Below are 288,358 nucleotides of genomic sequence, written 5' to 3' on the forward strand. Positions count from 1 at the left end.
TTGGAAAAATGGCAGGGCAAAGTCATTACTTATCAATAGTCACCTTGAATGTAAATGGCCTCAACTCTCCATTTAAAAGACACAGACTGGCTGAGTGGATTAAAAAACAAAACCCATCTATTTGCTGCCTACAAGAAACACATCTCACCAACAAAGATGCATGCAGACTGAAAGTGAAAGGATAGAAAGATATTCCATGCTAACAGAAACCAAAAAAGAGCTGGTATAGCCATCCTAATGTCAGACAAATTAGACTTTATCACTAAAATTGTTAAAAGATACAAAGAAGGATACTATGTAATGATTAAGGGATTCAAAAGGAAGATGTGCCTATTATAAATGCATATGCATCTAATTACAGGGCACCTGGCTATTTAAAAGAAATGTTAAGGAATCTTAGGGAGACACAAACTCCAATACAATAGTAATGGGAGACTTCAATATCCCACTTTCAGCAATGGACCTATCAACCAGACAGAAAATCAGCAAGCAAACCACAGAGTTAATTGACACTACAGACCAAATGGACCTAACAGGTATCTACAGAACTTTTCATGTACGGTTGCAGAATATACATTCTTCTCACCAGTGTGGAACTTTCTCTGGGACTGACCACATGCTAGGCCATAAAGCAAGTCTCAGCAAATTCAAAAAAACTGAAATCATACCACGCATCTTCTCGGACCACAATGGAATGAAGATGGAAATCAGCAACTCAGGAATCTCTAGAGCATATGCAAACGTGGAGACTGAACATCACGCTCCGGAATGAGCAGTGGGTCACAGAAAAAATCTAAAGAAAAATTTAAAAATTTCTGGAAACAAATGAACATCACAGTACAACATATCACAACTTATGGGATACAGCAAAAGCAGTATTAAGAGGAAAGTTTATAGCAATTGGTGCTTACATCAAGAAATTGGAAAGGCACCAAATAAATGAGCTATCAGTGCATCTCAAGGATCTAGAAAAACAACAGCAAACCAAACCTAAAACTAGTAGGAGAAAAGAAAGAACTAAAACTAGGGAAATTAAAACAGAAAGCAGAGAAACAAAGCAGTTGCATCTTCTGATCCCTGAGCTGGTCAGAGTATGGGAGACCTGAATTCCTGTGGGGAAACGTGGCCCAGGCCACACTGAGACAAGCGCCAGGGTCGCAGTGTGAGTCCAGAGATGGGTTCAGGGCTGCTGGGGCGCAAACGCTGGCTGAGCACAATCATTACCACTCACACATTGTGGTCACTGATTTTCAATGCGGTGCCAAAACAATGGAATGGGAGCAAAGAACAGTTTTTTCAACAGAGGGTGTTGGGATACCTGGGTATCTCCATGAGCAGTAACAGACTTGGTCTTCTACCTCACACAGGACATAAAAAATTTATTCAAAATGGATAGAAGACCTAAATGTAAAATATAAAGTCCTCCAACTCTTAGAAGGAAGCATTGATGTACCTCCATGACCTTGTATGAGACAATGGTTTCTTAGCTCCAATATCAGACACATAAATAACCAACAAATAAATAGGTTGAATTTCATTTAAAAAATCTGTTTTGAATATCCTAACAATAACAATGTGTAGGTCACAACATCATGACTTTGGAAAAGAAAGCACTATCTTTGCAAATCAAGAAAAAATGTGTAATCATTTTGCAGAGGGTGTAGGAATAAATGCACACGAAGAGCCTTCTGATGCACTGGTTGTACCTTTATTATTTTTACCTCGTTCACTAACAGTTCTGTGGTGCAAGGTTACCATACACAGTTAGATAATGTCTGCATTGCACAGCTAGGCTATACAGCAAAAGAACCCGAATTAGTACAAATACAAGAACTATATTTACATTCTGTATACTCAAGCTCCAAACATCAGATAGTATTTACAAAATAAAACATGAAAATGAAAATCCAAAATTAATAATGTACATTGTTGCTAATGTGCTCAACTCCTTCACTGGGGGAGATCGGTTTGTAAAGTCTTGGTTCAAAAAGGCCACTTATGCTTCACGGGCTTGTGGGAGTGCACAAGGATGGTGACGAGAGACTTGCATCTCGACAGACAAGGACGTTAGAGCCACAGAGTCTAAGACGATGCGTACACACGAGAAGGCTGGTGGATTCCTCAGGGGAGCTGATGCCAGAATACACGGCATGAAAACAATGAACTCAAGACATGAGAAACCACACACAACAGCCAGGGTCTGGCGAGAGACCAGCCTCAGCTCGGACTTCCCATCTGAGTGCCTTTTGTCTGTGCGTTAACATGAATTTTGTATTAGCTCTAATTTCTTCCTTTAAATGGGGGCTTGCTTAAGATTTCAGTGTGCTCAAACTGTAACTTCATAAATGGCCTTTTGAACAGTGGCAGCAGCTGATCTCTCGGCCGATGCGTCAGTTTGCTGAGGAAGCACGGTGAACGCGTGCGTGCTCTACCCAGGCCACTGCGGCCCTCTCGCCCAGGAGAATGCTTTGGCCATGTGGCACGGATGCAGGGCACACACGTTAGAGCCTCTGCGAGCAGCGGCCGGCTAGTCTGTTCTCAGGAGCAGGTTAACAATCACATTTTAGAAAGGAAACCCAGAGGAAAACTGAAAGACCCAAGTCCAACCCACAGATGAAGCAGACCCGTCCCAGGGAGCCCGAGAGGCGCAGCGGGGAGCGCCGTGGCCCAGTTTGCAGTGCCCAAGCTGCATCCACCCGCACGTCCTCACACACGTTAGTAGCTCTGGAAGTCTTTGCTTTGAAACATGCGCCAGAAGTCCTCTTGTTTTTAGATCCCCAGATCAGAATGATTTAATTTGTCCCTTTATTTGATACAAGCCAAAAACACACAAAAAACGAGTAGCCGCAGAAGTTTTAGTTGCTGGAGGGAGTATATCCAGTAACGGGTTTGCAGGAGGGAGAAAGCAGCTTCCCTTGCCTTCGCCTCATCTGACGTGGGCCGGGGTTCAGGGGCCCTCGGCCGCCCGGCAGCAGCGCTGGCCTGCGCTCCCTGTGCAGGGCTTGCCGGCCCGCAGGCACCTGAGAGCTGACTGACTCCCAGGCAGGGGCAGACGCAGGCCAGGCGGAGCTCCAGTGTGGGCACTGCTTGTGAGGCCTCGGTTCACTCTGGCAGGGAAAGGCGGGGGCAGTGGGAGGAGGAGATGTTTTCATTAGCATTCATTTCTATGTGATTTGTCTAAGTTTTCTTTCAGGCATTTTTTGCTTGTATAAAGGAGTGCTTTTTAAAAACTAAAAATCCCCTAACAGGCGGTTTCCGTAAGCTTAGGGCTCTTGGCCTTTTTGTCACTGTGGCCTCCTCAGCAGTTCCTGCCACACAGCCTGTCCCAGAGCAGCACCGTGGTGGTGGCCTTTTCCGGAACCTGCTTCAGCTGCAACTTGGAAATGTGCCTCTAGAGAAGTGGGGTCCAAGAGGGCAGTCTGCCCAGCAGCCACAGCAGGGTCCTCACACGGTGCGTGCACATCTGCCTGGGGTCGCTAGTCCTTCCCTCGGGCACACTGCAACTAGACGGTACAGTCTGGCTGTTCTAGCGTCTAAAGCTTCCAAAGCAAAGACTTTTCAAACCAATGTGGAGTTAGAAGAAAAAACCAAAGTCAGCGTCATGCATGTCAAGCCCTCAGTACCCCACCCCCCGCTGTGGCTCCTCTGTCCAACTTCTTAGCAGCAGCAACAGCAGTGATCAATTCTAACAGTGACCTTCCAATCCCATTTTCATTTCCCTGAAATCAGATTTAATTCCAGCCAAGAAGCTGTCTCTAAGCATGAACAGATCCTGCTGGATTTGAGGAATATACCAGAAGGGCTTACTACATCCATTCGACAGTGAAGAAACTTCCAACTACATTAAAAACTCAACATACACTTAGAAAAATAACATTACCGTTAGTGACTCATGTTTAAGGAGAGGAGAGAACTGTCTAAAAAGCTACCTCTGAATCACCGACACCTTCCAGAGGAGGGCGCTGCCTGGGCCTCTGACCTTTGGGCCTTCAGCGCTGGGACGCACTGTTCTCCTTTTTGAGAAGCAATTTCAAGGAGTGCAGCTGCAGCCTGTTCTTCAGAGATGAGCCCACCCAGCGAGTCGGAAGCAGGGGTCTGGCGATGGCGAGGCTCCAGCACGCTCTGGGCAGCACGATGCAGAAAGCAACCCAGCTGCCCACAGCCCTGAGACACCATCAGTGCTCCCAAGCGGGGGTGAGCAGATTCTTTCCTGGATGCTGGGGCGATGGTGAAGCTACTGGCACAGGGAAGTCAAGGGCGGCACAGAACCACTCCAGGTAACTGGCAAAGCAGCTGAGTGATGTGCGGCTTTCCCCATGCCCGCCTGTAACAGTACTGACAGCAAAGAAAAGAATTACGCTCTACGGTGGTCTCCCGCAGCTGGCCGGTCTGGGCTGTCGGGCAGGGGAGACTGTCAGGGGTGCGCTTCCTCCCTCCTGCGTGGGTGATGCTTCCACACAGGCAGGGAGGGGGAGACAGGCAGGGTACAGGCATCAGCGTGGCAGGTGTACCTGCTTTTGTTTGCAGTCAGGATGGGGGGATAGTTTTAATCCAGGGATCCAGAAAGCAGAATTTGCCAAGACTGCATACTCATGAGTGCAGGGTGAGAAGCACCAAGGAAAACCGCCGTGGGTTGAGGCGGCTTCCCGGTGCACACTGAAAGCTACGGTTCTTTGATTCAGGGAAGCAACAACAAACTCAAAGCCGCCACCCAGCATGATCATAGTTGTAAGGTCAACAAGGACCATCAAGCAAGACTCCCCCTTGTGGGACACTTGTGTATTACAGTGCACTAGTTCTAAACCATACCAGCACCATCACGACAGCCAAGGGCAGCATGCGAAGCTGCCTGAGAGAAACGCAAGGGGCAGGGACCCTGCTGTGAGAGCACAGGCTTCCCACTGGCCGCTGCCCTCACGACCACTGTGAGACACGTGGGCCTCTGACAACCTCGTCCCTCTCAAGGGGTCACAGCAGCCCCGGTCCCAGGTCTACAGAGGTTTCCCTTCTCTCTTCCACCGCATGAAAACCACACAGCTACGCTCTGAAGAAGCCCGATTTTGACCCAGAGGATGCAGCTGTCCCCTTTCCAAGATCACCACAGCCTTGTCCCTGAATGGAAGTGCAGGAATCGGCCACGGCAAAGAGACAGCGGGAGAAAATTACGTTCTTGTCCTCTCAGGCCCTAAAAAGGCCAGACGTCTCCTTCCTGAGTCTCTAAGCCACCCAAGGAAAGGAAAGTGACATCACATTCAGAAAAGACAACACCAAAGTGGTATGCTGCCTTGAGACACAAAGGTATCCAAAGACAGCGGTACAGACATCAGAGCGGCTGTAAGGGGACCCAGCACACAAGAGGACGCCAGAATACACCAGATAATAACAGGGAAAGTCATCGGGTCCCCTCTGGGGCATCATGTGTGTGTGTTAATCTTTTTCCTTTTGTTAGGCCACATGCTACTAACAAGATTCTCAGCACAGAGAAAAAAAGAGTACTGGGCAATGGTGATGGGGACGGGAGAGCCAGGGAAAGTGCTGATGAGGAGGGAAGCAGTGAAGCCACAGACCACACACAGGAGAACCATCAAGTCACAAACAGAATGGGAGGTAACACTTTCTTTATCGCCCGAGGTGAGAGAGGGCTCTCAGCAGTCACTCAGTATTTCGGCTGGCTCGGGCATCTGCGAGACAGCTTGGACCTAGAGGACAAATGAGGGGCAGCATTAGCAAGCCGGTGCAGGTGTTCCTCTCCTCACAGCTCCCTCCCTCGCACGGCAGGCCCAGGTCTCCAGGCGCAATGGCTCGGGGAGTAAGTCTTACTCACTCTGGCAACCCTGCCCTAACAAGGCCCTTGAAGCACAGGGTGAATGGTGGGAGCCCATTTAGGCTCTCCCAATCTTCCCTCTACTCAGACCCCTTGAGCCCATCTGCAGGCCTATGAAGAGGATAGATGGAGGGGGAGATTCACCCACGCAACGCAGCTGGAGTCTCCCTAGGCTCAGGACAGATGTCGGTGTGTGCTGCCAGAGGATGAGCCTCCTTCCCGATGTCCCCCCCACACACCCCGTGAGCCACGAAGACACTCCTCGTGGCCAGGACAGCCCTGGGGTCTGACAGGCTGACTCCCCGGAGCCAGGTGAGGCCAGACCCGTCTTCGGGAGGCACTTCAGGCTCTGAGATTCCAGAAAGCAGGGGCTCATTAGCACCCTACCACTGCACTTCCTTCCGCTTCCGTCTCTCCTCCCTCTACTTTCAAACTATTTACAACACTTTGTTTCCTATTTGTGCTGATAGCCCCGGAGCCAAAGCCAAGCAGAGAAACAAAACACAAAGACAATTTCTTACCTTATTGTGCCAGCAAGAAGTGGGTTGAAGGCATATAACCAGTCATTCATGTCTTTGTCATTGAGCGCCTGCAGAAGGACCCCACGGTGCTTTGTGCACACAGCAAAGGTGTTGGGTGTCTGAAAGAAACACAGGCAGACAAGCAAGTTACTGCAGGGACAACCCCGCCACATTCACAGGACGCACCGCACTTCACACTGATATTCACGGTCATCCGACAGAAAGGAGAGTCCACACCACAGTTGGGACTCAGGGAAGGGTTTGTGTGGCAGTGAAAGGCTGGGACTGGGAAGGACTGACCTTCACCATGGCCTGCTGGTCCTCACTGTACTCCACCTGCGCTGTGGACAGGTTAATGATGCCACGCTCCACTGGGTCTTTATCACTGTTATAGATGAAGACGTAAGGGCGACGGACCACGACAAAATGCTTGGCCCAGTTGCTGGACAGTGGCTCTTTGAAGTGCAGGTATCCTTTCTTCGAGACAACAGAGCTGAAAAGAACAGTATAAAAGAAGCTAGTTTCTCACAAAAAGGCAATAATCATGTGCCAAGGCCCCAGGTTCAACAAAACAGGCAAGTGATCTACTTGGCCTGGAACCTCATCTGCCAAAGTAGTGCAGCCAAAGAGCAGCAAGTGCCAGAACCTGCTGCCCAGGAGAAGCAGGAGGAGGAGGCACAACGGAGCAGGCGCCAGGGCCAGCCTGTGCCTCAGGTTCAGTGCACACTGGACTGTGGCAGGTGTTGTGGCAGGGCAGTCCCAAACTAGAGTGCCAGCTCAAGTCCTGGCTTCTCCACTTCTGACACAGTTTCCTGCTAACGTGCTCAGGAGACAGTGGATGATGACACAAAGACATGTGTCCCTGCCACCAGTGTGGGAGTCCTGGATGGAGGTCCCATGGCAGCTGGCTCCAGCCTGGACCAGCCCTAGCTGTTGCAGGCATTTGGGAAGGGAGCCAGCAGTTGCAGGATCTCTCTCTCCCCATCACTCTGCCTTTCAAATAAATAAATAAATGAATACTTGAAAAAAGAAAAACCCAATAATTTTTTAAAAAGTGCATTAGACTACATACAAAAGATTTTAGAAGAGCTCAAAGTGAGTTATTCATGTTGATTCTTTATACCTGCATTCCTGGTCAACACAGTACTCACCCTGGTCTGATTTCTTCAATATCTGGAACAAGATTGAGAAATTCATTTTTTCCTGCTCGGGCCAAATAGGGCGTTTCCACCACGGGGATAATCTGAAACTGTTCAAACTCGGGGCATGGACTAGAGGCCCGTGAATTGGCTTCTGGGGTCCTTGAAAGGAGAGAAGTTAGGGAGAAAGAGGTCGTGAGAGTTTCAGGTAAGGCCTTGGCGTGCCGTTTCTCCAGCAGGAACCATGCCTCGTCCTGAACACCAGCTGTAAGCTGAGTGCCCGGCGGAGAGGACAAGCTGGTGGCACAGAGTTCATTCTGAATCCCACTGGTCCTCCTTCAAGAGTTGTAAGGGAGCCGACCACCGATGAGCACTGAGTCAGTCCCTCTTCCTGTTCCAAAGCTCTCTGAACCTTGGTGTAGGCAACAGGGACTCTCCTGCCTTCTGGGTTTTGGTGGTTCTGTAAGTGTGGTCCCTGGCAGCAGCTCCACCTGGGAAACTTCTAGAAACTCTCAGATTCCAAGCCAGACTGCAGGAATCAGCAGCTCTGGGCGAGTTCATCCATCTGTGCCTGGCCCTGGGGCTCTGAATGGCTGCACAGAGCAGAGCTGCGCCACCAACCCGGCCCAGTCCTCAGGACTATGACATGAACAACAAACTCCTATGCATTGTAAGGTATCTTTGTGGAGCAGCTTTGCCTAATTAACTATCTCCCTGATTCTAAAAGGCCTGTTTCTTCCTACTTTAGTATCTCTTGAATTGGGCCGTATCTTGGAATCAATGGCATGTTGAATTCAGTTGGTCGTCTTTCCCAGTAGCACGTAAAATAACCTCTTACAGTTGCTACCTCTGAAATGCGATGTGATAACCTGGTGTGTTATTGCCTGCAGCCACATTCAACCGCATCAGTGTTGGTACAGAAGACAGACAGGTGGGTGACACCCAGGTCATTCTGACAGATGTGTACAATGAATGGAGATGGGCGAGAGTTTGAGGGTGCATTGACAGGAGGTGACTATGACAGTGAATCATGGAACCTGGGCTAAATTTTATTGATTTTTTTACTTATATATTTTGTTGTGGCATCAAACCAATTTTTCCATAGTTTCAAAATGTTTTTCCCAGGATGGGATTTCTTATGTCCCATAATATGACTGGGGAGACAAGCGAGCGTAGGATCAGGAGGACAGAAAGAGTAGAACAGGATTACAAGGAGAAGTTACTAAGCAATGACTGCTGTCGGGAGCCTCTCCAGCCACTGGGCGTCCCGTATGAATGCCGCCTGGGAAGTGCTGCCCTGCGTCGAGAGCTGCGGAGGTGAGGAGGGCAGCACTTCCCTCGGAGCTCAGGTCGGCTTCCTGGGAGGAACATGAGTACTTACTTCTGATCCAAGGAGTTGCTCCTAGCGTCCACCAGGGAGGGGCAGGTGGAGGAAGGAGTGAGGGTAGCGCTGCTGAAACTGGACACGGAGGGGTCCCTTCCGATCGGAGAGATGTCCGACAACTGGAAGCAAACACCAGCATCAGTGGGCCTGAGCTGCAGCAAGCTGCCTCTGCACTGGGACCTTTTGCAACCAGCGCCCCACTTCCCCACTCTCCTGCTGCAGAGCGTGCAAGAAAACAAGCCTATGTATCCAACGAAGAAATAAAATAAAAATGGAAGAAAACCTCTAGATATATATTTTTTTGTTAAAGATTTATTTATTTGAAAGGCAGAATTACAGAGAAAGAGAAGGAGAGATCGAGAGATCTTCCATCTGCTGGTTCACTCTCCAGATGGCCACAACAGCCAGGGCTGGGCCAGGCCGAAGCCAGGAGCCTGGAGCTTCTTCCAGGTCTCTTATGTGAGTGTGCAGGGGCCCAAGCACTTAGGCCATTTCCACTGATTTCCCAGGTGCATCATCAGCGAGTTGGATCAGAGATGGAACAGCTAGGACTCAGACAGACACCCATATGGGATGCCAGTGCTGCAGGCCACGGCTCTAACCTGCTGTGCCACAGCACTGGCCCCAGTCTCTAGATATTTTATAGCCTGAGTGTCACATCAGGAATCCAGATATAAGAGAGGCAAGGCTAACTCTTCGTGTTGCCACTGCCCTGCCTCCCGCTCTGCACGAGTTAAATCATCTCACATATACGTCTGAGCACCTTCCAGAGGGCAGCCATGAGTGTCTTAAGAAGATGGCCTAGGCCCTGCCCACTCGGAGAAGGCAGAAAACAAACCCCTCAACCAGCATTGACAGGGGTTGGGCAGTGAGGGTGTGGGAAGTTTCAGGAGCCATCAGCCTTCTTTCTGGGGGGAATGGACAGCCACTCCAAGGACACAATATGGAGCAGAAAAATCAAAGTCAAAAGGGAACCAATATGAGGGAGGGAGGGAGGAAGGGAGAGAGAGAGAGAGAGGGAGAAACCCAAATGAACAAAAAAGGGAGCCAATCATGACAGAATCTGGGAGAAGGCTATTCCAAGGGCCAGCATTTTGGGGTGGTAGGTAAAGCCACCACCTGTGGCGCCAGCATCTAATGGGTGCCAGTTTGAGACCTGGCTGCTCCACTTCCAATTCAGCTCCCTGTTAATGTGCCTGGAAAAGTAGCAGAGGGTGGCCCAAGCGCTTGGACTCCTACACCCATGTGGGAGATCTGGAAGAAGCTCGATTCCTGGCTTCAGCCTGGCCCAATCCCGGCCATTGTAACCATCTGGGGAGTGAACTGGCAGATGGAAGCTTGCTCTTTCTCTGTCTCTTCCTCTTTCTGTTGTAACTGAATTTCAGGTAAATAATTACATCTTTAAAAAAAAAAAAAAGGAAGACTACTCCAGGGGCAGGTTTTGGGGCAGCCTGAATTTCATATTGGAATGCTGGTTCAAGTCCTGGCTGCTAGGCTTCCAATCCAGCTCTCTGCTAATGTGCCTGGGAAAGCAGTGGAAGATGGCCCAATTATCTGTGTCTCTGCCACCCACATGGCAGACCAGGATGGAGCTCCTGGCTCCTGGCTTTGGCTTGTGCCAGCCCTGGTCATTGCAGCCACGTCAAGGGGTGAACCAGTGGATGGGAGATCTCTCTCCCCCACGCCCCACCCTCCTTCTGCCTTCCAAATAAATAGATAAACATCTTAAAGAAAAAAATGTGAAAAAAAGAAGGCAACTCCAGGCAAAGGAACCGTCATCTGAGGCAAGGATGGGTGGCCAAGGAACAGCGAAAAACGTCAAGCTGAGAGAGCGAATGAGACTACAGTTCCCTGAAGAGCTCACTGGGCTCATCACTGAAGGCAACAAGACGTTTTGCCACCAAGAACCTTAGGACTTCCTCGAGCCCTGCCACACAGAACCACACCACCTTCCTGCAGAGTGCTCTCCTCCAAGGGACTCAGGGAAAGCCGAAGCACTTCCCATCAGTCACTCAGTCTTCTGACTCTGAAAAATCCCAACAAATATCACGGGTGCATCCATCAATTCTCAAACGCAGCGCAATGCCCATCTCAAGCCACCTAAAAGCAGCATCACCTTGGGACCGAAGTCTGAGCTGCTGCGGAGAAACCCATCACCCATGCATGGGCTAAAATGACAGCTATGTCGAAATGCTTACCTTACAGTCACTGATGCTGCCATGCACCTGGGTGAATTCTCGGTTGAACGTGTGGGTGAGAAGTCGCAGGCACTGGAGGAGAGAGAAGCGTAAGTCACACACAGAATCACACAGAGCCTGGGATGGGGGCAGAAAGGAGCTGACACGCTCAAAACCCACAGTGGAGCACACACGTTGCCCAGAAACCACTAGGAATCCAGCAAAGGGAGTCTCGTACACGTCAAGAGAGGAAGCAGGGGCCAGTGCTGCGGTGCAGTGGGTAAGGCTGCTCCTGCGATGCCAGCAGCCCAAATGGGCACCGGTTCATGTCACGGGTGCTCCACTTCCAATCCAGCTTCCTGCCAACTGCCTAGGAAAGCAGCAGCAGATGGCCCAAGTGTTTGGGCCTCTGCCCACGTGGGAGACCTGGAAGAAGCTCCTGGCTCCAGGCTTTGGCCTGGCCCTGCACTGAAGAGTCAACCAGCAGATGGAAGATGTCTCTCTGTCTCTCTCTCTGTGCCTCTTTCAAATTAAATAAAGACAATAAATGCTAAATGACTTCTTTTAAAGATTTATTTATTTTGAAAGTCAAAGAGAAGGAGACAGAAAAAGAAGTTTTTGTTTTTAAAGATTTATTTTATTTCAAAGGCAGATATATATATATATATATATATATATATATATATAGAGAGAGAGAGAGAGAGAGAGAGAGAGAGAGAGAGAGAGAGAAGTAAAGAGAGAAAGAAAGAGAGAGAGAATCTTTACTTGTTGGTTCACTTCCCAAGTGGCCGCACTGGCTGGGACTGGGCCAGACTGAAGCCAGGAGCCAGGAGCTTCTTCTGGATCTCCAATGTGGGTGCAGGTGTGGGGAGCAACCGAGACTAGACTAAATTACTGGAACTGCTAAGATTAATTCTATGCATCTGATCTCCCATCATATGGCGCTGAGAGAGTAAACAACTTCTACACAGCTGCCTCACCAATTCAACTAATAAGCTGCAGGAGCTGATCCTGCTCCTGATTGGAGGAAAGCAGCGTGCTCGGTGTGTGGGCAGCAGAGTTGGGATTGGTGGAAGTGGACTATAAAGGAGGAGAGAGACAACATGCACCAGGAACCTCTGAGGAACCCCTGAGAGACCCCTGAGAGCTGGCCGGCAGTGTGCCGCTCCTCCATGGAAGCGGGGAAAGCGGTGGGGGTGCTGCCCCTCTGTGGGGGGGGGGGGGGAGTGGTAGCAAACCCGGGAAGGGCCGGGCAAAGAGAACAGCGCAGGGTCCGGTGTCGTTCCTCTGTGAGTGGGGGAGCAACATGCAGGGACCTGAGAACTTGGGCCATCTTCCAGGCACATCAGCAGGGAGCTGGATCAGAAGTGGAGCAGCCAGGACTTCAATGGGTACCCATATGGGATGCTGGCACTGCAGGTGGTGGCTTGACAAAGTGCCAGGCCCCAAGAGGTGTTTTTTTTTTTTAAGATTTATTTACTGGGGCCATAGCTGTGGCATAGCAGGTAAAGCTGCTCTCTGCAGTGCCAGCATCCCATTTGGGGGCTGGATCAAGTCCTGGCTGCTCCACTTCTGATCCAGCTCTCTGCTACGGCCTGGGAAAGCAACAGAAGATGGCCCAAATCCTTGGGCCCCTCCACCCACGTGGGAGGCCTGGAAGAAGCTCCAGGCTTCTGGCTTAGGATCACCCCAGCTCTGGCTGTTGCAGCCGTTTTGGGAGTGAACCAGCGCATGGAAGATCTCTCTCTCCCCCCTGCCTCTTTGCCTTTTCCTCTGTAACTCTGCCTTTCAAAAAAAAAAAAAAAAAAAAAAAAGAAAGAAAGAAACACAAATAATTTATTTTACTTGAAGGTCACAGTTACATAAAAGAGAGAGGGAGAGACAGATCTTCCTACTGCTGGTTCACTCCCCAGATGGCTGTTATGACCAGGACTGGGCCAGCTGGAAGCCAGGAACCAGGAGCTTCTTCCAGGTCTCCCATGTGAGTGGCAGGGACCATTAGAGGGAGCTGGATAGGAAGTGGAGTAGCTTGGACACGAACCAGTCCTATATGTGAAGCTGGCATCGCAGGTGGCGGTTTTACTTGCTTTGCCACAATGTTGGCTCCAATTAAATGGATTTAAAAAGCCATTCTCAAGACTACAATAGTGAATAATTCCAAGCACCAGCATATAGAAGTGCTTAAGAGTGCCAAAGCATCTCTTTCAATTCACTCTGTACTAAAAACCAAGGGAGCCGGCGCCGCGGCTCACTAGGCTAATCCTCCCCCTTGCGGCGCCGGCACCCCGGGTTCTAGTCCCAGTCGGGGCGCCGGATTCTGTCCCGGTTGCCCCTCTTCCAGGCCAGCTCTCTGCTATGGCCTGGGAGTGCAGTGGAGGATGGCCCAAGTGCTTGGGCCCTGCACCCCATGGGAGACCAGGAGAAGCACCTGGCTCCTGGCTTCGGATCAGTGTGATGCGCTGGCCATAGTGCGCTGGCCGCGGCGGCTACTGGAGGGTGAACCAACGGCAAAGGAAGACCTTTCTCTCTGTCTCTCTCTCTCTCACTGTCCACTCTGCCTGTCCCAAACAACAACAACAACAACAACAACAACAAGGGAGACTTCTGGATGGATATATTTTCTTTTTTTTTTTTTTTTTTTTTTTTTTTTTGACAGGCAAGAGTGGACAGTGAGAGAGAGAGACAGAGAGAAAGGTCTTCCTTTGCCGCTGGTTCACCCTCCAATGGCCGCCGCGGCCGGCGCGCTGCGGCCGGCGCACCGCGCTGATCCGATGGCAGGAGCCAGGAGCCAGGTGCTTTTCCTGGTCTCCCATGGGGTGCAGGGCCCAAGCACCTGGGCCATCCTCCACTGCACTCCCTGGCCACAGCAGAGGGCTGGCCTGGAAGAGGGGCAACCGGGACAGAATCCGGCGCCCCAACCGGGACTAGAACCCGGTGTGCCGGCGCCGCTAGGCGGAGGATTAGCCTAGTGAGCCGCGGCGCCGGCGTGGATGGATATATTTTCTAAACTAAACCAGATCGTCATTGAATTATTCCAACAGAATAGGAGAGCCAGTGTAGTGACGCAGCATTAAACTGCATTTTGTGACTCCACCAACCTGATCAGTCTGAGCCTTGGCTGCTTTGCTTCCAGTCCAGCTCCCAGGGAAGGCAGCTGGGAGGCAGCAGATGATGGCTCAATTAATGGGCAGTGCCACCCATGTGAGAAACCCTGATGGAGTTCTGGGCTCTTGGCTTCAGCCTGGCCCAGCCATGGCTACAGTGGGTATCTGGGAAGTGAACCACCAGACGGAAGATCTATTTCTGTCACTCTTTCAAATAAACACATTGTGTTCTGGTGACGAGCTGGAGTTGTGGTGCAGCTCTTTCTGCAGCCTGTGACGCTGGCATCCCATGCTAGAACACCGGTTCAAGCCCAGCTGCTCTGATCCCCTGCCACCCACGCGAGGGGTCCAGATGGAGTTCCAGCTCCCGGTTGTGGCCTGGTTCAGTCCTGCTGCTACGGGCACTTCAAGAGGGAATCAGCTGATGGAAGATCCCTTTCTTTGTCTCTCCTTCTGTCTTTGTCATTCTGACTTTAGAATAAATCTTGAAAAACAAACAAAACAGGGTAGGCATTCGGTGTAGCAGTTACGACGCGTGCGTGCCATAATGGAGTACCTGGGCTCAAGTCCTGGCTCCAGGCTCCATTTCCAATTCCTGCTTCCTGGCAGCAGCAGGTGATGGCTCAAGTACATCATCCCTGCCACCCATGCGGGAGACCCAGATTGAATTCCAAGCTCCTGACTTTAGTGGCCTGGCCTGCTCTAGCTGTTGTGGGCATTTGGGGAGTGAACCAGTAGTGGGAGCTCTTTGTCTCTTTCAAGTAAATAAAAACTAGAAAACAAACATAAACCTCTCTTCATTTTTCCTTTTTAGCCAGTCGCCTGGGAATTACCTGGGATTCATCCTCAACAAGCCTGTGCCTTCCTCTGCCAGATCCCCCTTCTTCTTTGTCCTGTGTTAAAGTCGTTTACCCAGGCCAGCACTGTGGTGTAGGTTAAACCGCCACCTGCAGTGCCAGCATCCCACATGGGCGCCCGCTGAGTCCTGGCAGCCCCACTTCCAATCCAGCTCCCTGCTAATGTACCTGGGAAAGCAGCAGAGGATGGCCTGAGTCCTTGGGCTCCCATACTCATGTGGGAGACCTGGATGAAGCTCCTGGCTCTGGCCTGGCCCAGCCCTGGCCATTGTGGACATTTGGGGAATGAACCAGTTGGTGAAGACCTCTCTCTGTGTGTGTCTCTCTCTCTCCCTCCTTCCTTCTCCTTTCCTATCTCTGCCTTTCAAATAAATAAGTAGACCTTAACAACACCAAGCCTTACCATTTCTCATGGGAGTACTGCCCTGAAAACATCTCCCTTCTCCAGCACATCCCTTTACCACAAATCCATCCTCTTGCTACTAGAGAAACCTTTCTTTCTCATTTATGTATTTGAGAGGCAGAGTTACAAAGACAGAAAGGAAGAGACAGAGAGAAAAGTCTTTCATCTGCTGGTTCACTTTTCAAAATGGCCACAACGGCTGGAGCTGAGCTGATCCAAAGCCAGGAGCCAGAAGCTTCTTTTGGGTCTCCCATGTGGGTGCAGGGGCCCAAGACTTGGGGGCTGGATTGGAAGAGGAGCAGCCAGGACACAAACTGGCATCCATATGGGGTGCCAGTGCCACAGGTAGAGGCTTAGCCTATTATGCACAGCACCGGCCCATTTTCCTTTAAAAAGACTTATTTATAAGGCAGAGTTACAGAGGGAGCGGGAGAAAGACAGGGAGACAGGGAGACAGGGAGACAGGGAGAGAGAGAGAGAGAGGGAGAGGGAGGGAGGGAGGGAGAGGGAGGGAGGGAGGAAGGGAGGGGGGAGAGGGAGAGGGAGAGAGGGAGGGAGAGGGGAACGGGGAGAGGGGGAGAGGGAGAGGGAGGGAGGGAGAGAGGGAGAGAGATACGCCTTCCATCTGCTGGATCACTCCCCAGATGGCTGCAGCAGCTGGAGCTGGTGTGATCTGGAGCCAGAGGCCAGGAGCTTCTTCCAGTCTCCCATGTGGGTAGAAGGACCCAAGCACTTGGGCTATTTTCCACTGCTTTTCCAGGCCATAGCAGAGAGATGGATCAGAAGTGGAGCAGCCGGGACTTGAACCAGCGCCGATATGGGAATGCCAGCACAGCAGGTGGCAGCTTTACCCTCTACGCCACAGCATTGGCCCCCGTCTTCCTAATTGCTATATTTACAGTATTATCACAGGCTTAAAACGGAGGCATCATAGACAGGCATTGAAAAGGCAGCATCAGAAAGCTCAATAAGCCATGCCGTGCAGTGGGAGACGTTGGGCAGGAGGGGTTCCCACCTTGGTAGCCAGCTCTTTCTCTCGATCCACCAGGCTCTCGATGTCCGCCGAGTCATAGCCACTGCTCTCACTGGGTGTGACGGCGCTTTCAAAGGTGGTGGTTGAGATCTGAGAGGAGATGCTGGTGGAGGTGCTCAGAGTGCCGCTGCTGAGGCTGGGGGACAGTGAGTCGCTCAGGGATTTGGGGATGCTGTCACCAAGTCTCTCCCGCAGCAGCAGGAAGTGCCGGGTTTTCTCCACCTGAGAGGATCAATATCATCACCTCAGCAAACACAAAGCTCATTAAGATCTCAAAAGCAAAACTGTAGCCTCCGTCAGTACGGAGAGTGGAAAGCCCGAGTGCGGGAGCGGGCGGCCGAGGCAGGTGATGGACCCCATTCTGGCCTCCCAGTACCTCGTGCAGCAGCTCCAGCTTTTCCAGCTCCCACTGGTGCTCCAGGATGAGGCTGTCCCCACGGGGCCGCCAGCCGGCCAAGTTCTCCTCGCCCCGCACGTAGGCCACTGACGTGTCCAGCACTTTCCTTCTCCTCCTCTGCATGCCTGAGAGAAAAAAAACATTCTTTTCTCAGAGAGGAACTCAGTTCTAATGCTGGGTTACAGTGAATTCTTAATTCTTATGAAACACAGTAAACTAAGTGAATCTGGCCTCAACCACATGGGATTCTGTTTATTAAGGTAATGACTTTCCCCCAAAGCAGCCCTCTGAATTTGATTAAAAATTGAGTTTTAAATAGTCTATACATTATGATTCCAAATACATTCATATGAAAAAAGTGGGAAGGGACCCAACACACACACACACACACACACACACACACACACACACTGAGTAGCTCAGAGGTTGCTAGGTGTCAGATGGTTGAGCTACCATCACTCTACCATTTGTTTTTTTTTTTTTTTTCTTTCTTTGAAGTCCTTCTGCACTTGGGCCTAACCCTAATTATTTGCTACTTGGTCTGGACTTCTTTTTCTTTTTTCTTTCCAAAGTCCCCCTTCAGGGAGCGATTGAAGGTCCTGGGTTGCCCTTTTTTTTTTTTTTTTTTTTGACAGGCAGAGGGGACAGTGTGAGAGAGAGAGAGAGAGAGAGAGAGAGAAAGGTCTTCCATTGCCATTGGTTCACCCTCCAATGGCCGCCGCGGCCAGCGCACCGCGCTGATCTGAAGGCATGAGCCAGGTGCTTTGGTCTCCCATGGGGTGCAGGGCCCAAGCACTTGGGCCATCCTCCACTGCACTCCCTGGCCACAGCAGAGAGCTGGCCTGGAAGAGGGGCAACCGGGACAGAACCGGCCCCCCGACCGGGACTAGAACCCGGTGTGCCGGTGCTGCAAGGTGGAGGATTAGCCTATTGAGCCACGGCGCCGGCCTGTTTTGTTATTTTTTAAGATTTATTTGAAAGACAGAGACAGAGATGATTCATCCATTTGCTGGTTTACTCTTCAAATGACTCAATGGCCAGGCCAAGGCCAGAGTCTGGAACTCCACCTGGGTCTCCCACGTGCATGGTAGGAGCTCATGTACTTGAACCATCCTCTGCTGCTTCCCCAGGCACATTACCAAGGAGCTGGATCAGAAGTGAGCAGCTGGGACTTGAACCCAAGCTCATATGGGATGCCAGTGTTGCAGGAGGAGGCTTAATGCACTGGTTTTACATAGGAAATACATGAATTTATGCTGACTTAAAAATTCTTCAAGGGGCCTGGCACTGTGGCATAGTGGGTAAAGACACCACTTGCAGTATCAGCATCCCATATGGGCAGTGGTTCAAGTTCCAGTTGCTCCACTCCTGACCCAGCTCCCTGCTAGTGCACCTGGGAAACCAGCCAAAGATGGCCCAAGTCCTTGGGCTCCTGCACCCACGTGGGGGACCCAGAGGAAGCTCCTGGCTCCTGGCTTTGGATCAGCCCAACTCTGACTGATTTGGGAAATGGTTCACGTCATCTGGGGAATGAATCAGCAGATGGAAGACCTCTCTCTCCTGCCTCTGCCTCTCTGTAACTCTATCTTTCAAATAAATAAATAAATCTTTTTTTTTTTTTTGAAAGTCAGAGTTACAGAGAGAGAAGGAGAGGCAGAGAGAGAGAGAGAGAGGTCTTCTGTCCGATGGTTCACTTCCCAGTTGGCCACAACAGCCGGAGCTGCACCGATCCAAAGAAAGGAGCCTCTTCCAGGTCTCCCACGCAGGGGCAGGGGCCCAAGGACTTGCGCCATCTTCTATGGCTTTCCCAGGCCATTAGCAGGGAGCTGGATCAGAAGTGGAGCAGCCGGGTCTTGAACCAGTGCCCATACGGGATGCCAGAGCTTCAGGCCAGGACATTAACCTGCTGCGCCACAGTGCCGGCCCCTAAATAAATAAATCTTTTTTTTTTTTTTTTTTTTTTTTTGACAGGCAAGAGTGGACAGTGAGAGAGGTCTTCCTTTTGCCGTTGGTTCACCCTCCAATGGCCGCCGTGGCCGGCGCGCGCAGCCGGCGCACCGCGCTGATCCAATGGCAGGAGCCAGGTGCTTCTCCTAGTCTCCCATGGGGTGCAGGGCCCAAGCACTTGGGCCATCCTCCACTGCACTCCCTGGCCACAGCAGAGTGCTGGCCTGGAAGAGGGGCAACCGGGACTAGAACCCGGTGTGCCGGCACCGCAAGGCGGAGGATTAGCCTGTTGAGCCGCGGGGCCGGCTCAAACTCTTTAAAGAATCCTGACTTCTGTTCACGTTCCTGTTGACAAACATAAAATAAACTGTTTCTCCAGCCCACCCATTTGGAGGAACAGCAGTGGTCCAAAGGGATCTTAAAAGAAAGAACCAACCTGACTTGCTGATGAATTTCTAGAGTACAAGATTCAAATTCTAGTTTGGAAGCATCTGTGCAGTTTATTGCCAAAGTCATTCTAATTGACTTGTGTACAATATTTCACAGTCCAGTAACGTTTTGCTTTTTTTCCTTATGGTTTTTATAAGCATATTCTTCTTAAAAAATTTGTTTATTTGGGGGATCCGTGTTGTGGTGTAGTAGGTTAAGCCACTCCCTGCAGCGCCAGCATCCCATATGGGTGCCAGTTCAAGTCCTGGCTGCTCCACTTCTGATCCAGCTCCCTGCTAATGGCCTGGGAAAGCAGTGGAAGATGCCCCAAGTGCTAGGGCCCCTGCCACACATGTGGAGACCCAGTTCAAGTTCCTGGGTCCTGGCTTCAGCCTGGCCCAGCCCAGGTCATTGTGGCCATTGCAGGAGTGAACCAGTGGATAAAAGATTTCTCTCTCTCTCTCTTTCTGTCTTTTGCTCTCTTTCTATAACTCTGCCTTTCAAAGAAATAAATCTTAAAAAAAAAAACCCGACTTGTAAAATATACATAGTTCCTAAAAGATCTGAAATCTATCCTACATGAGTAGACTCTCTGATCTTTTATGTGATATACTTCAAACATATGCAGAGGTAAATACCTACCTTCTCATTCTACAAGAACTTACCTGGACTACCTGTGTCTGCTATTTTACATAAGCTGAGTTCATAAATTCCAGTGACTCGATTGCTGTTGAAAATAAAACAACTGCTCAATTTCTCACAGAATAAAAATTGACAATCTCAATTCTCTCTACTAAAAATACTGTCTCCTCTGTAGGGACTGCAACTCACCATCAAAGATAATTGCAGACATTTCTTATTAGTCACTGTTCTTAGCCTATTCTAAACTTAAGTAGCTTATTTTTTTCCTACAAGGAGCCTATTTTCATCTCAATCTTTGACCACTGTTATTTCAACAGGATGAATAAAATAGAAGACAAACTAGAAAATTTATAACACAAATGTAAAAATGAAAGACAAAACAAATTTGCTTTTTCTTACCATAAAGAGAGAGGAGACGAGGGGAAGAGCCTGACCAGAATGAAATGACAACAAACTCTGGGGATTCCAAGTAGGAAGAGGGACTGGGCCTTCCTTCAGTTGTATCACTAATGTTTACTTTTAACGCTCTGTGGCAGTGCACAAGTATTCACTGTAATATGCTTGATATACTTTATACATCTTAAATATGCAGAATAAATCTTAGAAAGAAGTTCCAATAGTGACCTGTTGCAAACAGTAATGACGCCATTAAAAGCACACTACGTCCCTGCAGAACTGTTTGGAAGCGTTCACATGTGATATCCTTCATTCCCTCCTCATCCACCTACCACACTGCAGGAATGCCAGCGTGAGTCACTGCATTCCCGTGTCAGTGACCAAGATGGCTTCACGGTGAAACAGCAAGCTGGGGATATCCAAGGACAGCTGATTCTGTTGTATGGAGAAAACTAACTGAAAGCTAAACTTGTCTCAAAAACTTACGAGTCTGGTGACTTTGAGTAGCCACTGCCAAAGAGGCTGCGCAGCGAGCGTGGCGGTGAGATCCTGGCATCTCGCGAGTAGAAGACCATGCACACGTCCTTGGTGATGACAGCCGGCTGGATGCAATGATCCAACTGGAAGCAGACAGGTGTGGGTGCCGACTTAATGCAGAGAAGACCTGGGGCCGGAGCCTGTGCCCCAGTGTACTGGGAAAGCTCGTCCCAGGAGTGGAGTTTCAGCTCCACCAATTATTTCAACATCAACTCAATGGATACCACGTGCAGGGTTAGGCCATATTCCTTAGAGATGCATTTATTTTCTCTGAGGCAAGCGCTATTATCACCCCTGCATGACAGATGAGCAAACTAAGCACACAGAGCTTGTCCAGAGAGGTGCAGGCAGTGAGCGTTAGCAGAGATCTGACCCCAGGCTGCCTGCAGGGGCTGGGCTGTTAACCACCCTAAGTTCTGTCCACAACTTCAGAAACAAGGGGTGAAGATTTCTTAAAATCACACATTCTTTGAAGAATGGTGATTAGGCTACTAATTCAGAAGCTTCAGTGAAAGTCAAGTGACTGAAAAAACAGAGAACGGAACAGAACCTAATAGAATCTGAACAATAAGTAAAGTATAACAAAATAAAACAATGTAAGGATGTCGTGGCAGAGAGGGGAATCAAAGTGAAATCTTTGTGACTAGGTCCTCTGTCACCTGCCCACTGCTCAGGGCTGGCTGCTCACAGCACCTGAAGTTCCCAGTGTCCTCACCTCCAGGTAGGCCGACAAGGTCATGTAGATCTTCTCTCCATAGGGGGTCACTCGATTCAAAAGAAGGGAGTTATGCAAGGAGCTGTCCCACACAGCTTCAAAACGGTAAAAGGTCCTATGGTCAGAAAGACATGAGAGAGTCATCCAAAAGAAGCTCAATTTACCAAAGTCCAAGCACTGCCACTCAGTCACCCTAAAGAACCCCACCAACCACTGGCGCTGCAATTTACCACAACCTAAAACCAGAAGGGACCACTGTCTCCTGGGAGAAGGAGGAAGGTCTCCATCCTCTTGCTCCACCATTAAACTGCATTTAGATGAACTATTTTTTTTTATTATTTTTGACAAGCTTCTCTCTACCTATAAACATAAAAACAGTGATCTCCAGCGAAGGGACTAAGAAGAAAAGGTAAGTGAGTACAGACATAAGCCCTAAGAAGAAAGAATACGACGATGTCAGTCAACAATGAGAGCAAGAAGCAAACGGTAACTTCTAAGCTTCAGCCTTTCGATCACCGGACACCTGGACATCACCACCCAGTTCTGCCTCAGAAACGTCAGATCGCAGGGAGATCAACGGTGGCGACAGCAGCAGAACTGAAGCACACTGAGCCGCGATTCAGATAAGGAACACGATTAAGACGACACTCCTAGTTGATGTTTCAGGAAAAAAGAATGAATTTTTAATACCAGAATCTGACAACTATCATTTGATAATCACCAAGAATAGCTTTTTGAAAGCCAATCTTATATTTAAATCACCACCAGAAGCTTATTTTAATAGAGACAAACTCATTGTTTTGAATTGTTCTGATCATTTTGTTCTGGTTTTGCCACTGGCAAAGACCTCAGACCCTAACTGACATTAAACCACCCAACTCGGCAGTGCCATCTGAAACACTGCAGTGAGTTCAACAGCGGTGTTACAGATTACCTCGGAACGCTACCCACATCTCCCTTCGCAGATCCCCAAGCCGCTAGTCAGGGAAGATGCTCGTCTACGCCATCACCACCTGCCAGCTGCAGACGGACAGTCTATGCCATCACCACCTGCCAGCTGCAGACGGACAGTCTACGCCATCACCACCTGCCAGCTGCAGACGGACAGTCTACGCCATCACCACCTGCCAGCTGCAGACGGACAGTCTACGCCATCACCACCTGCCAGCTGCAGATGGACAGGATCAGATCACCTGGGAAGAGCTCCCTGCACAACACACTCTTCCTAACACCTTCCCAAACAGAGACCTCACCAGTGATGCCTTCTCTAGCATTCCCATGGCAGAGAGCTGGCAGATCCTCTCTCTCAACACATTCCCATGCTGCTTCCTCATTTCAGAAAGTGAACTCCTTGACCACACCTCACCTTCAAGTGCCAGTGTGTAGGTCTGATCATTTCATTACTTTCTCAAATGGCTAGCTCTGAGGCAGTGAGTGTGGGTCAAGAAAGTTCCCCACAAAGATATCCAAGGAATGCAGGGAGAACTGCATCTTCTAGGAAGCTACAAATGAAATCATACCCACATGAGAAAACTCCAGGCACAAAGAAGTGTGTTAGGTACAGACTGAGGTCTTGCTCCAGGTACAGCTTATGTTTACGGGGGGTGTGCGTGGGGGGAGGGTTAGGGGTAGGTAGGGGTAGGAGGGGTATAACAATGGGAAACTAAAGCAATCAAAGCATAAACAAAAGGCATAAAGCATTCTGATAAATCAGAATCTTTATGTGCAAAACAGCAAACAAAATACCTAGGAATATCCTTATCAAGAAAGAGCCTGTAAAAACATAGAAAAGGCTTTTGTTAGTACAATAGAAAAGAAAAAAGAAAAAAAAAGGGAAGAGGGATGAGGGGAAGAGAGAGAAGAGAAAAAATACTTAAAAGAGACAAATTTGCTAATAAGCCACATGAATTCAAATGGACACTGAACAAAAGGAGAACTCCACGGGACACAACTTGATAGAGGGCTCACAATGACATGGGATCCCTCTCCCGAGACTTTTAGTTAAAGAAAATGCTGGCCGAGAAGGCAGTGTGGACGGGCCAGCGTTATGGTGTAGGGCTAAGCCACTGTCCGTGATGCCAGATTCCATATGGATACTGGTTCAGGTCCTGGCTGCTCCGCTTCTGATCCAGCTCCCTGCTAGTGCAACCAGGAAAGCAGCAGAAACTGGACCACATAATCTGGCCCTTGGACCCACACAGAGATCTAAGGGAGCTCCTGCCTCCTGTCTTGGGTCTGGCCCAGCCCTGGCTGTTGGGGCCATTTGGGGAGTAAAGCAGTGGATGGAAGACCTTTCTCTCTCTCTCTTTCTCTTTCTTTGTAATTCTGCCTTTCAAATAAATAAATAAACCAATCTTAAAAAAAAAAAAAAAAGCAGGGGGCTGGTGCTGTAGCATAGTAGGCTAAGCCTCTGCCTGCAGTGCCAGCATCCCACATGGGTGCCACTTTGTGACCCAGCTGCTTCACTTCTGATCGGGCTCTCTGCTGTGGCCTGGGAAAGCAAGAGAAGATGGCCCAAGTGCTTGGGCCCCTGCACCCACATGGGAGACCTGGAAGAAGCTCCTGGCTCCTGGCTTTGGATCAGCTCAGTTCCAGCTGTTGTGGCCATTTGGAGAGTGAATCAGCAGATGGAAGACTTTATCTCTGTCTCTCCCTCTGTCTGTAACTCTACCTCTCAAATAAATTAAAATAAAAAACTTAAAATAAAAAGCAATGTGGAGACAACTTCTACCAATATTCAGAGTATCAGGAATTGTTAGAAGCTGCTATGGAGTTAAGGGGAAACCAAGTTAATTAGTTAACATAAATGTGGTACTGGGGAGAAAAGATATAATGGTCCTTGTCAATTATACTCTACCATCAGTACTTTAGAAAAGCCCTCTGGCCGGCGCCGCGGCTCACTAGGCTAATCCTCCGCCTAGCGGCGCCGGCACACCGGGTTCTAGTCCCGGTCGGGGCGCCGGATTCTGTCCCGGTTGCCCCTCTTCCAGGCCAGCCCTCTGCTGTGGCCAGGGAGTGCAGTGGAGGATGGCCCAAGTGCTTGGGCCCTGCACCCCATGGGAGACCAGGAAAAGCACCTGGCTCCTGGCTCCTGCCATCGGATCAGCGCGGTGCGCCGGCCGCGGCGGCCATTGGAGGGTGAACCAACGGTAAAGGAAGACCTTTCTCTCTGTCTCTCTCTCTCACTGTCCACTCTGCCTGTCAAAAAAAAAAAAAAAAAAAAAAAAAAGCCCTCTAAGGCAGACATGTAAGATAATTAAAATTAAATTGAAGTTCTGTAAGTTCAACTTTAAACATCAGAACAAAAGCTCTTCATCAGACTCCGTTTAACAACTCACCATATGAAGCTATGTACCCTAAAATACAAAGACTGATGTCTTTTTTTAAAATTATTTATTTATTTGAAATGCAGAGTTACAGAGAGAGAGGTCTTCCATCTGCTGGTTCACTCCCCAAATGGCTCCAAAAGCCAGAGCTGGACCAATCTGAAGCTAGGAGCTTCCTCTGGGTCTCCCACGTGGGTGCAGGGGCCTACGCACTTGCACCATCTTCTACTACTTTCCAATATACTACTTTCCCAGGCCATAGCAGAGAGCTGGATTGGAAGTAGAGCAGCTGGGACTCTAACCAGCTCCCATATGGGACGCCTGCACTGCAGGCAGCACCTTCACCCACTATGCCACAGCTCCAGCCCTTGATATCCACTTTTCATTGAACATTCTAAACTACAGAGATAGTTCACATGCCCAGTTTTCTCTAAAGGTTTGAGCTGTGTGCATTTACCCAGTGTCAGTAATATCTGGTTCCAAACCTGTTTATGTTAGCTGTACTTATTATTATCTAATTTAATTAAATATTAGGCAAACCTATTAAAAATGAAAGCAAAAAAGAATTTCTATCAAAACTAAGTGAAATATTTTCAAAAGATTTGATAACTTCACATTGTTCAAAAATGTTGTTGGAGGTCGTGGGCAGCCCATATCGGTGCTGGTTCTAATCCTGCTCCCTGCTAATGCACCTAGAAAAGCAGCAGAGGATGGCCCAAGTACTTGGGCCCTTGCACCCACATGGGAGACTCAGAAGTAGCTCCTGGCTCTGGCCTGGTCCACCCCTGGCCATTGTGGCCACTTGGGGAGTGGAGGAGCAGATGAAGATCTTTCTCTGTCCTTTCCTCTAACTCTTTCAAATGAATAAAAATACAATAAATCTTCAAAAGAAAACGTTGTTAAGGAGTGAGTGTTTAGCCTAATAGATGATTGGGTCCCACACTGGGTTCCATGCCCAGCTCTGGTTCCTGACTCCAGCTTCCCATCATGTAGTCCCGGGAGGCGGCAGTGATGGCTGGAGTAACTGGGTTCTTCCACCCACCTGGGCTACATTCTTGCTTCCTGGTTCTGGTCCTGTTCCAGCCCTGGCCAATGCAGGCATGTAAGGGTGAACCAGCAGACAGAAACACAGAAACATTCTCTCTCTCAAATAAAAAAAAAATTTTTTTTTTTACAGGCAGAGTGGACAGTGAGAGAGAGAAAGGTCTTCCTTTTGCCGTTGGTTCACCCTCCAATGGCCGCCGCAGCTGGCGCGCTGCGGCCAGCGCACTGTGCTGATCCGAAGGTAGGAGCCAGGAGCCAGGTGCTTTTCCTGGTCTCCCATGGGGTGCAGGGCCCAAGCACCTGGGCCATCCTCCACTGCACTCCCTGGCCACAGCAGAGAGCTGGCCTGGAAGAGGGGCAACCAGGACAGAATCCGGTGCCCCGACCAGGACTAGAACCAGGTGTGCCGGTGCCGCTAGGCAGAGGATTAGCCTATTGAGCTGCGGCGCCGGCCTCAAATAAATTTTTAAAAATTCATATAGCTGGGGCCGGCACAGTGGCTCACTTGGTTAATCCTCTGCCTGTGGCGCTGGCATCCCATATGGGTGCCAGTTCTAGTCCCGGTTGCTCCTCTTCCAGTCCAGCTCTCTGCTGTGGCCCGGGAGGGCAGTGGAGGATGGCACAAGTGCTTGGGCCCTGCACCTGCATGGGAGACCAGGAAGAAGCACCTGGCCCCTGGCTTTGGATCGGCATAGCACCAGCAGTAGCAGCCATTTGGGGAGTGAACCAAGGGAAGGAAGACCTTTCTATCTGTCTCTCTCTGTCTATAATTCTACCTGTCAAATAAAAAAAATTCATACAGCTGTTAAGTTTGGGTAAGATAAAAAAGCAGGAAATGAGAGGGCAGTTACTTAGCACAGCAGTTAAGATGCCAGCTAAGCTGGCCGGGGCCGCGGTTCACTAGGCTAATCCTCCGCCTAGTTGCACCGGCACACCGGGTTCTAGTCCCGGTCGGGGCGCCGGATTCTGTCCCGGTTGCCCCTCTTCCAGTCCAGCTCTCTGCTGTGGCCAGGGAGTGCAGTGGAGGATGGCCCAGGTGCTTGGGCCCTGCACCCCATGGGAGACCAGGAAAAGCACCTGGCTCCTGGCTCCTGCCATCGGATCAGCGCGGTGTGCTGGCTGCAGCGCACCGGCCACGGCGGCCATTGGAGGGTGAACCAACGGCAAAGGAAGACCTTTCTCTCTGTCTCTCTCTCTCACTGTCCACTCTGCCTGTCAAAAAATAATAATAATAATAATAATAATAATAATAAAAAGATGCCAGCTAAGACTCCGGCTTGACATGGCGGCACCCGTATCACAGAATCTGGGTTTGACTAGCTCTGTTCTAATTCCAGCCTCCTGCTAATGCACATTATGGGAGGCAGCAGGTGACGGCTCCGGTACTTGGATCGCTGCCACTCACGTGGGAGACCTGGACTGAGTGGACTTCAGCATGGTCCAACCTCAGCTGGTGCAGGCATTTGGGGAGTGAACCAGCAAATGGGAGATTGGTGACTTTCTTTGCCTTTTAAATAAGATAAATAAGTAAATGATTTTAAAAAGAGAAAAATGATAAAATGTTTATGATAAATGATCAAAAGTTCAAAAGATTTTCTTCATAGGTCTATAATTCTTGGCCCACCAAACTGAAAATTAGATGATGAATTATGGGTGTGGTTTTGCAAGAAATATGATCAGAATTCCTTACAATTATAGAAAAGGCCTTGGCCCCAGAGCAAGAGCTTAATAAATATGCATGCATACAGTTTAAGTTAAAACACAAATGTTTAAGGTGTCTCTATTTTATTATTTTTTACTTCAATCAACTTTTTGGATTAACTGACTGTAAGCTTCTACTAAACCGGATAAGCTGCTCTAACAGAGCCTAATTCATTTCCTGCAGCACCTGACCTGCTGCTGAGCACAAACCAAAGGATTTTTCAAGGTCACTTGAGGCAGGCAAACAGCATAACCAGCACTGTAACCAAATACCATCTTTCCTCATGTATTTTCTTAACTACTCTAATAGGAAACTGATGATGTATTTTTCATAGTTGCGAGGAAAATGTGGTGGTGAATTCCAGCTGAACTCTGGTTCCAAATGTCTGGCAGGAGACAGAAAGTTAGGTGGAGTTGCTGCTGAGCCCAGAGAAACAGCATGGGCCTGACTTTGCCCAGGGATCCAGGGATGGCCCAGGGCTCCCTCTAGATCTCTACCACACAGCTCCCCAGACTGCACACCCTTTCACACTCCTACAGCCACTGCCAGCTCCTCTCAACCACGCAAAAAAGAAAAGGCACGAAGTGGTTTCTTTTTTCCTCTTTCCTATGCAAAACTATAATACAAGGGAAGAAACTGATCCTTGCCAGGACGCTTCATCCTGTTTCTATCTTCTCCAGACGGAGCAAGTTTCTCAGGGACAGACAGAAGCAGAGAAGTCCTGTTTCCCAGCCTCAGGACAGGGTGACTCGGAGTCCCCTACAGAGATGGAGATGGACTCTCCCATCCAAACTCCTGGGTGAGGTGCCAGCCCAACATGGGACAGCAGAATGGCTGTCTTTATGCATTATTTATCATCGTGTGATAATAAAACAGCATTTTAAGAGAAACCAGTTTAAAATCAAAAGTAAAATTAAAATCATTATTTACAGCAGCCAGTCCTGGTCCCCTTTATTTACAAATGAGAATGCAAGCAAACACTGAGAGGCCGAGCCCAGACCAGCAGGCAAGGACTGAACCCGAGACGTCGGGAGGGCGCGTTCCATGACCACAAGGAAGGCAAAGCCTTCCTCCACAGCAACCGCTGCACGCAACAGTTCACCTTAGCAACAGTGAACGTGTCCTTTCAGGCCCTAGGCAGCCTGTTGGGTTTATTTTTCTGATTTTCCTTTACAAAACTCCAACTCCACACGGGAGCTTGATGGTCACAAACATCTGTCTCCAGTTCTCTTTTGTGTTGTTGGAGAGTGAGCGGGGGAAGGGGGGGAGAGGGACCTGCTTCTGCAGGGGCACTGGGAGTCACTAACGAGTGAGGAACACAGGGGCATCTGTCTCCCCGCTCCCCGGAGCACACCACCTGCTAGAGTTGTGGGAAGACTTCAGGTACTTGGCGGAGATGATGTTTAGGGAGAGGATGGCATCCACTGCAGCTTCGTCCACCTCAGGCTTATTCCTAATCCGGCCTGAAAGAAAGGAGAAAGAAATCAGGTATAGTCAACTGGAAAACAAAACAGAGATTCGTCAACCCATTACGTCCCCTGTCCTATATATGATACCCATCAAGATTTAAACTGAGTAATAAATAGACCACTTATGGTAAGTGAATATTATGCACTGAAATATTCACAGCACTGAGAATTTGGGACTCAGTGGGTTAAATTTCTGGGTAACTTCAGGCCTGGAGGCGTCTGCTTAGCCTGGGGCCCTGCTTTCTTCCCCTTTACTTCCCACTTTTTCCCACGAGTACCTGCTCCCCTCACTGCTGTGAGACCTGGGCACAGACGTGTACCTACAGTGCTCCCTCACTGCTGTGAGACCTGGGCACAGACGTGTACCTACAGTACCCCCCTCACTACAGTGAGACCTGGGCACAGACGTGTACCTACAGTACCCCCCTCACTGCTGTGAGACCTGGGCACAGACGTGTACCTACAGTGTCCCCTCACTACAGTGAGACCTGGGCACAGACGTGTACCTACAGTGCTCCCCTCACTACAGTGAGACCTGGGCACAGACGTGTACCTACAGTGCCCCCTCACTACAGTGAGACCTGGGCACAGACGTGTACCTACAGTGCCCCCTCACTACAGTGAGACCTGGGCACAGACGTGTACCTACAGTGCCCCCTCACTACGGTGAGACCTGGGCACAGACGTGTACCTACAGTGCCCCCTCACTACGGTGAGACCTGGGCACAGACGTGTACCTACAGTGCCCCCTCTCTACAGTGAGACCTGGGCACAGACGTGTACCTACAGTGCCCCCTCACTACAGTGAGACCTGGGCACAGACGTGTACCTACAGTGCCCCCTCACTACAGTGAGACCTGGGCACAGACGTGTACCTACAGTGCTCCCTCACTGCTGTGAGACCTGGGCACAGACGTGTACCTACAGTGTCCCCTCACTACAGTGAGACGTGGGCACAGACGTGTACCTACAGTGTCCCCTCACTACAGTGAGACCTGGGCACAGACGTGTACCTACAGTGCTCCCTCACTACAGTGAGACCTGGGCACAGACGTGTACCTACAGTGCTCCCTCACTGCTGTGAGACCTGGGCACAGACGTGTACCTACAGTGTCCCCTCACTACAGTGAGACGTGGGCACAGACGTGTACCTACAGTGCCCCCTCACTACAGTGAGACCTGGGCACAGACGTGTACCTACAGTGCTCCCTCACTACAGTGAGACCTGGGCACAGACGTGTACCTACAGTGCCCCCCTCACTACAGTGAGACCTGGGCACAGACGTGTACCTACAGTGCTCCCTCACTGCTGTGAGACCTGGGCACAGACGTGTACCTACAGTGCTCCCTCACTACAGTGAGACCTGGGCACAGACGTGTACCTACAGTGTCCCCTCACTACAGTGAGACCTGGGCACAGACGTGTACCTACAGTGCTCCCCTCACTACAGTGAGACCTGTGCACAGACGTGTACCTACAGTGCTCCCCTCACTGCTGTGAGACCTGGGCACAGACGTGTACCTACAGTGCTCCCCTCACTACAGTGAGACCTGGGCACAGACGTGTACCTACAGTGCCCCCCTCACTACAGTGAGACCTGGGCACAGACGTGTACCTACAGTGCTCCCTCACTACAGTGAGACCTGGGCACAGACGTGTACCTACAGTGCTCCCTCACTGCTGTGAGACCTGGGCACAGACGTGTACCTACAGTGTCCCCTCACTACAGTGAGACCTGGGCACAGACGTGTACCTACAGTGCTCCCTCACTACAGTGAGATGCTGGGCACAGACGTGTACCTACAGTGCTCCCTCACTACAGTGAGACCTGGGCACAGACGTGTACCTACAGTGTCCCCTCACTACAGTGAGACCTGGGCACAGACGTGTACCTACAGTGTCCCCTCACTACAGTGAGACCTGGGCACAGACGTGTACCTACAGTGTCCCCTCACTACAGTGAGACCTGGGCACAGACGTGTACCTACAGTGCTCCCCTCACTACAGTGAGACCTGGGCACAGACGTGTACCTACAGTGCTCCCCTCACTACAGTGAGACCTGGGCACAGACGTGTACCTACAGTGCTCCCCTCACTACAGTGAGACCTGGGCACAGACGTGTACCTACAGTACCCCCCTCACTACAGTGAGACCTGGGCACAGACGTGTACCTACAGTGCCCCCTCACTACAGTGAGACCTGGGCACAGACGTGTACCTACAGTGTCCCCTCACTACAGTGAGACCTGGGCACAGACGTGTACCTACAGTGTCCCCCTCACTACAGTGAGACCTGGGCACAGACGTGTACCTACAGTGCTCCCTCACTACAGTGAGACCTGGGCACAGACGTGTACCTACAGTGTCCCCTCACTACGGTGAGATGCTGGGCATGCCGCTCATCCTCTCTGAACCTCAGTGACAATAACAATTCTTCCCTTATATGACTGCTGTGAGGATTAAACAAACCAGTATTTTTAGAGCATTCAGAAAAGTCCCTGGCAATGGTAAACATCATCTGACAGTGTGTTAAGTAAAATAAACAAACGTGGGGTTCTTCAGACAAGCCTAGCAACTGCTGCCCCGCACCCCCTCAGCATTTCTGTTGGAAAAGCGTTTCATTTACTTTGTAGATTAGTGCTCCATCTAAAAAATCAACTTTGAAAGGGCTGAAAACCACTGCCCACACAGGCAGGAGTGATCTCCCTCCCTGGGGTTAGTTTTGTCCACTGAATCACAAGAACTCTGTGCAGAGGCCTCAAGGGGTCTGTCAGCTTATGGGGGAAAAATTACATCTTTGCTTTCACAAACTCTAACTGAAGTCTAACATTTCCATTATTGTGAGGGAACACAATAAACCATCAGAGAATTAATGTTACCTGTGTGCTGTGCCTGGCAGAAAGCTATTACCACTCATGTAAAATCTTTCTTATTTATCCCTACTTTGAAATTATGGTAATCAGACATACTGCTAGATCTTGTTACTTAATGCATCAATAAAGCAGAACTTACATGGCACATTCACTTAGTATTTTAGCAGCTGAATTTCAATATTATTAGTTTCCTTTGCCGTCCTACTTTATTTTCCACACTTAAAAATATAATTGAGGGGGCAGTGTTGTGGTGTAGAGGGTAAAACCACTGCCCGCAACACTGACATCCCATGTGGGTCCGAGCCCTGGCTGCTCCACTTCCCATCTAGCTCCCTGCTAATCACCTGAGAAAGAAGCAGCAGGTGGCCCAAGACCTTGAGTCCCTGCCACCCACATGGGAGACCGGGAAGCAGCTGTGGCTCCTGGTTTTGGTCTGGCTCAGCCCTGGCTGTTGCAGCCATTTGGGGAATGAACTGGCAGACAGAATATCTTTCTTTTCTCTTTCTCCCTGTCTTTCAAAATAAAGTAAGTCTTAAAAAACAAAAATAAGGCCGGCACCGCGGCTCACTAGGCTAATCCTCTGCCTTGTGGCGCCGGCACACCGGGTTCTAGTCCCGGTCGGGGCGCCGGATTCTGTCCCCGTTGCCCCTCTTCCAGGCCAGCTCTCTGCTGTGGCCCGGGAGTGCAGTGGAGGATGGCCCAAGTGCTTGGGCCCTGCACCCCATGGGAGACCAGGATAAGTACCTGGCTCCTGCCATCGGATCAGCGTGGTGCGCCGGCGCAGTGTGCCAGCCGCGGCAGCCATTGGAGGGTGAACCAACAGCAAAGGAAGACCTTTCTCTCTCTCACTGTCCACTCTGCCTGTCAATAAATAAATAAATAAATAAATAAAAACATAATTCTGAGGCTTCACCACTCCCAAAGGGGTCTATGGCAATAAAAGGCTCTGACCCCGGCCCCAGACTCTCATTCTAAGGCTCACACAATGTAGCCAATATGCTGGCCAGGGGTTCCTGGCTACCTGTATGTTAGATTCTCTTACACAGAAAGTTTGTGTGACAAAAAACACAAAAACTAAGCTTTCTAGTTTATCTTGAATCCATTCAGATCCTTTCCCATAAAGTTAATCTGGTCCCCACAGATCACTCTTGTCAGTCAAGTCCTCTTCCCTTGCCATCACTTTGGTACTTATTCCTCCAATTATTCTGCACATATCTGCCATCTGTGTCTCTGCAACTAAACACCAAACTCAGCATGAGCAGAGGCCTGCTTGATGACTGCTCACAGCCTCCAGCACAGACCTGGCCCCACGGTTGTGAGGGCCCGTAACTGCTGGGGACAACACCACCAACAGGGGGAGCTGAGACACAAGAGGAGCTTCAAACTCAAGGCCTCCTTACACCCCGGCCCAGCCTCCCCTGTGTGGCCTCCCTGCACCTCGGAAGAGCCCGGCTCCTCCTCAGCAGAGGGATGGACTCACCCACTACCAGCTCCCGAACATCCTTCCAGTGCAGCTCACTCCCCTTCTCATGGATGATGGTCACTGTGATCCTCCTCTGGATGCCCTGGGTAATGGAGCAGGATTGCAGTTCAGCGGGACAACCCATTACTTCCTCTTGTTGGCTGTTTTCTGGATTGCTTGGTGTGGGGATGAGCAGGAAGGAAGGTACAGGGGGAGGTGTTGCCCACACCTTAATTCTAAACAAAAGGGCTGAGGAATAACTGGAGTCTGGTACAGTTTCAAGACAGATCCCATGATTGAATATTCCCAAGTACAGGATCCCCAGCTCCATGTCCACTGGGACAGAAGCCTTTTTGAGCAATGACGGAATCTACTTTTGATTTACCCAACAGGAGACCTACACTTACTTCAAAATCAGATTTTTAGCCCAGTGAGCAATCATCCTCTACTCTCATTAACAATTTTTGTCTGTGAAAGCAAGGAAGTTCCAAAAACCAGGAAAAATGTAAAAATAACAGTAATTAAATGAAATAAATCCTTTTAATATAGTTATTCTAAAATACTTTTAAATACAAAAGCAAGGGTAGACCTAAGCCAAGGTCTGAGGAAGAAACATTAAAAAACAAACATACAGGGGCAGCTGTTGTGGCACAGTGGGTTAAACTACTGCTTGGGATGTCCACATCCCGGATCCGAGTGCCTGGTTGAGTCTGGACTACTACATGTTTCTGATCCAGCTCCTTGCTTATATACCCGGGAGGCAGCAGATAACTCCCTAAGTGCTTGGGCTTGGGTTTCTGCCCATGTGGAAGACTCTGATGGGGAAGTTCCTGGATCCAGGCTTCAACCTGGACTAGCCCTGGCTATTGCAGATATTTATGGAGTGAACCAGCAGATAGGAGCTTTCTCTCTCTCTCTCTCTCTCTCTCTCTCTCTCTCCATGTCCTCCCCTTCTCTCTCCATCACTTTGTCTTTCAAATAAATAAATAAGCTAAAAGCAAACAAAAGCCTGAACATATAAAGGAAGGGGGGCAAGACCATGCCCCTGGCCTCCCGCCCCCACCCCTGAAACAGAGCTGAAAAGCAGAGTTATTTTTCTTATTCTAAACTCTTATTGGTGCTCCCTCCTATGCCCTACTTTGTTCCCAAATCAGTACCTGGTGAAGCAAAAATGTCCCCTGGCAGGGCAAGCCTGCGGTGTGGTCAACCACAGCTGGGATGTACCTATAAAAACAGAGATGCAAAAGAAAGAAGTAAGTGCTCCTTTATCAGCAAGGTCATTCCTGGCTCTGCAGCCCAGTGCTCTGTTTCTCTGAACTCCGACCTCATGCCTTCCTCTTGCAGGCTGGCGTTTAACCGTAGTTATTTGCCTTCTCCACAAGTCCACACCCATCATCCTTACTAGACTGACACACTCAGAACAGGTAACATCTTTCAGTTTCACCCTAGCTCCTGCTGTAAATATTACTCAATAAGTAACATTTAACTACAGTGGCAATTAAAAGGAGATAAAAACAGATAATTTCAGATTCTAGACATTTTTTAAAGATCCAGAAAGCAATTAATTCAGCAGAAACCTGCTGCTCCCCTGTAATAGAAGTTATAATCTTATTATAGATTTGTCAAATTCCTAAAAGCAATGTCACTACTGACAACTACACATGTACACAGGGGACACACAGATCCACCCTCTAGCAAGGCAGGCCCTTAGTAACGGCTCTGATGGGGGTTCGCAGTGTTGCACACAGAGGAACCTTAGGATGACATTTATCTCCTAGCCTTTACATAACTGATGCAGCGCCTTGCTTGTTTCAGGAATAGAATCTCTTTTATTTTTCTCCAAAAGCATTTTAAAGATGACTACAAACAATATCCCTATTATTCATTACTATAATAACAGAGCTTACAGACAGGAAGTAAGCTGATGTTGATTACTCTGATCTAGAACAGTGTTCTTGACTGGTGGTGATTCTGACCCCTAGAGGACATCTGGCAATGTCTGGAGGCATCTGTGGTTGTCGCATCTGGAGGTACTACTGGCATCCTGTGAGCAAAACAGCCTACAAAGCACACAACAGCCTCCACCAGCCCAACAAAGAATTATCTGGCTCAAGATAGGGGACTGTTCTGCCTCCCACCTCCTCCCTGAGATTAGTAGTGAAGTCTGGACTCTGTTCTGTGCAATAGTTTCCCTCTGATCTGCTTCTGATAAAACCCACCACACAGGTAGTCTTCCCTTGGGATGAAATACAGTATGATCTTACTGTTGCTAACAAGAGAACAAATTATTACACTGGCTAGTCTGTTCTTTGACAAACATCTAATTTAAAGAAAAATACGAAGCTCACCACAATTGAATTTAAAACTGGAATATGACATTGAAATGATTCATGAAACCAAAATACAAGAAGAGAGACTCAATATTATATTCTCTAATGTGAATCACCTTGGCTTATTTAAACATTTGGAGAGGCCGGCAATAGTGCCACAGTGGGTTCAGTGCTGCTGCGATGCCAGTTTCCCAGATCATATCAGAGTGCCAGTTTGGATCCCAGTTGTTCCACTTCCAATCCAGCCCGGTAAATGAGCCTGGGAAAGCAGCAGCAGATGGTCCAAGTGCTCAAGCCCCTATCACCCATGTGGGAGACCAGGATGGAGTTCCTTGGCTTCTGGCTTCAGCCTGGCCCAGTCCCAGTTATCGTGGCCTTTTGGGAATGACCCAATGGATGGAAGATTGATGGATCTCTCTTTCTCTTTCTCTCTGTCACAGGCAGAGTGACAGAGGAGAGACAGATCTTTCATCTGCCGGTTCACCTCCCAAATGGCTGCAATGGCTGGGACAAGGCCACGCCGAAGCCAGGAGCCAGGAGCTTCTTCCGGGTCTCCCACATGGGTGACAGGGCCCCAAGGACTTGGGCTCTCCTGTGCTGCTTTCTCAGGCACATTAGTAGGGAGCTGGATCAGAAGTGGAGCAGCCAGGACTTGAACCGGCTCTCATATGGGATGCTAGGACTGCAGGCCATGGTTGTAACCAGCTGTGCCATGGTGTCAGCCCCAATAAATCTTTTTAAAAAATAAATAAAAATTTAGAAAGTTGGACTTACTCTCCTGTAGGCTCCAGTTCACTGATCTCGAACCAAACCAGAAGATCATACTTGCTCATGCTCTGGCCAAGGCTGGTTTTGCTCATGGTGTTTAACTTGGTAGCTGGAACTTTTAAAGTTTGTAGAAAATGTCAAAATCTGGTCCAAAAATATTCAGCAAAAGCTTAAGTTTTCTAATGTCAATATTCAAGAACACATTTTAGAAAAATAGCAAGAGTCAGGGGATGGCTTTCAATGCAAGAGACACAGAGAAACTTCAGTATCAACTTCACTAGTACCTCTGAATTCAGAAAAAAGAAAAATTGACAGTAAGTTGCTTTTTCCCTCTCAACAAACTGTGTCCAAAGATGAGAACACAGGATGTGCTCACAAAACCATTAAAAAAACTGTCCCATCCTAGAATCTTAGTCTGTGGCACAGAATCACATCCTAGTGATAAGGAAGAGGCCACACGGTCACAGCTCAAAGTAGGGCGGTCCATGGAGACTTGTCTTTCACCCCTGGAGTTCCCAGACTTCCTTGCACGTAACAGTCACCTGGGGGTCTTAAAGATGGCAAAGTCCAGGCCATATTCCAGGTAATGAAATCACAAACTCAAGTGGTGGGGCACAGTTCTTCCTCTGTGAGGTTTGAAGCTTCCCAGGGGATTCCAAAATACAGACAACTTTGGGAACCAGTTGTCAAATTTATAAGCCCAAGATTCTGTAAATGATTTTATGGTACACACGTTCTTCAGATTCAATGTATTAACTGCACTGATGCTATGGAAGCTTGCCTCCTCATTTACAAAATGCGAATCGTAACAGCCTGCTACCTTGAGGATCCACTAATACCACGTATATGATGGGCTGGTAAACATCTTCAAAATTAAAAATACTACTGCAAAGACTACAGGCAAATACATGAAGCCCCTCACCCTTAGGCTGATGTGAAAGAGGTCCAAGTAGAGGAATCTCTCTGAAGGAAATGTGATACAATCTTGACAGTGTGCTAAACTCTACATTCAGCTCAAGGAGCAAAAAGGTATGTTGGTGCTTCACACACAGTGAGCCAGGCCTTAGCACAAGCCCTGAGGCTGGTTCTACATCTAAGGCAGAGCTAATTTAGCTACTAACCATCTCGTTTGGGTACCCTCTCGCTGTGGCAGCTGGGAACTGGCAGAAAGAGAAAAGGCGGCAATGGGTCAGCCTCATTCTGGAAGGCGGCCACGGCGGAGGATGCAAGCACGCTGGCGTGCTCGGAAAATGTGTCCAACACATGCACATTCACATAGCCAGACATGAGAAACCGAATCAGCTCAATCTTTCTTTCATGGTCTGAAGGCAGATGAGGTGAGGAATCAGAGGGTGGAAAACGAGCACAGGGTGGGGTAGGAATTTGGCAAGTGGGCCACGAGGAAAAGGGGTAGAAATAAACAAAGAGAAATCAAAACAAGATAATTGAGGAGGAACAAGTCTGGTGTTCTACTGTACAGCAGTGTGATTATAGTCAACAGCAGTAATGTGTTATGTCCATCAAAGTAGCTGGAAGAGAGTATTCTGAATGTTCTCTCCACAAAGAAATGGTAACTGTTCAAGGTGAAGGATACGCTGGTCCCTTCATATAGACATACATGTATTACCCAGTGTACACAGGTATAAAAACACCATACTCTATCTCATAAATATGTACAACTGTGATGTGTTCATCACAAAAAAAGCAAAACAAAACAAAACAAAAACAAACTTGGGCCAGTGTTGTGGCGTAGCAGGTTAAGCCATCAACCTGTGATGTTGGCATCCTACACTGGAGCACTGGTTCAAAGTCCTGGCTACTCTGCTTCCAATCTAGCCCTCCGTTAATGTACTGGGAAAGCAGTGTAAGACGGCCCAAGTACTCGGGCTCCTGCCACCCATGTGGCAGAGCCAGATGGAGTTCCAAGCTCCTGGCTTTGGCCTGGCCCAGCCCAGCCATTGTGTCCATTTAGGGAGTGAGCCAATGGATGGAGGTTCATTCGTTTTCTCTCTCTCTCTCACTATGCCTTTCAAGTAAATAAATAAATCTTAAAAAAAGAAATTAAGAAAAACAAAATAAAATTTAAAGATAATTGAACATGCTGAATAAATACAATATGCAAAGAAATGCCTTGTCACCTAACAGCTACAGGGAGTTAAACACAAAGCAGAGATTTTGTAACCCAGAGATTATCAAAATCTGCAATTAGAAGACCAGAGAACTGGCAGACAGAGCCCTATTGTTTCTTACTTAATTTAAACCAGGAATTGAGACTTCTAGTTTCATCTGATATATTCAATAGGTACAGGAATATAAGGAGTCTTCAAAAAGTTTGTGGAAATATGTACTAGAAGAGAACTGCATGGATTTCAAAATTTCTGGTACCAAAGTAAATATATTTATTAAATTATGAATTTTTTTTCACTTTTATTTATTTGAAAGGCAGAAACAGACAAAAAGAGACAAACAAAGAGAGATCTTCCATCTGCTGACTGAGTTCCAGTTGGGCAAAGCCAAAGCCGAGAGACCGGAGGTCCTCTACGTGGGTGGAAGGGACCAGAGCACTTGAGTCAACACTGCTGCTGTCCAGGATATGCACTAGCAGGAACTGGAGTTAGAAGTGGAGCCTGGGGCTGGCGCTGTGGCTCACTTGGCTAATCCTCTGCCTGCGGCGCTGGCATCCCATATGGGCATCAGGTCTAGTCCTGGTTGCTCTTCTTCCAGTCCAGCTCTCTGCTGTGGCCCGGGAGCGCAGTGGAGGATGGCCCAGGTGCTTGGGTCCCTGAACCCCCATGGGAAACCAGGAAGAAGCACCTGGGTCCTGGCTTTGGATCGGCACAACGCCAGCCATAGCGGCCATTTGGGGAGTGAGCCAAGGGAAGGAAGACCTTTCTCTCTGTCTCTCTCTCTCTCTCTCTGTCTATAACTCTACCTGGCAAATAAAAAAAAAAAAGAAAAAGAAAAAGAAAAAATAAGTGGAGCCAGGATTTAAACCCAGAAGTACTCCAACCATGGTGCCAAACACTAACACCTTTTAGAATCTCAGTCTTGGGCCTATATTGTGGTGTAGTGGGTTAAGCCTCTCATTCCATGTAGGCACTGATTCGTGTCCCAGATGCCCCACTTTTGATCCAGCTTCTGCTAATGGCCGGGAAAAGCAGTGGAAGATGGCCCAAGTGGGCCTCTGTCTCCCACACGGGAGAATCAGAGGAAGCTCCCAGCTCCTGGCTTTGGCTTGGCCCAGCGCTGGCCAGGGAAGACATCTTGGGAGTGAACCACTGGATGGAATATTTCTCTGTCTTTCCTTCTCTCTGACTTTCAAAACAAATAAATTAATCTTTAAAAAAAAAAACCCTCAGTGTTATTGGCATTTATTTTTTATTTATTTATTTACTTCTTTGAGAACCAGAGGGACAGAAACAGAGACAGGGAGAGAACACTCCCATCTGCTGATTTACTCCCCAATGCCTGCAATAGCCCTTGGCTGGGGAACGAAGGCAGGAGCCCAAGGAACTCAATCCAGGTATCTCACGTCCGTGTTGGAACACAACACCTGATGCATCACCACTGCCTCCCTGCCCTGCACCAGCAGGAAGCTGAAGTCAAGGGCTGGAGGCAGAATTCAAACCCAGGCACGCCAACATGGGATGCAGGCACCTTAACCTCTAGGCCAAATGATTACCCCGAACCTGATCTTTTTATTCCATTTTCCATGAACTTTCTGAAGCACCCCATACATAGGCTATACAGAAAAGGAGTAGGAGTTCAAATATGATTTTTATCTGAAAGTCACTCATAGTTAGAGATGTGACAACACAGAGAATATCGTGCAAAGGATGCAGTTAGTGCTTACCTGGCTTGGAGAGTGGCATTGGCGGAGGGAAGAATCGTCGCGATGGCTGAGGAGGGCTACAGAAAAAGGAAGAGAATTTTCTCAGCACACAAAAGTCAGATGTTGATGTGAAAGGGAAGCTTAAACTGCCTTTAAGGAGGGAGATTTTATGCATTTTTAACTCGTGAATAATATCAGACACTAGACACAATCCCACAAAATTAAACAGGCTCAAATATTTTGATATAAGTCCCCTTATAAATTTTAACTAATAAGGAAATTCTTTTTTTTAAAGATTTATTTTATTTATTTGAAAGGCAAAGTTATAGAGAGAGGTAGAGAGAAAGGGAGAGAGGGAGAGAGGGAGAGGGGGAGAGAGAGAAGGGGAGGGAGAGAGAGAGAGAGAGAGAGAGAGAGATGTCTTCCATTCGCTGGTTCACTCCCCAACTGGCTGCAAAGGCTGGAGCTGAGCGAATCTGAAACTGGGAGCCAGCAGCTTCTTCCAGGTCTCCCATGTGGGTGCAGGGGCCAAAAGACCTGGCTGTCCTCTGCTGCTTTCCAGGTGCATTAACAGGGAGCTAGATCAGAACTGGAGCAGCTGGGACTCTAACTGGCACCCATATGGGATGCTGGCACTGTAGGCCAGGGCTTTAACCTGCTTTGTCACAATGCTGGCCCATAAATTTTTTATTAACCCTTCCATCGTCAAAAAGTCTCCGGGGCCAGTGTTGTGGTGTAGCAGGTAAAGCTGCTACCTGCTACACTGGCATCCCATATGGGCACAGGTTCAACTCCCAGCCTCTCTACTTCTGATCCAGCTGTGCCTGGGAATGCAGAGGAAGATGGCTCAAGTCTCTAGGCCCCTGCCATTCACATGTGACACCTGAAGAAGATCCTGGTTCCTGGCTTCTGCCTGGCCCTGTTCTGACCATTAAGGCCATCTGGGGAGTGAACGAGCAGATGGAAGATCTCTCTGTCTCTCCTCTTTCTCTGCACCTCTTTCAAATAAATAAATAAATAAATAAATCTCTTTTTAAAAAGTCTCCATTGTTGTACTTGTTTATTTATTTATATTTTATAATTTATTTAAAAGGCACAGAGATGGAAAGAGAGATTTTCCGTCCCTGGTTCACTTCCCAAATGCTCACAACAGCTGGGCCAGGGCCAGGCTGAAGCCAGGAGCCTGAACTCCATCTGCATTTCCCAAGTACTCCCGGGCTGCACACAGCAGGAAGCTGGAGCCAGGAGCAGAGCAGCACAGGATGTGGGTTGCCAAGCGGCATCTTGATCACTATGCCAAACGCCCAGCCATCCTCCTCAGTGTCGATGACTCCACTTGGAGCTTCTCAACCTTGTGGGTCGTTAGCAACAACTACACAAATTTCCACGGTATATCCATATGACCTCAACTTTCTACCCTAGTCAGTCTCTTCCTACGAAAAGATGGCCTTAAAGGTCACTTGGTTAGGTGGCTAGGAAAAGGTGATGAAGTTTCTAAAGAGGAAATAGAGGGTAAGACATAAAACTGTCACTAAGTTCTATTAATCCTCAAAGACTCTTCCTTTCCAGAAATTGAGGAGTTAAAAATCAACAGCAACAACACAAATCTTTGCTCATCTGGTCCAAACCTGTTAAGGTCCTGTCCTTGCAGATGAAGTGGGTGCTGCTGATAATGCCCAAAGACTTCAAATACAATAGGCTTGGTTTTGATATAGTCCACAAACGATTCGGTGACCTCCACTGCAATCTAAGGGGAAAGCCAAACAAGACTAATAGAAGACTTCCAGGAGAACATACACATCTTTGTTTCCGCCATAACTTGAGCACTACTGACTGCCAATCTGTGCTGGGCATTTCCCACGCAGACCTCCTGCACCGCAAGGCCGAGGCTCCCCTCTGGAGCCCTTTTAGAGGAACTCCGCCTGACCGCGAGCCTGTAAGACCCTCCACCACTGGCCCCAGCGACCTAGGCCTCTGCTACCCTTCACTTTCTGTTTTCACTCAGCACACCTGCTGCTCCTTCCACCTGCTTTCTTTTGTTTGGCCTGAGGACTGCCCCAGGCTGTAGTCCAGCCTGGAAGGCCCTTCCAGGATTCCGTCTGTGCATCTAAGTCGTCCCTATACTTCAGGCCCAGCTCAGATTGGCACAGCAGTAAGGAAAGCAGGTACTGACTGTGGACTATGTGCCAGGCACAATGCCAGGTGCAATCCACCTCTTCTTACCAACACCACATCCTTCAGAGAGCTCCCACCTCCTCTACCCCCGCAGAACAATTGACTTAACAATCTCTTTCCATGTGGAGGTAACTTTCTCTCTCCACTCCCTCCCACTGAGTCCAATGAGTCCTCATGTCTCTATCCTGTGCTATGTTGTTTACACTTGGATTTTATTTCCCCGTCATAATTCTAAGCTCCTTGGGGCCATCTGTGAGTCACTGGTATTCCCCATGTGTCAAAGCAGTTGGTGAGCATTTACCAGGGAGGTGCAAGCTCATATCATCCACCATAAAAAATGCCAAGAGTGTATTTTGTGTCTGTCTGTCCTTTCCTCTCTTACTTTTTGCAGGAAGCATGGACAGCAGACAATGAGCGACAGTTTCACAGAGTAATGAAATCCTGGACAGCAGAGCCCTCTCTCTCCGGGTTCTAATCCCATCTCTGCCTCTTTCTTAGCTCTGTAACTTGGGGGTAACTTTAACTGCACCATGCCTCAGTTATCTCAGCTGTAACACAGTGATTAGCATGGTCTATAGTATAAAGTTAAGCATTAAATTACATACAAAATACTCAGAACAATGACCGACACAAAATAAACTCTCAAGGAATGTTAGCTACTGTGATAAGAATGATGACTTCTGAATCGAGTTTGAGTGAAATGCCATGTGAGATAGAAGGTCTGTTTTCTTACTCCAGGGATGAGGACAATTGGAAGGGGCATTAATAAGCTAATTACAACATCACCTGTTAGAAAACAGACTCCATTGCCACAGAAGGTATTTACTATCTTACACATTATTTGCAAACTGACACTTAAATATTTGAGGGCTTAAAAGACAGTGCATTAATTTGATAAAGCTCATATCAAACATACTTATTTTAAACAGAAACATTAAAACCAGTCACTACACTTAAGCTGATGAAAGGTTTTATTGGCAGACCCACAGGGACACCACTCACTGGGCCACTGTCATTCAGATGAGAAGGCTGGCGGCTCCACTCACCAAGGATTACCTCACTGCTCTGGCCACTCCCTCTGTTGTCCATTCTTGCCCTGAGCTCCCCCAGCACAGCAAGTGTCGGGGCCCTCACAGTATCTAACCTCCTTACTCACACCGAGAGCTGTCACCACAGACCCTGACAGGTTTGGCGAAAACGTCCATGTCACTTACATTCTGCACGTGATAAAAGCCCAAGGGACTTCCTCTGCCATTGTTTTTGAGGGGTTCAGTGGAGAACGCTTCATCATGACGATGTAAAAAGCTTTATAAAAAAAACAGACATGAGAACAACATTAAATGGTTTCATCAGATCTCTGCTTTCAGATCCCAACGTGGTTCCTATGGAAACGGGCATCCTCCTCAAGCTTCAAGCAGATTCTTCCACTGAGCTGTTACCTACATGTCCTTGTCAAGAACATTTTCGATGAACTTTTGAAGACCTTTCCTATCCATTAGAAGGACCCTCCCCTCAAAGACATAAGGGAAAAGAACGAAACCACCAGCAGCGTGAACTCTGTCTTCCAAGTGAGTTCACGCAGTCTAGAACAGGGCAAACTTGCACCAAACACCAAATCTCTGATGCCACGCACCGCTGGTGCTGCGGAACTCGGCACCACATGTGTTCTGTTCCATTTTCTTTCTTCTCACTTCTCCTTGTCAGTGACTCTCCCTTCCTCACACACCTGCCTCCTTTCTACTCTGCCACTGGGGTGACACAGCAACTCGGGCACATTGCTCCTACAGTCGTATTTTCCCTACACAGGCTAGATGCGGAGTTACGCAAATCTAAGAGGAAGATGTTTAAAGTCTATTGAGAGAGAGCGAGGGAGAGAGAAAGAGCTCCCGTCTGCTGGTTTACTCTCCAGATGCCCCCACTGGCCAGCACTGGGCTGTGCTGAAGCCAGAAACTGGGAACTCGGTCCAGGTGTATCACATGGGGGACAAGAACCCAATTGCTGGAGCCATCACCACTGTCTTCCACAGTGTACATCAGCAGGAGCTGGAGGTAATGAACTCGGGCACTGTGATACAGGATGTGGGTGTCTTAACCAGCGTCACAGCTGCTAGGCCAAATACCTGCTCCCCTTCTGAAGATTCTGAGTGTTTGTGTAACTTAGGTCCACACATGCCCTTTCCTTCAAGTCTAACACCAGGTGGGGATGTTGTTTCCAGGAGATTTTAGAATAAAGGTCAACTTATTGTTGTTAGACATCAGTTAGGCAAATAGGACTTTTTAATAATTAAATGCCTGAGTACAATGGAGAAAATTCCAAAAAAGGAATTTACTTAGCCAACTCCATCCTGTCCTAAATTTTAGGTTGCTAGCAAAAACACACTAAATAGAGGAATCACTACTGACAGGTAATATTTCAACAAGCACGAGTTATAACAAATGGGATTAGTGCTGTACTGTGTAGAGATCACATTTAATTCAGGACTTGGCTAAAAGTTGATTCAAAGCAATCTTTGTAAACCACATTAGGATCCCCAGGAAGGCCAAGGCACAGGAAGAGACAGGGAAGGCAGGACGCCTGTGGGTGGCTCCAGGGGTAAACTGCAGGCTTTAGCATTGAAAAAAACATTCTGAGATGTGAGGATATTCAACCTAAAGACCCCACAGAAAGCCATTCCTGGGAGGCTTCAGAAGAAAGCACCCAGATGAGAGGACTCACAGGGGTCAGAGCAGCAGCAGCTTCAGAGGGGGCATGAGAAATGAGACCGGCCACACCTTCTCTACACCAGCTTTCTTTAGCTGGTACAGAACTTACTCTTTAGACTCACCTTTTCCCAAGTATGAAATAGAGCTAACTGATGTCAAGTAATTCATTGCTTTTAGACTTATTTATTAGTAAGACACTTCCACATGTCTTTCTTTTAGAGCACTAAAAAAGACGACTACACAGGCTTATCAGGCTGAGACCCCTGTTCCTGCAGAAAGGGCAAGTCCATAGCACAGCCCCTAGCAGGATGCCTGCACGCTCCCCCTAGGACCCTCTTTCACCCCAGTGTCATTTCTGGTTCTTACTCCAGCCACGAGAGAAGAAAGCATTTTCCACCGGGAATGGGAGGCCACCATCCCCAGGAGCACTAGGATCTCGCTGTACAAAGCACTGGGTAGCAGCTGGCTGGGCGGGGCAGAGCACGGGAGTAACTCACTTGAACTGACAGAAGATGTCTGCATACTCTGGGAGGATCCCACTGGCCTGCAGCACAGTCACTCGGAAAGTGAAGGCACTGCCCGGTTTCAGGTGGTTGCCTATTTCTTCCGAAAATCCTTCCATTACCATCTTACCATCCAGCAAAGTGCCTGACTTCAAATCTAAACAGGGGCAAACGACACACAAATGGTTCAAGTAATGCAAACAGGAGAGGTGAGCATTCTTTCCACTCCCAGCTGATAAAACCACCACGTCCCCTGACAATGGTCACTATTTCCCCATTTGAAGGTACCCTGATCACAGTGAACTCTGTCTACACACCCAAGTCATTCATTCGATTGATTTCTTCTGGAGGAGCGATGACCTCAGAGCTCTGACCTTGCCCTTCCACAATCCTCAGCTCCTCCAAGGACAGACCTGAACGAGTCATTGCCACAGAAGAAAAGTCACTCTGAAAACAAGGCAGGGTAGGCACGTGAGAAAACAGAGCACAGACGTCGTTCCCCCAGCTTCCTTACTGCTGTGTATTTGTCCAAGAGATAATAGTGACTGGAAAATTATGCAAAATAAGAGCTGTCTGGGAAAAGGCAGTACAGTAAGACATAAAGGCTGGGTCTTTACCATTGTAACTGGTAGGCCTGCCTCTACTCTACTCTAAACTGGTACTGTGGTTACCAGTTTCCTGTATTTTTAAAAATTCTAGGCCAGAGAACTGGTCTTCAGTGCTGAATACATTCCTTATAAACCCAAATGCTACTCTTTGCATAAAGTTTTCTTTCCTCCTGAATATCTCTCACCTGATTAAAGTCCTCGTTATCGAAAGATATCTTAGCAGTTCCCGACTGTCGGATTCCCGAGCCATAATCAGGAGCTTCTTCATCCGCTAAGCAGAAAAAAATCACAAGAACCAAATGAGACCACATGATTCTTACTGGGTTACAAAATTCACACAAAAGTATTTTTGCCTAAGAAAAAAATGGCAACTCAAGTGGCTTTACCAACCTCCTTAGCTCAAATGAGAATTACTCGTGAGGTTATTTAGACGTCATACCAAGATATACTGACCCACTCGCCCCTTCCTTGGCAAGATTACATTCAATAACACACAACAAATATTTGAACATATTGTACTGGACTTGTGGAAGAGACCTCCATAAACTCAAGTGTAGTGACTGTCACAGGTTTCCATGGAAAAAGGCCAAAACAGTCACTCAATGTACAGCACAGTGTTTGAAAGGAGAGGAAAATCATAGCAAATGGCCACATTTTTTGATCCTCGGAAGAAAGGCTGGATCATGCAAAAGTAGAAAATACCAGAATTTTTATCTATGCATTACAAAATAGTAGTTTAAAAAAAAGTGAAAAAGTAGGCAGGAAAAGGTCCTGAAAAATCTCTTTTTTACTTCCAAAGCAGTTAAAATGCCAATGTCAATGCCAAGTCAATCCAAGAGTTTTCTTCATCTGCAAGGCAGTCTCTTTACCCACTAGTCCAAAATGGCAGAAGCCAAACTAAACAGACTGTCTACGATCACTGGGAAGAACAGCTGCACCAGAAGCATTAATGGCCTCCCTCACGCCAGATGAACCTGCCACCAAGTGTAGTCTACTGAGGTATGGCTGACACAGAACAGACCTGCTTGGCTCTAGGCAAGAACCCACGACTCTCATTTCAGAAGGTGACCTACCTGCAATGGCCTGTACAGCCACGCGCAGAAACCCCCGAACTTCACCCTTCTCACTGACGATGGCCACCCTATGAATCAGCGGCACAGGATACAGCAGATTGCTCAGGTACACAAACGCCCTGGGGACAGAAACCAGGAGACCACCATCAGAGCTTCCAGAGAGAAGCTGGCTTTCAGTTGCACTAAGAACATTCTGAAACTGAGCTGACTTCTGGGCCCTGAGATCACTCTTGGTTCTGTCCTCAAACTGTCTCCAGCTGCTTTTGTAGCACAGGTAATAGATAAACACAAATCTTTGGCAAAGTAGTTGACAAAGACCAACTTACACCAAATGACTCTATATGAACTACTACTGTAGGTAGAAGAGTAACAATTGGAAGTAGACTCTCAAGGTAATGTGCTATGACAACTGCTGCTGCTGCTGTTGGGGAGCCCATTATAAATGGGCTATAAAAGCCTATAAATGTAGATTTTATAAAGAAGTTCTGTTTTGTTTTTCCCAACAGAGAAAACAGAAATCAGGAGACAAAGGCAGGGAATGTGACTGACATACAATTAATAATTCTAAAGTGGATTTCACATCACAGCATTGTAGGTCTTTATTTTTACTCACAAGAAAGGACTATCATCTTCTGCTGTGGTGGCTAACAAGGTGAGGAGGGCAGAGGCTGTGCAGCCAGAATCTCTGAGTTGTGAGCTTAAAGGAGACTGGATGGTATCAAGATAAACAAGGGGGAGATGCCAGCTGATCCCTAAAGGGTTTGTTTTTGTTCTTAGAGTCTAAACCCTAATTCAGAAATGGATAAATGAAAGGTTAGGTCACAGATCTACCACAGAGTATTCTCATCAAACTAGCAAAGTCCTACTACATTAGCACTCTTTTATTTTCTTCTTTCATTATGTTGTAGCTACTGATTTTTTTAATCAACAAAAATTGGTGATCACTAAGCTTAAGAAGGTTCATTTTAACTGGTAAAAGGGAAATGGAATCTAGTTCCCACTGTTACTCCTGTCTTCCCACTTGGTATACGCTGATCTTTGAACGTAAGACAAAAGACAAAGAATAAACACTTGCATCAAGAAATCAAACATAGCTAACTGTGACACACACGCCTGCTGCTACTTTTCTTGCTCTGAAATCTACTTTAAAGCAAAGGCAGAAGAAAGATGGAGTGGATATAGGGATTTCAACTCAAAGAAATGAAAACAGTTCTGGTAACAGAGAAAACACATCACAGAAAAACAAATGTTAATAAAGCTTTTAGAGAATAAATGAACTATGAATGAAAATTACAATGAAAATAATTGCAAGCAAACATTAAATCAGATCAGGATGCCTACTTCCCTTTCAGTCTGCTCCAAAGCAGGCTAGGAGGCAATGCTAAGAAATGGAGGGTAATAGCTTTGTTGCACAAAAATTTTATAATGAAAATTCTTCCAAAAAGGATTGCAAACAAGACCATCAGACACCAACTAGCATACGGAGTTTAAAAGGCTAAGACTTTGGTGTAAGCCCGCACAGATGACCACTTTCCCCTTTTAACGGCATTCCAGCCCAATCTGCCCACCTTCAATGCCTGGGCCAGTAAAAGCCAGCACACATGTTCCCTGACCGCAATCCTCTCTGCACTCAATGGCCACCTCATGGCTTTGATTTTATGTCTTCAGGTCTTGTCTTAAATACCACCATCTCATGACAGACCCCCCCCCCCCCCCGCCCCGCCGGTGACACAGGGATTTCAGCAGCTCATACAATCCTTTCATCATTGCTGTAATATGTTCTTATTCATTTGATTATTTATTTCTGTGTCACCCACCAGTCTGTAGGCAGGAACTGAGTCTGGTTTTGCTCACCAGTTTGCAGAGGACTTGGCATACTGTAACATACGCTGAATGAATATCCACGTACACAAGAAAACAAGGAAGTGATGTGTTCTCTATCTTTACACAGAAGTGGAAGACATTCCAGAAAAAACTGGGTTCTATCAGAGGCAACCAATAGTGAAGCCATACAGCTTTATGCTGACTTTTTCAAAGCCATACTCATGGTGGGTATTAACTACATGGAACAAGTTTAGATTCCTTAACTACACTTAATCTGTTATCTTAAAAGTAGCTTTTCAAAAGCAGAAGTATTGTTTTGGAAGGAAGCTTAGCATATTCACACACACTACAATGAGGTACCCTCTGAGCACAGGAAAAAAGAGAATTCCCTCTCTGTCTATGGCAAGGGTTGCTCCACCGTGGAAGCACTAAAGGTGTTACTGCAGATATCTCCTTCTGAGAGAAGAAAATTCTACAATTCTACAGCAGGACCACAGGCATTCACTCTGTGACTACACGATTACACCCTCACTGGACAGCTCCTTGTCATGTTATCAGAACAGAGTCCAGCCCCAAATCAGCGCTGTGTAAACGCTCTCTTTTAAAGCTTTTTAAACTGGCACTTTCCTAATGTGCACTTGTGAGTCCTGACACTTTGACCTAGCAGACTGAAGGAGAACAGGGATGAGGGGGAACATGTAAGGATGTATTAGCAGGAAAGTTCCGTGAAGTTACATCAAAAAGAGAAACAAACTTGTCAACATAAAGGTAAGAAAAATCAGCACAGTTATGGTGAGACTTACAGAAAGAACATCGGTTCAGATACTTAGGTCACAGAACAACCACCTTTTGCCCCCTTCAACCCAGAAGACTAGTTTAAATATTTTACATTTCATCCAAATTATGGTGGATGGTTCATAACATCCCAGCATGCCATGAAGAGAACAGCTAAAGGGACAAGCTCTTTTAAAGTTCATGTAAAGATTCACCGGAGGCAGCCACAGCCAAGAAGCCTAAAATGGAATTTCCTAAGAAACCAGACATTTTTATAGGCAAATTATATGTGCCAATAGGGGAAACCCAATCCACTGAATCACAAAAGCAGGAAAGAAGGTATTCCTCTTATACATACACTGACTAGTACAACTGGATAATGCTGCATTCTTTTGAATTTTCTTTGTGGAGAAGAAACATGGCCAAGGGCAAAAACGGAATACTATCCTTCATTTTACTGACTGCTATGGATTTCACTTCCTCCCCAGTCTTTCTTGCAAGGCAGAGTCCATTCTAGAACCTGGAAACTCAAATAAATGGAAAGACCAGTTCCTGAAGCAGCTCCCTGAAGTAGACTTAGTTTAATATAGCTCTTAGGACCTAAGAGCAGTTATGATTAAAATGAATAAGATTAGAATATATTTTTTTTTCTAAAAAATATTTATTTATTTATTTGAAAGGCAGAGTTACAGAGAGGCAGAGGCACAGAAAGAAAAGTCTTCCAATTGGGGGTTCACTTCCTGAAATGGCCACAACAGCCGGAGCTGGGCCAATCTGAAGCCAGGAGCCAGGAGCTTCTTCCAGGTCTCCCACACACGTAAAGGGGCCCAAGGACTTGGGCCTCTTCCACTGCTTTCCCAGGCCATAACAGAGAGCCAGATCAGAAGTGGAACTGCTGGGACTCGAACTGGCACCCATATGGGATGCCAGTACTGCAGGCGGCAGCTTTACATGCTACACCACAGAGTCGGCCTTGAATATATATATCTAAAGCCAGGTTATATTTCCATACTGAGGAGGATTTTGACTGCAGTGTTCCATACAACTGATTCAAAATATAAATGCTTCTGGGGCCAGCACTGTGGCATAGCATATAAGATGACTGAGGAGCCAGCATCCCATATGGGCACCAGTTCAATCCCTGGCTGCTCCACTTCCCATCCAGCTCCCAGCTAATGTGCTTGGGAAGGCAGCAAATGATGGCCCAAGTGTTCAGACCCTGCACCCTTGTGGGAGACCCAGAGGAGGCTCCTGGTTTCAGCCTGCTATTATGGCCATTTGGGGAGTGAACCAGTGGATGGAAGATCTCTCTCTATCTCTCCTTCTAACTTTGACTTTCAAATAAATAAATAAATCTTAAACATCTATCTCTATCTATCGATAGATACCAATGCTTCTAAGCAGAAGTCCTAACTAGGATCTTCATTTTGCTAGTGTTGATGACAGATTCTCTTTTTCTCTCTAACTCTTCCTTTTACACTTGGGAACCCAAACAGGCCTCAGTTTAAGTTGCCTGTGCTAAGTGTCACAGCCGGCCCAGGATCCAAGGCTCTTCCCAACAATGAGGTCGGGGTGCTCTTTGTCGTCCTAAGCAAGAGAAGGCTGCCTGTTACTCTCTGGGCGACGGTGTAGAACATACTCCATTCGCTTTAGGAGCTGCTTGATGGGCACAAGAAACAAGTTTATGGTCAGAAACTTGCATAACTTCCAACCTCCTGAGAACAGGCTGGAAATGTGCCGAAGGACACAAACAGCCATAAATAAAGCGCTGTTTATTGTCCATTGTGTGTGTGTGTGTGTCTCAATTTTTAATAGAAACCAGTTTCTCTGAAATTCTAAACCTTTACTCCTGGCGATACACCTGTCGAAAACAATATCCATAGCTACATACTCATTTTATTCACAGAAACATCAAATTCTGAATGTCTTTTGCCATTATAAAACTCAGTCTGTACAGTATTATAACCAACAGTTATAACTGAGGCCTTAATTTCTACCAAAAAACATTTTTCTCCCCCTTTCCATAAATGTGATCTTCTTTCACATTATTTATGAAGTTTCCCTTACCAGGTGACCAACACTATATTATGAGAATCTATGCCCCTACTGGGTCAGGGGACTTGGGGCACTTTAATTTTTAGATAACTGGTGCTCATCCAGGGAACACTGATATAATTCCTTTACTTTAAAAAGACAACAATATGTGGTTTCTAATGCACAATTAAATTTAATACTGTAAAACCCGGACATACTTTTTGGTTAATCCAGCAATCGCTCTACTGTTGAACTTGTAATTAAAATTACTTCAGCATGAAGACTGGATGCGGACAAAGACACCAGTATTTGGAACAGGGGCATGCAGAGTTCTGCTCACTGACAGATGGACACACAACTGAGAGCCAGACAATGCCTCAGTTTGGTGAACTAAGCTTAACACAAAGCAGTTCCATGGAGTGCTGAACAAGTATTCATTGTGGAGGAAATCAGCAGACGATTTTCTGAGATTCATTGTTATGAAGCCTATACGTAAAATTTCAGCAGAAGCCAAAGACTTACAGACATGCTTCCTGGGACCTGCCAGAGAAAGGCAGCCAGTTAAGACAAAGGGAGGCCTGGCTTTCCAGATTTTTCTTAGGTCTCAGCAGACTAAGCAAAATATAAACCCAACACTACTCCTGAGTCTTCTGTTGCCTGATTCAGGTAGTGTCACACACTCTGTAGCTAAACTTGGGCTTACTCTGCTTTCTCTCTCACGTTACCTCCACGTCTTTCTCGATCACATTCCTTTGGAGAGGAAACATCTAGACCACAGTACCATCACTGGACGCACTATGCTCAACTCTTAGCTTTAATTTCTCCTTTGGAGTTTCCACCTTTAGAACAAAATTACAGGGCAATTTAGGACACAGGGTCTTCCATGCAGTCTTCATTTATTGCTGGATGTTGTACTGAACGGACTGGGTGCCTCACACCAATGCCAGGTCAGCATTCATAAATAGCTGAAACAAGATTATCCAAAATTGCATAAAGAGGCCTTTAGAGCAAGAGCTGGTCCCTTTTTGCCTTTCTCACAATAACCTCACCAACCTTCCCACTAATATGAACCAAGGGGACCGGTCGTAAAACGGGTCATGCCCATCACTGAAGAGATCTGAGCCCTCTTCCGTCCCTGCGTCAGAGCCGGTGTCATCCACGAATGCCTCATCATCAAAATCCTCCATCTCATCTTGCTGCTCGTCAGCCAGCTCAGTGATGTCGGAATCGGCCGTGGAAAAAGTAGGGGAGGGTGTGCGGTCGGCAAGGCGCTCATTCACACAGCCGTGGAAAATGGGGGAGCTAGACACCAGGTAAGACGCCGATTAACACAGCCAGGGAGAGAGGAATAGTTGGTTAAACAGGAAGCTACAGGTGCCAACAGGACAGAATTTACTGGGGAATCAACACAATAAAAGCAATTGGAAAAGCAAAAAGATAAAATAAGCATAATCATCTGAATCAGGTGAAAGGAATGAAGGCAGGCTGGAAAAAGTTATACAATAAGGGATCCTTCAAATAAGAGAAGTAGAGGAAACCCATGAGTAGACCATCCCAGGTAAATCTTACTCTATAAAACATTCAAATTCTCCAGCTCACACAAGAGGTCAGCATCCAGACCTCAAAGGGGAAATTCTCAACATTAATGCAAAAATAATAATGGTTTAAATCTTTATCCAAATTCTTCCATTATCTCAGAGAAGGAAAGAAAATCTAAGGGGGCTGCCATTGCGGCATAGCTTAAAAGCCGCTGCCTGCAACACTGGCATCCCTTATGGGTGCCAGTTTGAATTCTGGCTGCTCCACTTCTGATCCAGCTCCTTGCTAATGGCCTGGGAAAAGCAGCAGAGGATGACCCAAGTGTTTGGGTCCCTGGAACCCATGTGAGAGACCTGGATGGAGTTCCTGTCTTCAGCCTGGCCCAGCCCTGGCTGTTGTAAGCCATCTAAGGAGTGAACCAGCAGATGGAAGATCAATCTTCCTGTCTGTCTCTAACTCTGCCTTTCAAATAAATAAATAAATCATTTAAAAAAAAAAGAACAGAAAAAGAAATGGATGAAATGGTGTATGCCAGAGCAGCATGTGCTTTGCTTGGATAAGACGTGGTTGGCCAATTCATCTTTTTAAAAAGATTAATCTGGGGCAGCACTGTGGCACAGCGGGTTAAGACGCTGCTTGGGACGTCCTCATCCCGTATCAGAATGCAGGTTAAGTCTCAGCTATTCTGCTTCCAACCCAGTTCCCTGTTGATGCACTTGGGAAGCAACAGATGATGGTTCAAGTGCTTGGGCCCTGCCACCAGTATGGGAAACAAGGATGGAGCTTTTGGCTCCAGGCTTTGGCCTGTCCTAGCCCTGGCTGTTGCAACCATTCAGGGAGTGAACTAGTGGATCAAAGATCTCTCTCTCTCTCTCTCTGAATCTTCATCTCTGTCACTCTGCCTTCCAAATACGTAAAAATCTTACCAAATAAATAATGGGCTGGTGTTGTGGCACAGCAGGTTAAGTTGCCACATGCAGTATCAGCATCCCATAATAGAAGGCTTGTTGGATCTCAAATGCTCCACTTCCAATCCAGCTCCCTGCTTACATGCCTGGGAAAGCAGCAGATCACGGCCCAAGTACCAGGGCCCCTGCCACCCACATGGGAGACAAGGATGGAGTTTCACGCTCCTGGCTTTGGACTGGCCTAGCACCAGCCATTGGTGCTGTTTGGGAAGTGGACCAGTGGATGGAAGATTCTCTATCTGAATGGCATGAAAGACAGACTACATTTTCAACTATGACTTGGCAGCTTTTTTTTTTTTCCAGTGAGCAGAATTAGATTTATAGAACATACTGCGAAAGAGCAGCTGACTCCTACTGCTGACTTCAGCAACTTCTTATTCACCCCCTTTAAAAAGGTTTTTGCAACTGAAATTTCCCTGAAATTGAGACTTTGGAAAAGTCTAAACCTCTGAGAACTTGACTCAATATAGACTCACAGAAACATTATTTGTTTTCACTCAATATTGAAAAACATTAAGTACATAAAACTGGCTCAAAAGGGTACCAACGTGATAATTAATTCACCCTTGGCAAGGATTAATGTGGCATAAATTGCCTTAAAAAATGGACAAATCAGATTACGGAAAGGTTGCAGTCTGGTAAGGCATGCTATCATTTTAATTTGCAAGACACAGACACAGGTTTTCTTTTTCTTCTAAATCTGTTTTCCACTCAACTACAAACCTTTTGTTTACGAATAAGGTCAGAGCCAGGGACACTGGTGGATACTCTGAAAGTCCGCGTCTCAGAACAAAATGCGTGTGGAGTGACATTAAAGGAAACTATGCCATACAACACAATTTCGTGTATGTGGATTACACAGGAGATTCTTCACACTTTTTCTTATAACTTCCTATAATATCTGAGGTGTAAAATAATTAAAATAAAAGCATTCATTATTTAAAAGGAAGACCATCAACAAAATCATCACATACCTTCCCACAAGTTTGAACCAGTGGAACCGATCATAGAAAGGATCGCTGCCAGTCATAGCAGTTTCATTTTCGTCCTGGGCGTTAGAGGCCATCTCACCCGCCCTGTCATACATCTCTCGCATCAAATCCAGCCTCTGCCTATTCAGTAAGCACACAGCGCAACTGGTCAATATCAAGAAATTGCAATAAAATTTTGCTTTAGAGGCGTTTTCCATGCCCCCATCATTTAACATTGTGAGAAAAGAATGAAGGCCAGAAGCACAGCCTCCAAACACCCAGTACTGAGAGTATTTGGGTCTACAGAGAAGCCACTGAAAGCCAAGAATGGCCACCTAACCTCTCCTGAGTGGGCAGTCACAGGGCAGACGCAGTTCAATGGTGTGTGACATCTCAAAGACACCAACACGGTGGGAATTACCTCATCCAACTAAACGTACAGGAAGACAGAGTATAACTTCCTCCTCTATGGGGTCCAGGACAGAAAAGATGAATAATTTCTAGATCTGAGATAAAAATAAACATCACGGAATTGGAACATTTAAAATTAAAGAGGGTCTATGGAGGGTAAATTTAAATATCTACAAATGTCAAAGGGGCTTGAGGAAGGAGATACGTTCACTAAAACGCATGGATGAATGGCATGATCACTGGCCAGCAACAGTGATGTAGAAAGCAACAGCGTTCTCAGAGAGGAGAGCTCAAAGGAACCCACTTGAGCAATTCAGTATTATTTTCCCAATAAAACAGTCAGCTTTTACACATTTTCATACTTGAGTTTCTCCAAAGACCAATAGTGTGTTGCTCCGTTCTTCAGATCCTGGACTTCCACGGCCACCACTGTACGAGGGAAAGGCCTGTCCTCGTGAGTTTTTTCCACCTCAGTGGGCAGCAGCTCAGGAGGCAAAGGGGAGTACAGTGTGTCAGTCAGCAGGACAAACTGGAACTGCACCTGAGCCAAAGAATGAACCATCAGCGAACGGTGTCCAGCACGTGAGCTTGAGACAGACAAGGCAACAGAATCACACCCAATGGGAAAGACATCAAAACTGCGTTAGGTGCTCAACAGTCTGTGATGAATTGGGGAAAAAAGCCATCTATATATTCATCATAGGGAATAATCCTGATTTCGAATGAATCTGTTTACAGACTTTGTTGTCCTAGCCTGGCAAAGTGTTTCAGCATGAACTAAAATCTCAATAAGCATACTTTAGCTGTCTAAATGAAGACCTTTGTAGAAGTCACAGAAGAGACTAGAAGGTGCACCAAGAATGGCTCGCTAGTCTCTCACCAACGAGGGGATGAAAACGCTCTGCGTTTCCCATCTGGAATCCCACGATTACCAGCACTGCTCTGAAGAGTGTCTCCTATCTACGAAATGCTTTCCAGTGTCCTGTCATTTACTTTTCACTACTGCCCTATAGTTTCACCAACAAATATTAATAAAACACCCGGCACAGTGGCAAGAAAATGAGAGTATAAATGAATGCTGGTCCACTACTTGATAGGGCTTCTCAGTCCCTAGAAGAGGAGCTAATCAGTAGCAAAGGTGAACAGGACTTATAGGACAGACTTACTGGTAGAAAACTAAGGAAAATCGAGATTGTTTTTTTAACAGAAACCCAAGGAAAGCATTTTTTCTGCTATATGTTTCTCTAGCTTTTGTCAGAAATAAAAACAGAAAACATCTATTTTCAAAAAACTATTATGTAATAAAAATTTAATCAGCACTACCTATGTTCTAGGCACACATATTTTACAAGGCAAATATAAAGCTCCTTCATGGCATAAAGCAGCCAAGTACTCCCAAGGGAAATACCGGTTCAAGGTAAGAGCTCTACCTCCAGACCACCATGCCTCTCCACCTTCCGTACCTTCTTCTTCAGTTCCACGCTGATGGCATTGGCCTCCTTCAGGTACACGGCATTGCCCCAGAGTGAGTCCCTTAGTGACGTAAACTGATGAGACTTCCACTTCCGGAAGGCCCACTGGGCCAACTCGAACTCATGCTGTGTCCACGCAACTGAAAGCACACGGAGCGTATTCAGTCAGGACCTCACATAGCCCTCCTGCACCTTAATGCTTTAGAAGTTAAGGTATTTTCCAGATTTATCTTTCAAGATTTTATCTATTTATTTGAAAGTCAGAGTTGCAGAGAAGGATGGAGAGAGAAAGAAATCTTCCATCAGATGATAAAATCATGAAAGATGGGGGTGGGGTTGATGGTGTGCCTTAGAAATTCCCAAGGTTTCTGAATACAGTCTTCTTCAGATGGCTGCTACGGCCAACCAGGCCAGGCTCAAGCCAGGGGCCAGGAGCTCCACACAGGTCTCTCACACCTGGGTGGCACAGGCCTCTAACCACTTGGGCCATTCTCTGCTGCTTTTCCCAGGACGCTAGCAGTGAACTGGATCCAAAGTGGAGCAGCCAGGACATGAACTGACATCCATACGGGATGCCAGCATCACAGGCAGCATCTTAACCTGTTATACCACAATACTGACCTGCTTTTCTTCTCTTTAAAGGTTCACCGTATTCTGCTGACCTTATGAAGGTAGTATACACATTTCAGAAAACCTACAAAAGTCCTACTTATTTAAAACAGTGCATCAAAGAAATAGATTTCCTCTTCCTTTTCTGTTAAAGCTGTACTTCTAATGAGTGGTTATAATTAAAGAAAAGTAACCTCATTCCTTGATATGTTGTCCAACTTGATATATTTCTGTTTTTCTTTCTAGTATGGGGGGAAGGTCATGGTTCAATCAGATATTTAAAAATAAAGAATTTAAGAGGCAGGCATTGTGGTGTAGCAGGTTAGCTACCGCTTGGTACACCTGTACCCTGTATCCCATATAGGCATGTTGGTTCGAGTCCTATCTACTGCACTTTTAATCTTCCTGCTCACGCATCTTGGGAGCAGATGATGGCTCAAATGCCTGGGCCCCTGCCACCCACGTGGGAGACCCAGATGGAGTTCCTGGCTCCTGGCTTTGGCCTGGCCCAGCTTTCACTGTTGCGGGCATTTGGAGAGTGAACAAGTGGATGCTGCTCTGCCTTTCGAATAGATTAAAGAAAACAAATCAACGTTTAAAAATAAAGGAAAACGGGGCTGGTGCTGTAGACAGGATAAAGCTGCCGCTTGTAGTGCTGGCATCCCATATGGGTGCCGGTTCAAGTCCCAGCTGCTCCTCTTCCAATCCAGCTCTCTGCTGTGGCCTGGGAAAGCAGCAGAAGATGGCCCAAGGCCTTAGGTCCCTGCACTCACATGGGAGACCTGGAAGAGGCTCCTATCATCGGATCAGCACAGCTCCAGCCATTGCAGCCAACTGGGGAGTGAACCAGCGGATGGAAGACTTCTCTCTCTCTCTCTGTCTCTCCTCTCTCTGTCTCTCCTTCTCTCTCTGTGTAACTCTTTCAAATAGATAAATCTTAAAAAAAAAAAAAAAGGAAAATTTAGTACATAAATTAAGAGTTCTTTCAGAGTTGATTTGAAGCCCACTGACTACAGAAATGAAATATGGTGAGTGTTTACTGTATCATAAGGTATTAACAATGAAAGCCCTACTTCAGCTAAGAAACTCCGGAGAATTTAAGAGAGGAGAGTAGAACTAAGTCATATGATCAGAAACCTGCCAGAAAGCACACTGGGGGTACATTTCAAAGTGCTCATACGTGAGAGAAATCTCTGATATACACTAGCAACCTGAACTGACCAGCTCAACGATTAAGCTCTTCATCTACTTGAAACACATATGAACTTCCTACTACAGTAACAGGACGCTGTATATGGAAACGTCCACAAGATCTACATGAAGAAGACTGTGCTCAGAAACCTTGCGAATTTCTAAGGCACACCATCAGCCTACTCCCACCTCCTTGGCTGCAACCTGGATTCCGAGTACTGAGTGCCTTTCAAATCATATTTCCATTGGCCACGGACAAGAAAGGACCAGCTCTGCTCACAGATAAAGAACTGATTTGGAAACAGGACTGGAAAGGTTGAAAGGGAGTTTCCATCTCTAGATTTCACCTTCTTCCTCCTCCTCTTCCTCCTCGGTTGTTTCTGCAGTCAGGGATCGGGTCTCCACCTGCTTCTGCAAGGCCTGCAGCTTACTTTCATAGTCCTGAGGGAAGAGAGAGGAGGTGACATGTAGGACAGAAAGGAACTAGCGCGAGGAGACGGAGATGAGAGAACCACTGGAGGAAGGAGGGGAAAAACAGGAAGAGGAGAGGAGAGGCGGGAAAACAGAAAAGGACAGGACGCAGAGCAGCGCTCGGAAACCACAACAGCACACGCCGGCACGTAATGGGGGAATGTCGCGGAAATCTGCTCCCAGCAGCAGCCTTGCTGTTTATATTCCCTCAAAGACCCAAGAGTTTTTAGTTGGCATTGCGGAAGGAGAAAGGGGGATTTTGAAGAGGAAAACAATGTGTCCCTAAGTGTTAAAAACGTTTAAGTGATACTGTACACATCAGAGAGTTCCGAGAATCACAACAATGGAGGCTGAATTCACCAGTACTGCAAAAAGTCCCGGTTATCTACCTGTTCGGGAGGGGACAATGAGGAATGTAGACTCTGGAGCTCCACATGGGAATGAGGATCTCTGCAGCAGCACGGGAGGCGGGCCTTCGGGTGATGGAAAGCCTCACTGTGCTATCAGGATTGAAGTACTTTCCAGATCCCATGTGTTTAGGTCAGCAGAGATGGTTGGGATACTCACTTCCTATCTCACAGAAGGACCAACAGATGAACTACCTTTTATTTTTTTTTCCTGACAGGCAGAGTTAGACAGTGAGAGAGAGAGAGAAAGAGAGAAAGGTCTTCCTTCCGTTGGCTCACCCCCTACATGGCTGCTAGGGCCAGCACTGCGCCGATCCGAAGCCAGGAGCTAGGTGCTTCCTCCTGGTCTCCCATGTGGGTGCAGGGCCCAAGCACTTCGCCCATCCTCCACTGCCTTCCCGGGCCACAGCAGAGAGCTGGCCTGGAAGAGGAACAACCGGGACAAAACCGGCACCCCAACCGGGACTAGAACCTGGAGTACCAGCGCCACAGGCAGAGGATTAGCCTAGTGAGCCGCAGCGGCGCCAGCCAGATGAACTACTTTAAAAACATGTGAAAGTCTTCTTAAATTATAACACACTATCAAAAATACAGGTAACATTTTAAGTTTATTTTGTAAGCATACCTAGCACCCAGATTTTGGTATCTTAATATCATTAGCCACTAAAAGGACCCAGGGATCCTTGGAAAAGAAGCTAATACCCCAGTTTCGAGTATGAAAAGTATAAGGTAAGCACAGAATATCTTGTGCCAGAAATGATGGCAGAACTCAAAGATCACTGTGGCCATTTCTAAAGGTCACAGGGTCCCATTGGTCAACAGATCAGAACATCAGAAAAAGCACATAGCACAATTCAGTAAAGAAAGGATCCAGGCGTCCACAGTGAACTGAAAGAAGACACACACAAAAAAGTTCATCTCTTCTGAACCAGTTAATAAAAGCAAAAGGACAACCATTGGAAAGCTAGCATACTACAACCCCAGATGTAGAAACTGAATCAAGCAAGGATCATTAATAAATACTTAAATAATCAAGCGAAAGGTAGATGCAAAACAGAATATTCACACAATCCAAAGTCCACTCCTGAGATCTACTAATAAGGACGGCAGTATATTTACAAGCAAGAGAGTGGCAAACATCACATTAACCAAACTGAAACTTTAACACTGTCAATAGGACAAATTGGTATTTCTTATATATTGATGTGATACAATGGGAAGTACAAGTCACCTTTCTAGCATTCTTACCAAAACCTTTACCTTAATCTAAAATTGAGGAAACAAGGACACAAGAATATGTGCCTACAGTCTTCAAAAATATCAATGTAATAAAAGATTTAAAAAATCATAGGGGCAGGACCAGCATTGTGGCATAGCGGGTAAAGCTGATGCCTGGGACACTAGTATCCCATATGAGCACCAGTTCAAGACCTGCTAGTCTGCTTCCAATCTGATTCCGTGCTAACGTGCCTGGGAGGGCAGCAGAGGATGGCCCAAAAGTACCTGGGCCCCTCACTCATGTGGGAAACTCGGATGAAGCTTCAGGCTCCTTGCTTCGAACCTGGCACAGCCCTGACTATTTTGTCCATTTGGGGAGTGAACCAGTAGATGAAAGATATCTCCCCCCACCCCACCCCCTGTAACTTTGCATTTCAAGTAAGATGTCAGTTAGTACACCAAAGTGTATCTCCCATGGGAGTGCCTGGGTTTAGATTCCCAGCTCTGGATCTTAACTCCACCTTCTGGGAGGTAGCAGTGACGGCTCAAGTAGTTGGTTTCCTGCCACCAATGTGTTAGACCTGGCTCAGCTTCCAAGCTCCTGGCTTCACCTCCTCCCCACTCCCCGACCCTATAAGCCGTTCTGGGCATTTGGGGAGTGTACCAGTGGATGGGAATTCTTCTCCTCTCTCTTGAGTAAAACTTTAAAAAATGCTTTTAATACAATAATAACTAAATACAATGTATAAACCTCAAAGTGATCTTGGATTAAACTCACGCTTTTTTTTTTTTTTTTTTTTTTTTTAAGATTAATCTATGGGGCTGGCACTGTGGTGCAGAAGGTTAAAGCCCCAGCCTGCAGTGCTGGCATCCCATATGGGCACTGGTTCGAGTCCCAGCTGCTCCTTTTCCGATTCAGCTCTCTGCTGTGGCCTGGGAAAGCAGCTGAAGATGGCCCAACTTCTTGGGCCCCTGTACCAGAGTGGGAGACCTGGAGGAGGCTCCTGGCTCCTGGCTTCGGATTGGCTCAGCTCTGGCCATTGTAGTCATTTGGGGAGTGAACCAACAGAATGGAAGACCTCTCTCTCTGGCTCTACCTCTCTCTCTGTAACTCTACTCTGCCTTTCAAGTTACAGAGAGAGAGGGGGAAAAGGAGAAAGAGGTCATCCATTTACTGATTCACTCCCCAAATGGCCTCAGTCGGGGCAAGGTCAGTCTGAAGCCAGGAACCAGAACCCCATCCAGGTCTCTTACATGGGTGGTAGGGGTCCAAGTACTTGGACCATCTTCTGCTGCCTTCCCAGGAGCATTAGCAGGGAGCTAAACGGATATTCAGATACTATTGTTCTGTTCATTTTGTGGTGAAAACCAAGATAATTTGCAAAGTACACTAAAAAATCATGTATTTTTTTCAGTAGTCATTTATGTTTTTAAAAAGTCCTAACTAAATATACCCCATATTTATAAAGGCACTGTACTAACTTCCCTCATCTGGAATGTTCTCTCCTTCCCACCCATTCTTGTTTTTAAATTTATTTTGTGTCAATATCTGTTCTTAATGTCAACATGGATTATCCCAATATTACCAATAACTCCATAAAGGTGGTACTATCATTAGGTTCCTGTTAAAGAGGAAGAAAAAGGCTTCAGCAAATTGTATAACTTTCCGGGGGTGGCAGAGTTAGCAAGTGGTGGAAATGGCATATGAACCCAGGCATACCAGAGTATACCTTTAAATCTATTATCCATCCATCCATGCATCCACCCACCTATCCAACAAATATCTTTTGGGCCCCTACTATGTATTTATGCTAGCAATATAGGCCACTAAGACAAGGTCCCACTGGCAAGGGAGGGAAAGATGACAGGGAGTAAACAAAGTATACATATGGTTTCAACACAGAGAACTCTGCAAAAAGACGGAGGAAGGTAAGCACTAGTGGCTAACGGAGAGGAGAGGAACAGGAGGAAGACAGATTAGGTGTTGAGAGAACATGTACGTAACTGAGGTCTTGGGGGAAATAGGGTTATTCTAACCAAAGTAACATCAGCAGCAAGCACAAAGATCCTGAGGTCAAAGGAGCCTCTGAGGGTTTACAAAAAAGCAAGAAAGCCTGTGGTGGTGCTGGTGGTGGTGGTGGCGATGGCGGTGGCGATGGTGATAGTGATGGTGGTGATGATAGTGATGGTGGTGGTGATGGTGGTGGCGGTGGTGATGGTGATAGTGATGGTGATGGTGGTGGTGGTGGTGATGGCGGTGGAGAGGGTGGAGATGGTGGTGGTGGTGATGGCGGTGGTGATAGTGATGGTGATGGTGGTGGTGGTGGTGGTGATAGTGATGGTGGTGATGGCGGTGGCAATGGTGGTGGTGGTGGTGGCGGTGATGGTGGTAGTGATGGTGGTGATGGTGGTGGTGATGGCGGTGGTGGTGATGGTGATAGGGATGGTGGTGGTGGTGATGGTGGTGGTGGTGATGGCGGTGGCGATGGTGGTGATGGTGATGGTGGTGATGGTGATGGTGATGGTAATGGTGGTTATAGTGATGGTGGTGGTGGTGGTGGTGGTGGTGATGGCGGTGGTGGTGGTGATGGTAATGGTGGTGGTGGTGGCGGTGGTGATGGCGGTGGCGATGGTGGTGGTGATAGTGATGGTGATGGTGGTGATGGTGGTGGCGGTGGTGGTGGTGGTACAGAGGAGTGGCAGAGCAACACAGGGAAGACATACAGTTGAGGCAGTCAGGAAGGGATACTGTAGGTTTTATTCTGAGGGAAGCCCCTGGGTAGCTTAGAGCTGGGAAGTGATATGGTCTACAGTATGTTTCACAAACACTATTCTTTGTGGGGATTAGGAGGAACTGTGGAAGCAGGGAGAGCCACCATAAGGCTGTCACAGTGGTGTCTAAGGGACATGGTGCTGCCTGGTCCAGGGTGTTAGCACCAAAGACAGCAAACACAAAATGGAGTTGCCACACCCTTCACAGCAGAGGAAAGGTATCTTTCAACAATGTGGCTGTGGGGCGTGAGGAAAGAAAGGGAGACACTGAGGAGGATTTGGACCGTTGGCCTGAGTTAATCGCTCTGGTTTAGAGAACTCGGCTGTTTGATGCCTCTTAGCTATTGGGGTACCGGATCGTAGTTACATGTCAGAGGCCAGGCTGGAGAGAGAACATTTAGAGTTAGTAGAGAAGCAAGGCAGGCCAGTGGTCTGCAGACAGACAAATTCCCTGAGACTGGACATGGCTCCCACTTCATAACCGAGTGACCCTGGGAAAGTCTGTAAGACAGGGTAACAGTATGTGCTATGAGGATACAGTGAGTTAATACATGTAAAAGGTTGATGTGTATAATATTTGTAATACATGTACAACATACAAGTTCTCATTATCTTCTTCTTCATCATCATCAGTGTGAAAATGAAAGATAAAACACAAAGGGACTAACTTTGTGGCACAGGGGGTATGCACAGCGGCCTGCAATGCCAGCATACTCTATGGGCACCGGTTCACGTCCCAGTTGCTCCACTTCCGATCCAGCTTCCTGCTAATGGCCCAAGAAAAGCAGCAGAAGATAGGCCAAGTATTTGGGCCCCTGCCACCCACGTGAGAGACAGGAAGAAGCTGCTGGCTCCCAGCTTTGACCTGGTCCAGTGCTGGCTGTTGTGGTCATCTGGAGAGTGAACCAGCAGATGGAAGATTTCTCTATCTCTCCCTCTAACTCTGACTTTCAAAATACATACATATATATATCTAAAAAAAAAAAAAAAGATAAAGCCACAGAAAATGGGTAGATACAGAAGGACCCCAGAGACCATGATGGGGCAGCTGGTGAGGTGAAAGGAAAGGAAGTAGTCGAGAGAAGAGTCCCAAGAGGTTCCGAGAAGGCAACTAGGTCAAATGCTAGAGAAACGAGGAGTGAGAAATCACCACTGGACTTGCTGTCACGGAGCTCGGGTAAGCATGGCTTCTGTGCTGAGGTGGGAACAAGAGCACCACTAAGTGAGTTCAAGCAAGAATTAGGGTAGAAAAAAAAAAAAAAAAAAAGAAAAGGAAGAATGGGAGGTGGACAAGAGGGAAGTCAAAAAGTACCGAGAACACTCTCAAGGAACAGTGCTACAAAAAGGAAGGAGAAAACGGAGTGGGAGTTCACAGGGCACACGGGACCTCTTTGAAATGGATGAAGACATGCGTGTAACACATATGTATGCTGGCAGCAATGATCCAGAGGAAGGAAGGAAACGGATGCTGTCAAAGAAAGGAGGGTAAATGTCCAGTAAGTTTTTGAGAAGGTATGGAGTGCAGGGAGCCAGGGTTGGGCCACGGATAGCTCGCCCGCTACAGGAACGGTGGATAAGGGTGTGTGCAGAATAGAACTGGGAAGGAACAGAGGCACCTGCTGTGACCTCTCAGGGCCTCCTGTATTTCCCGCCTCCGTGGCGTGCTTGTCAAAAACTTACTGAATGATGTGATGATTACCTGTGTTAACAGCTTTCCCCTCCCATAGCTCTGTGGCCTTCGGGAAGCCAGGGACAGTGTATCTGTCATTCACCACAGGTCGCCAGCAGCCACCACGTCTCTGTCTTCCAGACCAGATTCTCAACCATGTACTGATCGTCTACAGCAACAACTTTCAGAAGTGACTACTTCTGGGGCTGGCGTTGTGGTGCAGACAGGTAAGCTGCCATCTGCGTGCTGGCATCCCATGAGTGCTGGTTCACGTCCAGGCTGCTCCACTTCCAATCCGGCTCTCTGCTATGGCCTGGGGAAGCAGTGGAGGATGGCCCAAGTCCTTGGGCCCCTCCACCCTTGTGGGAGACCCAGAAGAAGCTCCTGGCTCATGGCTTCAGAATGGCTGGCTCCAGCTGTTGTGGCCATTTGGGGAGTGAACCAGTGGATGGAAGATCTCTCTTACACTTTCAAATAAATGAATTTTTTTTTAAATGACTACTTCCACCTACTAGATTAGGGGTCGGCAATCTACTGCCTGCAGACTGGATCCAGCCACCACCTGGTTTTGTAAATATAGTTGACTGGAACACAGCCAATAACGGTGGAGTTGAATGGTTGTAACAGAAATCACGTGGCCTGCAAAGCCTAGTATTTACTTTCTAGCCTTTTACAGAAAACTGTCAACCCCAGGTCCTGACCAATGGTTCTCAAGGGTGGCTGCTGGGCCAACAGCATCAGTGTCACTTGGGAACTTACCAGAGATAAAATTATTAGGTCTCACCCCAGATCTAGTGAATCAGAAACTCTGGGGGTGGCCCCAACAGTCTGATTTCTCACAAGACCTCTAGGGGATTCCAATGCAAATTGCAATTTGAGAACCACTCTTCTGGGTTCTAGGCAGGTAGGTGAATGGTGAAAGGGAACAAGACAGATAAGGTATTATTCCAGGTAAGTTTACATTCTCACAGGAGAACCAACCAAGTGCATACGTAAGATAATTACAAGTTATGATTATTAAAACAATGAGAGGAGCACATGAGCTCAGCTCTGGAAGAGGAATTAAGCATGATGGGAAAGAATTCCAGTCTTCAGGAAGTAGAAGAGCCCTGCTGTGGAAATGACCTTCGCAGTTTCTAGGCACAAAGGTCAGGGTGTCTACAGTGTGAGTGTTAACATACAGTCGGAGATGTAGGCAAGCAGCCAAAGCAGGGCAGCCTTGCAGTCTACCCCAAGATCCAGGCTTATAAGTTAGTGGGAGGCCCTTGAGGCCCTTGATAGGATATGATTCATGTTTTTAAAAGACGATGCTGGTTGCTAGGCAGATAACAGATGACAGGGTTAAGGACAGAAGCAAAGAGATAAATGAGGCTACTGCAGCACTGCAGTTGAGATGATGGGGGCAGAATCAGGGCATGGTGAGGTGGTGACATGAAAGGCAAAGTCAATGTCACTCTTCTGGGTTTTCTGGGGAGGCTGTTTTTGACATTAGAGTCTTGGCTCTTAATGGCAGATTATAATCAGCAAGCCAACAGGTGGGAAGGAGATATCCACATTCAAGATGACAAAGAGTTCTTCTCAACACCCAAAGGGGCTCCTCACCACCAGCAGCAGGCTGTGTGGTCCCACAGCACTCACTCTAAGATCCCTGAATCAAGACCTGTGGTCTTGTTTACTTCATTTTCCAGCCAGGACCCAAGCAAGAACCTTCCCTGTATACATCCAGCCTGTCCCACCCACAAATTCATTGACTCCGCCTCCCAACAGTCTATCAGAGTCATTCCCTCTTCTCATTTCTCCCCACCCTCGTTTGGAAAAGCAGTGTTTCTCGTTAGTTTCCTAGAGGAACCTTCCAACTGGCACACCTGGCTCTGAATTTGCCTCTGTGCAACCCAGCCTCTGTACTTACTCTGGGCAAGTGAACTTTCTACAAGGTGAACGTCACAATGCCATCTCCCCATTGAAAATCTTTCGGCAGCTTCGTATCACACTCAAGATAAAGTCCCAACTCCGTAGTGTGTCACGATCAGGTCTTTGTTCTTCCAACTCATCTCTTACTGCCCCCTTCCCAACCATCTGAGGTTCCAACCACCCGCCCCAAGTTACTCAGAGCCCCCTGGTCCCGGCAGGCTGCCCTCCTCCCCCTGCTATTCTTCACTTGGATGCATTCCCAACTGGACTTTGGAATTCCGGTGTTGGCTCCCGGTTTCCTCTTTCAAAAACTTTCTCCCACTCTCCCTCCCTCAGATGTGTGGGACTCTCACCTTGTACATGCTGCCATCCCTGCACAAACTGCGCTGCATTAGGACGGTCTCTATCGCCCTGTAAGTGGCAGGGCCTTGGCAACCTTTCACTAGTGTCTCTAATGGCAGAGAAACACAAGTACCTGAGGGGAAAGGTTATGAAAACTCACAAGGAGAAAATCAAGCACAGTTTTCTCTAAAGTCCCACATTCATATTTTTTTTTTCCAGGCAGAGTTAGACAGTGAGAGAGAGAGACAGAGAGAGAATTATAGACAGTGAGAGAGAGAGACAGAGAGAAAGGTCTTCCTTCCGCTGGTTCACTCCCCACATGGCCGCTACGGCCGGCGCTGCACCGATCCGAAGCCAGGAGCCAGGTGCTTCCTCCCGGTCTCTTGTGCGGGTGCAAGGACCCAAGCACTTGGGCCATCCTCCACTGCCTTCCCGGGCCACAGCAGAGAGCTGGACTGGAAGAGGAGCAACCGGGACTAGTACCCGGGGTGCTGGCAAAGGATTAGCCAAGTGAGCCACAGCGCCGGCCCCAAATTCATATTAAAGATTCATGCAGATTTTGTATTCTACTATTACGATGTATGACTGTACTGTTTTCCAATATAAAAAATTATGTCCAGGCCAGCATTGTGGTGTAGCAGGCCAAAGCCAACCTGTGACACCAGCATCCCATATGGGAGCCAGTTTGAGTCCCGGCTGCCCCACTGCTCATCCAGCTCCCTGCTAATGTGCCTGAGAAAGTAACAGAGGATGGACCAAGTGCTTGGGCCTCTGGATATGGGAGACTCAGAAGAAGCCCCTGGCTTTGGCCTAGCCCAGCCAGCCCTGGCCATTTTGGCTATTTGGGGAGTGAACGAACAGACGAAAGACCTCTCTCTCTGTCTCTGTCTCTTCCTCTCTGTAACTATTTCAAACAAATAAATAAATATTTAAAAGAAAGAAAAAATGATGTCAGGCCCAAATTTTCAATGAGACTAAGAGTCTACTCTACTTCCTCTGTTTCCTCCCCAAGGTACCGCCAGTACTGTGGGTGGAGAAAAGAAGAGCTTATAAGGGAGAAAAGAGAAGACTATACAGAGTTACTCAAAGCTTTTAGAAACGCAGTTTTGGCACTGGCACCATGGCACAGCGAGCTGAGCCGCCACTTGAGACGCTGGCACCCCTCACTGGAGCACAAGTTCAAGCTCCAGCTCCACTGCTTCCGGTCTGGCTTCCTGCCAATGTGCCCTGGAGGGCAGCGAATGATGGCCCAGGTCCTTGGGTCCTTGCCACCCAGGCTGGAGACCAGGGTAGAGTCCCCAGTTCCTGGTTTTGGCCTGGCTCAGATGTGACTGTGGTGGCCACGAACCAGCAGATGGAAGATTCCTCTGTGTGTGTGTGTGTGTGTGTGTGTGTGTGTCTCCCTCTCTGCCATTCTGCCTTTCAAATAAATAAATAAATCTTAAAAGAAAAAGATTTAGTTTATATCCATGTAACAAGACCATACAACAATAAAAAACGCAGTTTAAGGTAAACTCAAAGAAATCAGAAGGTGATAGCCTTATTTATTTTATGAGAAAAGGTTTTATTTAAGTGAAATGTAGCACAAAGTAGAGCTTAAAGATTCCATTTAAGATAGGATTTAAAGAGGGCAGCAAAAGTCTTAATAAAGTTCATGTGGAAGTGTACTTTTAAAAACTTTGACTTGCGATCATCTGGTGAAGAGCAGCAAATGCAGGCCAGGGTGAGTGGCATCGCTTTGTTTCTCCCTTCCCTCCTCCCACATACTGAGAGAAATCACACTCTTAAAGATGACTTCGACTTTTATTGAATGAGGACTTTATTCTTTAACATTATAAACTAACTCGCACTTTCTGAAAAGGCAGATCTTATATCCAAAGACAATCTCTAAGCATTCTGTTTAAGAATTTGAGGAAAGAATCCACAGTTCATTATCAAGAGTCACAACTTCTTTTACAGTAATTGTGGGAAGAAAACCAACATATTTCACAACCTAAAATGTTCAAACGAAGCACACCTGGAGCATTTATTAAAACCTGGGAAACAGGACATGAGCGGGACAATTATGAAGATCGCCCACAACAATTGGGGTTCTAACAAATGCATGGCTTGCACTGCTCCTAAGGAGGCTTATTTAAAGTACACCAGGACACAGCAGCTTCCCCTCCTCCCAGTCTTTTGCACAAATCACTAAGGCAAGTCTATAAAGGACCAGTAAGGCACAGGGGTACAGCAGCTGACCCTTGGAAGTCTATGAAACTTCCTGTAGTCTGATGGCCTTTAATACGGACATCAGTGTGACAAACTCAGGGTTTTGTTTTTTCCGATATCAACCTGCATCGAAAGCACAAAAGGTCACTTCAAGTCACTTCAGTGTAATAAACAATTCCCATTTATTGCATTACCAGTGAAAGGAGAAACAATTCACTGTGTTACAAAGAATTAGAAGCAAGAATAAACAAAAAGCCCTTTGGTTTAGACTAATTAGATAAACAGAACTGTCTTTAACTCTCCAAGGATTACCATTTGGTTTGTGAAACTACATCAACTGATTAGGACTTTTTCAATAGCATAAATGTTTTTTCTTTCCCTTTTCACTATAATAACAGTGAATAATAGCTAGGAATACCTAAACAATGTGATAATGGTTTAATGATGACCATTTCTCTCTGGTCTTGTAGTATTTAAGATTAGGGAGAGTTATCATCAAATTAAAAAAAAAGCAGCAGCAATCTGGGCTAGATACCAGGAGCTCACAAAAGCATGAACTAGTTACCGAGAGAGTCAGTGAGGCAACGTCATTTTCCAAGATAAAGCACCTTGCTCTGAAATGCATGAAAGGAACCTCCACGGCAGTAGTCAGTTAAACCTGGTTCACTTCTTCCTTGTCATCTATGAAATTAAGATCATCTATGAAAGTGGGGGACCTGGAATAGCGGATGAAGCACAACACAAACCTAATTCTCTGGAATATCACCGAGGGCATCGTCCTTCCCACAGCCTGCGTCTGTAAATGACAATAGTTATAAGCTTTCCTTCTACAGTGTCACCTGATCATCACTAGTGTAGAGTAATTCACTGCCACGTGTAGTGGGAAAGGGAGGTACCTGTCCATACAAGATTAAAAGACCACCACAAACATGACATATATAGGCCTAGCTGTCTCTATCTCAAGTCAGGGAAATGACAGATCACGTGAGCTATGGAGCTGAAAGCTCAGGAACTGTTAGCTTTAATATTAGAAAATGAATTCTTTTTTGGCAAGAGGGAACTTCCAGTTAGCACAGTTATGTCTAAAGAGGAAAAAAGAAGGGCAGCAGAGTTTCACGCAAGACGCACTGAAGTGACGAATCTGAAGTAGCTTCCGTGTACACTCACCCCGCACAAGCAACGCTCACTCAGTCCACAGCGCCAGAAAGCCTCAGCTGCACAATGGAGCTGTTCTGGCTGAGGAAGCAAACTAACCCTTCCCTCCCTCCCCCACCAAGCTTCTCTCTTTTTAAGGGGAAAAAAGTTAATAGGAAGCAATTTTCTGTGCATTAAGAAAGCATTTTCTTAAAAGCAAAGAAAAAATACTATGATTAAAAATAACGTGTTCTATTAAAGCATAGTGCCCACACACAAAGGGAAAAAAAACACCACATAAGGCTTCCTTGAACGCTGTTTTTGCTATCTTGGCTGCATTATTTCACACCATCTGGAAGACAAGTGTTTGACAGATGACTTCGTGTCATTTAGGAATCTCTTCAACAACATGAAGTCAGGCAATCTCAGACACCTCTGGCTCTTCACACTGTCGCCCAGAGAAAGCTTCTGACAAGTTCAAGAGATGAAGAAGGGTGTAGAAAACTATTCTTTGCTTCCCATTATAATCCGTCTCTTTTTAGTGGAATCTCCAGTGAGGCGAACTGAGACCATAACACAGCAAAATGAGGTAACGAAAAAATGAATGTTCATCAGGACTTCTCTCTCCTGCTTGAGTATCTGCAAGCACGACTACTGTTAACCAGGCAATAGTTTATTAGACATCATCTTCTTCATTCCAAACCCAAAGTTAACGTTTATTATTTCATTATTCCATCCACTACTGCAAAAACAGCACAGAGCCATACACTCTTCTCTTCGTGCCTCTCCTCTTCCTTCACCACCAAATACACTCCATATAAACTGACACACTCTGCTCCACACACAAGGCTTTTGCTGGTATTTCTGTTGGCATGATTTTGGCAAATAGTTCGCGTGTGTGTGTGTGTGTGTGTGTGTGTCAAATGATACATTAAACTTCAAAATGAAAACCACAGAAACCTTGACACAGTGCCAATTTAAAGACTTCGGTATTATGACAAATTTCATATATATTCCGATACATTCAAAAGAAAAAAAAAACTGTTGGTTCAGTTCAAAGCAAAATATCATGTAAAAAGGTGTGGAAGTTCTGTGGAAGATGCAAAGCTACGCAGTACAAAATATGTCCAAAGACGTCCAATTTTGGCTTCTGAAAAGTCCCATCATATTAAAGAGAGGAACAGACATGGATGAGAAATCCAACGCTGTCTCCACACAGCTGTATGTTACTATTTTTAAACCAATTTTTAAAATTTGTGGGGAATAATAGACTTTTACTTCTACATTTCAACTTCCCCTTTTAAGTGTCTGCATAAACTAACAGGGCAGGTCTTTCTGGATGTAAGATCGGAGTTTACAGAACTATAAAACATAACCAACTTACACCAAAACAAGACAAGTCAGTGTAAGTGAGTATATTCATTATCTTGGCACCCAAAGAGGAGGAAGTTCTCAGAAAAATATTAAAGGAGGTCTCAATGTTTTCTCCAAAATTCCAGAAACTGCCCATTTATACAAGCAAAAGGGAGGCGTTGAACCATTTACCAGTGTTTTATGCTTTAACAATATAAAACCAGTTAATATCTGCAGAAAGACAACATTAAAACCATAATGCAAATAGTAAGAACTAAAGGTCAAGGGTAGAACCAACTCCAATCATAAACTAACATCGCCTGTTTCTACCACCATGATTTCAAGTGTGTCCAGTAACTTATTCATACTGTGGTTTCTCGGCCAGCCTTGAGATTGGGTGCTGAGAACTGTCTCCTCATCCGTGGAGGGGTCACAAACTGGCTACAGTGGTTGGGTCTGTCAGTCTGCTTCGGGCTGGAGTTGGCCGCGCTGCCCTCCAGCTGCCCGCCAGCGTTGTAACTGCAGTAGGACTGGCGGTGCTGATGGATGTGACGCTTTGCCTGGAAAGTCTGCAGATCGGCGCTGGGGTGACTGTGGGAGTCTGGGGATTCTGCCGAGGCTGCTGCCTGGCAGCCTGTGCTTTTCGGCTGGCCGTTGTTGAGAGAATTGCTTCTGCAGCGTAACTGAGGTGCCTGCTGGTTACTGATGCGCTGCTTGCTAACCTGGATGTGGCCCGGAGAGCCCCCTGGTAACTGGAGATCCTTAGAAACCGCTCTACCCCCTTTTTCTTGGCTCTCTTCTTTGTTTCCTTTCCTTCCGTCTTCCTCTTTCGGAATTCTAAGTTCTATAACCTCATCTTCTGTTATGATGATGTGTGTCCCAGGACTCCAAGAGTTTCTGTGTTTAGGGTTGCTCTTAAAGGGGAAGCGGGGTTTCCGGTTCTCAGGAGGGATGAACCTGTGAGGTACATTCTGCCGACGAAGCTGCTTCGTGATCTCCTGCTGTTGCAGGTTCTTAAACCGAATCTGCTCCTGCCTCATCCAACGCAGACGTCCACGTCTAAACGCTGGATCTCCATTCATCAGCTGGGAAACACGTTCTTCTTTCCCGAGCTCCCCGCTGTCTCGACTTGCGCCATTCTCGGAGGCGCTGCCACCACCAGCACCCGCTGGCTCCTTGGCTTTGTGGTTTCCTTGGCTTTTCTGTTCTTGAGATCCAATCAGTGGCAAGACTTTCTCCATTTTCAGCATTTTGTTCCTTAAGACTTTTATCTCTTCGTCTTTCATGTTATTTTGTTTCTTGACTTCCTGCAAAATATCTTCCAGCTTGTCTATGTGCACCTTGAGGTCATCTACATCAGTCCCACCTTTACCGCTGGCCATCATGTCTTCAATCTTCTCATCCCCAACACCGACGGTGTCCCACACATCCCTGGCCACGGCCCTCCAGGAGTCCCGCTCATTGGGGTCTTTCTTCCCATACATGGCACACAGCTCTTTCATCTTCACAATGGCCAGTGCTTCAATCTCCTGCCGACTGTGCCTAAAGTCATTGAGCGCTACCTCATAGCAAATCTCTTTCACGGCCTGAATCTTAAGATCTGAGATTGTGACCCACTTGGAATCTTTACTCAGGCGCCTTCTCTGGGGGATCTGATACATTTTAATTGGCTCCCGTTTCTTCCCACTGCTGGGGAGGCCACACTTTTTAACAATGGTCTGCAGCTTGCTGGGAGGTAGCTTTTCTCTCAGAGAAGTAATCAGTTTCCAGCTCTCTTCACAGGACCTCTTGTCAGAATCATCCCCGCTATCAGAATCCGCGTCCTTTGGAAAAACAAAATCAAAAAATGGCCCCAAAATAACCAAAATTAAAATGCAAAAAAGGAAAATCAAATTGAAGAAAAAGCAAGCAAAAAAGTTTAACCAAATTTAAAAACAAAACAAAAAACTAAAAGCAAAGCAAAAAAACAAAGGCAAAAACCCTAAATGATGTGGAAGTCTACTAAGACATATGTATGTAACTACAACTGATTACTGTTTATATAAAGATTTGTTCATTTGGTATCTCTAATTCCAATTTCCACTTTCTAGCTTAAGTGATGAAATCTGCAACCAAATTTCTTGAGGACTGACACAGGGAATGATTTCTCACTCCTGGGTCACAGAAAATTAACAAGATGGTATGGCACAGTATCTCCACTATCTCAAGGAAAAGCAAGTAAAACCCACGACCCACACATGCTAAGGACCCATGCAGCCACTTCCCCACATTTGCCTTGGTTATTGCTGTTGCTTCCTCCAGAATTCCTTTCCCCCATGAGTGAGCACAGATGCCATACAAGAGGTGACGAGCAGGCAGGTTAACAAAGGTTAGTGAGGCTGTAGGACGCCAAGTTTGGTTTAGCTTTACTAAAAAGAGCAGCCCTAGAAAAAGTTAGATAAGAAAGTAGAAAAAGAAGCAGTCAAACAGGGATGACGTTAAAAGTGCTAAGAATCCCTATTAAAGACGATGTGAGGTTCTTATCACCCAAATTTGTTTCTTATAAGACAAGTGGGTTTTCAAACTAGTCTTTCCATGAGCAGACACTGAATTTGTTAGTTTCTTCTGTCATGTTAAGTCACTCCATTTCACTTGCACAATGAAAAGTTTGTTACCCCAGAGAAAATGAAAGCACAAAAAAGGGATCGTTATATGAGTCTGGTTTACTTTTTATTTTTTCAAACACTTAAACCAATAAATACCTCACCTCCAAATTTTTGAGAAATAAATTACCAGAACAAAATTAATCTAGGCAAATACACTTCCATTAAGTATAATTTAAAATGTCCCAAGTAATACCATATTTTAATAAATATACCTTAGAGAGGTTTTCTATTTAGAAAATCTATGGCATTTCTGGCAAGTAAAGAATAGCACTTCTAAGTGATATCTCTTCCAACAAACACATAAAACACAAACATTATATAAGTATTTTGCTTGTGTAAAATGGATCCACCTAAATGTATCTGTGCCCAGTTGTCTGTCTTTGCACCATTACTTCAGCCTCAACTGCAGCCTGACTTCACTAAAGTGTTGTTTCAAAGGGTACCTGGGTAATAACCAATTGCTCTTAACTAACACAGGCAAAGCTACATGAAAACAAAGTGGGTTTAAATTCCATATAATAGGACTAGGCAGAGTTTCCATTCAGGAAATAAAAGTTGCTGGGAAAAGAAAATAACTGATTGGATGAGCAGTTCAAGATAGCCTAATAAAAGACAACACTGCTATTTGTAGTTTTGGTTGCAATTACCAAAAATATCTCCTGTAAAGGGTTTTTTTTTTCCCCTATCTTTTTTAAAGGAATTGAAACTGATAACTAGTATTTTGCTTTCTATGTTGACTGTATACATAGCTATTTTCTAGGGAACCATAAAACAAAAAAACTTTAACAATACTGATACTACTATGGCCTCTGAATTTCAACATGTTGCTACATGGGTAAAGCTGCTGCCTACAATTCCGGGACCTCGCACAGGTGCAGGTTCACGTCCCAGCTCTTCCACTTCCAATCTAGCTCCCTGCTATGGCTGGGAAAAGCAGTGGAAGATGGCCCAAATATCTGGGCCCTTGCTAACCACGTGGGAGACCAGGATGCAGCTACTGGCTCCAGGCTTCTGCCTGGCCATTAGAGCCATCTGAAGAGTGAGCCAGCGGATGGAAGATATCTAGAAGATGTCTCTCTGTCTCTCTCTCTCTCTTTGTAACTCAGACTTTCAAATAAATAAATCTTTTAAAAAGAAATGTTATTTTTTTTTTGACAGGCAGAGTGGACAGTGAGAGAGAGAGACAGAGAGAAAGGTCTTCCTTTACCGTTGGTTCACCCCCCAGTGGCCGCTGTGGCCGGCATGATGATCCAAAGCCAGGAGCCAGGTGCTTCTCCTGGTCTCCCATGGGGTGCAGGGCCCAAGCACTTGAGCCATCCTCCACTGCACTCCCGGGCCACAGCAGAGAGCTGGCCTCGAAGAAGGGCAACCGGGACAGAATCAGGCGCCCCGACCGCGACTAGAACCCGGGTGCCGGCGCCGCAGGCAGAGGATTAGCCTATTGAGCCGCGGCGCCGGCCAAGATGTTATTATCGATATATATTATTTTTAATGGCCTTAAAATAAATGAGCACTAAGCCCATTTATAACCTCTGCTGATTTAAAAACTTGGCAACAAGGGCTGGCACTGTGGCGATGCGGGTAAAGCCACCGCCTGCAGTGTTGGCATCTCATATGGGCTCTGGCTTGAGACCTGGCTGCTCCACTCCCGATCCAGCTCCCTGCTATGGCCTAGGAAAGTAGCAGATGGACCTTGGGCCCCTGCACCCATGTGGGAAGACCTGGAAGAAGCTTCTAGATACTGGCTTCGGATCAGTGCAGCTCTGGCCATTGCAGCCATTTGGGGAGTGAACCAACAGATGGAAGACTTCTCTGTCTCTCTAACTCTCCTTCTCTCTCTGTGTAACTCTTTCAAATAAATCTTTAAAAAGAAAAAGCTGAATGTACATACTATACTATTTTTCTTTTCAGTTCTTTTAGTTTTAAAAACTGGAATGGCTAATTTTAAGTGATACAAGATGACATTAATAAACACTAGAGAAAAAAGTATGTCTGACTCCTGAAAAAGTTTTTTTGGCAAACATGTTTAAGCTGAGTCTTTGGAAGAGTAACAGAAAACCTGTCTGATTCTTGCCACATAACTGACAACTATCATTTCTTTTCCCCTTAAAATTGCTTATGGATCAAACTAATATTGCTTAATTTAGGAAATGGTATTCTAGTCATTGTCTGAGTATCATGCTTGAAAGACTAAAGTTACAGATTTAAACATAAAAAAGAGAATAAAAATAAAGCCAAAGGAATTCGAATAAACTCAAGTAGCCATATCTTTCTTTCTTTCTAAAATACTGCTATAGTCACTCTGCAGAAAATGTCCTCTTTACAGTTCAAGTGCTACCACCCTATCGCATACTGACGAAACTATAACTCTGTATACAAAGTTTATGTGCCAAGATGTACACATCACCTCATACCAAAGTATTTTTAGAAATATTTATATTCATTTATCACAAGGTCAGAAAGCCTACTTAGTTCTGGCCAATTCACATGGCACTAAATGATATTTCTGTCTTCATTGAACACCAGATGCAAAATGGGCTTCCTGAAAGGACTCTGCAAGAGCTATGCAAGGGACAGAAGATTCCAGACCCAGCGCAGAAGGTGAGCACAAGACGGGTCAGGCACCCAACAGGGCACTAGCGATGAGAACGGTGCTCAGCAACGTAAAAACGTGACGCATTTGAGGAACTATCGCAACAGAGGATGTGTTCCCCTGAACGCCATTGTGATTACGTCAACCATGCATAAAGATTATGTACAGAAAGTATCAAATATCCTTAAATGACTTTGTATCTTCTCAGTGCTTACTCGCTTTGCATTACAAGTATCTCTGTTGGTTGACAGATATAGGGTCATAAAAATACATTTTCCATTCTATACTGTTACTGGTAGATATCCTCTAAGCCAAAGTGTTAGAAATCAGTTCCTCTTAAGATCAAGAAAGTTAAAAAGAACAGAAACCCGGACTCTGGGGAGGAAAGCAACTTCCTGGCTTTAAAGAGCTAGTTTGGGGGCAGGTGCTTTGACATAACAAGCAGGTTAAGCCTCCTGCCTGCAACGGTGGCATCCCATATAGGCACCAGTTTGAGTCCTGGCTGTCCCACTTCCTCTTTTTTTTTTTTTTTTTTTTTAAATATTTATTTATTTGAAAGGCAGTTACAGAGGGAGGGAGGGAGGGAGGGAGGGAGGGAGGGAGGGAGGGAGGGAGGGAGAGATAGTCTTCCACCCGCTAGTTCACTCCCCAGATGGCCACAATGACTGCAGCTTCACAGATGCCAAGTCAGGAACTTCCTCAGGGTCTGCTAGGAGGGTGCAGGGGCCCAAGGACTTGGGCCATCTTCTACTGGGAGTGGTGGCTTTACCTGCAGTGCCACCGGCTATCTCACTTCTGATCCAGCTCCCTGCAAAGGCACCTCAGAAAGCAGCAGAGGGTGGCCCAAGCACTTGGGCTCCTGCACCCACAGGAAACCTGGAAGAAGCTTCAGCCTCCTGCCTTTGGCATAGCACAGTCCCAGCCATTGTGGCCACTTGAGGGAGTGAACCAGCAGATGGAAGATTCTGATTCATTCTCATGCATGCGCGCTCTCCTTCTCTCTCTTCCTCCCCCCTCCCTCCCTCTCTCCTCTCTCCCCTCTCTGTAACCCTTTCAAATAAAAAAAAAAAATCTTTAAAAATAAAGAACTAGCTTGTTTTCAGACACACAGAGCAGTGACAATCAGAACCTGATTACTGCAGACTGTGTGAGTCCCCTAGACACCATATCTGACTTGGAGACATTTACTTGTCCTTTATTTAATGGTCAGCATCTTTTTCTAGGCATTACTATTCTTCCATTTCTAGTTATTCAACGTGTGGTCTCAAGACCAGCAGTACTGGCATCACCTGGGAACTTTCTAGAAACACAGAATCTCAGGTCCCACCACAGACCTCCAGAGGCATGGGCAGTTAAAAAGCAGTGCTCTGATGGGCAGAACATCAAACCCACTCAGAAGACCCGAGTTTAAATCTCTGATCTGTGATCTGTCACATGTTTACCAGTGGGCAAAGACAGCATTTTTTCAGTGTTGGTTTCTTCTATGGTGAACTGGAGGGAATATTACACATTTTACTCACATACACACCTACCCAAGAGGACTGTTCAGAAGATCAAATAAAGTGATGGATGTTAAAGCTCTTTGTAAATTATAAAGTACCATACAAATACCAGGCACTATTGTTAATAATAAATAGAGCTTAATTACACCTGTCCTCGTTTGATCTTTCACAGACCAAGAGAGGCATGTTATTAGGTTATACGGCATTACTAAGATAAAAAGGCTCCTTCATGTGTCACAAACCTTTAATGTGCCTAATCACATGGCAGCTAAATCTTTGTTTTCATTAAAAGTTAAATGCTGAGTGGGTGTTCCGAGGAGTCCCTCTGTGAAACATGACCATTATCCTGCCCCAAACACTTGATTTACTCTTGCAGTCCATACCTTCTGAGGCTTTACTGTAATTTCCAAGATAACAAACTAACTGGTTTAATTCACTGACAAGCCTGAGAACTGTGGGTCCTGAAAGAGGCGGCTTTGGCCCAAGCGCTTGGCTTTTCTGGCCCATTTAGCAAAAGCCCCTTCTCCAAAGCACAGAGCACAGCTGTGAGGCTGTGGTGTACACGCTGGATTTTCCGATAAAGGAAGAAGCCAGTGCCCTAGCTTTCTCTGATGTCCCCTCATCTCAGAAGACCATAAATCTCTACTGCATGCACAGCGTCCCGGAGGTTGCACATTTTTCTTTTGAATTACAGGAATACAGAGCTAGTTCTTATGACCAGGCTTTACCAACCAAAATCGGTTGGCTGTAAAAATCTAACTGATGGATCAATCTATTCATGAGATTCAGTTTTAGCAAACCTGGGAAATCAACTAGCACCCCCATCCTTTCTCCGTCCAGAGAAAGCCGCTTTCCCTCTTCTGTCTGAGCACACAACCCCCACTCCCATGGTTACCACACATGCCAAGGAGAACCTCATTGAGAATTCAGACTCCATGCAGGGGGACAGAAAAGGATTAACATGCAACTGTGCAGCAACACTTTTAGACACAGTTTAACTTTAATAAAAAAAAAAAATCTGCCCAGCACAGGAACAATCCCCAAGTCAGCCCAAGAGCAGAGAATTAGTACTATCAGGTGATCAGAAACAAAACCAAGGCAAACTTCCACCAAATTCAATATTCAGCGTAATTATCATTGAAAGAATCACCACTGATGCAAATTCAAAAACCACCATCAGGAGGCAAAGGCTACCAAAAGAACTTTTGCTATTTCCTCAAAAAGCACCTGGCTATGATAGAAATAGAAGGTTTGACTTTAAGACATAAAAGGCACAAAATAGTGCCTCTATGGACAGCTGTTCAGATTGAGGCTACCTGGAGACTTAAATTCATTCTCCATTAAGAAATAAAAGGATAGTGTGTGGTATCAATCACAGCCAATCAGCTGGGTGAAGCTACTGGAGTATCTACCCTTTTCCTAACCCTAGGTAGCAGACTCAGGAAGGATTCCTACCAGTCTTTGCTGTTCCAAGAGGAGATCTGCTTCTTCCTTCTCCTTTTTGTATAGGATCTCCATTTCCTGTAGCCTAGAAGGGAAAAAAAGGAAATGATAAACTTTGAAACCACTGTATTGTTTCATGATGCTACTATGTATTTGATAATTTTTAAGGTTTATTTATTTTATTTGAAAGGAAGAGTTAAGGAGAAACAGAAGAGAAAGAGACAGAGATCTCCCGTCCACTTCCCTAATGGCCATAACTGCCAGGGCTGGGCCAGTTCAAAGCCAAAACCCAGACACCTCCTCCAGGTCTCCTGTATGGGTGGCAGGAGCTCAAGTACGTGGGCCATCTTCCATTGCTTTTCTAGGTGCATTAGCAGGGAGCTGCACCAGAAACTGAGCAGCCAAGACTTGAACTGGTGCCCATATGGGATGCTGGCAGTTCAGGCAGTGGCTTAACCAGCTGTGTCACAATGCCAGCCCCAATACTACAGGTTTAAAAGAAGAGATGCGGAGCCAACGTTGTGGCGCAGCAGGTTAAGCTGCCACTTGCAGCACCAGCATCCCATATGAGTCCTGGTTGAGTCCCAGCTGCCCCACTTCTGATCCAGCTCCCTGCTAATGTGCCTGGGAAAGCAGAAGAGAATGGCCCAAGTCCTTGGCCCCTGCCACCCACATGGGAGACCTGGCTCTTGGCTTCAGCCTGGCCCAGCCCTGGTTGTTGAGGCCATCTGGGGAGTGAAGTAGCAGATGGAAGATCTCTCTTTCTCTCCTTCTATCTCTGTAACTCTTTCAAACAAATAAACAAACACATCTTAAAGGAAAAGCAAAGAGGAGACAGGAGAGGGCCTTTGGCCTAGTGGTTAAGGTGCTTGTGACCGCTGTCCATCCTCATGCCTGGGTCTGATACTCAGCTCCAGGTCCTGACTTCAGCTTCCGAAAACAAAGACCCTAAGAGGCAGCAGCATTAGCTCAAATATTTGGGTCCTTGCCACCCACACGGGAGACCTGGATTGAGTTCCTGGCTGCTAGTTTCAGCCTGGCCCAGTCTTGGCAATGGAGGGGACTAAACCAGTGGATAGGGGGACGCTCTTGCTCTTTCTCATTCACACATGCTCATTCTCTCTGTGTCTCAAATAAAAAATTAATAAACAGAAGAGATAGCTGTGAGCCACACAATACTTGTGCGTTACCTTTTCTCCATCTCCTGTTTCATATCAATTCCTTGTTTTTCCAGAAGTTCTCTCTGGGCAAATGTCCAGTCCACAGGCTCAGAGGGGGTCTCAGCAGAAGGAGTCTTCTCCCGTTCAGCCCGTGCTTGCTCCGGGTGGTTGAAACGAAAAACATGATTTTTACCCATGATGATACGGTTTCCTAGCACCAAACAGAAATAGGGTTAAAAAAAAAAAAACTTTTTAAATGCATAATATCTACTTTAATAACACCCCTTCCCTCATATAGAAGACAGCTTTTGGAATTTTACAAGAATAAATTCTAATGCTGATTACCATTTCAGCCTTTAAACAGAATCAAAAATTAGAGCAGCTCACACAGGCCGGGTATGCACTGCTGAAGACTTCAAACTTCGCCCCATCTCACCTGAGCGCAGCTGGACAGGCTGGGCCACCCTCTTGCCATTTACGTAGGTTTCTGAGCGCTCACAGGGCTCCAAAGTCACGATAACTAAGAGGAACACAGACTAACATTATCCTCACAAGCCACAGCAGCTCACTCAGAATTCACAGTAATTATACAGACTTTTGCAACCCATCCAGTGACTGAAGAATCCATAAAGGAATTCATTTTAGCATATCAAAATCAGTTCCAGTATAAGAAGTTATCTGGGACTGTGGCTAACAGAGAGTTTGATAAACCTCAGAAGAAAATATATAGGAAATATTAATTCCAGTAATATTTAACAGTTCAATGAAACTGAAAATCATCAGAAATCTTTAGTAATAGATACAGATAATAACTGAAACTGAAGATTAAAGTTAATATTTTGATTAAGATAGGCGTGAACTACAAAGCACTAAAACGCCATTCAATTATTGCTGTTTTGTTAATAACCTGGGCAAAAATAAGATTGATTTCTTCTTCGCTTTCAGATTAAAGTAAATTCTACTAGATTAAGACTTGAAGTCCTTTATAAACCTCCCACTAAACAGGATATTTGTTCCTTCCTTACTTTTCTATTAAAATAATTAACATTCAAGACACGCCTAATTGCCTGTGTCCCGGCAGTTCTCGGCAGTAACAAAGGGCTCCTTTTGTCCAGGCTATTCTCATGGAAAGCAGCTTTGTTAGTGGCTGCATTTGTAAGCAGCCCAGGTTTTCCCCATTTTTCAATATCAGAATGTACAAGAAAGTGCCACTGGCAGGACCGGGCACACGAAAGCTTCAGGATCTCTCCTAACACAGAACGGAAAAGCTGGAGAGGCTCAAACCCGCACCTTCGCCACTGTTGTTCCTCTCGCTCCGGAAGATACAGTGCTCTTCTTTAATGTGGGCCCCACTCAGCACTATGTCCTGGCGCCGCTCGGCATCTGCCTGGCCAACTCTGCACACAAGAGAAAGTGTTTCCCAGGGAAATTCAGACACAAAAAGCACTACTAACAATGAGCCTCTTTCTCCAAAAGAATATCCTTCGTCTGTACAAAAAAGGTGTCGCCTTTTTATCAGAAGCTTTCAGCTGCAAATTCTATTCTTAAACATGATCAACCCCCCCACCCCCATCACAATAAGAAACCAAGGAGCAGTGATGCATCAGTGTAACTCACACAGCAGCATAAAAACACAGGAGCACACGAAACTCCTAATGAATTCATGCTGAGCTGTTAAAGGGAAAACCTCTATAGAGTCTTCTAGAGAAAAAGTACATGTGAACTGTTTCTAGTGACCAAAACAATTTGGAAAGGGAGGACAGTCTGCAATTATTTCAGACAGAAGAAACAGCAAATCACTACAAAAAATTTATCAACAAAAAAAATTTCCTTTTAGTTATTCCAACGATCTGAGAAAAGAAACATTAAGCGACCAATACGAGAAACAAATATACCTGGTAATTCCATCTTTGATGTAATAAAGCAGGCATTCGGACATTAATGGGTCTTCATTGAGGTTAACAAGATGCGGGGTCTGAAAGAGGGTTACAGATGATCAGTTCCAAGTAAGGCACCCTGAGTAGGACTGTGGCAGTAACAGGGGCCTGCAGAAGCCAAGCTTCTCGCCTTCCCCATCGTGCCTGAAGACAGATTCTTCATTCCTAGTTACAATTCCATAATTAAGAGAAAGCAGGCCTCCCCAGCATGTTCCATCGCACTCTAAGTAAAAACATGAATTCTGGGATAAAGAATGAGGCCCAGTTCTTGATAAGGGCAAAGCACAGCAAGCAAAAGGGAAAATGGGGACAGGCTGACTCTCAGGGTGAGTTGATTATAATCTTTGTAAATGTTTTGGCAAAATTCTCAAAAAAGATTTAATTTTTCATTTACTTTTATTAAAATGTCTCCACACTCCCTGCCACTGCCGCTATAATTTTCATCAGTTCTTCCACAGTCCCAGTTACTGCCTTTAGTTCATTAGTCTTTAAGGAAAAAATTATAAATACTGACATTCAATACAATAAACATCTTTTAAAGAACCTCTTCATCTAACTCTAATATTTCGAAAATCTTTTAAAAACCAACCTTCTTTGGTGAAAATACCCCACTGGAATCCAAAAATAAGTCACATGGTCTCGGGCCCAAAATCTACTCAAGGCCGCGCCAGCAGATGTGGAGAAATGAAAGCAGAGTCAGAGGAAGGGGGTTAGAAGGAGGACTACACAAGAGGGTTCAACAGCAATTGGAACCTGTGCCTCTTCTCACCAGCATCTACCGTTGTAGGCATAAGAAAGTCAAAGGCTCGCTGGGCTCCTCATGTCACTAAGACAGAGATCTCAGAACACAGGTTCTCACACTGTCTGGCTATGATCCCCTCCTTTCCTGAAGAAGTCGACAAAGCTAAAGCGAGATGGGTAAAATTAAAGCAAGAAAAAACCTTTGGAAGCAGAGATCCCAATTTGGAATTCTGTGCTGTTTCTAACACAACACTTGTTCAAGTTATTTAGAATTTGTGTTACAACAATGTTACAAACATTGTTACAACAATGTTTCCCACAGTTTTTTTTTTTAACATCAAAAGATTTTCTGAAATGCCTTCAGATACAAGCAAAGGCACGATCTAGATTTCACCAACCTACAACCACTGAGACAAGCACTGCGGCACAGTGGGTTAAGCAGCCACTTGGGATGCCGGCATTCCATACAGGCACACCTGGTTCAAGGCCTGCCTACTCCATACTTTGGATCCAGCTTCCTGCTAATGTTCCTAGGAGTCAGCAGATGATGTCTCAAGTACTTGGGTCTCTGCCACCCCCGTGGGAGTCCCTGGCTCCTGGCTTCAGCCTGGCCCAGCCCTAGCTGTTGCAGTCACTTTGGGGAGTGAAACAGTGGTGGAAAACATCTCTCTGTCCGTCTCTCCCTCTCTGTCATTCTTTCAAATAAATAAGTAAACCTTTTTTTTTTTTTTTTTTTTTGACAGGCAGAGTGGACAGTGAGAGAGAGAGACAGAGAGAAAGGTCTTCCTTTTGCCGTTGGTTCACCCTCCAATGGCCGCCGCGGCCGGTGCACCGTGCTGATTGGATGGCAGGAGCCAGGTACTTATCCTGGTCTCCCACGGGGTGCAGGGCCCAAGCACCTGGGCCATCCTCCACTGCACTCCCTGGCCACAGCAGAGAGCTGGTCTGGAAGAGGGGCAACCGGGACAGAATCCAGCGCCCTGACCAGAACTAGAACCCGGTGTGCCAGCGCCGCATGGTGGAGGATTAGCCTAGTGAGCCACGGCGCTGGCCTCAAATAAATAAGTAAACCTTTAAAACAAATAAACTGCAAATGTTAAAGTTTATATAGCCATGGGTAATATATCTGATTAAATACAAATCCTACCAAAGGAAATATATTAAAACTATGAAAGCCAATGACCTTTTAGAATATAAACATATAAAGTACTTAGAGTAAAAAAAAAAAAAAAAAAAAAAAAAAAAAAAAAAAAAAAAGTACTTAGAGTTCTGATTCTAAAATACGTATCTAAAATGTCATTAAATCAATCTTTTCTATTGAAAACACATTGAAATTTATAAAAAAGTTATGTGACCATGATAGAGAAAAACCTAACCAAATTAAATAGCAAAAACCACACAAGTGGCCTGCATTGTCACATAGCAAGTAAAGCTGCCTAAGACATTCATATCCCATGTGGGTGCTAATTCAGGTCTCAGCTGCTCCACTTCTGATCCAGCTCCCTGCTAATGGCCTAGGAAAAGTGTTTGGGCTTCTGACACCTATGTGGGAGACCCGGAAGAAGCTCCTGGCTCCTGGCTTCAGGTTGGCTCAGCTCCAGCTGTTGCAGCCATTTGGGGAGTGAACGGTGGATGAAGGATCTAACTCCGCCTTTCATATAAGTAAATAAATCTTTAAAAAAAAAAAAACCCACATGAATATTTCATATTGTATCACATAAAACAAAAGTATCAATTCATACTCCCAAGTCTGCTATCCTAAATTGGAGAATCACTACCAGCACCTAACGCATGAAACATTTAAGTCTCCAATGGACCATCTGAAGTGATTTAAAAGGAAGGCCCATTACTAGAGGTATGAGAAACAGGCTCTGCACACTGATACATGGTCTACTGTTATTACATAAGTAAGCACAAAAATAATCATCTGATAACAGTTTTCTAGTATCTAACAATGACTAAATAGCAACTAAGTTTTTTTTTTTTAAACATACTATTCTAATTAGCTAAAAGGTACTTAGGTACTCTACAACTATGATTATGTAAGTAAGACAATAACTACTGGAGTCGTTAAAGAAAAACAAAAAGCAGGAAGCTACAGAGGAGGCTGGAAGGGTGAGGAATGGAACTGCTTTACTCAGGAGTGTTCAGCTAGTAAACACACTGCAGAAGCAAGCGGAAGCGATAGTTTTCTACACAAACCTGAACAGCTGAAATTGGTTCCATAGAATTAGAAAGCAGAGTTGATGACTTCTGTGGAAAACTCTACACAGAAAGAGTAGCCAAGGGGCCAGCATGGTGGCGTAGCTGGTAAAGTTGTCGCCTGCCATGCTGGCACCCCATGTGGGCATCGGTTTGAGTCCCGGCTGCTCCACTTCCAATCCAGCTCTCTGCTATGGCCTGGAAAAGTAGTAGAAGATGGCCCAAGTCTTGGGGCCCCTGCACCCTTGTGGGAAGACCCAGAGGGAGCTCCTGGCTTCATATTGGAGCAACACAGGCCATTGTGGCCAACTGGGGAATGAACCAGAAGATGGAAGACCAACCTCTCTCTCTGCCTCTCCTCTGTCTGTGTAACTCTGCCTTTCAAGTAAATATATAACTCTTAAGGAAAAAAAAACAATCTCACAACAAAATTTAAAAAAAAAAAAGAAAAAGAAAAAAGAGAGTAGCCAAAATTGAAGCCAGGAATATGGTAAGGCCAGTTCAGGAAGATGGCCAAACATATTGAATCACAACCAAAAGTCAGATTTATTGCTTTTAAGTTTTTCCTATTGTAAACCTAATGGGTGTTTTAGAAATAAGCTGGCCTTGGACTCTGAATCCACTGTCATAAGAAATCAAACTATCTGAAATGTTGTCAAGTATCAAGGTAAAAAAGGGGGGGAGAGGCCAGCCCTGAAAGACGTGAAGTGCCAGGTGACTAAGACAAACAAAAAATGTTTTGTTGAGTTTCATAACATTGTTTCCTACCTTTTTAGGTGAAAAAACGCCCAGTGTTCCTCCATCTTCCCGAATGGCAACACCCATCTCAGCCAACAAGGCCTCTCTGGAACAAAGTACAGTAATCAGGAAAGTAACACCCAAACGTCAACTCCTGCAGTCTAACATGAACTGGAAAGCAAAGCATGAAATCAAGAACAGCTGTCCACATTTAAAGTTGGGAATGCCAATTTAAAATAATGTGCTTATCTCATTGAGAAATGATTTTTAATGAGAAAGACTACAGTCAAATTAAATTATGCTTATGTTACAGATACATTCATTCAGATATAAGCTTTGTTTCATTAGAGTGTAGAAATACATAATAATTCCTAAATAACATATCAATTAATATAAAAAGGAGAGCAAGCCATGTTCCTTAAGGCTATATATCAAACTGGAGGAACCATTTCTTCAGAATCTAAGAAAAAGAATCAGTTACTTGGTTATATGCAGTATGATCTATAAATGTGATTTTCTCAAATGTTATATTCTATGCCCACCATTATTTTGGTTCAGTAATTATAGCTTTAAAGTCTATATAAGAAATAAGAAAATTTCTGTTTTTTTTTTTGTTACATCTGACATATCAGTACATTAGAACTCACTCTGCCTCTTCTTACCTGAAAGGGGAAGACAGGAAGTGACACTTTGTAAATGTATATTTAGTTCAGTAACAAAAACTATCATCTTGGGGTATGCACCTTCAAGGCAGAAAACTGACAGAGGTTAAGACAGAACAGGGATTCACCCTCTTGTCAAACAGGGTCTAGAAAAGGATGCCCTGAAACACAACCACAGCAGCTATCTGGATTTGGGCCTTTAATCAAAGAAGGTCTACATTTTGTAAATGAAAAACCCTATCCCTCGATACGTTCCATGTTTTATGGATCCCTATCAAACTGTAGAATGCTGACTTTAACTACATGACTCCCTAGAGAACAGTTACATTTGTGGATTTCACTTCAAAGAATAAATTCAATTGGCCCTAAGTCCATGGCCAGGTTATTTTCTGTTTTAGGAGGGGAGGTTTATTGTTTTAACTTCTATTTCATCTTTTCCCACTATAAAAGTGTTTGAAATTCCTGAGAAAACTTAGGTACATTCCAAGATTTTAACCTCCTGACCTCTCCATTCTGATGGCCTCTGTTTTCCGAAGCTTCTCTTCCCAAGTTTCGTTCAGCTCAGCGATGATCTTCTCCGATTCCTAAGGAAGGAAGTGCACGAAGTAGAAGACGGTCTTACAGTTTAACATGAAACTAAGGCAAGCCTACAGTGCAAAAGCAGGACCCAGCCTCTTGTCTGTCTCCCTTAGCCCAAGCCTGTCTATCAAAAGCAATTCACTGAATTAGAGTTGTACGCTGTCCAGAAGGGTTTGTTTAGAGAAATTCCCGGTCTGGGCAGAAGGTGACTGCCACTTACACGAACACCCCCAGGCTAACTGCAGCCCACCTGGACAGTACAAATTTCTTTGGGGAAAGAGCATGGCATCGCCAACCAAAGAAAGGTCCCAAGTACCACTGACCAACCAGGAATGGGAACATGAGCTGCTCACACACCTCGCAGCCCAATTTCAGTTTTGAAGAACCTTCACCTCAACTCCTCAGGGAACCCAGGAATCAGACAACAGCCGTCAAGCTACTCTTGCTCTGTGCTTTGCAATGAATGCTTTCTTCCAGCACGTCGGCACCAGTGACTGGCTTTCTGCACGTGAGCTGAGCAGGTCTATAGCACACCTCCAACTAGTCTGGGGTGCTGTCCAACAACAAACATACCACATTTGGGAAGGAAAGCAGAAAGCAGATTACAACCTTTCCAGATAGGAGGCAGAATCTAATGACATCAGGGTTTTTTTCTCCTCCTTTTTTAATGTGTAAGGTAGAATTATACAGACCTAGGCCTGAAACTCAATCAACCCCAGACATAAAAATCTTCTCTGGCCGGCGCCGTGGCTCACTAGGCTAATCCTCCGCCTAGCGGCGCCGGCACACCGGGTTCTAGTCCCGGTCGGGGCGCCGGATTCTGTCCCGGTTGCCCCTCTTCCAGGCCAGCTCTCTGCTGTGGCCTGGGAGTGCAGTGGAGGATGGCCCAGGTGCTTGGGCCCTGCACCCCACGGGAGACCAGGAAAAGCACCTGGCTCCTGGCTCCTGCCATCGGATCAGCGCAGTGCGCCGGCCGCGGCGGCCATTGGAGGGTGAACCAACGGCAAAAGGAAGACCTTTCTCTCTGTCTCTCTCTCTCACTGTCCACTCTGCCTGTCAAAAAAAAAAAAAAAATCTTCTCTGTACTAATGAACACACCTTAAGAGTGAGTAAGTGCAATCTTACCAAGGAGGCAGGCACCAATGCCAGCGCACTTGGTAAAGTGATAAGTGTAAATACACAACCCATCAAAAAGATAGGGTATGTGTTGATGAGATTTCACAAATAAGACCAGTGTAAGCAACTAATGAAGGACAGAATTAAAAGGAAGAGAATGATCCTGCGGGGGAAGCAGGACACACAGCAGACTCATAGAATGGCAGCACTCCTGCCTCAGAATCAACCCTTGGGACATTCGGATCTGGCTAAAAGGTCCATGAGAGTCTCACAGGCATGGAAAGCCATGACATGGTGGCAAAAGCCAATCTAAATGAAAGATCCTGGTGAACAAGACCCCAGCAGAAGGAACAGGCCATCAAGGAGAGAGGCGCCTTTCTCTGAAGGGAGGAAGGAACCTACACTGTGATACGGCCTTGACTAAACAAATTCAGAGTCAGTGAACTCAAGGGCCTTCCATAGCCTAGACAGCTCATAGCAAGTGTCTCGGGTGATTGCTGACGTCGTAAATAAGAGTGCCAATTGTTAAATCAACAACAGGAGTCACTGGGTACATGCTCCCCACTAGGATCTCTGTCCTTAATGTGTTTAACTATGAAACTCAAAAACAACACTACTAGTCGAACAATACCCTGTACCTTGTGCAGTTGTGTGAGTGCAGCCTGTTGAAATCCCTGCTTAGTATATACTAAGTTGATCTTCAGTATATGAAGGTAATTGAAAATGAAACTCGATGAAGGGCGGGATGGGAGAGGGAGTAGGAGAGGGGAGGGCCATGGGAGGGAGGGAGGTTGGGGGGGAAGCTACAACAATACAAAAGCTGCACTTTGTAAATTCACATTTATTAAATAAAAAAATAACTATATAACAAACAAAAAAAAAGAAAAAGAAAAAAAAGAACTTAATACTTTACCCTTTTAGTATTTTTTATGTTCTACTTAACAACTATTGGTTGAACTCTGTAATTAATACACAATTACTCTTAGGTGTTTAATTAATGCTATAACTAGTACTCAAATAGTATTTTACACTTTGTGTTTCTGTGTGGGTGCAAACTGCTGAAATCTTTACTTAATATATGCTAAATTGATCTTCTGCATATAAAGATAATTGAAAATTAATCTTGATGTGAGTGGAAGGGGAGAGGGAGTGGGAGAGGGGAGTGTTGTGGGTGGGAGGGAAGTTATGGGGGGGGGGAAGCTATTGTAATCCATAAGCTGTACTTTGGAAATTTATGTTCATTAACTAAAATATATATAAAAAAGAGTGAGTCGGTGCAGGAGAGGGAAGGGTAACAGTGTTCTGTCAGGTAGGAAGATAGAGATTAGACATGGGTGTGTGAGGGGCCCAAGGAAAACGAAGCACCCGTGGAAAGAATGTGGCAGCCTCTCAAGCACACTTTGGAAGCAGCCCCGTATTTTGCACTACAAAGTCCTGCCATACCCCAATAACTTTACAGGTGGTCCCAGCCTTCCCTCCGAGGAAGGCGCCACAGGAGAATCCTCTCTGCCCAGGTCAAATGGGCTGCCCAGCCTGATTACATTGGGTAATAAAACTTTCACATAGGAGAATCCTCTCTTTGCCTAGTGCCAGTTGGACTACCCAGTATGACAAACCTGAGTATTAAACCTTAGAAGGAATTTTACCTATTTTGCACCCAGCAAGCTCTTTGTCTAGAAGAGGGTGAGCAGGAATAAGGAGAAACGGCCAGAAGAACTGGATCCCATTCCCTTGTAAGTCCCAGTTGGAACACAGACTGTGCTCAGCCCTTTCCAGAGACGCCTGCCTGCTCCTTCGGGTGTATTCCAGCCCTCAGCTCTCTGCGGAGATGCCCACCTGGCCCCTCCATCATACTATGTATCCTTGCTTACCCTGTCTCAACGTAAACTAGGCTCTCCCAGATTCGTCTGCAGAGGTGTCCACCCGCTCTGAAGGATGCCCTACCCCATTAAACCTCGCTACCTCGCTCACCACTCCTTTCTGTCTCCCATCTGAATCTTCTCTTGCAAAGCCGGGAACCTCTAGCTCTTCCCCTCTCTGATGACAGTATTAGCATCCCACAAGGCAAGACACCTTTGCTGACAACCACTTCTGTTTAAAAATAAAGTCTCCAAAGGCACTCCCGCTTTTGTTTAAAACTTCACTATAACATCCGGAGAATAACCCAACAGCCACCAAAAGCTAAAACTGACCCATCACTTGTGAGTGCTTACACTGTATAAACGTAGGGACTGTGGCATGCTTTCTCTTCTCCAGAAGCTACTTTATACCAGGGAAAGAGAAGTAATTGATGATTTGTTAATTCAATAATTATATCATTCCCAGTATTCGACAAGCTTGGTTCTAGAAAACTGGGGAAAAGCAGGGAACAAAAATCCCTGCCTTCTTATATATTTTAATTAAATTAATTTATGGGGGGGGGTGTGTGTGTGTGGAGAAATATCCCAAATGCTGGTCCATTCTCCAAATGTCCCGGGCTGAGCCAAGGTGCAAGCTGGGACTGTAATTCAGGTCTCCCATTTACTGGAGCCATCACTGCTGCTTCCCAGGGCCTGGATTAGCAGGAAGCCAAGTCAAGAGCTGGAGCCAGGAATTTAAACCAAGCACTGTGATGTGGGAGTGGATGTCTTAAGTCCCACACTAAATGCCCGCTCCTTGGATTTACATACTAGTAAGGAGACTGAGATGATTTTAATTAGTGTCAGTCCATGATGAACACTCTAGACAAAATAAAGCAAGAAGCTGGCGCTGCGGCTCACTTGGCTAATCCTCCTCCTGCAGCGCCGGTACTCCAGGTTCTAGTCCCAGTCGGGGCGCAGGTTCTGTCCCAGTTGCTCCTCTTCCAGTCCAACTCTCTGCTGTGGCCCAGGAAGGCAGTAAGGATGGCCCAAGTGCTTGGGCCCTGCACCCGCATGGGGGACCAGGAGGAAGTACCTGGCTCTTGGCTTCGGATTGGCGCAGCGCGCCAGCAATAACAGCCATTTGAGGGGTGAACCAACGGAAGGAAGACCTTTCTCTCTGTCTCTCACTATCTAACTCTGCCTGTCAAAAAAAAAAAAATTAAAAAATAAAGCAAGGGAGGGAAAGCATGCAGGGAAAATGACAGGAGAGGGAGAAATTTAAAGCAAGGCTGGTTGCAGCCAATTGGGGAGTGAACCAGTGGATGGAAGATCTCTCTCGCTCTCTCTGCTTCTGTCTCTCTGTAACTCTGCCTCTCAAACAAATAAATAAAACTTAAAAAAAAAAAAAAACACAAACAAACAGAGCAAGGCTGTGAGGAGAGGCTTCATAGATTAGGTTATATGTGAGCAGAGAACAAGGGATAGAAGGAGTTGCCGTGTGGGCGTCTGGGTGGAGGAACAGGTAGGAAAGTACCTGGAGTTCTCCAGGACAAGCCTGTGGCTAGCAGTATGAATGAGGCCTGAGAATGGGGGTGGCGGCAAATTACAACAAAAGCCTGAGGTAAACGTCAGAGCCCAAGTGCTCACAGGTGTCTCATGGTGAGTGAATGGGGTAAGTGATGAGCGCACAGAGGAATGAAGGACTGTGCAAAGGGAGGAGGCGGCAACGCTAGTCATGGAGACCAAACCAGGCCGTCAGCCGATGCATGACGGTGATGACAGCACTGTGGTTCGTGAGAAGTCTGAGAGCTCACAGGGTGGTTCACCGCCTGATTCACTACTACATGACTCTGGGATCCCCACACTTCATTACCGACACAGAAGAAAGGTGTAAATACGTCTAGAACAGCAAAAATCCTGGGATGTCAGCATTCTGTTTTCTGGAACCCTTGGGCTTCCAGAATAATGCTATAATTGAATGTCAATTCAAAATAAAAAATACGTCAAAGGCAAGAGAAAATGTGAAAACCTCAAGAGTAAAGAATCAAGGCAGATCTTACTAAAGTGATCAGTTTAATTCATAGCTGATCATAAAGATAGGATTAAGTGTCAAAGGGATTACATAAATAAGACCAAATGTCTGCTAATAAATAGATAGAATTAAAAAGGAGAGAATGATCCAACAAGGGAAGCGGACCACACAGCAGGCTCATAGAATGACAAATGCCCTAAACAGCACTCTGGCCTCAGAATCAGCCCTTAAGGCATTCGGAGCTGGCTAAAAAGCCCATGAGAGCATTTCAGGCATGGAAAGCCAAGACACTGTGGCAAAAAATGACCTACATGAAAAGATCTTTGTGAGTGAGACCTTGGTGGAAAGAAGGGGCCATCAAAGAAGGAGGTACCTTTCTCTGAAGGGAGTAGAAAACTTCCAATTTGATTATGGCTCAGTCTAAATAATGTCAGAGTTTGTGGACCCAAGAGGCTTCCATAGCCTTGGAAGTTCATGACAACAGCCTCGGGTGATTACTGATGTCATAAATAACAATGTCAATTGTTAAATCAACAACAGGAGTCACCGTGCACTTGCTCCCCAGGTAGGACCTCTGTCCTTAATGAGTCGTACTATGAGAATAAAGGGTAAAACTTGTCTTCAAACAGTATTTTATACTCCGTGTGTCTGTGTGGGTGCAAATGGTTGAAATCTTTACCTAGCATAAAGTTGATCTTCTGTATATAAAGATAATTAAAAATGAACCTTAATGAAGAATGGGATGGGAGAGAGTAGGAGGTAAAATGGTTTGGGGGTGGGAGGGCAGGTATGGGGGAAGAACTGCTATAATCCAAAAGTTGTACTTATGAAATTTATATTTATTAAATAAAAGCTTTCTACAAAAAAAGAATCAAGGCAGAAGCTGCAAAAGTAAAGAAGTACAGGAGTCAGAGGAACAGCATGATTTAAAAATAAAAAATTAAAGAACAACTAGCGAAGCTAGGCACAGAGCAACCCTGACAAAGGTTAGAATAGCAATGTAGGAGGTACTTTTCAGAAAAGAAAAGAGCCTGATCAAAGTGGAGCAGCTAGGACAAGTCTGTAGTGGAGGTGGGAGGGTGAGAAGACCGACCTGCGTTGGTTCTCATTCGCTCTCAGACTATACAGAGGCTGAAAGGCTACAACAGCTACCTGACGGCATCTTGATACAGTCCCCACGTGAGAATGATTACCACACAGTGCACACACCACCACGAAGCCAAGGAGGAACCAACATGTGCCATGCTAGAGGGCTAGCAACCAAGACAAACCCATCCAAATCCAGCAAAGAGAAGACCTGTTGATCACATGATCACAGTGCAGCTATACAGCACCACAAAAGTTATTCAAACAGCAGCCTCAGAGTTAAATGTTCTGCATCTGATGTTACATGGGCACACAGAAGACAAGCACTGAAACTATAACCTACGTGATTTTAAAGTTTACTAAGGGTACCTGGAAGGCAGTGTTGTGGCACAGCCAGTACTGTTTGCAACACCAGCATCCAATACTGGAATGCCAGTTCAAGTCCCAGCTGCTCCCTGCTAATGTGCCTAGGAAAGTAGTGAAAGATGGCCCAAGTACTTAAGCCCCTACCACCCACATGGAAAATCCAGATGGAGTTCCAGGTTCCTGGCTTCAGCTGGGTCCAGCCGCAGTTATTGCAACCATTTGGGAAGTGAACCAGAAGAGTAAAAATTCTCTTTCTGTTGCTCTTTCAAATAAATAAATGGATTTTTCTTTTTCAAAAGACACCTGAGTAAAAACCTTTACAATCTCAAAGAGAAGACTTTGGAAACAAAGGAACAAGGCAATTGGATACATCTGACCAAATGAGAGCACCTAGACTAGAACTTCTCATAGTGCGGTCCACAAACCACCTACTGTGGTTATGGAATACAAACTGAGCCCTGAGATATTTTTAAAAATATCTTTTCCCTGGCTGGTTACCTTCAAAAAGGATCACTTCTGAACTGAGGTTTCTGACCACATCCTGTTTTAGGGCAGCTGTAAACCTCACCCTAGGAAAGCAAAGTCACTGTCTCAGAATCCTCTCACCATCTTGCTGCCAACTCGAGTGTGACCTCGAGTTTCACTTAACACCTAGAGGGTGAGTCAGGACATGACCTCTTTGTAGACGAGAGACTCAGAGTGACCTGAGAAAGGCCTGACTTCTCTTCTCCGTTTTTTTCCCTTTTGTGAAGAAGCATGTATTTAGGATCCGCCAGCTGAACGCAGTCTAGATGGTCCTCATCAGGAGCCAGACGACACAGGCCTTCTGTCGGGTCTGATCGGGTGCTGACCTTGGCCCCGTCATTGTCACAGAGTTTCTGCACAGCTTGTTGGATCTGGTGGACACAAGTGTTGCTGTCTTCTATCTTCTGCAGCCTCAGTGGTCAGGGGGAACTTGATGATGGCAGAGTGGTCACGCTTGTTCCTCCTAGGGCCGCTCTTCCAATGGTATTTGGGCTGCCATCAGTGGGTAGTGCCTTGGCTGCTGGAACGTGGGTGATGTATGGATCTTCTTTCATTTGGGTGTGGCTGTGGTGACTTTTCAGTGCTGCCTTCTTGGCATTCAAAGCCTTTCTTCGGCTTTGGCTTTGGGAGGGGCAGGAGCTTCCTTCTTCACCTTCGGCGCCATCTTGGTGAAAAAGACAACTTCTATTTTTCATGACAGATTCTGGCTACAATTTTTATGTTGTCTAGAAAGTTACTTTATAAAACTTTGAGGAAAGTTTAGAAAAAAATGATAACTGAGTGGCTTACTATCAAAATCTTAGTTCTGGAAAAAGCCTGAGAAACAATTTATTCCAGAACTGCCCTAGAGATCAGGAAACTGAGGGCCAGAGAGGCCATGCAACTCCTAAGCCAGGTCCAGAGCTAGGTTCCTGACTATGCTGATCTTTTTTAAATTAAGGCAGAATCAACCAATTTCAAGTTGAGTTGTCTACAAAACAGATTCCATCAATTGAGAAAAAATGAAGGAATTCTGTCTTCAAGCCAAATAACAGACTTAATATTAAAAAAAAAAAAAAAAGAAAGAAAGAAAGAAAAAGAAAAGGAGAGGGAGACAGAAAGAGAAAGAGGTGATGGTAGCCTAGCAGCTAAGACACTGATTCAGACGCCTGTGTGTTGGGGCCAGCACTGTGGCATAGGCGGGTAAAGCTGCCCCTATGTTCGTGTCCTGGCTGCTCCACTTCTGATCCAGCTCTCTGCTGTGGCCTGGGAAAGCAGTGGAAGAGGCCCAAGTCCTTGGGCCCTGCACCTGTGCAAGAGACCTATAAGAAGCTTCAGGCTCCAGGGCCGGCAGAGTGGCTCACTTGGTTAATCTTCCACCTGCAGCGCCGGCACCCCAAGTTCTAGTCCCGGTTGGGGCGCTGGTTCTCTCCCGGTTGCTCCTCTTCCAGGCCAGCTCTCTGCTGTGGCCCGGGAGTGCAGTGGAGGATGGCTCAAGTGCTTGGGCCCTGCACCCACATGGGAGACCAGGAGGAAGCACCTGGCTTCAGATCAGCACAGCTTCAGCTGCTGCAGCTGGAGAATGAACCAGCGGATAGGAGACCTCTCTCTCTCTGCCTCTCAGTGGAACTCTGACTTTCAAATAAACAAATAAATCTTAAAAAAAAAAAAAATAATAATGCCAGTATCTGAGGCCAGCGTTGTGGCACAGCAGTTAAAACAACCACCTGCGACACCAGCATCCTACACGACTGCTAGTTCACATCCCAGCATGGCTTGGGAAAAGCTTCGGAGGAAGGCCCAACTGTTTGAGGCCCTACAACCCAGGTGGGAGGCCTGGATGAGGCTCCTGGCTTCAGCCTGGCTCAGCCACAGTTGATTCAGCCATCTGGTGAGTGAAACAGCCTACAGATGCTATCTTCTTTCTCTGTAGCTCTGACTTTCAGATATATAAATACACAGAAAGAAGGCAGGCAGGCAGCCAGCCCATTTCCCACATCAGACCTGGGCTCATCTGCTCCAGCTCCTGACCCCACCTTCCTGCTAATGCAGACTCTGAGAAGCAGTGGCGATGGCTCACGCAACTGGGTTCCTGCCACTCACAAGAGCGACATGGATTGAGTTCCCAGCTCTGGTCACATCCAGCCCAGGCCATTAGGGCATCAGAGACATGAACTAGCAAATGGGATCTCTCGCTATCTCTCAAATAAATAAAATCTCATCAAAAAATAGAGAAGCCAACAGGAAGACAACATTTAGTCTCGGAGTTATCAATGCATTCCGCAGGGAGCACCATCAATGCACTTCAGGGCTGCTCATGACCCACTCTAAGGACTGAAGATGAAACTGAAATGGGGATTCATGGTTCAGAAAGGAGTTGAAGAGACGGTCTTTAATCTTCCTGCAGGTACTACCCTTTAAAATAAATTCCAGAAAGCAGAGGGACATCAAGAGCATTTTTTAAAAAACAAATATTTTTAAAAAGATTTATTTATTTGAAAGGCAGAGTTATAGAGAAAGCGAGAAGAGATAGAGGGAGAGATCTTCCCATCTGCTGATTCATTCCCCAAATGGCCATAATGGCCGGGGCTGGGTCAGGCAAAAGCCAGGAGCCTGGAGCTTCTTCTGGGTCTCCCACACAGATACATGGGCCCAAGCACTTGGGCCATCTTCTGCTGCTTTCCCAAGCACATTAACAGGGAGCTGGATCAGAAGTGGAGAAGTCAGGACTTGAACTGGTGCCCATATTGAATGCTGGTGCTGCAGGCCACAGCATAACCTGCTATGCCCACAGTGCTGCCCTCAGGAACGTTGCTATAAACTCCAAAGACTGCCTGGCCATGGTGTCATTCACTTTTGGTTTCACGTCATGTCTGTCTGTACCACTAGTTATCTGTACAGCACTGGTTGATAAATTATGTTTGTATAGCTAACCAATTTCATCTCCTCTTGATGATTCAGTTAAGGAGGTAGAGAAATCCACAGAATGGGGGCCAGCACTGTGGTGTAATAGGTTAAGCCACTGTCTGCCACGCCAGCATCCTAAAAGGGTGCTGGTTCAAGTCCCGGCTGTTCCACTTCTAATACAGCTCCCTGCGTATGTGCTTGGAAAAGCAGCAGAAGATGGCCCAAGTCCTCGGGCTCCTGCCCTATGTGGAAGACCTGTGGGAAGCTCCTGGCTCCTGGCTTTGATGTGGCCCAGCCCTGGCCATTGCAGCCATTTGGGGAGTGAAACAGTGGATGGAAGATCTCTCCCTCTCTCTCTCTGCAATTCTGCCTTTCAAATAAATAAAAAATAAATCTTTAAAAAAAAAGAAATGCAGAGAATGAGTAAAAAATCTGACAGCATTTTATAAAGTTCCTAGGGAAATGGAATTTAAAGATAAGTTTATTTGGGTACAAGAGGGGACTGGTGTTGTGGCACAGCAAATTTAGCTGCCATCAGTGACACCAGCATCCCATATGGGTGCCAGTTCGAGTCTCAGCTGCTCCACTTCCGATCCAGCTTCCTACTGGTGTGCCTAGAAAAGCAGTGGAGGGTGGCCCAGGCACTTGGGCCCCCGTACCCACCTGGGAGACCTGGAGGTAGCTCCTGTCTCCAGCCTGGCCCTGCCCTGGCTGTTGGGGCCATTTGGGGACTGAACCAGCAGATGGAGGATTTCTCTCTCTAGCTTTCAAATAAACAAATAAATCTTAAAAAAAAAAGAAATTTTTGAAATCTATGCCATTTTTTCATAATATGAATTTTCCATAGAACTTTGTCAAGACTCCTCATATTTCCATGAAAATTAGTTTAAGTTGCGATACTTAAAAAGTTAGACACTTACTACATGGAACATTCCCCAAAGCCATCAGATGATAAAGGTTTTACTGTACTGAACATGCACACTTCACATGTGCATTCCAAGTGTGGGGCCTTGGGCTGCTTAGCACGCATTTGCTCTCGCTTGCTTTTGCAGTGGATATTTGTGGATATTTATAGACTAAGCCTAAGCAATGGCACTCACAGTACTGACTCGGATGCCAGACTCCTGCACACAGTGCCGAGATCTGCATGTTTAAAATCTTATTGAACAGGAACACAAATAAGGATACAGACATTGCAACTCAGTTTGAGTTGTGACTTAAAACTGAAAGCGATTATATATCACTCTTTTACCATATCAAGACATTTATGAATCTCTTGCATATGCAATTGGCCTTTCAATGAGCAATAACATCCTGTGTAAAAGCAACAGTCTACCAACTAATCTTTTCTTAAATCAAAATTAAAAAGCAGCAAAGGGAAATAAATGTTAAGAAGATGAATTATCTTTATTGCCTTTTTTTGTAATAGCTTTCCCTGCAGTATCTTTAAGGAACCCACCTCCTGGCATTTTCAAGCATTTCTACTGTACAGCCACTACCCTGTACTGTGGATACAAGTTGTTACCTTCCTGCAGCATTAAAACCAAGGTCTGCCTGAATGTAATTCCCACCATACACAAGGTTGCTCTGAACACAAACAGTAAAGAAGCTACTTTCTTTCTAGACTAAAGCTAGGGAAAATGGAAGGTTTCATTTATGCAGGCTTAAGGAGAACTAAAGCAGAGGAATTTATTTTCTGACTGAAGTAATTCATTTTGGGAGCACACACGGGCAGGTTAAGTTGCTGCTGGAGACAACGTGCATCCCGTATCAAATGCCTGGTTTGAGGCCCAGCTACTCTGCTTCTGATCTAGCTCCTTGCTAGATCTCCTGAGAGACAGCAGAAGATGGCTCAAGTACTTGGATTCTTGTCACCCACATGGGAGACCCAAAATGCTTTCAAGGCTCCTGGCTTTGGCCTGGCCCAGCCCTGAGTGTTGGAGGCATTTGGAGAATGAACCAGCAGATGAAGAAACTCTCTCTTCCCCATTCCCCTTTCCGTGTCTCTCTGCATTTCAAATAAAAATGAACTAAAAATTAAAAAAAAAAAGTAACTTTGTTTTGCTTTAATGTGAAACAGGGAGTTTAGGGAGGAATTCCCTGAGTAAAGACAGTGTACGCCTAGAAATGATCTGGAAGGCACTGGGTGACTTAAGTCTTGAAAACAGTTCATGGTTAATGTCTTGACTCCTGATACTCAATATTGTTTTCAGTTGGCCCAACTTGGCTATTCGGGAGAAATTCCTCCTTTATGCCCAGATGAATGTCAAAGGAAGGGGTAATCTCCTTTGTGCACTGAGCCTTTAAATAAGCAAATAGTAAGATTCAAAATCCTCAAAGGTGGAGGACATTTTATATTAGGTTCTCAGTAAGCTGGAGGTTTTACTTCCCATTCTCACTCTGGCTCCAAGGAGAGCCCTGCTTGCCCAATCACACAGCCCTGACACTGTGCATGAGAGAGCGTGGATGAGGCTGTCCTTCTCCCACTTCAAAGTCAGTTTTGTCCAGCAGAAAGTCACCCTGCAACCTGCAACATTTACCAGATTCCTCACGCCCTCCCCCACTGCCCCAGGTTTCAGAACTTCACCCACTTTCCATGAACATGTTCTGCAGGAAGAAATAGATTATTTTTATTTTTGAAGTGAGTAAAATGCTAGAGGAAAAGGTAGGATAATTTCTTTCTTTTTCTTTAAAAGGTAGGATAATTAATGAAGGAAAAGCAGAAGTCCATTTACATAACATCTTTTTCAGCCTCACCTGAAAATCAAAGCGAAAGCATCTGCTATCTCCAGCTCCCAGCCTTAATTAACTTTTAGTGCTGTCGAGGTTCAGCAAGTCCTTCCACCCCGGTCAGCGTGGCGCAGCTCTCAGCCGCCCTCAGCAGTGGTCACAGGGACACTGGCTGAGCGAGTGCGAAGGGCACTGCCGGCCGGCAGCATGGCTGCGGCTTCCTGCTCCTGAGAAACCTTCTCTGCCCTCCTTGCCCCCCCTGCCCCCGCACTCCAGAATACAAAAGCCGGACACTGTGCACTGAACTACCTCCTGGAGGGGACGAGTAGAGAAAGAAAAATATTTTCTTCAAAGCAGATGCTGCTGCCACTGTCATCAGGACCCCTGGCAGCCTGTCTCAGAACTGCAGGTGACAACTGTCTGCTCTCACTGCCGTCACTGAGAAGGGAGGAGGCTGAGTGAAGACTTCGCTGCTCCCCTCATGCTCATGGAGCGAGACAAGCAAGATCCTGACAGAGCCTGACACAGGCTAGCAAAATCCTTTAGCTGCAAGCCGGGTGTCCTGGGGGGCATCCACGAGAAACTCAGGCCCCGAGAGCCCGTGGGCACCAGCACAGGAGGGGAAAGCCTTCCTCCACAGCACATCTTCCGAAGATGTACTTTTATGTCTATCTGAATAAACTACTCAAATGTTCAAATTGTCTTTCGATTACTTATAAAGTTTACTAACAGAAAAATTGTTCTATACAAAATTCTACCTTCAAATGAAACCAAATGTTCCTAATTTGGTAAAGTATTTCATTTCCAACTAAATTTCTAACTTAATAATTTCATTGTGACTTAATTAAATTGCAAAGCAGACAATTCTGCTTTCAGGACATTTTAAGAGTTGGAAATTTCTCTAGATGCTAAGTCAAAATTTCAGTGGCTTTTCGTCCTAGCTCTGTCTTGTGCAGATACACACAACACCTTGCATTCAGTTTGGACGACTACTTACCTTTAGACGCTCAATGGCTTCCTCTCCTCCAGGTGTAGACATGATCCTCTCCTGAATACTGGTCACAGATGCTAAGCCCACCTGACTATTGAGTGAGCAGGAAGATGGAGATGAAGTAAGGGACCCCATGGATGCTGTGGAGAAATTGCCAGGACGTTGATTCTCAGAGGCTAGCAAGTACCTATGCTTATTGTTCTGAAAATCTTTGAGATCTGGGAGATAGAAAGAAGGGAAGGCAGAGAAAGCGGAAAAGAGGGAAGGGAGCAGAGGAAGGAAAAAAAGACAGGAAGGACACCAGTGTAAGAAAGGAGAGCATCAAAGCGCCAAGACACAGACGTTATAATACGAAGACAAGTTATAATATTCTAGATGGCAGTTCTGAAACGTGTCTCTCTTTAGGACTGGCATCCTAGAGGTTAAGAACCACTTCTGAATTTAGCAACTAAAAAATTCCAGTGTAGGTTAACACTGTATTTGGTAGAGAGTAGCAAGAGCCTCAAAAGATACTGCTCAGGAACTCTCCCTCCACAGCCAAACTACATTCCTTCCACTCTTGGTACTGTTCCGGGTCTACAACGCCTTAAATTCCAGTAGTTTGTTGTCACAGAAAGAGGGAGATGATGATCATTTCTATAACAACTATCAACAATAATACAGGTTGTCCTGGTCTAGTGCTTTATGGAATTTAACAAAAATTCCCAAAAAAAGTTACAGTTAAAACAGAAATATGAGTACATAGTTATGTCCTTTGTAAAGCAACATTTCAATGTGCAAAATGGATTCCTAAAATACACTTTAAATAAAAGGAGAGGTAATGGTAGAAATGATAGGAATTTTGTGTAAGACTTGGTAAAGAACTCAGGATTGAGTTATCACCTCAACAGGGAAGAACAATTAGTGAATTAACCAGTTTTGGGGTAGTTTCCATTCATGTACTACAGAAAAAAAAAAAAAAAAAAAAAAAAAGGCTGATTATTTACTAACTTAAATAAGTCCTTATTGTTGCCTAACAGTACAATCAGGAGTCACTGGTAAGTCTGCTTCCCAGTATGATATCCAAGTTTTATGAGCGGATCTTCATTTAGTAAAGTCTCTTACAGAGCTGTAAAATTCTGCTTTTAAACTTATTTTTGGTAACAAACAGAAAGTCACCACCACCAAAATTCACTAATTGCTACTTGTACTTTCCATTCGTTATTCTTCTCAAATGAGAAAAACCATAGATATTGGTGCATTCCTATTTTAAAATTATTTCATTCTTAAATCTGAGAAAATCTCTATTGCTTAAATTCATATCAATACTAAATATTCCTTAAAGGATATAAAATGAGCTACTACAAATAGCTGGGAAAAAATTAGCTTTCTTGGGGTCTACTAATCTTTATTATTTAATCAAAGCCAGTTCTTAAAGCCCCTTATAGCCAGTGGTTGTTTCAAGACAGTTTGAAAACCACCATCTGCAAATATAAAACACAGGAAACAAGCAAAGTGGCAAGTTTTACACGGGGAGAAGGAACGGGAACAAAAAAGTTAGCCACCAGGTGACGGCAGCAAGGGGAAGACCGGGAAGAATGCGATTCAGAAGGTCCGACGGACACATGCAAGCCCTGAAAGGAATGAAGATCTGTGGCTGCCTTCCTTCATGGATACGGAAGTGTAACTCAGTCATGCATGGTCTTTCAGGAGATGCAAAGCTGCTCAGAACAGTGTATGCAGCAAGCTGGCAGCAGCAATGCCTGGAGCACAAAAGCCAAAAAGGGGGCATCTTTTCCACCCCAGCATCATCAGCTTTGGAAATCTCAGACAGAGCCTTCCAGTGCAACAGCCACCTGCGTATCTGGACGTCATAGCACCTCCAAGACCTAGCCTCATCCCAGCATGGCGTAACATTTGGAATCCTCACTGCCACGCCTGGTTACATGGCTTATTGTAGACAGAAAACAGATCACTAAGAATCTAAAAATCAACCCCCAACTCAAGATTCATTTATTCTAAGATAACAATTCTTTGATGGATTATCTTAAAAGGGTAAAAACATTTCCTCACCAACTTGATATGTATGGAGAGAAGAGCAAATTGTGATCCTTTTTAAAATGATTTCATTTTAGACATTTGTTCTTAAAAATTTAATTTGTAATTTATGAAAAGGGAAAAAATGCTCATCTAACCATCAAATAACTCAAGGCCCAAGATGTGGAGAAAACTAAATTAGCATAAGCACAGTGTGCTGAGTGAACATTTACCGAGCTCTTCATCAGAGAGGGTTTGGTCAACGGAAATGCTTGTTTTTAATTATATATAAGAAGGCACAGATTTGCAGTATTAATTAAAAAGGGTTTTTGAATTAAATAATCAGACCCTAAGGGAGCAACTTAAGAGGCTTAAAAAAAGAAAAAAAGCCGTTAGTACAATAACAGCTACAAGCAAGGGCTGCAGGTTAACACTACCCAGCGGGGCCTTAGCATGTAATTCAGGCAAACCAACCACTACAGGCCATCAGGAAAATGGACACAACAGATCTGTTTCAGTCACGGATAGAATTCAGAGATAATATATTCATATTTACGGTGCCTAGAACAGGGCCTGACAATTACAGGCACTCCGTAATAGGGAGCTGCTATCCCCACCATCTATGATTTTGGATTTGATTTTATCACACAGGAGGTAAAGACTGGAGTAGAAGCAGGAAGAGATTCTCAAGCCTCCCCAGCTCACTCAGTAAAGCCTGCTCCGGTAAGTGACGAAGCCACAACACAGGCTCACTGCTGACCCTGCAGCGCGCTCTGTCTGGGGTTTCCCAGTCAGGACTGCTGGCATGCAAAGCTCATTTTCAGGCTGATCCAGCAGAGGCAGATTAGCAAGTCAGGGTACTGGAAATAACCAACACGTGAAATACACACATTTGCCTCCACTTCCAGAGTAATCATCGATCAATGGATCAACTGAATCAACTGATCAGGTAAGCAGGAGGGAAAATACGAGAAGGGTCAAAGTTCAGATTCAGCAGTGACATAGTAAGGGAAGAGAGCAGCATTTGGCATTTGGGAAAATAAAAAGGTTAACATGTAGAACATATTATTATTTTTATAAACCACATTCATCTAAACTCAGGCTGTAATCTGAAGAACTACAGGAGGCCTTGAAAATATTAGAATTTCAAGGAACATAATATTAATTTTACACAAAAAATAAAAATATGCTTTATTCAACAAGCTCATATACTACCATATTACATTCTATCTGAACAACCTACCTCATTTAGGAAACCTCTGATTAGACTTGACACAGGCAGATCATGGAGTCTTTTTTAAAAATGTGTTATAAGGGGCCAGCGCTGTGGCACAGCGGGTTAATGCCCCAGCCTGCAGGGCCGGCATCCAATTTAGGGGCTGGTTTGTGTCACAGCTGCTCCACTTCCGATCCAGCTCTCTGCTATGGCCTGAGAAAGCAGAAGACAGCCCAAGCCCTTGGCCCCTGCGCCCACATGGGAGACCTGGAGGAGGCTCCTGGCTCCAGATCAGCGCAGCTCTGGACATTGTGGCCATCTGGAGTGAACCAGTGGATGGAAGATTCTCCATCTCTCTCTCTCTCTCTCTCTCTCTCTCTCTGGCTCTACCTCTCTCTAACTCTTTCAAATAAATAATTTTTTTTTTAATTTGTAAGTGTTATAAAATTTGGTAAAATAATACTTTCTGGAAGACTAATTCTTCAAATTGATAGGAATTAGAATTTGCCTCTGCATATGTTCACACAGCGGCATTCATAGGTTAGTCTTGTTTGAATACAGTCTCACACGGGGGCTTTCCATAGAATATTGCCACTACACTAATCCACAGAAACACATGAAACAAAAACAATTTCACAAAACATTTTTAAACTTCACTGCTGATCTAAAACAGAAATGTAATAAAAATATAGGTAGTGATATCTGTGTTCAAAGACTAGCTTCATGAGTTCAGATGGATAGTCCAGTACATACTGTAAGTATGTACATACTTGTACATAAAGGGAGCCTGAGATACTTTTCACTGGGTTTCTTAAAAAGAAAAAATAATCTTACTTCCAAATAGTTTCATCAAGTTCTTTAAATCCAAGTTTGTTTTAAATACAAGAACACTGAAAAGAATTAGATTTTACGTTGATTCTTAATTTACTTACTGTCAATAATATCTCCTAGTCCCTGAGCACGAAGAAGGTCTTTTAGCCGTGTAACTTCTTCTTTTAATTCACGAACCAGTTTGGCATTGGGGTCCTCATTGATAACAGCATTGCATTTAATTTGTTTTGCACGATCTGCATACCTAGATACAAAAAGAAAATTCACTCTTGCCATTTCTCAGATACTCTACTTCTCATAAGTCACATACCATATTTTCTAAACCAAACACGTTGAGTATTTATACATTGTATAAGCCTTGATAATATTGTATAAAGCTTTACAGTATGTTTTCTCAAATGTACACCCACCCTTGACAGTAATTGGGGCTTTCAGGTGAATTTAAGTGATCTCCCCAAGACTACACCAGAAACAAATACCAGAGAGAGAGGACTCAAACCCAAATTATCAGCCTATACAGTGTTCCACCCATTTACATGAAAAGCATCTTTAATGAGAAAAGCATACAGAGTTCCAGATTAATGTGATAGACCCTATTAACTCAAAAACTATTCTAGGAATGAATATTCTGTTAGCAATTTTTTATGGAGATTTATAAGGGCCCACACTGTGGCATAGTGGGTAAAGCTGCCATCTGCAGTGCCAGCATCCTATATGGGAGCTGATTTGAGTCCCAGCTGCTCCACTTTTTTTTTTTTTTTTTTTTAAAGATTTATTTTACTTGAAAGTCACAGTTACACAGAAAGAGAAGAAGAGGCAGGGCCAGCGCCGCGGCTCACTAGGCTAATCCTCCGCCTTGCGGCGCCGGCACACCGGGTTCTAGTCCCGGTTGCCCCTCTTCCAGGCCAGCTCTCTGCTGTGGCCAGGGAGTACAGTGGAGGATGGCCCAGGTACTTGGGCCCTGCACCCCATGAGAGACCAGGATAGGTACCTGGCTCCTGCCATCGGGTCAGCGCGGTGCGCCGGCCACGGCGGCCATTGGAGGGTGAACCAACGGCAAAGGAAGACCTTTCTTTCTGTCTCTCTCTCTCACTGTCCACTCTGCCTGTCAAAAAATAAAAAATAAATAAATAAAATAAAATAAAAAAGAAGAGGCAGAAAGAGAGAGGCGTCTTCCATCTGCTGGTTCACTCTCCAACTGGCCGCAACGGCTGGAGCTGCATTGATTCAAAGCAAGGAGCCAAAAGCTTCTCCTGGGTCTCCCACGTGGGTGGAGGGGCTCAAGGTCTTGGGCCACCCTCTACTGCTTTCCCAGGCCATAGCAGAGAGCTGGATCAGAAGTGGAGCAGCTGGGTCTCAAACCAACACCCATACAGATGCTGGCACTTCAGGCTAGGGCATTAACTCGCTGTGCCACAGCGCCGGCTCTACCTGCTCCACTTTCAATCCAGCTGCCTGCTAATGCACCTGGGAAGGTCCTAGTCCTTGGGTGCCTGCACCTATGTGGGAGACCAGGAAGTGAAGCAGAGGATGGAAGATCTCTGACTCTGCCTCTGCTTCTCTGTTTTTTTGTTTTTGTTGTTGTTTTTTTGACAGGCAGAGTGGACAGTGAGAGAGAGAGACAGAGAGAAAGGTCTTCCTTTGCCATTGGTTCACCAATGGCTGCCGCGGCTGGCGTACCGCGCTGATCCGATGGCAGGAGCCAGGTACTTATCCTGGTCTCCCATGGGGTGCAGGGCCCAAGCACTTGGGCCATCCTCCACTGCACTCCCTGGCCACAGTAGAGAGCTGGCCTGGAAGAGGGGCAACCGGGACAGAATCCGGTGCCCCGACCGGGACTAGAACCCAGTGTGCCGGCGCCGCTAGGTGGAGGATTAGCCTAGTGAACTGCGGCGCCGGCCAACCTGTGCTTCTCTGTAACTCTGCCTTTCAAATAAGTAAATCTTTTTTTTTTTTTATGGTATATATAATTATGTACTTCTTTTAACAACTTTTAACAACATTTCTATATATTTCTACAGTGACAAAAACCCTAAACTTTTATAGAAATGAATATTATAAAAGTCCACCATTATCTAAGTTATCCAAACATCTCACTTGAGTAATTCTAACTTCTTCCCAATGAAAAAGTTCCTGTCTTTCCCAATGAAAAACCACAAACCATAAATATATAAACTCCACTATAATAAAAATACTTTCTCTCCATGCATTACCTGTTGTAAGGAGGGGTTATTATTCATGTAAACAAATATACACAGCGAACAGTTTGGTCTAACAAAAGGATGTATGACGGCAGTGTGTTCTACTCAGCTATGAGATCAGACGAGAGTACCTCAGAGTGCTCAAAGTTTCATCATAATTGATATCTGCAGGGCTCAGCGCAGCAACCATCGCAGTCCGAGAATTGCCACCTAAGACGAAGCACAAACATCCCAGATCACTCATTTTAGAACAAGAATTTGATTGAGTGTGTCAAATCTGATGGCATAATCTCAGATCCTAAGATTTAATCAAAAGTTAAACAGTTTTCTTGAATGGCCCCAAGCAAGGCAGTTATTCTCAAATTGGGTTCCATTCAGGTCCTCCCCCTCACTCTTGAACTCACTCCAGTCTAGAGTTCAGACACGCCACCAAAACTGCCCTTAGCAATGTGAAAATCAACTGGCCCGGGGATAAGCCCGGAAGTCCATTCTCAGCATGTTCCTCTGTCACCAGCATCCGATACAGCTATCACTGCTTCCCTGCCACGCAGCAGTGAACAAAGGCACAAGGACATGAAGTCCAAACGCATGACTAACATCTGATTATGTGCACCTCAGATAAGCATGAGTTTATGAAAACACTTCAAAGGAGCAACAGTTGGCACCAGGTATGAGAAGTCACGAAGACAACTGTTCCACGGTTCATGCCCCAAAGTAAATGCAATATTTAAAAGTGAGCAAATCGGGGGCTGGCACTTTGGTAAGTGGACTCAGCTGCCACCTGCAGCACCAGCATTCCACATGGGCACCAGCTTCAGTCCTGCTGCTCTTTCCCTGCTGCTGAGCCTGGGAAAGCAGTGAAAGATGGCTCAAGTACTTGGGCCCCTGCACACACAGGAAGACACAGAAGTTCCTGGCCTCTGCCTTTGGTTTGGTCTGGATCTGGCCAGTTGCGGCCATTTGGGGAATGAACCAGCAGATGAAAGACTTCTCTCTCTCTCTCTCTCTCTCTGCCTCTCTGTAACGCTGCCTTTCAAATAAATCAAGCCATCTTAAAAAAAAAAAAAAAAAAGCAAATCCAACCAATTGAAATCAGAGGGAAAAATGGAAACAATTATGGGATACCTCAAGTTAGTAATATCAAAACAACTAGAGATTATTCTTCTCCAAAACAGACACCAGACAACTACAAAAGATAACCCATAAATAGCTTTAAAAAGACAACTACAAAGTGAATTTTCACCAGTGGTCAACAAACCTAGATTTTCTCGGAGAAGCCAAGTAAGTACAGAATCTCTGTAGGGAATAAAATCAGTTTTCTTCTTCTTTTTACTCTGTTAAAAAGAAAAGAATGGCCTTAGTGCTGTTGGGATGGGGGTGGCGGTGGAATTCACAGGAAAACCAGTCTAAAATTACAACAGAACCCCATCACTGTGGACATTTATCATTAGTTTCAATCCTTCATAACAACTAAAGCCCATGCAATGATTTTTCTTTTAACATTTTCTTTTGAAAAATGCATAACACATGCAAAAGTCAAGTGGGAATAGGAGAGGGAAGAGGAAGAACTGTGGGAGCGTGGGTGGGAGAGGGTAGGGTGGAAGAATCACTATGTTCCTAAATCTGTATGTATGAAATACATGAAGCTCGTATAACTTAAATGAAATTAAAAAAAGAGACTAGTACATTGAGCTGGGTATAAGCCCATCAAGCAGCCTCAGCTGTTATCAGGTTTTGCCAATCACCTTTCAATTATTCCCCAAATACATCTATTTACCCCCTAAACACCTCAATGGATAAGGATATTCTCTAACGCAGAGTACCATGACCAAATTTAGGAAAAGCCAAAGCAATGTAACACTATTATCTAATACCCTATTCATATATCTTTTATACCTGTCAGTATTTTAAAGCAAGTCTACCATTTCATGTATAAATACTTTAAATACATATATCTAACAGAGAAAGACTTCTAAAAAAAACTCCAAAAAAAAAGTTAAGACCATTATCACACTTAACAAATTAAGAATAACTGCTTCATGCAAAAGAATCCTTGCAATCCAGGTTGGATATACAGAAGCAAGTCATTTAAATTAATAGATTTCCTTGGCCAAAATTGAATCATCATGTAGGTTATAGCATATGGAGCAACTCTTATAAAGTAATACATATTTGGTTTCTTTGAAAGAAAATTATGTCAACCATCAGACTGAGGGCTAAAAGCGAAAAGGCCTAAGAAAGTGATATCATTTGCTGATGTTGGAGATTTGCAAAAATGCTAAGATGGATTTTCTATAAGTAAATGTTAAGGGTCTCCTTGTAATGCTCTCTCCATGACCCTCTCACAAAGCACCAATAAAAGGGCAGTGATAAAATGAAAGAAATTATATTCTCTAAAGTAGAAATTAACATAAATATCTGGAGTAACTACTCAAGTACTTGCTGACTGTGTATGTGTTGTGATGTTTCAAGAATACTGTAAGTGTACACAGGCATTTGGCTAGCAGTCAAGTCGCCTGCTGGGTTGTCCACAGCACATACTGGAGTCCTAGGGGGGTTCGGGTCCCTGCTCTGCTGTGGATTCGGATTCCAGCTTCCTCCTAATGCACAGTTGGAGGCACCATGTGATGGGTCGAGTAGGGCACACCTACACTGACAGAGAGACTCCCCGCTTCGGCCTGTTGCAGGTATCACCAGTGGATGGGAGCTAGCATATGAAAATAAATAAATCTAATTTTAAAAAGAAGCAAAACAGAAGCTACTGAAGAGAAGGCCAGGGTTTACTGATAAACACTGTTCCAGCCAAGGGCAGTTTTCAAAATCCATTCCTGGTATAATTTGACATTAAACATAAGACAGTCCACTTTTTGCAACAGTATAGCTATTCAGAAAAAAAGTAGTAAGTGGCTGACCTCTGGTTTATGGAGGGAAGGAAGTACCCACATGGTACTTTAATTGCATCTCTTTTCAAAAACATCCATGCCCCCTAACAAACTCTACTCACAGGTGCACATTCTACCAATTACAAAATTATTTCTAACAGTGGGTTCAATTTTAAATTGCACAGAACTCAAAAGAGAATTAAGCCTCTCAGTCATTCACAGATCAGTGGGACAAACTTTTATTCCACTTGAGGCCCAAGCCCTCAGTTTACCCTTTTACAATTCCTGAACACACCTGAACACCCTACTCTGCCCACTGTTAATTCTGAAAATACTGTAAAATTTAAAGTGTGTCAATTAAATGACCACAAATGGTATAAAAATAAGTAGGAACGGTTTGCTAAAAATGTTCTATTTGCATTTTTGTCAATTAGACTAAATTAAATCAATCTGTGACTTGCAACACCAGCATTTCACACAGGCACCATTTCCTGTCCTGGCTGCTCCACTTCATATCCAGTTCCCTAGCCATGGCCTGAAAAACCAGCGCAAGATGGCCCAAATGTTTGGGTCCCTGCCACCCACATGGGAGACCTGGATGAAGCTCCTGGTTTTGGCAGGGTTCAGCCCTGGCCACTGAGGCCATCTGAGGAGTGAACCAGCAGATGGAAGATCTTTCCCTCTCTGTAACTCTGTCTTTCAAATAAAGAAATAAGTATTTTTAAAAAAATAAAAAACAAGCCGGCGCCACGGCTCACTAGGCTAATCCTCTGCCTGCGACGCCAGCACTCCGGGTTCTAGTCCCGGTTGGGGCGCCGGATTCTGTCCTGGTTGCCCCTCTTCCTGTCCAGCTCTCTGCTGTGGCCCGCGAGTGCAGTGGAGGATGGCCCAAGTCCTTGGGTCCTGCACCCGCATGGGAGACCAGGAGAAGCACCTGGCTCCTGGCTTCAGATCAGTGCGGTGCGCCGGCTGCAGCCACTGGGGGGTGAACCAACAGGTCTTCCTTTGACCTTTCTCTTTGTCTCTCTCTCTCACTGTCCACTCTGCCTGTCAAAATAAATAAATAAATAAATAAAAATAAAAAACAAATAACATATCCCTTATTCAAAATGCTTGATTGGCATCAGAAGTGTTTTGGGTTTCAATTTTTTCTCAGATTTTGGAATATTTGCAGACACTTTGTGAGATGGCCTGGGGATGGGACTCAAGTCTTAAACACAAATTCACTTATGTTTCACGTAGAACTTATACACACAGCCTGTAGTTTTATACAGTATTTTTAGTGTCATGCATTTTAACTGTGATCTATAACATGAGGTCAGTGTGGAATTTTCTACTTGTGGCATCATGTTAGTGCTCAAAGAGCTTAGGATTCTGGATATCAGATTTTCAAATTAGGGATGTTCAACCCACTGTTAAGTGTGGGGGCTAATAAGCCTGTTTTTCTCTCCAGTGGAAATAACATCTTAATTCATCATAAATTATGTCTGTTACATACAAACAAGCATGGATACAAAGTTTTACAAAACTGATTATTAACAATCGTTTGCAAATGAATGCGGCATACAGCAATGTGACACATAAACAAATAAATACATCCTAAATCTTCCTCTGGTTGATAAGGACGTTAAAAGATGAGCAAATGTACAGGGTAAGTTGGAATTAAATTTTCATATTCTTGGTTCTGGGACCCAGATAAGATATTCAGATTAGATAGATCTTCACCCGCAAATAATACCAAATAGCAGGTAGATTTCTGAGTCTAAGGTACTCTTTTCTGATAAGCAAACAAAAGCAGAAAAAAAGGCATTACTTTTTATTATTTTTGTAGACACACAACAAATATAAATATTTGAAAATATGGGGGCCAGTGCTGTAGCATAGCGGGTAAAGCCGCCACCTGCAGTGCCAGCATCCCATATGGGTGCTGGTTCGAGTCCCAGCTGCTCCACTTCCGATCCAGTTCTCTGCTATGGCCTGGGAAAGCAGCAGAAGATGGCTCAAGCCCTTGGGCCCCTGCACCTACATGGGAGACCAGAGGAAGCTCCTGACTTCAGATTGGCGCAGCTCTAGCCGTTGCAGCCAATTGGGGAGTGAACCAGCGATGGAAGACCTCTCTCTCTCTCTCCCTCCCTCCCTCTCTCTCTGTCTCTCTGCTTCTCCTTCTCGCTCTGTGTAACTCTTTCAAGTAAAATAAATAAATATTTTTAAAAATTTGAAAATATGAACATAAAATATTTTAACATAAACACTGCCTGTATCCCCAATTTCTCATGTAATTCCCAACAGTTACATGCTCTAAATATTATTTGTACAAAAGAATACTAACAAATTTTAGATTATCGGTAAATAAGGAAAGAAAATGAGGAGGAGAAAAATCTATAATATTTGGGTAAAAGAGGATGCAAATACTATGTTTCCTAGATGCAGGCAAAAGTTTAACTTGATTCTACACTCTTCTCTTTGTCCATGTATAACCAAAGAACAGACCAAAAAAATTCAATGTTTTAAATTATCCATGACCTTAGGAAACAAGATATAAAAATGGGTTTAATAAAATATATAATGATCACAGTTGTTTTGGAATGCTGCCCTCAACAAATTTACTGCCCTTTCACGTGATTTATGGAACTGTCAAAGGACAGTCCTGTAGGTCACTAGCAGAAACATGGTAACACCATGTAAAGCTTCCTCAGATTTCTCTCTTGTTCCTTTATTCTTAATTCCTTCTCCAAAGCACATCATCTTCCTAAATTAGTTGTGTGTGAAGCCTCATCATTCATGGTCACCATAAACAGGTATTCTAAATTCCAGAGCCAGAAAACAAATCACGGGCTTTTTAAAGTTTCATTTGCATTTATGCATCCATACACCCTGCTCAGGATTTAAAATCATAACAGTCAATTCATAACAGCAAGTTCATGTCTATCAATATCCACTGTACCTTGCTGGTGCAGTTATCCTACGGATGAAAGCATTTAAAAGAGAACAAGAACATAGAATAAGCCTCCAATTAAAAAGCAATGTTGTGCTTAAATTTTAAGTCACAGATTATGACTTCCAAGAGACAATCAAGAAAGGATTTAATTGTTACAGCAAATTAAACAAGGTATTAAACTAAATTAGAACATACAGTGACTAGAGCTTCCTCAGTTCTATAAGTGATGAAGCCACTTACAGAAAAACTGTTCTAGCTTTAGTATTCCACTGTGAAGAAACAAGACAGGATAAAACTACAGTGCAGCACTGGACGATAATATCTGGCTATGTGATGAATCACACTTACAAGGGGATCCCAAAAGATCATAATGGAGCTGACAACTTCCTGCAGCCCAGTGACACTGCAGCCATCACAATGCCCTAGCACAACGCATTGCACAGGCACCTGCAGTGATGCCTGTGTAAACAAACCTACTGCTCTGCACAGCACAATTATGTAGAGTACACGACACCTGATAATCAGTGACTGCATTTCTGATTTGTAATTCCTATAATTTTTACTGTTATTTTAGAGTATTCTCCCTCTATTTATAAAAAAAAAAGAGTTGAAACAGGATGCCAGGTTTTACTGGCAGCTGCCTCCCGCTCAGGCCTGTGTGACATCGGCTGACAGACCTACACCCAGCTTGGCTGTAGAAGTCCACTCTGCCGTTTCCACATGAGGAAATAGCTCAGTGATGCATTTCTCAAAACACATCCTGCCGTCAAGTGCCACACAACTATATTTTTAAAATATTACTGGCGCCCAAATTAACAGCATTTACCACAGCCAAACTGCTCAAAATACTGCAAGGAGTACTACATCCTACTTAGAAAAGACTGCACAAGAAAAGAACATGTAACAAATACAGTTGGTTTTTGTGAGCTATGCAGTACAGAAGGGCACTGGGAACAGCAGGTCAAGCTGCAGTTTGGGGACACCAGCTCAGGTCCTGGCTACTCTGCGCTGGCCCTGCCTGCTGTTAATGCACCTGGGAAAACAGCAGGTGATGGCTCAAGTATGCGCGCGCGTGTGTGTGTGTGTGTGTGTGTGTGCGCGCGTGTGTGTGTTTCCCCTCACCTCCTCCCTCCCTTCCTCTGTCACTCTGCCTTTCAAATAAAGGCAAATCTTTTTTTTTTTTAAGTAAGGCTCAATTAATTAGTCAAACCTTGGGTTTTTCCTCTAGTTTTAAACAACTATATTTTTATTTTCATTCTCCTTAATCTCTTCTACTTTCAGTTACAAGGTTAAACTGTGTTATGCTTAGTGTTTTATCTGAAAAGCACTAAAAGTAGAAAGGAAAGATTGTATAAAAGGGCTGAAAAAGGACAGCTTTCATAAAATATCATCAAGTATATCTGCTTGAATAAATTTCCCCTTAATGATGAAGTATACAACTTACCACCTCTGCCAGAGCGGAAATGACTTTGCCCAAAGTTGTAAGAGACTTATTAATATTTGCTCCTTCCTAAAATAAACACCAAACATGAAAGCATTATGATGAAGAATTCCTACAACTGCCACATCATACAGAACACAAAATACAGTTTGCAAGATGCTGACATTTGTTTATTTATGACAAGTTCCTCTTTTGGTCCTCAAACTTTCCTCCTCTCTACCTCTAACATGCTGGAGTGATACACTAACTCGCAGTCCTAACGCATCTTCATGATATTTGTGCTTCAAAACCTCTCGGATGCAGCCTTCTTCCCACAGCTCTTGCTTAGCAGTATCTCCATCAAAGTCTGTGCCTGCTGTCACATATGGATTTTGGACAGACTGTTCCCATTACTATCTCTTACTTCCATCCCCTCAAATCCTGCCTATTTCTCATAATGCAATTCAACTCTCACCTTGACCATCAAGTCCTTCCTAACCATTCTGTTACATTAGATATTTTTTGCTGAAGTTACAGATCAGAAGTTTTCAAATTTTTTTCCATAAAGGGCCAGACAAAAATTTCTGGGGGCTATACAGTCTCTGTCACAACTCTGTCAATGCGGTATCAAAGTAGCCACAGGCAATACGTAAATAGATGGATGGATGTAGTTGTGTTTCAATAAAATTTTATATACACAGGCAGGCAGTGGGTTAGATCTGAACCACCGGCCATCCCTGTTGATCCATGTTCCAGGACATTCACTGACGAGGCTACTGACTGGTAATATAAATACCTTTAATCGAGTTCCTTTGGCACCAGTTGAATCCGCGCGCTCACTTCCTGCTAGGTCTACCAGGCTGATCTTACTGACCTGGTGAAGAACAACAACAGGGATAAGTGAAAAACATGCACAGGAGAGGCAGACTTTGAGAGAGGAAATTTTTTTAAAAGACTAAGAAATGGAGAAGATTAAACGTACTATAGTTTAAAGAGCAATCACAAGACTCGTAGCAATTACCTTCACTCAAAATAAGTAACTTTAACATAAACATAACAGAATCACAATTTATTATACAATATCATAAAAATACATAAAACTCATCAACCCATTAAACGGCATACTGAAAATGAAGCTTTGAGGGGCAGGCACTCTGGCACAGCCCTGGCTATTGTGGGCACATGGGGAATGGAACCAGATGAAAGATCTCTCTCCCTCTCCTTGAAGTCACTCTTTCAAAGTTTTGATCAACTGGACCTCTAACACACTGCTGATGAAATGCAAAATGATACAATCACTTTGGAAAACAGTTTGGCAGTTTCTTTTTTTCTTTTCTTTTTTAATATTTATTTATTTATTTGACAGACAGAGTTAGGGACAGAGAGAAATCTTCCATATTCTGGTTCACTCCCCAAATGGCCACAAAGGCCCAAGCTGGGCTGGTTCAAAGCCAGGAGCCAGGAAATTCTTCTGAGTCTCCCACGTAAGTGCAGAGGCCCAAGCACTTGAGCTACCTTCCGCTGCTTTCCCAGGCACATTAGCAGGGAGCTAGATCAGAAGTGGAGCAGCCAGGACTTGAACCAGTGTCCATATGGGATGTCAGCATCACAGGCAGCGGCTTTACCTGCTATGCCACAATGCTGGCCCCAGCAGTTTCTTAAGAAGGTAAATATACACCTACCATGAGATTCAGTTATCTCACTCGTAGGTATTTACCAAGAGAAACAAATTCAAATGTCCACACAAATATCAGTACATAAATATTTATATTTATAGTAGCTTCATTTCTAATAATCAAAAATTGGAAATAATTTAAATGTTCATCAACATATAAATTAAAAAAACTATAGAGTATCTACCAATGCAATATTTGGCATCAATGAAAAGGAATGAGCTATTGATATACACAGCATAGATGAATTTCTTTTTCTTTTTTTAATTAATTTATTTGACAGGTAGAGTTATAGACAGTGAGAGAGAAAGAAAGAGAGAGACAGCGAGAAAGGTCTTCCTTCCGTTGGTTCACCCCCAAATGGCCACTATGGCCAGTGCTGCGCCAATACAAAGCCAGGAGCCAGGAGCTTCTTCCTGGTCCCCCCATGTGGGTACAGGGCCCAAGCACTTGGGCCATCCTCCACTGCCCTCCCAGGCCACAGCAGAGAGCTGGACTGGAAGAGGAGCAACCTGGACTAGAACCCGGCACCCATATCGGATGCTGGCGCCGCAGGCGGAGGATTAACCAAGTGAGCCACAGTGCCGGCCCCAACGAAGATGAATTTCAAAATCATTTTGTAGGGCTGGCATTGTGGCACACTGGCATCCCATATGGGCACTGGTTCGAGTCACAGCCATTCCACTTCTGATCCAGCTCTCGCTAATGTGCCTGGGAAAGCCGCAGAAGATGGTCTGAGTGCCTGAGTCCCTACCACACACGGGAGACATGGATGAAGCTCCTGGCTCCTAACTTCAGCCATCTGGGGCACGAACCACTGGATGGAAGATACCTCTCTCTCTCACTCTCATTCTAACTCTGCCTTTCAAATAAACCAATAACTCTTTAAAGAGAAAATCATTTTGGTATAGGAAAGAAGCCAGGAGGAAAAAAAAAGTACATATTATATGATTCCATTTATATAAAATTCTAAAAAACGAAAAATAATATGTAGTGACAAAAACCGTATCAGTAATTTTCTTTGGTGGGGATGGAAGACAAGACAGACAAAAATGACAAAGGACCAAGAGGCAACTGTTGGGAGTGAGACATTCTCAGTACTGGACTGTGGCGCTGGTTTCACAGGTGCATGTACATAGACAACACAACTGGTCCAAAATGTTATATTTTAATTATGTTTAGTTTATTGCACAATATACCTCAATAAAGTTGTTTAAAAATAAAGTTTTAGGAGAGTTTAAACAAAAGTATTCAAAATGGATCACGAAAAAAGCTAGGGTTATGGGATTAACACCATCAATTTTGTAGATCTGACGTTACGGGAAAAGAGCAAAATATTCTTTCATATAGAACGCTCCTTAGTGCCATTCAGAAAAATACTCACTACCAAATAACATTCACATATAACCTCTGGATAAGCAAGTTATTTGATCATCCATATAAGGAGCACATTTTTAAAACAAGTTCCTAAAAATGAACAAATAGTTCACCAAGTAAAAAGTGATTCTAGTTTCTGGTTACAATGGTATCATAAAATTCTCACTCTATAAGGCAATGAATCTTCTGTAACTGCCAGTACAATAAACCTAATCTCAGATGTGAAAACCTAGTTGCATGCACTTAGTAAGGTATGCAGAAGAAATGTGATATAAATTTTTATCATTGGGCCGGTGCCTTGGCTCACTTGGCTAATCCTCCGCTTGTGGCACCGGAATCCCATATGGGTGCCGGATTCTAGTCCCGGTTGCTCCTCTTCCAGTCCAGCTCTCTGCTGTGGCCCGGGAGGGCAGTGGAGGATGGCCCAACTGCTTGGGTGCCTGTACCCATGTGGGAGACCAGGAGGGGGCACCTGGCTCCTGGCTTCGGATTGGCATAGCTCCAGCCGTAGCGGCCATTTAGGGGGTGAACCAATGGAAGGAAGACCTTTCTCTCTGTCTCTCTCTCTCACTGCCTAACTCTGTCAAATAAATAAATTTAAATAAATAAATAAAATAATTTTTTATCATTAAGAATGTAATTTTTTTTTATTTATTTATTTTTTTTGACAGGCAGAGTGGACAGTGAGAGAGAGAGACAGAGAGAAAGGTCTTCCTTTGCCATTGGTTCACCCTCCAATGGCCGCCCCGGCCAGCGCGCTGCGGCCAGCACACCCCGCTGATCCGATGGCAGGAGCCAGGAGCCAGGTGCTTCTCCTGGTCTCCCATGGGGTGCAGGGCCCAAGCACCTGGGCCATCCTCCACTGCACTCCCTGGCCACAGCAGAGAGCTGGCCTGGAAGAGGGGCAACCGGGACAGAATCCGGCGCCCCGACCGGGACTAGAACCCGGTGTGCCGGCACTACAAGGCGGAGGATTAGCCTAGTGAGCCGCGGCGCCGGCCATTAAGAATGTAATAATAAAATTAAATTTACTGAGTGGTTACTTGGTACCGGACACTATTATATGCACTTAGAGTATACTAACACTTCTCTTTTTAAAAAAGATTTATTTATTTATTTATTTATTCGAAAGGCAGAGTTACAGAGAGGCAGAGGCAGAGAGAGAGAGATCTTCCATCTGCTGGTTTACTCCCCAAATGGCTGTAACATCTGGAGCTGTGCTAATCCAAAGCCAGGAGCCAGGAGCTTCTTCTGGGTCTCTCACACAGTGGCAGGGGCCCAAGGACTTGGGCCATCTTCTGCTGCTTTCCCAGGCCATAACAGAGAGCTGGACTGGAAGTGGAACAGCTGGGTTTCGAACCAGTGCCCATATGGGATACTGGCACTGCAGGCAGCAGTTTTACCTGCTGTGCCACAATCCTGTGAGGTTATTACAGATGGAGAAACTGAGGCACAAAGAAGTCTAGTAATCTCATGGTAACAGTTGAAAAGTAGCAGAGCTGGGGCTGGCATTGTGGCACAGCAGGTAAAGCTGCCACCTTTGACACCAGCATGCCATATGGGCGCAGATTCTAGTACCAGCTGCTCCACTTCCAATCCAGCTCCATGTTAATGTGCCTGGGAAAGCAGTGGAGGATGGCACAATGGCTTGCGCCCCTGCACCCATGTGGGAGACCCAGATGAAACTCCTGGCTACTGGCTTCAGCCTGGCTCAGCCCTGGCTATTGTGGTTATTTGGGAAATGAACCAGTGGAAGGAAGACCTCTCCTCTCTCACTGTAACTCTTTCAAATAAATAAATAAATCTGAAAACAATTTTTAAAAAAAGTAGCAGGGCCACGATTCAAAATAAGTAGCCTAAGGATCGGCATTATGCTAAAGCAGATTAGCCCACTAGCTGCAACACCAGCATTCCATATGGGTGCTGGTTCAAGTCCCAGCTGCTCACTTCTGACCCAGTTTCCTGCTAATGTTCCTAGGAAAGCAGCAGAGGATGGCCCAAGTGCTTGGCCCCTGCCACCCACTTGGGAGACCCAGAAGAAGCTTCTGGCTCCTGGCTCTGGCCTGGCCCAGCCCTGGCTGTTGCAGTCATTTGGGGAGGGAACCAGCAGATGGAAGATCTCTTTCATTTTCTCCCTTCCTCTTTCTGCCTTTCAAATAAATCAATCTTTTAAAAAAAAAAAAAAAAAAAAAAAGAGGAAGAAAATCAGAAAATAAAAGCAAAGATATTTAAACATCAGAACTGTTGTGCAATTATTTTCCTGGAATACAGCAAATTCTGACTGTTTGCTTAAATATTTTATCTCAGAGCAACACTTTCAAAGTTTAAAAAAAAAAAAAAAAAAAAGGAGCAACTCCGTACCAAAGGCAGCTAATAAGGTAACAATTTAAAAGCTCCAGTGAAGAAGAGAAGGGTTTTCTCCCCCACAGAACTGTTTAACTGTCTTGCACAAAGTGAGACTCACGGTCTGAGACTCCTTTTTCTTAGCTGTATTTTCTACCTTGCAGCTTCAATTCAGAACGCATACTGAAAATGTGTACAGAGCGGAATAAAACTGGTAAGCGCAGGCTACAAAGCAGCTTCCAGTGGACAAAAGAGCAATTCGCCTCCTTCCATTCAATGCAGACGGCAGCAGAAGGGACTTCTCAAAATCTCCACCCTGGGGCACGCAGGTGCTGTGGTGCAGCAGCTAAGTTGCTGCTGGGAACACCTGCACCCCATACTGCAGTGCCAGTGTGCGTCTCAGCTCTGTTGCTTCTCATCCAAATTCCTGCTAATGCACTTGGCAAGCAGTAGTACGTGGGTTCCTGCCATCCACATGGGAGACTGGGATGAAATTCCTAGCTCCCTGCTTCCACTTGGCCCAGCCCTGGACCATTTAGGGAGTAAACCAGTGGATCAAAGATTTCTCTCTCTTTCCCTTTCAAATTAATATTTATTTAAAAAAACAATCCCATCGTCTCAATTCAAGCCCAGAGACTGTAGTTTTCCTACCTTCTCTGTGGAAAGGTTGGTCTCAGAATCTTGCTTCTTCTGGGTGAAAACAATGGTAAACACAGCATGGGAACGGCTACTTGTTTCATTCATGTTGGTAGCTGCCACTGTCCTAAATAAACATAAAGGTGACCATGTGACAAGGCAATTCTTAGATGAGAGATAAAATGGACAGCAGTCTCCATATTGCAACCATAACAATCACCGCCAGCAGGCTTACTCTTACTCAGAGTGCAAGACTGTCACAGACACAACTGCTCTCAGCACTGCCTTATTTGTGAGCCCATCCAGTCACCATGCACTCTACAGATACTCCCATTGGAATCATTTTCCAAACTCCAGCAATCCCTTTAGAAACCACGGAAGCACTTAACTGTTAGTATTTATTAGGTGCTCCTTTGTCCCAGAACCAGTTACTATGATAGCCGCACAGACATGAACTAACATCTCACCACGATTCGATCAAGACCTAAGAGTAAAACTTAAGCAAAGTTCTAACATGTTTTGGCAGTACATTGTTTTGATGAAAAGCAAGATACTTAATATGCTAAAGCTCTTGGCTCTCTAGCAGAGCCAAAGGATCAGAGGATTCCACAACTAAAGAAAGTCTCTTAGCTATAAATGTGGCCTCAAACCCTTAACCAATAATAAAAGCCTCAGGACGTGCCAAAGACCTCAGTTATGAATTTACTTCCTGCCTTACCTTGCCTTGTTCCCGGCATCCATGAGGTCAGCAATGTCTGTGTAGGAGGTGACTGCCAACTTCGACAGGTCCTCTACATAGGGTCCAAGAAGTGGGTGTTCACGCACACGCAAATTACCCTTGTTTTTTGGATTCAGCAAATCTCGTACTCTCTCACAGTAAATTTCCATGTAGCTCACCTAGGAACATATTAAAGTCAATTGGAGGACTTGGAAAAAGAAATCATACACTATGCAAAGACTTTAAATCATTATTAAAAGTCCTGTAATTAAGGCTGCTGACCAGCCATCATCCCTTCTGGTGATGGCTTTACAAATTCAACGTTCTAGGCCCTTTTACCCTATTAACACAGATATCCCACTGTACAGGTAAGACCCAGCCATCTGAGGATGATGTTGTGGCATAGCAGGTGAAGCTGTCCATATGGGCTCTAGTTCATGTCCTGGCTGCCCCACTTCTAATCCAGCTCCCTGCTAATGGCTTGAGAAAAGCAGCAGCAGGTGCTTGAGGTCCTGCCACCCATGTGGGAGACTCAGAAAAAGCTCCTGGCTTCAGCCTGACTCAGCCCTGGCCGTTGCAGCTACTTGAGTAGTGAACTAGCAGATTGAAGACTCAGTAAGACTCTCCCTCTCTCTAACTCTTTCAAATAAATAAATCCTAAAAAAACAAAAACAAACAAAAACCCAGCTTTCTGACTTTCTTAGGAAATTCTGGCACATAGTAGCTATTACTTCACTTAGACAGAAAAGATATTTTAGTAGAAATCTAACAGTTATCAAAGTTTTTTCTCAAACACACATGTTTGTCAGTAACTGGGGTTTACAAATAGGTGACTCCAAGAGTTTAGAAATAAGACTTCTACCAGAGTTAAAATTAAGAAATATCAACATTTCAAAGCATGGAGGACAGGACAGACTGGTGACTATGCTTCTCTAACCACACTGTTTCTAACTAGGAGCAATGCACCCATCAGAAGGGGTGATGGCTGGTCACTAATAGTGGCAGGAACAATCCAGCGTTTGTCGGGAAGAGGAAGCCTCAAACAACAAATTCTTGTCCAGTGAGCAGGACCATTCCTATCACTGTGATGAGCTGCATTAGGCTACCATTTCTTTTTTAACTATTTATTTATTTTATTTGAGAGGCAAACACACACACACACACACACACACACATACACACAGACTGAGAGCTCCCATCTGCTGGTTCATACCCCAAATGCCTACAACTGGGGCTGGGCCAGGCCATCTCATCTGCTGCTTCATACCCCAGATGCCTACAACTGGGGCTGGGCCAGGCCAAAGCCAAGAGCTGGGAACCTATGTAAGGTCTCCCACTTGGGTGGCACGGAAAACTATCTGAGTCATCATCTGCCGCTGCCCATAGGAAGCATCAGCAGGAGCAGAGCCAGGCCTCAGACCCAAGCACTCGGACATGGCATGTGGGCATCCCAAGTAGCATCTTAACCCAACTTAACCATCAGGCCAAATGCCTACCCCAGGCTATCATTTCCTAACCTGAAGCAATTAAACATTTAATTTATCTAATCAACTGCCACCCTTTGAATTCCATGATCACCAAATCAACAACAAGGTTCCACTAGAAGTCAATCCACAGAAAAACAATATACTACTCTTGCAAATGCGAATGTTCTGGTCTGGATGATGGCTATTCCTCACGAGTAAGTAATAAACTAACATGCTGGTTTCTAAACATGAGTTACATGAGCGTCACTCAAGAATGTGACTTTGCAGGATGGCTCCACTCCTTATGTATTTTCAAAGTCAGACTTCTAAGCAAACAAGCCTCCGAAACAGGGTAAACCTCGCAGGGCAGGGCACCTCACACTGCTTCTCTCAGGAACTGGACCCTTCTGAATCAAACACACAATATACATTTTTCACCGTTCAATTTCTACAGACACATTTTCAGAGTATCTACAATGGAAACACATCTCCATTTCTATTGCCTTCTCCTTTCAGTCTGACTTCACTGTGTCATTATACTGTACTTAAAAATCAGTTTACAAAATTGAGAACCCTGAAAGATAAAGTCACTAATCCATCATGAAAGTAAAACAACAAGACTAAAAATACCATTTTGAACAAATCATCTGGGAAAGTGAGATGGCACTTAATTAATCTTGCATTCCTAAATTTATACATATAATCTGCAACCCCAGTAAGACAGTATATCATCTTGGAGACCAAGAGGCCCCAAATAACTGGGTAAAGGTTAGCATGCTCTACTACGTGAATCCATCCAAAGTCATCACTAGTTCTTTGACTTCTAAACCATTACAGGCCCCCACCTGGCAGATCCAATTCGCTGCAAAGTATTATCTTCTAGGCGCTTGGCAGACATCAGTAACTAAAACCAAAATCCCTGCCCTGGCTTGCTTATGAGTCTGGCAAGGGAGACAGACAATAAACAGCAAACATAAAAATTAGGTATCTCACAAAGAATGTTAGAACATGATGAGTACAATAGAAAAAAGAAAATACAACAGGACAAGGAGTACTGGGGTAGAGGAAAGCCACAACATTCAGTAAGGTGTTCAGGAAAGCCTCACTGAGAAGTGAGAAACCAGTAGTCGGAAAGATACCCAGGGAACACTGAAGACAGAATGGAAATCTGCAAATGCCCAGATGCAGGAATTACCTCATGTGTCTTGGAAACAGCAAAAAGCAGAATAAGTAGAAAAGAGAATGAGGGAGCCAGTGCTGTGGCATAGCCTGTAAAGCCACCGTCTGCAGTGCTGGCATCTCATATGGGAGCCGGGTCAAGTTCTGGCTGCTCCACTTGCCATCCAGTTCTCTGCTATGGCCTGGGAAAGCAGTGGAGGATGGCCCAAGTCCCTGGGCCCCTGCGCCTACATGGGAGACTTGGAGGAGGCTCCTAATCGGCACAGCTCCGGCAGTTGTGGCCAACTGGGGGACAAGAGGATGGAAGACCTCTTTCTTTCTCTCTGCCTCTCCTTCTCTTCTCTGTGTAACTCTAACTTTCAAATAAATTTTTAAGAAAAAAAAAGGGGGAATAGGGGAGGTCCCACAAATGTGATAAAAATCAAAGTATCAATGAGGAACCTATGCTGAACTCCAAATAAGCCTGTGCACTCTGACTAATGTGAAGGAAAACGGTGTCCTCTTACACTACTTATAATCAGAATCTATATCTGACTCAAAACAAGTTACAGGATGATACAGGCTATTCAGAAAATTCTTTTTTTTTTTTTTTTTTTTTTTTTTTTTTTTTTTTTTTGACAGGCAGAGTGGACAGTGAGAGAGAGAGATAGAGAGAAAGGTCTTCCTTTTGCCGTTGGTTCACCCTTCAATGGCCGCCGCGGCCGCCGCGCTGATCCGATGGCAGGAGCCAGGAGCCAGGTGCTTTTCCTGGTCTCCCATGAAGTGCAGGGCCCAAGCACCTGGGCCATCCTCCACTGCACTCCCTGGCCACAGCAGAGAGCTGGCCTGGAAGAGGGGCAACCGGGACAGAATCCGGCGCCCCGACCGGGACTAGAACCCGGTGTGCCAGCGCCGCTAGGCGGAAGATTAGCCTAGTGAGCCGCAGCGCCGGCCAAAAAATTCTTTTTTTTTAAAGACATATTTGCTTGAAAAGCAGAGTTACAGAGAGGCAGAGGCAGAGGCAGAGGCAGAGGCAGAGAGGTCCTCCATCCACTAGCTCACTCCCCAGATGGCCACAACAGCTGCAGCTACACTGCTCCGAAGCCAGGAGATTCCTCTGGGTCTCCCATGCGGGTGCAGGGGCCCAAGGACTTGGCCATCTTCCACTGCTTTCCGAGGCCACAGCAGAGAGATGGATTGGAAGTGAAGCAGCCGTGACTTGAACCAGCACCCATATAGGATGCCAGCACCACAGGCGGCAGCTTTATCTGCTATGCCACAGCGCTGGCCCCTCAGAAAATGCACTTTAGCACAAATATTCTTAGAGTAACACATTCCCTTTTGCAGTATGATAGTCATAAGGTAGAATTCTTAACAACTTATAAATTTATGTAATATATTACAGGTCAAAAAAAATCAAAGAAATTAAGTGAATCAATTAGGAATTGTGTGAGTCTTACAAAAAATCAAGCACATACCAAGAAAAAAAAAAACCTCCACAGTTTGCTCGAATGGCAGCTTAATTTCTCGAAACAACAGGCCCATATTGGTAGAACACTTTAACAATTTTTAAAAATTATTTATGAGGCCGGCGCCATGGCTCAATAGGCTAATCCTCCACCTTGCGGCGCCGGCACACCAGGTTCTAGTCCCGGTCGGGGCACCGGATTCTGTCCTGGTTGCCCCTCTTCCAGGCCAGCTCTCTGCTGTGGCCAGGGAGTGCAGTGGAGGATGGCCCAAGTGCTTGGGCCCTGCACCCCATGGGAGACCAGGAGAAGCACCTGGCTCCTGCCTTCGGATCAGTGCGGTGCGCCGGCCACAGCGGCCACTGGAGGGTGAACCAACGGCAAAGGAAGACCTTTCTCTCTCTCTCTCTCTCACTGTCCACTCTGCCTGTCCAAAAAAAAAAAAATTATTTATGAGACACGAAGAGAGATAAAACAGAGAGTGTTCCCATCTGCTGGTTCACTTCCAAAATGCAATGGCGAGGGTCCAAAGCTGGGAGCTGGAAATTCAATTCAGACCTCCCACACAGTTGGACGAACCCGATTACTCAAGTCATCACTGCTGCCTACCAGGATCTGCGTTAGCAGGAAGCTAGAGTCAGGAGCAGAGCCAGGTATTGAACCCAGGCAATCTGATAAGGGTTACAGCATCTTAACTGGTAGTCAAATACCCACCCAATAATTTCAGTTATGTGAAACTGAATAACAAAGGGTATGTGTATGTGTAACACCAGCCTCATGAAGCACACACACGAGAGGAAGTTTTGTTAAACATAATGAGTATAAAGTAAGCCACAGACCTCTTCTTGAAAGGGCCAATGTGAACACCAGCTGGAGAGTAACTTTCCAAGCTCATACACAATTATAACAGGGGCAAGAGATTTGATCATATATATTTTAAAAACCTATGCCTCAGGCTGGCTCTGTGGCACAGCAGGTAAAGCTGTTGCCTGCAGTGCCGGATCCCATATGGGCGCAGGTTCAAGTCCCAGCTGCTCCACTTCTGATCCAGCTCTCTGCTATGGCCTGGGAAAGCAGTGGAGGATGGTCCAAGTCCTTGGGCCCCTGCACACACATGGGAGAACAGGAAGCTCCTGGCTCCTGGCTTCGGATCGGTGCAGCTCTGGCCATTGCAGCCAACTGGGGAGTGAACTAGCAGATGGAAGCCCTCTCTCTGCCTCTCCTTCTCTCTCTGTGTAACTCTGACTTTCAAATAAATAAAAATATTTTAAAAAATAACAAAAACCTATGCCTCTAAAAAATCATTATTAACAATATTAAAGGGGAAGAGTTCACACAGATGAATAAAAAAAGTAAACAGACAAATGCATAATTTATAAGATAGTCAACCACACAAATAAAGAAATTCAAATTTACGTAAAAGGAATCTTGCTTTATCTAATTAGCAAAGAACCTTACAAAAAGGCCATTTGGCAATTCAGAAGCATTAGCAACCAAGATACATACAAAGGTAGAAACTGAAAATAAAGGCACAAACTTACAAAGACTTAATCACAACAATATTCACTATAATCCAAGCTTAGTCCAACAGTACAAAATTGAGGGAACAGTTAAGTGATGTGTAGCAGTCATAACCTGGAGCCATCTAAAAGTAGTATGTGAGGGAAGGGAATAGAGAGGCCTCTGGTTTCAACCCAGGCCTGCACTCACCTCTACAGAGTAAGACATTTCTTCATTACAGTTGTCGTTGATTTTCTCAAACAGTTCTTCACATAACTAGGGAAGCAAACGAGAGAGGCATGAAGAGCACAAATTAAGGAATTTCCACATATCCACGAGTGCTAAATGAATTAGCAAGACCCCTTTCCTCCTCCTCCCCTCTCAAATTATAAAAGCCATAAACTCCAAGGCATAATTAATATTTCGGATGAAATTTGAAAAAATGGGGCTGGTGCTGTGGTGCAGCTGGTTAATGCCTTGGCCTGAAGCACCGGCATCCCATATGGGCGCCAGTTCTAGTACCGGCTGCTCCTCTTCCTTTCCCGCTCTCTGCTATGGCCTGGGAAAGCAGTAGAAGATGACCCAAGTCCTTGGGCCCCTGAGTACTATATAATCTCTTCTCTGATTAGTATAATAATTATTGCTACTACTATATACAAAGACATTTCCATCTTTTTTTTTTTTTTTTTTTTTTTTTGACAGGAAGAGTGGACAGTGAGAGAGAGAGACAGAGAGAAAGGTCTTCCCTTGCCGTTGGTTCACCCTCCAATGGCCACCATGGCTGGCGCGCTGCGGCCGGCGCACCGCACTGATCCGATGGCAGGAGCCAGGCGCTTCTCCTGGTCTCCCATGGGGTGCAGGGCCCAAGCACTTGGGCCATCCTCCACTGCACTCCCTGGCCACAGCAGAGAGCTGGCCTGGAAGAGGGCAACCGGGACAGAATCCGGTGCCCCGACCGGGACTAGAACCTGGTGTGCCGGCGTCGCAAGATGGAGGATTAGCCTATGACATTTCCATCTTAATACATATTTTTAGGGGCCGGTGCTGTGGCGCAGTGGGTTAACGCTCTGGCCCGAAGCACTGGCATCCCATATGGGTGCTGGTTCTAGTCCCGGCTGCTCCTCTTCCAGTCCAGCTCTCTGCTGTGGCCTGGGAAAGCAGTAGAAGATGGCCCAAGTGCCCAAGTCCTTGGGCCCCTGCACCCGCGTGGGAGACCAGGAGGAAGCTCCTGGCTCCTGGCTTCAGATCAGCGCAGCTCCAGCCATTGTGGCCATTTGGGGAGTGAACAGCGGATGGAAGACCTCTCTCTCTATCTCTACCTTTCTCTATAATTCTTTCAATTCAATAAAATAAATCTTTATAAAATTTTTAATAAAAGAAAAATACATATATTCAATTTTTTTCTCAAAAATTCCTAATCTTTATTATTAATTGAGCATTTTTACTAATAGCTGAATTTACAATTATAATCCTTATATTTTCAGAATACAGAAATGTCATTAGGTATATCATAAAATAACACTTGAAAATTAACCCCAAATATCATTAATAAAAGCAAACCCCAGTCCTTTTATTTTAAAAAGGAGTCATTTCTAAATATCAGAACTCTTCTCCATTCCCAAACAATAAAAGATTTAAAGAAGCAATACTAATTTATTTCAGAAAAAGAAATCTCAGACGACTGAAAGTTTAAAGTGATAGTATTTAATGAAATAAAGAATAAATTAAAGGGCCAACATTACAGCAGTGGGTTACGCTGCAGCCGGCAACACTGGCATCTCATACTGGAATGCAGGTTCAAGACCTGGCTACTCAGCTTCCAATCCAGTTTCCTGCTAATGCTCCTGGGAAGGGGGCAGAAGTTAGCCCCAGTACTTGAGCCCCTGCCACCCATGTGGGAGACCAGTATGGAGTTCCTTGCTCCTGCCTTTTCCTGGCCCAGCCATGACTGGTGCAGCCATTTAGGGAGTGAACCAGTAGATGGAAGATATGTCTGTCTCTAGATCTCCCTCTCTCCCTGTCACTCTATTCTGCCTTTCAAATAAATATATATATAAATTTCTTCAAAAAAAAAAATAATTATATAATTCTTTAGAGGTGATCTATAAATGGGACTTGAAGAAAACCAAATCACCAACACTTAGTGAGTGTCCCCCAGATTCAGAACAGAGCTTTGAGAAGCTGGAACCACTTCTCCAAATATGAAACATAATGGCACTGGGTACACAGCAGAATCTTCACAAAGCACTAAGCTTCCCACCTTCAAAGGCACGGGCAGACATGTCTACTCTTCCACTCAATTCTAAGTTCCTCTAAGGGAAAGGAACAACAGGTTGTTTATCTTTGTTCCTTGCATATGATGGTCCCTAAATAAATGTTTGTCAAAATAAATTGTTAAAACAAGTTAAGATTCGGAGTAATGATGCACACATGTCCTGCTGTTTTATTCTTACCTGTGGAATGATGCCAGCTTGGCTTTCTTCTTGTTTACCCATCATTGTATAAGATTTCCCAGCACCAGTCTGTCCATAGGCAAAAATACAGACATTATAGCCCTCAAAGGCATGTAAGAGCATTTCCTTCCCAATGTCATTGTACACACGATTCTGAGATGCAAAACAGGGGTCCTCAGGCTGTCAAGATTAAAAAGAGAAATAAATCACATCTTATTCATATTCTTTCCTATACTGTTATTACTTTCATAATAAACAAGTGTTTAGAATAAGAACAGTTACTTCAAATACACTACACGTTTTTAAAGTTCCCCCTATACCTAGTTTCTTCCTCTCATTAAACACACACACTATTTGAATTATCCAGGTCAGCCATATATAGAAATATCCACACTAATTTATCTGGCAAAACTACATTTTAGCTTCCATGGCCTTAATGTATCTCTCCTTCCATTCACAGGGAACTCCAAGATTTTCTTAAGTGAAAAATGAGAAAAACAGATCAAAGATCAAGTCACATACAAAAACGTTTTGCTGAACTCACTCCAGCGAGTGTGGCTACCTCCCGACAAACATAGCTTGCAGGTTCTTTCCTTGACAGTACGACTTCGTTGTTTAAAACATCCCTCATCTAGGGACATGGGTCTAGAAAGAACATCTCCCTATTCAGAAATGTAATATATGCAAACCAGAAACAGAAGCCCACGGAACAGACATGGCTGCTAACAGAAGCAAGTCCTTGTTGAGAAACAATGGCAGGCGTCAGAGAGGCTTTCTTCTCTGTGGCCCTAGCCTACCCCACTCTCCATCTTCCTAGATGCTTGGGCATCTTCTGTTTGTGTTGTGGGCTTACAGGTCCCTTCAAAATGTTCAAAACCTGTGTGGTCCTACTTTAATTTAGAAAAAAAAAGTTTTTCATATGGCCACTCCAATTTTGTAGCCAGTTACTCAAAATTTAATTCAAAATTAATAACACACTTAGCCATCTTTATTTTGGCACAATAATATACATAATGAGAATCCTAAGATACTAACAAATACATCCTCAAGGGATGTCCAAATCAGTATAAATCTAGCAAAAACTATATCAGTTTTATATCTGTGTATGCATTATTCATAAACTTTCTATCAGCCAAAATACTATATTAAGGAAAATACCTTCTTCTTCAGATAGTATTCACTCTATAAAAAATACACTCATGCCAGACCATACTCATAAAACAAGACCTGGGCCTGCTCTGGCTTGGAGAAAAGACAAATGGAGAAACATAATGGCACTGGGTATACAGCCAGCACACTCCAACGCTAGGGCACTCACCGAGGTGTGAGACCAGTAGGAGTAGTCGAAGCTGAAGGATTTTGGAGCTTCCTTTGGGTTCTTTGGGTTAATAATACCTAGAAGATGAAAATGTTTAGTTATTTAACTCAAGTTCCTTCTATTTCTTTAATTCAACATTATAGACTATTACACACTCAAAACATCTAAATCAGCAAATTCTTACTGCTAAATATGAATAAAGCAATCAAAAAGCAAAAACTGCATTCTTAAGACTTGAAAAAAAAATCAAACCAGAAACATTCACTGGATATTACCAGTAGCAGATGGTATGTACCTAGTAATACTCCGTTTACACAGCCAAAAACTTCGAAATGGGTCGTATTACTATTTTCTTTTAAAGATTTATTTCTAATTTATTTGAAAGGCAGAGTTACAGAGAAAGAGAGATGGGGGGGGAGAGACAGAGAGAGAGAGAGAGAGAGAGAATCTTTCATCCACTGATTCACTCCCCAAATAGCCATAACAGCCAGAACTGTGCCAGGGCAAAACCAGGAGCCTGGAGCTTCTTCCCATTCTCCCACGTAGGTGTGAGGGCCCAAGCACTTGGCCATCTTCCACTGCTCCACATCCTCCACTCCTTTCCCAGGGAGCTGGATGAGAAGTGGAGCAACCGGGAGCTTAACCTGCTATGCCACAATACCAGCCCCATATTACGTTTTTAAAGCATCTCATCAGGTTTAAACTACCTCAATACATCAGAAATAAAAGAGAATCACTGAATTAATCTAATCACTACTTGAAACAAGTCTTTTTAAAGGTCTTACTATCTACTTTAGAAAAACATTTAGTAATGAAGCACTCATTGCAAAGATAGTCTTATTTCTGAAATCCACAGACCAAGTAACAAATATGTAAGTTATTACACATATATGTATACGTGTGTGTATATATATATATAATATACATGAATGTACTTTACTGCTGAATGGGATCACCAACTGCAAAATCATCTGTAGACTGTTAGAAACAGCAAAAATTACTTTTTGACTAAAAAGCATGAAGCCTCTCTGGCTGCCCAACTTAAAAGTGATTTCTTGCATCATTAATCCAGTCACACTGCACACTTCAGGTCCCGACTGTGAGTGCCAAAGCTTAATCGCCTCCTTTCTCACACACACAGAGCTTTAGCTCCTCACATTTCACATGGAACAGAATCTTTGTAACATGTGGTCCTGAAATCTCAAAGCCTGGCCGTCTCAACCAATCCACTTCTCAACAGCAGAGCCACATCCCAGGCTATCAGTGAGATCAGGATTAAAAAATAAATCTGTCCCGGGCAACTGCTGCTCAGGACACAAATAGCAACCGTTGCTATGGTGCTTAGTTCTTTCTCTTGCTGGATTCCACTGGGTACGGCTACACACTTATGTTCCAACCTCAAATGCTGACAGGGTATTAATAAGGCTCACACGGCATATAGCCACGTGACCAGGAGACATGGCTCTAGAAGGAACATCTCCCTATTCAGAAATGTAATATAAGCAAAGAAACATACTTCTATCCAAAAGCCAGCAAATACGAGATTTTAATAATAGCAAACATTCATGGAGCACTTACTCGTGGCCTTAAGTACTCTCTAATTTTTAATGCTCTCAGCCACTTAATGAGGCAGATGTTTCCTTATCGTCATAGATAAGAAAACCATCACAGGGAGGTTAAATAACTTATCCGAGACTGCAGAGCCAGCTAGCTAGTAGAAGATCCAGGATTCAACTTGGCTCTGGTTTCAGGGCTTATAATCTCAGCCAAGATACCATCATTTAAATATGTATTCCTTACATGCAGTGATTGTCAAGTCAAAGGCAGTAAGGCATTTTTATGCACATTTGTATGTACTTGTACATCTATATGACTATCCCCCCAATACATTATTTCAAAGACATTGTTTAAAACTCTGCATCAATTTAAAATTGGGAACTATGAGGATTAAAATTTCTAGAAGATATAAAACCCCACAAACTCTACCAAAAAACAAACAAACAAACAAACAAAAACAGACCCAAGAGTCATATTACATGAGCCGGATTCCCCATGGCAGTGGCTCAGCAGTAACAAGGAGAGGCAGGGCATGCCTCCAAAACCAAGGTAAAGTACCCTTCCCACCTCTGGACATGTGTTGCTGCAGAACTTTGCAGCCATATTCCACGCAGTCTTTCAGCTACCAATTCTGCCCAGAATAATTTAAGAAAGGGCTAGTTCTCAGATCCTCTTTGTTCCTTTTTCCATAATGAAAAACTACAATGAGTTTGCTTCCTGGATTCACATGAAATCCTTTTCCTCTTCTTCAATATTTCCTTCTCAAAAACTAACACATTTTTCTAATTTAAAAATTCAAAACGAAATGGCTTTTAGTAATTCCTATATCAACAAAAGCCTTTTATTTTATCCAAAGTAAATCAAAATATAATTTTCAAGAACTATTTATATAACAATTTCTCCAAGCAAGATAAGATTTAGGGGCTGGTGCTGTGGCGCAGTAGGTTAATCCTCTGCCTGCAGCGCAGGCATCCCATATGGGTGCTGGTTCTAGTCCCAGCTGTTCCTCTTCAGCCCAGCTCTCTGCTGTGGCCTGGGAAAGCAGCGGAGGATGGCCCAGCTCTTTGGGCCTCTGCCCCCACGTGGGAAACCAGGAAGAAGCTCCTGGCTCCTGACTTCAGATAGGCTCAGCTCCAATGGATGCAGCCACTGGGGCATGAACCAACAGACGGAAGACCTTTCTCTCTGTTTCTCCCTCTCACTGTCTGTAACTGTACTTCTCAAAAAAAAAAAAAAAATGAGATTTAGCCACAATATTTAAAAGATTTCAATTCCCAAAGGAAAGACATGAGCGTTAAGATCCTTTAAAATAATATAAAAATTTAATATCCTCACTACCTTTTTGGGGGTGGAGGGTGGGATGAGTGAAATCTTTAGAAGTCCCTGGAAATTTCTCTAACTTTATCTATAGAGTAGTTTATTTTATTCTGTTTATATACATATTGTATTACTCTGAATGTATGAATTATTTCCTAATAAATAATTTTAAAATCCTAGAATTTACAAATGACAAAAGAGTCATATACAGATAAATGTTAGAGGCCAGTACTGAGGCGTAGTGGGTAAAGCTGACACCTGTGACACTGGCATCCCATATGAGGGATGGTTCGAGTCCCAGATGCTCTATTTCCAATACAATTCCTTGCTAATAACCTAGGAAAAGCAGAAGATGGCCCAAGTACTTGGGCCCTGCTACCCATGTGGGAGACCCAGATGAAGCTCTGGCTCCTGGCTTCAGCATGGCCCAACCCTGGCCATTGCGGCCATCTATGAAGCAAACCAGCAGATGGAAGATCAATTGATTAATCTCTCCCTCTTACTCTCACTCTGTAACTCTTTCAAGTAAAGAAAAAAAATTTGTTTTAAAAAAGATAAATGTTAATGACAGCATTTGAGCTTGTCAGAACTCTCTGGAGTCTATAAAATCCACTGTTATTCCAAGGACAATGAGTCAACGTTTTCACATATGTCAAAGGATTTTTTCTTCTGAATTAACAATGGTTGAGACCTAATTTGTTTCCTTTAACCCAAGAAACAACATATTTCCAATCACTGGAAAAGGGGAGGGGGGTGGAGGGAGAAGGTGTAGTGTATGCAATAGAGTGCAGGATTTAGAACAAAGGGCCAGCACCAGTATCTCCATATCCATGTCTTTTAATACACTAAACATTAAGAATTAAGAAATATGTTTAAGAGTGGTGGTTTGGTTTAGAGGTTAACGTGCCCAAATCCCACTGGATACCTGGGTTCAATCCCCATCTACAACTCCTGACTCCAGCTTCTTAAACAATGCAGACCCCAGGACACAGCAACATGTTTCAGGTGATCGGTTTCCTGCCACACTCTGGGAGACCTAGACTGCACTCCCAGCTCCTGGCTCTGCCCCTGTCCAGCCTCATCCATTGTGGGCATTTGGTGAATGAATCAGCAGATTGGAGCTCACTTGCTACCTGGTTCACTGCCTCTCAAATAAATAAATAAAATAAAACATAAAAATATTATAGTTTTTTGCATGATCTTGGATATTACTGCATTTTGTATCCTCTTTAAAATTAAGATAACATCTATTTCAGAGAATTAAATGAGCACTACAAAAACATTAATTTTCCCCCAAAAATGTATTTTTACAATTTATTTGAGAGAGACAGACAGATGGACAGAGAATACTCCCATCTGTTGATTCACTCCCCAAATGCTTGCAATGGCTGACGGTGGGCCACAATGAAACTGGGAGCCAGGAACTCAATCAACCTCTCATATGGGTGGCAGAGACCTACTTGATCAATTACCTCCTGTCTCCCAGGGTTCACATTAACAGGAAGCTGAAGCTTGGAGCAGAGGTGAGACTCAAGCCCAGGCACTCACCATGTGGTACAGACACAGCAAACTGCTAGGCCGAATGCCCATCTCTCAGAAAAGTAATCAATTCTGTCATAAACTCTCTCAATATTTGGTTGGTATGATAATAATATTTTAGGGTCTTAAAACTGACAAGAAAAGTTCACTAACTCATGAAATAAGCTACAGCATAAGGCAACAATTCTATTTCTTGGCAAGTGTCAACATACCACATGCAAGTCCTTTCTCAGTTGTGCCCTAAAGTCTGTGGTGCTCTTACTACTTCATAAATCCCACGATTATTCTCTGCACTGTCCTTCACCAAATAAGTGTCAGCTGAATGTCCTCCATAGGTCACGGACAACTTGAATTTTATTTTTCAAGAACACAAGAAGAAAAACCAAAACAGTACAGACCTGCATGACATACATATAAAATACCAGATTTTCTTGATTTTCACAGAAAAAGAGGGAGAGAATTACAAGGGAACTTCAGAAAGTTCATGGAGGAGGCAGGTACAGGGGTTGAGCCATGCTTGGAATGCCTACACTATGTTGGAGAGGCAGGGGTCACGTTGCACCTCAGTTTCCAATCTAGTGTCCTGCTTATGTGCACCCTGGAGAGAGCAGCTGATAGCATGTGCTTGTATCCCTGCCACTCCATGGGAGACCCAGATGGAGTTCCAGGCTTCTGGCTCCAGCCTACCTCAGCACTGTTGCAGGCAGTCGAGATCAGATGGAAGCTCACTCGCTCTCTCTCCCTCTCTCTCTCACGGAGTTCTATTTATTTATTTGAAAGGCAGAATGACAGAAAGAGAGGGAGAGACAGAGAGAAAGAAATCTTCCATCCTGGTTGTCTCTCCAAATGGCTACAAGGGTTGGGCCAGGTCAAAGCCAAGAGCCTGGAACTCCATTTGGGTCTCCTAGGTGGGTGGCAGCAGGCCAGGCATTTAGGCCATCTTCTGCTACCTTCCCAGGCAGATTAGCAGGTAGCTGGATCAGAAGTGGAGCAGCCAGGACTTGAACCTGCACTCTGATATGGGATGTCAGCATTGCAGGTGGTGGCTTAACCTGATGAACCAGCCTCTGTTCTACTTTTCAAATATAATTAAAATATATATATATTTTTAACTTGTGGAAATGGAATTAAAAGGTAACTTATGGGAGCCTGTGTTTAGCCTAGCAATTGACACACTATGGACTACATCAGAGCACCTGAGTTCAATTCTCACCTCCAGCTCCTAACTCCACTTTCCTGGCAATGCTGACCCTAGGAGGTCACAGCGATAGCTCAAGTAACTGGGTTCATATCACCCATGCGGAAAACCAAGATTGCATAGCCAACTCCTGGTTTTGGCCCCAGCCCAACCTTCACTGTTGCAGACATCTGGGGAGTGAACTAGCAGATGGGAGCTAGCTCACTGTAAGAAAAAAATTATATAAAAAATATATATCATATATATTTAAATGATAAGCTTATTTTGATGCAAAAAAAAAAAAAACCTCTGAAATCCACATATATAAGGCATCTCCAAAAAGGTCACGAGAAACGTGAATTATGAAAAACCTATGCACGGATTTCAAGCTTTTTTGAGATTTATTTTATTTGAAAGAGTTACAGAGAGAGAGGGAGAGACAAAGTGTGGGGGGGGATCTTCCATCTACTGGTTCACTCCCCAGATGGCCACAACAGCTAAGACTGGGCCAGGCTGAAGCCAGAACCAGGAGCTTTTTCTAGGTCTCTGACATGGGTGGCAGGGGCCCACACACTTGGGCCATCTTCTGCTGCTTTTCTCAGGCCATTAGCAGGGAGCTGGACTGGAAATGGAGTAGCCAGGACATGAACCAGAGCCATAAGGGATGCCAACATCACAGGCAGCAGCTTTATCTGCTATGTCACAACACTGGCTCCATGGCTTCCAAACATTTTTTACAGCTGGAAACTGTGGCACAGTGGGTTAAGCTGCTGCCTACGATGTCAGAATCCCATACTGGAGCCCCAGTTTGACTCCCAGCTACTTCACTTCCAATTCAGCTCCCTGCTGATATGCCCTGGGAGCAGCAAGAGATGGTTCAAGTGCTTGGTGCCCTGTCACCCATGCAGGAGACTCAGATGGAGTTCTAGACTCCCTCATGGGCCTGGGCCAGCCCCAGTCGTTGCAGCCATTTGGGGAGTAAACCAGCAGAGGGAACGTCGCCTTCCGTCTTTGTCTATCCCTTTCTATCACTCTGCTTTTCAACTAAATAAGGAAATTTTTTTGAAAATTTTATACTAAAATAAACTTAGCTAATTTAAGTTTCCACAAACTTTTTGAAGTATTCTCTCATTACTGAAAGACAGTAATTCACACAGTGGTTCTTGTATCAAGGTCAACTGAGCTGAAATGCAGTGTGTAGGACTTCTAATTTGCTTCTCAAAGTATGTACACAAGAATGAAATTATAGTAATTAGTGAATTCATTCAACAGCTAAACCATATTTTCACCAACATAAAAGCTGTTACAAACATAGCACCCACCCCTAGGTCATAAGTCATTAGCTTGCAGGCTCTGTCTGGGACAAATCACCACTTGTCTTGCAAAGAATGGACTCCAGGCATATTTCTGAGGACTAGAGTCAGAACATAGTCTACACTAAGCATCGTAGATTCACACTGCTTTATTTCCTTTAATAACACCTTTCAAGGCCCCTGTTCCACGTCCTACACCTGAGGGCTTCTCTCTGTTAGGGTTACTCTGGATACCCAGTGGACTCCAGACTTGCACCATGCACACAAGCGATTCCTCACAGATGATCTGGGAGTCATCTTTGACTCTCTTCTCTTACACTGCACATCCGATCTGCCCTGTGAATTCTACTTTCAAAATATATCCAGGACCCCATGGCTTCCCACCACCACCATCACCACTCAGGTCCACACCACCGTCTATCATCTGACTGCAATGCCTCCCACCTGGAGCATGGAGGCTAGACTGGAGCAAAGTGTGAGTGGATGTGGAAAGACAAATTACCTAGAACACATCAACCAGTGCAGAATGTCTCAGACCCTTACTTGCTGTTTGTACAATATAATGACTCCTTGAGAACTGTGTCTGGCATCAGAAACCCATAAGTTGCAGCATGTGGTTTGTGGGAGCAGGGCAGAAAGAAGGGTCCATTCCTACATCAAAAGTATTGTGTCTCTTGATCCAATACTGAAGTTTGTCTTATAATTCAATCTAATACTCAATCTTCAAAAGGTGAACTGACCTAAAAAATATTTCTACCGTTTTCAAGAATTTTATCAGTGAAGGAAGCAGAATATTGCAGAGGCGTCAACCTGACCCCACTCTAAGTATCCAATGCTATCTCAGGTCCATCTACAATATGGGCACATAAACTCCGCAAACCTCAATTTTCTTATTGTCATGGGCACAATAATAATAGTGCCTAACTTTATGGGATTGCTTTAAGAATTAATGACTGACTCATGTGAAGTTTTAATCCAGGGCCTCGCACAAAGTAAATGGTTGAAATACTGTATCATTTAACAAATATCTGAGTGTCTACCATACTCAAGACCTGAAGATCTACCGAAACAAAGTCCCTGTCCTCTTGGAGCTCATATTCTAATGACAGTCATATAATTAACTCATAGAGAATGTATATACAATGTTGGAAAGAAAAATAAAGCAGGCTTAGGAGAGAAAAGGTGACACAGGAACTAGCAGAGGGGGCTATTTTAGATAAAAGTGTGTGGGGCTGCTCTCTTCCTGCAGGTGATATCTGAGTGAGGACCTGAATGAAGTTTAAGGAACAGCAAGAGCACCAGTCTAGCCAGACAGGTAAATGATGATGAGACAGTCAGCTGAGGGACAAATTCTGTGAGGCCTTGTGGCCAAGATGAGAATTTTTAGGGTTGTTTTTTTTTTTTTTTTTTTTTTTTTTTTGTTTTTTTGTTTTTTTTGTTTGTTTGTTTTTGACAGGCAGAGTGGACAGTGAGAGAGAGAGACAGAGAGAAAGGTCTTCCTTTGCCATTGGTTCACCCTCCAATGGCCACCGCGGCCGGCACACCGTGCTGATCCAATGGCAGGAGCCAGGTACTTCTCCTGGTCTCCCATGGGGTGCAGGGCCCAAGCACTTGGGCCATCCTCCACTGCACTCCCGGGCCATAGCAGAGAGCTGGCCTGGAAGAGGGGCAACCGGGACAGAATCCGGCGCCCCGACCGGGACTAGAACCTGGTGTGCCGGCACTGCAAGGTGGAGGATTAGCCTAGTGAGCCGCGGCGCCGGCCAGAGAATTTTTATTCTAAAATTTACAGGAAGCCGGTGGAGGATTTTTAGGCTGAGGCATGACATGATCTGACTACATTTCCAAACTATGGCTACTGTGCTGTGTAGTTTGAATATGGCTTGTCCCCACCAAAGCTCATGTTTAATCCTATTCCCCAGCAGCTGTATGGGGAAGTAAAGTCTAACAGGATCTGCTTGTGTTGTCACAGAACCCTCACTAACAGACCACTTCCATCTCTCCCAGGAGTGAGCTCTCGCTCTCAGCAGACTGTTAGTCACTACAAGAGCAGGCTGCTACAAAGGAAGAGAAGCCCTCCTGCTGGTCTTCCATGGGATCCTGCTTGCCCTTCTGCTTTCCGCCATGAGTGGAAACAATGTAAGGCCCTCACCAGAAGCCAGGATGCAGCTGCCCAGTCCTGGCCTTCCAGCCTCCAGAACTGCAAAATAAGCCTATTTTCTTTATAAATTACCCAATCTCAGGTGTCATGTTACAGCACTGCGATATACTGCATGGGAACATGGACAGAGCACAGAGACCAGCAGTTACAGTGGTACTGACACACAGACTAGAGTAAAAATGGGGGGAAAAAAAAAACTAGATGCAAGATACAGAATTTACCGATACAGCCTGTGAGAAAAGGGGCCAGCGTGACTCCCCTAGTTTAGGTTTGAACAACAAAAAGAATGGGTAAGAATGAAGGAAGGGCGGGCCACTTTGGACAGAGAGGGAAAAACAACAGCTCTGCTTATGACAAACTGAGTTTGCTTCTTAGGCCTTCAGGCAGGATTAGGCTGCCAGCAAGGAGGACAGGTCTAGAGATGTTGGTCCATGTTGGAGAGATGACTCTGAGAGTCACGTCAGTAAAATTTAAAGCTTTGAAATGGAATTAAATCACCTAGGGAGTCTGCCTTCTAAGGAAACAGAGAAGAGATCTGAGGACAAAGTCCTGGTGTAATTTTTTTTTTTTTAAGATGCATTTGTTTTTATTTGAAAGAGCTACAGAGAGAAAGGGAGAGACAGAGAGCGAGCGAGCTTCCATCCGCTGGTTCACTCCCTAGATAGCCTCAAAAGCCACGGCTAGGCCAGGCCGAAGCCAGGAGCTTCTTGCAAGTCTCCCACATGGGTGGCAGGGGCCCAAACCCTGGGTCATCTTCCACTGCTTTTTCCAAGCCATTAGCAGGAAGCTGAATTGGAAGTGGAGCAGCTGGGACTCGAACCAGCACCCAGATGGGATGCCAGCGTTGTAGGCAGCAGCTTTACCTGCTATGCCACTCGAACCTAATGAGGTGAGGAAGAAGAAAGAATGGCCTGGGAGAAAAGAAGCCAATCCAGAAAGCCAAAGAAGAGTGTCTCGTGTCTCGCAGTAGCACTGAAGCTATGTTCCTACCACCGCAACAATGATTAGTATCACAGCCTTCCTCAGGACTCTCGGCCTTTGATCAGGCCATGTGCTGGTCTTCACCATCATCTCTGATCCCCTGACTGTGCACTCAGTCCTGTCGCCATCCAATTCCACTCTGGTTCTGAGGCTGTCTTCCTGACTCCTGCAGAGGCTGACAGGCAGCCTCAGCAAAGATCTGAACACAGCTTTTTCCCAAGTCCACAGGGAAGATGGTTCTTCATTTATCCTCCTCCATGTGACGTTCACACCGTTCTCCTTTCCTCTTCAAATTTCTTATTCCTCATGCAGCAGATGACATTTGTTACCAGAGCCTGAGGAGGACAAAATCCTTCCCAGAAAGGATGACTTGAAAACCCTAATCCAAGATAACGTAAATGCCTATAAAATAATCACAGAATGTTGCAAAGGTCTCAGTTTATTGAAGAACCACAACTGGCCATCTTCTCTTTCTTGGTATGGCTTCAAGTTAAAATTAGCCTAACAAAGTCTGTTAAATTCCTCAATTTTAGTGGCCTGTCATTGTGGCGTAGCAGGTAAAGCTGCCATCTGCAGTGCCAGCATCCCACATGGGCACCAGTTCCTGTCCTGGCTGCTCCACTTCCAATCCAGCTCCCTGCTAATGGCCTGGGAAAAGCAGAATTAGATGGCCCAGGTGCTTAGGCCCCTGCTACTCATATGGGAGACCTGGAAGAAGCTCCTGGATCCTGACTTTGGCCTGGCCCAGCCCAGCCACATGGGGAGTGAACCAACTGATGAAGATTTCTCACCCTCTCTCTCCCTCCTTCTCACTCTGTAACTCTTTCAAATAAATAAATAAAATTTTAATACATTCCTTGGGGCTGGCACTGTGGCACAGCAGGTAAAGCCAGCACTGCCTGCAATGCCGGCATCGCATATGGGCGCTGGTTCTAGTCCCAGCTGCTCTACTTCCTGTCTAGCTCTCTGCTATGGCCTGGGAAAGCAGTGGAAGATGAAGTCCTTAGGCCCCTGCACCCACGTGGGAGACCTGGAGGAAGCTCCTGGCTCCTGGCTTCGGATCGGCTCAGCTCCAGCTGTTGCAGCCACTTGGGGAGTGAACTAGTGATGGAATACCTCTCTCTCTCTCTCTCTCTTTCTCTCTGCCTCCTCCTCTCTGTAACTCGGCCTTTCAAACAAATCTTTTTTAAAAAAAATACATTCCTCAACTTTATCCCTGTTTCTCTCTGCCTTCTTTCTCATTTTACTTTGGCATAAAGATGCAGGAATAATGTTTTAATTAGTCCTAGAAAAGAAGGCAGTCAAAACAAGATTTATACTTAAGTGTTTTTATTCTACAAAATAAATTTGTTTATCTAATATATCAGAGTCTCTATGTAGCAATTATACTGTTGTTGGCAAACTACTAAAGATTTTGCCTGCAACTATAATTAACACATCAGTGTAGCAACTGTAAGTTTATATTAACTTTTCTAACAAAGCATGTTTTGGGTTTGTTAAAAATCCTAGCGACATCTTCAGTCAACCACCTTCTTCCCAAAGCCTCCTATACCAAAATTTAAGAAAAACAGCACACAATAAAAATATTTTGTATACAATTTATTTTCAAAGCCACAGAAATCAAAATCCACAGGCAGTGCCCTCCCTTCCTCACAAGAACATATTTCTGGAAATACATTAAGTAGCATAAAATATACTGCCATAAGGCATATTTGAGCAAAAGATCTATATCATAAAGTTCTCCAATCATTTAAAATCATAATCCGAGATTTCTAATCTCATAAAACATAATCTCATAAAATATTTCTTTTTATAAAATACTCACCAGAGTTAACCCCAGAGTATTTTATAAAAAGAAATATAACAGAAAGGAAGCCCTACAACTCTCTGTGTCACTTTGATATACAATAAGCTTTAAATAAACCCTCAATTAACACCACCACCACTCTTCTTAAGCAAATTTTGAATGATTTTAAAAGGAAGGAACTTAGAAGGCTTGGATCACTTTCCATCAAGGTGGCCCAAAGGTGGCTACGCTGGTGAGTACAGCCACCATTAGCTTCGTAATTTTCCCCCATCAAGAAGAGACAGCAAAACAAAGTTTAATCTAACAGCTAAATTCAAACCAGTCTCAGACATACAGCACGACTACACAGCACAGTAAAACTTAAATGCTCTGTGGAGCACACAGGTGAAGGGCCAGGGCTCTGGAGCAGTGAGCCCACTTTCTAATGATCTCCTCTCCTGGGTCTGTGGGCCAGGCCATTCAGCCAACACCTCCCTGCCTCAATTCCTCATCTGTGGAATGGGAAAACTCCCACACAGGCTTGCCGGGAGGATTCAGTGAGCTAAATCTTACAGGGCCCAGCTGGGCCTGGCTCGTAAGGGTCTGCTGTTATTCTTGCTGTTAATTACTAACCATGGTTTTGTTTTCCTTTTTTTTTCTCTTTACCCATTTTCCTCTCCTAGTTCATTCACAGGTAAAGGAACTCCCTGGTATCAACCAGAACGATGTGGAAGGGGAACAGTAAGCCCAGCTAAATAGCGTCCTCCACACCTGCTCTGGCCAACTCTGGCCCTACGGTCCTGCCGCCACAGGACAGTATCCCCTGCTTTCCCACCCCATTACTCATTATTTAGGTGCTCCTCCTCAGTCTTTCCTAACAGTCATCACAGTTTTTATTATTGTTCTCTGTTTAAGACAAGCTTGCAAACTCTGAAAGCATGGTGACCTGGCAGCCTGTGCTTGCTGTATAAACAAAACAAACCTAATTTCACTTCTTACTCCTGCCCCCTATAGACAGCCTTCATTTCTAGACAATACAACTAAGAATAGTTTACTGTAATGCACACTTCTTGATACATTACCAAAGAGTAAATTTATGAATGCCTACTTTGCCTAATGAAACACTGGAGGTAGCAGTCCCTTCACAGTCCAGCTAACCGGCTCTGGACTTCACTAACTCCCATTACAACATTTCACACTTCACTGGGCAACTAACAAAAGCAATCAGCACTGTGTTACTGGCACGGACTTTTACAGATGGACTCCAGAACATCTCGAGAGTGGCAAAGAAGGCATTCAAAAAAGAAAACTGGGCACAGCTGCCTTCTATGAGGAGCCAACAAAGCACACAGAAAGGCAGCATGAAGTATGGTTTGGACAGAATAGCATGATGCAAAAGAGCAAAGAAAAAAAAAGGCCAAGTTTCCCATAAGAAAATTTATTACATACTGTTTACTCATTTATTCTTATTTATTTCCAAGATAGAGAAACACAGACAGACAACTAGAGATTTTCCATCTGCTGGTTCACTCCCCAAATGCTCACGAGAGCTGAGGTTGGCACAGGCCAAAGGCAGGAGCCAGGAACCCAACCCAGGTCCTCCACGTAGGTGGCAGGGACCTAAGTGTGCAAGCCCTCACCTGCTACTTCCCAGGCTACAATCAGCAGGAAGCTGGAATCTGAAGTACAGCCAGGACTCAAACCCAGGCACTCCAACATGGAATGCAGGCATCCCAAGCAGGCGCCTTACCCACTAGGCCAGATGTCCACCAGTTTCATCTAAGATTTTATCCAGTCGTCTCTCTTAGCTGTTCTGATGTGAAAACAATTTATTTAGGTAGTTGAAGTTTAAATTATCTAATGTAATAAAAAGTCAGTTCCAAATACACAATAGCAAACTCCTCACTTAGTGACAGACTCAGTTATTTCTGCCTTTAAACTTAAGTTCCCGTGGAAAAGAACCACGCAGCACGCACAGACACCAGCTCTGTTTTCTGAATGCCATCCCACGCAGCACGCAGGACTTCACTGGACCCTCACACCGTGGTGCAGCAGCTGAGCTGACATCAGCAACAACTCCATTCATAAGTGAAGACCCTAAAGGCTCAATGTGCCATAACCACTCACCAAGTAGAAAGGGGAGAAATTATTTGTCCTGTGCTTTTTGTATTTTCCAACCTTCAATTTGCTTACGTTTTCAGAATAAAAAATATTACATGTTATTTTTCAATTTTAGGATTGTTTCATATTATCTATGAGTAGACTAATAGGTTCAATAGGTTTTTCTGAAACAGGGGCCAAGGATATGTAGAGGCCATTCTATGACAAATTACCTTCCTTTAGTGTTTCCTTACTAAATAAAAGTACTACACTATGAAGATCAATGGAGTAAAACTGCTACCAAGGGAAATATAAGAGATAACTCTTCAGCAAGAGTCAGAGAAGTTGTATCTTGGAAGAATGATAATATGCTACTATTTGCTACAAAACAATGCGACTCCTCAAACAAGAGCCTGAGACACCAAGCATCGCTTTCCTCTATTTCAAAGCACTAAAATAAGGCCGGCGCCGCGGCTCACTAGGCTAATCCTCCGCCTAGCGGCGCCGGCACACCGGGTTCTAGTCCCGGTCGGGGCGCCGGATTCTGTCCCCGTTGCCCCTCTTCCAGGCCAGCCCTCTGCTGTGGCCCGGGAGTGCAGTGGAGGATGGCCCAGGTGCTTGGGCCCTGCACCCCATGGGAGACCAGGAAAAGCACCTGACTCCTGGCTCCTGCCATCGGATCAGCGCGGTGCGCCGGCCGCAGCGCGCCGGCCGCGGCGGCCATTGGAGGGTGAACCAACGGCAAAGGAAGACCTTTCTCTCTGTCTCTCTCTCTCACTGTCCACTCTGCCTGTCAAAAAAAAAAATAAAAAAAAAATAAAAAAAAAATAAATAAATAAATCAAAGCACTAAAATAAATACTCACCCTGCAGATGTCTGAAAAAGTAGACACTGACTCAGAAGAAAAAACTCTGTATACAGCAAACGACAGACAAATTACGAAAAGCAAATTCAATTTACCGAACACCTATTATGTGCCAAGAACTGTTTAGGAAGGTGTAAGAGATATGAGGCACCATCTCAAAATTATTCCTTTCCCCATCAAGGTGGCTCCCTTATGAGAAACATTTTGCAAAGTGGATAACTTCTTTTCAGAACTTTGCCCAACCATCCATTCCTAAAGTAAGCAGTGAGAAGGACACTATTGGTCAGAAAGAATTGCTCAAGGAGAAATAAATATGATACGTATTTGATATATTTTTCTGAAGATTTATTTATTTATTTGAAAGGCAGAGTTACAGAGAGAGAGATGGACAGAGACCGATCTTCCATCTCCTGGCTCACACCCAAATGGACACAATGGTCAGGCAAGAGCCAGACAGAGGCCAGGAGCCTAGAATTCCATCTGGGTCTCCCACGTGGGTGCAGGGGTCCAAGCACTTGGGCCATCTTCTGCTGCTCTTCCAGGCACATAAGCAGGGAGCTGGATCAGAAGTGGAGCAGCCGGGGCTCAAAGTTACACTCTTTTGATATGCTGACTTTGCAGGCAGCAGCTTAACCTGTAGCACCTTAAGGCTGGTCCAGATGCTTACTCTAATTTGCTGAGAAATGAATAAATATTCAAGATAATTATAGAATATTCTTTCCCCTGAACTCCATCTCCAGTATTTTTCAAACAAAGGAAACAATGATGAGACATGGGAGCAACAATGGCTGCAAAAAGTAGTTAGAGTCAAAAGGATCCTCTTGTTCTCAAAGCACCAGGAGACGTATCCTTCACGGTGCTCTCTGGCTGAATATCACAGGAGCGAGCATTTAGCATGGCAGCTAGGATGCCCACTGTCCTGGGGCCAGGGTTGTTGTGTAACCGGTTAAGCTGCCACCTGCAACATAGGCATCCCATACAGATGCTGGTTCAAGTGATGAATCTGGCTGCTCCACTTCCAATCCAGCACCCTGATAATGCGCTTGGGAAAGCATGGAAGATGGCCCAAGTCCTTGGGCCCCTGCACCCACATGGGAGACCCAAATGAACCCTTGACTTCAGTCTGGCTTAGCCGTGGCTGCTGTGCCATTTGGGGAGTGAACCAAGGAATGGAAGATCGCTCTCTCTCTTTCTCCCTCTCTCTGAAACTCTGCCTTTCAAATAAAAATAAAATAAATCTTTAAAAAGACACCCACGTCCCATATCAGAGTACCTGGGTTCAACACTTGGCTCTGGTTCTTAACTCCTGCTTCCTGCTAGTGAAGAGCCTGGGAGGCAGCAGGACTGCTCAGGTAATTAAGTTCCTGCCACTCACATGAGAGATCATGGAACTCCCAGCTCCTAGCTTTGGGTCAGCCTGGCCCAGCCATTACATGTACTGGGGGAGTAAACCAATGAATAGGAGCTTACTCTATCTGCCTGTGTCTTTGTATCTCTGCCTCTCAAAAAAGTAAATAAATATTGTAATATGTTGCCTTTGTTGCTAGGAATTTAAAAAATACAGATATAGTGCTATAAATACATGCTCCATAGCAGGTATTTGTAAAACAAAACAAAACAACAACAAAAAAACTGCAAGACATGCATGGTTTTAATAGCAACATAGGAGGGAGGATGGGAGGAAAAGAAGTAACCTTATGTTCTTAGAATGGTATCTTTGAAATATATTAAATCTGTTCTTTACATTAATAACAACTTTTATTTTTTTAGATTTATTCATTTATTTGAAAGTCGGAGTTACACAGATAGAGGAGAGGAAGAGGCAGAGAGAGAGAGAGAGAGGTCTTCCTTCCATTGGTTCACTCCCCAATTGGCCGCAACGTCCAGAGCTGCACTGATCTGAAGCCAGGAGACAGGAGCTCCATCCTCTCCTTGTCTCTCTGTGTAACTCTGACTTTCAAGTAAAATAAATAAATCTTCAAAAAAGAAAAAAAAAAAACCTGGAAATTCTAAAATTACAGCATAGGCTGTGGAGGTGGAGAAGCAGTACCTGAACAGCCGGCCTTATCCTGCTCTGGCCACACTGGGAATGCCTTGGATGTGATGCTATGGAGTTTAACCTCCATCTGATTTAACAAATTATGGGAGCTGGCACTGTAGCATAGTGGGTAAAGCCACTGCCTGCAGGGCAGGCATTCCATGTGGGCACCGGTTTGAGCCCTGGCTGTTCCACTTCTGATCCAGCTCTCTGCTATGGCCTGGGAAAGCAGTAGAAGATGGCCCAAGTCCTTGGGCCCCTGCATTCACATGGGAGACCTGGAAGAAGCTCCTGGCTCCTGGCTTCAGATCAGCACAGCTCTAGCCATTATGGCCATTTGGGGAATGACCCAGAGGGTGGAAGCCCTCTCTCTCTCTTTCTCTCTGCCTCTCATTCTCTTTGTGTAACTCTTTCAAATAAATACATAAATCTTAAAAAAAAATTATGTCCTGGCTTACCCTGGAAAAACCTTGAAAAACAAAACCTAGTTCTGCTTCTGAGGTAGTGATTCTCTACCTTTTTGGGGGAGACACAGATCCCTTTTTAAGGCGTACCAAAGGAGCTGGCACTGTGGCATAGTAGGTTAAAGCACCCCATATGGGTGCCACCTTGCATACTGGCTGCTCCTCTTCTGATCCAGCTCTCTGCTGTGGCCTGGGAAAGCAGTAGAAAATGGCCCAGGTCCTTGTGCCCCTGCACCCACATGGGCGAACCAGAGGAGCTCCTGGCTCCTGGCTTTGGATTAGCCCAGCTCTGGTGTTGCTGCCATTTGGGGGTGAACCAGCAGATGGAAGACCTTTCTCTCTGCTTCTCACTCTCTAACTCTGCCCCTCAAATAAATAAATACATAAATAAATCTTAAAAAAAAAAAAAAGATGATTACCCTCTCTCTTGGAAAACTCACACATTTTCACTGAAAACTGAAGAGGTTCTCACCTCAACAGAGATAGAAGTATAATTATTGGTCCTGAGAAAAGAAAATTCAGACTAAAATATAAGTGAGAACTAGCTAATACTAATGAGAAAAAAAAAAGACTAGAAAACAAAATTATGCAAACACTGCATGCACTTAACCAAAATGGAACAAAACCCATGAAAATGCAACAGCAGGTTGTGTTAAGGAGGTGAGAGAAGATCTGTCTTCATCCAGAATGTTCACAAGGACATCTGTGTACAGTCACACTTATTTCATGTGGTTACACTAACTCATGTTAGAAAAGCATACAAATCTAAAACCATTCCTCCCTAAGCCTTCATTTACAAACCCCATTCTGTCCTTCCTTTAACCCATCCCACATTTTCAGAAATGAAATAATTTTTGTATCAGTTGTGGCATGCAGCATTTGGTTTAGAAATACACATGTGTGAATGAAAAAGCCTTAAAAACATACAATATTAGCAATACAATAAATGATTATTTCTATTGAGTATTGAAAGAATAAAAGTTCCTAGGCAAAGGAATTTTGATAAATACATTAAAAAGATCTACCAAAGAACAAGAGATAGAATGTGGCTACAGACAAAGCAAAATATCTTAAGTGAAAACCAGTTCTATACATTTCCTGTTTTTCAGAGGATATTTATGAAGGTTGAATGATTCCACATTTACACACATAACTTAACCATAAATGTGAACATTAAGATCATTAACTTTGCCCCACTTTTCCTTTTTACAAAATAACCAGACAACAAAGCATGCTTCCAAAGGGATGGGTGTTTGGCCTGGTGGTAAAACAACTACATCCCATATCAGATTCCTGGGTTTCAGTCCTGGCTCCCACTCCTGACTCCAACTTCCTGCTAATGCAGACCTGGGGGCAGCAGCAGTAGCTCAGTAACTGGGCTCCTACCACCCACATGGGAAACCTGGGTTGAGTTCCAGGGTCTCCGCTTCAGCCCAGCCCAGCCTGGAGCCACTGTGGGCATTTGGAGAGAAAACCAGCAGACAGGCGCTCTCTCACTCTGTCTCTGCAGGTCCTGTGTGTCTGCCTGTGTGTCTGTCTCCTCTCTCTGCCTTTCAAATAAATAAATCTTTTTTTAAAAATCTTCCAAAGTAGAAGAAACTCAGAATATAATGGGATATTACTGAACAAAGCCATTCGTATGTGCTTTGGACTCCAAAATGTCAAAGTAGCAACATTTATCTGTGCTGTGGAAAATATTTCCTCCAAGACCAGAGAGTACTTAAATAAAATGTCCAGCACTCAGTTTTCAGATCTGGCACATTCCTGAAAGTTCTCTTTAACTCCTGCCCTTTTTTCACAGGAGACCTTATGGCAGGAACATTCCACTGCATTCCATCTGCAATCAGCTATAGCCCCCGTGAGCAGCAGCCCCAGCCAGCTTGCCAGCACAGCAGCCTTTTTAATGCAGCTAACACATGTGGCTATGGCATATTCATTTCATTTCTTTTCTTTCTTTTTTTTTTTTTTTTTTTTTTTTGCCACTATGCTATGTTCACAATGCATGTACTCTCAATCTAAGCCCAATGGCTTTTTTTAAAACAAGCCATGAATACTTTCTAAACATAGCATCTTCTATACAAATGCCTGTCTCAAAATCTCTCACTTAAAAATTATTTGGATTACATATCAAATTACTAAGAAACTGCCATATAAAAATTGAAAACAGAAAGTAGAAAAATTTCTAGAGGAAAAGTTTCTCATACAATAAACATGATAGTTCTCTTACAGCTAGTTGCTTTCTGAGACAACAACCTTCAAAAGGAACAAAATTATCCCAAACCCCAGGAGCCACAACAAAGTATTAAGCTAGAAAATGCACCCTAATTTTTTCAAGGCTTATTCATCTAATGAGGAATTTTGTTTCAGTAGACAAATGCTAACTTAGCTGAAATTTCACATGCAAGGAGGCACCGTGTCAGAGCAGATGAGTGTGAGGAGTGTCATAATCCACTCCCAGCACCACCACTAAAAAGCTTTAATGAGCTCCAGCTCAGAAATCATTCCCAAAAGTAAAGGTACTTCAAAACGTTTGCGGAAAATGAAATTTAAAAATAAGTCTGTTTTGGTGCAAAAAAAAAAAAGCTGAAGTCTATGCACAGTTTTCTTATATTTTTGTGTCCTCCATGAGCTTTCTGAAGCCTTCTTGTCTACTGAATATCTAATCTAAATCATACTCACTCAAGGTCCAGCTTAAATCCTTTCTCACTGATGAATCCTTACATTTGCCCTTCACCAAACTCACATCTGCATTTCTTTAAAAGTCCTTTTTGTGCAACTATTGCTTTGATCACTTTTACTATGGATGGAAGTTATTTTAGTATGGCTTGTCTCCTCCACCACAAACTTATAAACTCCTTCAGGGCCGGGTCCCATGGTGATCTCACAAACTCACATATGGCAGACTCACAAAAGAACAAGGGGGAAAGAAAGGACAAGCAGGGCCAACCACAGCTGCCCAGCCTGTCCTTTTCAAAGGTTTTGGATAAAATATGGAGGTAAAACCATTAGTAATTCAGCACTGTGCTTTAAGTGGTCCACAGACTGGTGTTAAGGGCACTAGTACAAGCCCATTCTAACCAAATTACTGTTAATAAAAACTAGGCAGTTCTGTGCTATTTCATCCAAAAATCCATTTTTAATCATTCTAGAGATTTTGTAGGAGATAATGTACATTCCATAAACTCCATTTTTGTGACCCTATTCCCAAAAGAATTCCATCATTTTTTAGCATCATTTTTTGTTGTTGTTTAAAAATTTATTTGAGAGGCAGAGTAACAGAGAAAGGGGGAAACAGCAAGAGAATAAGAAAATCTTCCAGAACATTCCATCCACTGGTTCACTCCCCAAATAGCCACAACAGCCAGGGCTTGGCTGCTCTGCCTCTGATTCAGCTTCCTACTAAGGCAGTGGATGATGGCCCAATGACTTGGACCTCTTCCATCTCAGTAGGAGGCCCAGATGGAGTTCCAGGCTCCTGGCTTTAACCTGCTTAGCCCAACCATTGCAGCCACAGGGGGAGTGAACCAGCAGATGGAAGATCTCATTCTGTCTGTTTCTCCCTCTCTGTGTCTCTAACTCTACCTTACAAATAATTAAAAAAATAAATAAAATAAAAAAGAAATCAAGCAGTCCAAGGTCTACTCTTTATAACTACCCTAAATTATAGAAACCCAGAACTACAGCAAGGCTTTTAAGTTTACCACATATTCTAATAATCTTATCTTCCTGGATCATGGATGGACTACTTTTTCACTCTTCTTAGTACTCAGCATACTATTACACATATACTAGATATCTGTGCTGCATAATCTCTTAGTATTTCCTAAATCACTGGCCTGTTTAGACTCCTGTTTTCTAATCTTGAAAAAAAATTAAAAAAAAATTGTTATAAGCCCTCTCAATGAAAATCAGAGCAGAGCACAAACAACAGAAAGTTCAAAGCTATCTGCGAATTACCCTGAAATGTGGGCTAAACATACAGCCGACTTTCTCTGAAACAAACATTTCCCTCCGGCAGACTCCTCTATAAAGAACATTGGCAAATGGCACATAAGCAGATGAGGACAAAATGGTTACTTCAGCAGTAACCTGTCTAAAGCAACAACAATTCTGATTCATCGAAAAGTTAGATTAACAGGTTGATATTGTGGCACAGTGGGTTGGCATCAACATCTCCTGTTGGAACACTGGTTTGAGTCCCTACTGCTCCGCTTCTGATTCAGTTCCCTGTTAACGTGTCTGCGAAGGCACTGGAAGATGCCCAAGTGCCTGGATCCCTGCCACCCACGTGCAAGACCTGGATAGAGTTCCAAGCTCCTGGCTTTGGCCTGGCCCAGTCCAAGTCATTAAGGCAATTTGGGGAGTGAACAAGTGGACTGAAGATCTGCTCTGTCTTTCAAATAAATAAATAAATCTATATTTTTTTAAAAAGTTGAAGATTTCAGAGACACTGTCCACTGGTTCACTGTCCAAATGCAAGGCTGGGCCAGGGCAAAGTCAGGGCCAAGAACTTCATCTGGATCTCCCACATGGGCGGTAGGCAGGAACCTAAGCACTTGCTGAAGCTTGCACATCAGCAAGAAATAAAAATAAACAAATTTTTTTAAATGCAGAAAGAAAAATAGCAAATCTTGGGGCCTTAATAAGTACACTTTATGTCAAGACCTTTATAAAAAAAAATAGGTTGGTGTCGCTCCCCCTCTTCGTGGAGGAACAACACAGGACCCTGCGCTGTTCTTTTGTCTGCTCGGCCCTTCCTGGGTTTGCTGCTGGTCCTTCCTGGGTTGGCTACCGACCTTCCACCTCCGTGGAAAGGCGGTTCCCCCTGCCACTTTCCCCACTTCCGCGGGGGAGCGAGCGGCACACCACCGGCCGGCTCTCTCGGGGGCTGCTCAGGTGTTCCTTCAGATAGATGTTCCTGGTGCATGTTGTCTCTCTCCTCCTTTATAGTCCTCTTCCACCAATCCCAACTCTGCTACCCACACGCCGAGCACGCTGCTCTCCAATCAGGAGCAGGATCAGCTCCTGCAGGTCAATGGTCGAACTGGAGGCAGCTGTGTAAAAGTTGTTTACTCCTCTCCCAGCGCCATATTGTGGGAGAGCAGATGCATAGAATAAGTCTTAATTTCAGTAACAGTCTAGTCCGAGTTGCTCCCCACAGGTTGGGGCCAGCACCGTGGCACAGCAGGTAAAGCCGCCACCTGCAGTGCCCGCATCCCATATGGGTGCCGGTTCGAGACCCGCTGCTCCAGTTCCTATCCAGCTTTCTGTGATGGCCTGGGAAAGCAGTGGAGGATGGCCCAAGGACTTTGGGCTGTTGGGCCCCTGCACCCACTTGGGAGACCCAGAAGAGGCTCCTGGCTCCTGGCTTTGGATTGGCATAGCCCCAGCCATTGTGGCCAGTTGGGGAGTGAACCAGTGGATGAAGACCTCTCTCTCTCTTTCTCTCTCTGTGTAACTCTGACTTTCAAATAAATAAATTAAAAAAAAAAAAGGTTATTTATTTATTTATCTGAAAGGCAAAGACAGAAAGGGAGAGGAGGGGCAGAGAGAGAGACAGAGAGAGTGAGTGAGGGTGAACACAGAGATCGCTTCCACCTACTTCCACATGGTCACAAAGGCCAGGGCCAGGGCAGGCTGAAGACAGGAGCCACAAACTCCATCCTTGTCTTGTACATGGGTGGCAGGGGCCCAAGTACTTTAGCCATCATCTGCTGCCTTCTCAAGTACATTAGCAAGGAAGTGGATGGGAAGTCACAATGCTGGCAACATCAGGATTTAATAAAAACCACTGCTTACAACATTATTATCATTAGTATTTCAACTAAACACACATTATCACCAAATTAATTCAGTTATTCAGAGTTTCTCAACTGTAAAGAGCGAAGAACCCAGAATTAAGTACACTGCAGCAAACACCCAGGGGGAAGACACTCAGTGGATCATTCAGAGTGGCAGAGTTCAAAGTGCTACACAAATATTCACAAATACACAAATATTCACTCAGATCCATCACGGCAAGAAGAGAAGGGAAGGAGAAACTGGTGAGAAGCACGGGTGGTAAGATAACAACAGCAAGAATAATAACGATGCACTCACTGGTCGAGTTGCCTTGCATCTGAATGATGCACTTGGATTCCTTGCTGGTCTCGCGAGAATTGAAGGGCCTCACCCGCACTGCCACCTTCACCGAGGCTCCCGACATCCTGACGGCCTCGGCAGATAAATATGCAGTCCAGAAATAAAGAATCAAAGTTTCTGTTGAAGTTATGTTCAAGTTTCCTTTAAAAAGAAAAAAATCCATATAAGATACTCAGAATTAAAACATGGGCTAACCTAAGCGTAACAGCTACTACCTTAGTTCATTCCTGTTTCCATTTCTAGAAAGCCTCCTCCCTGTCCTCCCCTGCAAACCGTATATTCCCAACACTACAATGATCAAAAGAATTACAGGCCAATTGTTTTCCAATCCCATTATCTCTTTCCCATAACTAAAAGTCCCTAAACTTATTAATAGAAAATATAACTATAAAATAACAAGCATCTATTTTATTCTGTGTTACCATATCAATCTTCAGTAATAAATGAAAACATGTTTATATATTGTAGTTATTCAAACAGGTAACTTTCCATCTGCAAACCACCTGCCTTTTTTTTTTTTTTTTTTTTAAGAAATGTACTAGGGGGCTGGCGCTGTGGCGTAGGGGCTGAGCCTCCGCCTGCAGCACCAGCATTCCATATGAGCACCAGTGTGAATCCTGGCTGCTCCTCTTCCGATCCAGCTCTCTGCTATGGACTAGGAAAACAGAAGATGGCCCAAGTGCTTGGGCTCCTACACCCATGTGGAAGACCTGGAGGAAGCTCCTGGCTTCATAGGATCAGCTCCAGCCACTGCTTCCACTTGGGGAGTGAAGCAATGGATGCAAGACCTTTCTTTCTGTCTTTCCCTCTCTCTGTAACTCTACCTCTCACACAAATAAATAAAATCTTTTAAAAAATCCCTAATGATTAAAAAGAGAGAAATGCACTAAACTTTCTATATTAAAGTCTGAAACATTTAGTTACATGATACCAGTGTACAGCCAACAGCAATGAACAAAGAGAAGCTCTAGCAAGCTCCTCTAACTGGGCAACGATTTCCTTTAACTCAGAAGATAGCTGGCAGTTGTTGACCCCTGCAACACCCTGCAGGATGCCCAGAGAAGGTTCAAAGACCTGAGCCCTCTCAGATATGCCAGTGACTCACGGCAGAATCAAATCACTGCATTTCACTGCTGAATTAAGCCACATTTTCCAGAGGAATGGTTTCCCTCCCAACAAAACAAAACCAACACTATTCTGTGAAAAGAACACACATAAGTAATTTCCACCAGAAACAAATGATCTCTCTAGTCAGGAAGAAATCTAAACAATGCCCATTATATAAACACCTTCAGGAGGAGCCAAACAGAAAAAGCTTTAAAAAGTCTTTCAGTTAAATTATCTGGGAACCCAAAAGAACCTAAATCTGACTGATCTCTTCCTGTGTAATTCGGTGAAGATTAGTAATGCTAACCTATAGCTGTACAATATTACCAATGCTTTGCCCAAGAAAAGGCAAAAATAAATAAATAAACCAAAATCTCACTCTACACCTATCATTTTTTTATTGGTTTATTTGAAACGCACAGTGACAGAGAGAGGGGGAAAGACAGAGAAAGAGGTCTTCCGTCCACTGGTTTACTCCTCCAATTCCAGCAACAGCCAGAGCTAGGTCTGGCAGAAGCCAGGAACCAGGACCCCATCATGGCCTCGCACGTGGTTGGCACAGGCCCTCTGCTGCCTTCCCATGCAAATTAGCAAGAAGCTGGACCAGAGCAAAGGAGCTGGGACTGGAACTGGCACTCCAATGTGAGAAGCCAGCATCACAGAGAGCAGCTTAACCTGCTGAGCCACAGCACCAGTCCCCTTCTTCTTTCTTAATGCAGTATCACCACTTGAAAGTCTTAAGTTTTAGAACATGTCTACCACTCATCCCTCACATCACCAGACACTGTCTTGTTTGCTAGTACTTAGGCAGTACATGATGCAGGAACTCAGGCAATATTTCCTGAAGGAATGAATTGATCAGTTGTTCCCCAGTTGTGAGAATTCTGTGTTTAATTCTATTGCCTGGGGAGCCAGCGTTGGGGCACAGCAGGTTAAGCCACAGCCGGCAATGCCAGCAACCCTTATTAAGTGTCAGTTTGAGTACCAGCTTCTCTGCTTCTGATCCAGCTTCCTGTTAATGTGCTTGGGAAAGCAGCAGATGATTCAAGTCCTTGGGCCCCTGCCATCTGCACAGGAGACCTGGATGGAGTTCTGGGCTCCTGGCTTCAGCCTGGCCCCGCCCTGGCCATTGCGGTCATTTGGGGAGTGAGCCAGCGGATGGAGGATATCCTTCTCTCTGACTCTCTCCTCCCCTCTCTTGGACTCCGCCTTACAAATAAACAAATCGTTTTTTAAAAATGCTGTTGCCTGGTTTGCTGATTTTTGTTTCAAATGATTGTATTTTGATGCTAATATTTTTGTTTGTTGCAATGTTTTTCCAGCCTGTTTTCCCTTTTTACATTATTTAATATACCAAATATTTTGTGATAACATTAATCAAATGAAAACTGGGGGCTACTGACGCTCCCAATCAATGAAGCCTGACATACTCACAACTCACTAGTTCAGTGCTTTCGCAAAAAAGAATGAAGCACTCAGAAAAAGCAAGACATAAAACATATTTCAACCACCCAGAGTTCCCTTTGACATATAGCTAGCCTCCCAACACTCATCATGTCCAGAACGCCATGATCTTTTCCCCTAAAATAGCAGAATATGCCAGTCTTCCCCTTTCTATCAGCACCATTCTCCCAAGCTCCCAAATCATAAATCATGGGCATCATCTTTGTTTCCCCTCTTTGAATCCTTGAATTAGTAGTAACACTGTTTGCAAAGTATCCTATGAAAACTTTTAAGATATAAATTTGCATTATTCTTTTTTTTTTTTTTTTTTTTTTTTTTTTTTTTTTTTTGACAGGCAGAGTGGACAGTGAGAGAGAGAGACAGAGAGAAAGGTCTTCCTTTGCCGTTGGTTCACCCTCCAATGGCCGCCGCGGCCAGCGCGCTGCGGCCGGCGCACCGCGCTGATTCGATGGCAGGAGCCAGGAGCCAGGTGCTTTTCCTGGTCTCCCATGGGGTGCAGGGCCCAAGCACCTGGGCCATCCTCCACTGCACTCCCTGGCCACAGCAGAGGGCTGGCCTGGAAGAGGGGCAACCGGGACAGAATCCGGCGCCCCGACCGGGACTAGAACCCGGTGTGCCGGCGCCGCTAGGCGGAGGATTAGCCTATTGAGCCGCGGCGCCGGCCAAATTTGCATTATTCTATCCCTCTCTTCTTTTCAGTCCCATGTCCTTACTACTACACGCCCAGAATACTGGTAATAAATGAACAGCTGTTTTTGGTCTTTGATCCAAGAGTCCTTTAGCAGAGGTGTACACAACAGCATCCCCTGTGGGTCTTTTGAAAAGCAAATGAGCCTAGACTTCCCACAGTTTTCAGACAGGACCCAGATACGAGTCTGTTAATTTCTCAAAGATATGCTGCAAATCCCTAGCCAAGAATCCCTGCTTTAAAAAAATCATAATCTCAAAAATAATAAATAAAACATTAAGCTGGGGGGGTGGAGAACTCCTGCTCTAAACCAGTGTTTAGCTCTGACGAAAAATCAACCTTTCTGAACCATGACTGTCAAGTCAATCCCAAACACAAGAGTTTACAACAAGAAAGTCAAGGTGCTCTGTGTTCTGAACAGCCTCCTTCACTCTCCCACGCACGTTCTTGCACACCTCCTCCTTATTTCTCCCCTACTAAGGGCTTCTGAGTTTTCATCTTCTTTCAGTGACTGCCCAGTTCCAGCCTTACCTCTTCCAAAATGCCTGACCCAAACATCTCAGACATCAGTGGTATTCCCACAGCGCTGAAAGCCCCAAACACACGGTAACAACATGCCTATCATTTTACACGGCTGCTTTCTGTCCAGCACTGCTCTTTAACAGCTTCTCAACGTGAAAATTATTCCTTCAAAAATCTCTTTGAACTTGATCTCACTGGGGAAAAAATGACAAATTTCAAGTCTGGGCAACAAATTTCAAGATAATCAGAGGACATTTTAGTGTCTTCCAAAGCAAGAAATCTATTAAAGATAAAAGGGGTTTAGTCAAGGGGACACAGATGCCAATTTAAAGGAGCTCCTACTGGTCAAAGACAGGAAAATCAGATTATTTTGGTGAGGGGCTGGTGCTGTGGCACAGCGGTTTAAACCACCACCTGCAGTGCCAGCATCCTATATGGGCGCTGGTTTGAGTGCTAGCTGCTCTACTTCTGATCCAGCTCCCTGATAATATGCCTAGGAAAGCAGTGGAAGATGACCCAAGTCCTTGGGCCCTGCACCCACGTGGGAGACCCAGAAGAAACTCGGGGCTCCTGGCTTTGGCCTTGCCCAGCCTTGGCCACTGCAGCCATTCTGGGGTGTGAACCAGCATATGGAGGATCTCTTTCTCTCTCTGTAACTGCCTTTCAAATCAATCAATAAATATCTTTTAAAACCTTTGGTGAAAACTAGCAAATGAAACAACTGACCGTACAGCTAGTCTACATATCTTGAATAAAGTATTTTGGACAATCAAAAAGATGAAGGGCACTGGCATTGTGGAGCAGCAGTATAGCTGCTACTGTGAGCCAACCTCACATCTCAGAGGCACCAGTTCAAGTCCCGGCTGCTCCACTTCCAATCCAGCTTCCTGCTCATGCACCTGCAAAGGCAGCAGAATATGGCCCAAGTTCTTGGGCCCCTGCACCCACATAGGAGAGGAGACCAGATGGACTTCTAGACTCCTGGCTTAGGCCTGGACCAACCCCAAACATTATGGCCATTTGGGGAGTGAATCAGTGAATAGAATAGCTCTCTCTTTCCCCCTTTCTCTCTCTCTGTCACTCTGCTTTTCAAATAATTAAACTTTTTTAAAAAAATTTCTGGGGTTGACCTTGTGGCATAGTGGATAAAGTTGCCATCTGCAAAACAGGCATCCCATATGGGCACTGGTCCATGTCCCGGCTGCTCCACTTCTGATCCAGCTCCCTGCTAATGGCCTGGGAAAAGCACCAGAAGATGGCCCAGGTCTTTGGGGCCCTGACACTCACATGGAGGACCAGGAAGAAGCTCCTGGCTCCTGGCTTTGGCCTGGCCCAGCCCTGGCTGCTGCAAGCCATCAGCAGAGTAACCTAGCGGATAGAAGATCTTTCTGTCTCTCCCTCCCTCTCCAACTCTTTCAAAAAAATAAATTTTTTAAAGAAATTGTCAATAAAAAATTCCAGCTAATAAATGCAAAAGCAATTTAAAAACTACAATGTCACTTTTCCCAACACAACTGCTAGAAAGACATTCCACCACAATCATCACTAGCCACTAAAAAGCATTAGACTAAAGGCTGGTTGATGAGAGAATGTTATGGATTAAGCTGAGAATACCTAAATCAAACAATCAATCTTAACATCACTAGAAACAGAACACCAAAGTGGTATATGCCTCCTGATGTGCAGCAGTAAGAAATCCACAGGACTGGGGCAGGTGTTGTGGGTACAGGGCAAGCTGCCACTTAGGAGGCCCATATCCCATAACCAAGTTCCTGGCTGATCCACTTCCCGTCCAGCTCCCTGCTTATGCACCTGGGAAAGCAACAGAAGATGGCCCAAGTGCTTGGACCCCTGCCACTCATATGGGAGATCCAGAAGAAGCTCCTAGCTTCTGGCTCCAGCCTGGCCCAGCCCTGGCTGTGGTCATCTGGGGAGTGAAGCAGCAGATGGGAATATCCCCCCCGCCCCAATCTCTCTCTCTGTGTCTGTCTGTCTGCCTGTGTGTGTGTGTGTGTGTGTAATTCTGACTTTCAAATAAATAAATCTCAGAAAAAAAAAAAAAAGTTGGGGCAGGTGTGTGGCATAACAGGTTGGCTGGTGCCGGCAATGTCAGCATCCCATGTGGGCACCAATTCGAGTCCCAGGTGTTCCATTCCAATCCAGCTTCCTGCTAATGTGCCTGGGAAAGCAGCAGAAGATGGCCCAAGTCCTTGGGCCCCTGCACCCACGTGGGAGACCTGGATGGGGCTCCTGGCTTCTATCTGGCCCAGCCCCAACTGTTGCGGCCATTTGGGTAGTGAACTGGCAGATGGAAGATCTCTCTGTATCTCTCTCTCTCTTTCAAATACATAAATAAATAAATCTTGGGGGTGGGGGAGTTAAAACAATCCTGAGATCTATCTACCAGTTTACAGGATATACAGATAAGAGCAAAGACGCAATTCAGATGACACTTCAAAGATGTAATCAGTCAAATCTAGAATGTGGAAACATCTACAGCACAAGACACCGGATTTCTTTGAGTAAACAACATACTTGCAGTAGAGAGGATTAGAGAAAAGACTTGTGTTATCTGTCAATCAAATACAATGATTTCTCAATCAAGAAAATGTGTAAAAATACACTTTCTAGATTATCAGGGATGTCTGATCATAGACTGGGTATTAGATGACACTAAGGAATTTGTTAAGGGATGACAGAAGAAACAAAATTGCTGAAATGTCGATGATCACTTAATACTATAGGTATTTAAGCAACAATGAAAAAATTTTTTTTCCTTTTTATCTTCTACCCGAAGCCTACCAAATTGTTGAACCCTACTGACTGATTACAAACAAAACAAGGGAGACTGAAGCCTCCTTGCTGGCCTTCAGATACAAACGACCACACACCTGTGACTGTGAGCTAGGATGCTCCTAGCTGCTGTTCAACGGAGCTCACCTGACTCCTCCACCCGGCTACCACGCCAGCATTTCATAACCCAGCTCAACCAAAGCCAAAATGTGCCTCCCACAAACACCACCAGCTCCTCTGCCTCTTTTCTACTTATTTTATGTTTTTATTCATTTGAGAGAGCAAGACATATAAAATAGAGAGAAAATATGAATATCTGCTAGGTCATTTCCCAAATGCCCACAACAGCCATGGAGGGCAGAAGATGAAAACCAGGAACTCAATCCAGGTTCTCCATATGGGTGGCAAGAACCCAATCACACGAACCACTGACTGCTGCCTTCCAGGGTCTGCATCAGGAGGAAATCGGAATCAGGGGCGAGGGCAAGCATCAAACTCAGGCAATCCATCATGAGACACAGGTGTTCTAACCAAAGGCTTATCCAGTTAAGTCCACCCTATTTCATTTAACCATCCTCCTGTTCTCACACAGGCTAAAAAGTCTGCTTCCTCTATCCAACTAATCACTTGCAAATAATAGCTTCTACCTTAAAAGAAAAATCTCTGGGGCCAGTGCCATGGCTCACTTGGCTAATCCTCCACCTACTGTGCAGGTATCCCATATGGGCGCTGGTTCTAGTCCCGGTTGCTCCTCTTCCAGTCCAGCTCTCTGCTGTGGCCTGGGAAGGCAGGTGCTTGCGCACCTGCACCCGCGTGGGAGACAAGGAAGAACCACCTGGCTCCTGGCTTTGGACTGGCGTAGCTCCGGCTGTAGCGGCCATTTGGGTGGTGAACCAACGGAAGGAATACCTTTCTCTCTGTCTCTCCCTCTCACTGTCTGTAACTCTACCTCTCAAATAAATAAATAAATAAATAATCTCTTTCCACTTCTACCACCATCTTTTCAAAATTTTTGTTTTAGGTTTTATTTTGTTTACTTGAAAGGCAGAGGGACAGAGAGAGAGGGAGAGAGACAAAGATCTTCCATCTGCTGGTTTACTCCCCAAATGGCTACAACAGCCAAGTCTGGGTCAGGCTGAAGCCGGAATCAGAATTCCATCCTGGTGTCCTGAACTGGTGGCAGGGGCTCCAGCATTTGGGCCATCTTCTGTCGCCTTCCCAGGCTCATTAGCTGTCCAGTTCTTTCCAAATTCCACTTTGTTCTTCCCCTTCCAGGACCGTCTCACATGCTACTTCTCTCTAAAACCTTCATCCTCCAAATTAAATGCATCTGCTTTTCTGTTTAATGCTTCTCCACTCATGGACCTTACACAAGACAAAATTTACTTACTTTGTTTATCCATACTGTAGATCATAACTTCTTTGAGGACAAAAAACACAATCTTGGTCTACTTTCTAATCCCCTACAACACAAGGATTTAAATACACCAATTGGGCTGCTCCACTTCTGATCCAATTCCCTCCTAATGCTCCTAGTCCCTGGGCCTCTGCACCCACGTGGAACAACCAGAGGAGGCTCCTGGCTCCTGGCTTTGACTTGGCACAGCTCTGGCCATTGCAGCCATTTGGGAAGTGAAAAAAGTGGCCATGGCTTGGGACACCCACATCCCATGTGAGTGTCTGGTTATTCAACATTTCCAACTCCTAATATACTGTGGAGGCAGCAGATGATGGCCCAAGTACTTGAGTTTCTGCAACCCATGTAAGAGATCTAAGTTCCTGGGGCTGATGCTGTGGCATAGTGGGCAAGGCCACCACCGCCTGCAGTGCTGGCATCTCATATGGGCTCTGGCTTGAGACCTGGCTGCTACACTTCCAATTTAACTCTGGGAAAGCAGTAGAAGATGGCTCAAGTTCTTGGGCCCCTGCACCTGTGTGAGAGACTGGGAAGAAGCTCTAGGCTCCTGGCTTCAGATTGGCCCAGCTCCAGCTTTTGTGGCCATTTGGGGGAATGAACCAGCAGATGGAAGATTTCTCTCTCTCTCTCTCTCTGCCTCTCTAACTCTGCCTTTCAAATAAAAATAAATAAAAATAAATAAATCTTTAAAAAATAAAAATAAAAAACTATTGGGAGTTCCTGGTTCCTGACTTCAGACAGACCCAGTGCCAGCTGTTGCAGACATCTGGAAAGTAAACCAGCGAATGGAAGCAAGTGCACACACGCTCCCTCTCTTTCTCTCCCTATTTCTGTCACTGCCTTTCAAATAAAGAAATAATATATCTTTATAAAGTTACAGGAGGGGCCGGCACTGTGATGTAGCAGGTAAAGCCGTCGCCTGCAGTGCCAGCATCCCATATGGGCACCGGTTCAAGTCCCGGCTGCTCCACTTCCAATCCAGCTCTCTGCTATGGCCTGGGAAAGCAGTGGAAGATGGCCCAAGTCCTTGGGCCCCTGCACCCACGTGGGAGACCTGGAAGAAGTTCCTGGCTCTTGGCTTCAAACTGGTGCAGCTCCGGCCTTTGCAGCCAATCGGAGAGTGAACCTGTGGATGGAAGACACCCCCGCCCCCCAGCTCTCCTCTCTCTGTGTAACTCTTTCAAATAAATAAATCTTAAAAAAAAAAAAAAAAAAGCTACAGGAAAGCAATACTTCTTAATAATTAGCATAAACATACATTCTCCAAGTTTTTAAGAGCCAGGGAAGAAAGTCAGAAAAGGTAACCATACCCACGGTCACTCATTTACACAGCCTCAGTTCTAGACTCTGAACAGCTTATGACACAAAAGTAGAAGCATCAGGAAATGGAATGGAGCTAACATTCCAGAAGCATTTACTTAAAGGAACAATGAATTATTTAAGTCCAACTCATTTGAATTTTTCTCAATAAATTTTGATCTTGCAGAATTTCCACTGACCTTCAGAGGCATGCTGGATTATTAGGCGTCTAAGCAGAAGACTCAAATCAATTTTGTAGCAAAGTAAATAAACAAGAATGAAATACTACTAGTGTGGGAGAGTGTGTGTGTGTGTGTGTGTGTGTTTTCAATATTTGTTTCCTTGAAAAACAGAATGGGGAAGATAGGGAATGAGAGGTCTTCCATCTGCTGGTTCACTCCCAAAATGGCCACAACAGCCAGGCGTGGGCAAGGCCAAAGCCAGGAATTCCATCCTGCCTCCCACATGGGCGGCAAGCTACACAACTGTTTACATCAAGTTCTCTATGTAGAAGACAGCCGTACAATACATTTACATCGACAGGCATTCTATGTAGAAGACAATCTTGGGACAGACATAGTGGGGCAGCTGGTGAAGCCATCACTTGGGATACCCACATCCCACAAAGGAGTGCCTGGAACCCAATCCCACCTCCACTTCCAATCCAGCTTCCTGTTAAAGTGCCTGGGAGCAGCAGACCGTGGCCCAAATATTTGAGTTCCTGCCATCCACGTGGGAGACCCAGATGGAGTTCCTGGCTGCTGGCGTCAGGCTAGCCCAGCCCAGGCTTTTGAGGGCATTTGGGAAGTGAACCAGCAGATAGACGGATATCCTTTTCTTTCTGTTATTTTGCTTTTTAAATAAGTTTATTTTAAAACTATATTTTTTTAGGCCGGCGCCGCGGCTCACTAGGCTAATCCTCCGCCTAGCGGCGCCGGCACACCAGGTTCTAGTCCCGGTTGGGGCGCCGGATTCTGTCCCGGTTGCCCCTCTTCCAGGCCAGCTCTCTGCTGTGGCCAGGGAGTACAGTGGAGGATGGCCCAAGTGCTTGGGCCCTGCACCCCATGGGAGACCAGGAGAAGCACCTGGCTCCTGGCTCCTGCCATCGGATCAGCGCGGTGCGCCAGCCGCAGCGCACCGGCCGCGGCGGCCATTGGAGGGTGAACCAACGGCAAAAGGAAGACCTTTCTCTCTGTCTCTCTCTCTCACTGTCCACTCTGCCTGTCAAAAAAAAAAAAAAAAAAAACAACTATATTTTTTTAAAAATATTTATTTATTTAAAAGGCAGAATGATGATGAGAACAGTATCTGCCATCCACTGGTTCACTCCCCCAGATGGCCAGGACTACACCAAAAAGCCACCTTGCTCGGCTGACACTGTGGAGTCAGAGATCAAGAACAGAGAGGTACTTCACATGCAATTTTGACATTTGGGGTGGCCATTTTATCAGTATGGTCATGGTCAGTGACACAGTGTTGGGATCTAAAACCTGCTTGGTCTTTGTGGAAAGTATTAAATTAAGAAATCCAAAAATGTTATATAAGCAATAATGTTTCATACCACTTCAAAATAAGCTCTCTAGCTAAAGAAATTTACTTTGGGTACCCATTCATCCTTTAAATTGTAATTCATTCGGGGCCAGCACCATGGCTCACTTGGCTAATCCTCCGCCTGCGGCGCCGGCATCCCATAAGGGCGCCGGGTTCTAGTCCCGGTTGCTCCTTTTCCAGTCCAGCTCTCTGCTGTGGCCCAGGAAGGCAGTGGAGGATGGCCCAAGTGCTTAGGCCCTGCACCCGCATGGGAGACCAGGAAGAAGCACCTGGCTTCTGGCTTCGGATCGGCATAGCTCCAGTCATGGCAGCCATTTGTGGGGTGAACCAACAGAAGGAAGACCTTTCTCTCTGTCTCTCTCTCTCACAGTCTAACTCTGTCAAATAAATTTTTAAAAAATTATAATTCATTCTTTAAAATGTAATTCAGCAGAAAAGATTATCTTCTTTTTAAATTTTATTTATTGGGGTTGGCATAGTGACACAGTGGGTTAAGCCACCACTTGGGATTCCAGCATCCCACATCACAGTACCTGGGTTCAAGTCCCAGTTCAGCTACTAATTCTAACTTCCTTTTTTTTTTTTATTAAGATTTATTTATTTGGCCGGCGCTGCAGCCCACTAGGCTAATCCTCCACCTTGCGGCGCCGGCACACCGGGTTCTAGTCCCGGTCGGGGCACCGGATTCTGTCCCGGTTGCCCCTCTTCCAGGCCAGCTCTCTGCTGTGGCCTGGGAGTGCAGTGGAGGATGGCCCAAGTGCTTGGGCCCTGCACCCCATGGGAGACCAGGATAAGCACCTGGCTCCTGCCATCGGATCAGCGCGGTGCGCCGGCCGCGGCGGCCATTGGAGGGTGAACCAATGGCAAAGGAAGACCTTTCTCTCTGTCTCTCTCTCTCACTGTCCACTCTGCCTGTCAAAAAAGAAAAAAAAAAAGATTTATTTATTTATGTGAAAGTCAGAGTTACACACAGAGAGAAGGAGAGGCAGAGAGAGAGATCTTCCATCCACTGGTTCACTCCCCAACTGGCCACAATAGCCGGAACTGCGCTGATTCGAAGCCAAAAGCCAGGAGCTTCTTCTGGGTCTCCCACAAGGGTGCAGGGGCCCAAGGACTTGGGCCATCTTCCACTGCTTTACCAGGCCATAGCAGAGAGCTGGATCAGAAGTGGAGCAGCTGGGACTCGAACCAGTGCCCATATGGGATGCTGGCATGGCAGGCAGCAGCCTTACCTGCTACACCACAGTGCCCGTCCCCTAACTTCCTATCAATGCCCACCCTTGGAGGCAGGTGATGGCTCAAGTCCTTAGGATGGTGCCACTCACATGGGAGACCTAAACTAAATTTCTGGCTCTTGGCTTTGCCCTGACTAAACCCTGGTTGTTTCAAGCATTTGGGGAATAAACCAGCAGACAGGCGAGCTATCTCTTTCTCTCCCTTTTTCATTGCCTTTCAAATAAATAAATAGGTAAACATGCAAAGAAAAAACCAGCCATGGGCCACACTATGAAAGTTCAAAAGGAAATGCAAGTCAGAGTGACTTTTTTCTGGGGGCAGGTGGTGAGGTACAGTGGGTTAAGTTTCTGCTTAGGACACCCACATACCATATCAGAGTGCCTGGTTCAAGTTCCAACTACTCCATGCTTCTGATCTCTTGATCCAACTTTCAGGAAGATCTCTATCACTCTATCAAATAAAAAAAAATGCTTCATTCTGCATTCTGACCCAATACCGGGAGTCACACCGCACAGGAACAGCCTCCTTGTAGAACAGATTTTCAGTTTCCAATGTGGCCAAACAGACTTAGGCTCTCCAACTGTGTTAGGCACTACCTAAAATGACACAATTTTTAGATTTATTTGACACATGTCCTTTTGCCACTGCAATTAAGAAACCAAGTATCCTTTTCACTGGTAATCTTATTCTCAAAAACTAAGAAGTATATCAAGAAACAACAGCTCCTACAGCCCCCAGTTTAAAATAAATTCTAAATGAAAATGATTTTTTCTCGTTTTTTTCTTTATTAAAGGCAGGGCCAAATCCAAAGTTTGGGTAGTTTATTCTAAATTCTATATAGTAAGTGAATTAATTCTAATATCTGAAGTTACCTCCTATACAAAGATTTACTGGGAACTCTGCCACACAAATCCCAATCCCAACATTCGACTGAAGCTCTTCTATCAAAATGAGTGACAACATCTACTTTTAGAATTGTCCAGCCTAAAAACAAACAGCCCAGCTATGGCACAGAAATACTAAGTTTCAATCCGAAGTGTATTCATGTTTGGTATCAGTCAAGACTCCCTCTTCCTGCAATCTGCCCCTGACCACACCTGTGCAGCCACATGCCTGACAAGCAGCTCACCACCTGCACAGGAATGCAGGCCAGTCTCTTCTACGTGCCGACAACGTGTCAGTCCGGCCACTTGATGAATCAGTACTCGAAGTTTAATAGGCTTGTTTTCTTTTCGATGAGGACACAGAACACAAGTACTGCAGGCTCTTGCGAGGGCTGAATAATGAGTTTCCTGCTGGGTACTCAGATTCGTTTCTACATACAGTTATATACCCAAATCCTATCAGTCAAATCCTTCATAAAAAAAAGAGTTTAGCTATATTCTAATGTTGTATTTTCAGTCTGGAAAGCAGGTAGATATCTGTAACACCTTTCTCTTAGAATTTTTTTTTAGAATTTAATACCAGGAAAGTTTCTCTGAATGAACCTTTAGCCTTTCTTCCACCAGAATGAAAATTCTGTATTTATTTTTTTCTTTTTGTTTTGACTTCCAAAAACTAAATTACAATAACCAGAGCAAGCATTTAGTCTCGAAGTTAAGATTCCTGATTCCTGGGGCCAGAGCTGTGGCATAGCAGGTGAAGCTGCCGTTTGCAGTGCCAGCATCCCCTGTGGGTCCCTGTTCAAGTCTCAACTGCTTCACTTCTGATCCAGCTCTCTGGGCCTGGGAAAGCAGTAGAAGATGGCCCAAAGCCTTGGGCCCCTGCATCCACGTGGGAGACCTGGAAGAAGCACCTGGCTCCTGGCTTCGGATAGGCCCAGCTCCTGCAGTTGCAACAATTTGGGGAGTGAACCAGCAGTAACTTTCTCTCTACCTCTGCCTCTCTGTAACTCTGCCTTTCAAATAAGTAAATACATATTAAAAAAAAAAAAAAAGATTCCCGATTCCTAGCTGTGGCTTCTGATTCAGCTTCCTGGTAATGCAGACCCTGGGAGGTAGCAGCAGCGATGGTTCAGGTAGCTGGGTTCCTACTATCCACGTTGGCGACCTGGACTATATTCCTGCTTTGGTCCCAGCCCAGCCTGTATGAGCATATGGAGAGTGAATCAGCAAATAAGAGTCTCTCTCTCCACCTCTCAAATAAATAAATAATTGAATTTTTAACAGTAACCACATTAGGCAATGTGTGTATTTATTTTTTCTTCTTGCTACACAGATTTTTGTTTCTTATATTTTAACAATCTTACTATATATGTGGTATTTTTTGCTAAGCTATTCAAATGCTTTCTAGAAGTAGTAAATGGTATACATTATAAATAAATTAAAAACCTCCTGTAATAGCCTATTTTTTTAAGATGGGAAATGTTATTTAAGTCTCTAAAAACAAAACCAAACATCACAAGCAAGCCTTTCAAAGTTAGACAAAAATTTGTGTTCAATGAATCTGACAGTTGTGTGAATGGAGAAAAGCAAGAGGCCCAGGGGACTGAAATCACAAAATAAGGAGCCCAAGCTCAGGGCAGGAGGCACCACCCTGGAAACCACGGCAAGAGCACTGTTGTGAAGTGGAGGACCCTGAAGTCGGGATATGGTGAGCGCCACGGGAGGAGGAACCCAAGTATTCACCATTCCGCCTCTGACCAGCATGAGCAAGGAAATGGGAATGAAGAAGGGATTTTCCGCCCCCATTTCTCTACTTCATTTAACAGTTACGTACTGGGAACCTACAATGTCACAGGCAGTTTCTGGGAAAATCAATGAACAAAACAGATAAACATCCCTGTTAGGACAGCACTTACATTCTAGCATGGGGAGAAGGGACATTAAAAATAATAAAAGAGCTACAGAGACCATAATAAGCATAATGGGGTAGGAGTACAGCAACACCAGGGGGACCAGGGGAGTGGTGAGGAGGAATACTGAGATGTAAGCAAAGACTGCAAGATGTGAAAGATCAGCCAGGCCCATTTCAGAGGCAAAGGGAGTCAGAGCACGTGGTGGGACTGTGGGACGGTGGCTGCCATTGAAGGAATGGTAGGGAAAGGGGAAAGACGCACAACCCACACGGCAAACCCCTGAAGACTGGAAGGCAGTGGTATCCAGAACAAAGGCCAAGGGATTAGCTGAGGTCAGAGAGAGTAACCTCTCTCTGGAAGAGAGAGCAGACAAGTCTGTTAAGTAGAGGAAAGAGAAGTTCAAGGAATTCAACCTTTTCCTTCACCCAAGACACGCTCTGGGGAGACTTCAGACTCCATATTAATGGTGGCACTAACCCCCAGCATTGTGAGAGGTCTCCTATGACACCGTAGGAATAGTACGGACGGCAGGAGTATGCGGGCTGGCATCTGCAGAGGGGGTCCAGCAGATAATAAGGAAGAAAAGAACTATGATGCCAGTTGAGAAAAGATGTTAGAAACATCTAGAAGAGGACGATGGATTAGCAGGCTTGAGATGGGAGAACACAGGGGGAGATTGAAAGTGAGAGCTGTAAAATTACCAGAGTTTAGTATCCAAGGGCGAATTTAGACCTCAAAGTGATGTCATATTAGAAGATGTGGCCCTGCAGCCCACGTCATGGTGTAACAAGTTAAGCCACTGTCTCCCAGAAGGGCACCGTTTTGTGTCCAGGCTGCTCCACTTCAATCCAGCTCCCAGCTGAAATACCTGGGAAGGCAGTGGAGGATGGGCCAAGTGCTTGGGCCCTGCCATCCACGTGGAGGAAACTCCTGGTGTCAGCCTGGCTCAGCCCTGGCCAGTGAAGCCATCTGAGGAGTAAACCAGCAGACAGATTTCTCTCTCTGTCTTTATGGCTTTCAAATAAAATAGTTAAATGTTAAAAAAAAAAAAAAAAAAAAAGGAGGAAGAAGCCAATGTTTACATGAGCTGAAATCAAAGAATTTTAAGTCTCTTCATCTGTAAAGTGGAGATTAAATCCATTTTGTATAGTTACCTTATTTTGTAAAGATTAAAATTAATTGATAAATGAGCCGGCGCCGTGGCTCAATAGGCTAATCCTCCACCTTGCGGCGCCGGCACACCGGGTTCTAGTCCCGGTTGGGGCGCCGGATTCTGTCCCGGTTGCCCCTCTTCCAGGCCAGCTCTCTGCTATGGCCAGGGAGTGCAGTGGAGGATGGCCCAGGTGCTTGGGCCCTGCACCCCATGGGAGACCAGGAAAAGCACCTGGCTCCTGGCTCCTGCCAGGATCAGCGCGGTGCGCCGGCTGCAGCGGCGGCCATTGGAGGGTGAACCAGCGGCAAAGGAAGACCTTTCTCTCTCTGTCTCTCTCTCTCACTGTCCACTCTGCCTGTCCAAAAAAAAAAAAAAAAAAAAAAAAAAAAAAAAAAATTAATTGATAAATGTAAAGTGCTTAAAGCTCCTGGCACACAGAAAGTGCTCAATATGAGTAAACATTTCAACACTAACTGCTGTTATCATTTATCCATACGGTCACTGATATCTGTCAATATAATGTCAAAACTCTTTTGGGAGAACTGAGATAAGGATCAGTCATTAAAGAGGGCAATGATGCAGGATGGTAGAGTTGAATGTTTTGGTATAAACAATGTGGTATCATATCAAATATTCAAAAACATTGGGGCAGGTGTTGGCTTAGTGGGTAAGTAATGGTTTGGGATACCCAAATCCCCTATCAGAATGCCCAGGATCTAGTTCAAACCTCCTGTTAATGTGCAACCTGGGAGGCAACAGGTGATGGCTCAAGTAGTTGGGTCCCTGCCACCCACATGGGAAGCCTGGATTGAGTTCTCTGCTCCCAGCCATCATCCTGGCCCAGCCCAAGCCCTGACCACTGCCAGCTTTTGGGAAGTGAACCAGCATCTCTCTCCTCTGCCATGCCACTCAAACAAATAAAATTTTAAAAATCAGAAATTCACAACCTGTGACTTAAAACACATATCCAAACAACCACAAAACCACCATAAAATTATCATTGGCCATTAGATAGTGGCCAATGGCCAACAACATCACAAGGAGGAAAAGGGCTCTAAATGAAAACCATAGAAACCACAAAGCAGCTCACTAGCTGTACGAGATGGAAAAGGGCGCAGCTCACTTTATCTCCCACACCCACACGAGGGGTAAAGTGTTCCCTCCCTGGAGGGAAAGGACTAAATGTCTAGATGCACTCTTCACTGGTAACAGCTGTGGCAAAGGCACAAACCAGTCCCTGAGATGAATCACAAAAAAGGCCAACCTGCTAGTACAGGCACCTTTTGCAGTTACATGCATTCAATTTCTTTTCTGTCCTGATGAGTTCCACATAAACAAAGAGTTTTAGAAATATGCATACGTATCCACACTCGTCTATGGCATCCAGATTCATCAGTATGTGTTCAAAGCTATCTTTTTTTTTTTTTTTTTTTTTTTTGACAGGCAGAGTGGACAGTGAGAGAGAGACAGAGAGAAAGGTCTTCCTTTTGCCGTTGGTTCACCCTCCAATGGCCACCGCGGCTGGCGCGCTGTGGTCGGCGCACCACACTGATCCGATGGCAGGAGCCAGGAGCCAGGTGCTTTTCCTGGTCTCCCATGGGGTGCAGGGCCCAAGGACTTGGGCCATCCTCCACTGCACTCCCTGGTCACAGCAGAGAGCTGGCCTGGAAGAGGGGCAACCGGGACAGAATCCAGCGCCCCAACCAGGACCAGAACCCGGTGTGCCGGCATCGCTAGGCGGAGGATTAGCCTAGTGAGCCGCAGCGCCAGCCCCAAAGCCATCTTTCATGACAGACTTTCAGCTTCAGAGCCTTGGACATTATGTCAGCTTACAAGAGCAAAGGGATACGTGGGCATATACTCGGAAAACGCTCCCCTGACCAGCAGCTGGGCTCTTGCTGTTCTTCATACCCAGGTCAAGACCACCACGGGGATGCGGGCTGGAAAGCTCCGGCCTTGGGGTGACTGCGGGCAGACCTTAGCCATCTATTCCCTGCTTAAATTCAAAACGGAAAAGAGGAAAGCGAGAAAAAGGAAAACTGAATTCATAGCTCATCTTGAAAAGGAAAAACAGTCTGTTTAGAATTAGTAGTTAATTGGATAAATTTTGGAAAAACTTTCATCAGAGCAGAGAGCCCTGCAACAGTCTGATTTTACCAAATGCTGAAATTACATTTAGTCATAGTTCTTGGGATTTTTTTTAAACGTTTATTTTATTTATTTTCATCTACTTGAAAGGCAGTAGGAGAGAGAGAGACACAGAGACAGAGAGACAGAGACACTATCTGCTGGTCTACTGCCCAAATGCTCTCAACAGCCTGAATACCAGAACAGCGTCCAGATCTCCCACGTGGGTGGCAGGGGCCCAGGGCCTCGCCTCCAGGATGCGCCAGCAGGACGCCGGGTAGGAAGCAGAGCAGCAGGACTTGAAGAGGCACTCCAATACGGATGGCAGGCACCCCAGACAGCAGCTGAACCTGCTGCGCTACACACCTGCCCCCAAATCTGTATACTAAGACAATTAACGCTAAGAATTAACAACTCAGAACACTTTTTCCTTGGGGAATGGAATTTTAGAAGACATTCTATATTTCTCTCAGCTTAATGTCACACAAAAAACACTGGTTTTTATTAAAGCCACATTTGATTCAACCAAGTCTAAAAGGCCACGCTCAGTAATAATAAAAAACAGAATGTACTAAGACTTTTCTTAGAAAAACCTATCTAAAAGAATTGTTTCACGTTGCTCTAAGTTAGAAGAATGCTTGCATGAACAAGACTGAAGAACAGAAAGGGCACCGGGAGGGCAGGCCTGTCCCGAGCTCCTGTCCCTCGCAGGGTGTGGGGGAAACACGGATGCACAGGCTCCCGCAGAAGCCAGCCGCTGGGGCTTCCAGATCAACGTCAACACGCGTGCCATCTCCACATCCCGGCACACGGCACACGAGCACCCGACCTGCTTCACAGCCCAGCAGCCACTCCGACTCAGAGAGCACGCGCCGGGATCCTGTTATGACTAAGCTCCGTGCACAAAATGCCAGCCTCTAAATAAGCATCATTTCTTAACAGTTATGCAGACCCAGCCGCCGCACCTCCGCTGGCCTGGGACCCATCATGACACAGGCAGCGTGCTCGGAGCAGCTGCCTGGGGCGGTGAGAGAGATGAGCAAGGCATCTGGTGACAATCTAATTTCAGCCTCTCCGAGATTCCACAAAGATGACAACCTGCATCCTCAGAAACACCGTTGCAAGCCCCCCCCCCCCGCCCCGAATCTTCTGGTTGACTTATTCGCTGCGTGCTGAGCCACTCTGAAAATCGATCCGTGCAGCCAACGCAGTAAGCGGAGGCCTCCATCCTGGCGAAGTGGCCCTCGCAGTGCTCGGATCCACAAGCCGTCTACACCCAGGCGCTGGCCGAACACAAAAGCGCACAAAATCCACCCCAGCGAGAATGCAATCCAGAAGGCAGCCCATGCTGGCGGCTCATTTAGCAGAAGGGGCAAAAAAATAAAATAAAATAAAATAAAGAAGTGGCCGGGGGGCTCAGTGCCGGCTCCGGGGCCCGGTGTTTTGTGTGGCATGAACAATGACGAGCTCGCCCCGGCGGCTCCCAGCCCCCACAGCTCGGCTGCTGGCGCGGCCCGTCGCCCTGAGAGCTGCCAGGGCTGTCACTCGGTGCCTTCCAGCAACCGGACTTGGCTCCTAAAGGATTTGTCGGCTCATCCTCCCAATATGGCTGCCCGGGCAATCCTGGTCCGCCGAACGCGAGACCACACCAGCCTTCCTCCAGCTGGCCGGCAGCCAACAAGCCCCCCGCCCCGGCCCTCGGCCACCCCCGGAGCGCAGCCAAGCCCTGTAGACCCTCCGCCGGGGACGGCGCAATCCCAGCCCGAGCCGCGACGCCGGCCACAAAGGGGGCCAGCGCAGATAAAGGATGGCTTCAGACCGAGCGGCAGGGCGCGCACCGGGCCGGGAGCGCGGCCAGCCGACCGCTGGGCAGAGCCGGACCCGGCGGCCCAGGGGGCACCAGTCCGGCGCGGGCCACTGCGGGGGCCCCAGGAGGCCGCCGGACGCACGCCGGGGGGGCCTCGCCGCTGGCCCGGGGAGGGGTCCCCTCCCTCAAGAGGCAGCCTCGCCTACCCGCACCCTGGCGCCCGCCCCAGCCCCTCGGACCCCACCCTGACCCCGGCCCCGGCCGCTCCTCCCTCGGGGGCGGCCCCGCCCGCGGTGCCAACCGCCGCCAGCCCCGCCGTCGTACCTCAGCCGCGCTGCGGACCGACGAGCAAGCAGGGCGGGTCAGCAGGCGCCGCGGCGCGCGGGGGCGCGGAGGACCCGGCACCGACGCACCTCAGCGCGAGCAGCGGCGACCGCGAGCCGCAGGGCGCCGCTCCGCAGCCCCATCACGCAACGACCCGGCCCGGCATGGAGGGCGACGGCGGGCGGGAGGCAGGAGCGCGGCGACGGGCCGGCGGTGGCGCCTGCGGCGGACAAGCAGCTCCTCGGCCGCGCGCGGGCACCTCCCTGGAGCGCTGCCGTCAGACTGCCCCGCGTCGCTCTTCACGAAACTCCTCCCGCAGCCGCCGGCGCCGGACACCGCCCCGAGCGCGGGGCCGCGGCGCGTCACCTGGGCCCACCCCGGCGCCTGCGACTGACGCGGCCAGCCACCAATCAGAACGCAGATCTTGGCTGGCCGGCCAATCGCAGGGTGCAGCAGAGGGGGAAAAGGGGGGGCAATGCGCCAAAGGCTGTGAAGACGCGCGGGCGCCCCCTGGTGGCCCCGGGGCCGGTGCGGACGCGGGGGTGCGGGCTGGGCGAGGCGGCGCCCGAGTTCCCTCCTGGGCGTGAGTCGGCGGCCGGCGCGGGTAGCCGGCCGGGTGCTCCGCCCTGGACGGGGCAGCAGCCTTGCCGACGGGCGGGGCGGGAGTGTGCGGGGTCCGGCCGCCCGCGGAGGAGCGGGGCTGAATCCGGGTGCGGAGCCATTGTCCGCTCCCGGCGGCGGCGGCGGCGGCGGCGCCGAACGTGGCGCGGTGGGAACCGACACACGCCAGCGGCTGAGCGCACCCCGCAGAAGGCTTCCGGGCCTATTCCTGTCGAGCCGGAGCGCAACGCCTCCCACGCGCCACCCTGGGAGGAAAGGCGGGATGAGTAATGGAAACGCGTGCGTCGGTGCGGGGCGCCCCCGTGGGAGCCGCGCTGGCAGCGACTTAGGAAGTGTCGATGAAAAAAGAAAAGGAAAAAAAAATCCGAATACAGACCGCGTGTGCGTCGTTGGAAGTCGGCCTCCCCTCGGGATGTGGCGCACCTGTGTGTGAGGCTCACGCCGGCTTCCAGAAACTTCTGCCGGTGACGACCAGTGACGGCCAAGCCCGCACCCCTTGTAGGGTTGGGGAGTGCCTGTTGATGGGCCAGCAGAAATTCAAGTGAAAGCAGGTTTTCACCCTGACTTCAGGGCAGGACTGCAAAAGGCCAGTCGTACAGTATATGCGCTAATCTATCGAAATTGATTGTATACGATAATGAATTTTTTTTTTAAATCTCCATCGCCTGGGCGGGCGTTGTGGCACAGCAGGTAAAGCCACAGCCTGTGAAGCAGGAAAAGCGAGTCCCAGCTGCTCCGTTCCCAATCCAGCTCCCTGCTATGGCCTGGGAAAGCAGTAGAAGATGACCCAAGTGCTTGGGCCCCGGCACCCCAGTGGGAGACCCAGAGGAAGCTCCTGGCTCCTGGCTTTGGCTTGGCCCAGCCCCAGCCGTTGCAGCCATCTCGGGAGAGAACCAGCAGATGGAAGACTCTCTCTCTCTTTCTCTCTCTCTCTCTCTAACTCTACCTTTCAAATAAATAAAATAAATCTTAAAAAAAAAATCACTGCTAAGGTCCTCAAATTCCATCCAACCCACATTGATTTAGCATGTCTTCCTTTATTTAGAATTTTTTTTAAAATGGGGCGGTGGGGAGGTAGAGACACACAGAGTGACACAGAGAACTGGCTCCCAGCACGGGGCGCACTCCCCACCTGCTCAAGAGAGAATGGGCTGGGTCAGGCAGGAGTTGGGAGCCAGGAACTCAATTAAAAAAAAAAAAAAGGTTGTTTGCCGTGGGTATTTAGCCTCGCAGTTAAAACACCCACTTCCAAGTAGCCAGGCTCATTACCAGCCCCGGCTCCTGACTCACTGCCAGCGCATCCCCGGAGGCCGAGGTGACCGCTCAAGGGACTGGGTCCCAGCCACTCCGTGGGAAACCACATTCCGTGCTCCAGGCTTCCAGCCCTGCCCACCATGGGACTTCGGGGAGTAACCCAGCACACTGGCGTGCTCACTCTTCCCCTCTGCTTTCTGAAATGAATGAATGAATGAATAGATACATAAAGGCTGAATGGGTGGAGTGTGTAGAAAGAAAAATATTTTTAAAAATACAAAAGTGAAACGGCAGTGGGTTAACAAACAACTCATCAATTTTTCTTAAAGACTTGTTTTTATTTATTTGAAACAGAGAGGTAGAAAGGTCTTCCATCTGCTGGTTCATTCCCCAAGTGGCTGCAAGGGTTGGAGCTGAGCTGATCAGGAGCCAGGAGTTTCTTTAGGTCTCCCATGTGGGTGCAGGGGCTCAACACTTGGGCCATCCTCCGCTGTTTTCCCAGGTGCGCTAGCAGGGAGCTGGATCGGAAGTGGAGCAGCCAGGACACGAAGCAGCGCCTCTATGGGATGCCAGCACTGCAGCTGGGGCTTTAACCCGCTGTGCCACAGCACTGGCCCTGCAGCACCTCAGACAACACTTTAGCCTAGGTTGGAACTCTTTGCATAATAGTACTATGGTAAGCACCATGGAGAGTTACAAAAAACAAACAAGCAAACAAACCTGAACGGGTGGGTATTTAACACAGTGATTAACACCTTCCATCTGATACCAGAGTGCCCGGGTTCAAGTCCCAGCCCTTATTCCAACGCCAGCTTCCTGCTAATCAGCACTCTGGGAGGGCTGGCTCAAGTAGTTAAGTCCCTGCCATCTACACGGAAGACCTGCATTGAATTCCTGCTCCTGGCTTCAGCCTTGCCAAGCCCAAGCTGTAGGCATTTTGGGGCGTGAAGCACTCTCTCTCACTCACTTGCTCGTTTTCTCTCCCTGCCACTCAAATTAAAAAAAAAAAAAAAATCTTAAACTGGTGACAATTACTACTGTTTACAGCCGGTGTAAACATCGTCTCAAAGGAGAAGGGAGCGTGGGGGACTCTGCAGGCGCCCACCCGAACACAGCACACAGAGCAGAGGGGGCTGCTCCGGCGCCAGGGCCCCCTCCGCAGAGCCTTTCGCGCTGGACAGAAGTCTCTGGGCACAGCCATTCAACTGTCAGCTTACAAATGTTGTACCGAAGCACCCGTTAGGGATGGTAAACAAGTGACCTGGACATTGAACTTAGCCGTGGTCCGCTAGGGCTCTCCCTGGGGTGCAGGGAGACGACACCAGGAGGTCCATTAGTGTGCTGCTCATGGCACGTGCTTCCTGGATACAAAAATCCAAAGTCTTCATTTTCATCAGAAAGAGCGAACTGGAAAATGTGACTTTAAAAATATTCCACTATAAATAGCCATCACAACTATTAAATATTTAAGAGTTACTGAGCAAGATCTGCACTGGAAAAACTATATAACTGTATTGCAACATTAAAGAATATCTAAATAAATGGAGAAGAATTCTTTATTTTTGGAAATGAATAACAATGCTGACTCTATCCAAGTTAATATATAAATTTAATATCATTCCAATCAAAATTTCAATAGGATTTTTCATAGAATTTGACAAGGTGATATAGTAAAACTTATATATGATAAATCTACTCCACGTTCGTGTTCTATCTTAGGATAGAAGAAGGTCACCCGTACCAATTTTGAAGAATAAGGTGTGGGGAACTTCCCATGGATGGCAGGATACTCTGTAACATTATACCATGTAGAACTCTGTTATGTAAACATGAGAATATACAAATAGAGAGTAGAACAGAATAGAGCCCATAAAGCAACCATACGGGTATGGGACTATAATATGTGACAGCACCAGTGCTACTAATCAGTGGGGAAATAATAAGTTATAAATGATAACTGGTGCTGGGATAACTGCTTAACTACAAGGATGTGATCAATAAATATATAATCTAAATATATATATATATTTGTATCCTTACCTCACATTATAAAAAGTTAAATTCAGCCAGATTTAAAACTAAATTGGAAAAGTGAAGCTGTAAACATTTTATTAGAGAATATAAACTATCTTTATGATCTTGAGATAAACATTTCCTTTTTAAAAAGATTTACTTCACTTACTTGGAAGGCAGAGTGACAGAGAAAGAGGAAGAGCCACACACAGAGAAGTATCTTCCATCTGCTGATTCACTCCCCAAAATGGCTGGAACAGCCAGGGCTGGGCCAGGCCAAAGCCAGGAGCCTGGAGCTCCATCTGGGTCTCCCACGTGGGTGCAGGGACCCAAGTACCTGGGCCGTCCTCCACTGCCTTCCAGGCACATTCAGAGAAGCTGGATCAGAAGTGGAGCAGCCAGGGCCTGAACCAGCGCTCCAATATTGGATGCCACCATTGCAAGCAGAGACTCAATCTGATGGGAAACAATGCTGGCCCTGGGATAAATATTTCTTTAAAGAAGAGAAAGGGGCCAGCTCTGTGACGTAGCAGGTAAAGCCACCACCTGAAGTGCCAGCATCCATATGGGTACCAGTTTGAGTCCCAGCTGCTTCTCTTCTGATCCAGCTTTCTGCTATGTCCTGGGAAAGCAGTAGAACCAAGTCCTTGGGCCCCTGCACCCACGTGGGAGACCCAGAAGAAACTCCTGGCTCCTGGCCTCAGGTCGGCTCAGCTCTGGCCATTGCGGCCAACTAGGGAGTGAAGCAGCAGATGGAAGACCTCTCCCTCTCTCTCTGCCTCTCTGTAATTCTGCCTTTCAAATAAATAAATAAAGCTTAGAAGAAGAAAAAAAGAAGAGATAAAAAGCACTATCCAGAAAGGACTGATTAATTTGACTATACTCATAATAATCATAATAATAATAATAAAAAGAATCTCCTAGACAAGATATCATAAACAGAGCAAATAAGTCATAGATGAACAAATGCATTTGCAACACATTTAACCAGCAAAGTATTCAGCATATATAAAGAAATGCACGTAGCACAAATCAATAGGGAAGACAGAAACACTCTGAAAGGGATATGACTAGGCAATCCAGAGGAGGTCCGAAAAGGCACCTGACTCATGGAAATGCGATACTGCGCCACAACAAACGCTCTGGCAACAGCAGGTAAGGACGGGCGAGGAAGGGGAAGTCTTCTATGTATGTACTCTAGAGAAAGCCTTGCCTAAGGAGGTGAGGCAACAAGTCCAAGAACGGCCTTTCCAGCATTACCTGTGATAGGGAAACTTGCAGAGTCCACCCACGAGAGACGGGATGGATGAATTATGATGCGGCCACAGAATGAGGCACGACGCAGTAATTGAAAGGGAATGAGCGAGAACCCATTTAACAGCGTGTCTACAGCGGCCAGGACCCAGCCAGAAAGTGGTAGCTACAGCCAGTGTTCCAGACACAACAGGTGAATAAAGGAACTGACAGGCCTCCAAGAAGGAAAAGGAGGAGGAGGAGGAGGAGGAGGAGGAGGAGGAGGAGGAGGAGGATGGTGTCTCAGAAACCAGTAACTGCAGGGAGACAGCGCATCCCTAGGGCTGGGAGACTAGGAGTGGCTGTCACTGGGAGGAATGGTGCAGGCGCTGCCCCAGGTCTGCAGGCGGGACCGGAAGGGAGGCTGCTGCAGGAGGAGAATCCCAGGAGAAGGAGAACAGAGTGCAAGTGAAAGAGGAACTGAGACTTCCCTCAGTTCTCGGCTCCTCCCACAGGCAGGGGCCCTGGTGGCGAGATCGACTGACAAAGGAGCCTGAGAAGTGTGGGTTCTAGAAGGGTGGGGACCGGGCCGAGAAACAGCAGGGAAGCAGCCAGGTGACAGCTAAGTCTCAAAACCATCATGCTTCGCAAAACAATGACGATGACGTCAGCCACACTGACAGGTGGTGCATAATGCATGCAGGATACTGCCATGCACAGGAGTACTGACCAGGTAAGGCCTCCTTCCACCCACAGTCAAGTATGGAATCACCGACTTCAGGATTGGGGGTACCCCAGGAGAGAGAGAAAAACAGACCAGGGAGTGGAACCCAGAAAACTGCCGCTATTGCCGTCCTCTTTAATTTTTTGGAAAACAAAATAACAGGAGGATGGGAGAGTTGATAGAGACGGGGGAGGGGTCCCCGGGGTGGGTACCATTGTGATAGGCCCTGTACTTTATCATTTGTTAAAAAACATCTCACCGTTTCAAAGTGATACTTGCGCGGAGGCAGCCCAGCTGTGGTACCACAGGAATTCTCTGCAGATTGGATCCACAGCTGGACTGGAAGGGACGGAGACCCATCCACGGGAGCTGAGCTGCGCACTGGGGGCCAGGTGGCAGAAGCCGTAATCCTCCCTCTGGCCTGGGCTTTAGATGCAGTAGGGACCGTGTGGCACAGTGGGGTAAGTTGCTGCTTGCCAAGCTGGCGTCCTGTATCAGAGTGCCATTGCAAGTCCCTACTGCCCTGCCTCAGTAATGTTCCTGAGAAGGTGGACCAAGTGCTTGAACCCTCTGCAATCCACGCAGGAGACCTGGGTGGAGTGCCTGGCCCAGCCCTGGCTGTCATAACTACTTGGAAAGTGAACCAGTGGAAGGTTTTATATCGGGGTGTGGGAGGCACTGCCATTCAAATAAATAAATAAATCTTTTAAACACACACACACACAACCAGACACGCTAGTGTCCCAGGCTGCACTGTAAAAGGTCGCCATATCTTGGGAAAACATTTGGTTCCATGGGTGACCGAAACCCCTTCCTGACTCGGCTTCCAGACTCACTCGAAAGTGTCACAGGCTGACACGTGCGCTGACAAAAATATAGGAAAGGCTCCTTTTTGTTTCTGGGAGAATTGAGACTGCACTCCTCTGCAGCCCTCGCCTGCCTACAAAGAGAATTATTTTCCTGTTATTTCCACCAAGGTCAGGTAACACGTGTACTTAGGTCCCGGATCATGTTGCAGGATTAAAATAGGAACTGCCTGTTATTTTTGGACCTAGGAGCCTAGGAGTCTCTCCACCCTGTTAAGTCTAGAAAAGATCTATTTTCCTATAAAGTCTTGGCAAATTTACATCCATTAACGTCTATTTTATATAAGAATGTGTCTATAGATTGCATTAAACCTTGCATTAAATAATGACAATAAGGAGCTTGAGACAAATCCATATTCTGGCGTTTCCAGTGAATTCTTTAACAAACAGGGTGCAATTTAACTCATGAATATTAACATACAGCGTCACCACTTATGCCGCGGTGCTTGCAACCAGAGAAAACAAAACTGAAAGATCCTTTGGAACAGGTTGGTCCACCTCATCAGCAAATGATAAGCACAGCAAGTTTCTATTTTTGCTGAGGAATAATTTTTATTCGTTGTCTTCAACTACCCAGAATCCAAAAGGAAGGAAGAGAGAGACTTTTGCAACACTCACCTCCCTTCTAACTCACTGGGAAGTTCCTTCCTGCCTATGTTCAATGCCTGTGTTCAATGACTGATATTTCACCGCTAGTTCTAACACACTCCATCGCCTGAAACTTCAGCTAACAAGATTGGTAAGAGCAAATTGGCAAGTGGCGAGTGCGATGCCCGAAGAAGCTAAGCTTATTCCAACAAGGATCCCAGCTTAAAAGTCATGTGTAAGATCCCCAAACACATAGCTATCCCAGGACATGTGGATCCAAAGGGCTTTTGGCTATTTTCAAAGATCAAATTAAGACAAAATGTGCATGTCTGATATTGATTAAAATAGTCAAAACCATGCTGCAGGAGGTAAACACAATACTAGAAAAGTAATTTCAAAAACACATGGAAGGGGTGGGTGGCCCCGTGGTTAAGACGCCGGTTAGCTCACCAGCATCCCAGGTCACCTAGGTTCAGCAGCTGCCCTGGCTACCGAGCCTGGCTCTCTGCTAACGCAGAAGCTGAGAGGCAATGATGCTGGCTCAAGCAGCTGCGTCCCTGCCACCCACTTGGGAGACCTGGAGTGAGTTCCCAGCTCCTGGTTCAGGCTCACCCATGCAGGCATTTGGGGAATGAAGCAATAGGTGGGAAGGTGAGAGTGGAATCTTTTTCTCTCTCTCTCTCCCTTCCGGCCACCTCTCACGTAAATAAGTATATAAATTTTTAAAAACATGCTGGACAGCACCACGGCTCACTAGGCTAATCCTCCACCTTGCGGCGCCAGCACACCGGGTTCTAGTCCCAGTCGGGGCGCCAGATTCTGTCCCGGTGGCCCCTCTTCCAGGCCAGCTCTCTGCTGTGGCCCGGGAGTGCAGTGGAGGATGGCCCAAGTGCTTGGGCCCTGTACCCACATGGGAGACCAGGAGAAGTATCTGGCTCCTGGCTTCGGATCAGTGCGGTGCGCCGGCCACAGCGCGCCGGCCACAGCGCGCCAGCCACAGCAGCCATTGGAGGGTGAACCAACTGTAAAGGAAGACCTTTCTCTCTGTCTCTCTCTCTCACTGTCCACTCTGCCTGTCCAAAAAAAAAAAAAAAAAAACCAACAAAACAAAAAAAACATGCTGAGTAAATGGCAAAGGTGATTCTTGAAAATAAGTTTCTTTTCTTTTTTTTTTTTTTAAGCTTTATTGATGTGTTTGGATGTCAGAATTACAGAGAGAGAAGGAGAGACAAAGAGAGTTCTTCCATCAGCTGGTTTACTCCCCAGATGGCTGCCACAGTCAGGGCTGGGCCAGGTTGAAGCCAGGAGCCAGGGGCTTTGCCCAGGCCTCCTATATGGCAGGGGTCCAAACATATGGGCCATCTTTGGCTGCCTTCCTGGACCATTAGCGTGGAGCTGGATCAGAAGTGGAACAGCTGGGACATGAACCAGCACCCATTTGGGATGCTGGCATCCCATACAACACTGACCCCTGAAAATAAGTTTCTTGTCTTTTTTAAAAAAAAAAAAAATTATTTATTTGAAAGGCAGAGTTACAGAGAGGCAGAGGCAGAGAGAGAGAGAGAGAGAGAGAGAGAGGTCTTCCATCCACTGGTTCGCTTCCCAAATAGCTGCAACAGCCAGAGCTGGGCCCATCTGAAGCCAGGATCCAGGAGCTTCTTCTGGGTCTCCCAATGGGTGTAGGGGCCCAAGGACTTGGGCCATCTTCTACTGCTTTCCCAGGCCATAGCAGAGAACTGGGTCGGAAGTGGAGCAGCCAGGACTTGAACCTGAGCCCATATGGGTTGCTGGCACTGCAGGCAGCGGCTTTACTGGCTATGCCACAGTGCCGGGCCCCAAGTTTCTTGTCTTCTAGACTTGAAAAGAAAAAAGACTGCCCGCCCACATATTCTCAAGTCCCTAAAGGTAGCAAAATGAGCTGGTGTCATTTTTCCCTGTTTTTCCTCCAAGGCTCAGTTACATGTAAATGAGTGTCAGTGAATCAAGTTGTCTACACAGCACACTGCAGGTTGGCAGCAGCACAGGGTCCACGTGGCTCCCAGCCCCACAGAGGAAATACCAGGGACTCCAGACACAAGGAGAGAACCAAGAGCCAAACGCTGATAATTGTGTAGAGTTGAGAAAGAACGAGGAATTCTGATTTGGTGCCTTTTAGTTCCTAGTGATTCGTGCAAGATTTTGCTTTTGTCGTCCATGGCACTTTGTGCACACGCCGGCCCTGAAACCCTCTCATCTCACTGGCTTCCCTGGCCTTCCTCGGCTCCCTCGTCTCCACCGGTAAGAACATCCCCGCAGAGCTCCCTCTTTGGAATCGCAGTGTGTGTGTTATTTTTCTCTAACAGGCATTTTTACTAACTAGGAGCAGGCTTGTCTCAATTACCTTCAGCCTTAGAGCCATTATTCCAGAAACCAAATTGTTGTTTACCGGGAATTTGTTGTGCCAGCGACAGATGGCCGGGAACACATGCGCAGGAGGCGGGCCTGAAACGGGCTCCCTACAGCATCAGAGAGGCCAGCTGCCAGGCCAGGTCTCTGGGACGCAGGAACAGTGACATCCCAGCAGAACGGAGCGCTCAGAGCCCAGTGCCCAGAGCAACGGGGTGCGCGAGCGAGTCGCGACGCCTCAGGTGACCCCAGCATCTCCACCGTCCCCATCCCCGACCCAGGACAGGGACCAGAAGACGCCGCTCACTGCAGGGCACAGGCAGGACCTCACGGCAGTGAACTTGATGCTACTGTTGCTCGGAGCACCATCTCCTGATTCTCAGCAGAGAGGGGCCAGCAGGCGTGAGACCCAGGCCCGTCCAGCAGGCCGCCTGGAAGCTGCCCTGCTGCCTGTGTGGGCCTCTGAGCAGGCTGGGTGACACGCACAGCCCTCAGCCTCTGCATCTCCAGACTCCGGAGTGTAAGCCGCAGGTCTGGTGCACGGGCGTGGTGATAACGACAAAGCCCGGGGCAAGGCTTGCGACACAGAGGAAAGCCCTAGCGTGAGACTTCCCTGCATCCAGTCCCGCTGCTCTGCTTCTGATCTAGTTTCCTGCTCGCTGGCTGCAAAGCAGTAGACGATGTCGCAAGTGCTTCAGTCCTGCCATCCATGTAGAAGAGGGGCTGGAGCTCCTGGCTCCTGGCTTCTGCCTGGCCCAGTGTCAGCTGCTGCAGCCATTCGGGGACTGAGTCAGGGAATGGAAAATCTCTCTCTCTCTCTCTCTCTTTCAAATCAGTCTCTAAAAATAATAACAATAAATCCACGGTCTAGCTCAAGTTGAGACTACAGCCCAGTGAAGGATCCCCCCTCTTCTCTCCCTGTAAGTGATCCCTTATCGCTCCCCAAATGGCTGCAACAGCTGCAGCTGGGCCAGTCTGAAACTAGGAGTCAGGAGCTGCTACTGCGTCTCCCAAGCAGGTACAGAGGCCCAAGCACTTGGGCCATTTTCCGCTGCTTTCCCAGGCCATTAGCAGGGAGCTGGGTCAGAAGAGGAGCAGCCAGGACACGAACTGGTGCCCATAGGGATGTCCACGTTGCAGGTGGAGGCTTAGCCTACTACACCACAGTGCCAGCCCTGGTGCTGTTGTTTTAGGTCCCTGTTGTGGAAGTTTGTTTTGCCAGCTATGGAGAGCTAACAGAGAGGCGGCTACTGTCTTCACGGTCACAGTCAGTGAGCGGGGGGGGGGGGGGGGGGTGTTCAATCCCAGAATCCTTGGCTTCACAGCCCATGTTCTTAGGTGTGGCGCTGGAATCCTTTTATAACTCCCAAAACAAACACACAGACACTGACTACTAACTAACAAAAAAAGAAGGCAGAAAAACATCTGAAATTCCATCCATAGCAAGGTAACCTTCTAAGGGGCTGAGGCAACCACATCCATTCTAACTGCGAAACTCCCAGTTCTGGGAAGGTTCCTTCCAGCGTCCGTTCTCCCACACACTTTGCATCAACATTAGGTCACATCTGCATCATGGTCAAGAATGTGTGTGCTTGCACGGAAGATGCGACTTGTGCAAAAGGAAAAAGCTGATCCATTTGGATAATAGCTCACAAGGTTACCTGGCGGCTGCTTCCTGCTCCCAGACATCTATCTGGCCAGCAGAGAAAGAGGCTGTTATCTTTTGAGTGAGGCTGGCTTCCCCTTTCAGCTCCAGCTTTTCTGGAGGAAAATGAGTAAGAACCAAGAAACGGGATTTTCTTTTCTTTTTTTTTTTTTAAGATTTATTTATTTGAAAGGCAGAGTTACAGAGAGGCAGAGAGAGAGACAGAGGTCTTCCATCTGCTGGGTCACTCAGCAGATGGCTGCATCGGCCGGAGCTGTGCTGATCTGAAGCCAGGAGCTTCTTTTGGGTCTCCCACATGGGTGCAGGGGCCCAAGGACTTGGGCCATCCTCCACTGCTTTCCCAGGCCATAGCAGAGAGCCAGATCGGAAGTGGAGCAGCTGGGACCCGAACTGGCGCCCATATGGGATGCCGGCACTGCAGGCAGCGGCTTTACCTGCTACGCCATAGCACCAGCCCCAGAAACAGGATTTTCATTCCCTTTACCTGCTACCCTCCTGGCCATCTGAGTTCTCACAGAAGTCAACAAATGGGACAGTAGGGGTGTGAACTTCAATTTAACCCTAATCTACAAATGAACCCATATCTTTGTCCATAGGAAGGGATTTTTAGTTCATACTCTTAACACTTGCTAGATTTTCAGTTAATGATTATTATTATTTGTTAATTTGAGAGACAGAGAGTAAGATGTTCCTACTGTTGCTTCAACTTCCAAATGCTTGCAACGGCCAAGGCTGGACCAAACCAGTCAGGAGCTGGAAACCCAATCCAGGTCTCCCATGTGGGTGGCAGAGGCCCAGTCTGGAAACACCTGCTGACTCTCCGGGTGTGCGTTAGCAGGAAGCCGGAACTGGCAGCAGAGCCACGATTCAAACCCAGGCCCTGAGACCTGGGCTGCTGTGTTCCAAGCAGCATTTGAACCCCTGCACCAAACGTCCATTGCTTGCGCGATGCTTTCAGTTTTAGTGATTTTCACCCTAAGCTTTTTTTTTTTTTTTTTTTTTGCCATTTAAATGGATATATGCAAAGTTTCCAGGTAAAGAGTCATAACAATGTTGCTCAGTGGAGGAATGCTCTAAATTAAACACTGAGGTCAGCCCATGTTGGCGGGGCACAGAGAGACTCGCAGACAAGGGTCCCGAGGGCCCCGGGACTGCCTCGGGTTTTCCTCAACCAGCCTAAAGAAATCAGCAGGAAGAGGAAAGCGGTTTCCCATCCCAATGGCCTCGGTGAGCCGCGGTCCGTGAGCGCCGTGCAGCACACCTTCTGAGACAGACGTCATCAAGGAAGGAGCTAAGTGGTTAGATCTACATTATTTATGAAAAAGGCTAAAAATTAACATTATTTACTTATAATGTGTTTCTCGTTACAATAACTGTTTTTTTTTTCAAAAAGCAGATATCACATCAGTAATTTCCTTCTATTCCTCTCATTTTTTTAATAAAAGAATATTTATTTATTTGAAAGGTAGAGTTATATATAAAGAGATTTCCCACGCACTGGTTCATTCCCCAAATGTCCACAATGGTTGGGGCTGGGCCAGGCAAAAACCAGGAGCCGGGAATTCCATCTGGATCTCCCACATGGGTGCAGGGGCCCAAGTACTCGGGCCTGATTCCACTGCTTTCCCAGGCCATTAGCAGGGAGCTGGATCAGAAGTCGAGCAGCCGGGACTTGAACTGGCACTCATTTGTGATGCCGGCACCGCAGGCGGCAGCTTAACCCGCTACACCGTAATGCCAGCCCCTACTCCTGTAATATTAACAGGTAATGGGCTCAGTTTATGAGGAGACTGGAGGACTGGAGGGGCGAAAATAATCTCCAAAGACGTACACCCAGCAGTGAAATGCACACGGGCCAAAGATCCAATGGCCAGACAAATCTTCCCAGCCCGTCAATCTCCTTGTGCACACGGTCTCTCTCTCTCTCTCTCTCCTTGTGCACACGGCCTCTCTCTTTCTCTCTCTCTCACGCACACACACACACCCTACACCAGCAGGGTTGCGGGCGTCACAGGCTGGCAGACCACGTTTTATCACAATGCCGTTGCCTCTCTGCTGTCCACCTTCCTGTTAGTCGCAGTTTCTCCAAGGAGCTTAGCTCTCCACACAGCAGCATTCCTAATTCAAACACCATAAAACGTGACCCATGATACAAAAGGACCAGAAATTCAGAGTCTGCAAACGACCAGCAACTGCGCGATTCCTTTGTCCACCCTGAGGTCTCCCGGGTTTGGAAATCAGTAAAGCAAAGCAAAGCTCTTGCTCCCTCCTTTAAAAAAAAAAAATGTTTATTTTTTTATTAACTCCATCTATCGGAAACACAGAGCGACAGAAAGAGCGGCGACAGAGAAATTGATTTTCCATCTGCTGATTTACTTGCCAAATGCTGCAACAACCAGGGCTGGGCCAGGCTGAGGTAGGGGAGCCTGGGGCTCCAGCTGGGTCTCCCTCCCGGGTGCAGGGGCTCAAGCAGTTGGGACACCCCCTCCCCTCGCCCGCTGCCTTCCCAGGCACAGTAGCTGGGAGCTGGATGGGAAGCCGAGCAGCCAGGAACTGCCACCGGCCCCCAGTGTGCGGATATGGGAACGGGGTGTCGCAGTTGTGGCTTGAGGGGCTGGGCCACCACGCCGGCCCCTTGTCCATGCTCCGAACGCGGCTGCTTCCGTCCCCAGCTGCGTGGTCGCGGGCAAGCGACGCCCGCTCTGGCTCTCAGCCTCTCGGTGTGGACAGGGAGCAGGGGGAGGGCGCCTCGCACGCCGCTCTGGGGAGGAGGCGACCCCGGAGAGGCCGGAACGGAGACGGAGAGGGAGCGGAGACACGAGGAAGCCCCGGGGGCAGACAGAACGCGGTGGAGGGGGCGAGTGCGAAGCAGGTGCAGGGGCCGCGGGGGCGCTGAAGAGCCGCCCGCCCGGCTTGGGTTCCCTGTGGCCACGCTTCCCTGCCGAGCCACGCGGGGCGAGCGGCCGGCGGCGGACAAGTAGCCCCCGAGCGTTCCACGCCACGCCGCGGGGACCGGGGAATCACCGCCGACGCCCAAGGAGCCAGAGAGGAGATCCGGGAAGGCTTCCCAGGGTGGCAAATGGGGACTCAGCAGGTCTGCGATGTGATGCCGCCCACTCTGCCCCTCGGACGCACACCACACCAGGAGGGCGCGAGCCACGGCCTGGGCTTGGGTCTTGCTCACTACACACTGCCACTGCCATCTGACTAGCAGGAATATGAGCCAAGGAGCCAGCAGTCAGGAATCGGAGAGCAAACTGAGCAGCTTATGGCTGGCGAGGGCGGTGGAATGCACCAGACGCAACACATCAGCAGAGCAAATGTTTTCAGAGACAGGAGGGCTGGGCTGGCCTAGAGGTTAAACCCCGGGGCGGGGGGTGGGGGAGGGTGGGATGCCTGGGACAATGCAGCCGGATCCCAGACCCTCAGCTCTCTGCCCAGCCCTACCCTGAATTCTAAGTCCCTGCCAGTGCACACGCTGAGAGGCAGCAGGTGCTAGCTGAAGTGATGGGGCTCCTGCCACCCACATGGGGGGCTGGGGTCGCGCCCCTGGCTCCAAGCTTGAGCCCAGCTCAGCCAGGGCCTGCTGTGGCCATTTGAGGAGTGGACCAGCGGCTGGAAGACCTCTCTTTCTATCTTTCCCTTCCTCTCTCTATGATGCTCTGACTTTCAAATAAATAATTAAAAAAAAAAAAAAGGAATTCACAGAGATTTAATCCTAGATCAATAGAGAATCAGTGTTTGGAGATACACAGAACAGTGATGACACCTAGTCACGCACAGCCTCAGGGAAGCCGTGGCAGGACCCGGAAGCCATCACCACCCTGTGAGTTATTCTCCGTGCACACGCAGGAAAATTAGCAATCAGTTTTAAGCAGATAATTCCTTAACTGTGTATGTGCTGCAGAAAATTTAAAAATGCAAAATAATACTTCAAAATAGAAGTAAAAGGCAGACAGGAATAGCAAGATAAATATGTCAAAAATGGCAGAATTCGGCCGGCACCGCGGCTCACTAGGCTAATCCTCCGCCTAGCGGCGCCGGCACACCAGGTTCTAGTCCTGGTCGGGGCGCCAGATTCTGTCCCGGTTGCCCCTCTTCCAGGCCAGCCCTCTGCTGTGGCCAGGGAGTGCAGTGGAGGATGGCCCAAGTGCTTGGGCCCTGCACCCCATGGGAGACCAGGAAAAGCACCTGGCTCCTGGCTCCTGCCATCGGATCAGCGCGGTGCGCCGGCCGCGGCGGCCATTGGAGGGTGAACCAACGGCAAAGGAAGACCTTTCTCTCTGTCTCTCTCTCTCTCTCACTGTCCACTCTGCCTGTCAAAAAAAAAAAAATGGCAGAATTCAGCTGAAATAATACTATAGGAACATTTATAACTTTAAATACACTTACCAGAAAATATTCATGGGTGGGGCCGGCGTGCGGCGTAGCAGGTAAAGCTGCTGCCTGCCGTCCCATCTGGGCACAGGTTTGGGTCCCAGCTGCTTCACTTTTGATCCAGCTCCCTGCTTACACACCTGGGAAAGCAGCAGGTGATGGCCCAAGTGCTTGAGTCCCTGTATCCACGTGGGAGACATGGGAGAAGCTCCTGGCTCCTGGCTTCGGTCTGGTCCAGCCCCAGCCGTTGCGGCCACTTGGGAGTGAACCAGCAGATGGAAGATCTCTCTCTCTCTCTCTCTCTCTCTCTTCTCTGTAACTCTGCCTTTCAAATATGGGAGACCCAGATGGAGTTCCTGGCCCAGCCTCAGCCATTGCCACCATCCGGGAGTGAACCAGTGCAGTGGGTAGAAATCCCTTTCTCTTTCTCTCTAATTTGAAAGGCAGAGTGCCAGAGGAGGTGACAGAGACCTTTCCATCAGGTCTCCCGTGGGGGTGACAGGACTCCGAGCACTTGGCTCGCTTCTGCTGTTCCCAGGCGCATTACGCGGGAGCTGGACCGGGAGCAGAGTGGCCGAGGGTCATCCCCCGCTCCAGTGTGGGATGCCGGCTGTGGAGGCGGAGGCTTAACCCCCTGTGCCACAGGGCCTGCCCAAAATTATTTTTTTAAAGTTGGTTCTTTTTTTTAAAAAGATTTATTTATTTATTTGAGAGTCAGAGTTACACAGAGAGAGGAGAGGCTTAGAGAGAGAGAGAGAAGTCTTCCATTTGATGGTTCACTCCCCAATTGGCTGCAACGGCGAGAGCTGTACTGATCCGAAGCCAGGAGCCAGGAGCCTCCTCTGGGTCTCCCACGCAGGTGCAGGGGCCCAAGGACCTGGGCCATCCTCCACTACTTTCCCAGGCCATAGTAGAGAGCTGTAACGGAAGTGGAGCAGCCGGGTCTCGAACCGGCGCCCATATGGGATGCCAGCACTTCAGGCCAGGGCGTTAACCCCACTGCGCCACAGCGTCAGCCCCTAAAGTTGGTTCTTGTTAGGGCAGCGGCTACTCTCGGGGTCTTGAGGGCAGTGGTGCTTGAGGAGGACAGGGGAGGCTTCTGGGGGCCAAAGGCGCTTCCTGAGCCGGAGCCGAGGGCACAGCTGACTCCATGGATGTTACCAAGGCCTGCCTTCAGGGCCACGCGCTTCTGTGTGTGCCTGCGAGACAGGAAGGTAAACTGGGTGAAATGCCACTCGGGATGCCCACATCAGCACCTGTGTGAGACCTCGTTCCTCGTCATCCACTCCAGCGCTCTGCTCCTGTCCCTGGGGAGGCAGCAGACGACGGCCCAAGGGCTTGAGTTCCTGCCACGCACATGGGAGACCAGGGTGGAGCTCCTGGCTCTTGGTTTCGGCCTGGCCCAGCCCTGGCTGTTGCAGCCATTTGGTGCGTGAACCAGTGGATGAAAGATTCTCTCTGGGCTGGCGCCGCGGCTCACTAGGCTAATCCTCCACCTTGCGGCGCCAGCACACCGGGTTCTAGTCCCAGTTGGGGCGCCGGATTCTGTCCCGGTTGCCCCTCTTCCAGGCCAGCTCTCTGCTGTGGCCAGGGAGTGCAGTGGAGGATGGCCCAAGTGCTTGGGCCCTGCACCCCATGGGAGACCAGGAGAAGCACCTGGCTCCTGCCATTGGATCAGCGCGGTGCGCCGGCCACAGCGGCCACTGGGGGGGGTGGGTGAACCAACGGAAAAAGGAAGACCTTTGTCTGTCTGTCTGTCTCTCTGCCCATTCTGCCTGTCCAAAAAACAACAACAAAAAAAAGAGGTGGCGCCTAGGTCAAGGTGGGGAGTGCCCTCAGAGGGAGAAGGGGATGCCTAAGGCCCTGCTGACTTTGGCAAGGGGCCGAAAGTGTTTGCTTTATCTGAGAGGTGAGGGACAGAGCCAGGGGTCTCCCATCTCTCTCTGGTTCCTTCCGCAAATGGCCGTGATGGCCAAGGCTGACCACTGGCCCCCAGGATGGCAGTCAGCAGGGAGCTGGAGTTAGGAGCCGAGGTGGGCGTCGTCCCAGTGAGGCTGGACCTTGCTCCTTGTGACCAGGCTGTGATGGAGGCCGCAGCCTGCCCCCGGCCCGTCTCTCTGGCCTCCTGTACGAGCTGTGGAACCTTCTCCCCAGACAAGCGCTCCCGCCATCTGTCAGGGCCCTGGCCAGAGCATGCACCGTGCCTGGGGACTTGCAGCCTCCCAACCTTCAGCCAAACACAGCTCTTCGGAACGTCAGTCCGCCTCGGGGAGCGCGTCGCTGGCTCACGCACAGGACAGCCACGCTGCAGCTTCTGTTTGAAACTGAAAGGGCTCTTCCGATCCAGCTCTCTGCTGTGGCCTGGGAAAGCAGTAGAAGATGGCCCAAGTCCTCGGGACCCTGCACCCATGTGGGAGACCCGGAAGAAGCTCCTGGCTCCTGGCTTTGGGTCAGCGAGGTCCAGCCAATGCAGCCAATTGGGGAGTGAACCAACAGATGGAAGACTTCTTCCTCTCTGTGCCTCTCTGCCTCTCTGTAACTCTGCCTTTCAAATAAAATAAGTAAAATTTTAAAAATGGCTTTCTGCGTTTGTTCGTTCGCCTCATACTTCGTGGTGGCCAGAGCAAGGTCCCGGGGTTTGTATCAGCGGTAACAAACCCGCTAAACTGGGGAGATCTGTTGAACAGGCAGGGTGTGCTGTTGTGACAAAGCGAGACACGGGTGGCACTGGTTTGGGGACTGGGTGGCAGGCAGAAGACACAAGGGCATGAGGTGATGGTTGGAGAGGCCTTAAGGACAGTGGGTCCATGCCTCTGGCCTCTGCAGGAAGGGGACCTGCGTTGTGTGGTGGGGGTCCCACGACGCTGTCGGTCACCCTTGTCATCCACGGGCCTCCGCGTGGGGAGATTGCAAGGCACACGAACGCAAGGACCACGCAGCTTCCTCTCATGGCTTGTGGAAAAATGTGAGAGGAGCTGGCAGATGATTCAGCAATTAAGAAACGGCTCCGGGCAGGAACCAAACGCAGAGCGCTGTCAGGAAAGCATCCGGAGCCGGGGCCAAGAACACGACTGTGAAACTCTGTTAACGCCTCAGGAAGATCTGAGAGTCTCAGAGGAGGCCCCGCTGGGGAGGAGTTTCCCTGGAAGGGACTCCTGCTCATGGCTTTCGTCTGATGAACTCCAAGAAGATTCGCAGAAAGCCCATGACCTCTTAAGAAAATGGGTCTGGTGAGGGGCCGGCGGCTGCGGGGCCAGCGTCGTGTCCCAGCCCTCATCCAGCTCCCTGCTAATGCGCCCGGGAAGGCAGCAAAGGATGGTCCAAGTGCTTGGGCCCCGGCCACCCATGTGGGAGACCTGGATGGAGTTCCGGGCTCCTGGCTTCAGCCTGGCCCAGCTCCGGCTGTTGTGGCCATTTGGGGAGTGAACCAGCAGATGGAAGATCTCTCTCTCTCTCCCTCAGCCCTCTGACACTCTACCTTTCAACTAAATAAATATTTTTAAAATTTTTTTTATTTTTTTAAAAGATCTATTTATTTACTTGAAAGAGTTACACAAAGAGAGGAGAGGCAGAGAGAGAGAGAGAGAGAGAGAGGTCTTCCATCTGCTGGTTCACTCCCCAGTTGGCTGCATCGGCCGGAGCTGTGCTGATCCGAAGCCAGGAGCCAGGAGCTTCTTCTGGGTCTCCCACGTGGTACAGGGGCCCAAGGACTTGGGCCATCTTCTACTGCTCTCCCAGGCCACAGCAGAGAGCTGGATCGGAAGTGGAGCAGTGGGACTAGAACCGGCGCCCATATGGGATGCCTGTGCTTCAGGCCAGGGCGTTAACCCACTGCGCCACAGCACCGGCCCCAATATATTTTTTTTTAAAGGAAAAGCACCTTCAGTTTAAATAAAAAGGGACAGAGAGAGAGTTTAACATGGAAGATTTTTGAATCCTTATTTATGAGCAAGAAACAAATTGAAAAGACCACCTAGGTGCTAACTCAGTTTTTTTATGCAAAAGAGTCAGAGGCAGAAAAACCCAAGAAGCCGGGTGGGGGTGGGGGGGTGGAGGAGAGGCCGCTGTGGCGCAGGGGCAGCCTCCGAGCCGGTCCGGACGCCGCTTCCCCACACCGGGGGCGCCGGCTTCGGCCTGGCTGCTCTGCTTCCAGTCCGGCCTCCGGCCGACGCACCGACGCTGGGGCCCCGTCGTCGTCCACACCGGGGAAGCGGGTGAAGTTCCGAGCTCCTGGCTGTGGCTTGGCCCAGCCAGGCAGCTGTGGGCATTTGGGGATTGAACAGCAGGTGGCGCTCTCTCCGTCTTTCTCTTTCTCCCTCCGCGTTACTCTGCCTTTCAAATAAATAAATCTTAAAAATCAAGAGGCTAGAGCGTGTGGCTGTGGGGCGGAACGAACCTGGACCTGGCGACAGGTGCGTGGCTGGGTCAGAGCTCCTCCGGGCTCAGGCCTGCTCTGTGCTCTTGGTCCACGGTGGTTCCCCGGTGCCCGTCCCGTCGCCACGTGGTGCGCGTGAGGAGAGCCGTCACAGACGGTGGCAGCTCTGCCGCATCTTCTTGGACACTTGCTCTTGGGAGCAAAACCATGGAAGATAAAATCTCTGATTTTTTTTTTTTTACTGAGCTATTGAATTTTCAAGTGATTTTTTTCATGCTGTATATTTAAAAATATTTATTTATTTGAAAGGCTGAGTTATAGAGAGAGAGAAGGGGAGAGAGAGAGAGAGGTCTTCCTTTTGTTTGTTCACAAATGGCTGCGATGGCTGGAGCTGGGCTGATCCGAAGCCACACAACCAGGAGCTTCTTCTGGGTCTCTCACGTGGGTGCAGGGGCCCAAGGACTTGGGTCACTTCCACTGCTTTCCCAGGTGCACTAGCAGGGAGCTGGGTCGGAAGTGGAGCAGCCGAGATTCTAACCGGCGCCCGTATGGGATGCCAGAGCCACAGGCAGCTGCTTTACCTGCTATGCCACAGGACTGCCCCCCCCCACCCCCCGAAGGTTTTATTTATTTGAGAGGTAAAGTTACAGAGAGAGGGGACTCAGCCAGTGTTCTGGAGGGGATTTTGGCCCTGGGGTCGGCTCGCGTCTTACGTGGTTGGGTGATTCTAATGTCACAGCCTGGATTCACCACCAGACACTCGCTGTTGACCCTCAAGGAAACCTCTGGTGCAGGCCTCTTTCCTGCTGTAGACACTGGACATCTTACATCTGAAAGGCCTTCAAGGGGGCTGGCGATGTGGCACAGCTGGTAAAGCCGCTGCCTGCAATGCTGGTGTCCCATGTGGGCGCCGGCTCCAGCCCCGGCTGTTCCTCTTCTGATCCGGCTCCCTGCTAATGGGCCTGGGAAAGCAGAGGGAGATGGCCCAAGTCCTTGGGTCCCTGCAACCCAAGTGGGATACCTGGACGAAGCTCCTGGCTCTTGGCTCCTGGCTTCAGATCAGCCCAACCAGGGCCATTGCGGCCATCTGGGGAGTGAACCAGTGGCTGGAAGATCTCTCTTTCTCTGTCTCACCTTCCCTCTCTCTGTAAACTCTGCCTTTCAAATAAATTATTTATTTATTTATTTATTTTATTTTTTTTTTTAAATTTTTGACAGGCAGAGTGGACAGTGAGAGAGAGAGACAGAGAGAAAGGTCTTCCTTTGCCGTTGGTTCACCCTCCAATGGCCGCCGCTGCAGCCGGCGCACCGCGCTGATCCGATGGCAGGAGCCAGGATCCAGGTGCTTTTCCTGGTCTCCCATGGGGTGCAGGGCCCAAGCACCTGGGCCATCCTCCACTGCACTCCCTGGCCATAGCAGAGAGCTGGCCTGGAAGAGGGGCAACCGGGACAGAATCCGGCGCCCTGACCGGGACTAGAACCCGGTGTGCCGGCGCCGCAAGGTGGAGGATTAGCCTATTGAGCCACGGCGCCGGCAATTTATTTATTTTTTTAAATAAAAAGGCCTTCAGACCTCACATGTGCAACCCTGACTTCCTTAGGTGTCGCCCCAAACCTGCTCCTCTTGTGCCCCCCGTTGCTGTCAATGACGCCGGCCTCCAGGGCGCTCAGACCAAGCACCCTGGAGTCCTCGGCCCTGTCGGGTCTCCCCACATTCAGCCCAGCCACTGACCTCTCAGCCCCACCTTCCAAGTGCACCCCAGCCTCCACCCCTGCTCCCCAGGCCTGCTGCCGTTTGCTCTGAGTCTGGTCTTGCTGGCGGTCTCCCAGTGGTTCCACTGGCACCACAGCAGCTCTCTGCTTCTCCCGTCCTCCTTTCTCAAAACAGCAGCTGGAATGACGCTAGAACTGGCTGGGGCAGGTGCTCAGCCCCCACGTGAACACACCCACATCCCACATCACGGTGCCCCGCTTCCAGCCCTGGCCCCGGCCTCCGATTGCAGCTCCTGCAAATGCAGACCCCAGGTGGCGACAGTGCCTGGGGGTGACTGGGTCCCTGCCACCCCACGGGAGATCCAGAGGGAGTTCCCGGCTCTCCCAGCCTTTGCAGCTGCTTGGGGAGTGAACCAGCGATGCGAGCTTATTCGCTGTTTGCCTGTCTCTCTTCCTCTTTCGTTCATTCATCGGGGAGGGGGGAGAACCTGTCACTTCTGTGCTCAGAATCCCCCAATGATTGCCATTCCTGCAGAACAAAAGAAGCCCAGCCCACACCAGCCCTGACCTCAGCTGCCCGTCTCCCCTCACCCCTTCCAGACTGTGCTGCTGCTCTGACTCCCCTTGACCATTCTGAAGAATTCTGGACTTGGAAAATTCTGGAACGCCCCCACATTAGGAGCCGTGGCAGGACCAGACCCCCCGTGCCGCCACCCTATCTCCTTCATCCTTTGTATTAAGTGACCTTATGTGTCTTGCTCACAGGACATCCACAAGACACAAAGCAGCCTCTGTCAGCCCTGGATGGCTTCCTTCCCCCAGATGAATGGAGACCCCAACACCAGTCACGTGCCGAACGCCACGCTTACAGAAGGGGAACAAGGCGACGTGTTCACCTTTTTCCTAAAGATGCTCTCTCGACTCCTTTTAGAGAGCCGCATCTCGGCGAGGCTCAGAGCGAGGTCACCTTCCTCTCCCGTCACTTCTCTGCCGGCCATCCAAGCTCTCTTCCTGCTTGACCCTTTAGCCTAGACCTTTTAGAATGTTCTGGAATTTAATATACATATATATATATATATATATATATATATAAAGAAAAACAAAACAGATGGAAGGCAAACACAAGTTTCTACCAAACAGCAAATGAAACTCCAAAAACAAAACTTGCGAACACTTTGCCCCTGCAGAGGGAGGAGACTTGAGCTCACCCCCACCCTGCCCTACACCGGTGCTCCTAGCGACCTCTGAATTCTGAATATTCCGAGCGCCCAGTGCGTGCGGAGACACAGAACAGCATCTTACCCCACGGGGGACGGCGGCGGAACTCAACAGGACAGAATCGGAGCCTCCCAGGAGTTTGCAGTGTGGGTGGAGGGCAGACGGGCTACACACACTCCCGAGATAAATAAATGGACCAGATTAGGCAAGATGCCAGCAAACACCGTTAACTTTCCAGGCCCACACATATGGAAGCTTAGTAAAAAGTAAACTAAGCTATGCTCATGGTGGGATTTTTTTTTTTTTTAAGATTTTATTATTGATTTGAAAGTCAGGGCTACAGAGAGATTCTTCCATCTGCTGGTTCACTCCCCAGATGGCCACAATGGCTAGAGTTGGGCCAGCCTGAGGCCAGGAGCCAAGAGCTTCTTTGGGGTCTCCCACGTGGGTGCAGGGGCCCAGGGACTTGGGCCATCTTCTGCTGCTTCCCCAGGCGCATTAGCAGGGAGCTGCATCGGAAGCGGAGCGGCAGGGACAGGAACCGGCACCCACATGGGATGCTGGCATCACAGCCAGTGCTTTTACTGGCTACACCACAGCACCAGGCCAGAGAATTTTCTACCCACAGGTTCTCTCCTCAAATGCCCTCAAGTAGGTTCGAGGCTGAAGCTAGGAGCCAGGAGCCCATCCTGGTCTATGTAGTCAGCAGGGACACAAATGCTTGAGCCATCACCGGTTGCCTTCCCGCTGCCGGGTCAGAAGTGGCGTCGCTGGGGTTTGAACCTGGCACTGATATGGGATGGGGGTGTCCGAAACTGTGGCTTAACCCCCTGTGCCTGTCCGCGGGTGATTTTCATTCTCTTCACTTGCTTACTTCCATCGCTATAATGAGTATGTCGTATAAGGAATACATTTTGGAGGGAAAGAAGCGATTTAATCCAAACGTGCTCAAGAGCAGGACACGACACAGAGGCAGAGCAGAGGCGCTGGCTCCTGGGCACCTGGTCCCAACTACCCAGCCAGCGGCCCTGGACAAGTCGGGGAGCCTCTCCCCACCCCACATCCTGGCCTACTTCCAAGTCTTCCTGGAGGGTGGAACCCAACCACCACCATGGCCTGGGCATGAGGAAAAAGCCTCTGTAAGTGCTGTTAGCATTGGTTTTGTGACCCAGAGCTCCGAAGAAATGCTACTGAGATGGGCGGGACCTCACTAAGACCTAGGACGGAGTGAGGACTGGGCAGAGGCAGACGACCGAAGCCAGTGTGGCGCGAGAGCTGGACGTGACGCCGTGGAATGACCCGGGTGCCAGAGTGCACTGTGAGAAACGGCCGCTCCTCACTGGCTGCCGCAGGTGCTCCCCTCACCGCCCGCCCCTGCGCGCCCCCCGAAGAACAGACTCAGGAGCGTGCTTCCGGGCGTGTATCACCATTTATTGTAGTCAGCGTCAGGGACTGAACAGAGGACATTGTCTGTGGGGGGAGAAAAGGAAAAGAAAATGGAAAGAATGTTTTCGTGGACTTAATTCTCCAGAACACTTTACGGTTTCAAATCCTCTTGTACCCCGGAGGAGTTCCAGGGATTCAAGTATGTTGAGTCGGGAGCGGTAATACAAAAAGTCTTCGGCTCGTGTGTGTGTGTGTGTGTGTGTGTGTGTGTCTGTGACTCTGGCACCTGTTTCGCTTTGGTAAGGCCAAACCCCAAAAGGAACCCTGCTTGAACTCACGCCAGCGGTGAGGAGCTTATCAGAAGAGGCTTCCAGCTCTCAAACCAACCCTTGTCCCTCCCCCCAAAAAACCCTAAGTCCTGCGCGGCCGCCCCGCACTGCCACGGGGTCCCCGCCTTCCCAGACAGGGCCCACGCCAAGGACCAGAGCGCCAGGATTCTCTCCATTTTGCTGAGCGTAAAAAACAAAAACAAAAACAAAAAAAACGAAAATGAAAAACAAACCCAAAAGGGACATTTCCAAAGGAAAAAAAAAACCTGAAATTCAAATTCTGAAAATATCTTGCCTCTTTTTTATTAATCACGTCATCTAACACCAATTAAAAAAACAAGTATGTGACTGTGATATAAAAATACGGCCCAGGACGAACACTCTGACGCAGGCACAGTTCTCTCCCAGGGACGTGCGTGGCGGGCGGGGCAGGAGCGGGGGTCGAGCCGCGGCCGTGCGCCGAGGCTAGCAGCAGCGTGTCCAGGGTCATCGAATCACAATCAAATCAATGGACAGGACGAGGAGGAAGGGGCGCCGCCCACGCCTCTGCACGGAGGCTCGGCGGAGGGCCCGGCTTTCCGACGACGCGGCCGCTCCGTCCCTTAAATATATGTACAGGAACCGGCTCCTCTTCCCATCCGCGGCCCTCGCCTTCGCCGCCGCTTGGTCACTGGGGGCGCGAGGGCGCGGCCGCTCTGCAGAGGGTGGGCGCGGGCCGCCTCAGTGGTCGCTGTTCTGCTTCTCGCGCATCCACGCTTGGATCTGCTCCTTCAGCTCGGGCACTGCGGAGGAAGGCGGGCAGGGTCAGCGCGCAGCGAGCGCGGGGCGGCCGGCCGGGGCGGCAGGGTGCCCGGGCCTCTCCCACAAGAAGCGCTCTACGCTGGCTAGTTTCCAGATGTGGTAATTTCTCGAGTCATCTCTCCTTTTACAGATTTTAAAAAATATTTTCATTAAATCGAAGTTTTATTTACTTATTGATTTGAAAGCTAAAGCGAGACAGTGACTCACTCCCCCGGCGCATCAGCTGGGACTGGGCCAGGAGCTCCAAGCAGTGACCACTGCGGCCTCCCAGGCCCGTCAGCAGGAGGCCAGATGCCAGGGGAGGTGGGCTCGACCCCACGCCCTGCGACATGGGGTGCAGTGTCCCAGTGCCCACCCAGTGCACTGCGTCTGGAAGGCAGAGAGGCAGAGAAAGAGATCGCCTGGCTGCAGGTTCTCTCCCCAACACCCTCAAACAGTCGGGGCAGGGCCAGACGGAAGCCAGCAGCCTGGAACTGAGTCTGAACCTCTCACGTGGGTGGCAGGACCAAGTTCTTGAGCCATCACCTGCTGCCCCCCCAGGGGTGCGACAGCAGGAGGCTGGGATCCTGAGTAATGAACCCAGGCACTCTGCTCAACGGCCATCCCGTTAGCCCTGGAAGCATGACCGTGCCGGCTTCCTCCTGGCCGCACCCTCCCCTACCTGGCTCCAGCATGCTCTCGGTCAGTGGCTGCCGGTTGAAGGGGTCGGTGGGGGAGTTGAGCAGGTGCCGCAGGATGATGGAGCGGTCCATGATGGTGCCAGAGGGCAGCCTCACGGGGTCAGTCATCAGGGTGTCCATCAGAGGGTCTGCAGAGACACAGCGCGCAGACGTCACCTACGAATACAGCCTGCAACCGGCCACGCCCTCCTCCCAGCAAGGAGCAATCCAAGGGCCCCTGAGTGGGAGGAAACCGGCACCAGATGAGGGCGCGTTCGCTGCCGCGTGCGCCCCTCGGGAGGGAGGAGCGCTTTTCTGCTGCCGTCCAAACCTCCAGGGCTGCGAGCTACAACCAGGCCAGTGTCAGACCCAGCTCTCAGAGAGCAGCTCCAGCGCGTGCCAACACCACCGACGGCACGGCCGGGAGGGAGGGCCGGGAGGCAGGGGGTCTCCTCGCCTCTGAACTCATCCGGGGCGTCGCTGTAGTCGATCTCCGCGCGGGCGTTCTTGGCGACGATCTCCTCCACCTTCTCGGCCAGGAGCTTGAACTTCTCGATGGCGATCGTGGACTTGATCCCCGCCTTCCGCATCTTGGAGATCACCTCCTCGAACAGTTCTTTGCTGTAGGACCTCTGCGGACGAGCAAAGGCGACGTGAGACGGGGATGTATCCCAGGTGGCAGGCGCAAGCAGCGGGAACAGCCGAAGAGCGAGCCATCTGTGGTCTCTCCCGCCCCCACAGCCTTAAAATGCGTAAGATCCTGTATAAAATCACCTAACAGATGGCTGCATGGTCAGGGCTGGGCCAGGCCGAGCTCAGGAGCTTCGCCTGCGTCTCCTGCGTGAGTGGCCAGGAGTTCAAACACTAGGGCCGCCCTCTGCTGTTCTGCTAGGCCATCAGCAGGGAGCCGGACTGGAAGCGGAGCAGCTGGGACTCGACCTGGCACCCAGACGGGAGCCCGTGGAGCAGGCAGTGGCTTTACCCGCGACACCACCACACAAGCCCCCAAGCTTTTTATTTTTAACTTCAGTTTCTAAGTGCACATGCTCCATCTGCCCCTCCACACCCCCAGGCCCTTACTAACCACGCAACTGAGGGGCAAGGGCCGCTGGGGCTGGGCTGGCAGTAACTCTAAAGGCCCTCTCTTGGATCCCTAGGAGAGTTTCTGAAAGCTAAATCGCTAGAGTAATTCAATAAATACTTCAGAAAAATTCCATTTACTACGAACCAGGTAAGCCAGGTCAAAGATTAAAGTGTGGGGTGGGCAAAAACACACGGGGATCACAGAGGGAGCTGGGGGGGGGGGGGGCGCTGCCAACGCCACGGCCGAGACCACCTCACCACGACCTCCTCGCGGTAACAAGCACTTAGCCTCGGAAAACGTCAGCCATTCCATTCCCCAAAAGATGCGACTGTAACCAGTGAGCTGGCTCGTAAGTCCGCATCTGAGATACAGCAGTGTAGTAAGCATTAGCAGAAACCAAAGGGCAGTTTTTTTCTTAGAAAAAAGTACCCTCACTCTTCTACCCAACAGTACTCCTCTGGGTGAGATACGAGTGAGGCAGCCTCTACAGCGCTTCCTGATGAGTAGCCTGAGGCTTAAGTAACACTCGGATAAGCAGTGGGATGAACGTGGAGACCCAGAAACAGGCGCAAGACTTTCTGGGCATGCCAGGTAGGGAGTGGGGAGGCCGGGAGGACAGGTAAGGCCACACTAACGCTGTACCCGTCCCGGGCTACCTGCCGTGACCGTGAGCAATCTCGCAGCCTCTGTGTGCCCTGGCTCCTCACTCTCAAGGGAAGCTTCCTGCTCATGCTTCCTGGGAGGCGGCAGATGATGGCCAAGTGCTTGCGCCCCGCTACAGACCTGGGGGACCTGAATGGAGGTCTGGGCTCCTCGCTTTTGGCCTGGGCATTTGGGGAGTGAACCAGAGGACGAATGATCTCTCTCTCTGTCTGTCGCTCTGCCTTTCAAGTCAATGAATACAAATTTAAAACAAACAAAACCCTACAGGTGCCGTTACAGGAGACTATAAAAATAAAGGCAGCACTAACAGGCGCCTTGAGGAGGTCTGGACTCCCTGGGAATAGGCTCTCTGGGAATGGAATGGATTTGTTGAATAAGGTGCTTAGCAAGATGTGGAGGGACTGGTATTTGGTGTGGGGCTAAGATGCCACCTGGGCTGCCCACACCCACACCAGTGCCTGGATTCTTGTCCTGGCACCCCGAGCTCCAGCCTCCTGGTAACGCAGGCCCTGGGAGGCAGCCGTGGCGGCGCGAGGACTTGCAGCCCTTCCACGCTGCGGGAGAAGCGGACTGAGCTCCCGGCTCCCGGCTCTGGCCTGGCCCAGTCCTGGCTGTTGTGGTCATCTGGGCAGCAAACTAGATCTATTTGTTCCTTTCTGCCTTTCAAATAAATAAAAATTAATAAAATAAAAATAAAAAACCCAGTAACTCAGTGGAGAGCTTGGGGAGCCCGATCTGCCCCTCGGCCTCAAAGGGAAGCGACCGACCGTCTCCGTTCACCGCGGGCGAGCCCCCGGCCCCCGCGGTCACCACTGCCATTTACGAAGGGCAAATGCAAACCACAATGGCAGGCGGGAAAGCGCAGGCCCGGGCACAGACGCACGCGCACAGGGTCTGAGACACAAACTGCGCAGTCCGGCGCCTGAACCCCGCCCGCTCTGACGGGGCTGCGACCCCGGCGCTGACCTGGTCGTCGGCAATGGCCTTAGCGAATCGCGCACAGTCCAGCTGTAGGTAAATGTCCGTCAGTTGGTCCAGCAGCTTCTTTGGCTCGAAGCCGTACTTCTCAGGGTTCTCAACCTTCAGGTCGCGGCACTTGGGGCCACAGAGCTGCTGAAGATTGAAGTTCAGCATCGCAGCCAGGCGGGGGCCGAGCTCCTAGGAAAGGACAGGACAACGAGACGAGTCATGCTGCCCAGACCCCCGCTCCCATCCCATGAACGACAGGAAGAAACCCGGCGCACGCGCTCCGCGGCACGGCCCAGGAAGGACGGCAGGGCAGGCAAGTGCTCGCCCCTTCACCCCAGCCCTCGAGGCAGTGTGGCAGCTGGCGATGTTTATAAGTAGCAACAAAAGGCCGGCCGTTTCTCACTCTGATGCTTTTCATTATAAAACTCCAAATGCACTGAGAAACAGGTAGAAATGGGAAAATGTGAATAATCCTACTGTCATAAAAATGTCTGCGTCTGTTCCTGGGTCACCAGTGTGTGTATCATTTTACCAGGGTGTCCCTGATACGTGTGTGGTACAAAGAGAGGACAGAAGCAAAGAAGAGAAAATGGATGTTGAGTAGTTGTAAATCTTGCCAGCAAGACAGCTAGAAAGTCAGAGTAACGGACCCACAGCAACTCCAGGCGACACGGGGCCCAGGCAGTGCGCTAAGCAAACCCCAAACAGGCAGCCTGGCTCAGAGCAGAAAAGTGAACACGGCAGGAACAGGTTTTCATGAAATGCAATGACTGGGGTCACACGAACTTTAGCTTAGGCTCAGCTTTTCAAGAATGTAGGTTTGCACAAAGCACTCCTTCCTGTCTCTGGCTGTCGACGAGTGTGACACACAGGACTCGGGATGGGACACACGCTGAGGTTTCTGAAGCCGCAGAGTTTTGAGCAAGGTGGTAAGGAAGGTGAAGACAGGGCAGGGCAGGACACAGCAGCATCGCAGCAGAGGTGGGAGCAGGACTGGGGGCCACGGAGCAGGGCCGGGGTGCTTGGGCGTGGCTCGAGTCTACAAGCAGGCCTTGAAAAAAGTTTATTTTAACTGAAGTGAAGATACCAAGTTCTCAATCATTTCCTTTACAAAATGAAGAACTCAGAGCTAAAAACCCGCTTTCTGGTAATCCTGCTTCCGTCTGCTACAGTTCGCTTTCTTCCACTAGCACTGTCACCAGGAAGCCGGGTCCAGAGTCAGGGTTGGTAGGACACTGCCTGCGCCAGCTGCGGCCTCCACCGAGGGCTTCAGTCGTCGAGGTGAGAGGCCGCGGGAGACCGTGCCTCTGAGCTGCCCTTCACGGAGAGCCGCGAGGCGGACCCTTGGGCAAGCCTCCTCCGAGGCAGCCAGTGAGCTTGGGGGTCAGGCCTCCCTCCGCTCTGGCAGAGGGGGTGGGAGGTGGAAGGGGAAGGAGAGGAGGAGCCCCTCCCTCGAGCGCACACAGCTCAGCCGTGGATGGAGAGAAGTGGGAACACAGAAAGTCAGCGGACACCAGCCCCCTGGTAACAGAAACCCCTCTCCACACAGCAGACGGTTCCGACGCCGGGTGTGTCCCTCGCTGCCGTGTGGCTGGGGGACTGAGGCAGCCGCGGCAGTTATGTCACTCAGCTTCGCTTTCAGAAACAGGGCCTGGGCCACCTTAATCGTGTCAAGGTCGAACACTGACCACCTCTGATCTACCATGAACCCTGACGGCTCTCGTTGATCTCTGGCTTCCTAAGCTTAACAAACCTACATCTAAGAGAACTGCTCCAGTCCACGTCCTCCAGTTTCCAACCATGTCACCTGATCCTTCTCCTATAAACACATGGGAGGGAAGCAGTGCTGGTAAATACGTCCTACTTCTGCATTAACGATCCAGGGTGCTGCTTAAGCACACAGTGCATGAAGTCATCTTAGGAGCGACTGCACACACTGTGGAGTGACATTAGAGAGGCTGTCCCTTCGTCTACCAACAGAGAACCTTGGGCGTCGATCAGCCTAACTGGGAAGCAGATCAGTACAGGACACCTTGCACCCGTGACCGTGACACTGAACTCCCAGGTTTCAACACTGAGCTGGGCAGTGGCTGCCGGCAGACAGGACAGACGCCCCAGGGGCTACTCACGGGTCTGAGGAACGGCTTCTGGACCTGCTTGGTGAGGATGTGGAACATGTCCACGGTTTCGGTGGCCAGGGCAAGGTAAGAGCGGGACACACGCTCGTCCTGGGCCAGCTGGGACTGCCGGGCTTGCTGCTGGTCCTAGGAAACACGAACAGAGACAAGTGAATCTCAGCACCGGCCACCTGCCCGCCGAATGCCACATGGGAGGGCAAACCACAGCCGGCTCCGACTGGGAAAGTGTGCGATCAGAGTCCACGCCTCACGAACGAGGCCATAGCCCAGCACGGCAAATCTCTCAGATCGCAAGGCTACCTCTTTTTTTTTAAGATTTACTTATTTATTTTATCTGAAAGACAGAGTTAGAGAGAGAGAAGGAGAGACAGAGAGATATATCTTTCATCTGCTGGTTCACTCCCCAGATATCTGCAATGACCAGGGCTGGGCTAGGCTACCGCCAGGAGCTTCCTCTGGGTCTCCCACGTGGGTGGCAGGGACCCAGGGACCTGGGTCACCTTCCTCTGCCTTCCCAGGCTCATCAGCAGAGAGCTAGATCGGAAGTGGAGCAACCAGGACTCGAACCAACACTCATATGGGACGCCGGCGCACAGGCCGCAACTTAACCTGCTGTGCCACAGCACCGGACAAGAGGCGACTGCGCTGCACGCTGCACCAGAACTCTAGGAGTTGGAGGCATGTGCCTTTGGCTCATCATTTAACACCCACGAGGCCCAGTTTCCTCGTGCTAAGGTGCCATCAACTTCCATGCAGAATGCAGGACGTGAACTGCACAGAGGACGTCCCTGCCACACTCTGGTGCTAGAGAAGGGACGCTCATTTCCCCCGAGAAACCTGACTCAGCCCTCATCATTTTATTCTATTTGAAAGGCCGTGAGAGAGAGAGCAAGAGCGAGCACTGTTTTCCGTCTGCTTGTTCTTTGCCTAAACACCTGCAGCAGCCAAGACTGGACCAGACTGAATCCAGGAGCCCAGAACTCCACCCGGCCTCCCCGCGGGTGGCAGTGACCCAGACCTGAGCCGTCCCCTGCTGCCCAGGAAGTGCAGCAGGTAGTGGAGGAGCCGGGACGTGACCCAGGCCCTCCGACTTGGGGATGTGGCAACCCAAGTGATGACTGGAGCCACCGTGCAGTTCTCAAACCCAGGTCACCCTGGACACCAGCGCTGAGGCTCTGTGACCTCTGCCTCATGTGCCTCCCAGCATGACGGGAAGGGGCCAGGAGACCAGGGCTGGCACTGCTGACTCGGCCCAGGAGGCAGCTCTGGGAGCCTCAGGGCTGTGATGGGGAGGCGGGGGCGCTCGGCCAGTCTTTCCCTGCCTGAGGAGCCAGGAGCTTCAGGGGAATGCTAGGGCACAGTGGCAGGCGGCAGAAGAGGTGGATACGGGGGGGGGCAGGATGGATGCTGGTGGGTACGGCACAGTGCTGAGAAAAAAGACGCTCGCTAGAGAACCTCAGTGTTGCAACCAGGGGCTCCAGGAGCGTGGGGGTGTGGGTCTGGGGAAGCCAGCCCTCCCACACCTGGTCGAAGCCCCAAAGCCCTACGTGAGCTCTGTGTGGCCACACGAGGTGTCAAACTCTCATGAACACGGCACACGTAGGTGAGAGCTTTCTACTAATGTCTCCATGACGTCAGAACTCCCGCTACTGTGGCTGCAAGAACGCTCCCGGGAAACAGTCCTCCCCATTCGGCAGGAGAACCCCTCTTGGAGAGCAGTTCTGATTCTGAGTCTGGTAACACCAGGAAGGAGTGAACCAATCTATCAAGTCCCCAGTAGCTGTCAAGGTCCCAAAACTGCCTGAGGAAGCAGCCAGACTGCTGCACCTTGTGCTGGGCACGGGCTACTTGTCCCACACACAGCCCGAGTGTCCCTGGAGCCTGGCCAAGCAGGCCGCCTCTCTGCTCACACAACTGAATAGAAACACCAAGGTCAATCCAGGGGCCGATGTCGTGGCGCAGCAGGTTAAGTCACCGCCTGAGACGTCAGCATCCCACGTGAGTGCCAGCTGCAGCCTGGCTGCTCTGTTGCGGTCCAGCTCCCTGCTAATGTGCCTGGGAAAGTGGAAGATGGCTGAGGTGCTCAGGACACTGCCAACCACGTGGGAGACCTAGATGGGGCTCCAGGCTCCTGGCTCTGCCTGGCCAAGCTCCGGCTGTTACGGCCATTTGGGAAGTGGACCAGAAGGTGGAAGGGCTCGCTCTCTTCCCTCCCTCACTCTAACTCTGCCTTTCAAATAAATAAATAAATAAATGAAATCTTAAAAATAAAACAAACCAAAAACCCCAAGACCAACTGAAAGGAAAACGCGCCATCAGAACCCCGAGTGGTTTCCACAGCAGAGTGCAGACGACCGCATCGTCAAATTCTTGTCCAGCAGCCAGATTTCAACAGATTATGTCCTAGCTGCTTTCACAAATCTTATACATTCAGAAAATAAAAGTTCTTCTCCAAAAACACTCTTTGAAAGGCAGAGCTAGAGAGAGAGAAGGTGGGGGAGCTGGAGGGTGGAGGGGGAGAGAGGGAGCGAGAGATAGAGAGATAGAGATATCCTTCATCCTCTGGTTTACTCCCCAAATGGCTGCAACAGCTGGGGCTGGGCCAGGCCGAAGCCAGGAGCCAGGAGCTTCTTCCAGCTCTCCCACGTGGGTGCAGGGGCCCAAGCACTTGGGCCATCCTCTGCTGCTTTCCCAGGCTCATCAGCAGGGAGCTGGATTGGAAGTGGCACCCGGAGGCCCAGCCCTGACACCACAGCACTGGCCCCTCGGTCTACTTCTTAACCTCAGGTAAAATGCTGTCTTTTCTCCCTGCCGCACTGGGTAGCCCGTAGGCAGGGCAATCCTGGTGATGCTGCCGAGCCACAGGTGGAGTGCCAGGTGCGGCCCACGCAGCAGCCGGCCCCGGCCCCGGCCCCGGCCCCGGCCCCGGCCCCGGCCCTGGCCCCGGCCCCGGCCCTGGCCCCAGCCCTGGCCCCGCCCCGGCCCCGTGCTCACCCGGGGCAGCTGCTCCCACTGCTCCTTGTTCCTCATCTCTTCCTGCACTTCGTGGATCCGCTTCAGGGACTCCAGACTCTCATCAAGCAGGAACGTCGTGTCGTTGATCAGCATGTTGATGTAGCGGACAAACTGCTTCCCGGAGCTGGAGAGGCAATCGCAGGGCATGTGGTCAAGCGTCCGCAGGCTCCAGAGACCCCAGCCTCCTCCCGAGGGCCACCATCGCCCTCCTCGGCACGGGCCAGCTGGAGATGAGTTCCAGGACCACCACCGCTCTCTCCAGGTTTTGATCTCCTTCTAATGAACTGTGACAACAAGCTCACGCAAGTGGCGCATTGGAGCCACCCTGCACCGTTCACGAGAGCCAACTGCTAAGACGTCCAGAATGCTGTGAGCTGACTCCCTTAGCGGCTTACGTCTGGCAAGAGCAGGAGTCACACCGTGAAAACCAGCAAACGATGACTTCCTCCGGCCTGGGGAGCAGGCTCCCTGGCCCCTCCGCTGGCCGCCTCAGTGTTCTAAGCAGAGAGGATGTCACTGCAGACCCCCACCCTGCCCCGCGGCCGCACAAAGAAAGCACAGGTCAGATAAATCAGCTGACAGAGCCGCTCCTCGTCACAAGGAAGACACTGGAGGAAAACTGGAACCGCAATACTGAGAAGGCAGGGTGTGAGCTGGGACTTGCTGGTGACGCGCACAGCTTGGCCCTACGTCTGCCATACTCTCTGCCAGGGTAGTGGGGGAGAAAGCAGCTCACTTCAGGACCTACAACTGTGCAGCCAGGAACTCTGGTGAACGAGGCTGGGGGCCTCCAGGAGCCCATAGGCCTCCCAGTCTGCACCGCGCAGACCACGCCATGGGCCCGCTTGGTCTCCTAATGTGGCGTCAGGCTTGTGGTGGAACATAATCCTGCCTCGAAGAGCAGTTCATGGAAACAAAGAATTAACTTAAAGACTTTACTCTGCTGGAAATGCAATGGACGTGTGACTGATAAGGAACTCAGTTCCTGAGTGACAGCTTAAACTAGACCAAAGGCCTAACCCGGCTGCAGGGGGTGCGGGTGGATGGGTAAAGCATCCTCTGAAGAACAAGCAGGCATCCAGCCCTGGCACCTGTCTCCCTTTCTGGGGCACTGACAGACAACTGGGATGGAAGGACTGACACCCAGGTTAGGCAGTCACTGCAATTTCAAGTCCTCAGTTAAAGTTTAGGGCCGCACTACAAAGACAGACACTTCAAATGACAATTCTAAATTGTCTAAATGAAACTTCTAAATCTGAAGTTCTCCACGCATTTCTGCGTCTGAAGCTTGATTACCATACAAGAGGGCTGTAACATCTCATTTCTGTCACTCTGACAGCTTAACGCTGTGATCATCAGAAACACTGAAACACACTCAGCGCATCCTCTCGGTGTATCCGAGAGCATTTATCTACGCCCTCCCCAAGTGTCCTGACAAATCCACAGCTCCAAAACACGTCGCAGGCATGGACATTCCGTACCCCTGCCCACACTCAGCGCTCAGGTGAGCATCAGGGAGGCTGAAACCCAGCACCGAAGAAGAACTGAGCAGTGACGGCTCGACGGCTCTCCCGTGCCATCTGCAGCAAGCGGGACGGCAGGGGCCCCGTACTCACTTGAACTCCTCCATGAAGGTGCCGTGGTGAGCTATGTTTTGCCAGAGGCTTTTAAATATGGTGCTGATGTGGTAGCGAATTGTGAACTTGTCGTAGAACTCGCTGGTGGCTCCGGTGTGCTCCACATCTGAAGAGAACAGACACAAGACTGAGGGCCTTTCCAGACAATGACCACCACAGCAATCGTGTCAACAACACGAATGTATCTGCAAATCCAAAGACCTGATAAAACTGGCCTGTGTCTTTCAAGTAACAGGCAAGAAAGAAAGCCAGTTTGGAAGACAACTGTGAGCAGTGCAGGTCTGGCAATGAGACACGATCAAACGGAGCTAAGCTGGGAGAATTGTTTGACATCATTAGGATGGCATCAACTCACCAAGGGTGGGAAGGCTGAATAATCGTATTTCCCTCAATCTTAAATGATTAATTTATAGAAGTTTTTGTTTGTTTGTTTGTTTTAAAGAAGATTTATTTATTTGGAAGGCAGAGTTATAGAGGCAGACGCAGAGAGACAGAGAGAGAGATTTTCTATCTGCTGGTTCACTTCTCAATTGGCTGCAATGGTGCAGCTGGGCTGATCTGAAGCTAGGAGCTCGGAGATTCTTCTGGGTCTCCCATGTAGGTGCAGGGTTCAAGTACCTGGGCCATTTTCTACTGCTCTCCCAGGCCATAGCAGACAGCTGGATCAAAGCGGAGCAGCCGGGACTTGAACCAGCGCCCATATGGAATGCCGGCACTGCAGGCAGCGGATTTACCCCCTAAGCCACAGCACTGCCCCCTAGAAGTTTTAGAGTACTTCAAGATGGGCATCTCTGAATGGAATAATGACTGGGTTAAATTTTATTGAATGTGGGGCCAGCGCTGTAGCATACCAGGTAAAGCCACTGCCTGCAGTGCTGGCATCCCATATGGGTGCTAGCTCGAGTCCCGGCTGTTCCACTTCTGATCCAGCTCTCTGCTATGGCCTGGGAAAGCAGAAGATGGTCCAGGTCCTGGGCCCCTGCACCCACGTGGGAGACCTGGAAGAAGTCCCTGGCTCCTGGTTTCAGATTGGCGCAGCTCCAGCTGTTGTAGCCAGTTGGGGAGTGAACTGGTGGATAGAAAACCATTCTCTCTCTCTCTCTTTCTCTGCCTCTCCTTCTCTCTGTGTAACTCTTTCAAATAAATAAATAAATCTTTAAAACAAATTTTACTGAATGTGTCCACTATTTTAAACAGTTTTGTGTTACACACACGTTCCAACATGTTCTAAGGTACAGGAAAGCACATGAACACAGGGATCATTTACAGGACCAAAATCCCTGTACCCGTAAAATGGAAAAAAGTCAAACTCAGTTATCCAAATTATAAGCATCCTAAGCATAAAAAATTCTGAAATCCATGAGAAATTAAAAAACAAAAGCCAAAAAACCAACAACCCGTAACATAAGAACTGTGAGGCTTGAGAGACAAGGAACTAAAGGAAGCAACCACTCTGAGTGACCATACCGCAGGCATGGTAAGAATGACAACACTGGGCAGAGCTGAGCACTGCGGAGACGGGCGTGCTGCACATGCTGATGGGAATCTGAGGCAATCCCTCCAAAGGGAATCTGGCAAACTGCAGCACAAGTCACGGATAAGCACATGCCTCTGTCCTACCAAATCCACTCAAGAACACGCATCGGGCATGATTCAAGACAGACCTCCAAGGATGTGCACTAAAGCACCATTTCTTAATAAAGATTTATTTGAATGGCAGAGTGACAGGAAGAAAAGGAGAGACACTCTCTCTCGCTGTCTGTAACTCTACCTGTCAAATAAATAAATAAAATCTCAAAAAATAAAAGAAAGAAAGAAAAGGAGAGACAAAGATCTTCCATCCACTTGTTTACTCCCTAGATGGCTGCAACAGGCAAGGTGGGGACACGCCAAAGCCAGGAGCCAGGAGCTCCATCCGGGTCTCCCACACAGGTGGCAGCAGCCCAAGTATTTGGGCCATCACTCGCTGCTTTTGCAGGTGCATTAGCAGGGAGCTGGACCGAAGGAGAACAGCCAGGACTTGATCCTGTACTGCGGTAGGGGATGCTGGTGTTGCAAGTAATAGTGTGACTCACTGTGCAGTGAGGGCCCCCAAACTATTCTTCTTATTAGAGAAAACATATAAATAACCCAAATGCCCAAGAGAAGACATGCAAAAGTGGGGCTAGCACTGTGGTGCAGCAGGTTAAAGCCCCGGCCTGGAAAGCCAGCATCCCATATGGGCGCTGGTTCAAGTCTCGGCTGCTCTACTTCCAATCCAGCTCCCTGGTGTGCCTGGGGAAGCAGCGGAAGATGGTCCAACTCCTTGGGCCCCAAAAGCCCACATAGGAGACCCAGATGAAGCTCCTGGCTCCTGCCTTCGGATCGGCTCAGCTGCAGCCGCTGCAGCCATTTGGGGAGTGAACCAGCAGATGGAAGACCTCTTTCTCTCTGTCTCTACCTCTCTGTAACTCTTTCAAAATATAAATCTTTTTTTTTTTAAGACATGCAAAAGTTTTATGCTATATTAAGTGAAAATCACAGATTGCCACTCAAAACTTAGTTTGGGTCCAATCACATTAAAAATAGAATGGGAAAATACACAGCAGAGCACTAACCATTAACAGTGGTTTTTATTTTTTTTAATTTTCTTTTTATTTTTTTGACAGGCAGAGTGGACAGTGAGAGAGAGACAGAGAGAAAGGTCTTCCTTTTGCCGTTGGTTCACCCTCCAATGGCCACCGCGGCCGGCGCACCGCGCTGATCCGATGGCAGGAGCCAGGTGCTTCTCCTGGTCTCCCATGGGGTGCAGGGCCCAAGCACCTGGGCCATCCTCCACTGCACTCCCAGGCCACAGCAGAGAGCTGGCCTGGAAGAGGGGCAACCGGGACAGAATCCGGCGCCCCAACCGGGACTAGAACCCGGTGTGCAGGTGCCGCTAGGTGGAGGATTAGCCTAGTGAGCCGCGGCGCCGGCCGGTTTTTATTTTCTTCTTCGTATCTTCTGTATTCCCCCAACCTTTTTTTTGGGTGCTTAAGAAGAAAATGGTTGTTTAACAAGAAAGAAACATGGGGATGAACACCCATCACGCTAACATGTGAAAGTATTTTATGTACAGCCATTCAGTGAATCCTTCTTCCCAGTGAGCCCAGTGTCGTCGACTGGCTGCATAAACAAGTGAGCTAACGTGTTGGGGGCTGATTTTAGCAGAGCCTGCAAAGGAAGATGCGGGGGCACACGGGCACCCAAGGCTGCCCGGAACACCTCCCTTCGTATTCTTTTTTTTTTTTTTGACAGGCAGAGTGGACAGTGAGAGAGAGAGAGAGACAGAGAGAAAGGTCTTCCCTTGCCATTGGTTCACCCTCCAATGGCTGCCGCAGCCGGCGCGCTGCGGCCTGCGCACCGTGCTGATCCGATGGCAAGAGCCAGGAGCCAGGTGCTTTTCCTGGTCTCCCATGGGGTGCAGGGCCCAAGCACCTGGGCCATCCTCCACTGCACTCCCTGGCCACGGCAGAGAGCTGGCCTGGAAGAGGGGCAACCGGGACAGAATCCGGTGCCCCGACTGGGACTAGAATCCGGTGTGCCGGCGCCGCAAGGTGGAGGATTAGCCTAGTGAGCTGTGGCGCCGGCCCTCCCTTCGTATTCTGAATCCAGCAGAGGCCACAACACCCATCTCTCCCGACACTTGTTTCTTATTTGCTCCTGATGGTTCCTGTAACTGACACGAGCACAAGCTCTAATTCCCATGTCTTGCGTAGAGGACCTTACGTCACCGTGAGCCCTGCTGCCCGCACCCCACCCCCTGCACTGTCTTCCTGCTGCCCTCGTTCCTGTTTCACACTCTGTTCCCCTCGCCTGCTTTGTGGTGGCTGGATCTTCTCACAGGCCACACTCACCTCATTTTCAAGCTCACTCCAAAGTCCTCTCCCGAGCCCTGACTGCCTGTCCTCTCGTGGCCCCACGCCTCCTCCCTCACCCACTGCCTCAGTTTCCTTGTTGTCCAGCGTCTGTCTCCCAGCTGGGAGGCGTGGACCACAGAGGCAGCGATTCCACCCAGGAGGAGCCGTGACAGCCCTGGCAGCAGCAGTGACTCCGCTGACTGAGGCCAGCTCTGGTGGACTTGAACCCTGAAATAAGTCTCGGGGATCGGTGCTCTTCCAGTTCTCAGGGCTGTTCCTCTAGGAACTGACTGCTATGATAAGACAAAAACACAAAAAACCCAAGCCCCCATTTTGAAAATTTTTTGAATCAAAATTTGAGCAGGCTGGGCTGGTGGCTCTGGGGCCCCAGGGGAGCTTGCTCTCTGTGCTGGTTCTTATGTTCAGAGTCGGGGCCTTGGTCAGCAGGTCTTCACAGGTGGCTGATGGACAGGTCTGTGCACCCTACTGCACAGTGCTCTTGTCACCAGGGCCTGGCCGCGGCAGGAAGAGCAGCACAGTGGTCAGGTGCACCGTGCTGAAGTCCAGCGCAGAGGCTGCTACTGCTTGCTGACCTTGAGCAGGCTGCTTTGCCTTCCAGAGCTTCGGTTTCCCCTTTGCAGAACGGAGATATTTATAGCCCCTCCTTCCCAGGGCTGTTGGGGAAAGTGAGAGGAGGGGCTGGTCTGGCAGGCGGGGCTATTTTTAGGACAGGTATTATCTATCCAGAACACCAGCAGGGGTCCAGGCCGGAGGGCACGCTGCTGTGTGGATCCAGCTCCTGGAACACCCCCAGCCGGCTGCACCGCCCAGCACGGCCGACACCCTTCACCCTGAGGCCACGCTGCCGGGCTCAGCTGCTCCGTACCAGACACTTGTGACTGAACTTTTTGTTCTTACTAACGATACCTGTTTACTATAGAAAAAATGTTCAGATAATTAAAAAAATAAAAAATAGAAACTATTCGTAACAGTACCATTCAAAAATAACCAACTCACTGCATGTCCTGCCCTAAATTTTTAAACTGTACATACGTATACCAAAATGTGAACATATTATTAGCATTTCTTTTACTTCTTGTTACTTATCCACTTAATGTAAAGAACACATTATTTTTCATGAGTCATACACAGGTCCACTGTATACATAAACCATAATTTACTTAATCTAGATAAAAAAAAGTCTTTTATTTGAAAGGCAGAGTTAGAGAGAGAGAGAACGCTTCTATCCTCTAGTTCACTCCTCAAATGGTTGCAACAGCCAGGGGTGGGCCAGGCTAAAGCCTGGAGCCTAAAACTCCATCCAGGGAGCTGGTTGCAGTGGCGTAGTGGGTAAGGCCACCACCTACAGTGCTGGCATCCCATATGGGTGCAGTCCAAGTCCCGGCTGCTCCACTTCCAATCCAGCTCTCTGCTGTGGCCTGGGAAAGCAGTAAAAGTTGGCCCAAGTTCTTGGGGCCCTGCACCTGTGTGGGAAACCTGGAAGAACCTCCTGGCTCCTAGCTTCAGATTGGCTCAGCTCCGGCTGTTGTGGCCATCTGGGGAGTGAACCAGTGGATGGAAGCCCTCTCTCTCTCTGACTCTCCTTCTCTCTCTGGTAACTCGGTCAAATAAATTTAAAAATCTTAAAGAAGAAACAAAACACCTCCATCTGGGTCTCCCATGTGGGCGGCAGGGTCCCAAGCACTCGCACCACCTTCTGTCGCTTTTCTAGGAGCATCAGCAGGGAGCTGTGTTGCAAGTGGAACAGCCAGGTCTCAAACTGGCACCCATACGGGATGCCAGCTTAACCTACTGCGTTACAAGGCCCTAAATAGTTGAGTCTTTTTTTTTTTTTTTTTTTTTTTTTGACAGGCAGAGTGGACAGTGAGAGAGAGAGACAGAGAGAAAGGTCTTCCTTTGCCGTTGGTTCACCCTCCAATGGCCGCCGCGGCCAGCGCACCGCGCTGACCCGATGGCAGGAGCCAGGTGCTTCTCCTGGTCTCCCATGGGGTGCAGGGCCCAAGCACCTGGGCCATCCTCCACTGCACTCCCAGGCCACAGCAGAGAGCTGGCCTGGAAGAGGGGCAACCAGGACAGAATCCGGTGCCCTGACCGGGACTAGAACCCGGTGTGCCGGCGCCGCAAGGCGGAGGATTAGCCTAGTGAGCCGCGGCGCCGGCCTAAGATCTTCCTTTTCCATTGGTTCACCCCACAATGGTCTCTGCAGCTGGTGCGCTGCAGCCGGCGCATCGCGCTGATCTGAAGCCAGGAGCCAGGTGTTTCTCCTGGTCTCCCATGTGGGTGCAGGGCCCAAGGAGCTGGGCCATCCTCCACTGTACTCCCCGGCCACAGCAGAGAGCTGGACTGGAAGAGGAGCAACCAGGACAGAATCCGGCGCCCTGACCGGGACCAGAACCCAGGTGCCGGTGCCATAGGCGGAGGATTAGCCTAGTGAGCCATGGCGCTGGCCAATAGTTGAGTCTTTTAAAATTATTTATTTATTTATTTATTTAGAGAGGCATGCAGGCAGCTATCTTCCATCTGCTGGTTTGCTCCACAAATGCAAGTCAAGGCTGGGCCAGGGAGATTCCAGGAGCTCAGAACGCAGTCTGGGTTTCCATGGAGGTGGCCTGAGTCCCACGACTTGAGCCCTCACCACTGCCTCCCAGGATCTGCATCAGCAGGAAGCTGGAGTCAGGAGCAGAGCAAGATACTGACCCCAGACATCAGATATGGGCTGCAGGCATCTTTACCATTAGGCCAAATACACACTCCGAGGTTGCTGTTGATATTTTCACTATACTGCTTTATACATAATGTCTTGGTCAGTAGAGACATAAGCACACACAATCATTTCCATGGAATAAACTACTACAAATTAAGCTTACATGTAAGAGGGCTGCTGATACTTCAGTTGTCTCTCAGCTCTGGGCTGGGGCCGCAGAACTTGTCTGCGCCAGCTGTCCGTCAGCCTCTCCAGCAGCGGGTGCGGCAGGATGCGGGGACTGGGTCCTTCTGCGGTTCTGCCAGCAAGTTTTCCCTCTCAACAGCAGCAGCTGGTCCCAATTTCCAGCTCTGGTAGCCCCAGAACTAGCACTCAGACCCCAGTACAGGGTGGCCAGTGTCCTTCCTCAGAGGCCAGGGTCCTAGCTCTGCGCCACCCTCATTCAACAGCTGGGTTCTAACACCCCATGCCCACGGGCAGGGCAGGGCCCACCTTGAGTCTCTGTTTCTGCAGTCTGTCTTCAGGTAACTATTCGACCAATTCCTTCTATTAAATTCTCTCTATTAAAGTAAAGAGCTGGATCAGAAGAGGAGGTGCCGGGACTAGAACAGGTGCCCATATGGGATGCTGGCACCACAGAGGATTAACCTACTGCGTCACAGCGCGGGCCCCTCCTGACTGGATCTTGACTTGATACAAAAGACAGCAAGTATTTAAAGCTTTCTGTGTGGGCTGCCAAATGGATTCTGGAAAAATTTTCACATCTACATGCTCACGAGAGTGTCACAGCACTATAGATTAAGTAGCCTTTTGCACAACCATGTTTGTACCGGGTATTTTCAGCTTAAAAAGTAAACTTGGTTGGCCGGCGCCGCGGCTCACTAGGCTAATCCTCCACCTGCAGTGCCGGCACACCGGGTTCTAGTCCCGGTCAGGGCACCAGTTCTGCCCCAGTTGCTCCTCCTCCAGGCCAGCTCTCTGCTGTGGCCCGGGAGTGCAGTGGAGGATGGCCCAAGTGCTTGGGCCCTGCACCCCATGGGAGACCAGGAGGAAACACCTGCTCCTGGCTTCGGATTGGCGTAGTTCCGGCTGTAGCGGCCATTTGTGGGGTGAACCAATGGAAGGAAGACCTTTCTCTCTCTCTCTCACTGTCTATAAGTCTCTCTCTGTCTCTTTCTCTCCCACTGTTTAACTCTGCCTGGCAAAAAATAAACAAACAAACTTGGCAGGTGAAAAGTAACATCTCCTTATTATTTTAATGAAAGTTGAATTCTCCTCCGTTGCACCTGTCAGCAACGTGCACACACCTGTGACCTGACCGCCCTGTGTGCCTCCCCTACCGGGCCTTTGAGTACTCTTCGCCATTGCCAAAGAAAGGATGCTAACAAAACGTGCAGGGTCTTGTGAGCTTGCCTGGTTTAAGAGGATGTGAGCAGTCTGAGATAGGTGAGAAACTCTCATTAGATGCCACAAAATAAGGACGACAAGGGAAAGGCAGGAGGATGCTCGGACCCTCACAAATAATGAGCATGAGGGCGGCCTGGGCCTCCAAAAAGGCAGAAGCCGGTCCTGGTTCACAGGAAGGACCCTGCGAACACTTGAGGGGTCCTCAAACTGGCCAGTGCTGCTGTGGACAGCGGAGGGCAGCGTTTCGGGTGGCCAGGGTCCCTCCTAAGAACACAGAGTACAGGCCGGCGCCACGGCTCACTAGGCTAATCCTCCGCCTTGCGGCGCCGGCACACCGGGTTCTAGTCCCGGTTGCCCCTCTTCCAGGCCAGCTCTCTGCTGTGGCCCGGGAGTGCAGTGGAGTATGGCCCAAGTGCTTGGGCCCTGCACCCCATGGGAGACCAGGAGAAGCACCTGGCTCCTGCCTTCGGATCAGTGTGGTGCGCCGGCCGCAAGCGCGCTGGCCGCGGCGGCCACTGGAGGGTGAACGAACGGCAAAGGAAGACCTTTCTCTCTGTCTCTCTCTCTCACTGTCCACTCTGCCTGTCAAAAAAAAAAAAAAAAAAAAAAAAAAAAAGAACACAGAGTACAGACACTTCCCTGAAGGTGCACCTTGTGCTAGTTCAGCAGACGAGCAGACTTGCTTTCCGAGAAATACCCAACCTGCCAGGAAGTGTTCCATCAGTCCCGGCCGATGCCTCTGCTAGTAGGTCCCAGGGTGACAGTTCACATGAAAATGGGACCCAAAACTTGGGGGCCTGTGACGTGGAGCAGATTACGCCGCTGCTTGTGCTGCCAGCATCCGATCAGAGTGCCAGCTGGAGCTGCCGCTGCTCTGCTTCTGACGTGGCTCCCTGCTGATGCGTCTGGGAAGCAGCAGCAGACGGCCCAATGGAAGTGTGAGACCGGAATGAATTTCTGGCTCCTGGCTCTGCCCTGGCCTAACCCAGGCAGTCCTGGCCGAATGGGGAGTGAACCAGTGCATGGAAGATCTCTTTTCCCTGTCCCTCCCTCCCTCTCTCTCTCTGCCACTCTGCCTTTCAAATAAATAAATGTTAAAATATAACTAAAATTTGGAATAAATTCAGCCCGGGGAAGAGGATCTCCCTGCAGAGTGTCCCACGTGCTCTTTTTCCCCAGCACAACCCGACAGCTGGAACAGTGCCTGGCAAACAGCAGGTGCTCAATGAACGTGCACAGAATTAACGAGTGAGTGAAGATTCCCAGGGCCCCAGAAGTCCTGATTCCATTGTTTTTTTTTTTTTTTATTTTTTTTATTTTTTTTATTTTTTGACAGGCAGAGTGGACAGTGAGAGAGAGAGACAGAGAGTGAAAGGTCTTCCTTTGCTGTTGGTTCACCCTCCAATGGCCGCCTTGGCCAGCGCGCTGCGGCCGGCACACCGCGCCGATCCGATGGCAGGAGCCAGGAGCCAGGTGCTTTTCCTGGTCTCCCATGGGGTGCAGGGCCCAAGCACCTGGGCCATCCTCCACTGCACTCCCTGGCCACAGCAGAGAGCTGGCCTGGAAGAGGGGCAACCGGGACAGAATCCGGCGCCCCAACTGGGACTAGAACCCGGTGTGCCGGCGCCGCTAGGCGGAGGATTAGCCTAGTGAGCCGCGGCGCCGGCTCGATTCCATTGGTTTTAATGGGACCAACGAAAAAACATTTTTTAAAACTTAAAATTTTTAAATTTATTTTTATGAACTTGGAAGGCAGAGTGATAAACCACAGGGAACGATCTCCCATCCACTGGTTACTCTCCAAATGTCTGCGACAGTTACAGCTGACGATCAGGTCACAGCAAGGAACCCAAATTCAGCTCAGATCTCCCACAGGGGTGGCAGGGATCCAACACCTTGCGCCAGCGCTGCTAGCTCACAGGCTGCACATTAGCAGGAAGCTGGGCTAGAACTCAGGCACTCTGATAAGGAATGTGGGTATCCCAAGTGCTTCGATTGCTATGCCAAGAGCCTACCCCAAGAACAAGCATTTTCAACAAGCCTCCTACTTTACCCACCCTCTGGAAACTCGGGTATAGATCAGTGTTACAAAGCTAACGCTGTATGTTCAAAGCTAGAACAAATCAGGAAATTTCACTGGGGAAAACACTCTAACTTGTGCTGCTGACGCCTACTGGACCTCAATGCCAATCACCGATGAACAGGTCCTGCCGAATCATCAGGGAATATAGTCCGTAGAACAGTCTACGCAGTATGTCAAAACTCGGGGGGGAGTAACCGGTAGCGCCTGCTCTGTCAGCAGTGGGATAGATTACACTTCCGTGAGTGGACATCAGGATTTTAGGCAGCAGGTTTTGAGCACCTTGGCCACACTGCAGACCAGGAACCTACCTGTGTAAAACTTCATCAGGGAAGGGACCAGCAGTTTGGTGGAGAGAGGGTGGTTTTCAATCATTTCAAAAAACTTCTGGGTTCGTGGTTGAACGGACGGGTTGGTCATGAACATGACCTCCACCAGTTTGGCCACCAGGTAGGGGTTCCGGATGTAGTTCTGGTTGCACAGCATCACCACGAGGAACATCACAATGTCCTGAGTGCAGGGCTCGTACAGCACCTGAGGAGAGTATCTGGATGGAGGCAAGGGGGGGCGAGAAACGATCGCTGAGAAACTCGACTCGGGGAGGCGGTGTCACTAGGGGGGAGGGGACACAGGAGACACGGGCTTGGGGTTCCCCTTGAGTTGTTCCTGGAGTTCCCTGTAGCTTGCTGATCTTCAAGCAATTATATTATCCATCACATGCTGCTGGGGCACATTTACTTATTATGCTATATAAGTAAACCAAAAGGACATGATTAAATCAGATAGAATTTTAGAAAAGCAGCATCTTCATTAACCAAAAAGTCTTTAAATTTTTTTGATGAAGATTAAAAATTAAAAACAAAACTCCATAGCTCTTCCAAAAACAGAATAAATACACAAGAAAATTTTCAAATAGGTGTTTTTTTATTACTGAGCTTTAAATAAATTTTTAAATGTGACTTAAGTTGCTTAAATTCCAAGACTGGTTTCCATCAACAAATAAAGCCTGTCAGTCACCTCTTATATTTCTCATCATTCAAAACTCACGTGTTGCCTCTAATTTTGTTTTCTTTCTGTTAATTTTAAATTTTTATTTATTTATTTGCGAGGCAAAAAGAGCATATAGGCACCCATCTGCTGTCTCTCTCTCAAACGTCCACAAAGGCTACTAGCACGAGGCTAGGTCAAGGTCTGCAGCCAGGATCGCACTCCTGATCTCCCACCTGGGTGGCAGGAACCCAGTTATCTGAGCTGTCACCGCCACCTCCCAGGGTCTGCAATGGTGGGGAGCTGGAGTCAGAAGCCAGAGCCGGGGATGGCACTGTGGTGTAGCGGCTAAAGCTGCTGCCTGTGATGCCAGCATCCCACGGGCTGGTTTGAATGTTGGCTGCTCCACTTCCAACCCAGCTCCCTGCTAAGCACCTGGGAAAGCAGCGGAAGATGGCTTGAGTGCTTGGGCCCCTGCGGCCACATGGGAAATCTGGAAAAAGTTCTTGGCTCTGGCCTGGCACAGCCCTGGTCAATGTGGCGTTTGGGGAGGGAACCTACAGATGGAAGACCTCTCTGTCTCTAATTCTACTTTTAAACAAGTAAAATAAATCTTTAAAAAAGCAGCAGCAGCAGCAACAGCAGCCGCCAGCACCCGGAATCAAACCCAGGCGCTCTGATGCGGGACGCAAGATTACGAACCAAAAGCCAAACGCCAGCTCCCTACTTGGATCCTCTTTAAAGACATCAAGAAAGCTTGCTCTGCCTCATTCTGGCTCTTTCTGGTTTTTAGGAAACTTTCAAAATTTGTACTCTGCGATTGTGACCCTGTACCACTTTTACTTTTCAAAACCTGTTCACAGTTTTCTTGCCTAGCCACGATGACACTGCAACCATGGTGCAATTGTGCCTCTTCTAACCTGCGTGTCTTAAAAATAAAATGAGTTTTATAAACCAAATGAGGATTTGAAGAACATTTAAAAACTCCCAGTATCAGTTATACACTCATGCCACTTCTTTGTGAGCTTTCTTCATTTTCACACTTGAGACAAATTTTGGTAGAAATATAAGTGTGGGTATTTCTGGGTTTTGGATGTTCACCAGATTATTTATAAACTGTTTGCTCCTTCTGTTTCTCAGAAACACATTCTCAGCCATTAGAGGAATTCAACCCAATTTTCACAGAATACGTTATTATCTGCATTGTTAATCCTGACTCTGTCTTTGAGATATTACTGGAACTGGACTGGTGCCACACTTGCATCCACTTCTCCAGTCTCTAGGCAGCATTCAGTTAAAATAGTTACATAAAATTCCAGACACAAAATGGAGGCTTACAACACAGTGCATGATACCATGCACAAGCAGTGAACAAAAACATATTAGAACCATATAGAATGGCAAAGGCACTTACTGTACAATAAAAAATAAAAATTCCGCAACATCTTCTACATAAAACTCAGGCAACGCTGCAAATACCTTGGGGACATCTGAATTTAAAGGCAGTGTTATGCTGTCAAAGAAAAAAAGCAGTTTATAAAACCACAATTCACAGTATGTCAAACTACAAGGCTTATTACACTCACTAAATAAGAGCTCTGTTTGGGAAAAGTAATATAATACAGCTATGTAAAAAGTATGAAGGCAAAGAAAACATGCAGAAATGAACAAAGAATAACAAAGACAATGGATATGCTAGCATGCTGCAAAATGTGTTTCCTTTTCTCGATTTCTTGTTAACCAATAAACCAAATAGGAAGGGAATGAAAAGATCCTATTTGGTCACTGCATGCAGGTCAAACTGTTTGAGACAACAGAGTTACACATGTATTTTAAATAGCATTTTCCACACCTCCAGGGGCTATGGCCAATCTCAGCTACACTGGTAACCCAGAGACGTCTTATTAAGAAGTAAACTGAAAGTGACTGCATGGAGGTGACATCCCATTGGTGACAAGATGATGGTCAACGTTCTTAGCTCACTCTGAACTAGCTGGGTGTCCCCTGGACCCAGCGCCTCGTGGGGCCTGACCCCCCGACACGCAGCACTTCTGCTTCCCCTTGCTAGATCTCCTTTTCCATGAAAGGCTTCCCACAAGTTAAAAAAGTATCCGATGTTGAAATGAAATAACAGGTGCTGACACTCAGCTCTTTCTGCGACCATCCACAAGGAGACACCTACGAAGCTAACCTACAGTCCACGTAAATCCAAGCCGGAAGTCGGGAAGTGCAATCCCGAGCAGGGCCTGGCGCTAGCTCCTGGCTCTAAAGGAGAGAGGGGAGGGCCGACTCACTCGGGGTACGCGGGGTCCAGGACGCGCAGCAGCAGCTGGATGAGAAGGCCGTAGAAGTTCAGACAACGTCTCAGGAAGCTCTCGTCCAGCAAGCCCGCGTCAGCACAGGCCTTGCACCGCACCAGTTTCTGCGGAAGGAGGTTTACCCCCACCAGTGAGTCAGAGGTCAGGCCCCTGGGTGACCAGGCAGGGAAGGGTGCGGGGGCCTGGGCAAGCCTGGGCTCTGGAGCGCAAGGGGGCTGGCTCTTAGCTAAGCGGCTATGGACAGTGGCTTCGTCTCAAGAGCCTCCCTTATGCTGAGAACAAAGGTACACTGAGCAAACCCGGGACACAGAGGCCACAGCTGGTGCTCGGGAAGGTGAGCGGCTACTGTCACACGTCAGGTATTGAACTGGCTGGGGAGGACGCCAGGGAGGCCCTTTGGGTGTGAAAGCCGTTAGCGGGAAAAAGCCAACCAAACATCTGCGAGAGCGCCAGCACCACCACCGACAAGCTGTCCACGCTGGGGACTCCTGTGAGGACTGACCCTGTGCGTGCACTTGTACAGCCCACAGACCCCTGGGAACCCATCAGGGGACTCGTGGGGTGAGGAGGGGCCTACAGACCCCAGGTAAAAGCCCCTGGTTTATTTTGCATCCTGAGTAGGTTTAGTCTGCTAGCAGATAAAACTGAAGTCTTAATTTGTACCAGGAATCCAAGTCAGGTAAGAGCTCCCCATAGCATCCTACTAGAAAGCTTGATCACTTAGCACCCAGCGGTGTAGCTGAAACTTCAACGGGGAAGAGCAAGGCACAGACTTCTCGCAGATTCAGCTTGTTGCTGGGGATGTTTCCATCCCAGAATGGGCCTGGGCAGCAGATTGCTTTCCACCACACACGACTTGAGGGCAGAGGAAAGCCAGCTTTCCACCAGCACAGACCTGCTGTCAAGTGTCAGCAAAGTGCACGGCTGGATGTGTGTGTGTGTATTTTGAGGAGGGGGCTGTCAGGTGGGGAAGATCTTGCCCAAAACAGAGCAAAGGGGGTGATGTTAAACTGAGAAAGATAAAACTCATTAGGAATCCACATTGTCACCACTGGTGTAGGCATGTTTTGTCCCATGATTTCAATAACTTTATGCAGATACATGCAAGGTATCAACAAGGTTTAAAATGTACTGATTTTTCTTGGAAAGAACAATTAAGAAAACACGACGCTGACTCCCACTCAAGGCCACAGTCTGGGGAAGAGGCGGCGTGAGGCTGCAGCGGGAATGCCCGATGGCCACACAGACCTTGAGCTGAGTCTTGCAGCGCTTCAGCATCTCGCGGTGTCTGGTCGCCAGGGGCGAGTCTTTCCATTGGCTCTCGTTATTTTTCAAATCTTCCACGGTTCTGAAATCAAAGACTAACAGTCAAGGAAAGCCCCGGGACCCACTGACCCGTGCATCTGGATCGTTTTGTTGGCAATCAGGAACAGCTCCCCGCTTGCCCCATTCACGCGTCTGCAAAGTCAGAGAACATCTCAGCAGCAAATGACATTTAATTAGCAGCACTTTGCTTCCCCGCTGGTTCCTAAAATAATGAAGTCTTAAATGCCAGCACTTTAGGTTTCAGGAGTACAGTCCGCTTTCTGGGAGGAACGTACACAGCTCCCTCATTTCTGGGACAGTTTCTGCAGTGACAACTCAAGGTCGCTTCACTGACTCCATGACCCGAAGCAGAGGCTCCTTCCCCCTTCTTCCACGATTGCTGCGGCCTCAGCTCGGGATGCTCTGCTCTCTGAGTCATCTCCTGCGCCTGCATGTCCTTCAGATTCACGCGCAGACAGCACCTGTCCGCGAGGCGGTCTTCCCCACTGCTGCCCACGCGGCAGGCCTTACCGCCTGCCCGCTACACTGCTCCAACCACTGTCCACTGGGCGCAGTGCTACAAGTCACCACGTCTTTAGAAACTACACTTCCTAGACTGCCTTGTTGATGGCGTTTCTGCAATCCCTAGATTCCACAACAGATGGGAGCAAACACTGTGAGGTGGGAGTCGCGAGATTCTCCTAAGGTCCCGGCTGTGCCCAGGGCAGAGGCGGCGCTGTTAGGCTGAACCCTGAAGCAGCTTCCCTGGCAGTCCAGGCTCACAGCACAGCTCTGGAGGCTTTTCAGTCCTTCAAAGAATTTAATAAATCAAATAGTACCTTAGAATAATCCTTCCCTTTTAAAGATTTATAAGAGCAAGAAAGAGAAACAGAAAGATCTTCCATTTGCTGGTTTAAAAGGCAGAGTGACCGAGATTCAGAGAGAGAAGAGACAAAAAGACAGGCAGAGAGAGACTGTTCACCCACCAGGTCACTTCCCAAATGCCCACGATAGCCAGGCCTGAGCCAGGCCTGAGCCAGGCCAGAGCCAGGCCAGAGCCAGGCGCCCAGAATTCAATGTAGGTCTTCCATGTGGGTGGCAGGGACCCGAGTACTTGAGCCAACACTGCTGCCCCCTAGTGAGCGTTAGCAGGAGGCTGGAATCACAAGTGGGGTGGGAGGGTCTCAAACTAGGCACTCCAATATGGGATGCAGGGTTCCAAGGGGCAACTTCACTGCTGCGCTAAACACCCACTCAAAAAGAAGATATTTTTAAATAACCAGAGGTCAAACAAGAATAAATAAAAGCAAAATTCTAGAGCTCAGCAGTAAGATGGGACATGCCAAAAGTGAGGGATGCAGTTAAAGCCCTGCTTAGCAGGAAACAAAATCATCTTGAGTAGTCAGAAGTACAAAAACGAAAACTTTAAGTAACCGTTAAAGGACAAGAGAAACCAAAACAGGCAAACTAAAACTAAAAGAACGCAGAGTAATAAGGTAGCAAAGATCCTACAGACACTAAAATGATAAAGGGCATTATGAACAACGTTCTGTCTAAATGTTTGGAAACTTTAGCTATCATGAAAATACTGACACAAGATACCACAAAGCAGACGACGTTGCGGCACAGCTGGTTAGGCTCCTGCTAGGTATGCCGACACCCCACACTGGAGTTCTCTGCTTCTGATCCAGCTCCCTGCTAACGTGCAGGGAGGCAGCAGAGGATGGCTCAGGTACTGAGTCTCTGCCACCCATGTGGAAGATCTGGAGTTCCAGGCCTGGCTATTGCAGCCATCTGGGGCCATCTGGGGACTAGTGGGTAGATGATCTTTCTTTTTCTCTTTCCCTCTGTCTCTTCCTCTGTCTCTGTTTCATTGCCTTTCAAATAAATGCAACTTAAAAAAAAAAAAAAAAAAAGCAAAGAAAATCCAAATAGTCCCATATGTATTAAAATGAATAAAACCAATAATTAAAACCTTTCCTGGGGCAGGCATTTGGCCTAGTAGTTAAGACCCTCGTAAGGATGCCTGCGTCTGACAGTGGAGACCTGGGTTTGATTCCCAGCTCAACCCTGTGAGGCAGTGGTAATGGCTTCGGTAGGTAGGTCCCTGCCACCCATGTGGGAGACTGGATTGAGTGCCAGGCTCCAGGCCCGAGTCCCTGGTCACTGCAGGCATTTGGGCCATGAATCAATGGATGGAAGCTCTCCAAAGTGTGTCTGTCTCTGTCTCTCTACTTTTAAAAGCTTCCCACAAAGAAGACTCTAAGCCCTGATGACTTTATCACTGTCTTTTAGTAATTCAACCTCATTACCAGAATAAAGGAGACAAAACCATCCAATATCCATAACAGGTATAGTAAAAGCATTTAGTGGCCGGAGCTGCGGCTCACTAGGCTAATCCTCCGCCTAGCGGCGCCGGCACACCGGGTTCTAGTCCCGGTTGGGGCACCGGATTCTGTCCCGGTTGCCCCTCTTCCAGGCCAGCTCTCTGCTGTGGCCAGGGAGTGCAGTGGAGGATGGCCCAAGTGCTTGGGCCCTGCACCCCATGGGAGACCAGGAGAAGCACCTGGCTCCTGCCTTCGGATCAGTACAGTACACCAGCCGTGGCGGCCATTGGAGGGTGAACCAATGGCAAAGGAAGACCTTTCTCTCTGTCTCTCTCTCTCACTGTCCACTCTGCCTTTCAAAAAAAAAAAAAAAAAAAAAAAGCATTTAGTAAAACTCAACTCTTGCTAAGCATGAAAAACTTGTGGCAAACTAGAAATAAAAGCAAATTATTAATGTGGCACACAGGATATTATATAAAGCATTCTCTTACTGCAACAAGACAGAAATTTCAAGAAAGTTGTTTTTATTCATATTAGAAATTATAGTTAGTCCATAAAAGCATGAGAAAAAAGTACATGAAAGAAAAGTTTATTATTTATAGACGAGATTATCTGTGGAACAGAAAATCGGGAGGAACCTATAGAGTGACCTCTGGAATCAGTGAGAGATGTTAGCAAGGTTCAGTTACAGGCACACAGTCTCTCACAGCTGCTTCACAGAGTCTGGACCAAAAGGTTTAATAATAATAAGTTATTATTATTATTATATTATTGGCCTTATTATTATTATTATTCCAGATAACTTGTCCAAAAAGTTTTTGTTTCCCTGACCCTCTTCTGGAAGTTCTGTTAGATGGGGACAAAGCTTAGCTTAAGAAACGCTAGAGGCCAGCACTGTGGTGCAGCGAGCTAAGCCTCCGCCTGCAGCACCAGCATCCTATGTGGGCACCAGTTTGTGTCCTGGCTGCTCCTCTTCCGATCCAGCTCCCTGCTATGGCCTGGGAAGCAGTGGAAGATGGTCTAAGTGTTTGGACCGCTGCACCCACATGGGAGACCTGAGGAGGCTCCTGGCTCCAGATTTGCCCAGCTCTGGCCATTGTGGCCATTTAGGGAGTGAACCAATGGATGAAGATCTCTTTCTCCATCTCTTCCTCTCTCTGTCTACAATTCTGCCTCTCAAATAATGAAAATCAGGGCTGGCGCCATGGCACAGCAGGTAAAAGCTGCTGCCTACAGTGCTGGCATCTCATACGGACACCCGTTCAAGTCCCGGCTGCTCCACTTCCCATCCAGCTCTCTGCTGTGGCCTGGGAAAGCAGTGGAAGATGGCCTGAGTGCTTGGGCCCCTGCACCCATGCAGGAGACCCAGAAGCTCCTGGCTCCTGGCTCTGGATCGTCACCGCTCTGGCCATTGTGGCCAACTGGGGAGTGAACCAGTGGATGGAAGACCTTTCTCTCTCTCTGCCTCTGTAACTCTGCCTTTCAAGTAAATAAATAAATATTTTAAAAATAAATGAATAAAATCTTAAAAAAAAAAAACCAACTATACTGAACTGGAACAAACACTGCTCTGTGGTCATTCTAGAATCCACATGCCACAGGACAATAGGCAAGGGGGTTACACGTTGTGGGAAGAAGGTGATCTTGCCTACCAGAGGAAACCATGGTCACCACTTTCACAGTCAAGGGAGGGAGGCAGGCTCTTTTTCTGGCACCAGGGGATCCTCAGCAGGCCTCCTGGTGAGGTTGTGTCCAGAGAGTTAGTGGAGTCTACAGTAACCTCAAACAGCCGGGGCTGTCACGGTTCAGACTCTCAGAAATGAACATCTGGATCCGGTACCAGGTAAAGGTCCCTGAACAACTGAGGAACACGGACGCGGGGTTGGAGGCAGGCAGGACGTGGTAACACACGTGCTACCCCACAACAGAGCTGGCGGTGCGTGAGAACACTGGAGACTCAGGCAACCATCCCACACGTGGCACCACGCACTTACCTGTTGAGCTCCCTGATGGCTCGGAGCCTGCGGATGTAGCGACGGCAACTAGGAAGAATGGAGAGGTGGTGGGCGTGCAGGGTGAGAAAGAAGCACTCAGTGGGGAATTTCGGCTCAGAAAATGGAGGCTGATCACCGTCTAGGAGAAAAAACACCATTCCTTGAGTAAAACGCATTGCGTATCTAAATCGGGGGCAGGAAGCTCTATGTAGGAGAGAAAAGCAATACCTTCATTTTCAGGAAGTTTAGGGACACTTGTTAAAATTACACACTATGTCCTAAGAGCAGCAGTGCATTTAATGACCGGGTCCTCTGTCCCGTGATTCAGCATCTACACAGATGGCCATCATTTGTGATGTGTCTTCCTGATGCATTTCACAAAGCCATTTGTATCATTCAATACAAGTCTCATTTAAGTCTCTAAATGGCACTAAATTATGTTCATCAGCTGCAGATACCACAGCTATTTCCTTGCACGTTTGTTGTTTCTGGTTTTTGGTTTATAAACAATAGGCTTCGGATCAGCGCGATGTGCCGGCCGCGGCGGCCACTGGAGGGTGAACCAACGGCAAAGGAAGACCTTTCTTTCGGTCCCTCTCTCTCTCACTGTCCACTCTTTCAGGAAAAAAAAAAAAAGTATACTACTGACCGTTACTGACCACTGCTATCTCCTGGTTCATCATGTCAGGAGTTATTCCTCCTGTCCACCTGCACCCAGCGTTAAGAATTTTTGCTATGAACCTCCAGAATCCACTTGACACACTGTGAATAATATTGATTAAATGTCACCCATTTCCTCGCAAGCTTACATTCTATGTCAGCCCGCAGGTTTTGGTTAATTTGTAGACATGATGGCAACCTGATTTTCCCTCAGTTTGTATCTTGCACTTTGTTTCCCCAAGTGTGTCTGATTCCCAATGACACACACAGTACTGTTCACGGTTTCTCCGAAGTAAAAGAAAACTATCTCCTGGGAGGATGCACTTCTGTCTTTACACATTCACAAGTTCTATTACATCGAGTAGAATGTTCTTAGTCAATCTTTCATTTCACACATTCATTCTGTCTCATTCTATGAAAGTTACGCTGACACATCAAGAAACATACTTATTATCTCTGAGGATATGCTTCAGTTCATAAATTTCTTTCTGCTTCACAGCTGGGTCAAACTCTTTGCTCAATTTTCTAAATTTTTTAAATTGGATTTTAAAAAATAAATGTTTAACCCTTTGACTCTTTTAGAATTTATTAGTCTATGAGGTGTGATTCTGATATTCTACCAACAGCCATTAGTATACATGATAATCAGAAACTGACTTTATTGCTCACTGGGTACTTAGCTCTCACCAGCAAGTTTAAACATCTTTCTAGGGGCCGTGCTGTGGCACCAGCATCCCATATGGGCACCGGTTCAAGTCCCAGCTACTCCTCTTCCAATCCAGCTCTCTGCTATTGCCTGGGAAAGCAGTAGAGGATGGCCTACGTTTTTGGGCCCTGCACCTGTGTGGGAGATCTGGAAGAAATTCCTGGTTCCTGGCTTCAGATCAGCTCAGCTCCGGCTGTTGTGGCCATTTGGGAAGTCAACCAGTGGACAGAAGACCTTTCTCTGTCTCTCCTTCTGTCTGTAACTCTACCTCTCAAATAAATAAAACAAAATCTTAAAAACAAAAACAAAAACACCCAACACCTCTTTCTGTAATGGGTACATCTGTCCAGGATCCCATCACTGCCAGGTAACTAGGGACTTGCAGGGATTCATCCTAGTCTATGAATCACTTTGTATTATTATTATTTAAAAAAAAAGTTTATTTATCTGAGAGGCAGAGTTAGAGGCGGGCGGGGGGGGGGGGGGGGCGGTCCTTCCATCCACTGATTCACTCCCCAAATGGCTGAAATGGCCGAGCTGGGCTGATCCAAAGCCAGGAGCTTCTTCTGGGTCTCCCACCAGGGTGCAGGGGCCCAAGCACTTGAGCCATCTTCCTTGGCTTTCCCAGGCCATTAGCAGGGAGCTGGATCAGAAGTGGAGCAGCTGCGACTTGAATTAGCACCCATATAGGATGCTGGTGCTACAGGCAGAGGCTTAACCTACTATGCCACAGTGCCAGTCCCACTTTATATTATTTTAGAAAGTCAGTGTCACAGGGCTTTGGTGTGTCTCATTAAGTCACATGCCTTATTAACAAGAAGAAATCAATGGATTTTCAAACCATCAACCTGTCAACATCTGTGAAATATTTCATGAGGATTTTAATGGTATATATAAAATCTAGAGACCTGAGTTGTTCTACTGCTTTTATTATATATTTTTTTACCCCTTACTCAGAACAATACATTTCCTTTCATTTGTTCTATTTTTTTTTTTTTTTTTTTTTTTTGACAGGCAGAGTGGACAGTGAGAGAGAGAGAGAGACAGAGAGAAAGGTCTTCCTTTGCCGTTGGTTCACCCTCCAATGGCCGCCGCGGCCAGCGCGCTGCGGCCGGCGCACCGCGCTGATCCGATGGCAGGAGCCAGGAGCCAGGTACTTCTCCTGGTCTCCCATGGGGTGCAGGGCCCAAGGACTTGGGCCATCCTCCACTGCACTCCCTGGCCACAGCAGAGAGCTGGCCTGGAAGATGGGTAACCGGGACAGAATCCGGCGCCCCGACCGGGACTAGAACCCGGTGTGCCGGCGCCGCTAGGCGGAGGATTAGCCTAGTGAGCCGCGGCGCCGGCCCGTTCTATCTATTTATGTTGGCTGGTTCAAAGTAAGAATTTTTTAGTGTGTTTATGTTTATTGTGTATCTCCGTCTTACAAATTCACATTAGTAAGAGGTGAGAACAACCCGTGAGGATGCACAGACAGGGCTCAAGGACAGCACTCACAGAGCTCAGCCCGCCAGCTGCTCATGTCCTCCATCGTGGCGTTCACGCGCGTCTCATCATTGGGGAGAGTAATCCGGCATCTTGGGTGGAAGATATACGTTGGATCAACTGTTTCTAACTTGATTTTTGTACTTAGCTGCTGTAGTACCCAAAGGAAATTCAGCATAAATCCGTCTGTAGATACTAATCTATCATCTGTCTGTGAAGCATGAAAAAAAAAAAAAGAATTCAAAGTAACACTTGGAATGGAAATTTTGCCCAATTTATATGAAAGCAGACTGAACATTCAAAAACAACAGCATCCTCAAGACAAAGAGGGGTCACACACGCCCTCACTGCCGGCCCTCTAGCAGCACGTGTCCACGAATCACCGCACACAACCTCGCCGGGGTCTCCACACTGAGTCAGGGGTCAGCGATGCTGCTGCTCACTTATCAGAGGACGAAACAAGGACTCAGGGACTGAACTGGTTTGCCCAAGAGCCTTAAAATTAGTATTCTAGTAGAAGCACAACAAATGCTCCTTTCTTTCTCTTCATTTCCCCTCAACAGCATGAGAGCAACTGGCTCCACTTGTCACCACCCGACAGGTTCTCTACCAACGGCAGCAGCACAGTCCGGCATCAGTGACCTACGATCACCAGGGTGGCAGTTAACACTGGACCAGGCACGATGCTGACAGCTAAATATCAAACAGATCCACCAGCAGTTAGGCACTACTATTATCCCCTTTGAGCAGACAAGGGAAACTGAGGCACAGAGAAGCAACTAGATAGGTTCCTACTCCAGTAAAGGGTAGAGCCAAGGACAGAGGTCACTTTTGTTTTTGAATGTAAGTGCTGAATCACTCATTTAACGTTTACTAATACTCTGGGAAGAACGCACTTTGACCTCTTCTACTCTGCCAAGTAGCCTCAGCAGCCAGCCTCTCTCACCAGGACGGACAGCCGGGTTCATGACCTTGTACCCGGCCTCTCAGGTCTGCCCCAACCCCCGCTCCTGCTGCGTCATTTCTCCACACAGCAGATCCTGCAGATGCAACGCTACAAACCTTCCCACCGGTTCTTGCCGTGCAAGCCGCGACTCCTCCTCCCTCACCCCCCAGCCCCCGTGACGCAGCCTGGTGCGCCCACTCCCCAGGGCCTGCCTTTTTCTTTCCTGTTCATCATCCTGTAGGCACAAAGGCCTGCGTGTTGGGCCTGCTCCAAAGCTGGCTCATTTCCACCTGGCGCCTGCCGTGGGTGTCCAAAGCCCTCTCTGCAGCCTTGTAGGGGCTGGCTCTTTTCTCAGTACCGCCTCAGAGAGGCCTTCCCTACCCCCAGAAAACACAGCCACTCGGCCCTGCCTCTGAGCCCTCCACAGCTGCTTTCAAGGCCTTGCCTCTGCTTCATCTGAACACAGATTCTGGAACACGTTCATGTGCCTCCGCACTGACCCCAGGAGCTTACGCTCCACAAAGCAGGCAGCCTATCTGTTGTGCTCACTGCTACAGCCCCGACTCTGAGAACAACGCCCAGAAACAAATCTGGGTGTGAAGAAGGATTCCACGCAAACAGAAGAGGAGCCTCTGGGAGTCCTACCTGCATCTGCGCTTTCTTCATATTGGCGTTGACGACGGCTGCCATGTAACCCAGAGCGGCCTCACGGGTTTCGCCGTTTAACAAAATACTATGCAGAATCTTGAAAAGCTCTTGCTGAAATTTATTGTAAAAAAGGAGAAGAATATTAAAACTTTATTTTAAAGATAATTCCTTTCTGACTTCAAGAACAGCTGGCCATGCTGTGGGTTAAACCACCACTTGCAGCACTGGCATTCCAAGTCAGGACACTGGTTCGAGTCCCGGCTGCAGTGCTTCCTAGCCAGATCTCCGCCAATGAGCCTGGAAAGCAGTGCAAGATGGCCTAAGTACTTGAGCCCCTGCCACCAACGTGGGAGACCACTCCCCCCAAGAGTTCAGAGCTCCAGGCTTTGGCCTGGAGAGCAAGTGAATGGAAGATCCCTTTCTTTCTCTGCCTCTCCTCCTCCCTCCATCACTCTGCCTTTCAAACAAATATTTTTTTTTAAAGGGAGGGGATGGCATTGTGGTGGCACAGATTAAGAACAGCTGTCTAGGGTGGGTGTTGCAACACAGTTTAAACGCCTGCATCCTATATTGGAGCGCTAGCTTGAATCTCAGCTCGTCTGCTTAGATTCAGCTCCCTGATAATACCCATGGGAAAGCACCAGATGATGGCTCAAGTACTGGAGTTCCTGCCACCCACATGGAAGACCCAGACCGAGGTCCTGGGCTCCTGGCTTCAGTTTGGCTCAGCCCTGGATGTTGTGGGCATTTGGGGAGTAAACCAGCAGATGGAAGAAGACTTCCTTTCAAATAAATAAAATCGATCAATCGTAAAAAAATAAAAAGAATCGCTAGCCCAATTTCCACCTTCTCTCCTCTCCAACTCCACTCATTTTAGGAAAGTCTTACTACAAGTAGGACACACGAAGTGGAACTGTGTCAAGGCACTGGAGTGGAGAAGTAAGTAAGTACAAGCTTAATAACATGGCCTTTCTTACTTGATTTCCATGATCAAAATTAGTTTACTGGCGGGCAGTGCTGTGGCACAGTAAGGCTCTGCCTCCACCTATGGCACCAGCATCCCACAGGGGCGCCGGTTCATGCCCTGTTTACTCCTCTTCTGATCTGCCAACAGCCTGGGAAAGCAGAAGATGAACCAAGTCCTTGGGCCCCTGAACACGTAGAGGAGACCCAGAAGAAGCTCCTGGCTTCGGGTAAGTCCAGCTCTGGCTGTTGTAGCCATTTGGGGAGTGAACCAGAAGATGGAAGACCTCTCTTTGTTTCTCCCTCTCTGTCTGTAACTCTACCTCTCAAATAAATAAATAAAATCTTTAAAAAAAATTACCTACCCTTCCCAACTCCAAGTAATGCTGTAGTGATTGGCTAACAACACGAGTGTTTTCCAGGGTGATGGCAGGCCCTGAGAAATACTTTTCAACCACTTTAACCTGGAAAGAGAAGGAAAACAACTCAATCAACGTAAGGAACCTTAGGGATGGAGCTCGAACACAGTGCAGCAAAGCACAGTCGGCCCCGTACTTACATCGTCCTCGGCGAAGACAGAGAAGCTGAAGAAGGCCCCCAGGTAAGAGAGTCTCTGCAGCTCCCGCCCAGAGCCTGGGCTTAAGGGTTTCGGCAACCACAATGGCAAGGAGGCAACCTGGGAGAGAAGTGGAAGAGGCCGCTAAGGCCGCTACGAAGGCAGTGAGGCAAACGACGTCTCACACAGCGCTCGCCAGCAGCTGCCTGCTCCGAGGTTCTCGGGCAGCAAAACGATGGCTGACGCGTCACATCCTCAAACACGGTGCACACATGGTAGGGCCCTGTGGGCATTGTCTCACCTCAAGCAGGTGAGACAAAGGACAGTCTTGGGATTTTTATGTTTCAAGAGACTCTGGTGGAGTCCCAACGAACCACTCGGGAGTCCCTGAAGCACCAGCAGCAGCTATCCCCACAGGGCTCACTCTGGGTGCCCGACACTCAGCCCCCCGAGCCGCGGGAGAAAACAAACAACTTCCTTGCAGGAAATGCTACGTCCTCGGAGAAAAGCCGAGGCCTCTGAGTCATGACACAGTCAGGACAGCATGCAAGTCCGCCCCAGAGGCACTTACCAAATTGCACACAGGGTGCGTCTTCCCAAACTTGGTTTCACAGAGTTCACCTAATGCCTGGAAGAAAGATCAAAGAGAGTATTTCAGTGTCTGTCACCTTGACTTGACAGCCACGTGTACATCAGGGAGCGGCTGTTACCAAAGGGGGAGATGGCAGCAGCTTCACTACTTCTCCTGATTCATAAACTAGTACACGCTCATCACCGAAAACTTCAAATAAAACAAGACACATACAATGGGACCAAAGTCACCCGTGACCCTCACACATCAGGGCTATTGATATTTTCATTAACAGCTTTCCAGACATGCTTTTGTGCATGTCCACACAGAAATATATTTATACACACACACACAGAAGACATTTTCACCTTCTATCTTTCCATGGTAAAAAGACTTGCTTCATAAACTTAACACGGCGAGGCTTGCCAGTGATAAACCTATCAATAATTCTAACTTAAGAAGCGATCTCACTCAGAGCAGGCCAGGTTACTTGGTCATTCTAGAACTCCCCCTTCCTCGGGTGCTCTAGTCACTCTCACCTTAGAGAAACGTGGAGGACAGTTTTTAGGGACACCGACACAGCTGGGACAGGGCTACGGTAAGTCTATCAAACACTATTTGCTGGATGGTGGATTTAGTTTCCCTGCGAGTTAGACACAGCTACTGCAGTTGCTAAAGCAGCTGCCGGAAGGAAGCTTCTGGATGATGCATTTAGGCTCTGGCTCGTCTGGAGAAGCTGCCTGTCTAGCCAGGAGCGCCCGAACTGTGCTGCACGGGCGGGTTCCAGGGAAGCCCTGGACAACCCCACAGCCACGCCACACCCCGAGGAGGCAGCACAGCATCTAAGGCTGAGAGTGCGGCATCAGCACTCCTCCAAGGTCCCCAGCTGGCTCCAGCACAGTGGGCACCACTGACCTACAGAATCATCACAGTTATTTCTGACTTCAGCCCAACAGCCTTCCTCTTCCTGCCTGTCATTACTGCATCCGCGCTCACTGCCCAATTTTCATTACACAAGCATCAGCAATGGTTCAAAATAAAGTGATTCAGCTACCACAATGGCAAGCATGTGTCCTCTGACCAAGGACATCTTGCTGCCAGCTGACACTAACAGCTCCTCACCGAAATGTAAGCTATTTCAAACCACAACTGAAAATTCAACAATCCCATAAGGAATACTGACGCAATAATTTGGGCTCACTAAAATATTCCACCACTGAACTCAATCAGATTATTCTACTTGCTTTTCTGTCTGCCACAGACAGAACAATGTGTACGGATTAACAGAACTTATTAGGGACCGGCGCCGCAGCTCACTAGGCTAATCCTCCACCTTGCGGCGCCGGCACACCGGGTTCTAGTCCCGGTTGGGGCACCGGATTCTGTCCCGGTTGCCCCTCTTCCAGGCCAGCTCTCTGCTGTGGCCCGGGAGTGCAGTGGAGGATAGCCCAAGTCCTTGGGCCCTGCACCCCATGGGAGACCAGGAGAAGCACCTGGCACCTGCCTTCGGATCAGTGCGGTGCGCCAGCCGCGGCGGCCATTGGAGGGTGAACCAACAGCAAAGGAAGACCTTTCTCTCTGTCTCTCTCTCTCACTGTCCACTCTGCCTGTCAAAAAAAAAAAAAAAAAAAAAAAAAAAAATGTGGAATCACGCCACTGTTTCGCTGTGCTTTGATTTCTCAGTAGAGGAGAGTGACCATGCCTCGCTAGCTCCTGTGCTCCCAGTGCTGGCCTGGAACAGGTCTTCAGGAAGTAATGAATTTATGGTACAACAGAATCAAATCACCAGAATGAATAAGAGGAATAGAGTGAAAATTTATGGTAATAAAAATTGAACCACAGCTTCAATCTACACAAGATTCTGTTTATGTAAGGAGTAAACTAATTTTATGTTTTGGTATTTGTTTTTTCCCTTACACGTCTTGAATGAAAAATATTCTATAATAAGTCAAAATATTTTTTTCCAGCCGGCGCCGTGGCTCAATAGGCTAATCCTCCACCTTGCGGCGCCGGCACACCGGGTTCTAGTCCCGGTTGGGGCGCCGGATTCTGTCCCGGTTGCCCCTCTTCCAGGCCAGCTCTCTGCTGTGGCCAGGGAGTGCAGTGGAGGATGGCCCAGGTGCTTGGGCCCTGCACCCCATGGGAGACCAGGAAAAGCACCTGGCTCCTGGCTCCTGCCATCGGATCAGCGCGGTGCGCCGGCTGCAGCGGCGGCCATTGGAGGGTGAACCAACGGCAAAGGAAGACCTTTCTCTCTCTCTCTCTCTCACTGTCCACTCTATCAAAAAAAAAAAAAAAAAAAAAAAAAAATTTTTTTTTCCTCAAATTTCAAAAGAACAGAAAAGAGCCTCATCATTCCACACCAGGGTTTTCCCAGCAGTCAAGCCCCACCCCGAGAAGCTGGCCCAAGGTCCCGTCTACACTGATACTTGCTCTACATGCCTCACGGAGCTAAGCAGATTCCCAAGGCTGCAGGCTTTCCTTGGGAAACAGGGAGTGACTCTGAGATTCTGTGTACAATGAAAGTACATTATTTTTCTCAGTAAAACTTTAGCTTATAGTTGCATTTCTAATATTTTTTAATAACACAATTCCATCCCACATAACAGTCCGCTCACTGTTGGGAGCGGTGGAGGAACTCCACTGATCATCTTCCCAGAGCCGCACCGCGGTGAAGCCCGTTTCAATGATGTGGAGTGCCGGGGACGTGAACTAGCTGTGCTAACGCTGCTTTCTCTGAGACCAGACCGCACACCCTCCCTGCACGGCCAACACAGCGATTTCATGTTTAATTTGAATATGAGGTTGATCACGGACCTGAAAGAAAAGCGTATGTTAAAATAATCTGAAAGAAAAACATTTACTGAATAGGTTATAGAAAAAGAACAAAGATTTACCATGAGGGGGTATTTAAAGTAGTCGTTATCGAGGGAGCACTCTTTGGCAGCAAGAGCCAGGCCTTGCAAAATGGGGATAAAGATCTATAAGAAAAAAAAAATCAGAAAGTTAAGTTTAAGAAAAATTCAAGAGTGGGAATCATTGTTAATGAAGGCGCTACAGCTGAATGTCCAGACACTTTTGCCCTCTCCCTAGGAACAGCTCTCTTGCACTAGAATTCAACTGTGGTTTTGCCCTGTCCTTTCACAGAATTCTACCCATAAGGTAATGCAGCCGCTTCCCAGACGTGAGGACACACAGGTGAATCCTGGTGCTCTGGCACTCCTTCCAGAGAGTCGGCAGAAATGCACGTATGTGGAGCGGCTGAAGGATGCACCGGGGTCTTGGCTCTAGTCACCTCAACCCTGCACATCCCTGCAACTAACACACTCTTGATTACCAGGAAAGAAGCTACATTAAATACCCCAACACTTTCTCATCTCTATCAATACTTTTAAAAAGTCTGTCTCTGTTCATTTTGACAAAAATAAGGACAAATAATGGACATTATCGCTATTAAGTTTAATTTCGAACAAAAAACACAACAGGAAATTGCTGAGGTTGAAAAAGAAGGATTTAGTTGGAACACCGTACCTCCACACATAATGTGTGCAGTCAACAAGTCATTAGTTGGATACTAGAGCTTTAGGGCGCTCAAATTTACTTGTGCAAGTTGACCATTAATACCAGGTAACACTGCAAGAGCTGCTCAGCACAGCTCCCACTCCGATTTCCCAATGCAATCACTCGTCAGCGTATTTACGGGAGTTGCTTGGGATTCAAGACTAATCACGCTAAGTAGAAGACGCGGCCATCTGAATGCCAGCGCGCTGCAAAGGGAGCAGACCAGAGTCACAGGAAACCTGGAAAATTCCCTTTCCTACTCCCTTCATCCCATCACACCGACAGCTTCCTGTTTAAAGAGCACAGGACCAAAAAGGGCGCCCTGGATGACATGGTGTCCAGGAGCATTCTGAGTCGCCAGCACGGCTCTGGGGCAGACCATGCTTGCTTGTGACTCAACTACTCGGGGTAGAGGCAGTGTGCTTTCATAAGCTCACTCAAACTGGAGAAGTAATATTCTGGTGTGCGGTAGGGAATGCCGCGGCTGCAATCAAGCAGAAAAGACAAACACAAGTTCCAGAATCCCCAAATTAAATTTCATAATTGGTCATCTAGGAAAACCTCCAAACATTATCTTCAAGAATGTTATAAATAAGACATCTTCAATCTTTCAGGTTATCCTCTTGTGCAAATAAGGTTTAATTTATAATAAACAAAATGAATCTTGATGTGAATGGAAGGGGAGAGGGAGTGGGAAAGGGGAGGGTTGCGGGTGGGAGTCATTGTAATCCATAAACTGTACTTTGGAAATTTATATTCATTAGTAAAATTAAAAAAAATTATAATAAACATACAAAATATTACTAAATACAATATTTTTCAAGGAGTCAGACGTATTATTTCTGTGACCAACATACTTTAAATAATTCATTTATTTTCAAATAAATACCTCCCAGCACCAATAATAATGCCGAAAGTATTCAGTTTTAAACCTAAATGCTAGCTGCTACTTATCTAGGAACTTCACAAATCTTAAAGGCACAAATTTCAAAAAGACTTAGTAATTTCCTTTGCCACCCTGTAAAGACAGAAAGATAAAACACTAGTTTTCAATTCAGCAGCTCCATCACATTCATCGTTCCTCTGTGGATAAAACACAAGATAGCAAAAAGAGGAAACAACGGGCATTCAAGACTGAGCGGTGAGAAGTCGGAATTCTGTGCCTAAAACAACGGGGTCTGTGGTGGGGCAGGCACAAGCACCTGCTACAGGCCGCTGTGCTGTACTCTTGAACGTGGTGAGTCTGATACTATGCAAGTTTCACCTCGATTCATGTTAACCGCAGGGGTGACTTCCTAACTCATATTGGTTATGATAACACGGATTTTCTACTGTTAAAACCACTCTGGTGGCCGGCGCCGCGGCTCACTAGGCTAATCCTCCGCCTAGCGGCGCCGGCACACCGGGTTCTAGTCCCGGTTGGGGCGCCGGATTCTGTCCCGGCTGCCCCTCTTCCAGGCCAGCTCTCTGCTGTGGCCCGGGAGTGCAGTGGAGGATGGCCCAGGTGCTTGGGCCCTGCACCCCATGGGAGACCAGGAAAAGCACCTGGCTCCTGGCTCCTGCCATCGGATCAGCGCGGTGCGCCGGCCGCAGCGCGCCAGCAGCGGCGGCCATTGGAGGGTGAACCAACGGCAAAAGGAAGACCTTTCTCTCTGTCTCTCTCTCTCACTGTCCACTCTGCCTGTCAAAAAAAAATAAATAAATAAAAATAAAAAAATAAAAATAAAAAAAAACCACTCTGGGTTCCTCACATAATGTCTTTTTGAAAAGGGAAAGTATTCTAATTAAGGCCCACTATTGCACAGTGCTTCACTTAAAACTCCAAAGACATTCATTTTTCAGAATTCATTTAGTTTAAAAAAAAAAGATTTATTTATTCATTTGCAAGTCAGAAAGGGGAGTGGGGGATGGCAGAGAGATTCCATGTACTGGCTCACTCCTCAAATGGCCAAGGTTGGGTCAGGCCAAAGTCAGGACCTGGAAGTCTATCAGGGTCTTCCAGGAATGGCAGGGGTCCAAGCACTTGGGTCATCTTCCAATGCTTTCCCAGGTGCATTAGCAGGGAGCTGGATCAGATGTGTGGCAGCTGGGCTTTAAATCGATGCTCATACAGGATGCTGTTGTCACAGGTGGAGTTTTAACCTGCTGTACCACAGAGCTGGCCCGACCTTTCTTCTTTAGAAAGAGTAAGTAAGGGGCTGCATTGTGCCAGTGCCTGCATCACAGCATCCCACTGAGCGCCAGTTTCAGCCCCGGCTGCCATGCTTCTGATCCAGCTCCCTACTGATGCGCCCGGAAAAGCAGCTAAAGATGGCCCAAATGCTCGGGCCCCTACCACCCACACGGGAGACCCAGAAGGGAGTTCAAGGCTCTTGGCTTAAGCCTGGCCCAACCCTGGCTGTTTTGGTCATTTCGGGGATGAACCAGTGGATGAAAGATCTCTGCCTTCTGAGTAAATCTTTAAAACAAACAAACAAAAAATGGTGACTCACTTAGGCTGCCTTTGATATTCCTGTAAGTCAACCAGATCATCATTTACTCTAAGTAGGTAATGAATACCAGACAGATCACATGACACTGACTGGAATTTCTATTCTGGAATCCTGGATTCCTCTGCTACAAATATTTTAGAGACTGCTAAAAATATAATTCCCAAGGAAACAAAGGTCTTCACATTTATTAGTTATGAATGCTATGAGGTATAAAATAAACAAAAGGAATCGCACCAATTAGAGCTACTATCCTTGCTTCTAGTCATAGGCAAAGAAATGATGGTACAGCAAACGTGAGGAGTATTTTGTAAGTCCTGTGCTCACAAAGGGAAACCCGAGGCAACAGGGCTTCAGTTACAACACAGGGCCACAAAAGAGCCAACAAGATTTTCAGGGCAAAGTCCCGCCTTGAAAGAAACCTTTCTGAGCAGGTATGTGGGGAAGAGCCAGCTGCCCTTCCCGGTTTACTGGTCAGAGGACAGTGAGCCCAGCTCCGTGCACACTGCTGTTGCACTGCTTTGGTCGCTAATTAATCTTCTCACATCTCTCATGAAGCCTTATGCTGGTTGTGTTCCTGGGTTAGAAGCGCCATGGAATCAGGCACAGGGCCTCCCGTGCTTTCTCTTATTCTCCAAAGCACATCTACAGAGCTTGTCCACAGACCGGATGCTTGAGGGAGCGGCTGAGACGGGCACATGTTTGAACAATGCAGCTGTCACTCTGATTTCCGTAAAGACGGCACCTGAGCTTGGTCTTCCGGCACACCACACACCCACGTTCCCACTACGGCGTGTTCAGAAGCTGGGCAGACCCTCGACCTACCTGCTTGAACACTTCTTCATCCTGGTGCGTGGTTCTCACCAGCTCTTGAATGAAGCCGTAGGGGAGATTCCTACACAGCATGTACGGCACTAGGAAGGACGGCTGCTGCAGGGACCTGCGGACCCCCAGAGGCCGGGGCCGTGTAAGGACGGAAGCACAGGGACGTCACGTCAGCAACACTGCCCAGCCCAAAGCCAACCTGAAGCCTCCCCGGCATCTGCACAATGGTTCCAAGCAAGAGTCAACCTTTCTTGGCATCAGTGATCATTTCTTGGCCTTTAAATGAAAATATGTACAGGAAGTTTTTTCTATACAGAGCCCATTAAAAATGAAGTATTCCATATTTCCTTCATCAGTTTATGCCTCATCCAAATCAGGGAAAAAAGATTAGCTGTGGTCTTTTTAAAACTTTTAATTTTGGCCAGCACCATGGCTCACTTGGCTAATCCTCTGCCTGCAGTGCCAGCACGCCGGGTTCTAGTCCTGGCTGGGGCACCCAGGTACTAGTCCCTGTCGCTCCTCGTCTAGTTCAGCTCTCTGCTGTGGCCCGGTAGGGCAGTGGAGGATGGCCCAAGTGCTTGGGTCCCTGCACCCACATGGGAGACCAGGAGGAAGTACCCGGCTCCTGGTTTCAGACTGGCACAGCGCCAGCCGTAGAGGCCATTAGGGGAGTGAACCAACGGAAGGAAGAGCTTTCTCTCTGTCTCTCCCTGTCTATAACTCTACCTGTCAAAAACAAACAAACAAACAAACAAAAAAAAACTTCTAATTTTGGGGGCCAGCACCATGGCTCACTTGGTTAATCCTCTGCCTACGGCGCTGGCATCCCATATGGGCGCCAGGTTCTAGTCCCGGTTGCTCCTCTTTCAGTCCAGCTCTCTGCTGTGGCCTGGGAGGGCAGTGGAGGATGGCCCAAACCCTCGGGCCCCTGCACCTACATGGGAGACCTGAATAAGCTCCTGGCTCCTGGCTTCCGAGTGGCTCAGTTCCAGGCACTGCATCCATGTGAGAAGTGAACCAGTGGATGGAAGACCTTTCTGTCTATAACTCTACCTCTCAAACAAAACAAAACAAAACAAAAAAAGGCTTATTTCTTTGAAAGACAAAGTGGCAGAGAGAAAGGGAGAGAGAGAGAGTGGTCTTCCATCTGCTGGTTCACTCCCCAAATGGCTGCAACTGCCACGGCTGAGTCAGGCTGGAGCCAGGAGCCTGGAGCTCCATTTGGGTCTCCCACGTGGGTGCACCTGGGCCGTCCTCTGCTGCCTCCCAGGCACATTAGCAGGGAGCTCTCTGGAAGTAGAGCAAACCAAGACTTGAGCCAGCACCCACATGGGATGCCGACATCACACGCAGCTGTGCCATGTCTGTCCCTAGTCTGAAACACTTTAAAAGCTTTAGTACATGTATATAATTTTTCTCATCTCTATAAAAGTTCTGAAACATACAGTTATGGTATAGAAAGTAATCTAAGACCAACCAGAATGAAGAAATGTGGCCATGTCATCTTTCCTTTAGCTATTTTTGCACAGCTTTATGGGACTCTCAGAAACAAATATAAACAAGTATATCACTTTGGGTGATTCCAAAATTCCGCATTCCACCACCATTCTTTAGTACTGAGTAACAGGGCCGGCGCTGCGGCTCACTAGGCTAATCCTCCGCCTAGCGGCGCTGGCACACCGGGTTCTAGTCCCGGTTGCCCCTCTTCCAGGCCAGCTCTCTGCTGTGGCCAGGGAGTGCAGTGGAGGATGGCCCAAGTGCTTGGGCCCTGCACCCCATGGGAGACCAGGAGAAGCACCTGGCTCCTGGCTCCTGCCATCGGATCAGTGCGGTGCGCCAGCCGCAGCGGGCCGGCCGCGGCGGCCATTGGAGGGTGAACCAACGGCAAAGGAAGACCTTTCTCTCTGTCTCTCTCTCTCTCACTGTTCACTCTGCCTGTCAAAAAAAAAAAAAAAAAACAACAACAACAACAACAAAAACCAGTACTGAGTAACAGAAATTGTGCCACCTGTGGAAAGTGAGGAACCAGTGTTCCCTCAAGGACCTCCATGCCCTTCAAGCAGCTGCACTTAAAGTAATTGCTAATTTTCAGCAATGATGTCCATATATTTCTTTTATTTTTCAAAAGAACTATTTATTTGAGGGGCCGGTGCTGTGGCACAGCGGGTTAATGCCCTGGCCTGAAGCACCTGCATCCCATATGAATACTGGTTCGAGACCCAGCTGCTTCACTTCTGATCCAGCTCTCTGCTATGGCTTGGGAAAGCAGTAGAAGATGGCTGAAGTCCTTGGGCTCCTATACCTGTGTGGGAGACCCAAAGAGGCTCCTGGCTTCAGTTGGGCACAGCTTTGCCGCTGCGGCCAAATGGAGGGTGAACCATCAAATGGTAGCCTCCCCCACCCCCCGCTTCTCCTCTCTGTGTAACTCTGACATTCAAATAAATAAATAAATCTTTAAAAAAAAAAAAGATCTACTTATTTGAAAGGCAGAGAGAGAAGTGGAGAGAGAGAGATTGAGAGAAAGAGAAAGGTTCCATCCACTGGTTCATTCCCTAAATGGCCACAATGGCCAGAGCTGCGCTGATCTGAAGCCAGAACCAGGAGCTTCTTCCAGGTCTCCTATGTGGGTGAAGGGGCCCACGGATTTGGACCATCCTCTACTGCTACCCCAGGCCATAGAAGGGAGCTGGATTCGAGGTGGAGCAGCTGGGACTTGACCAGTGCCCATACTAGATGCCAGCACTTCAGGTGGCAGTTTTACCTGCTATGCCACAGTGCTGACACCCACATAGTTCATCAATAGTCCGTTTCAAAAAGCATACAGCACCCTTAAAATACACCTAAATTTATGTTTAAAAATTGCTTTGTACTACTTTAGAAGCTGAGGTAGAGTTTCATTTTCACAGTATTTTAGAAGAAAGGAACCTCAGCGCTTAACTAACACACCCCTCCACTTTACAAGCAAGGAAGGGATTTATCCCCGGTGGCGCAAAGTGGCTGGACCACCTGATATCCACGGATGGACAGAGTCTGCTCCCTGCAAAGCTGCGTGCACCGAACAGTTCCCCATACCTGGGCTGCGTGAGGGAGCCCTGCAGGACCAGCGCAGTGTGGGAGATGCACTGTGAGCGGACGTTGCTCAGGAGCTGGCTGACCGCGGGCTGGCTGCACATCTGCAAAGGAGAGGGGCGGTCAGGGACACAGCACACAAATCATCTCTCGACTGCAAACTGGGAGGAGCCAGAAAAGGTCAAGCGCACAAACGGCACGCTCTGCTCTTCCTTTATTCCTCCCAGGGCGGGGCCCCTGCTGCTGAAACCGCAGTCTGGGAGGAGCGCGGAAGCCCCGGAGACGTGTGTGCGTCTGCTCCTGCTAAGGGTGTCCACTCCAAAGAGGCCTTTCACAAACAGCAAACCAAAGGCTGTTGGACAACTGGACTCCTTCCTACTGTGAAACTGTGACCAGGAAGTGCAGGAGATAAAAAACACTGAAGTCAGACAGCACGCAGTGTCACTCAGGCAGCCCCGCAGGTTAAACCCAGGTTATGATATTATGATATATGAATGCAGCTTCCCGAGTTTCAGTTCAGCCTTGGAACTTGTTACGTGATTCTGGACAATTACAACATCGCTCTCACGTTTATTTGCTTATCTATATAATGGAACAAACAGCACCTGTCTTGTATTGGGTTCCAACTGGACTAATTAAACACTGTGAGAATTCAAGCTAAGGGAGACTCCCCATAGCTCCTCGCAGTCGACAGTCACTCTGTAACGTGACGGTAAGGGTTATGACAATCAAAAGTTATTGGGGCCATCAAAATCGTGGTTGGCACCCAACTGCAGGTATGGTGAAGAGAAAGGACTCTGAGGCCAGGCCACCTGGGTTCACTTTTTGACCTCACCCCTCACCCCTCTCCGCTCTACTGGGGTGTGAGTTCCAAGGGGGCAGGGATCTTTCTTGTTCATTAAGACACCCCAAGTTCCTAGGATAATATGGGGCACAGAGTAGTTGCTCAGACAACACAAATCCATGTTCTTCAGGGGTGGAGAGAAGACCATTTACCAAACAAATAGTCTGGGTCTGGGGGGGGGGGGGGAATTGGCTTCGTATTACCTTTGGTGCTTTTTTTTCCTCTATTCCAACTCGGTCAAAACACTCAATGAGGTAGTTCAGCATATCGGTCTCTTTGCAGGTTTCAATGGTAAAATGGTCACTGTAGGAATCCCAACTGCTTGCTCCACCAGAGGCTCCCAAACTTTGGAGAAGAAGGAAAAAACCAGCTGACTCGCCAGCTCTCGCTGAGGCCCCTTTGTCATTGCATTTGCAGCAGAAAGCCTGTTAGGACCCCTGCACCCACGACACAGCACAACGCTCATGCAGCCCGCACTGGAGCCGACTGCTCGTCCGCCTGTTCCACGCCCCAGAACAGTCACTTCTGCCAGACGTGTTATAGACCTAAGAAGGGAGTCTGATCTCAGTAGGGACGACACCTTATAAATGCAGGACTAAGAACGGCTACCACGCATGAAGCCGCTGACAGGATGTGCCTTGTGTGTACACCACACTGACAGTGTCACTCAGGCAGCCCCGCAGGTTAAACCCATATTATGATACTGCTGTAAGTCAACTCTTTAGGAGAGAAGTTTATAAGCGACTCACAAATTATCCCTCATCCTCGTGGCTTCTAGGAGATTTCAAAAGCCACCTTCTAGCATTTGGCAAAAGGATTAGAGTTTAAGAAGAACATCCAGTTAATGCTATCCACAGAAACATTTCCAAAACTGTTTCTTTGCTTTGTGAAAAAGCAAAGCACTCTGGCTAAAACAATGCCCCTGTAACAGGAAAAACCAGACCCGGCTCTAGTCCCGGCTTCACTGCTTGTTACCCAAGCCCACAGCCTGTGCCTCACCTGTGGGGAGGCTTCCATGAAATCCTGAGCAAGCACTCTGGGGAATATGAGCAGTGACAACAGGAAACACTGCTGTTATTAGTCATAACTATTCTCTGAGACAGAACCCAAAGATATTCTCAAGGGTTACGTTTGAGGAAATTTAAACTCAATCACTGACAGGTCATATACCAGATCTGGTGTTTAATTTGCAGACTTAACTGGTATACACAAAAGATATGAAGAAATTAATCACGACACAGAAAGCAGCTGAGAGTTTAAAATGAAGAGGAAGTGAAAACGTAATCTCAGTTTGAAAAAATCCCAAGTGAAGATGCTAGAAGGGGGGAAGAACACGAGCAGCTTGAAGCACCTGCTGGCTTCCACCTGGGGCAGACAATACAGGACCAAGGGCCTGCGCTGTGGCTGCTGCTTGTGGTGCCAGCATCCCACATGAGCACCAGTTTGCGTTCCAGCTGTCCCATTTCCAATCTAGCTTCCTGCCAATGTGCCTCGGAAAGCAATGGAAGCCGGCCCAAGTAATGGTGGGAGACCTGGATGGAGCTCCTGGCTCCTGGTTTCTGCTTGACCATTGCAGCCATTTGGGAAGTGACCCATCAGATAGAACACCTCTCTCTCTTTCTCTCCCTCTCTCTGGAACTCTGCCTTTCAATTAAATAAACCTTAGAAAAACCACATTGCTTGAGAAGTTAACAAAAAAATAATAAACTAAACTAAAAGAACTGAGAAGAATTGAGAGATCGGCATGTTATACACACAGACAGATCCACGTAACTCATTCTGGAATACATACATAACTGACCTTAGAATTTCAGGAAAAATACAATTAACCTTGAAGTGAAATTGTGATATGAAGGCATTTCAGTAAAGAAGGTGAAAACAGCACAAACTTTAAATTCTAGGCTTTCAGCCCAGAGCCTCGTAAGTTTCAGCTCCTATGACCTAAAATCTGGGTCTGCAAGGAGGGGACGGAGCAGGCGAGGCTGTGGGGCACTCACAGGAGTAAGGCCGCCGACTCCCAGCCACCTGGGCAGGTTAACTGAGCCAACCACAAAGCAGCTCACCAACATGGGAAGGAAATCCTACAAAAACAAAATGCTCATGTCTGATAGTTTTTGGTACACTGTGCTAATTAATGGTAGGATCTGGTATCTGCTAGTTGGTCTGACAACAGAAAGCTCAGAAAAAGCAACACATGGATAACAAAACGACAAATAAGAGAGGGAAACAGAGACAGTCTACCTGCAGCGCGCTGTGTTTCAAGCTGAGACTCTTCCCCTGACGTTACTGTCTCCTGACTATATTCACGGCACTTCCCAAACGTGAACTCTGATCATGCAGGCTTCTATCTGTGCATCGCTGAGGCTAACTTTCCTCTGAGCAGTTCTCGTAGATAACAATGAAAATATATCATCTGCTTGTTTAGAATGAAAATTTTAAACTCTACGTTTCCTGGATAATAGGCCCAATATTCCTTGCACTTTTAGATGTCTGAAATGAAAAGTATCTTGTGTTTGACAGCGAGCGGCCCTGACAGCTGCAAGGAGACAGCTGGATGTGGGTCCACAGGCAGCGGAGAAACTCCTTAGAGGGCGCTGCCTCCCGCGACTGCCATTCCTCTGAGTCCATTCTCAGCAAGACGTTCCTTTTAACTTTTCTAATTCCAAATTTGAAGTATGATTTCTTTTTTTATTAAAGATTTATTTATTAGGGTCGGTGCTATGGTGCAGCGGGTTAACGTCCTGGCCTGAAGCGCCGGCATCCCATATGGGCGCCGGTTCAAGACCTGGCTGCTCCATTTCTGATCCAGCTCTCTGCTACGGCCTGGGAAAGAAGTAGAAGATGGCGCAAGTCCTGGGGCCCCCGCACCCGCATGGGGGACCCAGAAGAAGCTCCTGGCTTCAGATTGGCGCAGTTCCGGCCGTCGTGGCCAATTGGGGAGTTTACCAGCAGATGGAAGACCTCTCTCTCTCTGCCTCTCCTCTCTCTGTGTAACTCTGACTTTCAAATAAATAAATATTTTTTAAAAATTAAAATAAATAAAGATTTATTTATTTGAAGGGCCAGTGCTATGGCATAGGAGGTTAAACCTCTGCCTATGGCGCCGGCAGACCATATGGATGCCAGTTCTAGTCCCAGCTGCTCCTCTTTCTGATCCAGCTCTCTGATATGGCCTGGGAAAGTAGTGGAAGATGGACCAAATACTTGGGCCCCTGCACCCGCCTGGGAGACCCAGGGGAAGTGCCTGGCTTCGGACCGGCTCAGCTCCAACCACTGAGGCCATTTGGGGAGTGAACCAGCAGATTTAAGACCTTTCTTTTTGTCTCTCCCTCACTTTGTCTGTGGCTCTAATATAAATGACTCTGAAAGGCAGAGTTACAGAAAAAGAGGGAGACGAGAGAGAGAGAGAAATCTTTTATCCCCAAATGGCCTAATGGCCCTGTGCTTGGCCAGGCCGAAGCCAGAAGCCAGAACTCCATCCAGGTTTCCCACGTGAATGGGTAGATGGCAGGGGCCCACAAACCTAGGCCATCTTCCATTGCTTTCCTGGGCACATTAGCAAGAAGCTGGATGAGAATTAGAGTAGCAAGGACTAGAACAGACACTCACATGGGATGCTGGCATGCAGACAGTGGCTCAACCCACTGCAGCACAATGCTGGCCCCATGTTCCTTTTAATTTTCCTTAAATTCAAACCCCTCACTGTCACTTGAAATATTTTTCAAAGTATTTCACTAAGACATGAAAAGCAACAATGTTTGTAGAAGACTTTATCTTATGCCAGGCAATACATCAGAAGGCACTCAGAATATATTAGATGGCAGATGTTAAGGTGCCCACATCCCATAGTGGAGAGTCTGGGTTCAATTCCTGACCTTCGCTCCTGACTCCAGCTGTCTGCTAACACAGACTGTGTAAGGCTACAGCAGTGATGGCTCCAATAATTGGGTTCTTGCCATTCACAGGGAGACCTGGATTGAGTCTCTGCCTCCTGGCTTTGGTCCTCAGCCCAGAGTCATTACAGGCATTTGGGGAGTCGGCCAGTGGGTGCGTCCTCTCTGTCTGACTGCATCTCTGGCTCTTAATTAATTATTAAAAAAATAGAGAATTTTCAAAGGTAAAAGAGTTTGGTGTATTTTAGTGATAATTGGTAACGTACCAAACAGCCAGATGACTTTCAAGATAAAGAAGCAGGAGTGGGAGGTGGATGAAATAAAACTAAATAGGAGGGGCTGGCACTGTGGCATACAGGTAAAGCCACCACCCGCAGTGCCGGCATCCCATATGGGTGTTGGTTCGAGTCCCGGCTTCTCCACTTCCAGCTCTCTGCTATGTCCTGGGAAAGCAGTGGAAGATGGCTCAAGTCCTTGGGTCCCTGCACCTGCATGGGAGACCTGGAAGAAGCTCCTGGCTCCTGGCTTCGCATCCGCGCAGCTCCAGCCGTTGCGCCCAATTGGGGAGTGAAGCAGTGAATGGAAGACCTCTCCCCCTCCCTTTCTCCTTCTCACTCTTTCAAATAAATAAATAAATCTTTAAAAATAAATAAATAAAACCAAATAGGAATTTTTTAAAAAAATGAGAATGTAGAATAAGCCCCAAATAATAGGACCCACCCTAAACATGCCAAAGGAACTCAGAACCATAGCATGGAGAGTGGCCAGGCTCACCAAAGCTCAGCCCAAGTGTCAATGGTCAAAGTTGACTTATGGGGATTTTTTAGATTCAAAGTGAAAGAGTTGGATTTGAATTTTGAAGGCCATTCTGAAGGAGTGATGCATAATTTATATGTATAAATTTATACTATCAATAAACCTCTAAAATATTTAAAGTAGCTCTTCATTTTTCCTCAAAAACTTTTTAAAAATTCATGATGCTTTTACAACTGCAATATGCTGAAATCTTAGAAACATATCACAGTGAAGTCCTAAGAGGATCTAAAAAATTATACCTCCCTCTTGGAGAGGATGTGAACTGCCTTTTGATGCCTCCATCAGCAGTCCCACTTAATCGTGTAATGCACCTAATCAAAAAGCAGCTTGGGGGTCCACATAGTGGCACAGCAGGTTAGGCTGCCCTTTGGGACACACACATCTTGTACACTGGCTCCAGTCTGTGTTCCGTCCCAGCCACGCTGCCTCCGCCCAGCTCCCTGCTGATGTGTGTGGCAAACAGCAGAAGATGGCATTAAGTCCCTGCCACCTGGCTTCAGTGTGGCTCAGCCCCAGTGTGGCCATCTGGAGAGTGAACCATTACATGGAAGATTCTCTCTCCTGTCACTCTGCCTTCCAAATACATTTTTAAAAGTCTTAACAACAGAAGAAACATAGCTCAATCCTCTGAAAACACGATGAAACGACTCATGGGGAGGTAACGCCGTCCCACGAGCGCAGACTGAATCCCATTTACACCCCAGACAACCTGCTTCCCAAAGGGACTCTGCTGCAGCTCCCCCCCTCTACTAACTTCTCAACGGCAGCCTGGAAATCCTGCTTTTCGCAATGTGAGGCAGTCAGACTTGTGCAGGTTCAAGTTCCATAAACTCATTCAAGAGATGCATGCCAAGCACCACCGGAGGCCCCGGGGCACAGCACTGAATCAAACGGACGGAGGCCTTGTAGATGTGGCCGTTACACTGAGGGGAGTGGCAGTTAAAAACCAACTAGGCGCGTGCTATGGAGCCAAATACCTGCAGCGCACAGCAGAGGGAGGGGGCACATCGTGTTTAATGTGATGAGGTCAGGGGTCAGGGTCAGTGACCCTCTGATGAGACAGTATGCACACAACACACAGAGGTGAGGGGAGATGTCCAGGGAGGGAGGGGGGAAGAAGGGTGAACTCTGTAGTGGAAGAGACCAAGCTTTGCCAGGGGTGGAGACGGGCTCCTCAGGAGGAGGCCTGCTGACTTAGCAGAACTCCCGCTGCGTGAAGAGACACGCCCACCTCTGGGATCCGTCCTGGAGAAGCAGTGACGGAATGTCCAGCGACTCCCTGCACGGCTCCCTCCTCTATCCTGCAAGCCTTCTCCTGAATTCCGCCCAGCTCAGCGCCGTGCACCTGACGGCTCCTGCAGTCTCTCGATCCTCGGCAGTTATTTGAACGGTGCGGGCAGAAGCTTTGACTTGGTGCAGAGGAAACTTCCAATTAGGAACCAAAGTGTTCAGCAGTGAGTCGGGCATTAGAAAGAAAGTGCTAGTGCACTTTCTTACTCCAAGTCACCTAGAAAACCCTAGTAGCACTTTTCACTCTGTCTTCGGGGGTGCACATGTGGCAGCATCAGGAACCCTGCGTCAGCCTCTGCCGCCCTCCCGAAGGCTCCTTTACACGGAGTCTGGCTTCACTGAGGTCAAGAAGGTGCTCAGAGAAATTCAGGGTTAGAAGCGAAAGCAGGATCCCTGTTCCCTCAGACGGAATGTCCTTCACGGGATCTGCTTCTCTCTCCCCTCTCCCGCTCACACACACCCCAGGTCCCAGCCCTCTGCCATCCTCCACAGCAGTAACCCTTGCAGCTGCATTTCGGAAAGCAGTGGATGACTCACAGGAACACTCTCACAACGGACAAAGGAAGAGTTCCAGACCTAGAGGCGGGGGAACTGAGTGATGATTTAGTTTGCTTTCAGGTTTGTAGTAAACAATGACACATACAGTTGTCTTCCACACTTACCAGACAACAGCAATGACAATGTGCCACGTGCCCCTTTATCACGAGAAGGTCCTGACACTTACACACTGCCTAGCCCCCCACTTGACCCTCTCCTGCCTGCAGTCAAAGCGCACCCTCATTAGGGCTCACAAGTTAGTTCGTAAGCACTATGCACATGCAGGGTGAGCCGGCACTCCTGATACCTGGACCCAAACTGGACACAAGAAACATCATCACCACCACCACCACCTTCATCATCATCATCACCATCATCATCATCATCCTCTTCATCTTCTTCATCACTACTGTCCCCAGCAAGTGCGAGGAAGAGGAAGGAGAAGGGATTGTCGTACACACTACCTCACAACAGAAAGCAAAAAAGGCAGTCAGGGCAAAGGAGAAACAAGACGCGGAGAGCTTTCGCAGCCGCTGTCTTCTTACGGAAACCTTCCCTAGAAGCTTCGTCCACTGCCATGCAGAAGCACAGCGGGACATCTGAGAGGAGGGGCCGCCTTCGTGGAACTCTGCTTCTTTCTAAGAGGCGGAAGTGACATGCAACCAAAATCAAAGTGTCAAGGCAGCAGCGCCACTCAGCAGAAGCAAAAGGCGCCGGGCCCAGATGTGCCCCCCAGCTCCCCGCTCTGATGGTGTTTTAGCCACCAATGGCACCAGCACAGAAACTCAAAGAGGTGCTGTGAGCCCCAACTCAAAGACAGCCCTGACCACAGTCTCTGAAATTCATCTGCAACAAATGACAGGTGAACCAGACTGCAGGAAACAAAGTTCATTCTCTCTCCCTTTTGTACACAGAGGAGGAGGGAAGAGAGGGATGTGCAACAAGAGAGCAGCCCACGCTTTCGGACGCGGTCAAGGTCTTGCAGAAGTGCGGAGTCAGCCAGCGATACGGGTTAATAACCCCAAAACAACCCCCAAATACCCCTGAGGTCAGTGCCACACAGCGGTTCTCCCAAAGCATGTTAACCTCATTTCCCTGCACTGCACACGCACACGCAGCTGCTTGCTGACCGATACCTAGGAGAGGTCCTCAGGGGGGACAGACGTCTGCGTGTAGCACTGGGCGAGGCGGGCGGGAAGGGCGGGCCCATGCTGCTGGGCCGCTGTCTGGAACTGCTAGTGGGTACTGCCTGGGGGCTACTGGTGAGCGCACGGAGGCTTGGGGAGCTTGACGGGACGCTGATGCTGGGGGACCGGGGGGTGGGACAGGGGGCACCCCCCCACGGGTGGGTGACAGTGTAGGGGCGATAGCGGGGAGACGAGGGCTGGCTTCCTAGAGCAGTTCCAGAAGCTGTGCTGTGAGGACTGAGGGAAGCAGAGGCAGAAGGCGTGGCCACCTGGCTGGCTGCCCGGGAGGGTGAGGCAGAGGGTGGACCTAGCGTGGGCACAGAGCTCCAGAAACTGGCAATGGGGGTAGGGCTAGTTTCATAGAGGCTACATTAGTAGAGGGAGGGAGGAGAGAAGAGAAAATCAAAGAAACATTTGAGATAAGTAACTAAAATGGAAAGCATCAGGATTTTAAAGAAGTGTACAGTTACATCCTGTATCTGCAAACATCTAAATAACCATAACCTAATTATGGACTCAGCCATGGGCTACATTTATAAAGCCCACTCCTCAGTAAATAGTATAGCAGACAGCCATTTGCTTCTAAGATTTAACTGCCAATGGCCTAACCGTGGATAGCAAAGTAACAAAACACCACCAAAAAACCCCCAATTTGGAAATGATATCACTTCCAACGACTGAACCCAACCCCCAAACAGACTATATACCGTAATCTGTGTGACACAGATTCTCATCATGAGTAAACCCTCCCTTTTCTTATGTATTTCACAGCTAACCAATCAGATGTGCAGAGAGAACCACACTGACCTAGACAAAGAGCTGGCCCCGAAGGAGCCCACACTGCAGAACATGGGGCTTGTTCCTGGGTTGGAGCCAGCATTCAGCATGAGATTTCTGTCTGGTGACCGAGCTGCTGCTGCAATGGGCTGGGATGTGGCTGTCAGACTGGCAAAGGGGTTTTCATCTCTTGTCTGAGTAGACATCATTAGTACTTCCATTAAAATCTGGCCAATTAAGTCCTTAAAATCAGAGAACACTGTTGGAAAGGCAGAACAGAGAGCAGGTTACACACAGTTCTTCATTCGCGTGATCCTCAAATAAACCAAAATGATCCAGGGTGGCTCAATGTGGTATCCCAGACTGGATTCTGGAGCAGCAAAAGGACATGAGTGGAAAATCTGGCAAAGATTCAAATAAAATCTGGTGTTTAGTTAACAGCAATCTTGTAGTTTTTGAAAAACATGTTATGCTCATGTAAGATATCAACATGAAGGGAAATTGGGAGAAATGTACATAGGAATGTCCTACACTATCTTTGAACCTTTTCTTTAAGTCTATAAAATTATTCCAAAATTAAAAGTTCATTTAAAAAAAATGGGCAAACTGGTTAAGTTGATGCTTGGCATGCCTGCTTCCCATATCGGAGGGACTGGTCAACTCCCAGCTCTGCTTCCAACCCCTCGTTCTGCTCAGGTGCACCCTGGGAGTCAGCAAACGATGGCTCAAGTACTTGGTCCCTGCCAGCCACATGGGAAACCTAGATTGAGAGCTGGGCTCTTGGCTTTCTCCTGGCCCTGCCCTGGCTGTTGCTGGCATTTGAGAAAGGAGCCAGCAGATGGAAGATTTCTCTGTCTCTCTGCTTTCAAATTAAAAATGAAACTAAGTTTAAAAAAAAAAGTAAAATAATATAAAAGCGGGAATGAAGTCACTGCTGTAAAACACAAAAAAGCTGGGGCCGAGCTGTGGTGTAGCAGGTTATACGTCCTCCTGTGGCGCCAGCAACCCATACAAGCACCGGTTTGTGTCCCAGCTGCTCCTCTTCTGTTCCAGCTCTCTGCTATGGCCTGGGAAAGCAGTGGAAGAGGCCCAAGTGCTAGGGCCCCTGCCACACATGAGAGACCTGAAGAAGACCCTTGCTCCTGGGCCGGCGCCGCGGCTCACTAGGCTAATCCTCCGCCTAGCGGCGCCGGCACACCAGGTTCTAGTCCCGGTTGGGGCGCCAGATTCTGTCCTGGTTGCCCCTCTTCCAGGCCAGCCCTCTGCTGTGGCCAGGGAGTGCAGTGGAGGATGGCCCAGGTGCTTGGGCCCTGCACCCCATGGGAGACCAGGAAAAGCACCTGGCTCCTGCCATCGGATCAGCGCGGTGCGCCGGCCGCAGCGCGCCGGCCACGGCGGCCATTGGAGGGTGAACCAACAGCAAAGGAAGACCTTTCTCTCTGTCTCTCTCTCTCACTGTCCACTCTGCCTGTCAAAAAAAAAAAAAAAAAAAAAAAAAAGACCCTTGCTCCTGGCTTCGGATCAGTCCAGCTCTGGCCACTGTGGACATGTGGGGAGTGAACCAGCAGATGGAAGACCTCTCTCTCTTCCTCTGTCTATAACTCTGCCTCTCCAATAAACAAATCTTAAAAAGAAACAAAAAAAAAAAAAAAAAAAAAAAAAAAAAAAAAAAAGAAGCAGCTAACCCTAGCTTAGGGGATAGTTTACCACACTATAAATGCAACCAGGTTAATATTTCTTAGCTCATATGCAGTTTACATACAGTACACTGTGAAGTCCGAGGTTCAGAAGATTATGAAGGGTCCCATAGTAAGTCACCATCTGGCTCTCTACAGCAGGTCCTACATCCTAGTTTCCTTCTCCATTTTTGCAGCTCTCAACGGATTTACTGCTGGTCTTTAGATACATTCAAAATATTTCTAAACAAATGAAAATTCTGCCTCATGTAAATTTTACCTGATTTGAGAATGTTAAGACTTACAGCAAGAAAACTGCATGGCAGGGTTCTGAAACAAGTAGTTGCCAAGCTCCAAGGAGAGATTAAGAAGGTGCCACCAGGGGCTGGTGCTGTGGCGCAGGGGGTTAATCATCCGCTTCTGGGATCCATCCCATATGGGCATGGATCGAGTCCCGGCTGCTCCTCTACTGATCTAGCTCTGTGCTATGCTCCTGGCTCTGGCCATCGCAGTCACTTGGGGGTTAACCAGCAGATGGAGGACCTTTCTCTCTGTCTCTGCTTCCCTCTGCATTTCTACTTCTCAAAATAATAAATAGAATCTTTAAAAAAATAACAAAAAAGAAGATGCCAGCAGAATGACAAACAGCCTACCCACCCCAGGGAACACAAAGGACCTGCCCCTCTCTGGAAGACGGGCAGCACTGGAGAGCGAAAGGCGGTCTCCTCCGTGTTCACCTGTTCGCTTACAGTGCATCTGCTGAAGGACTTTTGGTATAAGACCCCCATCTACACACCAGCGAGCAGAAGTGGCACAGGCTCCTCTCCTGAGAGGTTCTGTCCCAGTGAGATGCCAACACACACCCCTCACAGACCTCTTCTGTGTGACTATCGTAAGGAAAAGTAGCAGTGCCCTGTAAGGCTGGCATCGTGCTGGGATTTTATTATTTTGTTAATAAGCTGGCTTTGCAAAGCCTCTTAAAACAGAATCCTGGAGACACAGCAAGATGTCATCATGCTCTGCCTTGCTATGTAATTCAATCAGACGGATTCAGTCCACTGTCAGCACACGCCTGGGAGGCACTGGAAGCAGGTACAGGCACAGCGAGTGCCTCTCTCAGAGCTCCAAGACAGACCCAGGCACTCCCACTTTCTAAGAGGAGTGAAGCCTCTAAGCCCCTTCTTTCTGAAAAGGAAAAAACTTCAACCCTGAGACAATGGAGGTCATTAACTTATTTTTTATCATTTCTTTTGTAGAAATCGGGAAAGGAGAGGGAAAATAATGGCTACCCAGTACTGTTCTCACCAACAGGCATGTCCAAAGTCTAAAACACAGCTCTGAAGTGAGACGGCACGAAGTCTCACACGTTATTCCCTTAGAAGCACTCTGGAAGAAGATTGCTGAGCAAGTCCTACCTTCTTTTGGGTTCTGCTTAAATTGTGCAGAAAGAGAAGAAAGAAAGATAACATCTCTGTCGCGATCCTTCCAAGAGACGCGGAAGATCTTACAGACCAGCTGTAAGGCCTGCTCTTCGGACACCTCAGGGCCCGAGGAAGGCTCCTGGTAAGGAAGAAGATTCAGGGGTTAATTTCCAACAGGAGGGATGAGTCAAACACATAAGGAGGAATCTTTCATTCATTCTGACTTAATTCACTAAGGAGGATATTTTCAAACTATGTTCAACCATCCACACTGATTACAGGAAAATAAACAGTTACTCGACTACTCACAACCTTGAGGTCTCGGGAGCAATCCCCATGGGAGCATAAAAGGGCAAGGGTGTCCCTGGGAGCCGCCCAGGAGGAAGCATGCTGAAGGATGCGCCTGCGCCCTCCCTCGTCTCGTCTCAACTTCAAAGCACCAGGCTAACGGTTTAGGTAAATAACCAATTTTCCTTCAGGAACTGATCTACAATTTCGTATTTCTCACTGCAGCCTACTGCAGAGAAAACAGTGCAGACAACATAAAGCCCTGCACCACTAGGAGGCCACACTCCCACTCTAATTGTCATGTGCTGCTGAACAAGTCCTGCTACCTGCTGAGCAGAAAATGCTGCAACTGCCTCTGTCATGACGCCAACAAGGCAGACATACATATGTTTAAAAACCCTAAATATAGGGAACTTAAGTTCACATAACAAAATACAAAAATCCTCCTGGTTTCAAAATGCTTTTACTTGCTCCTGGATTCTACACGTGCTTGCTTCAGTTCCCTACCAGCTCCTACAGAAGATTGCTGACGACATAACCATATACTTGATGGAGCAAAAGACTAACAGAAAAAAAGTCTAATTACCTCTGAATTCTTATTACAATCTACATTTCCTGACTAAAACATGGACCCGAACCAAAGACTGCTGAAGGATGTGATCACACAAAAGGCCTGAGTTCCCCCTGCAGCATCAGGACAGCAAGGCTACCCGTGCTTCTTCCAGAGAACACAAACCACCAGCACAGCATCTGCTAACAAGGCTCACGTGGACAAGGCGTGTGCTGGGGTGCTACGCTGACAAGGCTCACGTGGACAAGGCGTGTGTATTGGGGTGCTACGCTAACAAGGCTCACGTGGACAAGGCGTGTGTATTGGGGTGCTATGCTAACAAGGCTCACGTGGACAAGGCGTGTGCGCTGGGGTGCTACGCTGACAAGGCTCACGTGGACAAGGTGTATGTGCTGGGGTGCTACACTGACAAGGCTCACGTGGACAAGGCGTGTGTATTGGGGTGCTACGCTAACAAGGCTCACGTGGACAAGGCTTTGTGTGTACTACTCTAACAGCGCTCACCAAGGCGTGTGTATTACCTGCAGCCACACCGCCGCCTGTGTTTCAGCTCCTACCAACCTTGTCACCGAGGCTCCTCTTCTCTCTTCGATCGTTTTCATCAACCTCCATGTTTTCAATTCCTGAATCCACATCCACCTGGGACATGCTTAAGCATAAAAGACAAACACATCCTTTACCTTTTATAAATCCACACAATGTCACAGCTGCTGCTTGGATAAAATCTTAAAACATCAGTCAAAATCCGGACAGCAAAATGATAAAAAGCTCATTTTTTTTCTTACTAAGTTTTAACAGTCCTTCACATAATAGAACATTCTGTGTTTCACATGTGTTGGAAATATTTTTCCCAAGTTGCCATTTTCTTGGGCTCATTTAAAAAAATCATTAGACTCTATATACATACTTTTAAATTGTATAAAATTTAATCAAAGTCTGATTACAGACTGGTTAAGTACATATCATTTTTTTCTCTGCATTAAACATTAGTCCAAAGCACCATTTGTTAAAAAGACCATCCTTTTTACATTAGTAAGAAATCTCATGTAACACACGTCCAATTTTCACAAATGATGGGGGGGGGGGAGTCTATATCTCACTGGACAATCTGCCCCTGGGCCAGCAGAACTCTGTCTTCCTAAAACTCAAGATACACTGAGCTCTGCTGGAGGAATGCCTCCACTCCGCTCTACCTTCAGGGAGTCCTGGCCACGCCTTCTCTACACGGCATCACGGGCTCCTTAAAAACGCCGAGATGCAGACTAGAATTTCATTGACTACAGATCAAACTGGAGAGAAACATGTTACATCTCTTGTGCATTTAGAACTTCCTTAAGAACTTTCAATAATCTTGTATTATTTTCTCTACAAAACTCTAAGCCTTCTTTTGCTGAATTATTCGTAGGTACCAGCTAGTTTGAAACACAATTGTGAACAGGACCTTTTTAAAAATTAAATTTTGGGGATGGGTGTTTGACCTACTGGTTAAGACGCCTGAGTTCAACACCCACTTCCAGCTCCTGACTCCAGCTTCCTAATGCAGACCCTGGAAGGCAGCGGTGATGGCTCAACTCTTGTCACCCGAACGGGAGACTTTCTGAGTTTCTGCCTCTGGTTTCAGTACTGGCCCAGCCTGGCCAATGTGGGCATCTGAGGAGTGAACTGTGGAAGATAGCTCTCTCTGTCTCTGCCTCCCTCCCTGCCTTTCCAGTAAATATTTTCTTCAATTAGGTTTTCTAGTTTCTCTTGCGGGCACATGGTAATGTATCTATTTTAAATACACATCTCTTGTAAGTAACTTGTTTACTTATACACAGGTAATCAATTTGTCTCCACATAGTAACTGTTTTGTTTCTTCCACTCCAATCTTTAATTGATTTACTGCTCTGGCAGTGCCCCACAGTACACAGAAACAGAAGTAGCAGTCATTTCCATTCTGTTCTTGATTTTAAAGACAGTGATTCCAGTGTCTCACTACTGAATATCAGAGTTGCTGCAGTTTTTGGTAGATGCCCTTAATAACAGTCAGAAGAAGATAGGCTATGCTGGTGAAACACATACACTCGGAAATCTTAGAGGCTTAACACTATAGGGGTTTATTTCTTGCTTACGCAAAGTCTGATGAGAGTGAAGCATCCTTACTCCATCTTTAATCTATGCCATCTGCAATACACAGCCTCCAAGGTCACTGGAGCAAGAGAAGAGAGGGATGGAGGAGGAACATCGGCTCACTGCCTTCACCCAGAAGTGACATATGTCACTCCCATTCACAGTCTCCTGGCAGAACTAGTCACTGGGCCCCACTCTAACTGCAAAGGAGACTGGGAAATGGCGGGGTGCTTGTGGGACACTGGGTAACCTGTCTGCCATGCTGTCAGTTTACGGGTACCTCTGTCTGTCCCTCACTGGCTTAGGTTTTTATCATGACTTGATGTGGAATTACACCAAACCTGCAGTCAGCAATATTATAAGGACTTTCCCTTTAATATATAATATAGTGGATGATATTTATAAATTTGTCTAATGTTAACACACCTCTGAATTGGAGATAAACTCAAGCTGCTGCCCATCAATTCTATTACATTATTTTTTAAGTAAACCTATAATTGAAATATATATATACAGAAAAGTGTGCAGGTATTTGGCTAAATAAACTCTCCTAGAGTAATGGAATTAACCCCCAGAAGAGGACACAGAACATCAGTGTTATCCTCAAACCCCCTGACTGCTGCAATCACTACTGCCCTGGCCCACAAGTGACCATGGTCCTGGCATCTAGCTCCAGACTAGAATTGGGTTGGTTTTTATGCGTTATGATATCTGATATATAATTATCCTAAGATTTCTGCAAATACATATGTTCATGAGTATGGCTATGTTATTGGTTTCATTCTGTGATATTATTCTTATCTGGTTATATTAAGGTCATATAAGCCCTGTAAATTGAGTATAAGTGTTTCTTACTTCTTTAATTATCTGGAAAAAAATCTGTAAAATTAGAATTACCTAGAAAATCATATAAGCAGCGAAAATTTAAAACTCTTCCTCAGGGGTGGGTGTTTGGCCTGCAGTTAAGACATCCTTGGGACGCCGCCCCCATTCTGGAGTGCCCGAGCTTCAGTTATAGCTCTGTTCCAGTTCCAGCTTCCTGCTGCTTCATACCCTCAGCGACAGCAGGTGATGGCTCAACTGGTTGGCTCTCTGCCTCCTATGTGAGAGACTCAGACTGAGTTTCTAGCTCCCAACTTCAACCTGGGCTAGCCCCAGCTGCTGCAGTTTTTGGAAAACAAAGGAGCAGACAGAAAATTAATCTGCCTATCATAGTCTATGTCAAATAATAAAATTTTAAAAAAAACTTAAAATTTTTTCTTTGGAAAATTACAAAATACAGACTCAAATTTATTCTCTAACTTTTGATTATTTCAGTTTTTTCTCCTTGAGTCAGTTTGGGGAGAATAATGTTTTTCTACAAAATTCATTTTCATTCAAATTTTGAAATTTATATGCACTTTCCATACTAATTTTTCATAGAATTCTCTTCAATTACAAATGATACTGAATGCCCATTCGTGTAGGCATTGTTTTAGATAAACAAGACACTAAAAACAAACAAACAAACAACAAAAAACCCTACCACAGAGAGCTATATCCTAGCTAGAGAATAAACACAATATGTAAAACATATATTAAAGGATAAATGCTCTGGGAAAATGAAATACAAATGAGCAGAGAAAAGGCAATTAAGGGAGCAGCCACTTCCTGCTTCAGCTGGGTGGGCCTGGCCAGCCACAGCCACAACCAGGGAAGAGCGTTCCAGAAAAGATCTGTTCTCAGAATTCTCTGTTAGTTTTCTGTTTTCCTTCATTCATTTCTAGTATGTGTAAAGCTTCGTATCTTGCTCTAAGAAACAATTCAATAACAGTAAGGAAATTTTGGTATGTAATATTTTATTATTCAGTTCAAGATACTTTCAGATTTTCTTTGAACTGGCCTGCATTTAAAGTTGTCAAACTGTTTTTAAAGGTCTATCTTGGCTGGCGCCACGGCTCACTAGGCTAATCCTCCGCCTGCGGCGCTGGCACACCGGGTTCTAGTCCCGGTCGGGGCACCAGATTCTGTCCCGGTTGCCCCTCTTCCAGGCCAGCTCTTTGCTGTGGCCAGGGAGTGAAGTGGAGGATGGCCCAAGTGCTTGGGCCCTGCACCCCATGGGAGACCAGGAGAAGCACCTGGCTCCTGCCATCGGATCAGCGCGGTGCGCCGGCTGCAGTGCGCTGGCCGCGGCGGCCATTGGAGGGTGAACCAACGGCAAAGGAAGACCTTTCTCTGTCTCTCTCTCTCACTGTCCACTCTGCCTGTCAAAAAAAAAAAAAAAAAGGGTCTATCTTTTGGGCCAGCGCCATGGCTCACTTGGTTGATCCTCTGCCTGTGGTGCCGGCATCCCACATGGGCGCCGGGTTCTAGTCCCGGTTGCCCCTCTTTCAGTCCAGCTCTCTGCTGTGGCCTGGGAGGGCAGTGGAGGATGGCTCAAGTGCTTGGGCCCTGCACCTGCATGGGAGACCAGGAGAAGCACCTGGCTCCTGGCTTCAGATTGGCATAGCTCCAGCCGTAGCGGCCATTTTCAGGGGGTGAACCAACGGAAGGAAGACCTGTCTCTCTCACTGTCTAACTCTGTCAAATAAATAAATAAATATTAAAAAAAAGGTCTATCTTATTTTTTTTTTTTTTTTGACAGGCAGAGTTAAACAGTGAGAGAGAGAGAGAGACAGAGAGAAAGGTCCTTCCTTTGGTTCACCCCCCCTAATGGCCGCTACGGCCGGCGCTGTGCCAATCCGAAGCCAGGAGCCAGGTGCTTCTCCTGGTCTCCCATGCGGGTGCAGGGCCCAAGGAATTGGGCAATCCTCCACTGCCTTCCCAGGCCACAGCAAAGACGTGGACGGGAAGAGGAGCAACCACACAGAATCCAGCACCCTGACTGGGTCTAGAACCCAGGGTGCTGGCGCCGCAGGCGGAGGATTAACCTAGTGTAAGCTTCGGCGTCAGCCAGGTCTATCTTAATGTTCTAACATCATGTACTACTAGTCAGAAAACATAACCTGTCTCATTCTGACTCCTCAGGCTTTTGACAGATGAGTACTGGAAAATAAAGTATATTTTCCATGTGTAGGGTGCCAGTTCTGTATCTTTCAGTTAGGTCAGGCTTGTTAGCCATGCTGTTAATTTGTCTGTGCTTACTCATGTTTATTCTCCTTAACCTACCGTCAGGTAAAACAGATGTTAAAAAAATCTCCCATTGTTACATATGTTGTCAGTTTCTTGTAATATTTGCAGCATTTGCTTTATTACATGTTGATATTATATTACAAAGTATATAGACATTTGAAACTGTTAACATTCTACTGATAACTAGACATGTAACATTACAGAATGCTTATTTCTAGTAACTCTTGGTGCCTGAAAGTCTAACTTATTAATACCCTTACCCTAATCTTCTTCTAGTGTTTGCCTGTTTCAATCTTCCCTTTAGACCTTTTTAAAAAAGATTTATTTATTTGAAAGGCACAGTAACAGAGGTGGGGTAGGGGGAGGTGGGGAGAGAGATCTCTCATCCACAGGTTCACTCCCGAAATGGCTGCAATAGCCAGGGGCTGGGCCAGGAGCTTCTTCTGGGTCTCCCGCGTGGCTGCAGGGCCCAAGCCCTGGGGCCATCCTCTGCTGCTTCCCCTGCTGCATTCTCGGGGAACTGGATCAGAAGTGGAGCAGTCCTGGTGCCCATATGGGATGCTGGCACTGCAGGCAGTGGCTTTAACTCAATGCCACAGCACGGGCCCCTTCCTTTTAATTTCTCTCTGCCCTAACGTCCCAGGCATGTCCTCTGTAAAGAAAAATAAAGCCGGATCTGTTTTGTTTTCAATAAATTGCTGGGTTCTATTTTGACTTTTAACTACAATTTATTGTGATCACTGACATATTCTGGGTTTTTGTTACCACTTTATTTTGTGCTATTTGTCTTTTAAAATTTTTATTTTATTCCCTTTGAATTGATTTACTTTCCCTCCATCCTCACCCCAATCTCTCTGTTCCATCCTCTTCCCTCATGGGTTTGGAAGACACAGCAGTCCCCTATTATCTGCCGTTTTACCTTCTGCAGGTACAGTTACCCATGGTCAAAAATATTAACTGGAAAATTCCAGAAATAAACAATCTGTTAAGCTTTAATTTTCACACGAGCCTGATGAAATCTTGGACCTCCCCACCCACTTGGGGCATGAAAGACCTTCTCCCAGCACACACCGTGTGCTCTCATCACTCAGCAGCCAGCCGCCTCAGAGATCGGATCTGCTGTCAATGTTATCCCAGTGCTTATTTCAAGTAATCCTTGTTTACTTAGAATAGCCCGAAGTACAAGACCAGTTTGCAAAGGAGACACACAGCATGGAGCCTGCGAAGACAGACTCACTCCAGTGCTGTGCGGCAATGCTGCGGGGGATACAGGAAAATACAGCAGGGCGTGACCAGCCTTGCGGTGCAGACACCCCTGCCCACACGCGATGAGCGCCTGCTTTTGGTGCTCTGCTTCTGACTCCTTTGCTGGTAATACAGACGCACAGGACACCTGGCAGAACTGGAGTAGGTTCCAGCTACCCAGCTCCACTGGGCCCAGCCACTGCAAGCGTTTCAGGAGTGAGCCAGCAAATGGGAGCACTTTCTTTCTGTCAACATGTCCGTCTGTCTCTAGCTCTCTTTCTCTCTCTACCTTTCAAAACTAATAATAATAATAATAATAATAATTTTTAAAGAAAACAAAAATACAGTCATGTGCTGAGAACATTTTGGTCAGTTTTAGATCACATTTATGATGGTGATCATAAATGTGCAGTGATGATGTAGTCATCCAGGATGTTCATACAACAACACAATTAGCTCGTGAGACACTTCTCAGAAGCCATCCCCGCTGCTAGGTGACACAGGGCGGCACACACAGGGTTCAGCCCTTCCCAGGGTCTCGGGCATCCACTAGGGGTCTTCTAACACATCTGAAGATAACAGGGAACCACAGTATTCTACTGCTAATCTTTCAATGGTGACTCCTGAAATATTAGCAAACATCCTTAAGTCACAATCTAAAAGTTAGCCAGTTTCTTTACCCTTTGCCCAAATAACAGGGAAGTACTTCAAAAAGTTCATGGAAAATGAAATTTCAAATTGAGTTTATTTCAGTGGCCAAAATTTTGAAATTCATGTGTAGCTTTTGCATAACATGCATTTTCACAAAATTTTTAAACACCCCTCATATGCATGGATTTCAGATTCTACTTCTGATCCAGCTCCCTGCTGATGTGCCTGGGAAGGCAGCAGGAGATGGCCTAACTCCTTAGGCCCCTGCACCCACGTGCAGACACAGAAGAAGCTCCTGACTTCTGGCTTTGGATCGGCCCAACTCCAGCCACTGTGGCCATTTGGGGAGTGATCCAGTGTCACTCCTATCTAACTCTGCCTCTGAAATAAATAAATCTATAAAAAAATTTTTTTGTCAAAAAAAAAAGTCTGTGGCTTAGTGTTGTGCAATTTTACTATAAAATGTCTAGGTGCAAATTTTTCTTTGTTTCTCTAATTTGGGATTTGCTACACACACTAAATATGAGGATTCAGATTATTTATCAACTCTAGAAAAAAAAAATCTCAACCCTGGAGTGGGCATTTGGTGCAGCAGTTAAGATAGATGCTGCGGCCGGCGCTGCGGCTCACTAGGCTAATCCTCCACCTAGTGGCGCCGGGTGGTCCCGGTCGGGGCGCCGGATTCTGTCCCGGTTGCCCCTCTTCCAGGCCAGCTCTCTGCTGTGGCCAGGGAGTGCAGTGGAGGATGGCCCAAGTACTTGGGCCCTGCACCCCATGGGAGACCAGGAGAAGCACCTGGCTCCTGCCTTCAGATCAGCGCGGTGCACCGGCTGCAGTGCATCGGCTGCAGCGGCCATTGGAGGGTGAACCAACGGCAAAGGAAGACCTTTCTCTCTGTCTCTCTCTCACTGTCACTGTCCACTCTGCCTGTCAAAAAAAAAAAAAAAAAAAAAAAAAAGATTGATGCTGCCATCCAGTATCAGAGTTTCTGGGTTCAAGGCCTGGCCCCACCTCTAATTCCAGCTTCCCGTTAGTGTGCACCCTGGGAGGCAGCAGGTGATGGTACTTAGGTCACTGCCAACCATGTGGGAGATCCACATTAAGTTACAGCATCCTTGCTTCAGCCTAGCCCACCTCTAGCTGTTGTGAGCATTTGATAAGCGAAACAGTAGTTGAAAGATCTGTCTCTGTCTTTGTCTCTGATTTTCAAATTGGTAAACGCATTTTTAAAAAAATTCTCTCTTTGATAATGACTTCCAAACCAGCAGAGGAAAAAGCATGGAGCAAGAGTAATTGAGGAAATCTCTCCAAGTCTCTATTTTCTCCTCTTGATATTGCAAATATGAGGGGGCTTCAGAAAGCCCAGAGGAAATGAAATTAAAAGATAAATTTAGAAGTGGGTGTTTAGCCCAGTGGTCAAGACATTTGCATTTCACATCAGAGTTCTTGGATTTAATTCCAAGCTGCAGCTCCAGCTTGCTGTCCAGCACAGACCCTGGGAGGCAGTGTGGGATGTGGGAGACCTGGATGGCTTTCTTGGCTCCTGGCTCCTGGCTCCAGCCCCAGGCCAGCACAAGTCATTGCAGGCATTTGGGGAAGGGGGGATAAACTACAGATGGGAGCTCTCCTCTGCTTGTTTTTCCCCTTCTCCCAATCCCCTGTCCTCTCTCTGCCTCTCAAATTTTAAAATTTAAAAAAAAAAAAAAAAAGATAAGTTTATTTTGGTGTAAAACTTTCTGAAATTCATGGGTAGTTGTTCATTATATACATTTCCACAAACATCCTGAGGAACCTCTGCATGCGTGGTAACTTGGTCCTGCACATTATGACGTACCATATTTTTCTCTCTTTTTCTATTTGTAAGTGCATTCTGGATAATTCTTTGGCTCCCTCAATTTGTCAATTCTCACTTCAGTTATAGCTAACCTATTATTTAACTCATATCAAGTTTTCTGATTGAACTTTTCACTTCTAGATATTGTATATAATTTTTTTCCAAATGTGCCTGGCTGGTTTTACAGTTGCTTGACTATTATGTTTTTAATTCTTTTTAAAAACCTACTTATCTTGGCTGGCGCCGTGGCTCAACAGGCTAATCCTCCGCCTGCAGCGCCAGCACACCAGGTTCTAGTCCCGGTCAGGGTGCCGGATTCTGTCCCGGTTGCCCCTCTTCCAGGCCAGCTCTCTGCTGTGGCCAGGGAGTGCAGTGGAGGATGGCCCAAGTGCTTGGGCCCTGCACCCCATGGGAGACCAGGAGAAGCACCTGGCTTCTGCCTTCGGATCAGTGTTGTGCGCCAGCCGCGGTGGCCATTGGAGGGTGAACCAACGGCGAAGGAAGACCTTTCTCTCTCTCACTGTCCACTCTGCCTGTCAAAAACAAAACAAAACTACTTATCTCTTTTTCAGTTATTTGAAGGACAGAGAGACACTGAGACAGATCTTGCTTCTTCTGGTTCACTCCTCAAATGCCCATAATAGCCAGGGCTGTAGCAGACCAAAGCCAGGAGCCTGGAACTCAGTCCAATCTCCCATGAAGGCAGCAGAGACCCAAGTACTTGAGCCATCACCTGCTATCTCCTAGGGTGTGCATTAGCAGGAAGTTGGAATCAGAAGCAGAACCAAGACTTGAATGAGGTATTCAGATACCCACAGGTGTCCCCATGGGTGTCTTTACCCAGTGCCAAATGCCTGCCTCTTTAATTCCCTTTGTTATTTAAGCACACTTTCTTTGCATCTTGTATTTGATAATTCCAGAACACAAAGACCTTTGCAGGGTACTTCTGTTGTTAGGGTTTTGGTGAGTCTTACTCATAGTGACTTACTCTCCAGAGTGTTTTGTGACTTTTGGCCATGAACTACTATTTCTTGTAAGAAAATTCTCTGAAGATTTAAATGATCTGTGTCCGCTTCTGCCTTCTGAAGGCATTATATGGGTCTGCGCTGATCGTACACGGCAATTGCTAGCTTAAGTCTTTCCAAACTACACCAAGTGTAAATCTGGATCCCAAACGCATACAAAAGTTAACTAGCTGCTGTGAGATCTCAGCTTTAAGAAAACAAACACAAAAACAAAAAACCTCTACCCCAAGCAAAAATAAAAACAAAATTATTCTTATGCTGCAGAATACATGATTTTTCTAGTTGATCTTTTCCTGAATTCTTGCCTCATGTCTGATCTCAGCTTCATCCCACCAAGGGCTGGAGCTCAACATGCGCACCCGTGAGTGCTTCACAGTCTCCTGCATCCTGCATCCACCTGCCCTGGGGACACCAGCAGACGAGGTGGAGCCTGCAGGTCCCACCTGCCCAGGGAAGAGTAGAATCAACAGTGCGGCCACGCTGCCACCCGATCCAGCACACCTGCAGCAGGAGTGGGCTCTGAATAGGACCCCAGTCCTCAGGAGCCAGCAGAGTACTGGCCTTCCTGCCTCAAAGTGTCCACGCTTCCACATTTCACTGTTCAGTACACTTCGAGGAGGCTTTCCAATGTTGTATTTACAAAACTAGGATATGAAAGAGACTGCTTTACCTCCTATGCCATGATTTCATAAAATATAAACACGGAAAGCTACCTAAAGAACTTTTCAGAATAATACAAAGACTGTAATGAACGTGGCTGTGAAGCTAAGGCCTGGCAGGGGTCTCCGGGCTGGCATCTGAGACTACTGGACTGAAGTGAGCGGAGCTTCCTCCCTCTCCGAAAGTAGAAGAGCACAGTAGAAAATCGGCTTCGCTTTACCTTTTCTCACAAGCGACACCATCGATATCCATGCTCTGGGAACGTGAGAGAGATTGAGATTGCGTTTCAAGGCTATTGGAGGGCGAGCTGCTCAGAGAACTGACTCCTTCACTGCTCTGGCTTCGATGGGCTACTCCTACAGAAAATACAGGAGAGAGTGAGCCCCGGGCTGTTTGCAACAGCGACAGCAAACACGCACAGTCTGCATTCACACCATCATGATTCTCAGCCACTGCGGAATGTCCAGTAGATTACATCAAACGCTGCAAAAAATGTCAAAATCATAGGAACGTTAGTAAGGATCACAACTTGTCAGCATACCTCTGACATCTAAAACTGACTCCTCGTTACCTCTTTTCCACCAATTCAAACTTTGGTCCCGAAACACAACGGGATAGTCCGGGAAATCTTTGAAATGCATCAACAGTAAAACAGATTGATGAAGAGATAGACACGTGTGATGAAATGAGTACAGCAGGATGCAGATGGCAGGAACTAGAGGTGGGCACACAGCTGCTCACAGCACAACTGCTTCCATGTCACTGTATGTCTGAAATTTTCATATTCAAGTGTGGGAAAAATGCAAACAGTCTTAACTAAGCAATGTCCTTCAACCTGGAGCCACCAGTTTGCTGCCCGAACATTCAGGCAGAAATAACAAGACTGTCGCTGCCCTTGTCCCCACAGAGCTCCCGGCACAGTAAAACTCAGCCACCACGACAGGGGCCGGTGATTCCACACAGCAGTGTCCTCACCGAGGTCTTTAAAGTCATGCTTTCCATAGCATTTTTAAAAAAAGATTTTGAAAGTCAGAATAATAGAAAAGGAGACAGACAGACATTCACACATACACACACACACACACACACACACACACACACAGAATCTTCCACCTGATGACTCACTCCACAAATGCCTGCAATAGTCAAGAGCTGTATCAGGCTGAAGCCAGCAGGCAGAAACTCCATCCAGATCTCCACATGGGTGATAGGAACCCAAGTACTCGGGCCATCTGCTGCTGCTTTCCCAGGCACATTAACAAGCAGATGGACTGGAACTGGAACAGCTGGGACTCCAAAAAGCACTCCATTCTAGATGCTGGTGTCTCAAGTGACGGCTTGACCGGCTGCACCACAACACTGGCCCCTTGTAGCATTTTTTAAAAGACTTATTTATTTCATTTGAAAGACTGAGTTAGAGAGAGAAGAGTTTTCTTCCATCCACTGGTTCATTCCCCAAATGGCCACAATGGCTGGGCCAGGCCGAAGCCAGGAGCCTGAAACTCCACACAGGTCTCCCACATGGGTGGAGGGACCCAAGCACTCTGGCTACAATCTGCTGCATTAGAAGAGAACTGGATAAGACGTGGGGCAGCCTCCTAGCATTTTTAGAACTACTTTAACTCTCTAACTACCTTATTACCAACAACAACAAAAGCAATGTGTAGCCAGGCATTTGCAAGTGTTCTCTGTCTCTTTCTCTGAGGAACGAGACAATATATTCAAGACAAAAATTAAAAAATCCTGAACCAGCAGTTGTAGATGAAACAACTACTAACTACCATCATTCTATGAAAGTAAACTTGCCACACTTCAATGCTTCTTTTTCTTGAAGAATAGGAATTCTTATTAAAACCTGTTCAGGACTCATACAAGAGAAACAGGAAACTAAATTTCCACTATTCCTATGAAGGCTCCACTAAAACATTCAAAGCATATAACGTAAAGATAATTCTGAAATAACTGATTATCTTTTTGACTTTATCTAGAATATAAATTAAATTACCATGACTAAAAACGCATCAAAGCAAAAGTACAAGATTCCCCCCTTTTCAAACCACGTGCACCCACTTGTTGTCTTCACCCCTACTCCCCTCGAGCAGCCGGGGCAGGAAGCCGACTTTCCAGGATCATGGATTCTTTCTTCTCTCATTGCATGTTCAAGGGTTACAGCATGGACAGAGGGGCTGGTGCTGTTGCTGCCTGCAAAGCTGGCATCCTATAGAGGCAACAGTCTGTGTCCAGGCTATGGCACTTCTAATCCAACTTGCTGCCTATGGCTTGGGAAGGGCAGCAGAAGGTGGCTCAAGTGTTGGGGTCCCTGCCACCCACGTGGGAGACCTGGATGAAGCTCCTGGCTCCTGGCTTCTGGACTGGCCCAGCACTGACCATTGCAGCCATCTAGGGAGTCAACCAGAGAATGGAAGCTATCCCTCTCTGTCTCTCCCTCTCTGTAACTCTGGCATTCAAAATAAGGAAATAAATCTTTAAAAAACAAAAACAAAAACAGGACAGAATTGTTCTCTTCCTTGGTATCCCAACTGGAAAACAAGCAGCGTGGATGGTAGAACAAGAATGCGTCATAAAACAAGCTTACACACTTAAAAGATGAACGTGTCTAAATTTTCATGACCAATAAGAACTTCTTGGGGCCAGCACTGTGGCACAGTGGGTTAAGCTGCCATCCCATATGGGCACTGGTTCAAGTCCCAGCTGCTCCACTTCCAATCCAGCTCCCTGCTAATGTGCCTGGGAAAGCAGTGGAAGAAAGCCCAAGTCCTTGGGCCACTGCACGCATGTGGGAGACCCAGACGAAGCTCCTGGCTCCTGCTGCAGCCATCTGGGGGAATGAACCAGGGGATGGAAGATCATCTCTTTGCTTCTCCCTCTCTCTCTGTAATTCTGACCTTCAAATAAAATAGATTAAAAAAAAAAAAAACAACTTTTTATAGAAAATTCATACATTCTGTGTGGAAAGCCAGAACTTTAAAGGAAAACTTTCTGAACAATCTCCCCTTTCAGGCATAAGTCAGATCAATGGCCTATTTTTAACTTTTCACACAGGACCTGTTCTAGTCTCTCTTTTACACACACGGCACACACACACGAGGGCACACACACTTGCTAACTTCTAAGATAAATCAAAGTACAGAATTGCCAAAATGGACCTTAAAGCATCAGTAAAGTGTGGGGGAGAAGGATAGGTGATTTGATCTTGTCCATGGACAGGTGTTTGGCTGAGTGGCAAAGACATTGACCGGGGCATGTGGAGTAGCCAGGACTCAAACCAGTGCCCATATGGGATGCTAACACAGCAGACAGCAGCTTAACCCACTGCACCACAGCGCTGGCCCCACAATATTGAATATTAAACAACTATAGAAACAAAACTTAAAATGTTATAAAAGGAGGGGCCGGCACCGTGGCTCACTTGGTTAATCCTCCACCTGCAGCGCTGGCATCCCATATGGGCCCCGAGTTCTAGTCCAGGTTGCTCCTCTTCCAGTCCAGCTCTCTGCTGTGGCCTGGGAAGGCAGTGGAGGATGGCCCAAGTGTTTGGGCTCCTGTACCCGCATGGGAGACCAGGAAGAAGCTCCTGGCATAGGATGGGTGCAGCACTGGCTGTAGTGGCCATTTGGGGGGTGAACCAACAGAAGGAAAACCTTTCTGTCTCTCCCTCTCTCTCACTGTCTATAACTCTGTCAAAAAAAAAAAGTTATAAAATGAATCATTTACCCTATTAATTAAAATTCTAAAGCTTATTTACATAGACACAGACAATGAACTAAGTTAAAGGATTAGCATATGCTGGAAAACACAAAGTATATTCGCATTTTATTTGGCCAATACCAACTCTTCCCCCCCAATACTATTTATGATGAACTTATCTGATTCCAGGGAACATACGGAAATATCTGGACAGCAGCTAACTTCCTTGTGAAAGCATTCTATTATTGTGAGTAAACACAAACACACGAAATCTCAAAGTGGTAAAGAAAAGAAATGGTTTCTGTGAATGGAATGGGAGAGGGAGCGGGAGATGGGAGGGAAATTATGTGGGGGGGAAGCCACTGTAATCCATAAACTGTACTTTGGAAATTTATATTTACTAAATAGGGAAGGGGAGGGGAGGGGAGGGAAGGGAAGGGAAGCGGAGGGAAGGGGAGCGGAGGGGAGGGGAGCGGAGGGGAGCGGAGGGAAGGGAGGGAAGAGAAGGGAAGGGGAGGGGAGGGGAGGGGAGGGGAGCAGGGGGGGAAGGGAAGGGGAGCGGAGGGGAGGGAAGGGGAGCGGAGGGGGGGAGGGAAGGGAAGGGAAGGGGAGGGGAGGGGAGGGGAGCGGAGGGGGGGAGGGAAGGGGAGGGGAGCGGAGGGGAGGGGAGGGGAGCGGAGGGAAGGTGAGGGAAGGGGAGGGGAGGACAGGACAGGACAGGACAGGACAATGGTTTCTAAAATATGGGGACGGGAAAACCAAGGACCTACATTAGCTTCAGTCTGCATTTGCGAGATAGAGGCTTCCTCTCCTCAAGATCAAAGAGGGAGTCACGTAAGGACGCACACGTGCACGTGAGAAGAGCAGCCTGCTCCGTGGAGAAACACGGAGTTTGGGGGTCTGCAGACTTCTCACAGCAAACCCCAGCACTCTGTGATGCATCTTCCCTCTCAGAGCCGCACACGCAGATGCCAGAAGCAAAAAAAGACTGACCCAGACACCACTGCCCGGCTGGCACTGCCCAGGCCAGCGCCGAGCGGTCTCAGTCACCTACCATGACCAGGGAACCCCAACAGTGTCACCTGACATAACTGCTCACAGTCAAGAGGCAAAATGGCACTGTCCATCCTTCTTTAGGACACCAAGTCCCATGTCCCTGTGAGGCAGAGGGACCTGAGCCTATCACTGCCAGAGGTGAGGCACACTGGCTCCTCATTAGGGCTGCTAACGTGTCAGTAAAGGTGGAAAGCCCTGTGCCTCCCAAGATTTCAAAGCATGGTTTCTCATAAATTCTTCCCTTAGACTCTAGTTGGGAGATGGGAGCAACAGAAATTAAGACAAACACATACTACTCTAAGAATGGAGGTGGGTGTTAGCTCAGACACCCACATCCCGTATCAAAGCGCTTGGGTTCAATGCCCGAGAGCAGTTCCTGCTAATGCAGACCCTGGGTGGCAACCAGGACAGCTCAAGTGACTGAGTCTCTCCCACCCACACGGGAGAACTGGACAGAGCTCCCAGTCCCCAGCTTCGGCCCAGCCCACCCCGCCCTTGGCCACTGAGGGCATCTGAGAAGTACATCACCAGATGGGACCACTCTCTTGGTCCCTCTGCCTCTCAAATAAAGATTTTAGAAAACGAACAGTGGAATGCGTGGCACAATCTCTGTGGGTTCTAGGCCCTCTGAAGTGAGGCGACTGAGACATGACACAGAACATGCTCTGAAAACCAGGACAAGGAGTGGCACGAAGAAGGTAGAACCTAATTACAGAAGCCCTCAGACTTGACTACAAGGAAACAGGCGGCAAGGAAGGCGCTGGGCTGGTGTGGACACGCCCGCCCTCCCATCTCCTCCGCTATTCCACGAGCTCCCAGAGGCAGGGACCCTCTGAGACGCAAACCATTCTCCCATGCGGCATCTCCCCTGCCTCTGCTATACTCAGAAGCCTCACCAAGGGAATGAAGCTTCCGGTGGCGCAGCTCAGGCCCCCGGGGCCAGAATGCTGGCCAGTGGGCAGTTCAGGGTGCGAAGCAGGCAGCTGGGAAAACGACGAGCACAGCAGAGGTTACAGAGCCAAGTTAGCACAAAAGGAAGGGAGAGGATGAACCCAGGGTCAAAACCGGAAACTGATTCCCAGCACTACACAGCGCAGGTCTGCAAAATAATTAGAGTGACTGTGGGAATAAGCATGACACCCACACTAATACAACACACCTGTTTGTTGGCCAAAAGGCTAGGCCACTGAGACTCAGCAGGCCAGGCCAGAACAGGCCAGGACACAACTGTTACAATTCAGAGAAATAAAACATAGAAGGGAAAAGCAAAGGAACACAGCCAGACCAGGGGCCTCGCTGTCCTTCAGGGCTCCTGCCCATGCTTGGGTTGCTGCCTGAGCCTGTAGCTCCAGAGGGCTTCTTACCCACGCTGGATCCCAACTAGAAGGAGGGGGAAGGGATCGTAACGTAGCCATCAATTACTGGACAGATGGCAGTCAGGACCTGGCATTCCTGACAGCATTCCTAGCCAGACAGTTTAGTGCAGAAGAACCACAGTGAGCAATAGTGATGTTCATTAAAGAGTCAAAACCGGGGACCTGTATTGTAGCACAGTGGATTAAGCCAGCACCTGAGACAAGGACATCCCAGCATCCCACAGAGGAGAATCAGTGAATCCCAGCTGCTCCACTTCAGATCCAGCTCTCCACTGATGCATCTGAAAAGCAGTAGCAGATTTGGGCCCCGGCCCCCACACGGGAGACCTGGATGGAATTCCTGTCCCTGGTTTTGAGCTGGACCAGCCCCTTAAGATGTGACCATTTAGGGAGTGAACCAATGGGTGGAAGATCTCTTTCTTTTTGTCACTCTGCCTTTCAAATAAACAAAATAAATCTTAAAAAAAAAAATAAAGTAACAGCAATGGGGGGCTGGGCATTTGGTGCAGCAATAATAGTGCTTGGGACATCTGCACCCCAAAGAGTACCTGGTTCAAGTCCAGGCTCCTTCACTTTTTTTTTTTTTTTTTTTTTTTTGGACAGGCAGAGTGGACAGTGAGAGAGAGAGAGACAGAGAGAAAGGTCTTCCTTTGCTGTTGGTTCACCCTCCAATGGCCGTCACGGCCGGCGCACCGCGCTGATCCGATGGCAGGAGCCAGGTACTTCTCCTGGTCTCCCATGAGGTGCAGGGCCCAAGGACTTGGGCCATCCTCCACTGCACTCCCTGGCCACAGCAGAGAGCTGGCCTGGAAGAGGGGCAACCGGGACAGAATCTGGCGCCCCGACTGGGACTAGAACCCGGTGTGCCAGTGCCGCAAGGAGGAGGATTAGCCTTGTGAGCCGCGGCGCCGTCTCCTTCACTTCTAATCCTGATTCCTGTTAAAGTGCATCTTGGAAGGCAGCAGGTGATGGCTCAAGTACTTGGGTCCCTGCTACCCATGGGGAAGGGGAAGGCCCAGACTGAGTTCTGGCTCCCAGTTTCAGCCTGCTCAGCTCCAGCTGTTGTAGACATTTGGGAAATAAACAAGTGGATGAAGATCTCTGTCTCTGCCTTTCTAATAAAAAATGAAAATAAATTTGAAATGTAATTAAAACGATGATGTAGGGGCTGACGCTGTGGCATAGTGGGAAAATCAGCCGCCTGCAGTGCTGGCTTCCCATATGGGCACTGGTTCGAGTTCAGGCTGCTCACTTCCTATCCAGCTCTCTGCTATGGTCATTGAGGCCAATTTGGGAATGAACCAGCGGATGGAAGATTCTCTCTCTCAATCTCTCTCTCTCTTTCTCTGCCTCTCTGTGTAACTCTGACTTTCAAATAAATAAACAATCTCTTTCATTTATTTATTTGACAAGTAGAGTTATAGACAGTGAGAAAGAGAGACAGAGAGAAAGGTCTTCCTTCCTTTGGTTCACTCCCCAAATGGCCACTACAGCCGGCGCTGCGCTGACCCGAAGCCAGGAGCCAGGTACTTCTTCCTGGTCTCCCATGCGGGTGCAGGGCCCAAGCAACTGGGTCATCTTCCACTGTTCTCCCGGGCCACAGCAGAGAGCTGGACTGAAAGAGGGGCAACCGGGACTAGAACCTGGAGCCCATATGGGATGTTGGCGCCGCAGGCAGAGGATTAATCAAGTGAACCATGGCATGAGCCCCATAAATAAATAATCTTGGAAAAAAAAAAAAAAAAAAGGCCAGTGCCGCGGCTCACTAGGCTAATTCTCCTCCTTGCGGCGCCGGCACACCAGGTTCTAGTCCCAGTCGGGGTGCCGGATTCTGTCCCGGTTGCCCTCCTCCAGGCAGCTCTCTGCTGTGGCCAGGGAGTGCAGTGGAGGATGGCCCAAGTGCTTGGGCCCTGCACCCCATGGGAGACCAGGAGAAGCACCTGGCTCCTGCCATCAGATCAGCGCGGTGCGCCGGCTGCAGCGCGCCGCCCGCGGCGGCCACTGGAGGGTGAACCAGTGGCAAAAGGAAGACCTTTCTCTCTGTCTCTCTCTCACTGTCCACTCTGCCTGTCAAAAAAAAAAAAAAAAAAAAAAAAAAAAAAAAGATGTATCCTCTCCTGGCAGAATTTACTCAAACATACAGCTCCATTTCTCTGCACAATCGTTACCATCTGACAGGAGTTTTTAAGGCACCAAACTGAAGCAATAAGGCCTAAAACAGAACCTACCTAACACACTGGAAAATTTAAATAAATACATATTAGATGAAGGTTGCCTGAATTTACAGTACTCAGTAAATCATTAATAATCTTGTTTTATAAAAACAAATTATAAAAAATTCACAGCGCAAAAGATCAGTGCACGTTTTATTCTTGTTATCTAACCAACTTCTGTGCCACCCCCACGCCAAAACCTCTAACCACCAGGCTGCTGTCCCACACGGAAAGGAGACGGTGCAGCATTTGTCCCTCGGTGCCTGCCTACTTCACGTGGCATAATGTCCTCCAGGGTCACTCTCACCACAAACGACAGAACTCTGTCTTTAAGGCTGACGAGTGTATCCTGTAGCTTTCCCATCACACTGTCTACCCACTCCTCCAGTGATGACACGAAGGTAACTTCCCATCAGCCACTGCGAATAATGCTGTAATGAACTTGGGAGTGCAGAAATCGCTCCAGCACACGGGCATCAATCAGCTTTCCTCAGGAACCTCCACACTGCTTTGCAGAAAGTCTAGATTAATTTACATTCTCACCAGGGTACACTTTTCAATCAGGCAACTATGAGGGGACTTCAAAAGAGTGGAAGTAATGGGATTAAATGATAAGTTTCTTTCAGTGCAGAACATATTGAAACACATGCATAGTTTTTTTCATAACACACATTTTTCAAAAACCTTCTGAACACCACTGACTGGCATGGATGGATTTCATAACTTTACTCCCATCCAAGTAAACTCCATTTTGCACAAACTTTTTTTTCTTTTAAAAAATTTTTATTCCAGGGCAGGCACTGTGCCACAGTAGGTAAACCTGCCTGCAGTGCCAGCATCTCATATGGGTGGTGGTTCAAGTCCTAGCTGCTCCATTTCTGATCCAGCTCTCTGCTATGGCCTGGGAAAACAGTAGAAGATGGCCCAAGTGCTTGGGTCCCTGTACCCACATGGGAGACCTGGAAAAAACTCCAGGCTTCAGATCAGCCCAGCTCCGGCCACTGTGGCCATTTAGGGAGTGAACCAATGGATGGAAGACCTCTCTCGCTCTCCCTCTGTATATCTAATTTTCAAATAAATAAATCTTTAAAAAAAATTATTTCAGGCTGGCCTTGTGGCACAGTGGGTTATTAAGCTATGGCTTGCATTGCAGGCGTATCAGTTTGGAGCATCAGTTCAAGTCCCAACTGCTCTGTTTCTGACCCAGCTCCCTGAAACTGAACCTGGGAAGAAGCTGAAGACGGGAGACCCAGGTGGGGTTCCAGGCTGCTGTTTTCTGCTGGCCTAGGTCAGTCAGTGTGGCTAGCTGAGGAGTGAAACAAAAGACTGGAGAGCTCTCTCCCTCCCTGTCATTCTGCCTTTCAAAGAAATAAATATGCGTTAAAAAAAAAAAAAAAACTTCTAAAATGAGTTTTGAGGGGCCGATGCTGTGGTGTAATAGGTAAAGCTGCCGCCTGAAGTGCCAGTTCAAGTCCCAGCTGCTCCACTTCCAATCCAGTGCTCCGCTGTGGCCTGGGAGAGCGGTAGAGGACGGCCCGAGTGCTTGGGCCCCTGCACCTGCGTGGGAGACCCGACAGCTCCTGGCTCCTGGCTTTAGATCGGCAGGCTCTGGCTGTTGGGGCCATATGGGGAGTGAGCCAGCGGATGGAAGATCTCTCTCTGGCTCTGCTCTGCCTCTCTGTAACTCTACCTTTCAAATAAATACATTAAAAAAAAAAAAAAAAAAGTTTTGAGAGAGAGAGAAAGCTGCTTCTGCTGGTTCATGTCTCAAATGCCCAAGAACTGGCAACTCAATCCCGGTCTCCCTCGTGAATGGCAGGAATACAAACTCTTGCGCCATCAGCTGCTGTCTATCAAGGTCTGCATTAGCAGAAAGTTGGAATTGGGTGTGGAGCCAGGATAGGAGCCCAGGAGGTCGATATGGGACGTGGGTGTCCCAAATGATGGCTTAGCCACCATGCCAAACACCGACCCCAACTTTGCAGAACTTCTGAAGGACCCTCCTACCTAAAGGAAAACGTTCCCAAAATAACAACACAGAGCCAGCCGCTAAGGTCTTGTGCTTGGTGAAGCACGACACCAGCCTCTGCAGCTCTTTCAAATCTGGCACGGTGCCACACAGTGAAGCCCTTGCGGTCCCCAAGCAAGACACTGGCACCTTTGCATGCCCACTCCTAATGCAGTGCCCAGCAGGAGAAGAAGCCATTTCCAAAGTGCTCAAACGCATGAATGGAAGCAAGGTGGAGACCATGTGGCAAACAACGCTAAAGCAAAGTTTTAAGTTAAATTATCATCACGAATGTATAGACGAGCAGTCAGACAGAGGGAGTGGGTTCTGTGTTTCTGAGCCATATCCCAGAAGCAGCACAGAGCAGAAGGTCTTCTCTGGGGGCCTACAGAGGGAAACAGTCCTCAAGGAGGGAAGTTACAGCCATGACCGCTCCATTTAGCTTGGCTGTTATCAAAGAGAAGAGAAACCCTTGCACACTGCTGGGTGGAATGTAAATTAGTACAGCTGTGTGGAAAGCAATCTGGAGGTTTTTCCAAAGGCTAAAAATAGAACTACCATAAGATCCAGCAATCCCGCTACTGAAATGAAACCACTCTGTCAAAGAGACATGTGCACTCCCATTTTTATTATATTAATACTGACAAAAAACAAGAACTAGAAACAATCTGAGTGTTTACCCACATGAATGAAGAAAATCTGGTACATATACACAATGAATAACATTCAGCCATAAAAAGGATGGAGTCTTGTCATCTGCAAAGCACAGAGGAACCTGGAGGTCATCACATTCAGTCAAAGAAGGCAGTCACCATATGATCTCACTCACATGCAGAATCTAAAAAAGTTCATCTCCAAAAGTTAAAAATACAACAGTGGTTATCAGGGCCTGGGAAGAGTAGGAGGCAGGGGTGGGGAAAGGCTGACTAATGGGGACTAAGTTATAGTAAGACAGGAGAAAGAAATTTTCATGTATAATTGCACCATAGGGCGATTATACATCATAATAAGCTGTGTATTTCTCTAACTAGAAGAAAGGATTTCTAATACTTTCACCGTAAGAAAATGTCAAATGCTTTAAGAAACACATGTGTATCCTAATTAGACATTACACAATATATTCATGTATCAAAACACTATATGGTATCCCAAAAGTAAGCATAATTTTCCTTTCTCAGGTAAAAATTAAACAATTTTGAGGGTGGAGATTTGGCCTAAAAGTTCAGACATGGGCTAAAATGACCACATCCTATCCAGGACTGCCTGGGTTCCAGTCCAAACACTGGATCCCACTTCTAATTTCCCAGCTACTGGATCAAGTAGTTGGGTTCCTGCCAATCGCATGGGGGATCTGGACTGAGTTCCTGGTTCCTGGCTTTGGCCCTGGCCCAGCCTTGGCTTGGTAGGCACTTGAAGCAACTGGGATCTCTCTATATATAACTCTTGAATAAACTTTTTTTTTAAGTATTGGTAAAGTTTTTTTTTTTTTTTGACAGGCAGAGTGGACAGTGAGAGAGACAGAGAGAAAGGTCTTCCTTTACCGTTGGTTCACCTTCCAATGGCCGCTGCGGCCGGCCCACCGCGCTGATCCGAAGCCAGGAGCCAGGTACTTATCCTGGTATGTGGAAGACGGCAGGGAAAGTAAGATCAAGAGAGCTCCTTTTTTACTGTATTGATTTATTTGAGAGGCAGAGAGACAGAAAGAGAATGCCTATCCACTGATTCACTCCTCAAATGCCCACAATCATCAGCTGGGCAAAGCTGGGAGTTCAGAACTCAATCCAAGTCTCCCATGTTGAGTGGCAAGCGCCCACCTATTTGACCACCCCTGCTGCCTTCCAGGGTATGCATCTCCAGGAAGCTGGATTCAGGAGGTGGAACCAGGAACTGAACCCAGGCATTCTGCCATGGATGCTAGGTGTCGTAACCACTAGGCTAAATATTCACTCTTGGGGGCCAGAGTTGTGGCACAAGGGGCTACGCCACCACCTGCAACACTGGCAGCCCATACCAGAGGGAGTCACTCCCGATCCAGCTCCCCACTAATGCTCCTGGGGAAGCAAAGAGTAACAGTCCAAGTATCTGGGCCTCTGCCACACACATGGGAGACCTGGATGGAGTTCTAGGCTCCTGGCTGCAGCCTGGACCAGCCTGGCTGCTGAGCGTCATTTCAGGAGTGAAGCACATGGAAATCTCTGTCTCAATACCTTTCAAATTAATAAATAAATCTTAAAAAAAATAACCACTCTCAAGTGTTCCTTTTTTTAAGCTCCCACAAAGGAAGTTGTAACAGCATATATAAGGGCTGCTTAAAAAAAACAAATCCACATCAGATGGAAAATCTAATCAAGCAGCTGACAGAAGGGAGCTGGGGGTGTGAGTAGCTGCAAGGGACAGGATCTCAGGCCAGCCTTCCACAGGAGCAGGGATGATTCACACGCAACAGGAATGACACACGCAGGCAGGTAGCCAGGTGGTCGAGATAACACAGGTGGCAGAGGTTCCCTTCTGCCTGAGTTTGCTTTCTCGACGAAATAGAGAGCCGGAGCGTGGGCATGGAGAATGAGGTGCCGTGCTTTGCTGGGTAAGATACACAATCAGTAAGCTGATGGAGAATGAGCCGGAAAGCATGGTACAACTGCCTGCCTGTATTAAGGTCCTCTTTGAGTTCCCAACAATGACTGCGAAACACGGCAGCGTGGTCTGACTTTCTCCCTAGCCATGGTCCAGAGCATGAAGCAGGCAGGAGGGAGTGGGACTTAACCAGGACCATCGCTTAACCAGATGACGACAAGGTGAAAGAGGGCTATAACCCGGTCAAATTCCAGAAATCACAGCGTGGCCTGATCACAGTGACACAAACAGCATTATTGATAAGGAAAAGATCCAATCACCACTGGAATGCTGAACCCCCCAACACTACCATCAGACCACTGCAGCTTCCCAAAGAGGAACAGGAGACACTTCAAGCAAAGGTGTTGTTTACTAACAGATGATTGGGCTAAACTTTTCTCTTTACAATTAACGAAATTTTGAATAAGCATTTGTATACACATGAATAAGAGTCCATTTTGATGCTTAATGACACACAGTAAAAAAAAAACAAAAACAAAACCTCAGTAATACAACCACGCTTTTTCACTTTTCCTTACTGTTAAGTATTTAATCCTTGGGTATGCCACTTTATTTATTTATTTATTTTTTAATTTGAAAGGCAAAGACACAGAGAGAGATTCACAGACAGATTTTCCATCAGCTGGTTCACTCCTCAAATGCCTAAAACAGCCAGGACGGGCCAAGCTGAAGCCAGGACACTTGTACTCAATCCAGGTCTCCATGTGGGTGGAAGGGACCCAAGGATCTGAGTCATCACCTGCTGCTTCCTGGGTGCCCTTTTGCAGGAAGCAGGAAATGGGAGAAGAGCTACGACTTGACTTCAGGCACTCTGGCATGGAATGCAGGCGTCCCAAGCAATATCTTAACCACTATGCCCAATACATGCCCCTGCAAATACTTTTAATTAACAAACAAAACCACATCAAGAAGAGATGGGGAAGAGACATCTGCCCTACAGTTAAGACTTGGGCTAAGACATCCATGTCTGGTGGCTGAGCGCCTGGGTTTGCTTCCTAGCTCCAGCTCAGGACTCCACCTCTCTGCAAAGGCACATTCTCAGAGGCAGTGGCAGTGGCTCAAGTAACTGGTTCCTGCATCCACGTGGGACACACAGATTACACCTCTGGTTCCCAGCTTCAGCTGGCACAGTCCACGCCACTGCAGGCATTTAAGGAGTGAACCAGCAGATGGACTCTGTTTCTCAAATAAATCAACAACAAAGAGAACTAGCAAGGTGGAAAGCTAAGGAAGAGGATGTTAAATAACTAGAACTAAGGATCAAGTCATTAGGTATCATGACCAATGCAGGTCTCCTAGCACCTACGTTTTCATAACAAGAGTTTTAAGAAATTACAAAATAGTAATAGCAACAAGATTATGTTTGATAGGAAAGTTCACTCAGAAAAGATATTTTCAAATATACACAATGAATCAGTGTAACTGGCCAACACAGAAAGTCCTGGTTACCAACCATGAACTCATTTATTATAAAGAAATCTCCCAGGGCCGGCATCGTGGCTCACTAGGTTAATCCTCCACCTGCGGCGCTGGCATCCCATGTGGGTGCTGGGTTCTAGTCCCAGTTGCTCCTCTTCCAGTCCAGCTCTCTGCTGTGGCCCAGGAAGGCAGTGGAGGATGGCCCAAGTGCTTGGGCCCTGCACCCGCATGGGAGACCAGGAAGAAGCACCTGGCTTCTGGCTTTGGATTGGCATAGTGCTAGCCGTAGTGGCCATGTCGGGGGTGAACTAACGGAAGGAAGACCTTTCTCTCTCTCTCTCACTGTCTAACTCTATATGTCAAATAATAATAATAATAATAATAAAAAAAAGAAATCTCCCTCTTATTATAGTCAAATAGTTGTCAACGACATCATTAGAAAACATCAGGTGAAATGTGATACCCTGAAAATTTAAAGAAAATGCAAAATGAAAACAAGGAAATCTGTGATTAGAGGGTTGCCATTTGATTATTATTTCAATCTTGCATTTTCAGATTATTTTATTTCAAAAAAGTAGCATTTATTAAATTCAGAAAATCAGCAGAACCAAATTCAGTCTTAATCACCTTGCCACCAGAGGTAAGTCCTGAGCCTGTTTGGGGAAAAAAAAAAGAAAAAGAAAAAAGAAAGACATGGCACTGGTATTGTGACACAGTTGGTTTTAAGATCAGCATCCCACAGGCTCAAGTCCCAGTTGGTCCATTTCTGATTCAGCTCCCTATTAATGTGCCTGGGAAAGTAGCAGAAGATGGCCCAAATCTGTGGAGCCCTGCACACACACAGGAGACCTGGACGGAGTTCCAGCTTCCTGGCTTCAGCCTGGCAGAGCCGCAGCCACTGCAGCCATTCAGGGGACCAGCAAATGAAAGTTTCTGCCCCCACCCCTCAACTCCACCTTTCAAATAAACAAACAGATGTTTAAAAAAGAAAAAGTTACAGCAATGAAAACAATTCATTTTAACAGATGATTATCAAAATGAAGAGACTGGACAGTAACAAAAGATCCTGCAATAATCTTTAAGCTACTACTTGCAGGATTGTTAAAAGTTGACACCCACTGCATTTTATTTTTTTAAACGTTTCTGTATAAATTCAGAACTTCTTTAAGAAGATTTTTCTTTATTTATTTATTTGAGAGGCAGAGTTACAGAAGAGGAAGAGAGAGAAGTCTTCCATCTACTAAGTGCACTCCCCAGTCACAACAACCGGAGCCTGGCTGATCCAAAGCCAGGAGCTTCTTCGGGTCTCCCACAGGGGTGCAGGGGCCCAAGCACTTGGGCCATCTTTCACTGCTTTTCCAGGCCACAGCAGAGAGCTGGATCAGAAGAGGAGCGGCCGGGACTCCAAGCAGAGCCCATATGAGATGCCGGTGCCACAGGTGGAGACTTAGCCTACTATGCCACAACACTGGCCCCCACCCACTACCTTTTAATCTGTTATGAAAACATCGTAAACTGGCATCTTAACACAAAGTGGAGATTAGAAACACCCATGTACCCAGATAGGAAGCCAAAGCTTACCTGCTGCACCTATTGGGGAGGTAGCTGGGGTCATGTTGTGGACATTGAGACCTAGACTCTGGGAGGGACCGGGGGCTGATGCTGCTAGGGGAGGTCCTGGAGGGCTCTCCCTCTGGGGAGAGGTGAGTGGGGTGGTCGGCTGGGAGGTCTGTCCACCAGCAAGTCGTGCAAGGCGCCTCCGACGAATCTACGAGAGGGGAAAGAGCACTCCATCAGTAAGCAGCAGCACCCAGTGCTGTACAGGGAGACATCCGTTATCGTCCTAGAGCTTAACAACTACGATCACACTCTGAGAAGAGCAGCTACTGGAGAGGTGTTCTCGCAGGCTCCCTGCTCACTTCTTTTAAAAAGCATTTATTTATTTATTTGAAAGACAGAGAGAGACAGAGACAGAGATCTTCCTTCCACTGGTTCACTCCCCAAATGCTGCAATGGCCAGAACTGGGCCATGCTGAAGCCAGGAGCCTAGTACTCTTGGGCCTCCCGCATGGGTGGCAGGGGCCCAATGACTTGGCCATCTTCCGCTGCCTTCCCAGGTGCATTAGCAGGGAGCTGGATCAGAAGTGAAGCAGCTGGGACTCAGACCAGCACTCATATGGGATGCCAGCATCACAAGCAGAGGCTTAACCCAGTGAGCCACAACACTGGCCCCTCCCAGCTCGCTTTTTAAAAACATATCTTAATTTCCTGGCCACCTGTTTATGGCACTTCCTATACTGACACTGCGACTCTCCAGTTTTAAACACATGAAAGCCCACTGTTGTTTTAGTAAAATTGTATTGCTTGGTCACTTTAAATTGGTACGAGTTTTAAAAAATAGTCAATTAAATTCTTAAAACAATAAAAAAAGGTTACAGAAAAACACAAATTTTACCATCTCTTTCAGCAGGACTGATTAGAGTTTTTTCACTTGACTGCAATAAACACATGATCTCCTGAGTTATCAAGTGATGACAGACCGGTGCCACGAGGCCCAGTCAATCACAGGAACATTTCCTCCACATCTCCACAGCCATTAAGCTCACACTGACCACCTGCTGCCCCAGGCAGAGAGAACATCACAGTTCTGAGAAGGCTGCTGGCGCCAGGCGGGCCTGAGATGAGACACAAAGCACTCTTTCCATCATGAATGAGGGGGAAGAGAAAGCTCTACTGTGACAAATGCTAACAGGGACCACCTCGTCTGAACTAAGACCCTGACTGTCATTCTAACACCGCAGACAGTCTGCTCCCTGTATAATTCCCAGACAACAAGAGCATCCTGATTCTTGATGGAGAGGTCAGATGCCCCTCCCATGCACCTGCTGCAAATATACTTATCAATGAATGTACAGGGCCGGCGCCGCGGCTCACTAGGCTAATCCTCCACCTTGCGGCGCCGGCACACCGGGTTCTAGTCCCGGTGAGGGCACCGGATTCTGTCCCGGTTGCCCCTCTTCTACGCCAGC

The 288,358-nt window shown here is 47.3% G+C and overlaps 2 protein-coding genes across 28 annotated transcripts in view; both read right to left on the reverse strand.

Annotated features, from left to right (window-relative positions):
* Positions 1 to 1,686: 1,686 nt before the first annotated feature.
* KIF1B (kinesin family member 1B) lies at positions 1,687 to 176,055 on the reverse strand. 25 transcript variants are annotated; one of them, XM_070079299.1, is made up of 50 exons: positions 175,767 to 176,050; positions 155,440 to 155,622; positions 132,043 to 132,119; positions 130,725 to 130,904; positions 128,482 to 128,547; positions 122,682 to 122,860; positions 121,979 to 122,090; positions 116,731 to 116,808; positions 115,959 to 116,024; positions 114,521 to 114,538; positions 109,953 to 110,028; positions 108,826 to 108,904; positions 106,595 to 106,737; positions 105,337 to 105,387; positions 102,437 to 102,648; positions 88,783 to 88,862; positions 87,647 to 87,722; positions 83,894 to 83,973; positions 83,289 to 83,395; positions 82,435 to 82,518; positions 82,029 to 82,209; positions 80,851 to 80,923; positions 59,515 to 59,608; positions 57,359 to 57,507; positions 56,258 to 56,436; positions 55,488 to 55,625; positions 53,060 to 53,308; positions 47,375 to 47,493; positions 46,487 to 46,572; positions 46,011 to 46,140; positions 45,688 to 45,850; positions 43,702 to 43,792; positions 41,941 to 42,059; positions 40,334 to 40,389; positions 37,602 to 37,802; positions 36,487 to 36,595; positions 34,540 to 34,606; positions 33,401 to 33,485; positions 28,935 to 29,040; positions 21,506 to 21,620; positions 20,740 to 20,873; positions 19,881 to 19,942; positions 16,819 to 16,964; positions 16,425 to 16,664; positions 11,067 to 11,138; positions 8,866 to 8,987; positions 7,497 to 7,646; positions 6,646 to 6,838; positions 6,346 to 6,464; positions 1,687 to 5,699 (listed from the first exon to the last, which is right to left on the reverse strand). In XM_070079299.1, exons 2-50 carry the CDS (start codon positions 155,543 to 155,545, stop codon positions 5,657 to 5,659), a joined length of 5,661 nt encoding a protein of 1,886 aa, XP_069935400.1. In that variant the 5' UTR covers positions 155,546 to 155,622; positions 175,767 to 176,050; the 3' UTR covers positions 1,687 to 5,656. The 25 variants fall into 25 exon arrangements, with proteins under 25 accessions (XP_069935400.1, XP_069935402.1, XP_069935401.1 ...); XM_070079301.1 differs by having other exon boundaries at positions 175,856 to 175,994; XM_070079300.1 differs by lacking the exon at positions 175,767 to 176,050 and adding an exon at positions 167,927 to 168,154.
* Positions 176,056 to 200,209: 24,154 nt separating this feature from the next.
* UBE4B (ubiquitination factor E4B) overlaps positions 200,210 to 288,358 on the reverse strand; it is a 128,691-nt gene continuing 40,542 nt past the window's right edge. Inside the window, exons 2-29 of one of the 3 annotated variants that reach the window (XM_008265943.4) lie at positions 286,911 to 287,097; positions 271,136 to 271,271; positions 260,842 to 260,929; positions 259,416 to 259,560; positions 256,355 to 256,583; positions 255,497 to 255,913; positions 254,668 to 254,820; positions 248,028 to 248,169; positions 246,984 to 247,084; positions 243,912 to 244,026; positions 239,934 to 240,017; positions 237,037 to 237,093; positions 236,469 to 236,585; positions 236,275 to 236,373; positions 234,944 to 235,057; positions 233,365 to 233,563; positions 230,502 to 230,640; positions 226,124 to 226,223; positions 224,852 to 224,979; positions 223,972 to 224,070; positions 221,882 to 222,117; positions 211,460 to 211,586; positions 209,823 to 209,967; positions 206,820 to 206,954; positions 204,688 to 204,879; positions 202,432 to 202,606; positions 201,977 to 202,123; positions 200,210 to 201,296 (exon numbers count right to left, since the gene is read on the reverse strand). In XM_008265943.4, the coding sequence (XP_008264165.2) occupies positions 201,235 to 201,296; positions 201,977 to 202,123; positions 202,432 to 202,606; positions 204,688 to 204,879; positions 206,820 to 206,954; positions 209,823 to 209,967; positions 211,460 to 211,586; positions 221,882 to 222,117; positions 223,972 to 224,070; positions 224,852 to 224,979; positions 226,124 to 226,223; positions 230,502 to 230,640; positions 233,365 to 233,563; positions 234,944 to 235,057; positions 236,275 to 236,373; positions 236,469 to 236,585; positions 237,037 to 237,093; positions 239,934 to 240,017; positions 243,912 to 244,026; positions 246,984 to 247,084; positions 248,028 to 248,169; positions 254,668 to 254,820; positions 255,497 to 255,913; positions 256,355 to 256,583; positions 259,416 to 259,560; positions 260,842 to 260,929; positions 271,136 to 271,271; positions 286,911 to 287,097 (4,068 nt within the window). In that variant the 3' untranslated portion in view covers positions 200,210 to 201,234. The remainder of the gene's footprint in view (positions 201,297 to 201,976; positions 202,124 to 202,431; positions 202,607 to 204,687; positions 204,880 to 206,819; positions 206,955 to 209,822; positions 209,968 to 211,459; positions 211,587 to 221,881; positions 222,118 to 223,971; positions 224,071 to 224,851; positions 224,980 to 226,123; positions 226,224 to 230,501; positions 230,641 to 233,364; positions 233,564 to 234,943; positions 235,058 to 236,274; positions 236,374 to 236,468; positions 236,586 to 237,036; positions 237,094 to 239,933; positions 240,018 to 243,911; positions 244,027 to 246,983; positions 247,085 to 248,027; positions 248,170 to 254,667; positions 254,821 to 255,496; positions 255,914 to 256,354; positions 256,584 to 259,415; positions 259,561 to 260,841; positions 260,930 to 271,135; positions 271,272 to 286,910; positions 287,098 to 288,358) is intronic. The other 2 variants (XM_051858091.2, XM_017346595.3) reach the window with 2 other exon arrangements.

The sequence above is a fragment of the Oryctolagus cuniculus genome, chromosome 7 (assembly GCF_964237555.1).
Source record: "Oryctolagus cuniculus chromosome 7, mOryCun1.1, whole genome shotgun sequence".
In the NCBI taxonomy this organism is placed as follows: Eukaryota; Metazoa; Chordata; class Mammalia; order Lagomorpha; family Leporidae; genus Oryctolagus; species Oryctolagus cuniculus.

Bases quoted from the DNA above. Each gene is read 5' to 3' on its own strand.
- KIF1B (XM_070079299.1), bottom strand. From the start codon at position 155,545: ATGTCGGGAGCCTCGGTGAAGGTGGCAGTGCGGGTGAGGCCCTTCAAT. The intron at 130,905-132,042 runs GTGAGTGCCCTA...TAATCTTGACAG, and splicing joins CCTACTGGTCTCACACCTCG to CCTGAGGACCCCTGTTTTGC. The intron at 6,465-6,645 runs GTCAGTCCTTCC...TGTTTCTTTCAG, and splicing joins ACCAGCAGGCCATGGTGAAG to ACACCCAACACCTTTGCTGT.